At 39.4% G+C, this 288,358-nt stretch overlaps 4 protein-coding genes, 3 long non-coding RNA genes and 1 pseudogene across 18 annotated transcripts in view; 3 read left to right on the top strand and 5 right to left on the bottom strand.

Moving 5' to 3' along the window:
• Positions 1 to 930, bottom strand: part of LOC103783627 (uncharacterized) — a 29,982-nt gene extending 29,052 nt beyond the window's left edge. For both annotated transcript variants that reach the window (XR_609193.5, XR_008620166.3), the window contains exon 1: positions 800 to 930. This is a non-coding gene — a long non-coding RNA (uncharacterized LOC103783627). The remainder of the gene's footprint in view (positions 1 to 799) is intronic.
• The window catches only part of CSTF3 (cleavage stimulation factor subunit 3), a 78,388-nt gene extending 625 nt beyond the window's left edge, over positions 1 to 77,763 (top strand). Inside the window, exons 1-22 of one of the 2 annotated variants that reach the window (XM_055094266.3) lie at positions 1,030 to 1,282; positions 5,785 to 5,880; positions 20,621 to 20,722; positions 20,845 to 20,940; positions 54,240 to 54,272; positions 54,658 to 54,755; positions 56,596 to 56,662; positions 56,743 to 56,777; positions 56,967 to 57,093; positions 59,468 to 59,545; positions 60,313 to 60,475; positions 62,935 to 63,044; positions 63,502 to 63,618; positions 63,888 to 63,962; positions 65,675 to 65,818; positions 66,243 to 66,345; positions 69,982 to 70,051; positions 71,597 to 71,792; positions 75,192 to 75,345; positions 76,351 to 76,445; positions 76,566 to 76,626; positions 77,057 to 77,763. In XM_055094266.3, coding sequence (XP_054950241.2) covers positions 1,256 to 1,282; positions 5,785 to 5,880; positions 20,621 to 20,722; positions 20,845 to 20,940; positions 54,240 to 54,272; positions 54,658 to 54,755; positions 56,596 to 56,662; positions 56,743 to 56,777; positions 56,967 to 57,093; positions 59,468 to 59,545; positions 60,313 to 60,475; positions 62,935 to 63,044; positions 63,502 to 63,618; positions 63,888 to 63,962; positions 65,675 to 65,818; positions 66,243 to 66,345; positions 69,982 to 70,051; positions 71,597 to 71,792; positions 75,192 to 75,345; positions 76,351 to 76,445; positions 76,566 to 76,626; positions 77,057 to 77,259 — 2,250 coding nt within the window. In that variant the 5' untranslated portion in view covers positions 1,030 to 1,255 and the 3' untranslated portion in view covers positions 77,260 to 77,763. Of the gene's footprint in view, positions 1,283 to 5,784; positions 5,881 to 20,620; positions 20,723 to 20,844; positions 20,941 to 54,239; positions 54,273 to 54,657; positions 54,756 to 56,595; positions 56,663 to 56,742; positions 56,778 to 56,966; positions 57,094 to 59,467; positions 59,546 to 60,312; positions 60,476 to 62,934; positions 63,045 to 63,501; positions 63,619 to 63,887; positions 63,963 to 65,674; positions 65,819 to 66,242; positions 66,346 to 69,981; positions 70,052 to 71,596; positions 71,793 to 75,191; positions 75,346 to 76,350; positions 76,446 to 76,565; positions 76,627 to 77,056 lie in introns of both variants that reach the window. The other variant, XM_057299137.2, reaches the window with a different exon arrangement.
• A 5,112-nt stretch (positions 77,764 to 82,875) lies between these two features.
• On the bottom strand, positions 82,876 to 123,037 carry TCP11L1 (t-complex 11 like 1). 6 transcript variants are annotated; one of them, XM_034932375.3, is made up of 10 exons: positions 122,469 to 123,037; positions 118,339 to 118,525; positions 107,602 to 107,734; positions 105,087 to 105,207; positions 104,183 to 104,403; positions 103,228 to 103,364; positions 100,597 to 100,793; positions 96,318 to 96,499; positions 93,485 to 93,657; positions 82,876 to 89,853 (listed from the first exon to the last, which is right to left on the bottom strand). In XM_034932375.3, exons 2-10 carry the CDS (start codon positions 118,499 to 118,501, stop codon positions 89,651 to 89,653), a joined length of 1,530 nt encoding a protein of 509 aa, XP_034788266.1. In that variant the 5' UTR covers positions 118,502 to 118,525; positions 122,469 to 123,037; the 3' UTR covers positions 82,876 to 89,650. The 6 variants fall into 6 exon arrangements, with proteins under 6 accessions (XP_034788266.1, XP_003830445.1, XP_008954116.1 ...); XM_003830397.6 differs by having other exon boundaries at positions 122,055 to 122,481; XM_008955868.5 differs by having other exon boundaries at positions 122,059 to 122,481.
• LOC134731226 (phosphatidylinositol N-acetylglucosaminyltransferase subunit C-like) lies at positions 85,875 to 86,772 on the top strand (annotated as a pseudogene).
• On the bottom strand, positions 114,994 to 118,326 carry LOC134731227 (uncharacterized). The gene is made up of 2 exons (XR_010113419.1): positions 117,752 to 118,326; positions 114,994 to 117,213 (listed from the first exon to the last, which is right to left on the bottom strand). It is a non-coding gene; the product is annotated as an uncharacterized LOC134731227 (long non-coding RNA).
• Positions 123,038 to 128,658: 5,621 nt separating the features above from the next.
• On the bottom strand, positions 128,659 to 146,391 carry DEPDC7 (DEP domain containing 7). Of its 2 annotated transcripts, none has more exons than XM_003830398.4 (9): positions 146,203 to 146,391; positions 136,212 to 136,602; positions 134,446 to 134,573; positions 133,467 to 133,656; positions 130,650 to 130,861; positions 129,761 to 129,903; positions 129,446 to 129,571; positions 129,272 to 129,350; positions 128,659 to 128,979 (listed from the first exon to the last, which is right to left on the bottom strand). In XM_003830398.4, the coding sequence occupies exons 1-9, from the start codon at positions 146,273 to 146,275 to the stop codon at positions 128,786 to 128,788; spliced, it is 1,536 nt and encodes a 511-aa protein (XP_003830446.1). In that variant the 5' UTR covers positions 146,276 to 146,391; the 3' UTR covers positions 128,659 to 128,785. The 2 variants fall into 2 exon arrangements, with proteins under 2 accessions (XP_003830446.1, XP_054950239.1); XM_055094264.2 differs by lacking the exon at positions 146,203 to 146,391 and adding an exon at positions 145,646 to 146,157.
• A 19-nt stretch (positions 146,392 to 146,410) lies between these two features.
• On the top strand, positions 146,411 to 224,207 carry LOC129393355 (uncharacterized). Of its 2 annotated transcripts, XR_008620167.2 has the most exons (3): positions 146,424 to 146,951; positions 158,309 to 158,400; positions 220,727 to 224,207. It is a non-coding gene; the product is annotated as an uncharacterized LOC129393355 (long non-coding RNA). The 2 variants fall into 2 exon arrangements; XR_010113418.1 differs by lacking the exon at positions 220,727 to 224,207 and having other exon boundaries at positions 146,411 to 146,951; positions 158,309 to 164,320.
• Positions 197,287 to 284,636, bottom strand: QSER1 (glutamine and serine rich 1). 3 transcript variants are annotated; one of them, XM_055094263.2, is made up of 14 exons: positions 284,105 to 284,238; positions 273,518 to 273,798; positions 250,188 to 250,300; positions 249,346 to 249,507; positions 242,039 to 245,731; positions 223,289 to 223,611; positions 222,077 to 222,193; positions 221,371 to 221,504; positions 219,424 to 219,641; positions 211,083 to 211,220; positions 208,374 to 208,471; positions 204,023 to 204,175; positions 202,223 to 202,318; positions 197,287 to 201,223 (listed from the first exon to the last, which is right to left on the bottom strand). In XM_055094263.2, exons 2-14 carry the CDS (start codon positions 273,538 to 273,540, stop codon positions 201,083 to 201,085), a joined length of 5,409 nt encoding a protein of 1,802 aa, XP_054950238.2. In that variant the 5' UTR covers positions 273,541 to 273,798; positions 284,105 to 284,238; the 3' UTR covers positions 197,287 to 201,082. The 3 variants fall into 3 exon arrangements, with proteins under 3 accessions (XP_054950238.2, XP_034788262.2, XP_034788264.2); XM_034932371.4 differs by lacking the exon at positions 273,518 to 273,798 and having other exon boundaries at positions 284,105 to 284,636; XM_034932373.3 differs by lacking the exons at positions 273,518 to 273,798; positions 284,105 to 284,238 and adding an exon at positions 257,297 to 257,459.
• Between the last annotated feature and the right edge of the window lie 3,722 nt (positions 284,637 to 288,358).

The following is a 288,358-nucleotide window of genomic DNA, read 5'->3' as shown; positions in this document are numbered from 1 at the left end:
TTTATTTTCTGAGACGGAGTCTCGCTCTGCCGCCCAGGCTGGAGTGCAGTGGCACGATCTCGGCTCACTGCAAGCTCCGCCTCCCAGGTTCACGCCAGTCTCCTGCCTCAGCGTCCGGAGTAGCTGGGACTACAGGCGCCCGCCACCATGCCCGGCTAAGTTTTTTTTTTTTTTTTTTTTTTGTATTTTTAGTAGAGACGGGGTTTTACCGTATTAGCCAGGATGGTCTCATCTCCTGACCTTGTGATCCGCCCGCCTCGGCCTCCCAAAGTGCTGCGATTACAGGCGTGAGCCACCGCACCTGGCCTAGAACTCCTGACTTGAAATGATCCATCCGTTTTGGCCTCCCAAACTGCTGGGATTACAGGCGTGGGCCACCGCGCCCAGTCAATCTCATTTAATCTTAATGCCAGGTACTGTTCTAACACTTTTCTATGTATAATTTATTTCACTTGCAGGTACTATTATTATTCCCATCTATAAGCCAGAAAGCTGAGGTACGAAGTTTAATTACCAGAGTTACTTATCTTCGTTAAAATCCAAGCAGTCTGGGCTACAAACAATTATACCTACTTTGCAGTCAAGGAACCATGCTGAGATGTTGAGCTGAAAACCCAGGTCTCACAGACTTCAAAGCTTTCTACACAAGAGTCGACGGTGGCAGTAAAAATTAATGGGGGCTTGATCTATCCCTCCCACCCCCAAGAAAAGTAAAAAGCAGGAGCTGGGACCAGAGAAAACCTCCACGGAGTCCTTATCCCCTAAATATAAGAGGCATTTAACGCTTAGCATTGCTGACCTGCAATCAGGCTTCAACTGTGAGTAGCCAGGCTCTAAAGCTTGATAACTGAATTCCAAAAAGCGCGCGAGCCTCCAGGCGAAACAGCTTCCCGCCTTCCAGCCGGTTGGAGCCGGCTCAGCAACAGCCTCTCCAAGCCAGGGTAGTGACGTCAGCCCAGGAATTGGGCCCGCCCCGGGATCTCGCTGCTTTCTGCACGCTCGGAATAACCAGAGTCGCGAAATTAGCCCCGCCCACTGCCCCGGAAGTTAATGCGGAAGCCACACACCTCCTCCTCGGCCGGCAGGGGCGCAGCCATTTTAATTCATATCTGAGTGGGCGGTGGCGATTGGTGTTGGCGGTCTGGCTCAGCTGGGCAGGGGGTAACTTTACTGATTTGGGGGTGGTTTTTAGTTTAATTTTTCTTTTGTAGCTTCCCATCGACGGTCAGTGCGCACGTTGTAATCAGCTGAGGCCATGTCAGGAGACGGAGCCACGGAGCAGGTGAGGAAGGAGAGTGGTGGGGCCTCGTGGCGACCTCTTCTCCACGTCTGTTCCTCCGACTGCTCCAGACATGTTCGGCTGAGGAAGGAATTGGGTCTAGTGAACCCGGGGGCAGGATATATAGAAGAGTGGTGGGAATGGGGAGCAAGATCTAAGATTTAATTTTTTTTTTTTTTACTTCTCTCTCTTAGGCATGAATACGAGTAAATACTTGATTTAGACAATAGCGGTAGGCTGCTTCGTCCTATTTAGATTCATGGGACTACTCCAGATGGGATGCTTTCCTTTGATATCGTTTTGGTATTAGAGTGGATAGGAATTATTTTAACGTGCACCCGACGTTTTAGAAAAACTTGACAGTGTTTCTTTTACCCCGCCAAATATACTGTACCCAGAAATAGGTTACTAGTTTGAGAAATATTTGAGACAAAGCTAATCTGGAGAATTAAGACTTAATGAGAGCGAGTGAAGAAAGAAGCAAGTTATGCTGAGGTTTTGGGAATTTTGTGGCTTTCTTTCGTTTTCTTTTCTTTTAGTCACATTTCGTTTTCATTTTTCCAGCTACATAAACATTGCAGGTATAAGTTGAAAATGAGAAGTCTGTTTTGGCCACTGTAAATAAAAGCATCTGTTTTAATAGTAAATATGAGTGACAACTAAATATTTTAAAATTCACAATTTTAGGTTAGATCAGTGTGATTTGTTTCTTTTGCTCTTTGTATTCAGAATTTTGTAGGATAGTATTTACCTTTTAGTGTGAAAGAGGAAGCTAAATAGTTATGAAAAATGCCATTAAATGTGTTTTTCGATATAAGTCCTGGTGTGTTTAGATAAATACAGTTTCTAAAATGGAGGCTAGGTAGGCTGCAGTCTCAATTTCCTGAAATTTCCCATTGCCATAGCAACGACATGCACTTAGGTTTTCGTTTTTCAGGTTCCCTAGCTTATAACGTGGAAGATGTTATTGGAGGTTGACAGAGATGAGGCAAAATAGGAGCGTTCTATTGCATAGTCTAAGACTGTAGATTTCATTATGTCGGCAGTTTTATTAAATTGTTTTGTGTTTGCCCGAGGACTGGTTTCAGTCCAGAAATCTTCGCACTATTTACATTTTACATAGTGTTAGCATGCCCAAGCATGCAAAGTCTTAAAATTACTGTATCAAAACTGTTTACCCCTTTTCTGATCTAGTATTTGTCATCTGAAAGTGAAGGACTAATGAACTGAGGTTTCATTGAAAGTTTTCGAAATTCATTGTTAATTCTTAGAATTTATCTAAAATTACAAAGACACGGAAATGTTACCATGACCTCTTGAATGTTTTAGAACTGTGGTGTTTCAGTGGGACAGATGGTGGTGAAAATTTATAGAAAAATAATTTCCCCCAAAGGTTTTATTGTGCAAAGTTTAGAACATAGAGAAAAGTTGAAAGAAAAGTGCAGTGAACACCTGTAGGACAACTCTTCGCCTGGAATCAACAGTTGAAAGCCTTGCCATATTTGCTTTATCTCCCCATGCTGATAGATTGAGAACAGGGTCTTTGTCACTCACACTAGAGTGCTGTGACGCCATCACAGCTCACCATAGCTTCGACCTCCCTGCGCTCTGTGATCCTGCCACCTCAGCCTCCTCAGTAGCTGGGAGTACAGGCGCGCGCCACCATGCCCAGCTAATTTTTTTTTTTTTTTTTTTTTTTTTTTTTTTTTTTGAGATGGAGCCTTGCTCTGTCGCCCAGACTGGAGTGCAGTGGCGCGATTTCGCCTTACTGCAGCCTCCGCCTCCCGGTTCAAGCGATTCTCTTGCCTCAGCCACCCCAGTAGCTGGGATTACAGGCGCCCACCACCATGCCCCGCTAATTTTTGTATTTTAAGTAGAGACGGGGATTTCGCCACGTTGCCCAGGCTGGTCTCGAACTCCTGACCTCAAGTGATCCGCCTACCTCTGCCTTCCAAAGTGCTGGATTTACAGGCGTGAGCCACCGTACCTGGCCTAATTTTTGTATTTTTTTTGTAGAGACAGGAATTCACCATGTTGCCCAGCCTGGTCTCGAACTCCTGGGCTCAAGCGATTCACCCACCTCAGTGTCCCTAAGTGTTGGGATTACAGACAGGCACGAGCCACCACGCCTGGTCCATGCATGTTTATTTGAAAGTATTTTGACACATTGCAGCCCCAAGTATTTCAGCATTCTCTTATAAATAAGAGCAAAATGTTGTTACATAACCACCATACCATTTCCCCACCCAAGAAAATAATATTTCTAAAATCTAGTTCTTCTTTAAATTTCCCCACTTGTCCCAAGAATGTGATTTTTTTTTTTTAACCAGAATCAATCTAGATTTACATATTGAATCATTTACTTCTGTCTCTTAAGTAGTCTCACCATTCTTCTCCCCTGGGGCTGTTGTCTATTCGAAGTGTCAAGGACACTTAACACTGCTTTTCTGGGTGTATTTGTTTTTTGTTGTTTGCTTGCTTGCTTTTGGTTTGGGGGTTGATGATGTCATTTAACTTGTCCCTTCATCTGTATTTCCTGAAAACTTTACAGTTAGGTCTATACTCAGCCTTGATATTTGGGTTAAGTATTTTTGGATAGAATACTTAACATTATATCATTACATTAGCAGGTACTTCTGCTGGGTTCTATTAGGATGGTTAAGTTTGATCACTTGGTTTAGGGTGATCTCATTGTTAAGGGTCATGTTCCCCTTTGCAGTTAATAATCTGTGAGTTGATAACCGTTTTCTTTAAAATCACCTTATACCTAGTTATCAATTGATAAATCTTGACTAAATCAGCTCTTACATTGGAAGTAGCAAATGGTGGTTTTGTTTTGTTTTTAAAACCCACAATTCTGTTGGTCTGTGTCTGTTTACTGGCTCATACTTTCTGCAAAAAAGACTTTTTTTCTTCCTAAAGATTAAGTATCGCTATGGATTCATGGATTTCTCTTAGTGTGTTAGTATCAGTGATAGCCATTTTTCTTTTGCACACTCAACTTGTCCAAACCTTTTTGGTGGTTCTTATATCTTTTCCTTAAGTCTGAAAGGCAATTTAGACATCTGATTATCAACAAGGAAGTCATCTTCATATAGCCTTTTCTTTAACTTTTTAATAATACATTTCAAACATGTAAGAAAAACAGTATAATATATGAAGTACCTGTCATAGAGCTTCAATTTATGGCTAATCTTGTTTCCTCCATGACTTCATTTGCTTCTCTCACCCCCATTACTTCGAAGCAAATCCTAGATACTGTATTCAGCTTCAACTAAAATAACCATTAAATAACACCTTAAGGATGGAAAATATAAATGAGCTGTACCTTGCTTGATATTTAAGACAATATTGAAAATCTGGAGGAAAAGAGAGTATCCAAAATAACCTGAAATCATGGATGAGAAAAATAAACTCAATGAGACTAAAGAATAATAAGAAAAAAATTAAAACCATTGAATCATGGATTTGCTTTGGAAAAATGCCAAGGGATGGGGTGGACAAAGAGTCCTACAAGATGCAGGTGTAGATTTAGCCTTTTAGTAGCATTGAAGTTCAAGTTTGTAGAATAAACCTGATACTATCTTAAATTTATTACTAAAATATATGGATAGTCATTTTTCTCTTGGTGCTAAGATTTGTGATTTGTGCCCCCTAACAGAGGGAAATTATTGCAGACAAGCAAAATCACTGCTAAAGGTTTATTGCTGTGATTTTTTTTTTCAACTCTAGTAGGGAAGTTCAATTTTGCATGTAGAGAGCTATTGGAATTACCTTATAGTGTTCAAGGATCTCTTCTGAAGCTCCTTGCTTATTGTTTTTGCCAGTTTAATGGTGAAAAAACTATTTGCATATAGGTTTACCCCCCTAACAAAGATATGATTTCTGTGTGGAATTATGACTGTATTATTTATTTCATGGTTTTGGTTTTTTGTGTTTGTTTTTTGTTTTTTTGAGATGGAGTCTTGCTCTGTTGCCCAGGCTGGAGTGCAGTGGCACGGTCTCGGCTCACTGCAACCTCCGCCTCCCAGGTTCAAGCAATTCTCCTGCCTCAGCCTCTTGAGTAGCTGGGATTACAAGCACACGCCACAATGCCCGGCTAATTTTTTTGTATTTTTAGTAGAAATGGTGTTTCACCATGTTGACCAGGCTGGTCTTGAACTCCTGACCTCAAGTGATCTGCCTGCCTCGGCCTCCCAAAGTGCTGGGATTACAGGCGTGAGCCACTGCGCCCAGCCCGTGGTGTTTGTTTTTTTTAATGCCTGATTCAACTTTTGATCTCATTCTTAGGTCTATTTAACCTTGTGCACTACTCTTAAGGCATTTAATATGCTGTTATTTAGACATTTTCCATTGGGTTTTGAACTTCTTTAGTTGAAGAGATGACGTTATTCATCTTTATGTCTTAAAGACCTAAGAAATAATATTTTGATGCTTAAAGGTATTCAGTAAATGAATGGATTAAGTTTGCATCTTTTAAAAAAAATTATTTATTTACTATTTAGGTAGAGACGAGGTCTCACTGTGTTTCCCAGGCTGGTCTTGAACTCCTGGACTTAAGTGATCCTCCTGCCTCAGCCTTCCAAACTGTTGGATTACAGGTGTGAGTCCAGCCATATTTCACCTTTTAAACAATGTATAACTTATCCTAGAATTTGGAAGGCCTAAAATACAAGCCAAATGATCCTCAGCTTGGAAAAGCTACATGATTCTAAGAAGCGCAAATTAATTGCTGGTAGTTCTTAACAAAGGAGCATTTAGGCTCATATATACGTGTTTTTAGTGAAAAATAATTTTGGGAAGATTTAGAAAATAATGAAGAGTATGTGTCCTATTATATACTTATTATTAATAAGGAAAGAAAAAGTTGAAACACCCACAGCATTGAAACCTGAAACCTGGTTTATTTCATTAGGTAAACATTAGTACTTAAGCTGTTTAGAAGTAACAGTATCGCCAATTTTAGTCAAGGTGCATATATGTGTAGGGGTTAGAAGAGGCAGAGAAAGAGCCAACTATGTGTGTTGGACAATGTGTTTTTTTTGGATTTATTTTTTCCAAAATCTTTCTGTAACAGCCCTTCCTAGTTTTCTCCCTCCTATTTTTAGTGATGCTTGTTTGGTGTAACAGTTTTGGGCAGGCAAATTGATTTGATCTTTATTGTTGATATTTCTTAGGAAACTGGAGCATTATCAAATATTCTGTTTGAGGACAGTTGTTCCTAAGAGAAGTTGCTCTGTGCTTAAAGAATGAGAATTGGGTTTTTCTTAGAGATACAGCAGAAAGGTACTGTGTTAGGTGATATTGCATTCCTTCAACATTATTTCAGGGAATGTAGGCATTTACATCCCAGATAGACCTTCAGAAGGGCAAAATCTGTATTTGGGTGTTTTTACCTATTGGACAATTACCCATACCAATTCATGATTTTAAGCTTTTTTTTTTAAATCTTCGATTTGGTGACAGTGATTTTAAGCTTTTCTACCATATCTCTGAATCTTTCTCTTTAGATAGGACCTACCTGTGAATTTCAGTCTTTTTGTTTTGTTTTGTTGGACAGTTGGTAATGGTGTGAGAATTGGGCTAAAAAAGGGATTTGAGTTGGCAGTTGTTTAAACTATCTTTAGATTAATGGACAACTTAGGATACATAGTAAATATTGAATAAAATCAGAAGGGCAAAGCTTCTGTGTGTCCTAATTAATGTTTTTCTAATGTTCGACTTAGTTTATTTAGTGTATTAAATCTGGATTATTCATATTTGAAAGAAGTCTCATCTTTTAAGTTCCAAACGGTTAAGATTTTAATTTATATTTTGTAGCTATTTGTTTCCTGGGGGATGAATATGCAAGTTTACTAAGCAGATAATGGTAAATATAATTATTTGAACTAATATGTTAAGCCAAGATCTTTTTTTTTATTTTTAATTTTTTTATTTTTATTTTTTCGAGACAGAGTCTCGCACTTTCATCCAGGCTGGAGCACAGTGGCGCGATCACGGCTCGCTGCAAGCTCCGCCTCCTGGGTTCACGCTATTCTCCTACCTCAGCCTCCCTAGTAGCTGGGACTATAGGTGCCCGCCACCACGCCCTCACGCCCAGCTAATTTTTTATATTTTTAATAGAGATGGGGTTTCACTGTGTTAGCCAGGATGGTCTTGATCTCCTGACCTCATGATCCGCCCGCCTTGGCCTTCCAAAGCGCTGGGATTACAGGTGTGAGCCACCATGCCCGGCCCAAGATCTTTTTTTTTTTAAGTTTTTGAGTTGTTTGTATGTTTAGATTTTTAATCTATGGATGATTTGGAGGGATTAGTTTTGTATTGTAGGATACATGTTCAGTTTCATTCACAACAAACATGAAGTAGGGTTTGGTTGCATTGGTAAAGGAACACAGAACTAAGCTGACATCTGGTCCTAATATCCTGTCTCATTGTGACACCTGTCACATATAGTTCTTTATTATCTGGGCGTATGAATGGAATCAGTTAGGTTACTCCTCTATGAAAGTCTCAGCACGGCACCGTGGCTCACGCCTGTCTGTAATCCCAGCACTTCGGGAGGCTGAGGCTGGCGGATCACTTGGTCAGGAGTTCGAGACCAGCCTGGCCAGCATGGTGAAACTCCGTCTCTACTAAAAATACAAAAATTAGCTGAGTGTGGTGGTGCATACCTGTAATCCCAGCTACTTGGGAGGCTGAGGCAGGATAATCACTTGAACCCGGGAGTCGGAGGTTGCAGTGAGCCAAGGTACAACCACTGCACTCCAGCCTAGGTGACAGAGTGAGACTTCATCTCAAAAAAAAAAAAAAAAAAGAAAGTCTTACGGAGTGCTACTCCGGTCTACTTTTAATTTTGAAAAAAAGTTAACCACAGAGAGAGACTTAAGACTTCAAATATATAGTATATTCAGTTTTCTTAATATTTTAGCAAAAAATTCACTTGGAATGACAAGTTTGTTGCCACCTTATTTTTAATGAAACGTGACATTTGGAAAACATTTGTGGAACAGATAGATGAGGTGGTACATATTTCTTAAAGTGGAGCCCATGGCCCATTTATGTCATAATTAGGTGCGTTATAAAAGTATAGATACGTAGACTCTGATTTCAAACCTAACTGTTTAGTGGGGCTGAGAATCTTCGTTTGAAACAGGTACCACAGTGGTTTTTATGTCAATAAAAGCTTGCAGACCACAGAGTTAGATGATAGCTGGTTGTTTTAAAATACATTCTTGATAAATAAGTGGATGAAAAAATGGCAGATATTTGAGGATGGTATTTTACTGATTTTTCCTGCCTACCTGCTCCCCACCCCCATATATTTAGTTATTACCCTGAATAGCGAGAAATACTCATTATAAAACCAGGGTTGAGGCTCAACTCTGCTTTTTCTGTTGGTCATAGTAAAAAGCTTACATTGTCTTAAATCTTTCAATCTACCATCTTTCTCCCCCTCTATTCATACTTTTGTGTTATCACTTTAACTGATCCCTACTTTAACTTAATTTCAATATGGCTCCTAATATAACACCCTTCTAATTTATCATGAAAGTAGCTATTTGGAGAAAGAGAATTATCTTTTTTTTTTTTTTGTCTGTTTTACCTGCATGGTCGAAATGGAAGAAATTAGATTATTATTATTATTGTTATTATTACAATTTTTTTAGAGATGAGATCTTGCTCTGTTGCCCAGGCTGCAGTGCATTGGCGTGGTCATAGCTCACCACAGCCTCAACGTCCTGGCCTCAAGGACTCCTCCCACCTCAGCCTCCCAAAGTGCTGAGATTACAGGTGTGACCCACTGTGCCCAGCCTTAAATTATATTATGTCAGTCATTAACATGATAGTGTCTGTCACCTCTTCACATCCCACCTTCCCATTAACAACCTCCTAATAAAAGTTATGAGCTCATATAGAAAGAAAGTGGCTAGGAGTTTCAATAAAGCATAACTCATAGGGCTTTCCAGAGGCTACATCACCTATCCACAATTGTATGTAAAGGCTGTTAAAAATGGTCTTTCCTCCCTTTTCCAACTACATAACTGTGAGGCTAAAATTTTTTCATATTTTTCATCTAAAACAATATATTGTAACAGATTGAAAGAAGCAGATAATGTCTTCTATTCAGCCAGACATTTAAAAGATCATGAAAATGTAAAATGGTGCCATTCTTTTGACTTTTTTTTTTTTTTGGAAAATTTCCTTCAGTAAAATATTTATGTTCATATTTAAGGAATTTATTATTTTTAAGTGAATTAAATACTTTAATTTTTTGTTTTAATTTCTTATGTGAGTAACGATAGAATCCCTCTGGGCTCCTCAATTATTATCATTATTTTTTTTTTTTTTGGAGACGGAGTCTCACTCTGTTGCTCAGGCTGGAGTGCAGTGATGCAATCTCAGCTCACTGCAACCTCCACCTCCCGGGTTCAAGCGATTCTCCTGCCTCAGCTTCCCGAGTAGCTAGGACTACAGGCATGTGCCCACACCCAGCTAATTTTTTGTATTTTTAGTAGAGACAGGGTTTCACCAAATTGGCCAGGCTGGTCTCGAACTCCTGACCTTGTGATCTGCCCGCCTCGGCCTCCCAAAGTGCTGAGATTACAGGCGTGAGTCACCGCGCCCGGCCCAAGCTCCTCAGTTTTTAAGAATGTAAAGCAATCCTTTACAAAATGTTTGAGAATAGTTGGAATAATACATCATGTCTGTGAAGCCAAGATTGTAAGTTCTATTTCTCTGAGTTAGTTAGCTTCACATAACAGACGGTTAAACATGGAAAGTGGCAAGGCATCCCACAGAATAGGATAAAATTTTTGTAAATCATGTCTGATAAGGGATTTGTAACTCCAACATGTAAAAATTCATTAATGAAAAAACCCAGCCAGGTGCAGTGGTGCACGCCTGTAGTCCCAGCTATTTGGGAGGCTGAGGCAGGAGGATTGATTGAACCCAGGAGTTCAAGTCCAACCTGAGCAACATAGCAAAACTATACCTCTAAAAAGTAATAATAATACGTCCAGTTTTTATTTATTCTTATTTTTTCAAGACATAGTCTCGCTCTGTCGCCCAGGCTGGAGTGCAGCGGCACAATCTTGGCTCAGTGGAACCTCTGCCTCTCCCCGCCGGCTCAAGGGATCCTCCCACCTTAGCCTCCTGAGTAGGTGGGATTACAGGTGCCTGTCACCATGCCTGGCTAATTTTTTGTATTTTTAGTAGAGACAAGGTTTCACCATGTTGGCCAGGCTGGTCTCAAACTCCTGATAAGTCCAGTTTTTAAATGGGCAAAATATTTGAACAGACATTTCTCCAAAGAAGATGTACAAATGGCCAATAAGAAGATGAAAAGACGCTCTACTTTGATAGCCATCAGAGAAATGTAAATCAAAACCACAATGAGATATCACTTCAGACCCACAAGGATGGCTGTAATAAAAAAGATAATATCAAATGTTGGTAAGGATATGGAGAAATTAGAACCCCTTATACTGGAAATGTAAAATAGTACAGCCCCTTTAAAGTCTGGTAGTTTTTCAGAAGATAAAACATAAGAGTTACCACATTACTTAGCCATTCCATTTCTAGGTATATATCCAAGAAAAAGGAAAACACACAAAATGAACTCCACAAAGAAATCTTACACACGAATGTTCATAGTAACATTATTCATAATAGCCCAAACTGGAAACAATCCAAAGTCCATCGGCTGATACATAAACAAATGTAGGATATGCACATAATGGAATATTGTCAAAAGTAAAGTACTTAGTATATGCAAAAACATGAACTTTGAAAACACGCTAACTGAAAGCCAAAACAAGGCCAGTCATGGTGGCTCACGGTGGTAATCCCAACACTTTGAGAGGCCGAGGCAGGTGGATTGCTTGAGCCCAGGAGTTCAAGACCAGCCTGGACAATATGGCAAAACCCCATCTCTATAAATTATAAAATTTAGCTGGGCATGGTGGCACATGCCTGTAGTCCATTATCGGGAGGTCTAGGTGGGAGGATTGATTGAGCCCAGGAGGTTGAGGCTGCAGTGGGCCGTGATTGTGCCACTGCATTCGAGCCTGGGTGACAGAGTGAGATCCTGTCTCAAAGAAAAAGGAAAACTAGAAACAAAAAGAACACATATTGTATGATTACATTAAATATGGGCACATCCCTAGAGACAAAGTAGATTAGTAGTTGCCCAGGGCTTAGGGATTGGAGGGAAATGGGAGTGACTGCTAACAGGTACAGATTTCTCTTTGGGGTGATAAAATGTTTTAAATGTGTGATGGTTCTGTAAACTTGAATATATTCATAAATAAAAACTATTGAGTTATACACTTCAGATGGGTGAATTGTATGTATGTGAATCATGTCTCAAGCCAGTACTAAAAAAGAAATTATAAAAGCTTAAATACATAATATGCTTATTCTACTTTCAAACCTTTTTTTTTTTTTTTTGAGACAGGGTCTGGCCCTGTTGCCCAGGCTGGAATGCAGTGGTGTGATCTTGGTTCACTGCAACCAACACCTCCTGGGCTCAAGCCATCCTCCCACCTCATCCTCCCAAGTAGCTGGGATTACAGATACCTGCCACCACACCCAGCTAATTTTTGTGTTTTTTGTAGAGATGGGGTTTCGCAATGTTGCCAGGCTGGTCTCCAACTCCTGAGCTCAAGTGATCCACCTGCCTCAGCCTCCCAAAGTGCTGGGATTATAGGCGTGAGCCACTGTGCCTGGCCCCCCTACCTTCTTTCTTTTAGCCAGTTGTACATGGTTGTGTTATTCACAGAGAAGATAAAATTAAGTCATTGGTAATATGTATGTCTTGATAACTAGTCCAGTTTTTGCTCTACTCCTTTGATTTGGGGTCCCTGCCTGTTCCCCATTAACATCGCCTGAAAATGATATTGGGATTATAGATTATTATTTCAGAAGCAAAACTGGATTTTGATAGTTTTTGATAGTAATAAGTTTTTGGGATGCATAAGCATGGGACAGCTGTTCTTGCTACACTAAGCAGTTTGTTACTGAAGGGCATTGGAAACTTGCCCTGTTTTCTTTTCTTTTCTTTTTTTTTTAGTTTGAGACAGAGTCTCCATCTGTTGCCCAGGCTGGACTGCAGTGGTATGATCTTGGCTCACTGCAACCTCCCCCTCCCGGGTTCAAGCAATTCTCCGGTCTCAGCCTCCCAAGTAGCTGGGATTACAGGGGCCTGCCACCACGCCCCGCTAATTTTTGTTTTTTTGTTGTTGTTGTTGTTGTTTGTTTTGTTTTCAAGACGGAGTCTGGCTCTGTCGCCCAGGCTGCAGTGCAATGGCATGATCTCGGCTCACTGCAACCTTTGCCTCCTGGATTCAAGCAATTCTCCTGCCTCAGCCTCCCACGTAGCTGGGATTACAGGCATGTACCACCACGCCCAGCTAATTTTTGTATTTTCAGTAGAGACAGGGTTTTACCATGTTGGCCAGGCTGGTCTTGAACTCCTGACCTCAGGTGATCCACCTGCCTCGGCTTCCCAAAGTGCTGTGATTACAGGCGTAAGCCACCATGCCTGGCCAATTTTTGTATTTTTAGTAGAGATGGGGTTTCACCATTTTGGCCAGACTGGTCTTGAACTCCTGACCTCGAGTGATCTGCCCGTCTCGGCCTTCCAAAGTACTGGGAGCCACTCTGCCCAGCCTGTTTTCTTAAAATGACCTGTTCTGGCAACAGATTCAGGTAATAATACAACTTCATTCCTTATGGAGGCCCAGTCTCTCTTTTGGGTACTACAAAACTGTTCAGTTTTTCTTTGCCCAGTAGCATTATGGTAACCAGGCCAGAAAACAAAAATGCTTCACTCTCAGCGTTGGCTACCCAAGTGGTTCATAGCTGTTATGTTAAAAGGCTTTTTATTGTGAGAATTAAATGTGACCATAACCAGCAGGATATGCTCTTGAGCATTCTGGTTAACTTCCATTGTTAATTAACGCGGTTGATTGAGAATTACATGTATAGATTGTGTTACGAACATTTAACTACTGAGGAGCTAGGCCAGAAAAAAACATTTAGTGATGTAACTGATACTTCTGCTAATTCCCCAGGTATCTGGATAGCATTTTAGGGATTCTGTGAAATTGGTTGGGGGAAAAGACTTTCACTAATCGCTAACTGAAATTGAGCATTCCCTTTTATTATTAATGTAGGCCAGAATTTACAGAGGTAATAGTGTTAGCAGCAGCACTCATCACTCATGTAGTGAATTGGCCCCTAAAGCTTGTTATTTGATGTATTAAGTATATATTACTATAAAAAACCTCTGGAGCAAGGAGCGGTGGTACACGCCTGTAGTCCCAGCTACGTGGGAGGCTGAGACAGGAGGATCACTGGAGCCCAGGAGCTCTAGATCAGCAATGTAGAGAGAGCCTGTCTCTTTAAAAAAAAAAAAAAAAAACAGAGCAACAATACACACACACATGCTTTTTCCTTGGAAATCCCTCAGAATTTATGTATTTAAGAATATTATTCTGAGAAAAGGCTCATAGGTTTCACTAGACTGCAGAAAGATTCTGTGGCACCAAAGGAGCAACCAACTAGAGAGCATAGTTTTTTTTTTTTTTGAGACGGAGTCTCCTCTGTCACCCAGGTTGGAGTGCTGTGGCGTAATCTCGGCTCACTGCAACCTCTGCCTCCCAGGTTCAAGCGTTTCTCCCACCTCAGCCTCCTGAGTGTGTGAGACTACAGGCACATACCACCACGCCCTGCTAATTTTTGTATTTTTAGTAGAGACGGGGTGTCACTGTGTTGGTCAGGCTGGTCTTGAACTCCTGACCTGAAGTGATCCACCTGCCTTGGCCTCCCAAAATGCTGGGATTACAGGCGTGAGCCACTGCACCCGATGAGCCATGGTTTTCAACTAGGACTGCTATATGTTAGAATTACTTGAAAAGTTTTTTAAAAATATTGATAGTATGTACATTCCTAGAGATTCAGGTTTAGTTGATTGAGGGCGAGGCTTGGACATCTTTTAAAATCTCCTTCCCTTAGGTGATTCTAATGCAGAGCCAGGATTGAGAATCACTAAAGGGCTGGCTCATTTGATGTATTAAGGAGACATGTATATGTCTTATTGTGATTATGCTTGGTTGGATATCAGATTCTATGCTCTTCAGTTTCTCTCTTTTACAGATTATATGGTATACCTTACCTGATTTGGTAGGTTAATTTGAGCAAGTGGGTCTTGAGCTCCAGAATACCTATGAACACTAAAGTAATTTAAATAGCTCTCTAAATGCAAAATTGACCTTGTAACAAGAGTAAAAACAATTATAGCAGTAAACCTTGGCAGTGATTCTGCTTGTCTACAATCCTTTCCCTCTTTCAGAGGGCAAAAATCACAAATCTTAATAACAAGAGAAAAACGACCATATGTTTTAGTAACAAATTTGAGATTATATCAGGTTTATTCTTCAGTGATACTGAAAGGCTAAAAGAAATCAACAACTCATACCTTGTAGGATTCTTTGTCTACCCCATCCCCTGGCATTTTTCCAAAGCAAATCCATGATTCAGAGTGGTTTTGGGTGTTTGTTATCACTGATTACCTAAAGCAGTTCAAGTATAGATGAACTGTTTTTTGGTTCCCATATCAGTTTTATTTCTTAGTTAATCGTTATCATTTTATAGTCGGTATCTCAAGACTGAAATTCTAGTTTACGTAAAATTTCTTTTCTTTTTTTTTTTTTTTTTTTTTTTTTTTTGAGACTAAGTCTCACTCTGTTGCCCAGGCTGGAGTGCAGCGGTGTGATCTCGGCTCACTGCAGCCTCTGCCTCCCGGTCTCAAGCGATTCTCTTGCCTCAGCCTCCCAAGTATCTGGGACTACAGGCACGCACCACCATGCCTGGCTAATTTTTGTATTTTTAATAGAGATGGGGTTTTACTATGTTGGCCAGGCTGGTCTCGAACTCCTGACCTCGTGATCTGCCCACCTCGGGCTCCCAAAGTGCTGGGATTACAGGTGTGAGCCACCAAGCCTGGCCTCTTTCTTTCTTTTTTTTAGAGACAGTGTCTCGCTGTCACCCAGGCTGGAGTGCAGTGGCGCAGCCTTAGCTCACTGCAACCTTGAACTCCTGGGCTCAAGAGATCTTCCTGCCTCAGCGTCCCAGGTAGCTAGGACTACAGGTGCCTGCCACCACGCCTGGCTAAGTTGTTTTTGTTTTGTTTTGGTAGAGTCTCACTGTGTTGCCCAGGCTGGTCTTGAACTTCTGGCCTCAAGCAGTCCTCCTGCCTCAGCCTGCCTAGTAGCTAGGGCTGCAGGCACACACCACCATGCCTGGCTAATTTTTAAATTTTTTGTAGAGACCAGTGTCTCACTAGGTTGCTCAGCTGCTCTTGAACTTCTGGCCTCAAGCGGTCCTCATGCCTTGGCCTCTCAAAGTGCTGGGATTACAGGCATGAGCTACCATGCCTGGCCTAAAATTTCTTTTAATTTTTTTTTTTTCCAAGAAGTAAACCCATTGAAAGAATTCTTTATTTTGTTATGTATCCCAAGGGCCACTACAATGTCTGACACATACTAGGCACTGAGTGAATATTTCTCAGATGAATAAGAAAAATTCAAACAAACCAGAAAGGTATATGGCAGAGTAAGTGTATGTGTTGTTTGCATGTCTCCCTGCTCACCATCACTTTTTAATTTCCATGTGGCTACCTGCCATGCCTTGTTTTTTTTTTTAAGTGACTACAAATTCCATAATTTATTTAATTGGTCCTTTTTTATATGTATTTATTTAATTTTAACAAATAGAGACAGGGTTTTGTTCTCTTACCCGGGGTAGAGTGCAGTGGTGTGATTATAGCTCACCGCATCCTTGAACTCCTGGGGTCAAGCGATCTTTCCACCTTAGCCTCTTGAGTAGCTGGGACTATAGGCATGCACCACCACATCTGGCTATACATAGTTATTTAATTTATTTTCAGTCTTATGTAACTATAGTCTAGTAACTGACTCATTATATATCTTTGTGTACATGTGCAGTAGGGTGTTAATACAAGTGGAATTCAGAATCGGACATTTATATTAAATGTTGATCAGTTTCTTTTTTTCTTTTTTTTTTGAGACGGAGTCTTGCTCTGTTACCCAGGCTGGAGTGGAGTGCAGTGGTGTAATCTTGGCTTACTGCAACCTCTGCTGCCTGGGTTCAAGCAGTTCTCCTGTCTCAGCCTCCCGAGTAGCTGGGACTACAGGTGTGCACCACCACTCCCAGCTAATTTTTGTATTTTTAATAGAGACGGAGGTTTCACCATATTGGTTGGGCTGGTCTCGAACTCCTGACCTCAGGTGATCCACTCGCCTCAGACTCTCAAAGTGCTGGGATTACAGGCGTGAGCCATCGTCCCTGGCCACATTGATCAGTTTCTACTTGCCCTTGCTAACAATATGAGAATATCTTTTTCTGCTTACCCTCACCAGTGCAATTTAATTATAAAATGTTGGATCTTTGTTTTCTGGTTTATATTTGCATTTCTTTTTTTTGTTTGTTTTTGAGACGGAGTCTTGCTCTGTCATGCAGGCTGGAGTGCAGTGGCGCCATCTCTGCTCACTGCAAGCTCTGCCTCCCAGGTTCACGCTATTCTCTTGCCTCAGCCTCCTGAGTAGCTGGGACTACAGGTGCCCACCACCACGCCCAGCTAATTTTTTGTGTTTTTTAGTGGAGATGGGGTTTCACCGTGTTAGCCAGGATGGTTTCTGTTCTCCTGACCTAGTGATCTGCCTGCTTCGGCCTCCCAAAGTGCTGGGATTATTATAGGCATGAGCCACCGTGCCCGGCCAATATTTGCATTTCTTTTGAGTCTTTAAAAAGTTAATTATAAACTGTTCATATGCTTTGCCCTTTTTTTTATTTTTAAATTTTTATTAAAAAATGTTTTTTTGACACAGAGTCTCGCCCTGTCACCCAGTTTGGAGTGCAGTGGTGCGATCATGGCTCAACCTCCTGGGCTCAGGTGATCCTGCCATCTCAGCCTCCCAAGTAGGTGGGACCATAGGCGCATGCCACCATGCCCCACTAATTCTTTGTATTTTTTGTAGAGACGGGGTTTCGCCATATTGCTGAGGTTAGTCTCAGACTCCTGGGCTCAAGCAATCCTCCTGCCCACCCCCCAACCCCAAAGTGCTGAGATTGCAGGTGTGAGCCTCTGCATCCGGCTGCATTTTCTTTTTGAACCACTGGTGGTTTATTGATTGTACTTTAATAAATTTAGTATTTTTGTCATGTGTTGGAGGTTTTTTTTACGTTTGTCTTTTTTTATTTTGGTACTTTTCTCATGTGCAAATTTTAACTTACCATGTAAGTTTACTCTTTAAAGGCTTTTTTTTTTTTAAAGACAGAGTCTGGCTCTGTCACCCAGGCCCGAGTGCAGTGGTGGCAATCTCAGTTCACTGCAACTTCTCCCTCCCGGGCTCAAGCGATCCCACCGCAGCTTCCCAAGTACGTGAGACTACAGGTGTGTGGCACACACCTGGCTAATTTTTGTATTTGGGTAGAGATGGGATTCTGCCGTGTTGCCCAGGCTGGTCCAGAAGAACTCCTGAGCTCAAGGAATCCTCCCGTCTCGGCCTCCCAAAAGGCTTCTGAAGAGCTTTTCTAATGCAGAAATACATTTCACCGTATTCTGCTCTAGTTCTGTCTTGTGTTTTGTTTTTAACATTTAAATCTTTGATCTCTCAAGTTTATTTGGGCAGAAAGAGTAAAGTAGGAATTCAACTTTATTTTGATAAAATTGACTTCACAGTTATTCTAACAGATGATTATATAGTTATTCTGAAACCATTTATTGAACTATTCACCATTCTGATTTGAACATGCCACCTTTATTATTTGCTGATTTTCCATTTGCTGTTCTTTCTGAGCCTGTAGTTTCATATATGGGTAGAGCCAATAGTCCCTTATAAACTTTACAGCTTTAGTTCCTTGAGCAAGCTATTCATAAAGTTCTTATATGTTAGGAAAGCATCCTAATTTTAATTTTGAATTACAGTGGTCAACATGTCTTTTTTTCTAAATAAGTAAATGCTTACCAGTGGTGCAAGCTAATTTATTCCAAAGAAAAGAGTTTATTTCTCCTAGGTAATTAAAAAAATCTGAACAGATACTTTTTTTAAACTTTTCCAAACTGGTGTTTTGACTGAATTGTTCCATGAAATACTAATTCCACTAAAAAAAAGGGGGAGTAGTGGGGGAGAAAAGTGATAGGGGCAGTGCTTCCCTCTTTATGCTCGGATATTATCAATATATATTGCCATTTATAGATGTCAGGATGTCCTAGAAAAAAGGCAAAACAAAACATCATATAAATTAACTTTTTTTTTTGAGACGTAGTCTCTGTCAACCAGGCTGGAGTGCAGTGGTGCTATCTCGGCTAACTGTAAGCTCCGCCTCCTGGGTTCACGCCATTCTCCTGCTTTAGCCTCCCGAGTAGCTGGGACTACAGGCGCCCGCCACCATGCCCGGCTAATTTTTTGTGTTTTTAGTAGAGATGGGGTTTCACCATGTTAGCCAGGATGGTCCCAATCTCCTGACCTTGTAATCTGCCCGTCTCAGCCTCCCAAAGTGCTGTGTGGCTTTGTCACCCAGGCTGGAGTGCAGTGGCGCAATCTCACTCACAGTAACCTCTGCCTCCTGGATTCAAGCAATTCTTGTGCCTCAGCCTTCCAGGTAGCAGGGATTACAGGCACACACCACCACGCCCAGCTAATTTTTCTGTTTTTAGTAGAGACTGGGTTTCACCATGTTAGCCGGGCTGGTCTTGAACTCCTGGCCGCAAGTAATCTGCCTGCCTCGGCCTCCCAAAGTGCTGGGATTGTAGATGTGAGCCACCACACCTGGCCTGTATAAATTAACATTTATCTGGCTTATTTGACCATCCCTTTTTGTGGTACACAGTAGTATTCTGAACAACAATTTGAGAATTAATACTTTTATTTTTGCTTCAAGTGCTGGCTACTATTTTAGGCATTTTTTTTCAAAAATTAAATTTCTATAATAAAAGTAAAACTACCTTACCAAAGGATTTGGGGAATATTGAAAGAAAAGGGGAAAAAAAATCAGCCTCTAATTCTACTACTTATCTTCCAAGGATGACCAGTCTAAGCATTTGAATATATTTTAAAAATCTCTTTAATTGCAGATTTCTTTTATAGTTTTCATTGTATTGTACATACAATTGTGAATTGTGTTTTTAAAATTTCTTTACATCGAAATAAGATTTCCATGTCATTTCATGCATTTTCTTTGTGGCGCAGGATGAATGCTTTAACAGCAGTGTTTCTCAAAGTTGGTCCAGGAACCCCAAGGGTTCCTAAGGACTTTCAGAGGATCTGTGACTTCAACCTCTCTCATAATAAATCTAAGACATTATTTGCCCTTTTTCACTCCTAATCTCTCACGGGCATACAGTGGAATTTTTCAGCATCTGTATGATCTGATATGGCAGCAGATTGAATGCAGAAGCAGATGTGAAAATTCAGCTGCCTTTTAAAAAGTCAAACATTGAATAGATTTATAAATACGTAAAAAGCGACATTCTTATTACTGAATTTTAAGTTATTTTTTATAAAGAAAAAACGTAAAAAGTTTTATTTGTAAATCAATCAATATTTAAATTTGTTTTAATTTCTAATATGGTAAATATTGATAAAACCCACATAAAAGCTCTTTGTGGTTCTTAAATTTTAAGAGCGTAGAGGGGTCCTGAGACCATAAAGTTTGAGAGCTGCTGTTTTATAGTATTTAATACAAAAGTAAGTTTATTTGAATAAAAAATACTTGATCACTTGGTTTTATTATCTTTATGCAAGTTACTTCTGATTACAAATACAATCGTCCCTCAGTATCTGTGGGGCATTGTTGCCAGGACACCCCCTTAGATACCAGAGTCCATGTGTGCTCGTGTCTCTTATATAAAATAATGTATTTGCATATAGCTTACATATGTCCTCCCAAATACTTAACTCATATCTAGATTATAATAACGTCATATAATACAAATGCCATGTAAATAGTTGTTATACTGTGTTGTTTAGGAAATAATGATAAATAAAAAGGCTGTACGTGTTTAGTGCTGTCTTTTTTTTTTTCTCTCTGAGTATTTTCAATCCACCCTTGGTTGAATCTAAGGATGCGGAGCCCACAGATAAGGAAGGACGATTGTACACATAGGTTCTAGGAAACACACTTCTCTTTTATAAGAGGATATTTTTATGCTTTGTAATGTGACATTGCATCTGAGGACTTTATTGTTCATGAATTAAGTTAGGCATGAGATTTTTAAAACAGTAACTTTAGTTCACTGTTGTTTTTTTTCCCCAGGCAGCTGAGTATGTCCCAGAGAAGGTGAAGAAAGCGGAAAAGAAATTAGAAGAGAATCCATATGACCTTGATGCTTGGAGCATTCTCATTCGAGAGGCACAGGTTTAGTGATATAGGATTACATTTCCTTCTCTATGGGTCCAATCACACTACTTGGTTCTGCAGTGAATAATATTTTCATAATCCTAACATTGTAAATGCTGTTTATTGGTTTTCAATTTTAGAATCAACCTATAGACAAAGCACGGAAGACTTATGAACGCCTTGTTGCCCAGTTCCCCAGTTCTGGCAGATTCTGGAAACTGTACATTGAAGCAGAGGTTACTATTTTATTTTATTTTTTCTTATATCAGCATCTGATGGGAATTGCAGCATTCACTGTAGTGATAGAAAACAAGTTAGGAACATAGCCAATTAGGACAAGGAGGATTTAAATGTGTCTTACCTTTATTTTGTAAAATAGGTATAAAGGAGTAATTAAAATGAATTTTTGAAATTTGGGTCTTTTACAAGCTGATGATTGTTGCATTTTGGAGTTGCAACAACATTAAAACAGTTTCAATGGTATTGGAGTGCTTTAGCCTTTTATTTACTTGTCATGTGTCAATTTATTGCCTCCTGTGTCATTTATTTAGAACTCATTTTTCTTTTTATTCCTACTTACAAACTAATATGAATGGGAGTATATGAAAATACAGAAATGTTAACTTAGTTTTTCATAGAGTATTTTGAGTGTCTGGTGAAATGAAACATTTTAAGAGAAGAATTACTTCACATTTTAATTTTGTGAAAATGCATGGTTTATCAATGTAAGCACTTCAATAATTTAACGATTTTTCTGTAAGATAGTTTATATTATGCAAGAATAAGCTAATGTGATTCAAACCTATTTAATCCTATTTAATCATAATTTTACCCAATGATACTTTGATTTTTTTTCTTGCTTTTTATATCTTGAAATTTGAACCCAGGCATGTATATTTTAAAGAGTAAGGACCCCATTCATGATTATGGTTAGGAGGAAAATGTTAATTTTTGAAGACTGGAATTAGTAAAAATGATAATAAAAGTTTTAATGTGTCAATAACAATTGGCACCAAGTAGTCATTTTCAGGTTATTAATATAAATTAATGATATGGAAGGGGTAAGATGTAAATAACTGATATCCACGTTAAGCTGAAAATTATATGCATTTCTTTTTGTAACTTATGCAGTACTCTTATTTTTAATATTAATTTTGTGATATAGATTTTCAGCATAATCAAGTACACTGCAGCCTCAACATAACATTTTCTGCTGTACCTGAAATTTGATAATATTTAGGTCTGTTTTGGACCTATTCAAAGGGCTTTGGTCATCAGCAGTACTGAATATACTTCAGCACAACACAGTGTCATCTGTGATATGTCCTCAGAATGGACCCAACCAATAGCAGATTTAAATAGAGGCTACGGTGTACTCATTGTATTTGTGCTATGGTTTAGATTGTATTACTTGGTGGGGAGGGAAATTACTGGATAATAGCAGGAACATTGTGTGTGTTTTATTTTTGTGTGTGTGGTTGTGTATGTGGTATGTATGTTTGTGTGTTTGTATGTATGAGAGAGATTGTGCCTTATGTGGAGTCTGGTAGTTTTGGCCCATGACCATACCTTAAAGTTTCATCACCTATCCTCTGGGACCATTTCTTTCCTTAATATATTTAAATCACCAAAGTAGCTTGGCACAAAACAGGTGAGGCCTGTCTGAAATATGCTGAAGCCCGTGCTGCTTTGTATTAACTCATTAAAACAAGGAACCTGGATCACCTGCACCTGATCTGCATTCTAGTCTGGCTTTAGAAACACATTAGACTTAAATTCAAACGCACCAGAAATGAAAATAATTGATATATAATTGTTTTTGTATAGTGAAGTAGAACTTTCTGAGTTTTTGAAATTTCCTTGTTTCTCAATTATTCAGGCATTATTCATGCATTTTATTATAGCGTAAGTTAAACTGAAATAGGCAGTTAGATACTCCATTCTGTAACTCTGAACACAATGGGTTTGTTTCTCCAATTTCCTAGCTGTAAGTTACAAACTGCATCCTAAAAAAACGTTTCAGGAAGACCAGATGTTACTCCAAGGGGCTGAAAGTTGTCTACATAACAGGCTCAATTCATATAATGAAATGAAGAGCTGCTAGCAGTTGCCTGATTTATTTAGTTGGTAATATTTGCAGTTACTTCACACACACAAACATACACATGTGCACAAATAGGTATATATAACATGTATTAAGAACAAATGGTAAATAATATATATGTATATTTTTAAAAATTTATATTTTTGGTTTAGGAATTAAGGTTTTAAATTGAATGCTGGTTTTAGAAATGCATATCCTGAGCTGTGTTTTTCTCTTTCCTGGTTTGCTGTTTAATTTTTTATTTTCACATTTTATATTTTTGTTTAGCCTGTGAGAGGCTAAAGTTTTCTTTGATCATATCACTCAATGTGGCCATTAATATTTCTGGAGAAGACACAAACCTATTTATAATACTTTTTAAAAATCCGAAGTGATAATAAGAATGTTTTTACATTGAAAGTAATACTTAAGTGTTTACATAACATTCTGTATGCACTCAAGAAAATAAAGTTTTGTTAATACATTTGTTGTAACTCAGTACTTCATGGTGGGAAAATTGTAATGTTCATTTCTTTATATTCTGCTAAGCCAACTTGTGTGACTCCAAATACCTTTTTTTAATAGAAAATACATACATCTTTAGTAACGGAAGATAATTTGCTTCCCCAGAGAAACTCCTTGCAAATCCTATTTAAGTACAAAATGTCAAAGGAAAAAAGTATTAAACTTTTTTTAAAAATTTGAAACATCAGTTGGAAATGAGAGCATATTAATTACTTTTAAAAAAAGTTAATGATGCTGCTATATGAGCCAGTGCATCAGATTTGCTCATAACTGAGAGTTGAGCAGTATCTATTTAGCTATGTAAAATTTGGATTTAAAATGTCATTCTGAATTTGTCACATGCTTTCATTTTTTTGCTGTAGTGTGGAAATTGTTGGAGGTAAAATTATCTTGCTCTAGTGAATGGCATTTAGGACAAACTTCTGTGTATTCTTAATATATAATTTCAAAAACTAGGCCAAATTACTTTGGTGTTATATATAATACATAGGAGATAACATTTTGCCTCCACTCCCTGAAATACTTTGTTCTACTCTTTATTCCAAAACTGCTAGGTCACATGATTTAACAGTATTATTATAAGATGAGCAAGTCATTAATTGTATGACTATTCTTAAAGTGATAGTTATCAAGTATAAAGTTTAAATATCACTATGATATGAAAGTACTTTTGTGACTTCTTAGTTTCAAATAAAGGAAACATTTAAATATGTCTCCAGCTATTTAATCGGATAAGGATATCTTAAATGCAGTTTAGTATATTTTTGGATTTAATAAATGAGAGGTTTTAAACACTTGAGTTAAGTGGAATGCCCCAGTCAGAGCCTCAGTGCTCTTTAAAGAACTACTTTTTACAATGATCAAAAAGGTCACTAAATAATCACAAAATTGAGAAAACCTACAGAATTTTGACATATTCTTTTAAATTGTTCTGCCCCACCCAGCCTGTGGTTTCTGTAGCTTTTCATGTAATTAGGTGATGAGTGACAACATGTAAGCTACAATATCTTATTATTAGAGAAGTAATTTGTTTTGAATCGGGCCACATTCATAAGGAATTTTTTTACTGAAGCATGTTTTTTATTGGTGGCTGAAGGAGAAATGAAGAAGGTAATGCTGCTGGTAATAGCAACGATGTATCTTGCTGTCTGTGAAAGCTGTATTTCTTTAATAAAAGCATATAGAGAATTGATTGTTTTATTTAAAATTTTTACAAAAGATGAATTCATTTCTCTATACTTGGTTTTTCCTTCCTTATAAATAATGGGTTGTGTAGCATACATTTCAGTTTTTCAAAATGACCTTTCTTCTTGGAAAATGGAAGTGAACTCAGGATGCAACATGAGTGTCCTAAATTGAAATAAACTTTTCCACTGTTGATACTGTTTTAATACCTTTACATAGCAATTTAAATTACTGTATTATAATGTTTTCTTTCTGTTGAGCAATGTGATTTTAAAATGCAGATACAATTACTGCATTATATAGATTATGGTGATTTCTATACTTCAGCTTACAGCCTTTTTACCAAAAAAAATCTGTACTCTTTTCTTATAGATCTACACTTTTCCTGTTTGTAATAAATGTTGGTCCATGTCTGTGTGATTATTCAGATTTTTACTTTAAAACTCAATATGCTTTTTTATCTAGTTTCTTAGATGCATATATAAATGTAGAATAGAGATGTAAAAGAAAAAAGTACTTGTAAACAGAACTGAGTGATAATCTGAAAGTGCTTTGAATAAAGTACTGTTTGATAAGCAAAGGAAATATTTGCATGTTGACTATAACAAGTAGTAAACTATTTTAGGTTTTATTGAATTATCTGATTCCATCCCTTTTCCCTATCCATTCTATAACAGAGATGTTTAGATGCTGTCACTTCTACTAACATGGTCTATACATTTTTTCCCTTGGGACTTTTTTTCTCAGCCAAAGCAACTACTTTCAAAAGGATGTAGTCACTTAGATAATGACATTTCTTTAAATAAAACTGTATGTTTTCTAATCTTTATAATTTCTAGATAATTCTTTTATGTGAAATGTAGCCATTTATTTTCAAGCAAAATCTTGTGCTAACCAACCTGATTGCCTATGTATTTCTCAGCTTTATAAAGCAAAACTAATCTCTGCAGTCATTAGTAAACACATTGAAAATATATGGTCATTTTCTTTACCCTGCAAAGACTCTTACGTTTTAAACTCAGCTTCTTTATATTCTATTCTTTGGTGTAATAAGAGTCATGATATATTCTGAAATTGTGGAAAAAGGTTTATGATAAAAAATGCATATACATTCTAAAATTAATGGTGAAACAAAAAGGACTATTGGATCAGACAATTTGAAGTTTTTGGGGGAGGTAGTAATGTTTTACCTAAATTTCCTAGACATTCATGGAATAACATAATAATATATAATACCTAATACTTAGTTGTTAAAAGTATTGGGTATTATAGTCATTAGGATCATAGGGGATAATTTTGGTTCAAAACTCTATCCCTGTCCCAAAAGGTATTAAAGATACGCTGCAACGTAGCATCCATGAATCAACACAAACATGTAAGCCCCTCATAATATCACAGAGCTAGAAACCTCCATATTTGGAAATAAAACTAATTCTAACACATGAGACTTTTTACAGTGCTGAGCATTTTTGGTTATAACTTGAGCTCAGGGGAATCAGGTGGCAATTGACTTTCCTTTATAAAACAAAAGGACCAGTTTAAGTCAAAAGCTTAAATATTTTCTAATGGATTGTTTGTATTTTCTTTAACGCATCAGCTTTGAAACAGCTATTCCTTTGGAATGAGTCTGGTTCAAGGCACTTCCAGGAAATGAAGATGTCTAAAATATTACCAGTGACATCTGTAAAAAGTTGCACCTCTAAATAAATGTGGACAATGCATTTATTAGTTGTAACTTATTACTTTCAATTTTATTACTTTAATTTTACTGAATTTTTAAACTTTAAATTTTATTATTAAACCGGTTTGCTCCTAGCAACTTGGTAGCAGAAAACAGTTGGTTTGTATAATGGCATAATAGGTTGAAGTCTGCATCTAGATTTTTTTTCCCCACATACCAGAATCCACAACAGTTTGAAAAAAAATTGTGAATATTTGCTTTGAATACAACTTCTTGAGAAACTCAGCTGCTTTTCTAAGACTCAGGAAAGCATAATGTGGGTAAGTTTTACCATTTTGTATGCTAGACCTCCAAAGAAAAATTTTCTATTTGCAAGTGTTAATTAAGCAATAGTTCTAAAGACAAATTGACATCAGCGATAGGATTCAAATGTAGTTTTGAAATAGTACATTGCACTGTAGTAAGGGTCAAAGATAACAAGATACCAAAGCCATTTTTAGTCTTTCTGAAATGAAATCTAAATACTTCTATTCATGTGACAGAACATGTTCAGTTACAACCTTTTATTTAAATGCAACATTTCAGCTCTAGCATGTACTGTTGACATTTTAAGTCTTCCTTTGTCCTAAGATTCATATTCTGCAACTTTTCATACTGGATTTGAAGAAAAAAGAAGGTTGGCCATTTTGTGATGATGGTTTCCTTGGAAATTTTTTCATTCACCAGACTATGACTACTGTACATTTTACATATAGTTGAAGTGGACATAATGTTTTAAGTCAGAAATTTTTAGAGCTGGAAGATGAATTAGTTTAGCCCCCTCATTTTATATGTGAGTAAAATAAATCAAGACATTGTTATCCCTGGAGCCAAAGTTTACAAACTTCACTGCTTTAGAATCACTTGGAAAGCTTTTAAAGCATACAAGCGTCCCAGTTAGCATACCAGCACTGCTGACTCAATCTCTAGAGGACGGACATATGGTATGTGTTTCTGGCAGCTAGTTTTGGGAATTGAGGCTTTGCAGGGCAGTAATTGAATCTTACTGCTGTCAGTAAATTTTATAGTTTGCAGAATATTCCCTATACTTGCCTGGACAATAAAGTGATTAGTCTCTGGCTTGCTTTTTGTATATAATCGAGTGATCTTTGAAGCATCTACTATGTGCTTAGTATATTGTGACTGTTAGATTCACAGTCAGGGTCAGGGTTAGGGTTACGCTGTTTTAACTGTAACCGTTTTTTTACTAACTGAGTTTATTCTTGGGTTTGAAAACTGATTTTCTGGTTGCATAAACTTTTTTTAAAAAGACAGTCACATGAGTGCCAAACTAAGAATCAGATAACCTTTAAGGACACTTCAAGTGTTACGGGAGAATCATCTAAGCTGAAGAATGTGGCTTAAAAGAATTAACTGCAGCTAACTTGTACCCTGTGTAGAGTTTGAACAAGAGTGCCACATCTTGGTATTTATTTTTGGTTTGTTTAGCTAACATCCTTTTATTTCAGTGCAACTTCAGTGTTGTGCTGGTACTTCTCATTCTTCTGGGTGGTGGGGAATGGGATGTTTTCTCACAAATAACCAGTTATTTCTAACTTACTATAGTCAGGTTCAGTCCATTTCTGAGCTTTTCACTAGAAAGATCTGTAGTGTTTCTCAACCATTTTAAACCTATATCCTTACAAAAATGAAAACTCAAATGCTTCCTTAATGGCTTTTGACAGTTTTAAAGTCAAATTTGATGACTAAAAAGTCCACCAGTGGTAATTTTAGAATGGTCTTTTCAGCTGTAGTTAAGAATCTAAGTACTAATGATATTTAGAATTACATTAGACTAAATTTTATAAAACTTAAATATCCAAAATGACAACACTACTAAGTATTACAGAAGTGCAGTGTCATTGGAGGGAAGATTGTCAGCAAAATAACTTTGTTTCCTGTGTTTGTACATTTCTTTTAGTTCCCTCATCCACCATTTCCTTTGGTTTTGGCTATCGTGTATGAAGAGAATTTTTGAAGGTTTTGTGCTTCCCGTATTTGGGGTATGGTATTGGGTATTAGGTGAAAAAATGCTTAAAACTTTGATTATTTAGGTTATCAGAGTTGAAGATCCAATCACGGCAGATCACATGGTTTAATCTGCTTTGTATTGGTTGAATAGCAAGAGCATTGCTTTTAGGGTTTACAAACTGACAGTTATTTAAGCAATTTTTGTAATGCATTTGTAACTTTATTTTGAAATTACTTTGAACTTACAAAAAAGTTGCAAGAACAATGCAGAGAACTCCCATATATATTTTGCACTGCTTTTTAACATCTTGACATAAGTGCTTTACTGAATCTTTATTTTTTTCCGAACTATAGGAGATTGCATTGCATATATTATGAACTTTAATGCTTTGATGTGTTTGCTAATAACAAAGATTCTTATACATACACACAGTTGAGTGATGCAATTCAGGAAATGTAACATTAGTAGAATAATCTGCAGTCTATGTTCTACTTTTGTCATGGTAATACTCTTAAATTTCTTCGGATTCATTATCTAATCCAAGGCCATTATATAATTGTCATTCCTCTTAGTCTCCTTCAATGTGGAACAGCCCCTCAGCCTTAATTTGTTTTGTTTTTGAGTCTTGCTCTGTCACCCAGGCTTGAGTGCGGTGGCCTGATCTCGGCTCACTACAACCTCAGCTTCCTGAATAGCTGGGACAAGTGTGCTCCACCACACCCAACTAATATTTGTATTTTTAGTAGAGATGGGGTTTCACCATTTTGGCCAGGCTGGTCTCAAATTCCTGACCTCAAGCCTTCCAAAGTGCTGGATTACAGGCGTAAGCCACTGCACCCAGCCCTCGGCCTTAATTTGAATTTGTTTGATGCTTCATCATTAGATTTAGGTTATAGGTTTTAGCTGAAAAGCCACCAAAATGGTCATGTATCTTTAGTGTATTTCATCCAGAGGCATAGTAATGTTCATTTGTCCCATATTGGTGATGTCAGTTTTCATGATGTGGTTCAGGTGTTGACCAGCTTGTCCACTGTGTAGTTAATATTATTCCTTTGATAATTAATAGAAAAAATAATGGGGAGATAATTTGAGACTAAATATTGTATTCTCTTCTAACAACTGTCCACTCCATTTAAACCCTATTGATTCTTGGTTGAATCAGTGATATTTTTCCATGGAATTATCTGGTGTTTTTCAATATGTTTATTGAGTGGAAACAGGTATTCTATTCATGACTCAAACTTTATTGTGTTTGAAAACTATTGGAAAGTCCTAGCTTTCCCCTCCCTACCATGATTTTTTTCATTTAAGAAGCTTACTAGTGAGTATAGTTAGTAAAGATAATTTTCAGGATTTTGTCAAATATAAAATCATTTACTGTAAATGATGCCTGTCAATTCTGTCATAAATCATATGGGGAAGAAAACTTAAAAATTATTACTTCAAGCATTAGGTTATATATATTGTGTGTTACATATATATTATATATAAACTGTATGATATAGGAAATGGATATCTATATTGATTTACTTGACCAAATGGCAAATTATTTTAAATAAGAATTTAGATATTTTAAAAATAATGCCATCTTTCGCTTTGTAAACAAATAGTCAAAAAGATCATCTAGACAAATACGCGATCATTTGCAAATGCTACATTATTTAACTCGTTAAAAGTTTTCAGTTGTTAGCAACACAAATAATGAAATTCTTAGCACTTTAAAGGAAATAGTTTCTATTAGCAATTAAAGATGTCAGATTGCTTATCCATGGGAATATTTGCCAAAAAGGTTCCTTTTTAAATTTGAATTTCCTGAGTTCACAGAATAGTTAGGAGATTAGCATTTAAATAACAGGTATTCCAAGTCAAAATAACTTTGAAAAAAAGTGTTTTATCTGGCTGGGCGCAGTTGTTCATGCCTGTAGTCCTAGCATTTGGGAGGCCAAGATGGGCAGATTGCTTGAGCCCCAGGAGTTTGAGACCAGCCTGGGCAACGTAGTAATCACCCCATCTCTAAAATACCTTTTTTTTTTTCTTCAACAGAAAATTATTATTCAAGTTCAGTTTTTTATTATGGGGGAGGGCAACTACTCTGTCCTGTGCCTCAACTGCAGGGTCAGAATTTTTCTTACTCTGTTACTGTAACAGTGGTCTGATCATATTTGGTAGTATGGAAAAGGTATGTTTAAAAATGTCTTCATTTATTTAAAGAAATGCAGTGCAAGGAATCTGCAGGTAACTCTATAAAGGATATATGCAGAAATAGGAATGAAAGAATTTGAAATCTGGGGACCCTAGGATATTCTGCTTGCAGCTTCCTTATTACTAGGACCTTAGCCAAACAATTTAATGTTTTTTCTTTCCGACTTTTTATTATAAAAATTTTCAAACAAATTTGAAAGAATAATATATAGTCAATACCTGTGCACCTCTACATAGGCTCAATAAATGCTTTATATTACTCTGCTTATATAAAGAATAGTACCCTGTAAAACCACAAAGAATAGTACCCTGTAAAACCACAATACCATTATCACACTTAAAAGGAACAATAATGTTCAAATTTTTGTTTTTTTGAGACGGAGTCTCTGTAGCCCAGGCTAGAGTGCAGTGGCACAATCTCTGCTCACTGCAGGCTCCACCTCCTGGGTTCACGCCATTCTCCTGCCTCAGCCTCCCAAGTAGCTGGGACTACAGGCGCCCGCCACCACTCCTGGCTAATTTTTTTTTTTTTTTTGTATTTTTAGTAGAGACGGGGTTTCACCGTGTTAGCCAGGATGGTCTCGATCTCCTGACCTCGTGATCCGCCTGCCTCGGCCTCCCAAAGTGCGGGGATTACAGGCGTGAGCCACCGCACCCGGCCCGTTCAAATCTAATTTAATATTCAGTTCATGCTTAGATTTTTCCTCCATGTGGGCTTCTAGTCGCTAGCCATTATACGAACTGACCTAAGAAATCTAAAATACAGTATAATTGTGGAAATAGCTATTAATATATAGTAGGTTTATAACTGACTCTTATTTTTCTTTGATCAGGAGTTTTTTGCATTCTTCATTAGCTGTCTCAGTATTAGGTCTATCAATATTTTGGTGGGCATTTGAAAAAATGGATTATATATAGCTACTCACAACCACATAAAATTGCTTCAGAGAATTTAAGCAAACCTTTTTAGAAGATTTTATGGTACAATAACTTCTGTGTAGCCAGGTTATCCTTTGTATAAAATCTTATCTCTAAAATTCTAGTTGCTATTCTCCATACTTCCATAGTTTTTAAATTTTTAGCTGTAGATACTTGGACTTAATTTCAGAGAGTACAAAGGAATGCTGTACACAAAAGGGGCAAATCTTTGTAATTTTGGATTTTAAGAAATTTATAAGAGCATGTATTTTCTTACCTTTTTGAGACAGGGTCTCACTCTGTTGCCCAGGCTGGAATGCAGTAATGTAATCATGGCCTACTGCAGCCTTGACCTGCACAGGCTCAGGTGATCCTCCCACCTCAGCCTCCAGAGTAGCTGGGAATACAGGTGCATACCACCACACCCGGCTAATTTTTGTGGTGTTTTGGGTTGGTTGGTTGTTGTTTTTGGTAGAGACAAAAATAACAAAATTTTGTATTTTTTTGTTTTGCCATGTTGCCCAGGCTGGTCTTGAACTCCTGGACTCAATCAAAGAACATATTCTTTACCACTTTGAATATTTGTTTACATTCCACATTATAGAGAGAGCAGTAATTTTTACATCTGTTTCTGGGTTAGGAATTAGGAGTGTTATTAAAATGACATTTACTTAAATCAAGGCCAAAACTAAGGATTTAGGTAGAGTGTATTAGCCTTTCAATACCTGCTTATTAAACAGTTGTTTTCATACTTTTCAAAGATGTGTAGAAGTTTTGTAAATAAGTTTTCTGATAGGATAAACTAGATTCCCTATGATCTGTTATTTATTTATCATTGTTTTGAGACAGAGTCTCACTCTTGCCCAGGCTGGAGTGCAGTGGCGCAATCTTGGCTCACCACAGCCTCTGCCTCCTGCATTCAAGCAATTCTCCTGGCTCAGCCTCCCGAGTAGCTGGGATTACAGGCGCCCATCACCACACCTGGCTAATTTTTGTATCTTTAGTAGAGACAGGCTTTCACCATGTTGGCCAGGCTGGTCTCGAACTCCTGACCTCAGGTGATCCACCCGCCTAGGCCTCCGAAAATGCTGGGATTACAGGCATGAGCCACCATGCCCAGCCTGATCTAAAAGGAAGTTTTTACTAATTGAGATTATGAAATTTTATGAAAAATAAAAATGAAAGAGGGGCACAATATCTAGCTCTGTATTTAAAAATATTAAAAGGATCTTGACTTTTCTAGTTAATGGGAAAATCTGATTTATTAAAACTAAATCTTTATTTCCAGTTATTTGTAATTTGTGGTGCATCAGGCTTAGGGATTCAGGATAAACTTTTTGAGCACATCTCCAGTCTATGCCACTGAAAACTCAAGTATCTTCGTGTAGCTACCTGATATTCCTCAGTTGATTGTAAGTAAACCACTATGATGTTGCATCAGAATTTGTATTATTTACCTATAAAACAGTTTGCAATTCTAAGCATCCCACAATTGAAGTGTTTTGGAATTTTACTTTAGTGTATTCAGTTATGCTTGTAAGATACTTTTATGGGTAAGAAGAAAAGTTTACAAGCTGCAGTTTGTCATTTTTAGGAGACTGTGCAAACTAAAAATGCAGAATTGCATTGTTAGCAAACCTTGGAAAGTAATTTTGTATGTGGAGGACTAGTCCTTAAAAGTTCCCAAAAATTGTGGCCTTTTAGTAGAATGAAATTTACTGATGCCTACTGACGTATTTGCCTGGGTTATAGTCACATAAAATTGTCCAAAGTATTAACACCTTTTTTTCAATAGTACAGTTGGCTGTTGAATTTAGAGATTCTCAAGAAAAGTCATCTGGTAGTAACTTTGTAGACCCCCCCCACCATCTGTATATTTTTATAGGTTTTTATGTGGATATAGGTAAAAAAAAAAAAAAAAAAAAAAAAAAGTAGGCCGGGCTTGGTGGCTCATGCCTGTAATCCCAGCACTTTGGGAGGCTGAGGTGGGCAGATCACTCGAGGTCAGGAGTTTAAGACCAGCCTGCCCAACCTGGTGACACCCCGTCTCTACTAAAAATACAAAAATTAGCCAGGTGTGGTGGTGTGCACCTGTAATCCCAACTGCTTGGGAAGCTGAGGCAGGAGAATTACTTGAGCCCTGGAGGCGGAGGTTGCAGTGAGCCAAGATCATGCCACTGCACTTCAGCCTGGGCAACAGAGTTAGACTTTGAAAATGTCTTTTTTCAGGTTCTTCCATCCACGTTATTTTTTCAGGGAAGATGAGGACATTATCTTCCTAAATTGCTTCTAAAATTTATTAACTTTTCCAGTATCTGTTGTGTAAATGCATGCCAGACACTGCATGGGAAGATGGGGGATGGTGAGTCAAGGAAATCTGGAAGAACAGGACTTGTGAACTGAGGTTTGAAGTACATGTATGAGTTAAGCAGAGAATACCTGGCAGAGACTGCCAGTGCAGAGGCCTTAAAGGAAAGAGAGAAAACATGCTTTATTTGATGAGTTGAAACAATTTTAGCTTGATGATTTATAATTTTTTACATTTTAGAAATAGATGAATGGCGTGTTTTTTTAATTTTTAAGCTGAATTTTGCTTCTAGTCATTCCCAGTATATTAAAGCAGATGACTTGTGGCTTACATGAACGTTATAGAAATATGAGAATAATATAGAAATATTATAGAAATATGAGCTTAATGGTCATTAGCTCATCTAGAATTGTAACTAAGCAGTGAGGGAGAATAATTGGAGAATAAGCATGAACATCTGAAATAATTGCTAGGTTAATAAGTTGGCTGTAATTTTGCTCTAGGAAGAGCTTAAGTTGAGATATCATTTATAATTCTGGGCCCTTATTTTACTCAAATGCCTACATAAATTTATAAGTTAAATGACTGTGGAAGCTTCCTGTTCAGTTCTCAAAAAAAAAAATTACATGTTGATTTATAAATTCTCTTTTGGTTTCTTTTTCTTTATTTTTAGTTTCTATTTGAGTATTGAGAAACTAATGCAATTAAGAAGCCATAAAATTTTCCCTTTAATAGTCTTCATAGTGATAGAGGAAAATATGACAGTAATTGGCCAGAGTTTTCACTTTTTGAGAGGGGGGAAAAACATTTCCTAAGATAAAAAATTGGTTATTTTCCATAGTAGGTAAAACCTGAGAAGTTGCATGAGTTTGATTCCTAGAAATGTTTTTACCATGAGTAAAATTTGTTTTTACTAAATGGGAATCCTAAGATACCACATTGTCAGCGTCTAGCTTATCCAATGACATACAGTTTCTAAATTGACTTATTTTGTACAGAAAAAAGATTGCTTATTTTATATGAATTTTTTAAATGAAAAAATGGAAAGTTTTCCCCCCTTTTGGATAAATATTTAAGTTAATTTGCATGTGTTTACTAAAAGGGATAATTTTACCAAAGGGACAAATATTTAATAACCAAGATTAAGAGATACTACTTATTTTACTGATTCTAGTATCAAAGTCTGAAACTTAGTTTTAAACAGAACCCTGTAAAATGTTTTGATGTCTTCTGGATACTTTTGGAATACCTAAAGACTGGTTAAAATTGAGAAAAGCGAAAGCACAAGAACAGTAGTTTCCAAACATCTCTCAAAACCCAAAAACATCGCGCCATTGCACTCTAGCCTGGGCGACAGAGCAAGACTCTGTCTCAGAAAAAGAAAATAAAACTCAAAAACGTTGGCAGATCATGTCAGTTTCTAAATTTTCTTTTCTAATTTTATTGATTTGTAATATCCAAAAATTAGGGAGAATTGCCTACCTAGGTGGTATGAGGAGAGAAATATTAATAAGAATGTGTTGATGTAATAGTAATGACATTTTTTAAAAGACAGTGGTATTACATGAAATAAAATGTTTTTATGGGTGTTAAGAGTAAATGAGGATTATAATGGAACTTTGATCACTGAATTAGAGTTCTGATACAATTTTTTAAATTGATGAATTTTAAATGAATTTATATCTGTATTCTTAGTAATTATGTGAAAAGCCTAACATTTGTATGTTTAAGAATCAGGTTTTTTTAGTACATTCAGGTAGGCTGATTTAATAATTAGTAGAAAATTATTAAATGCTAGGATACCCACAAGTATAAAAATTTGTGCATAATGTCTGCATGATAGATAATCCACATATTAATAGTAAAGTCTCTTCTCTAGTCACACTGGCCTCCTTGATGTTCCTTAAATTTATTCCAGACATTCCTCCCTTAGGGCTTTTGTCTACATTAGCTCTTTTATCTGTTCTAAAGATATTTTTCCAGATAGCTGCTTTGCTAGCTGCTTTGCTTTCTTCAGATCTACAAAAATGTTAACTTCTCATTGAGATCTACTGTGACCACTCTGTTTAAAATTGCCACTTCTATCCCCTGCAGAACTCCTTATCCTTTACCAAGTTCTCCTTTTCCCCTATAATACTCATCACCTAATGTACTGAATAATTTACTTATAGTTTGTCTCTTTTGTATGTTGCTATATTCCAGGAAGCTACAATAATGCTTGGCATATAATGGCACTATGAATACTTGTTGAATTAAAAATCCACAGTGGGAAATAATTGTATTTTACAAGTTGAATTTCTAAAAATTCAAAGGTCTCAAAAAAAGTAAAATGAGTTATTTCAGTTTATAACAAGATGTATTTTCATGAATATGAAATTGTGATCGGCTGATACCTTTACTGTGACAGGTTAAAAAAATGTCTTTATTTTTAGAACACTAAAAAGAAACTGTTCTTTTGAATTGTCTAATACCCCTAAATATTTAAGTATTTCAGAGTAAGCTGCTTTCACATTATTTAGAATTATGTTGATGTATAACATAAGAGAAAGATTTATACTTTTTTTTTTGGAGTCAGGTTCTTACTCTGTCACCCAGGCTGGAGTGCGGTGGCTTGAACTCCGCTCACTGTAACCTGTAACCTCCACTGTGTGGGCTGAAGTGTTCCTCCCACTTCAGCCTCCTGAGTAGCCAAGACCACAGTTGCAGGCCACCACGCCTGATTAATTGTAGAGACAAGGTCTTAAGTTGCCCAGCCTAGTCTTGAACTCTTGGGCTCAAGCAATCCTCCCGCCTCAGCCTCCCAAAGTGTTGGGATTACAGGCATGAGCCACTGTGTCTGACCAGATTTTTACCAGATCTGGCTTCTTTAATAGATTACTTTTGGAATTTAGTGCCTCAGTGAACATTGGATTTTAGAGTTTTTAGTTACTTTTCAAGGTAGTTTGCACACATTTTTTTTCTAATCTTTTTGAAAGCTTGATATTAATAAAATACTATGAAGGAGACTAGCAGGTAATATGGTGAGTTAGGTTACTCAGATTAGCTCTCTCACTGAAAACAGCTAAGGCTGCTAGGTAGAATTTTAAGAATGTCTTATTAACATTGAACTTACAGCACTAAGGAATTACCAGGTCAAAGCCTAATGGACTGGGGAGGGAGAAAAAAGGAACGCAAGGAGATAAGCAGAATGCCTAAACTGTTTTGGCCCTGAAAGCAACTGCCAAACTGGGAAGACTTGAGCTTCAATTTTAAATGCTTCAGGACCTCAGGCAGCAAAAGTCAAAACCCAAGGCCTACCCAAGGTACAGTGTCCAATGGGATATCCTTTCCCCTTAAACTATGTGCTCCAAAAGCTACACTCAGGATGACAGTGATCTAGAAGTAAATCCATGCCACCTTCCTACCTGTAAGGGACTGAGAAAAGTTGCGTCCGTCTGAGTAGAGCAGAATGGGGGAATCCTGAGATGTTCCTTATGTGGATTTGTGTGAATAAACATCACCTGAGAATGATTCAGAAAAACTGAAGCCATGTATGTAAAGTAGACTCAGCCTGAATTATACCCCTAATAGGTGGTAATAGCTTATTCATACCGTTTCTGGAGGAATGCACCTTCTTCCTACGCCTCAAAGAGTTTCCACAAATAATCTTTGAAGGGAAAGGAACAGATCAGTTGTTAAAAATAAGCATATAAGGAAACCACATACATCAGAAACAGACCTCCAAAGACTTCAGAAACTAGAATTTAGATAAGATTAGCTTAATAACACAGGTGAAGAGAGAATTGGAGAACTGAAGGCATCCAGAATGGAGCTTAAAGAGCCAATTAGATGGAAAATATGAAAGGGATATCTGAGACAAATTGATAGTGTGAAAATGTGTCTACTTGAAGTTCTAGAAGTAGAGGAACTACATGGGGCGGAAGCACAATTTGAAGAGAGAAATACTGAGAAATTTCCAGAATGATTGAAGGCTTCAACAGATTCAAGATGCTCATTGAATCCCAAGCAGTAATTTTAAAAATTCACAACTGGACACATGAGGATGAAACTGTAGAAAACTAAAGGTTTTTTTCTTAAATCACATAAATGGTTGGAAACAAAAAGATAAATGACCTTCAAAGGAATGGCAGTAAGGTTGGTAACTTCACAGCAACAAGGGAAGCTAGAAGACAGTGGAATTGACTCTTCAGTTTGCTGAAAGAAAATAGCTGTCAACTTGAAAGTTCTGTACCCAGAGTCATGTTAATAAAATACCATTGTGGAAGTTACACATGCATTTTTGAACATGTCCAATTGTAGGTATAACTTAAATACATATATTAAATTACAAGCTCATTTATTAAGTATCCAGGTTTCTCTTCATATTTGCTTCCTAGCCTAAAGTCACTCTGTTCCAATGAAAGTTTTCACAAGTGAAAGGACTCTTATTGGAATTTGAATTGGTGGTCTGTTTTTAGCTTCACTTTTTTCAGGGCAAAAATGATTATGAGTTTTATTTTTATGTTTATTATAAGTAGAATTATAAATCTCACTTGATTGGTTTAGTGCCACAAGTTTACAGTTTGGGCATTAAACAAGTAGTTTCTTAAATGCTGAATTTCAGTTAAATTTTTACCCAAGTATATCACTTCAATTTTATTGTTAAATGTTTATAATAACCCTTTGACTTGGTTGGAAATTAGTATTTTTAATAATCTTGAGTTACGCCAGTGTCAAATTCCATTAATTAGTATTCATTTTTTAGGTTTGGAAATTAACTAAATGAACTAAATTTTTATGGTAGTGCCTCTGGACTTTACCAGTTTGTGTTAAGGTTGATAGTTTTCTTTTTTAAATGCTTAAATTATACTATGTTTAGAGGCTGCAAAGGTAATCCTTTACATTAAAAAATGTTAAATAGTTTTGACAATATTATACATCTAATTTCTGTATGCATAACGCATATTATGTTTTATTTGTACATTTTTTGCAAATTTTAACATTTTGGGGGTTTTTGGAATACGGTTTTGAGAATTGATGAAAATATAAATATGTGTTTAAATGTAAAAACTCAAAAGTTATATGTCACCTAGACATTCCATATATGTGTGTATTTATATTCATATATGTATACACATATGTATATGTGTATATATTAAAATAAGGTTCAAAAATCAGAAGATAACAAAAGGAACCTACAGTGAAAAGTCACCTATCCCTGTTCTTGAGGCACCAGTTCCCCTCAGAGACAATGTTCAGAATCTAGAGATGTTTAATGCACATACATTCATGTGTTCTGTCCTTTAATAAATATCTATTACATTTTGTTTTGCACCTTTTTTTTATTAAGAAAGTAAGTTTTGGAAATCTTTTTCTACAAGTACATAATATTCTATATTTCTTTTAACTTGTCTCCTACTGAAGGACATGTAAGTTTTTTCCCTGTCTTATATATTATTACAGACGGTACTGCAGTAATTGTGTACATATCATTTCCATTTGTGTAAATATTCTTGTAGATTAAATTCCTAGAAATGGAATTGCTGGATCAAAGAGTATATGGGGTTTATTTGAATTTTCTATTTCCTAATGTTCTTCCACAGAGGTTGTCATAGTTTTAAATCCCATTGATAATCCTGTAAAGGGCCCATTTTTCCAAATCCTCTTTACACAATGTTTTATAATCTTAATTTTTGCCAGTACTTATAAGTAAAAAATGGTCCTCTCAGTGTGGTTTTCATTTGCATTTCCCTTATGAATGAGATTGAGCATATTTTCATTTTTAAGAGCCCTTTGGATTTCTTTTTCTGAGAACTAATCTCTCTAGTCCATTTTTTTGGTTTTTTTTTTCTTCTTTACAAGAGCACATTAGGGAAGTTAAGGGAAACTTTTAATGTTAGCACAATTTCCCATTTAGAAGTTGAAATACTTTTGATAAAACATTTAAATAATGTGTTACATTTATTGCTTTACCTGTTTTTCTCATTGTCAGAATGGAAGGAATGATAAATATGTTCTGAGATAAAAGAACATACTTTCCTTTGTTATTTTGATGTTCTTACTGACCTGTTTTACATACTTTTCTTTTGTTTTTTCTTTTCTTTTCTTTTTTTTTTTTTTTGAGACAGGATATCACTGTGTTGCCAAGGCTGGAGTGCAGTGTGTGATCACGGCTTAGTGCAGCCTCCACCTCCTAGGCTCCAGCAATCCCCCCACTTCAGCCCCTCAAGTAGCTGGGACTACAGGTGCACGCCACCATGCCCAGCTAATTTTTGTATTTTTTTTGTAGAGACAGGGTCTTGCTCTGTTGCTCAGGCTGGTCTTGAACTCCAGGACTCAGTCTAACCACCAGCCTTGGCCTCTCAAAGTGCTAGGATTACAGGCTTGAGCCACCATGCTCGGCCTATATTTTCTTTCAAATGTGTGTTTTGTGCTTAAGTATTTCTTCTGTTGGCCAAATCTCTGATTTCCCATTTAAATTAAGTCTTAATGTTTGCAAATTATTTTTTTCATCTTTTTAAGCTTTTTATGTTGCATCTCAACATTAGACATGAGGAGACTCACATACTGTTATATAATGAAAATAGTTTTGTACATATATTTTTTTTTCCTGAAAACTGATTTGCTTATGAAATAGTTATGAAGAAAAATCTTGATTCACATTACAGATTTTCAATAAGGTCATGTATATAGAGAATAATAAGGTCATGTATATAGAGATATCAAAATCATGAAGGTATCTTTCAACAATCAGATCCTTTTGAAGTGAGTTTATATATAAGGATTATATTCTATTAACAGTAAACATTTCAAAACCAGTTTTCTTTCCCATTGGTGAGCTAATTGAATACTTTATAGAATTTGGTTTTCAACATGCACACTTTGCTATCCAACAATGTATCTCAATTGTAGTAATTTGAAAGCTAATCCATAGATTATTTTATATCTTGTTTCTGTGCATTTTGCAGTAGGATGATGGGATATGGGGAGAACAGAAAGTGGTTTTATGCCTGCTCTCCTTTCCTTCCTCAGGTTTAGGTATTGATTGGGAAAGGGCTGCCAGGAGCTCAGTTTCTTTGAGAAACAGCATTAGGAAACTTGTTGTTGTTGTTGTTGTTAATTTAATTTTTTTATTTCTTACATGTCACAGCTTTTGATAATCTGATATCTCTACTGACCTGTTATAGTAGTCATGGACAAAATTAGACCTGTATAGTAGAATCAACTAGGAAGAATGGCCATATGTGTTTATTAGATTTGGGGAGCCTTCCACTGCAGACTTCATTTGCTGGTGAAAGTATCACCACCTTAACCCAGAGCTTGCCATTCAGGTTTTTTTCCCTTCAACTGTCTTTACATTTTAATGACAGCACCATAAGGGTCTGTTCTTAGAGCAGGAATATCAATATAATCTTCATTTCATTCTTGCCTACTAAAGCCTTCATGGCAGCTTTCCATATAGTATTTGAACTTAATTCTTTACCTTTGGTGGCATCACTTTGGAAAATATCACAAATATAATTAGAGGAGGTAAAGTGAAATACAAACATTTCAAACTATAAAATAAGATTCCAGAGAAAATAGGATATGTTTTCGTTAAGCCTTTAAATGTGGCCGTGTTTGGAGAAATGCACTCAGGAATTCATAAAGTTAGGAAAAAGTTTTAAAATCTAGTAGATTTTATGAAATAATTTTATAAATATTCTGGAGATAAGTACGTAGACTGAAGCCATTAAAATAGAGCCAAAATTTCAATTTTGGAACATGCCCATTAGAAAAAAGAAATTCACGTCTAAATCTTCTTGATTCTCCTGGAACTTAATATTTACCTGAATTTTTTCTTTGTTTTTCTTAATTGGTTAGCTATGTCTACTTTTCAAACCTCCAAAGTTCCTAATTTCCCATCTTTTACATGGCTATTTGAAACAGCATTTTTGCTTCAAATAGAAATCATGTTTTCATTCAAGAAAAGTAATGGAAAATGGAATTGATTTGGGTGTGCTCACGGAAAGATCGAAATCCTGTGAAAAATCTAACTTTCAAAATCCATATTAGAGCTTCAATTATTCCTCCATTTTAGTCTGAATTTACTGATAGTATTATACTTAGCACCCTTTCTAAACCTTTTTATTGAAGTGAGGTTTTAAGTTAATATTTTAACAAGGATTATAGGACTCATAAAGACCTTTCTGTAAAAGTTATACATTTACATTTTTCATTTCCCTTGATATTTAAGACAGTATAATCTAAAACCTATTTTTGAATGAATATGCGAATAGTAACTGGTAGTTTTATCCACATTTATTTAGCAATTATTATTGAATGTCTGCTATATGTTAGGCTTTGTTCTAGGTGCTGTGAAATAAAAAACGTTATGCCTTTGTGGAATTTCTAAAATTATGTTGACTCGCTTGTTTTCTGAGTAAGCAGAATAATACCTAGATGGACTACTGAGAAAATACACTTAACCTAAATACATGCACAAATAATATTTTTGGAATTAAGTGGTTGAATTTTAAAAGGCAAGCATAATGAAGTAATATCAAGTGATTGAAACCTGAGAGATGGGAGGGAAAGTGGAGTTTGTCAAGATTGTTACAAAAAGGAAAACATTTTTCTTATTTAAAAGGGTAATATATGTGTTTATTATAAGAAAAAAACTCTAATGGAGAAAAAAACCATATTCCCACTACCTTTGAACTATAACTTAATCACAGTTAACTTTTCCAGATCTGTCTATAAAACCTTAACTTTTTGTAGCTTGTTTTTTCCACATGGTAGCATATTTTTGTGTTATTTAGTCTATAAAATCGCTTTTAATGGTGGCACAGTAGTACATCCTAGATACATGCTGTTTAACCAGTCCTAATTATCATTTACAGTGTTTCCAGTTTTTGTTTTATAAGAATCTCTTGTATGAATACAATTTTATTTCAATATTTTTACATAGTCATAATTGTTTCTTTAGATTGACCTTTTAGAATTCATATTTTACTATCAAAGGTTGCTGTTGCTGGTGTGATCTTTTGAATTGAGCTGGGTAATGATTTTTTAATCTTTCAGAATTTAAGTAAATATGACCAATGTGTAGTTTGTTCAAGAATAGAGAAACAGGGTTGAATAAATATACAATTTTGGGGAAAACGATGATTATTTGATAAGCATTTTCTAAAAAGGAACTTGGAATTAGGTCACTTCAACAACAAAATAGAAATAAACTATCCATATAGGATTGAGAAGGCTAGAATTGGGTCATAATACAAATGTTGATTGTATGTTCTTGGAAAAAGTGATAGGGTATCAAAAACAGTTGCAGAATAGAATTAGAATATAATTTCTGATGTAAAGTTAAAAGTATTGGAGTAGCAGTATTGATAAAAACTAAAGTAGTCTGAGGAATATACTGTGAGTTTTATAGAATGAGGAAATGGGCTATTTCTAAAATTATGCTTCTCTACTGATAGGTAAAAACTAGAGGAGTGGGCAAGTTGCTTAAAAAATACAGAAAAGCAATCCATTGAATTTGTATCTACTTCATTGTGGAAGTTTAATCCTGTTTTTGGAAAGTGATTTTTAAGAAAGGTTAAATGAAGCATTACTCATGATACTGGGTATCTACTATAAATGTTATACTTGATTTCATAGAATAAATAAATGTGTACTTAGAATTAAATTGCCAACAAGAAAGTTACATGGAAAAAAAATGTGAACTCATTGGATGACACTGAAAATTAAGTAAGAGAAATAGTATTCTGATAGGAATCTCTATCAAAATGGGAAAGATTGTCTTGATTAGTGAACTAGAATATCTCAAGTAGAGGAAATGACTAAAGGCTTTTGTCCAGTGATAATACAATTGCCAATATTTTTAAACAGCAGTTTTCAATTTGTATGTAGTGAGAAGTACAGTAAGAGATGAATGAATTATAAACAGTTTTAAGTAAATGGTTTTCTGAACAACTTCCCCTCTGCACATTAAAAAAAAAGTCATGTGACTAATGGAAGATTAACTCAGCAAACAAAAGTGAGATTAGATATTATAATATTTTATAAAGCAATATATAAAGTTCCTGTAGTAATACTAGAGAAGTTATATTGTTTAATATTTTAAGTTTGCCTGGAAGGACTTTTATTAAGATGATAGTTCATAAAAGCTGCAAATTAAGGTAGAAAAGACTATAAGTTGATGTGCAATAAACTAATATTAGACATTTGAGGGAAGCAAATTAGCAATCTACTTGATTACCATTCTGGCTGTGCAGTATGGAATTAATGTCATTTTTTTTTTTTTTTTTTTTAGATCAGAGGTTTATGAACTTGATTTCTTGACTTTCCTGATAGCTGGAGCGTCTCAAATGATTGTACACATTTCTTAGTCTCAATTTTAATTAACCTTTAGAAAGATCTATGCCACTCAGCAATTTTGAGGAGAGACAGGGGAGATGACCTAATGGGAGGTAGAGTAGCAAAACCAATTGAGCCATGAATGTTAACTAGTGATTTTGATACTTCTGACTAAATTACTCACTTTTCTCAAAAAGCAAATACCCTGCTGTATTTTTCTTACCCAAAAATTACAGATTATTCTTTGAAAGGTAATGTTTGGCATGCTGTTGACAAGTTATTTACAGAGTTTAGATGTTTATTAAGTAAAGTAGGCTGAGTCTATAAATGTTAAGTGATGGTTGTTGATAGATGCCCTATATATTGGGACAAAATCAAATCTGAGCCAAGGTTTTACCTTTGAGATTCTTGACTGAAATTAGTATTGTCTAATTTATCTAGCATTTATTTAACTTTTTAAATCCTCATAGGCCTGGCTGAGAATTTGAGAGGATTTAAAAGTAGATTTTAAAGTGGGGATGTTTATGTTCAGAGAAAAATACCAATGAATTACTCCGAAGAGAAACTTACTGTTCAAAATCAGCTGTAATTTTCTTTCTCTTATTAAAAAAAAAAAATCCCTAATCTGTCATGAGATTAGAGTTAAAAAAGAAAATGTTGAGTTATTTTTTAAAAATCCCAACTCTCTCCTTTGTGAAATTGATATGAAAATAAAATGTAACTGAGACAGAAAAATTGTCTCAATCCTTCCAGTGAAAATAGTTTTGGTCAACAGTTATTGTGTGCATTTCTTCCTACTCAGTATATATTTTTTGGATTTCACTTTTTAAATGTACTATGGATATATTTCCATTCAGTATTATACATCATTGCTTTTAAAGTTCCTGTGGGTGTGTATGTATCTATATCTCATCCCATTGTTTAGACAAAACAATTACTTAGACAAAGCACAGTTTAATCATTCTACCTTTTGGTAATATAGGTTCTCAAATTTTCTGTGTACTCTTTCAATGAACATCCTCATATATATATATATTGTGCTGAGAGCAGTATAGTATAGTGGTTAAGAGCTCAGTTGTGTGATCTGGGGGAAGTTATTAAATCTCCTTGTGCCTCAGTTTTCTCATCTTTAAGTAGGGAATAGTACTTTACCTGAGTGCTGTTTATGGATTAAATGAGTTAATACATATAAAATCTTGGAGTAGTGCTTACAAACATTAAATATTTAATAAATGCTGCTAGTATTAGCAGTATTTAGTCATTTTAAATTATAAGAAGCTGAATTGCTTCAACTTTTAAGTGTGTAATAAGCAATGAGTTTCTTATTGCCAGATCCTTCGTATACCCTTATTTTTGACCTGTGGCATATTCCACCAGATCCCTTTTTCTTATAATGTTCATCTTTGACTTCATACATATTATTTTATCCTGTTTTTCTTATGTCAAGTACTCTGGGGTTCTCTTCCTTTTTGTTGCCTGGGAATGGATAGTTTGGAGAAATGAGTCTTTGCTTGTCTGAATATTCTCTACTTCAGAGAATATACTTAATGCCTTAGGTATTGTATACCCTACATATTTATAAGAAAAGTTTTTTTTACAAATGACAAATATGCATCTTTAATTCCACTGTCTTATTGATGAAACCAACCCCCATCTGCTAACTTTAATCAGACAATTTATACCTGAGTTATGTCACCTCATAATAAACCTAATAAAAAGTAAACTTTACAGCAACTCTCATAACACTTTTCATTCTTGTTCCCATAAAAAAAAAAAAAAAAGTCTGTTGTTCTTCCCTCTACATTACTGGTTTTCTCTCCTTGTTCTACCTTCTCTGAGCCAAAGCCAGTATTACCCCACTTAAGGATGACAGCAATAGCATCTTACCTATTGTAGCTAGTACCTGCTTGTCTCATCCCATAGCACTAAAAGCCACCTCTCTATTCTCCCCAGCCTGTATTCCCTAACCTACTTATGAGTCATCTTTTTTCAACTTTCCTCATTGTTTACCTGCCAGGAAAACCTCAGTGGCATTCAGTAAGGTTTTCTGTGTGTCAGATTTAACTCTGCCTTTTTATGCCCTCCTTAATGGACCTTCACCATAATCAGCCAACTTATTTTTCCTATGCATATTCTTTTTTTCTTGCTTGGATGTCCTCATTATTCCACCGAAAACTAAAGAAACTCATGTTGTTTCGTTGACTTGTACAGACTCCTTTTTTTCATTAATGGCCTGGATACCATCTGCTCAGTGAAGCTTTCCTTGTTAACTCTAGTTTGCATGGAACACCTTTTCCTCTGAATCTTATAGGACATAGAGCATACACAAAATAATTTAAACTTAAATTTAGTCCTTTATTGTTTCCATCATTAGTTTTATGTTTTCAACTGGGTCATAAACTCTTTAATAGTTCAGGTCCACATCCCCACTTCCACTTGGTAAATCCTAAGGACACATGACAAATACTTTTTAGTTGGCTTGGGAAAGTGGAAGACTAATTAATACCTAATGGTTAGTACAAGGAATTAAAATGAAACTAAATTTAATCTAGACCCAAAGATAATCATAGTTTTGTTTAGCACATTTCAATTTTAATCATAATTAAACTATACTTCACAGTGGTCTATAATTTACACTTATTTTTGACAAGTAGTTCTGTGATATATTTAAGGGCCTGGATAATTGAAAGTTTATAGGACATGTAGAGGTTGTGGCCAACCTGTTATATCTAAATCAGTATATATTATAGGTATACATTTGTATGTACATATTTATATTTTTAATTTTATAGACAGAATCTCACCATGTTGCCCAGACTGGTCTCAAATTCCTGGCCTCAAGTGAGTGACCCTCTCCCTTCGGCCTCCCAAAATGCTGAGATACAGGCATGAACTACTACACCTGGCATTTATATCTATATTTAATATGAAAATACAAATTGCAGAAACAATACAATTTATCATAGGAAAATTAGGAAGTACAGATAAAGAAAACTATTCTTTAGGTAGTGGCTGCCTCCCAAAATATAACCAAAATATAATTCCATGAGTTATGACTTAGTTTAATCCACCACTTTATCTCCAGTGCTAGAAAAGGGCCTGCCACATAGTAGGCACTTAATTATTTGTCAAATAAAAATGAATTTATTTGCAGACACTACTTTCCTGATTTCTTTACCTTAAAATTGGGAGTGGGTGGTGGAAAGAAGAATATTCTGCAACCACTCCAGCAGCTAACTTAAAAGCCTGTTTGTAGATCTTAAAATGTCATTCTTCAATATTTCCAAATTCCTTAAAACGACTTGTATTCTGTAATCTTCCAAGATATTTTTCAGGTTGCAGAGGATTAGAGAATAACTGAAAAGCGTAGTGAAAAAGTAAATGAACAGGAGATGAATTTATATTTAGGATTCCATTTGCTTTCAGATTTCAGGATTTGGCTAAGCTTTTTGGATAATTAATACAAGTAGAATCAGACAGCTTCTCTGCATCTCAAATTCAGTTTAAGATGATTGTCTTAAGTCCTAGGAAAGTCTATGTGCTATACTTTAGGGTAGAAAAGATGCAGGGAACAAATTAGGAATGCGACTGCAATTCATTTATTCGTTTGTTCACATTGTGAACAACTACCATAAGAACTCACTTTAGATGGATCCTAGCCCTGCCTCTGCTATGTGCCCAGTACTGTCTGAAAACCTAAGTGTTGACTTGTCCCAAATGGTTATTGTGTGAAAACCTACACAAAGTATATAGAGACTTACTTTTTCCTTTAGATTATAAAGCTTCTTGGTGTTCCTCTATAGAGTTATGTCAGGTTAATTTATTTATCAATTTTTTTTTTTTGAGACAGAGTTTCACTCTTGTCCAGGCTGGAGTGCAATGGTGCAGTCTCGATTCACTGCAACCTCCACCTCCCGGGTTCAAGCAGTTCTCCTGCCTCAGCCTCCCAAGTAGCTGGGATTACGGGCGCTTGCCACCATGCCCAGCTAATTTTTGTATTTTTAGTAGAAATGGGGTTTCACCATGTTGTCCAGGCTGGTCTCGAACTCCGGACCTCAGGTGATCCACCCGCCTCGGCCTCCCAAAGTGCTGGGATTACAGGTGTAAGCCACTGCACCCAGCCTCAAATATGTTTTTAAACCATTTCAAGTTAATTGTATAATGATTCTTATAACTGGTGATTTTAAAAACAGCATAATTTTTAAAACTTTTGACTTTATGGGATTTTTTTTTCCCCAAGGGATAAGGGAAAAAATTGAATTTGAGGAAACCTGTCAAAATGCTGTTGACATAGAGTTTTATTTCTCTGGTCAGAAAAATGTGAATTTTGTCGGCACTTACATCAGCATTTCATAAAACATCCAATGAAGCATGAAATATGTTCCTAACATTAGGAAAAACTCATTTATTTTTGAACAAGTGAATATCATGCTTTCTTTAGATCTCAATGTAAATATATTCCAGGGAAAGGACATGGCTAGTCTAAACTGTTAAAAATAGATGTTAGTCAAAGGGTCATTAGACCTTTTCTGGCAAAGTTAACACTTTAAAAATTAAGTAATTAATTTTGTTTTAACCTATTAAGTAATAGGTGATCATTAGTTCCAATAATTTATCTGAGGATAGTTTTAGTTCCAAAAGATACGTGATGACCAATTAATGCTTGGGAAATAATTGTGGAAGTTAACAAAGGCCTGGAAATATGAAGTATTCAAAAGTATTGGGAAAAGATCTGTGTTTCCTCATCATGTTATACTTGTTTTACTCTCCCTAAGATAACCACTGATTTTTTTTTTTAAACAGAGATGGGGTCTTGCTATGTTGCCCAGGCTGGTCTCAAACTCCTGGGCTCAAGCGATCCATTCACCTCAGCCTTCCAAAGTGCTGGGATTATAGGCATGAGCCACTGCACCTGGCCGATAACCACTGATTTGAATGTAATTAAACTTAAAGGTTAATTGATCTTGATATTGCTATTCTAATTATCATACTCTTCTATTAAAAAAAGGAAGTTGAAGATTTAAAAAATTTATTATTTTTTCTCAATAGACACTTTTCATATCTCTGTAAAATTTGGATAATTCATTAAAAAGGTAATGTAATTGTATGACAAATTTTTATGACAGTATGTGTACCAGATAAGTATTTATTTGTTTTTTGTTTGTTTGTTTGTTTAGACAGGGTCTTGCTGTGTCACCCAGGCTGAAAATGTAATGGTGTGATCATAGCACACTGCAGCCTTAAACTTCTGGGCTCAAGCAATCCTCCCACCTCAGCCTCCCAAGCAGCCGGGATTACAGGCATATGCCACCACACCTGGCTTAAAGTTAATTCTATTAAGAGCCTCTGTCATTGAAAATGATGCACTACTTTTAATAGATTAAATATAAGCAAGTCTTAGTAAGTTTTGCAAAATTATTTGTATGCATATAATGGTCTTATTTATTTATTTATTTTGAGACAAAGTCTCACTCTGCTGCCCAAGCTGGAGTGTGTGGTGCGATTTCTGCTCACTGCCACCTCCGCCTCCTGGGTTCAAATGATTCTCCTGCCTCAGCCTCCCGAGTAGCTGGGACTACAGGCATGCGCCACCATGCCCAGCTAATTTTATATTTTTAGTAGAGACGGGGTTTCACTATGTTGGCCAGGCTGGTCTTGAATTCGTGGCCTCAAGCAATCCACCCACTGAGGCCTCCCAAAGCACTGGGATTACAGGTGTGAGCCACATGTAATGTGGTTTATAATGGTCTTTAAATGGAGACCTATAATGGTCTTTAAATGGAGACATTTTCTATTGATTAATGGCAGGAAGTTCTGAGAATCCCAAATGTCAAAACAAAGTAATCTTAGGTATCAAGAATTTTTTTTTATTTTTAGAATTTAAACCAGGCTTTGATTATCAGGTGGAATGGATTCCTGTACAAATACACGTAACTATGAAAAATATATTTAAGAATACTTATAGCTAAGATGTTTTCATGTAAATATTAGTAAGTAATACATAGGATAATACTCTTTTAAAGAAGGAAAATGGACTAGTGGTGGGATGGCTAAAGACAGGGTATTGGTGTGCTAGTCTCACCAATAATGCCATTTGAATATGGCCTGCACTTTTCCTCTGCATCAAATGGGCCAATTATAGTAACACCATTGCTCTTTCTGGCTACTTGGTTTACATAGTTCTGTTTAGAGAAGATATAATGAAAAGTTATACTCCTTTAGTTTATAGCTTTGTTGACTAGTATGATTTATGGGCACCTGGAACATCTAGATGCTTTATATTCTTTTTAATTCTTGATAACCCTTTGAAATGGATGTTATTATCATTCCCATTTTATAGGTGGAAAAGCTGATACTGTAAGAGAGGAAGTAATTAATGCAATGTGATCAAATTCTTTTCATTTTGTCACACTGCAGATTTAATCTCCAAAGCACATTGATGATTTTTTTTTTTTTCCACACAGAGTTTCGCTCTTGTCACCCAGGCTGCAGTGAAATGGCACAATCTCAGCTCACTGCAACCTCCACTTCCTGGGTTCAAGTGATTCTCCTGCCTCAGCCTCCTGAGTAGCTGGGATTACAAGTGTACGCCACCATGCCCAGCTAATTTTTGTACTTTTAGTAGAGACGGGGTTTCATCACGTTGGCCAGGCTGGTCTCGAATTCCTGACTTCAGGTGATCTGCCCACTTGGCCTCCCAAAGTGCTGGGATTACAGGCATGAGCCACTGTGCCTGGCCAATGATTTTTAAAAGTATTTTTTTAAGGAATGATGTTTTAAAAAATAATGAGATTATAGCTATTGTGGTAAGGCCACCAGTACCAGCTCTGTAGAAGGTCTCTCAAATAATATTTACTGATTGCATTAATGAATGACAATCAGTGGCCACGTACTAGAGATCAGAGAATTTTTCTGTATTAGTCAAAAGTGTCTTTCTACATACATTTATTGGGCTAATACCAATTTACCAATTAAAGAAATAATTGATGAATCCAAGATATAGGACCACTTTGTTGGGGAGGGGTATGCAAAATTTGGTTATTTCGTAGATATATATAATAGACATAATTTTTACTGAAATGCATAGATGATAGTAAAGTCTTTTTTCTTGTCTCTATTTTTGCATCCACCCGTATCACCCTGCCAACCATAATTATGTTTAACAACCTTGTGGGTATTCCTTATTTTTCTCTATGCTAATAATACATAAACATATATAGGATTTATTTTTATTTATTTTATAAAGATAGATTATATAAATTTTACTATCTTTTCATTCAATAAGATCTTGTGGCAATTCCTCCCAATTACCTGTTAAAGCTGAATACATAATATTCCATGATGCGAATGCATCATAATTTATTAAACTATTTCCCCACTGGTGGACATTTGATTTTTAAACTGTTTTTGCTACTACAAAGTTTACAGTAAGTAATCTTGTACAATTACCTCTCTATTCTGTTGCTTTTATTTTTATTTTATTTTATTTTTTAGATGGAGTCTCTTGCCTGGGCTGGAGTGCAGTGGTGTGATATCAGCTCACTGCAACCTCTGCCTCCCGGGTTCAAGTGATTCTCCTGCCTCAGCCTCCCGAGTAGCTGGGATTACAGGCGCCGGCCACTATGTCCAGCTAATTTTTTGTATTTTTAGTAGACACGGGGTTTCACTCTGTTGGCCAGGCTGGTCTCGAACTCCTGACCTTGTGACTTGCCCGCCTCGGCCTCCCAAAGTGCTGGGATTACAGGCATGAGCCACCATGCCCGGCCTGCTTTTATTTTTATAGGATAGATCCTAGGAGTGGAATTCCTGCGTCAAAAGATACATTTTTTTTTTTATTAGAATAGCTGTTACTAATGGCTTTTCAAAAATGCTGTAACAATTCATATTTCCTCCAGCTGTGTATGAAGTGCCTTTTCATTACATGGCTTCAGTAGTGTTAATACCTTTGTAAGTTTTTGCCATTCTAATGGTTTTTAAGTAATATCTATTATTTTAATTTGTCTTTCCCACATTGGAAGTTTACACATTGTCATATAGCTTTTAACCATTTACATTTTCTTTTCTGGGAATTAACTATTAATATTCTATGCCTATTTTCTCAATGGGTAGCTTTGGTTTTCCTGACCAGTTGTGTGAACTGTATATAATCTCAACTGCACCTAGGAAGCTGGTGATTTAAATTCATCCTACTTTATTCCCACTCTGTTTACCTCTACTAAGCCAAGCAGCTGAATGCAAGGAAGCTTCAGGTTCTATGGGAATCTCAAAGAAGAGGCCCAGTAGAGGGCCTAGGGAAAGGACTAAGAAGCTGACCCATAGAAAATTTGGAACCCCTCAAATGTCTTTACCCCAGACGAATGTTGACATCAGCCTGGCCTCTTGGCTGAGTCCTCCCTGCTCTTGAGTAGAGATTTCTTTCTGGTTTCTTGGCAGAGGGCTAGCAGCAGCTTGTTTGCTGCCTACACCTGCTACACAGCTGTCATGGTAGAGAAGGGTCAATTTCTACTACTTTAGGACTGCCAACACAGCTTCAGTGAATAGGCAGGAAAAAATAATAGCACATCTGAAGGATCCACCAACCAGAAATGAATTTATATTCCTTTCTATCAGGTCCTTAACAAAATAGAGCTGCTAGAGGAGAAATACAACTGGAACAAAGTAATATGAACACAGGATTCAAAGTGCTGTATTAAAAACTCTGGAGTCTAAAACCATTATGTATGAACCAAATACAGTAATAGGCTAAGTGGAAGAGAATATTCACATGGAGCCCTAAATGAATTGCCTGGGGGATCTACTGGACAAACTATTTTAACACCTTGAGCAAAAATTCAAAGGAAGGGTAAAGATAACAGACTTCAAGGACGGAACCAGGAGATCTAACGTATATAGTTCTAGAAGGAGAAAAAAGGAACAAATAGAAGAGAGACGCTTATTCTTGACCTAAAAAAAGCCCTGAGTATATGGGTTCAAAGGGCATGCTGAGTTCCAAGCAGATTTTGTGGTAATAAAAGTAAATGATAATTACTCAGTGCTCAACCTGCTAGGCAATGTTCTAAAGGCTTCACATTTATTAACTCATTGAGTCCTCAGAATAGCCCTGACAAAGTAGGTATTATTATCCCCCTTAATCAGCTGAGGGAAAAAGAGGTTAAGTAGATAGCCAGATTGTGAACCTAAGAGGTCTGACTCCAGAGCCTTGATTGAACTGCTTCAAAGTACAAAGAGCTGTGTTTAAGTGTGTGCTAAAATTTATGAACTCTAAAGATCTAGATAAAAAAGTCCAGAAGAGAACAAGTTATCAGCAAAAGCAAAAAAGACTGTCATCAGCATTCTCACCTGCAGTAGTTTAAGCCATAAAACTGGGAATACTACTCTATTACTGTACTGCTTGAGATAAAAGGACCAAAACTTCTCTAATCAGCCAAAATATTTATTTACCTATCTGGGTGAAACAGATTTGCTGATTAACACAGTTGAGCACCTAACCCCACCCACTCTGTGATGAAAATACTCAAAGAAAAGAGAAATCTAATAGTATTTAATCTTGGTCTTTGCACATGCTATTTCTCCTGCCTGGAATAACTCTTCCCTTTCTTCAGCAAATAGCTCAGATTCTCCTAGAAAAAGTTATCTTTTTCCCGGAAATCTTTTGCAATTCCCCAAGTCTAAGTCTTTTGCTCTTCCAAAATGCTGTAGCACCCAGTACTTTCTTCATTTTAGCACTTAACCATAATATCTTACAATGATCTTCCACTTCGTTGTCTTATTTTCCCCATAAGATTGTAAGCTCTATGAGGGCAGGGGCAGACCTGTCTTGTTCACAGTGGTAGCCCCCACGCCTAGCACAATATCTGCAATATAGTAGGTTGATGGTGTGACTGAATGTTTATATGTAGTCCAAATTTGCAAATCTTTTTTGCCGCTCAGATTGTTCTGGTAGCTATACAGGGAAAGGAAAGCCTTAAGTTTTTCTTCAGTGGATACATCCTATTCAGGTAGACCTATCGGGTATGTGTATATTTCTGTATTCATCTCATGACTTTTACAGAATTTTATTAAATTCACAAAATTTCTATGTAAATGTATGAAAATCCATATAGATTCAATTTACACAGGTATATTTACAATGCATTTTATCCATGTTTGCTTCACACTTCTGTTATTTTTGAAAATAACAGAAAAATTAATAAGAAACTATAGGGATGAATTTGCAAAGTTGGTTAAAAATTGGTCAAAAATTGAGACTGATGCTCTAAAAAAATAGTATTAATTCTATATTTTTCTGTTTCTCTTCAGATTAAAGCTAAAAATTATGACAAGGTTGAAAAGGTGAGTCCTCAAATACTTTGAATTTTATATTGAAGTTTAACTTAAAACCTAGTATGTATAAGACAGATGTAGTAAAATGTTAATAATAATTGAATCTAGATAGTGATTTTTTACAAGTTAATTGTACTTATTCAGCTTTTTTATATGCTTGAAAATGTTCATCATAAAAGTTTTGGAAAAGGAAAAGAAAATAATTATACTCCCCTGACAAATCATGAGAAGCATTTTAATTATCTAAACTGAAAATGGGGAAATTATTTGCTTTTTATTTATAAGAGATAAATTCATAAAGGGAGCTGAATTTGTGTTTTTAATGTTCCATTTCATCTATGTCCATGTGAAATTTATTTAACTGGATTCTGATAATATATTCTTGTATTTAAAGCTATTTCAGAGATGCCTTATGAAGGTTTTGCACATTGATTTATGGAAGTGTTATCTTTCATATGTCCGAGAAACCAAGGGTAAACTACCAAGTTACAAGTAAGTGAAACCAGGATCTTAAGAATGCACGTCATCTCCAGGCACACAGTTAATCCCACATAAACTCACACCTTCTGTTAGCCCCAAGTGGGAAGAATTATCAGGATTTGAAAAGTCAGGATTTCCTAAGAATTAGTAACCTTGAAAAAAGTGCTTCAAAGAAAGTCACTGGCATGAGTCTTACTCTGGAGAATTGAATCGCCCAAGCCCTTTCTATACTGAAACACTGTATAATTGCAACACCCAACCACTTTGTTGACAGACTTGTTGTCAAATTTTTTCAAAAACCATCTTCATACTTGTGCTAGTACCACTTTTGTGAGGTCACAATGCAATGTGCTACTTAAGTGATCTAAGGGGTCTCTGACAATTGTAGTGATATAAGGGATCTCTGACAATTGTATTGTGAAGTTGCCATCCCCACTCCGAATTATACCCACCTCCCCATCTTTGCCAAATCTAAATAATGGACCTTCTTCTGAGGTGCCATTTTTCTATGTAACTAACAGGCAAGTTATGTCTGTTACTAAAATTCTGTCTTTATTGTCTTCCTGATTATACTTTTTGTTATGATTTTTGTGTTTTGAGACAGAGTTTCAGCTCTGTCGTACAGGCTGGAGTGCAGTGGCACAATCACGGGTTCACTGTAGCCTCAACCTCTTGGGCTCAAGTGATCCTCCCACCTCAGCCTTCCAAGTAGATGGGACTACAGGCAAGAGCCACCACACCTGGCTGATTTTTTTTCTATTTTTTTGTAGAGATGGGGTCTCCTTATGTTTGAGACTCCAAACGTAGCAGGGTCTCAAGCGTAAGTTAATGTCCCTAGGCTGGTCTCAAACTACTGAGCTCAAGCAATTCTCCTGCCTCAGCCTCCCAAAATGCTGGAATTACAGGCATAAACCACCACACCTGGTCTGTTTATTGTCTTATATTGAAGTGGAAGTTCTTTTTCCCTAATGTACCGTTTACATTTTAACATAAGTTGCATTTTAATAAAACTATACTTTCCAGATTTCTACATTTTACTTTAGAGCTAAAGATCTTAATGTCTCATTAATGAGAGAACCACAAATTTCCACATTTGAATCTGCTATGTATAGAATTATGCAACTTAAATGATATAAAGATAAGTAAGACATGAGCCTTATTTTTGATAAGCTCACAAGCAGTAGATAAAGGAAACAATTTATGATATTGACAAGCTTAACATCAAAGAACGACTTTATATACTTACAAAGATGTCTTTAATTTTTGTTTATAGAGAATGTTCAAATGTTGTTCTGATCCTGTGATCAGAAGCTACATTTTAGTTATATTTACATTTATTATTTATTTATTTATAGAGACGAGGCCTCACTGTGCTGCCCAGGCTTGTCTCCGACTCCTGGCCTCAGATGATCCTCCTGCCTCAGCCTCCCAAAGCATTGGGATTCCAGGAATGAACCACCACGTCTATCTTCAAATAATAATTTATTTTTAATTTTTTTTAGAGACAGGGTCTTGCTCTGTCACCCAGGCTGAAGTGTAATGGTGCATTCATAACTCACTGTAACCTTGAAATCCTGGGCTTAAGCACTCCTCCCACCTCAGCCTTCCGCATAGCTAGGATTACAGGTGCACGCCACCATGCCCAGCTAATTTTTTTAATTTTTATTTTTTTAGAGACTGGGTTTTGCTATGTTGCACAGGCAGGTCTTGAATTCCTGGTCTCAAGTGATCCTTCTGCCTCGGCCTCCCAAAGCAGTGGGATTACAGGCATGAGCCACCATGTCTGGCCTAATTGTAGATAAATTTTAATAACAAAAAAATTTAAAAACCACGTCTTTCATGTTCATTTCAGAGAAAAAATGGCTCAAGCATATGACTTTGCACTGGATAAAATTGGAATGGAAATTATGTCCTATCAGGTAGAGTTAAAACTTTTTAATATATGCACTTAAATGTAAAAATACCAAGAAAGATATTAACATTTTATTTTATTTCTTAGATTTGGGTGGATTACATCAATTTCCTAAAAGGCGTGTAAGTATTTGTATAGTTTTTTTTTACATATACAGTTGATTTAGCTAAAATATAATTTTTAGTTCTTTGAGAAATCTCCATACTATTTTCCATAGAGTTGTTCTTTGGGTAGATATCCAGTAGTGAGATTGCTGGGTTGAATGAGATTTGGTTATAATATAATTCATGGCATTTCTTATCCAATCTCAGGGAAGCTGTAGGATCTTATGCAGAAAATCAAAGAATAACAGCTGTCCGAAGAGTTTATCAACGAGGTTGTGTTAATCCGATGATCAACATTGAACAGCTCTGGAGAGACTATAACAAGTATGAAGAGGTAAATTAGGTCAGAGTAGTTGTTTATTATAAACCAAGCCATTTTAATTTCTATGCATTGTGGATTTGTAGATTATAGCCTTTCTGTATCAGTGTTACACTTTTTTTATTGATTGTAATGAAAGCACTATAATGTTTTTGCAAGGTTTGAGAGTCTCCATATAGTGTTATTTTTTAGAGGATACTCTGAAGAACAATAGTTCTTATAAAACTATTTTTATTCTTTGCTAAGCCATATCCACACATTCATACACACACATACACATTGTCATTGACCTATAAAACAGTACCTTTTGGGAATTATGTTTCCAATAGTACCTTTTGGGAATTATTTTTTAGTTGCTGTGCACCTTTTTCACCTGATTACAGTGATGTGATGATTGGTTTGAATTTGTGAAGTGTGTGGCTACAATCCAAGATCTTTGTGTTATTGGTATCTACTTTTAATAACTGAGCTAATCAATCTGAATACATAAATACACATGCCAAATAAGCTCTAGCATTAAAAGGAAGTTCCTTGGCTGGGCATGGTGGCTTACACTTGTAATCCCAGCACTTTGGGAGGCCGAGATGGAAGGATTGCCTGAGCCCAGTAGTTTGAGACCAGCCTGGCAAGATGGTGAGAGCCCGTCTCTAAAGAGAAAAAAAGAAAGTTTTTCGTATGTATATTGTGATTTGGAAGAACTATATAGGGTAGTGAAATTGTTCCCTCACAGGCATCAGCTGTGGTTTTCAAACTTTATGGTTTTTGGATTTTAACAGTTATTGAAGATCACAAAGAATTTTTTGTTTTTATTTTTTTGAGACAGGGTCTTACTCTGTCACCGAGGCTGGAATGCAGTGGCACAATCACAGCTCATTGCAGTCTCAACTTCCTGGGCTCAGGTGATTCTCCCACCTCAGCCTCCCAGGTAGCTAAGACTACAGGCATGCCCCACTACTCTCAAGCTAATTTTTTGAAGAGATGGGGTTTCTCCATGTTGCTCAGGCTGGCCTTGAACTCCTGAGCTCAAGCAATTAGCCCGCCTCGGCCTCCCAAAATGTTGGGATTACAGGCACGAGCCACCATGCCTGGCCAAAAACTGTATTTTCCAAAACAAAAAATGTAGTGAGAAGAGTGGCATTGTTTTATATTTTCACAAATCTCTTTCATGTCTAGTTTAATAGAAAACAGCTGGATTTTCATATCTGCTTCCATTTAGTGTGTTATAATACTAAATGTCACGTAGCCTCTGTAAAACTCCTGTATTTTATGAGAGAGGCAAATAATGTCTTAGTGTTATAATGACAACTATTTTGATCTCATGGACTCCCTGAAAGGGTCTTAGAATCCTTGGAGTACTCACTGAGTGGTAATGTTTATCTTTCCTTGCTACTTCTGTTTGTCTTTTTAAAAAGTGTTATACAACAGAACTAGTTAGAAAAGGGCTATTAGCCAGGTATGATGGCTAATGCCTGTAATCCCAGCACTTTGGGAGGCTGAAGTGGGAGGATTGCCTGAGGCCAGGAGTTTGAGGCCAGCCCAGGCAACATAGCAAGACTATGTCTCAACAAAAAAAATTTTTTTAATTAGCCAGACCTGGCAGGGCACACCTGTAGTCCTATGTCTGAGGCAAGAGGATTACTTGAGCCCAGGAGTTCAAGGTTCCAGTGAATTAGGATGGCACCACTGCACTCTAGCCTGGGTGACAGAGGAAGACTCTGTTTATAAAAAAGAAAAAGAAAAGGGCTATCAAAGTCAAGCCATGGCTATTCACCCAGATGAATCTGTACATATTTTTTTTTTCTTTGAGACGGAGTCTCGCTCTGTCGCCCAGGCTGGAGTGCAATAGCACGATCTCAGCTCACTGCAACCTCTGCCTCACCATTTCAAGCAATTCTCCTGCCTCAGGCTCCCAAGTAGCTGGGATTACAGGCGCACACCACCACACCCAGCTAATTTTTTTGTATTTTTAGTAGAAACGGGGTTTCACCATGTTGGCCAGGCTGGTCATGAACTCCTGACCTCAAGTGATCCACCCAACTCGGCCTCCCAAAGTGCTAAGATTACAGGCATGAGCCATGTCATTTTTTTTTTCAGTAGAATCTTATATGAAATTATTGAGCCTTTTCAAATTATTCTATCTTTAAAAGTTCCTGATAAATGGAAACTTACTGCCAGCTCATAAGACATAAGCACATCCTCCTTGATCTTGGAAATGTATAATGTGATTGAACCTTTTTTCCCTGCTTTTCATGAGCTGTATGAACCTCTATTAAACAAGAAATCTTTTAAAATAAAAATTTAAAGTTATTTAGTAAATGAATAAATTAACTGTATTGTGCTAATTTTAAGAAACTATACTTAATTTTAAAATATTTTTGTTTTTTTCTAGGGTATCAATATTCATTTAGCTAAAAAAATGATTGAAGATCGGAGTAGAGATTATATGAATGCTAGACGTGTAGCAAAGGTATGGAATTCCATCAGGCTATTTTAATGATTATTATGAGTCTGTTGTTTACAGCAGAGCTTTCCCTGTCTGGTATTACTCTTGATATTTTCAGTCATTAGCAATCTTAACAGCAATTAATTGCAAAGTCTGAGGAGATGACATATTTGAAATGAAATCTCTCTTTGTAAGAACAAAATATAATAAATTGGGTTTAGAAGAAATTGTTTTTTAAAATATGGAAACAGAAGACATAGAGAGAGACAAGGCTCTACTTAGAATTGATGAAGTAATTCTTTTCCCTCTATTATTTGGGTTTGTCTGAATATTGTATTACTCTGTGGTCTAATAACATAGCTCTCAGGGACACATTTTGATTGTGTGCATACCTTTCCATTCATTGACACTCTTGGAAGTTAGGAAAAATAGCCTATTAATACAAACTATTGAAATTTTAAAAGACAGTTACTCCAAAGATGGCAATAATGATGCCACCAGATCTTCAATCCTATTGATCTGTCAACTCTTACATCCTGGAAAGTAACCTCCTAGATCACTTATAGAGAGGGCCCATGGGTGTTTTGTTTACCCACTCCTGGGAACCTGTTCTTGAGTGGGTAATACTCTTATCTTTCTCTCTACTCTTAAATAGTTTTTAGATTATATTAACAAAGTGGTATTTGGAAAAAGTAGGCATCTTGAACAGTCTTCCAAACTGATCTACCCCATCCGCCATATATCTCAGTTGTTCCTGGCTCACCAAAGATTTCTAAATCCTTGTTGTCTAGGAATATGAGACAGTAATGAAAGGCTTGGACCGTAATGCTCCCTCGGTGCCTCCTCAGAATACTCCTCAAGAAGCTCAACAAGTAGATATGTGGAAGAAATATATACAGTGGGAAAAGAGCAACCCTCTTCGTACAGAGGATCAGACCCTTATAACAAAAAGAGGTAACAAGATTAACCCTCATGGGACTTCAGTTACATGTATGTTAGGCCACTTGGTATCCCCATAGGTTACTAAAATTTTCTTACCCCTAATCTTTTTTTCTTTTGTTCTTCAGATTCAATAATTCCTATAGATCTATCTCCATATTCACTGAACCTTTGTTTTCATCATATGCAGTCTGCAATTAAGCCCATCCAGTGAACGCTTTATTTCAGATACTATATTTTTCAATTCTATAAATTTCCATTTTAGAAATTTTTTATTTTTTATATTTCTTTTTTATGGTGTCCATTTCTTAGTTGAGATTCCTTGTGTGTTCATTACCATCTTTTTCTTTGTTTCTTAGAACGTATTTATAATAGTAGTTATAAAGTCCTCATCTGCCAATTCCAACATCTGGGCCTTCAACCACCATGGAGTTTATTTTCTTTGATTGCTTTTTCTCTTGACTGTGGTTTACATTTCCCTATTTCCTGTTTAAATTTTTTCTTTTAGATATTGTACAAATGTACAAATGAAACATTGTAAAGACTGTAGATTCTGTCATCTTCCTCTGAAGAATGTTTTATTTTAGCAGGAAGTTAAATATTACTGTCAGATTACTTGGACTTTGTGGAGGCTTAGTTTTATACTATGAAGACAGGTCTGTTTTAGTTTTACCATTAATCTCAGATTAAATACCTTATTCTTGGGACATAGTCTTTACTCCTAAGACAATGAAAAGTCTAAGGTGTTTACCCCAACCATCTAATTGGATGGGACTCAAATTCTAAACTTCATCTCCCTTAGTTGCTGAGGTATCTATTTAACTCTTTCTGCCTTCCAGCTTTGTTTTCTGCTGGTCTGTTTGTATTCTTCCCTGTGTGTGTACATTTTAGGGATCAGCTGAGGATTTGAGAACATTTATGCCCAGATTTTCGGGATCTGGCTTTCTCCTTTTGGGGATGTCTCCTCAATTTCCAGCTGCTCTCATAGGCCAGAACTCCATGTTACTTCAAGACAGTAAGACTACAGCATTTGACTTGAGTTCTAGCTATCCCAGAAGTGCACAACATGGGCATGCGTTTGAAGGGAAAAGCCGTATTTAAATATGGATCTCACCTAGTGTTGTTCTGTCTTTTTAAGGGCTCAGTCTCCTGATTTCTGCTTCTTTTGGTCATTTCCAGTACATTTAGATAGTTGCTTTTGTATTTGTGTTTTGTTTGTTTATAATTTTTACTTGCTGAGGGTTGGTCTGATACAAACTACTCTGTCAGTGCCAGACTCTTAATTTGGAGCTTTATGGAATTCCTCAATCTTGCCTTGCTGTTGCCTTGCTGTCTTACTTGCAGGTCTTTGCAAATATTGTTTCCTTTGCCCACTCCATTTTTGTATCTACCCCATCCTTACTCCACTTCACTTATTTGCCTCTGACCAGCTTCATCCCTTCTTCAGGTGTTGTGCTAGATGTCAGTTCCTTAGTGAAGCCTTTCTTGAGTCCCTAAACTATGTTAAGTCCTGCTGCTGTAAGTTTTCAGAGTATACTGTACTTTCATCATCATAATCCTTTTGATCTTTGCTTTCTGTCTGTCCTCCCCATATACTGCAGACTTCTTGAATATAGGAAGTCTTACTCACTGGTATATTCACCGTGCCTTCCACATTCCCTGGCATATAGTTGGTGCTCAATAAGTATTAACTTAGGCTGGGTGCAGTGGCTCACATCTGTAATCCCAGCACTTTAGGAGGCTGAGGCGGGAGGATTGCGTGAGCCCAGGGGTTCAAGACAAGCCTTGGCAACATGGTGAAACCCCGTCTCTAAACAAGATTTTTTTTTTTTTTTTTGAGATGGAGTCTTGCTCTGTTGCCCAGGCTGGAGTGCAGTGGCGTGATCTCCACTCACTGCAAGCTGTGCCTCCCGGGTTCATGCCATTCTCCTGCCTCAGCCTCCAGAGTACCTGGGGCTACAGGCACCCACCACCATGCCTGGCTAATTTTTTGTATTTCAGTAGAGACAGGGTTTCACCATGTTAGCCAGGATGGTCTCGATCTCCTGACCTTATGATCTGCCTGCCTCGGCCTCCCAGAGTGCTGGGATTACAGATGTGAGCCACCGCACCTGGCCACAAGATTTTAAAAAATAAGCCAGATGTGGTGGCACACACCTGGTCTCAGCTACTTGGGAGGCTGAGGCAGGAAAACCACTTGAGCCCAGGAGGTCGAGGCTGCAGTGAACCATATTTGTGCCACTGCACTCCAGCCTACGTGACAGAGACCCTGCTTCCAAAAATAAAAAAAATTAATAAGTGATGGATAGATGGAGGGAATTTGGATGGATGATGGTGCCAGAAATCACTAAAGCTTTTTATTTCTAATTATCATTAATTTTTGAGGAGCCTAATTTGGTTATGATATTTACATTGATAGTTTTACAAATAATAATTATTTTAATTGAATATTGTTTGTTAATTTCTTCCCTTAGTTATGTTTGCTTATGAACAGTGCCTGCTTGTGCTGGGCCATCACCCTGATATTTGGTATGAAGCTGCCCAGTATCTTGAGCAGTCAAGTAAACTGCTCGCAGAAAAGGGAGTAAGTGTTCCTTCCCTATCCCCACTTTGATATTTTTGTGGTTTTGATATAGCAATGATTTACTGAAAAATATAACTGAATTTTGGTAATAAAGCATAAGTATTGAAAATTTAAGTTTACGTTCATATGAATCTTAGTGACACTCATATAATTAGACCTCCTTAGAATTAAAATAAACTGGCAGTTTTTTAACGTATCAAAGTGATGAATCATTTAGAGTACTTGCATGGTTATTTTGTAAGTTAAAATAATGAAAGGAGTTTTTGGAATTTTTTTAGAATCCAGAAATGCATATGTGTTTATGTATGTGTGTGTGTGGATACATATATGTGTGTGTACATACATGTATGCTTTCTTAGACACATAAATAAAATAAAGTAGATGTAACTTTATTAATTTTATTCTCTCACAACTATATTAAAATTATTGAAGATGAGCTTTCTTTTTTTTCTACCAGGATATGAATAATGCCAAATTATTTAGTGATGAAGCTGCTAATATATATGAAAGAGCCATAAGCACTTTATTGAAGAAGAATATGCTTCTTTATTTTGCATATGCAGATTATGAAGAGGTAAGTAAAAATGTTTAGAGCCTTCTTATAATTCAATTTTTTAGTGCAGGACTGAACTTTTTTTCTGACTGCTTGTTTGCCAGGCATATTGCTTTTGGTAGACAGAGATGATGCCAAATGAACAGTTATTAGTTGTCAGCTTATACTATATTTATGCTCAATGGAGATGCCATTGGGGGTGGGAGGTTATAGCCTTTGGATTCCTTAGAGCTCAAATCCTGCTTATTTATGACCATATGTTGATATTCACTTCTTCTGTACCACCTTAGAGTCGCATGAAGTATGAAAAGGTTCACAGTATATATAACAGACTTCTGGCAATTGAGGATATTGACCCCACCTTGGTGAGTAACTTTACAAATCTTTTTTTCCACCTTTACAGTCTTATCTAACAAAAAATAATTTAAATTTATATACAATAAAATTCACTGTTTTTGTTGTATAGTTCTATTAATCTTGACAAATAACATTGAGTCATGGGATCCCCACCACAATTAAGATAGAAAACACCTCCACCATCCTCCAAAAATTCCCCCATGTGTCCCCTTCGTAGATATAACCCTTCCCTCTGCCCTTACCTCTGACAATTACTGATCTGTTTTCTGCTAGAATTTTTTCTTTTTAATGCAGCAGTATAAAATAGATACAGAGGCACTTTCTCTAACACTTTCTTTGTGATCATGGTTTGAAGCCACTTTATGCCACAGAATTGTTGCTTAATAAATATTTCTTTTTAAATGAGGCAGGAGAAACCGACATCCTGGGAAGAAATTAGACTGAAACTCACTTTATGCTAAATCCTGCTCTATCATAGTGGTTTTCAAAGCCCCAAGTGCAAAAGTGCAGTGATGCTCTCCCATTGGGAGAGGAAGGGGACAGGCTTGTGGGTGTGTCTCTAGAACCTCTGCCTCAAGTCAATTATAGCTACACTACTTTTTCTTGTTAATGATTTATATTGGGATTCCACTGCTATAATTCCTACATTTATTCATCATCTTATAATTCATTCCACAAACATATCTGGCAAATATGTTGCTAGAGTCTATGCATTGTGCTAGACTCCAGCAACATTAATGACAAACTAGATGAAATTCCTTTTCTTGAGGAACTCATAGTCCATCCATCCATCCATCAAAACTGGGTAATATAGCTAGACATTATCAATACTGGGCAAACCAGGACCCTACTGATTAGTCATTTGTTCACTAAACAAAACTGCATACTCATGATGTACTGGACACTCTGTAGGTGCTAGGTATAAAATGGCTCATAGTTTATCCATGAAGTTCTATTATATGTTGTTTGGAAAATAGAGTAGTGGGCTTTTAAAAAGAAATCAAGAAAATGTGAAGTTAAACATGTATTGCAGGCTGGGCGCGGTAGCTCACACCTGTAATCCCAGCACTTTGGGAGGTCGAGGCAGGCAGATCACGAGGTCAGGAGATTGAGACCAGCCTGGCTAAAATGGTGAAACCCTGTCTCTACTAAAAAACAAAAATTAGCCGGGTGTGGTGGCGTGTGCCTGTAGTCCCAGCTACTTGGGAGCCTGAGGCAGGAGAATGGCTTGACCCCAGGAGACAGAGGTTGCAGTGAGCCAAGATCGCACCACTGCACTCCAGCCTGGGCAACAGAGCGAGACTCCGTCTCAAAAAAGAAAACATGTATTGTAAGACGTGCTTGTATTAAACCAACCCTTGAGTTTTTTAGATATTGGCATTCATTAATGGAATATGTTCTAGTAGTGTCACACTTTTCACTCTTAAACTTTAATTTACATATTCTAGAATTAGATAATGGTGATGATTGCACAACCTTGTGAATATATTTAAAACCACTGAATTGTAAAGGGTGAATTTTGTGCTATGTGAATTATATCTCAATAAAAAAACAAATTAATTTGCATGCATCTCTAATACCAGAAAAAAATTAGTTTGTGGATTTAAATAGAATATTATCTAAATTCCTACTTTCTAATTTATTGGGTATTGAGGATTGCTTTCTTATGCAGGAAACATACTGTCTAATTTATAGAACACAAATACTTTCTTTTGCATAGGTATATATCCAATATATGAAATTTGCACGGAGAGCAGAAGGCATCAAATCTGGAAGAATGATATTTAAAAAAGCAAGAGAAGATACCAGAACCCGCCACCATGTCTATGTTACTGCAGCACTCATGGAATATTACTGTAGTAAGGTAAATACTGAAATACAAGTGTAAAGATAAAACAACTTCCTTCATCTGAGGTTCGTAAAAGAAAGGTGATTTTAGCTTCTGTCATTAAGCTTTTATTGCTCCATTTTGTAAAGGCAGTCTAAGTGTATCTGTAAAATTTTATGGAGCATCATCCAAATCCCCAACTACTTGCTAATTTATGCTTCATTAATCACTATATTTCTAATTTGTGCTTTATTAATCACTATATTAATCACTCTTTAGTGATTTCTAATCACTAAACTCCTTTGAATAGTTTCTAGCTCAGCAATTTTTACTTAACATGATTTTAATTTGTTTTAATTCTTACATATTTTGTCATCTGTAGGTATAATTTTAATATTCTTTTAAGTGTTTTTAATCTGACATTTCATGGAAATCTGTACTTTACTTTCTTTACTTGTAGGACAAATCTGTTGCCTTTAAGATTTTTGAGCTGGGGCTAAAAAAATATGGAGACATTCCAGAGTATGTCCTGGCCTATATTGACTATCTTTCTCACCTCAATGGTAGGTTGATTCTAGAATCTATAATGATTACTTAATATTAAACCATGTGAAATTATGTTGCTAGATTTCTTCCTTCTTGAATGTATTATAATTTTGACATAGCAGACAGGCACTTGTTAGGCACTCAAGAAATACTTGTGGTATATCAACCATGAATATATTTACTGAGCAATGGTAGATGTTTTTTGACTCTGCAGAACTGTCTTTATTCAGTAAAGTACCATCAGTAGTGGGATAAAGCTTCAGAGTCAGAGTCAGGAGACACAGAGTTGTTTATATTCATCTCTGATGACTCTGGGCAGATCATCTCCTGTTTCCTGGAAGGAAAACAAACAAACAAAAAACCCTCTAGCCACCAAAACTCAAACTCAAAAGATGCCCAAATAGTAAAGTAAAACACTTTGAGGATACTGGGGAAAAGATTCAAAAAGAAACATTTTGGTTTTTAGTATTTATTTCCCTATTCTGTTGTACGAATAACACTGGCCATCCTTTATTGAGTTCCTACCAGGCACTGTGCTAGATAATTCATATATGTATATCATTTAGTCTAGTTAACAACAGTCCACAATATGTAATTAATTTCTTAACAAAAAAAGATGTAGTATAAAAGTTGGTTTTTTAGCTAGGTGTGGTGGCGTATGCCTGTAGTCTCAGATACTTGGAAGGATCACTTGAGCCCAGGAATTGGAGGTCACAGTGAGCTGTGATCACGCCACTGTACTCCATCTAGCCTGGATGACAGAGCAAGACCCTGTCTCTAAAAAACATTTAAAAATAAATGAATAGGCCAGGCATGGTGGCTTATGCCTGTAATCCCAGCACTTTGGGAAGCCGAGGCAGGCAGATCACCCAAGGCCAGGAGTTTGAGACTAGCCTGGCCAACACGGCGAAACCCTGTCTCTACTAAAAATATAAAAAATTAGCTGGGCGTGGTGGCAGGCGCCTGTAATCCCAGCTACTGGGGAGGCTGAGGCAGGAGAATCGCTTGAACCCTGGAGGCGGAGGCTGCGGTGAGCCGAGATTGCGCCATTGTACTCCAGCCTGGGCAACAAGAGCGAAACTCTGCCTCAAAAAAAAAATAATAATAAAGTAAATAAATAAATATAAATAAATACATCACTAAAAGTTGGCTTAAGAAATATGCAATTATATGTCATGTAAATGATTATAGAATTAGATATCATAAGTATAAATCAGTAATTTTAATATTTCAGAAAAATAGAGCATTCCATTTACCTAAATAATATAAAAGAGTAAAACTTAAATATGATTTCGTATTTCAGCTTAATGATTCTACATTCTGGGAAAAAGACTTAACTCCAAAAAATGAGATAGTGGGGCATTTAATATTCCTCATAAATCTTAAATTGTTTTGCCTGATTTTTTTTTTAGAATAGTTACTAGTATATGTATTTTTATTTTTTTAAAAGGAGGATATCTGGTGTTAGCATTATTGTCTTCCAAAATCAGTGTCTTAGATGATTCTTTCATTCATCTATCCATCTATCCATCCATGAAACATTTATTCATTACCTTCTGGTTACTAGAGTCTGGGAATACAAAGATGAATAGGATCCAGAAAAACGTTTTTGTGGGGGAATCCAATGTGTAAATATAATTGCATCATCATTTGATGTTTCACTGTAGCATAGTTCTGAGGTTAGGTGTATAATCTTAAACTTCAGTTTTCTCATCTGCAGAATGGTCATAATAAGAATACCTTTCATAGGACTGTTGAGAGGGTAAATGAGTTTTTGCATGTGTTTCACTTATATATAGAATGTTGTGATTATTCCATAAATGTTATGATGAGGTGATCATTAAAAATGTGCTAAATACTGTAATAGATTCCTGAAGGAAGTACTATGGAAGCACAGAAAAGAGAGTATAATTTAAGTTATAGAGCTATGCTGCACACTTATGGTAGTCACTAGACTATTAGGTATTGAGCACTTGAAATGTGGATAGCCTGGGCTGGGTGTGGTGGCTCACACCTGTAATCCCAGCACTTTGGGAGGCCGAGGCAGGCAGATCACGAGGTGAGGAGTTCCAGACCAGCCTGGCCAATATGGTGAAACCCCGTCTCTACTAAAAATATAAAAACTAGCCGGGCATGGTGGCGTGCACCTGTAGTCCCAGCTACTCAGGAGGCTGAGGCGGAAGAATCGCTTGAACCTGGGAGACAGACGTTGCAGTGAGCTGATATTGCGCCACTGCACTCCAGCCTGGGTGACAGAGTGAGACTCCATCTCAAAAAAGAAAAAAGAAATGTGGCTAGGCCAAAATGAGTTGTGGTGTAAGTGTGTAAATACATACCAGATTTCAAAGACTTAGTACAAAAAAAAGTAAACTATCTTAACAATTTTTCATATTGATTACATGTGGAAATAAGATTTGGATATATTAGGTTGATTAAATATATTAATTTCACCTGTTTTTACCCATTTTATTAAATTCCATATGTGGCTTGTATTATATTGCTGATGGACAGCAGTGTTCTAGAGGGTGTCATAGAGAAGGGCACATGAGTTGGATTTTGAGAGATGAGTGGTAGTTAGCCAGGTAAAGAAAGATAAATGCATTATTCTGGGCAGAGAGCACAACACATAGGCAGGCAGTGTGAAAGTTCTGTGGAATGGTAAAAAGTGTCTCTGGAGCAAAGCTTGGGATAAAACAGAAAAAGATAAAGTGTAATATTTAACATTTTTTAAAGTATAATATGTTAAATTGAAGATAGAAGCCAAAAAAATAGCGCCATCTTCTTTGGTCTAATATATTTAATTTCTTGGTTTTATTTTGCATATCGACATGTAATAAACTGAATAACTACTCTCAGGCAATAAAAAACAACTCCTCTGCTGGGTTAATTTTTCTTTTGAACAGCTTTACTGAAGTATAATTTGTATACTATAAGTCCATCCATTAGGTGTACAGTTCAGTGGTTGTTAGTAGTAGATTCAATGGTTGTTGTTACTGTTAGATTCTTAAGTTTTAAAAGATAACTTAGAGTTTAGCAAGAAGTGTCATTTTCCCACTTCCAGATATAGAGGACCTCCTGAGACTCTTAAAATTTAATACACCTCTGTCAACAATTCTTAATTCATTTACATTTCCATAGTTACCTGCCAACCTAGATATTGTACCTCTGCAAGAGTTAAAGTAGCTAAATATACATAGTCCTGGTGCCTCAAAATAAGAAACTCAATTATTTCTAAGTTTGAGTTTGCCATCCTTCCATGTTCAATGTATTTAAAAAATAGCAGTAGTCTGACTAATGTCAGCAGATATGTACTTGTCATTATTTTTAAAAGGCAAATGGGATACCTGGTTCAGACGGCACTGTTATAAATGGTTTTGCGTTAGAACTGCAGTATAGTAGAGGAGGGCTGAACTAGAAGGGAAAAAAACATGGCTTGCAGTTACTGCTCTGCTACTCAATCACCAAGAGCCAGATCAAATCTCTTAATCTTTCTGAAGCTCAAGTTTCCTCATCTATAAAAATCAAGTGTGATAATAGTTAAACCTTTCTGCATAGGATTTTTGTAAGGATGAAGTGAGATAATGCATATGAAAATATTGTTGCATCGTAAAAGTGAATTAAAAAAAAATTTAAAATCTTTTTCAATATCCTAGAGGACAATAATACCCGAGTTTTGTTTGAACGAGTTTTAACATCTGGAAGCCTTCCTCCTGAGAAGTCTGGGTAAGCCATTGTGAAAAGTTGTTGATCAGGTTCTAAAGACAGCTTTCTTACCTGAATTGTGGTCTATGGGGTGAATGTTTGCTTGAGTATGAGTTTCAAGAGAAATTTCCTTTCCTTCTCAAGATTTATTTTACCTATCAGCAGTACTTTTATACCTGTTTAAGATTATTTTTAAATTTCTGCAGAGTGATTAGAATTGTTTTTAAGAGATGCCATAGCAATTTATTATCATCTTTCTTGTTTACTATATATCCCTAACCAGAAACTGTGGCTCATGTCTGTAATCCCACCATTTTGGGAGGCCAAGGTGGAAAGATGACTTTAGCCCAGGAGTTTGAGACCAGCCTGGGCAACATAGTGAGACCCAATCTATACAAAAAATGTTAAAAATTAGCTGGGTATGGTGGTGCATGCCTGTAGTCCCAGATACTGGGAGGCGGAGGTGGGAGCTGGAGGACTGCTCGAGCCCAGGAGGTTGAGGCTCCAGTGAGCTGTGATCACACCTCTGCACTCCAGCCTGGGTGACAGAGTGAGACTCTGTCTCAACAACAACAAAAAAGATACCTCTCTCTCTCTCCCTAGAAATTGATATTAACATGTTAAGAGAGGCATTCTGAAATTTTCACCTCCCTTACTCAAAAGCAAAGACTCTTGTAAATTCAAAGTTTGTTTTACATATTATGTCTCTGACTTACGGTTTTGTCTCTTGTTAGTTTTACCATACAGAGGAACAACACTGTCAAGTGGTACAGTGGAAATATTATAGTAAGGCTTTGGAGTCTTGGGTTCAATATCCAGCTAGATGGCAAATTTCATAGCTATACCAATCTTCACTTTGTTATTAACAATAATGTCCACCAGTGTAGGATTTTTTGTGATAGCCACATATCTGGTATATAAGAGGCACTTAATATATTACTTTAGTACAAAGGTGCATAGTGACATTTAAGTAGTCTCAGAGCATTAATTTTAGCTGTTAGAACAATGATGAGGCACCAGTTTTTCCCCAGTGATCCACGTTAATGGGAAACAATAGCGTAATCATATTAGATTTTGGAGTATATTTCTATTCATATATTAGATGAAGAATGTATTCTACATTATAATTCCTGCCACTTAAAATGAAGCCACATTATTCAGGAGAAATTAGAAATCTGTCTAGGTTCCTTTTCCAACTTCTCCACGTAGAGTTTATCCTCTCTAAGGTAAGTCTCTCATGTTGACCACAAAGAAGCAGCAGCTATACTAAATAAGTAAAAACTCAAAAATGGGCTTAAATACTGAAGTGATAGGTTTATAATTTACTTTGAAATACTTAAGCAAAAATAAGATGAAGCAAATATGGCAAAATATTAGCAATATAGGTAGTGGTATATAGGTATTCATTATACTATTCTATTTTTCTATAGTCTAAAAATCTTTATAATAAAAAGTCACTTTTTATAACTTAAGGGAAAAAGAGAGAGCTTAAGGCGTTTTTGTAAATGAACTCCCTGCCCTAAACCCAGAATAATTAAAGTATTGATTGTATTTCTTTTCTTGCAGAGAAATCTGGGCCCGATTTCTAGCATTTGAAAGTAATATTGGTGATCTAGCTAGTATACTCAAAGTGGAGAAAAGACGGTTTACAGCATTCAAAGAAGAGTATGAAGGGAAAGAAACGGCTTTACTAGTAGATAGATACAAGTTCATGGATTTATATCCTTGCTCTGCAAGTGAATTAAAAGCACTTGGTTATAAGGTATGTACTTAGGATCAAGATGTGGAGTGTCCTCACTTTTCCAGTGTTTTAGAAGAGTTCATTGATAACCTGCACTCTAAATTCTGAAATGTGAATCTAGTTTTAGAATAGATTTGCAGGAAGCAAGAAAAAAGTTCAAAGATTTTCCTTGGGTTTAGGAAATCCTGAGTGTCAAAGTAGCTGAACAAAATGAGAATTGAAATGGGATTTAATAGTTTCATTCTGTTCCTGAAATTGTCAGTGCCTTATATCTTATATCTGGTGGGCAAGATGGAGGGAGTGTGGAGGGAAGAAAAACAAAAGAAAATCTGAATGTCATCTTAGGTATTACTTTTTTTTCCTAATAGTTCTTATCAAATTGATAAATATGTTTTGACAGATCTTAAACCAAATGTAGTTCCTGTTGCATATTTTGTAAGATATAATGAAGAAATATTACAGCTTGTTAAATCCATAAAGTTCCTTGAGGGATTTATATTCTTAAAACAGTGCTCCTTCAGTGGCCTTTGGGGGAATTAGCTCATCTATGAATAGAACTCTTCTATACAGACTACTGAGTCATAAGAAAACAAATCTGGCACCTGAACCTGTTCAGGCCACAGGGAGAGATTAATATTTACAAAGCCCCAGTAACAGCCCTTGCTGATAAAACCACTGTTATATCATCTCTTAATCTTTCTGTGACATGTGAACGAAGACTAAGATGGAAATTCACAGAGAAGTCCTTGGTTGATCTCTTTAAGCCAACCACCATTAGGATGTTCCTGACCATCATTCTCCTTTTCCTCACTGCCCTCTTTTAGCCTGGGTCTTGCTCTGTCTGATCCAGATAAAATATTTTGAGAAAAAACTACCCATAATTGATATTGAGACATTTTTGTTAATGGAAGCCCTATTTCTGTGCCAGATGCAGATTCCTGGTATGAACCATAGGATTACTGCTCAGGGATAAGTAGTTTCTGCTTCTAGTTTTAACTACTTCTCAATGAAAAGTCAAAGATAGTTTAAGACTACAGTAAATCCTCATTTAACATCATTGATAGGTTCTTAGAAACTTTGACTTTAAGCTAAATGATACACAGCGGGTCCTCAAATAACGTTTTTGTGTTTAACATGGTTTTGTTATAACCTTGATAAGAAAAAAATTGGTTTTCCTATACATCGTTTCTGTCTTTTTTTTTTTTTTTTTTTTTTTTTTGAGATGGTCTCACTCTGTTGCCCAGGCTGGAGTGCAATGGTGAGATCATGGCTCACTGCAGCCTTGATCTCCCTGGGCTCAGGTGATCTCCTGTTCAGCCTCCCAAGTAGTTGGGATTACAGGCAAATGCCACCACATCTGGCTAATTTGTGTATTTTTTTGTGGAGATCGGGTTTCACCATGTTGCCCAGGCTGGCCTCAAACTCCTAGGCTCAAGGAATCCACTTGCCTTGGCCTCCCAAATTGCTGGGATTACAGGCAGCAGCCAACACGCCTAGCCCATCATTTCTCTAAAAGTTGCAGTTTCCTAGAACCTATACAATGTTAAGTGAGGGACTTACTGTACTTTGTGCAATTGCTAGAAAAAGCTATTTCAACTTTTCCAAGATGAAAATGAAAATTAAGGCAGTTAATTAAAATAAAGATCTGCCAGGCACAGTGGCTCACGCCTATAATCCCAGCACTTTGGGAGGCTGAGGCAGGCGATCACTTGAGCCCAGGAGTTCAAGACCAGCCTGGGAAACATGATGAAATCCCATCTCTACCAAAAAAAGAGAGAAAAATACAAAAATTAGCCAGGTGTGGTGGCGCCTGCCTGTGGTCCCAGCTATTCGGGAGGCCAAGGTGAGCCCAGGAGGGAAGCTGAGCCTACTTTAGTGAGCCGTGATCAAGCCACTGCACTCCTGACTGGGTGACAGAGTGAGACCCTGTCTTAAAAAAATAAAATAAAAAATAAAAATAAACAGAAAAGAAAGATCTTATAGTGGCCAGGTGTGGTGGCTCACACCTGTAATCCCAGCACTTTGGGAGGCCAAGGCAGGTGGATCATCTGAGGTCAGGAGTTTGAGACCAGCCTGGCCAACATGGTGAAACTCCGTCTCTACTAAAATACAAAAATTGGCCGGGCTTGGTGGCGGGCATCTGTAATCCCAGCTACTCAGGAGGCTAAGGCAGGAGAATTGCTTGAACCCAGGAGGTTGTAGTGAACCAAGATAGCACCACTGTACTCCAGCCTGGGTGACAGAGTGAGACTCTGTCTCAAAAAAAAAAAAAAAGAGTAAGTATCCAGGAGTAGAACTACTTCCTGAATATGATGTTTTCCATCTTGTATTTCTATTTCTACTCTTTTGTTTTTTGGGGAAGGATTAATGTGCTTCTGTGTTCAACAGTGGGTGGTATGGTATATATGTATCTGTGAGAAAGATTTTTAAAAAGCGATACCCAATGTGTCTACCATTTAGATTTGCTTATATAATTAATACCAGATGTCACCAACTGCATTTCAACAAATTTTGAGAAAGTGGAATGCTTTTATATCCCTTGATGGCGGCAAAAAGGGGTTCTTTTGTTTCTAGACAGACAGAGTAACACTGGGTTGCCTGGAGCAGAGGAGCTCCTCTGAGATAGGGCCTCTGTTCATAGGTGACTGTATTGCTTCCTTTGGCATATCTTGTCTCAGCCCTGGCAGGGCAATGCTAGTGTACTGAAAAGAAGACTGTGGATGGATTTGAGGTCAGAGAGGCCTGCCCTCCCAATCCTCCTCTCTCTACTTCTTATTAGCTGTGTGACCTGGGAAATATCAAAACCTTTGTGAGCTTCAGTCCCTTCTATAAAATGGAGATGTTACTATTTCCCTCATTAAAAACAGAATGGCTAAAATTGCCTGATGAATAGTGTCTGCTCAGTAAATACTCCTTGTCCCCTGTAATAAATAGTACATTGGAAATAATTTTTCATTGCATTAGCAAAATCTTAACCGGTGTGATGCCTTCACAAAACAGGAAGTCACTTAATCCAGCTTCTTCATTTAATGAAACTGGTGTTCAATTCTAATGGAAGGGAGGTGTCAGAAGATCTAAAATCTTGAATTTTCCTCCCAATTATCCTGGCCTCTACTTGGTTCCCAGTCTGACTACCCAAAAAAGCTTGTATCTGTCCTACAAATGTCCTGCCTGGCAACACTAAGTTTAATGACTTGTAACTTGTGTGGGGTAAAGTTATGATACACTGAGTCTGAGAACCAAATAGCTTTCCTTGTTGAGTAACAATCTTTACCATCATTAGAGTCCTTGCTTATCTGTCTCCATTTTCTTTCTGTGGTTTTGACCCAGATATTCACACTGTATCCTCAAGGTTATTGCATGATTATTCTCTAGTAGTCCCTTTTTCAGGTTTAGGATTCTTCTGTTCTGCATTTTCAGGATGTCTCCCGTGCTAAGCTAGCAGCTATAATTCCGGACCCAGTTGTAGCTCCTTCTATAGTGCCTGTTCTGAAAGATGAAGTGGATAGAAAACCAGAATACCCTAAACCAGACACTCAGCAGATGATTCCATTTCAGCCACGACATTTAGCACGTAAGCCATGACTTTAGATCCAGTACTGAGACGTTGGTTTGTTTGTTGATTTAAATCCAAAGTGTGGGGGTAAAGTGACATGGCCTCTCAATTGTGGGTTAATTATTAGACTTAGGATCACCATGACAAGTGATTTAGCTTTAATCTTTGAACCAGATTAACTAAGAATGTCCTAAAAACAAAACTTCAATGATCCAGATTCCAGGAACCCATTTTGGCAGTAATACTTGGTTTTCAGAAATGCTGCTATGGCCAGGTGCAGTGGTTTACACTTATAATCCTGGCACTTTGGGAGGCCAAGGCAGGCGGATCACCTGAGGTCAGGAGTTTGAGACCAGCCTGACTAACATGGTGAAACTTTGTCTTTATTAAAAATACAAAAATTTTCTGGGCCTGGTGGCATATACATGTAATCCCAGCTACTTGGGAGGCTGAGGCAGGAGAATCACTTGAACCCGGGAGGCGGAGGTTGCAGTGAGCCAAGATGGTGCCATTGCACTCCAGCCTGGGCAACAAGAGCGACACTCTGTATCAAAAAAAAAAAAAAAAAGGAATGCTGCTATGTGCAGATTACCTGAACAGCTAGTGGAAACTTTCTTCACTGATAGATTTGGTTTCTTTACTTAGGAATGGGTTAGTAGCCTCTCTAGATTCTTCTTGAACAAGGCCCTTCTGATTAAATACACTGTTGAATAATTGACTTGAAACAGGATTGCTAAACAAATGACTTGTGTAACTCAGAAACACTCTTTGACAAAAACTGACTTTAGTTCAGTCCCTGGTTGTCTTACACAAAGTCACTTGTCTACTTCTCTGCCTCCCAGTGGCCATGGCATTGAGACTGCTCTGTCTCACCCACTTTGGTTTGATAAAGCCCTAGAAGTATTTTCAGTGTCCAGAACAAAGCAGCAGACATGGAAGATCTTTATGTGCAAGTCACTTGATTTTAGCTCTGTGTAGAAATTCTTCCATTCCACTTGATTCATACTTTTCTTTTTCTCACAGCTCCAGGTTTACACCCTGTACCTGGTGGAGTGTTCCCAGTCCCTCCTGCAGCTGTTGTTTTAATGAAACTTCTCCCTCCTCCTATCTGTTTCCAGGTTTGTTCACTTATTTTCATGGTAGATACTGGCTCTGTGGGTCATAGTAATTGTGTATAAAGTTACTACTACTTTAACTTGTCAGATTACTGGGATTAAAATTTATTCATGTCAAAATAGGGTCCTTTTGTACAAGTGGATGAACTGATGGAAATTTTCCGAAGATGCAAGATACCAAATAGTAAGTAACAGAAGCTCCATTTCAGAGTGTCATTCCACATTGTTGTCTCATAGGCAGTAGAGATTATTATTCTCTGCCACTGAAGTTTTCGAAACCAGCCAGCCAATTTGAAGTGCAGTGAAACCCAGGAGTTACCCAAACCCTCTTTGGCAGAGAGAGGCTTATTCACATTGAATTCCACTAAGTAAAATGTCATAAAACTTTATCTTTTCTATTCATGTGAACATGCACTATCAGGCTTGGCTTATGAAAATTATTAGTTTTAACAGCAGCTTTTGTCTTTTTCTTTAATTATTTAGTATCAGTAGTACTATCCCATGTTTTGCTAAAATAGTAGGCTATGAAATAAACTATAAAGTATCCACAGTTGAACATACATACCCTTTCATAGTGGAATATGTTTTTACATTTTGTTGTTTTGTTTTAATAGCTGTTGAGGAAGCTGTGAGGATCATTACTGGTGGGGCCCCAGAGCTAGCTGTAGAAGGCAACGGCCCCGTGGAAAGTAATGCAGTACTCACCAAGGCCGTCAAAAGGCCCAACGAGGATTCAGATGAAGATGAAGAAAAGGGAGCCGTTGTCCCCCCTGTTCATGACATTTACAGAGCACGGCAGCAGAAGCGGATTCGGTAGGGTTTAAACGCCTCTGCAGAAAACTCCTGTCCAGGATTCCTTTTGCCTCAAGTGGTATGTTTAAAAGAGACAACGCTTTGTTACAAGGTTCTTGGAAACAAAGTTGTATTGTCATTGGTGCCTCTATCACATGGTTCTTGAGAAAAAAACAAACCAACCTGTGTGAATTTTAGAATATGGAAGAGACCTATGCTCTAAGCAAAATTAGGTTTTCAAAAATGTGAGAACAGTACAAAATGGCAGAACCACATTTTGTTCCCTCTTCAAGGGTGTCTTGTATGTGCCGCTTGAAGATTTGTGAGTTTTTCAACAGTTTTATTTTAAAAACTGGATGGCTTATGATTGTAAAGCATTTTATCACATTTTCTGAAAACAATTGTTCTTGGTTTGCTTATGTAGAAGTCCTGCCTTATTGTTTGTTTTTATTTATGGCAGAATGTATGAAATCCGTTTTGTAGTTTCAAATTTTAAAAGTCCTTTAAAAAATAAAAGGATTCAGAAACATCATGCTTCCTCTGCTTCTTTCAGATTTTATTTACAATAACTACTTATGTTATTTATCCAATACCATTTAAAAATAAATGTCAGGACAAGGAAAAGTCATCTTGTATTTACTAAATGTATTAATCACATACTCTTTCCTGGTCTTTTTTGGTGCTAACTAAAAACATTTTTAAGAGGCAAATTAAACATTTTAGAAATCCTCAAACATGAATGCATTTGCTCCCCAGTAAATCTGAGGCAGATTAAGATCCTGTTAATACTTTTGTCTCTCTTGAAAGCAACCTAAGTGTGGAAATTCCTTTAACCACCTGCTGTCTTGTTCTCACATAGAGTATCTCTTATCTAAAATACTTGGGACCAGAAGTGTTCAGGACTTTGGATTTGTTCAGATTTCAGAATATTTGCATCATACTTACCAGTTCACCATCCCTAATACAAGAGTACAAATTCCAAAAAACTCCACTAAGCATTTTCTTTGTGCATCATGTTGGCACCGAAAAGGTTTTGGATTTTGGAACATGTTGGATTTCAGATTTTCAGATTAGGGATACTCAACTTGTATATTTTCACAGGGGCCCAGTGCTCAAGAACATTTTTTTTTTCCATGAGCTAAACATAGATAACATTAAGGAAAATGACATTTATTTAACTAAATTCTAATTACAGTGAGCAAAAACTTGTCATGCAAATTAAGTCCAAAGAACTAGACTTTGCTCTTTGGTAACAACATTACCTCCTCTTCTCATTACTAGTTAAAAACTAAAAAGCAGGAAGGAAACAAAAAGGAGGGGAGGACAAGTATTATGATTATAAAGAAAAGAAATGATCTTACATATTAGAAACAATTTAGTTTAGAATTTGAATTCAGATGTGATTAAATAATCTGACATTTAAAATCAGCTTCAAATGTCCCATAAAAGTCTTACTTGTAAAAAAAGGTTATGCTGAATCATTTACTCATATAAATTTATATGTAGCAAGGTTATATAAATTGGTCAAAACTGTGTTTAGTTTCCAGTATTTTCCCATTAAAGCTAAAAATCGCCTCTCAAAACAAAGTCAGCTGCCTCTAATTCAGACTTTCTTATCCTTTCAAGCATCACTTTCAAGTTGTGAGTTTTTTAAAAATATCACAGTTACTATCAAAACTTAAGACACAAGTAGGCCAGGTGCGGTGGCTCACTCCTGTAAATCCCAACACTTTGGAAGGCCGAGGCGGGCAGATTATTTGAGGCCAGGGGTTCAAGACCAGCCTGGCCAACAAAGTGAAACCCCGTCTCTACTAAAAATACCCAAAAAATTAGCTGGGCGTGGTAGCCCAAGCCTATAATCCCAGCTACTTGGGAAGCGAAGGCAGAAGAATTGCTTGAACCTGTGAGGCAGAGGTTTCAGTGAGCCGAGGTAGCGCCACTGCACTCCAGTCTGGGTGACAGAGCAAGACGCTCTCCAAAAAAAAAGACAAGTAATACCATATGGCATAGACTTTAAAATACAGAGATGTAGGCTGGGCGCGGTGGCTCTTGCCTGTAATCCCAGCCCTTTGGGAGGCTGAAGATTACTTGAGGCCAGGAGTTCGAGGCCAGCTGGCCAACATAGTGAAACCCTATCTCTACTAAAAATACCAAAAAAAAAAAAGTTAGCTGGGCATGGTAGCACAAGCCTGTAGTCCCAGCTACTCTGGAGGCTGTGGTGGGAGGATCACCTGAGCCCAGGAGGCCAAGGCTGTAGTGAGCCATGATTGCACCACTGTACTCCAGCCTGGGCGAAAGAGTGAGACCCTGCTTCAAAAAATATATAGAGGTGTAGACTTGTTCCTGAAGTGCCATTTTTGGTGGTTAGTGTCGGGGGTGAGCAGCGACTATCTGGGGCTGGTGGTGTGGGGGTAAGAAGAATTTACCAAGACAATAGTAGGTAGAGAAAGGTAGATTAGAGAAGGTATGAAAATGCACTGCAAGGTTGGAACAGGCAGAGAAGATGCTTGTCTGCAAAGAGACAAAGGCTTGCTGGGGATTTTATAAGATAGTGCTATGTGCTAAAGAGGGTTTTATGTACTACTGAGAATGCCAGTGTTGCAGTGAGCTAACTTGCAGGTGTCTGGTGATAAGTTGGGTGCAGTACGGCTACATGTCCTGGACCATGAAGAAAGGCAGACTCATAATTTATCTGCTTTTCCCTGCTCCCACCAGCCTGACTCCCTTTCCCTAATTAGGACTCCACAGTTAGTGTTTTGAAGACAAACAGGCCGGGCGAGGTGGCGCATGCCTATAATCACAGCACTTTAGGAGGCCAAGGTAGGCGGATCACCTGAGGTCAGGAGTTCAAGACCAGCCTGACCAACATGGTGAAACCCTGTCTCTACTAAAAATACAAAATTAGCCAGGTGTGGTGGCACATGCCTGCAATCCCAGCTACTTGGGAGGCTGAGGCAGGAGAATTGCTTGAACCTGGGAAGGAGATGTTGCAGTGAGCCGAGATCGCACCATTGCACTCCAGCCTGGGCATCAAGAGCAAAACTCCGTCTCAAAAAAAAAAAAAGAAGACAAAACAGTTTCAAATACCTGTAAGTGATCTGCAAAAGTGTTCCCACAGACAATAAAACAAAGCCATGCGAACATGTGTGAAAAACCATTTTTTAGCGTGTGTGCACGTGCGTGCGTGCACACACGCACACACACACTTGGTGAAAAGTGTCTTTAATCACTTTATTAGTCCATTCCCACAATGCTATAAAGAAATACCTGTGACTGGGTAATTTTTAAAGAAAAGAGGCTTAACTGGCTCATGGTTCTGTAGGCTGTATAGATAGATTAGTGGCATTTGCTTCTGGAGAAGCTTCAGGAAATGTATAATCACGGCAGAAGGTGAAGGGGAAGAGGGACGTTTTACACGGCCAGGGCAGGATGAAGAAAGGGGGGAGGTGCCACCCACTTTTAAACAACCAGATTTCATGAGAACTCACTGTCACAAGAACAGCACCGAGGGGATGGTGCTAACCCTTTCATGGGAACTTCACCCCCCTGGACCAACACCTCCCACCAAGCCCTACCTCCAACACTGGGGATTACAATTTGACATGAGATTTGGTGGGGACACAGATTCAAACCATATCAATTATTATTAAGGCTACTATGTATATTATAATTGTTCCTATTGCATTTATTTATAGGATTTTTTTCTCCTAGAAATGATCAGCTCTTTGAGCATAAAAAGGATTCTCATTAGAAGAAAACATTTTCGAATGTTCTAACTGCTATAGATATGTATGAATTTTTAGTTTTTAAGGTGATTCTGCCTGATATTTGATAATTCCTTTTGTTAAACAGTTCAACAAGCAGCATGATGTTAGACATCTGAACTTACCTTTGGAAATCTAATGTGCAGACTCATGGGATAATCAGTCCTACAATTCCAAGGACTCATATCAGTATTGCTGGACCCAAAGAAATTGCCAAAAGATATCCATCTTTTTCCTGTTTATAAAAGCAATGACAGCATCTCCTCAAGATTCTAGAACTAGACAAAAGTTTCAAGGACTATATGTATGTCCTTCCTAAACAAAAATTAGTCAAACTCTGGCCTTTACCACTAAACTTCAAACAAGAGGTTGCACCTATGTGGCCACATCTAGTACAGTAAAAGGTTAATAGAAACTACTAGTAAACTTTCTGAACAACCAAACTGTACCAACGAAAAAGAAGGAAAAACACATCATTTCTGTTAGTATATTGACCTTGGTCAATAATTATGAATTTATTTGATATTATAACCCTGTATTGGCCTATAGTTAATAAATAAATGTTGAGTTCAATTTTATTAAACCATAGTCATCATGTTCATAAATTCTTTTTTTTTTTTTTTTTTAACATGGTAGTTCTTTGACTGTGACAATGAGCAAGTGAACTTACGTTTTACTTAATAAAAATTTCAGCCAGGCACGGTGGCTCACATATATAATCCCAGCACTTTGGGAGGCCAAGGCGAGCAAATCACCTGAGGTCAGGAGTTCAAGACCAGCCTGGGCAGCATGGTGAAATCCTATCTCTACTAAAAATACAAAAATCAGCCGGGCATGGTGGTGCACACCTGTAATCCCAGCCACTCGGGGAGGCTGAAGCAGGAGAATTGCTTGAGCTTGGGAGCTGAGATTGTGCCACTGCACTCCAGCCTGGACAACAGAGTGAGACTCCATCTCAAAAACAAACAATCAAAACAAAACAAAAATTTTCATAAGTCTTTTTGTTTGTTTTGAGACATGATCACAGCATAATCCTCCCACCTCAGCCTCCCAAGTAGCTGGGACCACAGGCATGCACCACCATCCACCATGCCCAGCTAATTTTTTAAATTTTATGTAGAAACGGGATCTACCTGTGTTGTCCAGCCTGGTCTTGACCTCCTGGGCTCAAGCAGTCCTCCCATGTCAGCCTCCCAAACTGCTGGGATTAGCCACCATGTGAAGCCCTTCTTTTTTTTATTTTTATTTTTTTTGAGATAGGGTCTGGAATGCAGTGGCATGATCTTGGCTGAATGCAACCTCTGCCTCCTGGGCTCGAGCAATCCTCCCACTTCAGCCTGCTGAGATGGGAGCACAGGCCTATGCCACCATGCCTTGCTAATTTTTGTACTTTTAGTAGAGACAAGGTTTCGCCATGTTGCCCAGGCTGGTCTAGAGTTCCTGGCCTCAAATGATCTGCCTGTCTCGGCCTCCCAAAGTTCTGAGATTACAGGCGTGAGCCACCTCGCCCAGCCCCTCTTGTTTTAAGGTTACTTTTAAGTCAAGAAAAGTGACACTCCATCGAACCAGGCCTATAGCTTAGTTCTGGTTCTTAAGTTCGGTAGGCAATAAATGTAAGTCAGGTGTGACAGAAACCCACATGAGGGACAGTTTTAAGTAGAATTATATGTTTAGACTTTTAACACATATTTTGTAGAACTCTGGCTATTTCTGAAAGTACCAGTGAACACTTGATCGTTTAATAAACAGAGCTTACCTGGGCTTAAAGATTATCCCCTTCCCCACCCATTGAAGTTGCTTTGAATACTATGACTAAAAAGGCTTTCCATTAAAATAATTATATAATGCAAAATCCAATATAAATACACACTTGCAAATATCATTGTAGTTATTTATTTAGATTGTTTTTAAATGAGATAGTGCCTTTAAATATGACTTCATAGCCCATTATCCATTACCATTCATTCATCCACTCATTTGTTCATTCATGAATTCATTTAGTTCAAATAATATAGAGGTGGAGATGGGGAGAAATCACTGGGGTGGGGGTGGATGTCAGGAAGTAAGCAAATGTAAGACTGCAGCTCTAGTATAGAAGAGATGATGAACATAAACAAGTCTTAGGAGAGGACAGGAAGAAAACCTTCCCTGTAGGCCCGTAAAATGTGCTTGAATGAAGGGAGGTTGGGCGCTACCAGTGGAACGTAACACCACAGCAAATATGCGCCCACAGGTAGAGGGTTACATGTTCGCCTTTGTAGTTAAAAAAGAAAGGTATAGTCCTTTTCCATGTACAAAGCATTCTATCATTCATTACCAAATGTAATCCTCACAGCAACAGTGTGAATTAGGAGTGTTCCCATTTAACAATGAAAATACCGAGGCCTTGGGGAGAATGGCTGGTCCAATGTTGTACAACCGGTAAGGAGGCGATAGAGGAGAGAAGACTAAAACCCAGATCTTTCTCTAAATCAGGAGCTTTGTGCACAATCCTGCTACCACCAAATGTTAGAATCGGAAGGGAGCTTAAAGACCAAGTCTAGTCCTTTCATTTTAAAGGAGTTGGGAATGGGCCCTGATTTGCCCCAGCTGGTACATAACAGAGTGGAGATCCAAGCCTTGGTTTCCTGACAGCTCCCAGTCTTTCCACTCTACCACCTGGCCTCAAAATGAAAAGAAACACAAATGTTCTACCTATAAATCAGAGCTCGCCAAAAGGTCACTAGAAATCAAACAGCAAACACCTATTCTCTTTGAAATTCACCAGCAAAGCTGGTGGCAGCAACATTTCCTCTCTTCCCAGGAATCTTAAGGCTTTGGAGAAATGAGAATAAGCACCTCCACAAAAACAGAACCGCTGAATAATCCATTTAGAATCTTGGCCAGTATGTGCATACTATAGGCCTATTAAGTCAAACTTATTAATAGCTTTTCTTCACAGAGAAAAAAGTTCATATATACCTACTGACTGCATTTGATCAGTAAGATATCATGTCAGTGTCCTTCTTACCTGAAGTACATTTATGGCTGGGTCATATCGTGACATAAATAATCACATTTTGTAGCTTGCTTTAGACGGAATGCGATTTTTTTTTTTTTTTTTTTGAGACGGAGTCTCGCTCTGTCACCCAGGCTAGAGTGCAATGGCGCGATCTCGGCTCATTGCAACCTCCACCTCCAGGGTTCAAGTGATTCTCCTGCCTCAGCCTCCCGAGTAGCTGGGATTACAGGCACGTGCCACCACACCCGGCTAATTTTTGTATTTTTCATAGAGACGGGTTTTGCCATGTTGGTAAGGCTGGTTTCGAACTCCTGACCTCAGGTGATCTGCCCGCCTCAGCCTCCCAAAGTGCTAGGATTACAGGCGTGAGCCACCGCGCCTGGCTGGAATGAGATTTTTAAAAACACCAGGACTGAGAATCCATCCACCCAACCAAGAGCCAACAAAGTAGTAGTTACTTTAAACATTCACTTATCCATGAGACTACTGAAGAAATCCAAGAGGCTTGGTGATACTGACCTCACTCTCAGTTCTAACCACAAGTAGTAAAGTACTGCCAAATACACTTAGCAATTTCAGGAAAAGACACTTGTCTCCACAACCTGTTACTGAATGCAGCATATAGAATCCATTCGATTCTGGAGGACAACACACTCCAAAGGATGTTTCGTTTTGGAAGGAGAGCTGTAGGGGAAGGTACAGGGGGATGCTTAGCAATGCTTCCTGAGTGACTAAATGAACGAAGTGGATCTCCCTGGCCCTTAGTAATAATCCTATGAGATTCCAGGAAGAAAATTAGCTTATCTTCATAGAGCAACAACAAAATGATTCAATATGAATATTGTGGTTCTGAAGTTTGCTTCCTTCATTCTTGACTTTTGCCAGTTGCAGAACTCCACCAGTGGACACCGAGGTAGTGGGGGGCCAAGAGTCTGTGAAGCCAGTTATTCATGCATCAAGATTTCAAACTGTCCAAATGGAACTCTGGCAATGTAAGAACTCAGGAGGGGAAAAATATCTTGCAAGAATCTACTCTTACAAAAGAAGAGTTTTTGAGATTTAGGAAGAATGACTGCAGGAAGTGGTGATCAGCGCTGTGCAGTTGGGGTTAAGCTCCTCTCCTTCAGCCTTGGAGCGGCAAGAAAAGGCCCCAAACACTCTGAGGCTGAGGCTTCTCTGCCCAGGAACCCAGGATCATACAACCGCCAGGCACAGTGGCCACAGAGCAGCCTCCACCTTAAGGGAACAATTCCAGACACGACCTCATTGAATACACCATGGAAGATGTTATCTTCTTTAAAAGTACCCTCATGGCAGGGCGCAGTGGCTCACGCCTACAATCCCAGCACTTTGGGAGGCCAAGGCGGGTGGATCACGAGGTCAGGAGATCGAGACCATCCTGGCTAACACGGTGAAACCCCGTCTCTACTAAAAATACAAAAAAATTAGCCAGGCATGGTGGCAGGCGCCTGTAGTCCCAGCTACTTGGGAGGCTGAGGCAGGAGAATGGCGTGAACCTGGGAGGCAGAGGTTGCAGTGAGCCGAGATCGCGCCACTGCACTCCAGCCTGGGCAACAGAGCAAGACTCCATCTCAAAAAAAAAAAAAACCCTTACAAGGAAAAAGGCAGGCAACTGCCATCTCCCAGTCACGCATCCCCAGGAACTTGGCTGTATTATATCCTGCCTCAGAGACAAACTCATCTATTGTAGGCCTGGCCTGGATTGCTGCCTTTGAAAACAAGAAAAGGTCAGCAGAATATCAACCAAGGCATGGAATTTCCAGGGAGGTCTCATTTCAAAATGTCATCAACAAGAACCACATGGACCTCTGTGAGAGGGATGATTAAACTAGCCTGAGTTTGAATGAAAGGATTATGTGTACCCAACCTGTAATTAACACCAAGGAGGTAAAGTGGCAGAGGGTCTTGTATGAGCAACAGCCCTTTCCTGATAACTTTGTGGACCGGCGGTTCCTGGAAGAGCTCTGGAAAAACATCCATGCTCGGAAATACCAATATTGGGCTATGGCATTTGAGTCCAGTGGGGTGATCCCGCAGCTGTGCAGTGTTTTTGTTTTTCTGGTTATTTGGTGGTATATGGATGAGGGTCTTCTGGCCCCCCAATGGCTTTTTGGGACTGGCCTGGCTTCTTCACTGACTGGGTATGTTTTGTTTGATCTCACTGATGGAGGTGAAGGGCAGAAGAGTGGGTGGACCCGGTGGGCTGACCTGAAGAGTGCCCTAGTCTTCATTACTTTCACTTATGGCTTTTCACCATTGCTAAGACCCTGACAGAGTCTGTCAGCACTGACACCATCTATGCCATATCAGTCTTCATGCTGGTAGGCCACCTCATCTTTTTTAACTATGGTGCCAATCATGCCTTTGTATCCATTGTATCCAGCACACTATCCTTGAACATGGCCATCTTTGCTTCTGGATGCTTGGCTTCCACCTTCCCCAGTCCCTGCATGTCTTCATCATGGTAACACTTGCCATCCAGATTTTTGTCCTGTGGCTCATGCTACAGAAGAAACTAAAGGCATGGACTCCCAAGGGCTATGTGGTGGTCACACTGCTTTTTGCCTTTTCGGTCTTGGAAGGCCTACTGCCTATTAGTGCTGTGGGAGCCGTACTCTTTGCCCTTCTGTTGATTTCTATCTCATGTCTCTGTCCATTTTACCTCATTCGCCTGCAGCTTTTTAAAGAAAATATTCAGAGGCCTTGGGATGAAGCTGAAATCAAGGAAGACTTGTCTAGGTTCCTCAGCTAAATTAGGGACATTCAGATAGACTAGCCTCCTAACTAGTATAAAACTTAAAGACAGGCTGGGTGTGGTGGCTCACGACTGTAATCACAGCACTCTGGGAGGCCCGAGGCGGATGGATCACGAGGTCAAGAGTTCGAGACCAGCCTGGCCAACATGGTGAAACCCCGTCTCTACTAAGAATCCAAAAATTAGCCGGGCATGGTGGCGCATGCCTGTAATCCCAGCTATTCAGGAGACTGAGGCAGGAGAATCGCTTGAAACCGGGAGACGGAGGTTGCAGTAAGCTGAGATCGCGCCACCGCACTCCAGCCTGGGTGACAGAGCAAGACTCCGTCTTGAAAAAATAAAAAATGAACCAAAGGCTTGGGTGGTGAGGGTGCTTATCCTTTCTGTAATTCTGTGGATGAAAAAGCTTTCTGGGACCCTCTTGAATTATTCGCTGTAACAAATGAAGTGATGTGGTTTCTATTAAAAAAAAATAATACATTCAAACAAACAAAAATAAATAAATATGAATAAAAGTACCCTCACAAAATGCAGCCAGTCTGCCAGATTACAGTGACCCAGATTCTCCAGTCTCCTGCCTGGGACCCAAAAAGATACATCTGGCTCTACTTTTTTTTGTTAAGGAGAGACAGGGTCTGGCTCTGTCACCCAGGCTGGAGTACAGTGGCATGATCATAGTTCACTGCAGCCTCAAACTCCTGGGCGCAAGTGATCCTTTTGCCTCAGCCTCAGCTTGTAGCTGGGAGTACAACTGTGTGCCACCACAACAGGCTAATTTTTTTTGTATTTTTTGTAGAGACATGATCTCACTATGTTGCCCAGGCTGGATTTGAAATCCTGGGTTCAGATGATGCTCCTGCCTTGGCATTCCAAAGTACTGGGATTATAGTGTAAGCCACCATGCCCAGCCCTGTTTTTTGTTTTGTTTTTTTAATTTATCACATCATTATAGATTAGAACCAACATCAGTGCTGATCTGCATACATGTAATTTCTACCTGAGTTTCTATAGCCAGATCCAAGTCCTTGTATAAACCCTGGGACCATCAGCAATCTCAAAAATCCTGAAAGCAGAATGTATTCTGACTCTACCAGGTCTGATATCCTTCTCATGGAGTATCTGATTTCCTCCCCATCAGTCCTATTGGAATACCTACCCAACTGCTTCTTCAAGTCTTCCTTCAAAACACAAAATCACTGCACTTCCTTACAAAGAAGGATCAGAGAAAACAGCTGCTTGCAGTAAAATGTAGCCCTTCCCCCTGGTTGTGCAGTAGTGGCTGCTGGCCTTCCTGGAGTCTTTCTGAAATGGCTTCCAAGTTTCTTTTCTTTTTTCTTTTTTTGAGACAGAGTCTCACTCTGTTGCCCAGGCTGGAATGCAGTGGTGCTATCTCAGCTCACTGCAGCCTCTGCCTCCCGGGTTCAAGCGATTCTCCTGCCTCAGCCTCCCACGTAGCTGGGATTACAGGCGTGTGCCACCACACCCAGCTAATTTTTGTATTTTTAGTAGAGATGGGGTTTCACCATGTTGCCCAGGCTGGTCTCAAACTCCTGACCTCAGGTGATCTGCCTGCCTCGGCCTCCCAAAGTGCTGGGATTATAGGCGTGAGCCACCACGCCCGGCTAACTTGTAAGTTTCTCTTAGCTTCCTGTACAGAAGGCTTCAGGTGCCGATATTACTGCATTACTCATACAGTAATATAGTCTTACCCCTTGCTGTTGTGGCAGTTGGTCATTCCAACTTCATGGCTCTGCTTCTAATATAACATCCCTGTCTAAAATGCAGACATACATGTGTACACTTAAAAAAAAAAAAAAAAAAAAGAACAGATCGTCTATGAGACCCAAATCACTCACGCTCAGAGGACACGTCAGGAATTCTGGTCACTGAAGTTCCTTGAAAAATAATGCTCAAACACCAGGGATTTTCTATGACTTCCTCATCTAGGAGATTCGTGAACTCAAGCTATTTTATCTGAAAACAGTTAAATCTAATTCCAGAATTTAATTCAATCATCACATCTGTGTATTGTCTCAGGGTCAATTTTTCAGTAAGAATTCCAGACATTTCTCTTCGTTCACGTTACAGTAAACTATTTTTCAATACATTTCCTCCTTGACTTTCAAGGCTTGAAAGTCAAAGACTTTCCTTTCACTAGATCTCATAAGTCATAACTGCTCTCAACCAGATGCAGGAGTAATTTTGTATAAAAGAACAAGCTTTTTAAAGTCCAATAACTGTATCTTTGGGGGAAGGTTAAAAGAATGTTTAAATACAAAAAAGAAAGTAAAAAAAAAAGAGAGAGAGACAAATAACTCTCCTCTAGAAAAAAGGGCTTGGGAGCCCTGGCTAGGCCAGGCAGGGAGGAAGCAATAAATAGGGGGAGAAAATGGCAATAAGATGTTATATAGCCCTTCTAACAAAAATACCAGAAGGGAGGGGTGAGGGACAAGGCTGTCTGAGGGAGGGCAGGAGGTGAGGCCATGGCTTGGTCTCTTTTGCGCTTGGATGGCTGTCAGCTCAGCATGAGGCATCTGAAAGAACTACCCAGATTGCAGAAGAGAGAGGTCCCAGCCTCCTTGGAAGGACATGATGGGGGAGGAGTGGAGACAACAGCTGAGTGTTACCTGTAAAACTCGAGAACAAAATGCTTCTTTGATTTGTAAACTTGCACTCATAAATACAGTCTCTCAAAATAGAATTCAGTGGATTTTTCAACAAGTCTTTTCAACAGTGATACACAATATTCTTCCCTTTGGAATCGGTGCTGTTAAATAGACATGTACTATATAGCCATTTTCCAATGCAACATTAGAGTACAGAACAGGTATTCTGTGGCTAGTGAGTAATACTGCTGCTGTAGGGTGCATACACGTTAGGATCGGACGAGGATCTTACTGAGGATTGCATCATAGTAGGGACAGAAGACCATCTTGTTATAGTTGACCAGGCGAGCAAATTTAATAGCAACTTCCTCCAGCTCTCTCTGAACTGGACTGAGTCCCCCAGGGACTGTGGGCAATGGCTTCTGATGACCCGAGGCAAGGTAGGTTTCTAAGAAGGTCAGGATTCGAGATTCTGTGACAAAAAAGAAAGTGGTCAGTTGTTTCTTGTCCTTCACCTTACAAACCTTACTGTGCTTCAGTTCTTAGCTTAACCATCACCTCTTAGGGGAAGTTGTCCCCGATCAATACTCCCAGACCAGATACCCACAGCACCTTGCACTTCTGCATATTCATCCCACTTATAATGTTTTCTCTCCCCTCTAGATGGTTAGTTTCATGAAGGTAGGAGCCATGCTCATCTTGTTCATCATGTCTCCTGAGCACTCAGCACAGTGACTGGCATGAGACCCAGCTCCCAGGAGAAGCTCAAACACACTTGGAATGCAAGAATGAATGCATGAGTGGCCGGGCGCGGTGGCTCACGCCTGTAATCCCAGCACTTTGGGAGGCTAAGGTGGGCGGGTCACCTGAGGTCAAGAGTTCGACCAGCCTGGCCAATGTGGTGAAGCCCCGTCTCTACTAAAAATACAAAAATTAGCCAGGTGTGGTGGCGCGCACCTGTTGTCCCAGCTACTCGGGAGCCTGAGGCACAAGAATCACTTGAACCCAGGAGGTGGAGGTTACAGTGAGCTGAGATCATGCCATTGCACTCCAGCCTGGGCGACAGAGCCAGACTCTGTCCCCAAACAAAACAAAACAAAACAAATGAATGAATGCATGAGTGAATAAAGGAAGACTGGAGACATGCTCTGCTCTCCAAGGAGCAACACATCCTGAGACCATTGTTAGCCATCGCTGACGATCACATAAAAAGGTGGAAGATTAAAGCAGGAATTACAGGTTCAAAAAAGACTTATTTCCTACTAAGCCTCCATGAAAGCAGCTCGTGCTTCCTTCTCTGATGCCTGCATGGAAGTCGTGGGCATTTGTAAACTTGTCCTACTTGGAGGAATAATTTAGGTTGATGCTTTTCTAGTCCATTCCCCTTCACAATGCTTTTGTACTCTTGTGTATCCTCATGAAAAAAGATTTGATCAAGCCACACTTCTTGCAGATTTTATCACAAAAACAATAGAGACATTTATATGGAATAGACTTTTTCAAACTACATGCCTTGCCTCCTGCCTGGGGAATCCTCTCAGGTGCAAATAACTTATACCCTCCTGAGCCTCACAACACAGACAGAAACTGCTGACGGGACAGGGCCTAACACCCTTACTCTTTTTTTTTTTTCGAGACACAGTTTCACTCTGTCGCCCAGGCTGCAGTGCAGTGGCACAATCTCAGCTCACTACACCTCCGCCTCCCGAGTTCAAGCAATTCTCCCCGCTCTGCCTCCCGAGTAGCTGGGATTACAGGCGCATGCCACCAAGCCCAGCTAATTTTTGTATTATTAGTAGAGGCGGGGTTTCACCATGTTGCCCAGGCTGGTCTTGAACTCCTGACCTCAAGTGACCCGTCTGCCCCCAACTCCCAAAGTGCTGGAACTACAGGCGTGAGCCACTGCACCCGGCCCTATCACCCTTCTTCTTTTTTTTTTCTTTTTTGAGATGGAGTTTCCCTCGTCTCCCAGGCTGGAGTGCAGTGGCGCGATCTCGGCTCACTGCAACCCCCGCCTCCTGGGTTCAAGTGACTCTCCTGCCTCAGCCTTCCGAGTACCTGGGATTACAGGCACACGCCACCATGCCCAGGAAATTTTTGTATTTTTCGTAGAGACGGGGTTTCACCATGTTGGCTAGGCTGGTCTCAAACTCCTGACCTCAGGTAATCTGCCCACCTTGGCCTCCCAAATGCTGGGATTACAGGCATGAGTCATCACACCTGGCCCTATCACCCTTATTCTTTTTTTTTTTTTTTTTTTTTTGAGACAGACTTTCGCTCTTATTGCCCAGGCTGGAGTGCAATGGCACAATCTCGGCTCACCACAATCTCCACCTCTCAGGTTCAAGCGATTCTCCTGCCTCAGCCTCCCAAGTAGCTAGCATCACAGGCATGCACCACCATGCCTGGCTAATTTTGTATTTTTAGTAAAGGCGGAGTTTCTACATGTTGGTCAGCCTGGTCTCGAACTTCCAATCTCAGGTGAACTGCCCGGCTTGGCCTCCCAAAATGTTGGGATTATAGGCATGAGCCACTGTGCTCAGCACCCTTATTCTTAAGTTAGTTTGGTTCTCTAAGGTTCCCAGGGCTGGCAGCCTCACCGAAGTAGAAAACTTTGTATTGTTCCTACCCAAAGACTGGTTTTTCTTTTCTTTCTTTCTTTCTTTTAGAAACAGGGTCTTGCTCTGTCACCCAGGCTGGAGTGCAGTGGTGAAATTGTAGCTCACTGCAGCCTCAAACTCCTGGGCTCAAGTGATCCTCCTGCCTCAGCCTCCCGAGTAGCAAGGACAAGGACTACAGATGCATGTCACTAACCTGGCTAATTTTTTTTTTTTTTAATTTTTTGTAGAGATGGGGTCTCACTATGCTGCCCAGATAGTCTCAAACTCCTGGTTTTAAGTGATCCTCCCCTAAAGGGCTGGTTTTCAATCTGTCGATAACTGGCTATTACAAAACAACCCAGGCAGCAGGATGAGTAGCAACTTGCTGGCCACAGGTCTACTTACAGGCACTTTCCTGCCTCCCTACGAAGGTTGTGAGTATAAATCTTGGCTGGATGCAGTGGTTCGTGCCTGTTAACCCCAGCACTTTGGGAGGCTGAGGCAGGCGGATCACTTGAGTCCAGGAATTTGAGACCAGCCTGGCCAACAAGGCAAAACCCCATCTTTAGAAAATATACAAAAAATTAGCTGGGTGTGGTGGTGCATGCCTGTAGTCCCAGCTACTTGGGAGTCTGAAGTGGGAGGACTGCTTGAGCCTGGGAGGTGGAGCGCAGAGGTGGAGTGCAGTGAGCCGAGATCGCATCACTGCACTCCAGTCTGGAAGACAGAGTGAGACCCTGTCTCAAAAACAAACAAACAAAACTATGTATTCACAGCATACAGCATGATGTTTTAAATGTGTGTATATACTACGAAATGATTAAATCAAGCTAATTAACAGAATTTTTCATAAAGCCATTGCTGTGATAACTAATAGCTAATATTATAGAATATTTTAAATATTTTATAGAATATGCATTAAAATATTTTAATACTTCAAGTTTATTATAAATTTTAAATAGCAATATCTTAATATTACCATTTTAAGTTTTATTATTTGATGTTAATAGTATTACATACTAATATTTAATAATATTTTAATAGTATTTTTAAATAACATCTTCATTTTACTATTCAGCTCTTTTCGTAACAGCTCCTATTTACTAAGCACTTACTATGTGCTGCCAGGCACTACGGAAAGCGCTTCACCTTCTCATCCCAGGGAGTTCCTGCAGCGACCTTGTAAGGTTGCTGCCCTTATTCCTGCTTTAGAGATGAGGAAACTCAAGTGTCAAGTTACACGCCCAAGCTGCACGGAGGCCCTGGGACACTGCTTGTGAACCCAGGAGAGTGATTCCAAGGTTGCAGCCCTTAGAACAATGATGGCTGCCTGGTCCTGTGCCCATCTGTTGGGTGGCCCTGGTCTCTCTGTGTTGCTTCATTACACCATCTCCTCACCCATCAGCACCTTAACTCCAGCTAAGCCCTCAGGTTTCTTCAGAGGGACTCGTGCTCCAGCCCCTCAGAGGGCACATCCCTGCTGCCTGCCTTCCCCAAACGTACCCATGATCCTGCGAATGGGGTCATCGGGACTGGCCACGGCCTGGATCTGGCCCTTGAGCACGGTCTCCTTGTCCGTGGTGAAGGGGGAGGACCCACACAGGGAGAGGCAGCTGCTCACCTCCAGGCACACCTTCTCCCCGATGGTAGTGAGGACGTCCTTCAGATGGAAGGAGCTGGGGCAGAGGAGGGGAGAAAGGGCCTATAAGTAAAATACACCTCTAACCAGCTCCAACCGCCCACACCTGGGTGAGAATGACGGCACCAATAACTGGATTTGTGTGTTCAAGGGACAATTTGAGACTCTTTTCCCTGCCACCTTACCTCTCAGGCTGTGCATACCTGACCAGGGGGACTTTCTTTCTCTCCCTCTGCTAGAAAGGACAGTGGGAAGGGCAGGGGCTCAGAGTATACCAGGACCAACGACCCAAAGCACAACTTCCTGCTAGCCTCTGTGTGATAAAATCAGCCTGGAATGACCTCAGAATATCTTGATATACCTCTGGAGGAATACACAAGAAAGCAGGCATTTGGTAGCTGTGGGATAAGAGGGAGAGAGAAACTCTTCATTGGATGCCCTTTTGTACCTTTTGATTTTTGAAACATACACATGTATTAACTAATTTTAAAAGAATAAAGAGGCCGGGCTCAGTGGCTCACGCCTATAATCCCAGAACTTTGGGAGGCCAAGGCAGATGGATCAGGAGTTCGAGGTCAGGAGTTCAAGACCAGCCTGGCCAACATGGTGAAACCCCATCTCTACTAAAAATACAAAAAGATTAGCTGGGCATGGTGATAGGTGCCTGTAATCCCAGCTACTCGGGAGACTGTGGTAGGAGAATCACTTGAATCCAGGAAGTGGACGCCGAGATCACGTCATTGCACTCCAGCCTGGGCAACAAGAGTGAAACTCCATCTCAAAAAAATAAAAAAATAGATAAAAATTAAAAATTTTTTTAAAAATAAAAGAATAACGAAAAGTGAAATCCTAAAGTTAAAAAAAAAGAGTACCTGGATACCCTGGGTCCCCCAGGCTCTCCCAGGGTGCCTGTGGGGAGCCCCCATGCTGGCAGGCATGCTGTGAGAAGGTAACTGCCTCTGTTGTAGGTCTAGATCCTTTGTATGTAGAATTACTGGGGGGCATGGGAGCAAGCCCTGGCACTCACCACTGGCACCAGCTCTGTGCCCACCCCTGGAGGGCCAGGGAGGATATGGGAGTGCAAGGCTGGGCTCCCAAGAAAGCACTGACCTGGATCCCACCCTCAGCGGGAGCTTTGACAGAGTAGTTCTCCAGGCAGGGGACCTAGGTGACAGCCCAGAGCTGTACCTGTGCAAAGGCCTCAGGCTAGGCCCTCAGCTGAGCAAACAGTTTCCTGGCCTCTCAGCAAACTAGTTTGACTGTCAAAACTGTTGAGCCCCTAGTCACAACTTACGGACACGCCCCACACTGCACTGAACACACCCATGCTTCGTGAAAATTCAGCAGTAAAATTCCTCCATTTTGTAAGGATGAGAATGTTTAGGGGGTACTTCCCTTGAAGAAGTCTCTGAATTGGACCTTGTTAGATAGAGCATTTACTTAGAACCACTCAAAGATATTCTATAGGCTGGAAACCATAGAAGTCACCCAACATGACTCCATGGTAGGAGCGGTCACTGAAGCCTGCACGCGTGCAGATGCGGACTCGTGCTGGGTAACAAAATGATGCATTACACTGAGCACAGAACGCCTACAGGGAACATGCAAGGGCAGAACACTTCAACCACATACATGCAGCTCTGCAGGAATATAGCTGGTTTCTCTCATGACCTTCCTCTAGGGCTCTGCTTTTCACTGTTAGTTGGTTATGAAAGCAATTCAGTGGGTAGCAACCAATATTTTTTTTAATGGAATAAGAATAGAGTAGAAACAATCAGGCTGCATTAAACACAGTTAGGGTCAGTTCCAGTTTGAGAGGTTTTTGTTTCTGTTACACGTGTGTTAAGTGTGTACTAGGTCACAATGGAAAATGAATTTCTTACTGCAGGTCCTAGTCACAAACATTTTTGTCCCAATTAATGTCTCTGGGTTCCAGTTTCTTCATAAGCTCCAGTAAGAGTTTAATACATTTGAATGGCTTTGGGAGAGGAATAAAGCACTCAACAAACAAACACAAGAACCTTGGAGGTCAGGAGACAAAGACAACCCCATTAAAGAAGGAAGGGGTCAGACAGCATCCTGCTCCCTGCGTAGGGAGAACAAATGAGTTGATGGCACTCAACACCGAGCCAGGCCCCGGGAGGAGCATGCTAACAGGGAATGGAGGGCCGCGGGACCTCTAAGCCCGGGATCTCCAATTCCTCAAGGCAAGCAACCATTGATACCAGCGCTCCCCACCCTGCCCATGGCTTACCCCCCAGCCCGAGCCACTTCTTCTCTCGCCTCCTAAATGCTCCCTCACATCTACTATGTGCCCCATGCCAAAATTTAAACTTAAGGGCATAAATCTAATTACGTTCCCCCTCTTGCTTCAAATCCTTCAATGGCTCCCTACTGCTCTTAGGACAATAACCCAACTCCTTGGTGTGGCCTCTAAGGCCCGACAGGCTACTCGGCTAGTCACACACATTTTGAAGCCACTATCCTAGAGCTCTGCTAACCCTGCAGCAGATTCTAACTTTGACCCTATGACCCTAAATAAACTCTGCTGGGGTCTTCGCCAAGTGAACCAACTGAGACAGCAAGGTTTCTTCTCAGTTCCTAGCGAGTGGCCCTGGGTTCTGCCTTACAGTGGGAGACTCCAGTCGGCTCTCTGACATCCACTGCGTCCCATCCACGCATTAAAGTTCCACTTACGGCAGGTGCATATCTGTTAGCAAAATCTTCACAATCATCTTGAGTTTCTCAGCAAAGTCGGCCTGGCTGGAAATTCCTGGCGCTGCCATGCTGAAGGTGACCAGCAACACAGCCCCCAGGATGGTCAGTTGTTCCAGCTGCAACTGGAGCTCGTGGAAGCGAGACTGGTCCATTAAAACTGTCTGTAATGAATAGAAGAGGCCATCGCTGAGCTGCAGGTCCAGGCTGGCCAGCAGAGGGCGGGAGCGCCACAGCCCCCACACCTGCCTCTGCAGCTTCCCTCAGGGTTTGCGCTAGTGTGTCAGAGCTTTGAGGGAGTCTGGTGTGAAATAACCCCTCTATCTCAGAGCCGTTCCTCCTGAGCAAGGATGCAGTATAGCGCCCTCACTAAGAACACAGACAGGCCTGGGTGTAAAGCCAGGCTCCGTGCTTAATACCATGACCTCCCCGGCTGGCCGTGGTGGCTCACGCCTATAATCTCAGCGCTTTGGGAGGCCGAGGTGGGCAGATCACCTGAGGTCAGGAGTTCAAGACCAGCCTGACCAACATGGTAAAACCCCATCTCTACTAAAAATACAAAACTAGCCGGGTGTGGTGGTGCATGCCTATAATCCCAGCTACTCGGGAGGATGAGGCAGGAGAATCTCTTGAACCCAGGAAGCAGAGGTTGCAGTGAGCTGAGATTGCACCTTTGTACTTCAGCCTGGGCAACAAGAGTGAAACTCCTTCTCAAAAAAAAAATAGCATGACCTCATGCATGCATCCCCAGCTTTGTCGGGCCTCTGCAGAATGGGGACTCCCACATCACAGGGCTGTTTTAAAGCTGAAGAAAGATGCTACATATAAAGCGGCTGGCAGAGCCAGCACTCGATAAATAAAAGTTATACTTATTGTTAGGAAGAAAAGTATAATGAGGCACAGACCTAGGGTCACCAACTCCTCCCAGTTTGTCTGGGACTGTCCCAGTTTTCAAATGGAAATTCCCAAGTCCTGTGAACCCTCACTCAGTCCCTAGCAAACTAGGACAGCCAGTCACCCTGTACAGAGCAATGGAAGGCCAGGTGCGATGGTGGGTGCCTGCAGTCCCAGCTACTGGGAGGCTCAGGCAGGAAGATCGCTGAGGCCGGAAGTTCGAGGCTGCAGTGCACTACGATTATGCCTGTGAATAGCCACTACAATGCAGCTTGGACAACATAGTGAGACTCCATCTTAAAACAACAACAACAAAAATCCCAGAGCAATGGAAGGGAGGACTGCCTTGCAGGCAGAGCCCACACTTATTCATCTTGGTACCCGTTCAGCACCCAACACAAAGGAAGCTCGTAAGAACTGGCGAGTAAATAAAGAGGAAGAGAAAGAAACAGGAAGCACAGAGAGTAGAAGTGACAGAGAACAATCTAAAGCCTCCCGGAAAGCAAGCACATTCCCATGACTGCCTCCCCCATGTTAAAGACAGTCCTGGGTCCTACCATGCCAGTGCTCCCACCCGTGTGGGTGAGGGAAGGAGAAGGGAAAGGCTGCACAGATGGGAATCTGATCTGAGAGTTTACAGGCTCATCGAATGGACTCTAAGGACCTTTCTTGCTGTCAGAAACTGAGATTTGCCAAATCAAGACAGGAACAATGTGGGTCACAGCCAAGAAGTAAAAACCCTGAGGATTGAGAATCCTCTGCTGATACAAATACAATCCCAAGGACTCATCGTCGGCCTGTTTTCTGACTTCACATGGCTTTGTGGCTTCCCAACAGCAGGACGTGAGTTTAGGATGCAGATTGCCAAGGATCAATTCCTGGAGTAGAGAGCTGTCCCCAGGGACCATCATCATCTTCCCCACAGCGTTTCTTTTCTTTTTTATTTATTTTTTTTACGAGAGGGTTTATTCATAAGACTGCCAAGTGAGGAGGCTGGAGAACAGGTCTCACATCCCCCTCTCCATAGAGAGGGCTTAGGGATATTTACGGGATGAAGAAGCAGGGGTATCTAAGGCCTGGGGAAGATGATCAGCGGTGGGGAAAAGGGAGGTATTGGATGGTCTCCCACAGCTATTTTTAAATAGACATGTCAGGCTGAGAACTTCCCTCCAGAAGAGAACATGCCACAGTTCAAAGGGAACATTTTCCCATCTCCAATTTGACATTCTCTTTAGAGCTTCCTCCAGCACAAAACGGGGAACTCAGAGGCAAGAGGTGAAACCTTAAGCTCACAACTTCTTGAAAGGAAAAATAAGGAACTTATAAGAAAGATATTTAGAGAAGTATCTGGATCTGAGGCTAGTGATAAGAAGCTCACGTACCCCCCAAAAAGAGAGGGGGAGTCTACATAACAAAACAGCTATTTAGAGAAACACCGGGGGAATCCCTTCTTAGTCATCTTCTTAAAGAGGTCTTGCAGTTAGAAGTATGTATTGTGAAAAACATAAAAAGAAAAAATATTGCTCAGCATGGAAGGGGAAGAAGTTTCTTTAGATAAAGCTGTGAACAACCACACCTCTGTTGTGGTTTCCATCAAGATGAGTAAAAACAGGAGAAAAATTCAGCAGCACAGACTGGAGCCTCATACATTGCTGGTGGGATGATAAAATGATGCAGCTGCTTTGGAAATCAGTTTGGCAGTTCCTCAAAATGTTAAACTTAAGAGTCACCATGTAACCCAGCAATTCTAATCCTAGGTACGTAACCAAGAGAGGTACAAACATATGTCCATGCAAAAACTTGTACTGGAATATTCACAGAAGCATAATTTATAATAACAACCCAAATGTTTGTCAACTGATGAATGAATAAACAAAATGTGGTACATCCATACAGTAAAATATATTATTCAGCCTAAAAAAGAAAGGAGGGCTGGGCATGGTAGCTCATGCCTGTAATCCCAACACTGGGAGGCCAAGGAGGGAGGACCACTTGAGGCCAGGAGTTTAAGATCAGCCTGAGTAACATAGCGAGACCCCTGTCTCCACAAAAAACACACTTAAAAATTAGCTGGGTGTGGTGGTACACTCTTGTAGTCCTAGCTACCCAGGAGGCTGAGGCAGGAGGATCACTTGGGCCCTGAAGTTCAAAGTTACAGTGAGCTGTTGTACCACCTAGCCTGAGCAATTCAATGAGACCCTGTCTCTAAAATTTAAAAAAATTAAAAAAAACCCAGAAAGGGAACACTGACACATACTACAACATAAATGAACCTTGAAGACATTATGCTAAGTAAAATAAGCCAGACCCAAAAGGACAAAGATTGTATAATTCCACTCATATTAAGTACCCGGATTAGTCCAATTCATAGAGACTCAAAGTAGAATGGTGGCTGCCAGGGGCCAGAGGGTGGGGGCAATGGGAATTACTCTTTGGTGTGTTTGGTGGGAAGACAGTTTCACAGAAGGAAAATTGAAAATGTTTTGGAGGTGGCTGGTGGCAATGGTTGCACAACAATGTGGATGCACTTAATGCCACTGAACTGGACAACTAGAAATGGTTAAAATGGTAAACTTTATGTTATGTGTATTTTACCACAACAACAAAAAAAAACACAGTGGAAAAGAGGACTAAACTACTGCTATATGTGCTACAACATGAAAAAACATTGGTGAAAGAAGCCAGGCACAAAAGGCTGGTAGTGTATGATTTCATTTAAATAAAATGTCCAGGATAGGCAAATCCATAGAGACAGAAAGCAGATCTGTGGCTTCAGGCGTTGGAGGGAGGGGGAAAGGGCAGTGACCTCTGATGGATGCAGCGTTTCTATTGGAGGTGATGAAAATGTTCTCAATTAAACAGTGGCAATGGATGCATAACTCTGTGACTATACTAGAAAACACTGAGTTGTACACTTTAAAAGGGAGAATCTTCTGGTACATGAATTATATCAGAATAAAGCTATTCTTTTTATTTTTTATTTTATTTATTTACTTATTTATTTTTATTTTTTGAGACAGACTCTCGCTCTGTCGCCCAGGCTGGAGTGCAGTGGTGCAATCTCGGCTCACTGCAAGCTCCGCCTCCCAGGTTCAAGCAATTCTCTGCCTCAGCCTCCCAAGTAGCTGGGGCTACAGGCCCCTGCTACCACGCCCAGCTAATTTTTTGTATTTTTAGTACAGAGGGTGTTTTGCCATGTTGCCCAGGCAAGTCTTGAACTCCTGACCTCAAGCAATCTGCCTGCCTCTGCCTCCCAAAGTGCTGGGATTACAGGAGTGAGCCACCGTGCCTGGCCAAAGCTATTCTTTTTAAAAAGTTCAGCAGCACAAAAACAAATATGAGTAGTGAGATGGCTCAGGAGACCTACTTCGGGGAACGGCCTCTGGAGGTGGTCCCACTTCAGAAGCTTCAGGTAAGCGTAATTCTGGACAGCAACAGGGCTCAGCCTGGGCATGTCCCCAGAGCCAGCAGCCATTCCCCCCACTGGCAGGGCGTGTTTATACTTCTGAGTCATAAGGTCTTCTGAGGCTTCTTCCAGCCACTGGGTGACAAAGTCCAGGGAATCTGTGAAAAACAAAGCTGCACACATTACCTTGACACCAAGAAGGGATGCTTCTCGGAATTACTTAAGGGACAATCGATGTCCTGGTGGAGTGATAAAGTATAAAGTATGAACTTTGGAATCAAATAAAACTTGGATCAAATCATAGTAGTGCCAATGACTAACTGAGGGATCTCAGGCAAGTCATAATGTGTCTGAGTTTCAGATGCCTGATATAGGCAAATTTACAACACCCACCTCACAGGCTGTTGTGAGGATTAAACAAGATAATGAATAAGCCAGGCATGGTGGCTCATGCCTGTAATCCCAGCACTTTAGGAGGCTGAGGTAGGAAGACTGCTTGAGCCCAGGAGTTCGAGACCAGCCTGGGCAATGTGGCAAGGCTCTGTCTCTACAAAAGATACAAAAATTAGCTGGGCATGGTGGCACATGCCTGTAGCCCCAGCTAGTTGGGAGGCTGAGGCAGGAGAATCACTTGAGTCCTGGAGGTTGAAGTTGCAGTGAGTGGTGATCACACCACTGTACTCCAGCCTGGGGGACAGAGCTAGACCCTGTCTAAAATAATAATAATAATAGTAACAAATACATGACACCTAGCCAGGCCTTGCCACCCACCTGGTATTTAACAAACCTTCCTTCCCTTCTCTCCCATCCTGACCACTGCATGAGATGGACCCCAAAGCCCTGGCAACTCCAGCCCTAGAGACAGATAGGATGAGACACCAGCTAGAGTTTCCCTGTGTAAAGTATCCTCTACACTGATGATGAGGCTTTTCCTTGTTTAGATCTTAATCTTGTATCAATCTGGCTTCCTTTCAACCTGGGGGAAAGTGAACTCTGTCAGGGAAGCCCCATCTGGCTTTCAGCAGCCCTCCTGCACCCCTGCTTTTCTAAGCTTGGTAATACAGGGGGCACTCTGAGGGATAGAGAGAGAGAGCTGGAGGATCTCACACATCATCTGATAAAAACTGCACCTGTCTGGTCCCAGGAGGTGTTGCAGCTCTGTTAGTGGAGGCTTCCTGCTTCCTTAAAACCAAATGGGCGGCCAAGGTCATAGCTGTGGTTTGCTCTTCACTGGGGCAGGGGGATGCAGCTCCAGTTCACCCTGAGCTCTGGGTCATGACTCCTGGGCCATCTGGCTTCACCCTCTCTTCTGCTGATAATATTCTCCGTAACCCTCCAGCTTTGGGAAACCCGGGCTTTCATGTTGTGAGTTAAGTGCTAGATGCAGGCACTGTAGCTGCTTCCACCCTACCAGTGAGTCCTCCACTATGCCCCAGCTTCCAGGTCCAGGCCTTAATATTACGGCTCTTCAGGCTACAAAACTCTGCCGAGCGGAGGTTGCAGTGAGCAGAGATCGTGCCACTGCACTCCAGCCTGGGTGACAGAGCGAGGAGACTCTATCTCAAAGAAAACAACAACAACAACAAGAAAAAACTCTTCCCAGTACTCTCACAACACTGGTGAGAGTGTGAGCTTGTGGTCAATCCATTCTGGTCAAAAATCTCCCAAAACCTGTTTCCAACATCTGTAAAATGGGATTAAAAAAAAGGTGCCTGGCTCATCAGCTTACTGTGTGAGGATTACATATGATCATGTACATCCAGCCCTTGGCACAAGCCTGGCACTTAGTAAACATTACCAAACTTCTTCTACTTCTACCTCTACCCTGTCCTTTCTCAACCTGCCCCGGCCCCAGCACCACCTCAGACTCCTCTGCCTGGGGCTGGATGAATCAACTGCATGGGGCATCCACTTAACTAATCTGGTCAGGCAACCCAACCAACCCAGAGACTGCTGTCTTCATCTCCTCGTCAGCAAAGTTAGAGGCCAAATGGAATTCATCATACATTGAATCTGAAGACTGAAATTTACCCAGAATGTCAGTTAGCAATGCAGAGACCATAAAAAGCACCCTAGAAATACAACGTAGTTTTAGATTCTGAGAGTCGTCTGTTTTCTGCAGTCATCGGAGAGGTTCATAAAAATGAGACTCTTCCTGGGTATGAAACAAGAAGATTTATGCATCCAGAACAAAAGCAAAGTTAAATTTCCTGCTGTGCCACACAGGGAGAAGAAAAGTGAATTAACATTCACAGGATGTCTGTCATGTTTTCAAAAATCAAGACCAAGAATGTATTTTACTTCAAACTGGTGTTTTCATCAAAAAACCATTTATAATTTAGGAATTCATTGTTTTTAATTTCTATTCTCATAGCCTACTCACATTCCTTTTGCTTGTCAATTAAGTTTTCTTTTCAATGCTTAACAACTCTAGATGTAGTCCCAACATTTTGTGCTTTTCCTTCTTCAAATTAGACTATTCTCCTACTAAATTTTAGTTTTGTTCTGAAAATATTATGATGCAACAAGCTATGGAAGCTAAAATGAAAAACCACAGACAACAAAAAAAGTACCACAAAATATTCAACATACTTGGTTGCCTCTCCAAAATCTCTTGAAACTTCTTCCTTTCGTATTCAACTGACTGCTGCATGAGATGAGGCCTGATGCTACTGATAGCAAAGTTGGCCATGTCCACTTTCATTAGGTCCAACACAGAAAAAATTTCTCTGAAAGAAAAAAGGATTTAGAACCAAGCACTTGTAAAGTAAACATAGCATTAAAGGAAAAGAGGACCAGACGCGTGGCTCACACCTGTAATCCCAACACTTTGGGAGGCCAAGGCAGGAGGACTGCTTGAGCCCAGGAGTTCCAGACCAGCCTGGGCAGCATAGCAAATGTGACAACATGATAAAAACTGATGGATCCACATGAAGGGCTTGTGAGTGTTGATTGTACTGTTTTTGTAACTTTTCTGTAGGTTTGGAATTTTTCAAAAGAAAATGTTGAAGGAAATTAATGTATAAAAAATATATCTATGTATCAAAATGATAAGAGTGATTGTGCCTCTGGGAGGTAAAATTATGAGTAAATGTCTTCTTTTTACTTTTCTGCATTTTACAAATTTTTTTTTTTTTTTTTTTTTTTTAATCCATGAGTACCAAGACTTCAGGAAGTTTAAATTGAAAATAGTTCTGGTCTGGGCACAGTGGCTCACGCCTGTAATCCCAGCACTTTGGGAGGCCAAGGCAGCCAATCACCTGAGGTCAGGAGTTCGAGACCAGCCTGGCCAACGTAGTGAAACACCATCTTTACTAAAAATACAAAAATTAGCTGGGCACGGTGGCGCGTGCCTATAATCCCAGCTACTCAGGAGGCTGAGGCACGAGAATTGCTTGAATCCAGGAGGTGGAGGTTGCAGTGAACCAAGATCACGCCATTGCACTCCAGCCTTTGCAACAGAGTGAGACTCTGTCTCAAAAAAAAAAAGAAAAGAAAATGCCTCTGAATTGTAGTTGCACGGAGTATTATTAACATATTTCCATACCTGAAAAGGGGCACTATTTCCTTAATGTCCTTTAGTTTCTTAACTTCCTCATCTCGAGCAGGTGCACACAGTGTCCCCATCATGCCAATAATGAATTCTGCCAGCTTGGAAATGTCTAGGGCCCCATTCTCTGCTTCCTGCTTTATCAGATCCAGATCCAAGACTTCTGTTATCTGGTTTCTCAGTCTAGTATGACCAGGCAGCAAGAAAGATAAGAGAGTCTACAAGAGAACACAGCTACGTTTAATCAAAATTCTTTAGACATCATTTCTAATTATATGTAATTTATAACTACCCAAATAAGGGCTTCTCAATTGCTACGTAATATTGCACATATTTTACTTCTTATTCAACAAACCTACAGAAAAACATGTTTACAAATCATTTACAATAGCTACTTAAGCTTCCATTTAAGCCCTAGGTAGCAATTAAATGGATAGAAGAAAAAACTGTTAATGGTGAAAAAAGAAAAGCATGTTTATTAATGTGAGCCTGTGAGCCAACCATAGATGATGACAATTTCCATGCATACATTTCTTCTTTGATGCTACTGCTAAAGGCGCTGCAAAAACAGTCCCTCCACCTAAAGCTTTCTCTGTCCCAAAGGCTGAGTCACTTTTTGGCCATTATAAATGGAATGTGTCCACACCTATTAAAATTTATAAATAAACTAGATTTTGTGAAATAACTTTGTTGTCTTAAATGCCTTCAGGTTATCATGGTTTGCTTAAAACTTTTTTTTAAAAAAGGGCATTAAGCCAAAAACACTCTTGATCCACCTTCTGGCAAGTACTTTAACTTCTTGATCCTTCAATTTCTTTAAAGTCTTCTGGTGGTGACACAAGAAGTTGAATAAACACTCCTAACACACCAGAAAAGCATCACAATTCACTCTTTGCCTCACCTCTTTGATTTCTCCTACAAGTTTGATAGCATGGTCATATGCTGGGGGATCTTCACTTAGCTGCACACTCAAGCAATCCCAAAACGCTTTATGTACAATCTCCTTTACTCTCTTCTTCAAGCTGGGGCAGTGAAAAAAAAAAAAGGAGGGGGGCAAAAACCAAAATATTTGAGTTTCAAATCACTTTCAAAAGCACAAATACTGTGGGTTTAGGGTAAGATCAATCCCAGTGATTTGGACCAAGGAAAGATTTCCCAGGCATACTTCAACTGATGGCATACTTTATTTTAAAAGTTAGTGATTTTTTGCAATAAGCATCTCATTGGAAATAATCGCTCTCAACTAACTGGATAGCCAACATTAATCCAAGAAACAGCATATGACAGTGCCATATAATAAGAATATTGGAAAGTTCAAAGCTGTTAATTTTAGTTCCCTGTTACTAGTAAGTTTCCTAAGATGTTTATAATTAGGTAGTCTAAGATAACAATTTAGGCTGGGCGTGGTGACTTACGCCTGTAATCCCAGCACTTTTGGAGGCCGAGGCAGGCAGTTCACCTGAGGTGAGGAGTTCGAGATCAGCCTGGCCAGAGGTTGCAGTGAGCCGAGATAGTGCCACTACACTCCAGCCTGGACAACAGAGCGAGACTCTGTCTCAAAAAAATAAAATAATAATAATAATGAGATAACAATTCAGTATGTAGTAGGTTGAAGGACTTTATTTCCTAAAAATATCATATTTCCATGTGATACATGGGACAACTGCTTAACTAGGTACCAAACTGTAACAACTTATATATACAACATAACATTTCATTAAAACCAGCATTGGCCAGGTGTGGTGGCTCATGCCTGTAATCCCAGCATTTTGGGAGGCCAAGGCGGGAGGATCACCTGAGGTCAGGAGTTCAAGACCAGCCTGGCCAACATGGTGAAATACTATCTCTACTAAAAATACAAAAATTAGCTGGGTGTGGTGGCGCATGCTTTATAGTCCCAGCTACTTAGGAGGCTGAGGCAGGAGAATTGCTTGAACCTAGGAGATGGAGGCTGCAGTGAGCTGAGATTGCACCACTGCACTCCAGCCTAGGCAACTGAGCAAGATTCCGTCTCAAAAAACAACAATGGCTGGCGCAGTGGCTCACACCTGTAGTGCCAGCACTTTGGGAGGCTGAGGCGGATAGATAACAAGGTCAGGAGTTTGAGACCAGCCTGACCAACAAGGTGAAACCCTGTCTCTACTACAAATACAAAAATTAGCTGGGCATGGTGGCGCACGCCTATAATCCCAGCTACTCAGGAGGCTGAGTCAAAAGAATCGCTTGAACCTGGGAAGCAGAGGTTGCAGTGAGCCAAGATCATGCCACTGCACTCCAGCTTGGGCGACAGAGTGACACTCCATCTCAAAAAACAACAACAACAACAATAAAAATGTCTTTATGTCTTGAGCACAAAACAAGCAATTCTTCACTATTAAATGCAAAAAAGTACCATCTTTGCAGATATAAGAAATCTCTGTGAAGTCATATTTAGAAGCTTCCTATGGGAGACACTTGCCAGCACAGCAGCCATTCCTCCTCCTTTTGTTAACAGAATCCCAGTGTTTTTCAGGGCAACAATATACTCTGCCTGTGACAATAAATCATGACTAATCTAATAAGCCCATCACAGCAGTTCATTCCCTTTTACCCGACTTAAGCTCTCCAGGCTCACTTATAGCAAGGGTAGCATGTGACTAAATTCTGATTAACAAAATATTAGCAGATGTCTGTTTCATGACTCCAGGGGAAGATGTTCCTCTCCAACAAAAGGAGAGCCCTAGTCCTCCCAAACTTTTTGCTCTTGCCAGGAAGGCTGATGTATTATGGGATGCTTGGAGCTGCAGCATTCATCCTGCAACCATGAGGACAGGCTAAGAGACTCTCAGGCACCATCCAGAATCCTGACTTTGGTGAGCTGCTGACAGAAAGGCACTTGCACGCATATTTCCTTGATTCTAAAACAAACCCCCCCCGCCCCAATATTTTAATCTCTCAGAAACTTGGATCTTTCTTAAAATCAATGGCATTTTTATAATTATAATGGGCAGTGTTTCCTCTTTCTTATGACAGCACATTTTTAAAAGGTGCACCTTACAACCAATAGAGTTTTTGATTCAATAAAAAAATGGTTAAGTGCCAGGCACTAGGGACACAGAGAATAACCCACAGTCTTCGCCTTTGCGATGAAACCAACGACTATAGTGCAGTGTGATAGTTTCAAAGAAGTGAATGAAACAAGGCAATGAAAACACAAGATGAGGCAGCTAGATCCTACTGAGTAGGCAGACTTTCACAAAAGATTTTTAGAGCTTTTATTTGATTTTTAGGTTGTTCCTTGTTTAGGAATATTTTTTAGCAATAATGTACAAAAGGAAAAATACGTTAGAATATATTGGTATCAACTGAAGGAAACATTTTCAAAACTGGGAAATGGCAGTGTTCTACTAAGCAAGATAATTTAGCAACCACCTTACCTGTTTTCTGGTAATTCAACTGGTTTAATCTGAAAGTCTCCATTTACTACAATTTCATGGGCTAGAGCCATGTTGGTGACGCCTCTTGCTGTCTCTAGAAGTTCTTCTACTGTCACAAAGCGAGGAGGACTAGCTGTAACAGAAACTCACTGTAAGAGATTTGCTTCCCTGGATCCGAATTTCTATTAAAATAAGAAGATAGTGGTTCTGGTACCAGACAATAATTTCAGTTATTGCCTCTATTAAAATGTTTGTTCTGGCATTTTCAAACAGCAACAGAATATTACTTCATATTCATTTTTTACCCTTGAATCCTAAAAGCAGAGATCATTTATTAATACTCAAAACATCTGGTTTTTACTAAGACTGGTCAAAGGAAAATAATTACAGTAAACTGAAACTTAGGAAAACTTAAGTTACAGATGATCATCTGTCCCATAAGCTGAGGGTTTATTTTCTAGTCTTTCTGCCTCCTGTCTACCCTAAAAGAAAAAAAAAAAAAGAAGACACCAGATTTAAGATCTTCTCTTTTGCTCCCATTAGCAGTTTACTTTTGCACTACCACTAACACTGCCACAAATGAATCTCCCCAAATTAAAATAGCATCAAGGCTAGGCACAGTGGTTCACACCTGTAATGCTAGCACTTTGGGAGGCCGAGGCGAGAGATCATTTGAGGCCAGGGGTTGGAGACCAGCCTGGGCACCATAGTGAGACCTTGTCTCTACAGAAAAATGTAAAAACTAACCGGGCATGGTGGTGAATGCCTGTAGTCCCAGCTACTCAGGAGGTTGAGGCTGGAGGATCGCTTGAACCTGCAGTGAGCTATGATCATGTCACTGCACTCAAGCCTGGGTAACAGAGCAAGACTCTGTCTCAAAAAAATAAAAAGTTGTAAAAAATTAAAATACCATCAAGGCCTTTAGGGTGCCAATGGTGCTGTTTAAACAATGCTAAAACCACTATCTTGTACAGGATACTGTGACAGAATATGATAGCTCTGCAGTGGTCAATGGACAGATCAAAAGATGTGTGACACAAGAATTTTCTAGAATGCTGATCCAGTGAATCAAAAACTTTGAAAAAGAGTCATCTCTGATTTCTCTCTTTCCCCTGCTCTGTTATCCAAGTCCTGTAGATTTTACTTCTGTATCGACTGCTGCAACGGCCTCAAAATTTGTGTCCATACTTCTCTTTTGATAAAGCTTGAGACTGATCATTCAGAAAGAAGGTTCTAAACCAAGGAACAAAGGGGAATTCTTACTCTTAAAAGCCTATGATAAGGCCAGGCTCACACCTGTAATCCCAGCACTTTGGGAGATCAAGGCAGGTGGACCACCTGAGGTCAGGAGTTGGAGACCCACCTGGCCAACATGGTGAAACCTCATCTCTACTAAAAATACAAAAATTAGCAGGGCATGGTGGTACATGCCTGTAATCCCAGCTCCTTGGGAGGCTGAGGCGAAAGGATTGCTTGAACCTGGGAGGTGGAGGCTGCAGTGAGCGAAGATCACACCACTGCACTCCAGCCTGGGCGACAGAGGAAGATTGTCTCAAAAAAAAAAAAAAAAAAAAGTCTCTGATAGCAATTCTCAAACTTTAGCCTATCATGGAGTCAGAGGGAGGACTTGTGAAAACAGATTGCTGAGCCCACCTCTCAGGGTTTCTGATTTAGCAGCTCTGGAGCAGGGCCAAAGAATCTGCATTAATTTTTCTATTTTTTTTTGAGATAGGGTCTTACTCTGTCACCAACAGGAGTACAGTTGCACAATCATGGCTCACCCCAGCCTCAACCTCTCAGGCTCAAATCATCTTCCCACCTTAGCCTCCCGAGTAGCCGGGACTACAGGCACATGCCACCATGTCTGGTTATTTTTTCTATTTTTTTAAAGACAAGTTTCGCCATGTTGCCCAGGCTGGTCTCGAACTCCTGAGCTTAAGTAAGTGATCCGTCTGCCTCGGCCTCCCAAAATGCTGGGATTACAGGCATGAGCCACAGCAGCCGGCCCAGAATCTGTATTTCTAACAAGTGTCCAGTTGATGCTGATGGCTCCAAACACCACAGTTTGAGAAGTACTGGCCTAGAAGATGAATATATTAATTTTATGTGATACTGATAAGATCTGGCCTTAAAATTAGATAAGTAATGTCACTGGTTTGCCCAGGTTTAAAAGATCTTCTTACATTGGTGAAAAGTTATTTTCCTTCTTTTTTCTTTTGCGCACCAAAAAAAAGAAAAAAAAAAAGGAACCAAATCGAAGAGCTGGTCATATCCTGCCTGGTAAAAAAACTTTATTTGGTCACAAGGGGAAGTTGGGAAAACTCAGAATTCTTCCTCACAACATTCTCAGCATTTCCAAAGAATATGAATAAGAATACAGAACAAATAAATCTGGCTTTGTGGATATTGCTAAAATATAATAAATATCCAAAATCAAAGCCCAATATATCTTTTCAATTAAAAAAATTTTTTTTAACTTTTAAGTTCAGGTGTACATGTGCAGGTTTGTTATACAGGTAATCTCGTGTCACGGGGGCTTGTTGTAGAGATTATTTTGTCACCCAGTTATTAAGTCTAGTACTCATTATTTTTCTTGATCCTCTCCCTCCTCCCACTCTCCAGTAGACCCCAGTGTCTCTTATTCCCCTCTATGGGTATATTATTAAGATGTCAATTTTCCCCAAATCAATCTATTGGTTAAATGAAATCCCAATCAGAAGGCTTTTTTGTTGAAACTGACAAACTAATTCTAAAATGTATAGGGAAACACAAAAGACCTCGAAAAGCCAAAACTATTTTGAAAAAGAAAAATAAAGCTAGAGGACTGACACTGATTTCAAGACTTATTATAAAACTATAACAAGACAATGTATTTTTAGCATAAGGATATATAGAAATTCAGGGCAGAAAATCCAGAAATAGACTAATATACACACACATATGTATATAGGTGGTCAACAGACAAGGATAGGCCGGGCACAGTGGCTCATGTACTTTGGGAGGCTGAAGCAGGTGGACTGCTTGAGGCCAGGAGTTCGAGACCAGCCTGGACAACACGGCGAAATCCTGTCCTACTAAAAATCATTTAAGCCCAGGAGACAGAGGTTGCAGTGAGCCGAGATTGTGCCACTGCCCTCCAGACTGGGTGACAGAGCAATACTCTGTCTCAAAAAAAGAAAAGCAAGGATAGTTTTGTTTTTTTTTTTTTAATCAAATGGTGCTACAACAATTAAGTATCTATATGTAAAAGAATTACTCTATCATGCCTGTAATCCCAGCACTTTGGGACGCTGAGGCGAGCGGACCACAAGGTCGGGAGATCAAGACCATCCTGGCTAACACGGTGAAACCCCATCTCTACTAAAAATACAAAAAATTAGCCGGGCGTGATGGCAGGTGTCTGTAGTCCCAGCTACTTGGGAGGCTGAGGCAAGAGAATGGCGTGAACCCGGGAGGCCAAGCTTGCAGTGAGCTGAGATCGCACCACTGCACTCCAGCCTGGGCGACAGAGCGAGACTCCGTCTCAAAAAAAATTAATAATAATTACTCTAGATCCTTCTCTCAAATGATAAACAAAAATGAACTCAAAATGGATTGCAGAGCAGGGCATGGTGGCTCATGCCTGTAATCCCAGCCCTTTGGGAGGCCAAGGCACAAAAATTGCTTGAGGCCAGGAGTTTGAGAACAGCCTGGGCAACATGGCGAAACCCCATCTCTACAAAAAATACAATTAGCCAGGTGTGGTGGCATGCTCCTGTAGTCTCAGCTACTCAGGAGGCTGAGATGGGAAGATGGCTTAAGCCCAGGAGGCAGAAGTTGCAGTGAGCCATGACCCCACCACAGCACTCCAGCATAGGTGACAGATAGAGACCTTGTCTAAAAAAAAAAAAAGAATCACAGATAGAAATCTTTGCGATCTTGGATTAGGCAAAGATTTCTTAGATAGGATACAAAAAACTCAAACTACAAAATAAAAAATGGATAATTTGGATTTTATCAAAATTTAAAATGTACATTCCATGATAGACTCTATTAAGAAAACAAAAAGGTTTTTTTGTTATTTGTTTTTTGAAATAGGGTCTTATTCTGTTGCCCAAACTGGAGAGTGGTGATCACAGTTCACTGTGGCCTCAACCTCCCAAATAGCTGGGACTATAGGTGCACACCCAGTTCAGTAGGGATCTCCTGTATATATACATATGTATAAATATATGCTTATTTTTAAATTATTTCTGTTACCAGTTATCAGAAAATGAAACTTCCACTGTGGGTACATCAATATCAAGCATCAGGTGTTATTATCAAACATCAGGTGTTATTAAACTCCACCAAGGTCTTACCCCTTAAGAAGAAACTCAGAGATTATTAGGGCTCCCAAGTTTTTTAACCTTGCTTTTGCAAAAAATTGTGGGGAAAAGAGAGATCAGACTGCTACTGTGTCTATGTAGAAATAAGTAGACATAAGAGACTCCATTTTGTTCTGTACTAAGAAAAACTCTTCTGCCTTGAGATGTTGTTAATCTGTAACCCTTGTCCCAACCCTGTGCTCACAGCAGAGACCTGTGCTGTGTTGACTCAAGGTTTAATGGATTTAGGGCTATGCAGGATGTGCTTTGTTAAAAAAGTGCTTGAAGGCAGTATGCTTGTTAAAAGTCATCACCATTCTCTAACCTCAAGTACCCAGGGACACAATACACTGCAGAAGGCCCTCCAGCAGGGGCCTCTGCCTAGGAAAGCCAGGTATTGTCCAAGGTTTCTCCCCATGCGATAGCCTGAGATATGGCCTCCTGGGAAGGGAAAGACCTGATCATCCCCCAGCCCAACACCCGTAAAGGGTCTGTGCTGAGGAGGATTAGTAAAAGATAAGAGGAAGGCATCTGTCTCCTGCTCATCCCTGGGCAATAGAATGTCTTGGTGTAAAACCCAATTGTATGTTCTATCTACTAAGATAGGAGAAAACTGCCTTAGGGCTGGAGGTGAGGTGCTAGCGGCAATACTGCTCTTTAATGCACCCAGAAGTTTGTATACGTGCACATCAAGGCACAGTACCTTTCCTTAAACTTATTTATGACACAGAGACCTTTGTTCAGAGGTTTCCTGCTGACCCTCTCGCCACTATTACACTATTGTCCTGCCACAACCCCCTCTCCAAGATGGTAGAGATAATGATCAATAAATACTGAGGGAACTCAGAGACAGGGTGCAGGTCCCCTGGGACCACTTTTCTTTCTCTATACTTTGTCTGCGTCTTATTTCTTTTCTCAGTCTCTCGTCCCACATGACGAGAAACACCCACAGGTTGTGGAGGGGCAGGCCACCCCTTCAAAAATAATCAATGTCTTACCATCTGAAATTTATGAAAACAACAGAAATACATCACATCAAGTCCTCTGGGTGAATTTTTTTTTTTTTTTTTTTTGAGACGGAGTCTTGCTCTGTCACGAGGCTGGAGTGCAGTGGCGCGATCTCGGCTCACTGCAACCTCCGCCTCCTGGGTTCAAGTGATTCTCCTGCCTCAGCCTCCCAAGTAGCTGGGACTACAGGCGTGTGCCACCACACCCAGCTAATTTATGTATTTTTAGTAGAGACAGGGTTTCACCATGTTGGCCAGGATGGTCTTGATCTCTTGACCTCATGATCCACCTGCCTTGGCCTCCCAAAGTGCTGGGATTATAGGCATGAGCCACCGCGCCTGGCCAGATTTGTTATTTCCCAATAATTTTAATCATCTGGGTAATAATAGGCACCGTTACTATGCTGCCTAGTCATGAAACACAGTGGCTGGAGCAAATCAGGAAGGAATTTCACTTCTTCTGGACTCTGTTGAGTACGACCTTGAACAAGTCACTTAAATCTTGCAGGGTCAGTGTTTCTCCACATGCAAAAAGAAGAGACTTAAGGGTGTGCTATGAAATATAAGAATCCTCCAAATTTTAAACAAGTGCATTCTCAGTGTTTTGGGCATACTTGGAAAAAAACAGCTTGCACCAAGTACTAAGAACCTCACCATTAGGAAGAAGAAAATTTTCAGGAACTGTCCAAGTTAAGAGACTACTTAAAATCAAACTTATCAATGACAGGTATCTGATCATGACAGATAAAAGCTACAGTTCTAAGATATGATCAGGACATGTTACCGATGTACATATAGAGGAATTTTTCACTGCATACAAATTATAGGGTTGTGGGGATTTTGTTTTGTGAGAGTTCTCAAATTTACCAATTTCATAAATGAAAACTTGGTAAGGATTGCATAAAATTGCATAAAGATGCAATTTGGTGGACAACACGTCTTCACCTCAATTTGTTAAGAGAACCTGGGTTGTAATAAGAGCCATGAAAAATGGTAAGGTCAACTCAGACATGGTGGTGCACACTTGTAGTCTCAGCTACTAGGGAGGTTGAGGTGGGTGAATCACTTGAGCCCAGGAGCTCAAGGCCAGCCTGGGCAACATAGAGTGATCCGGTCTTAAAAAAAAAAAAATGTAAAGATACATGTAACTTACCCTGGAGTTTATCTTACGTGATACAAAGCTAAAGTTGTTGCTAAATTTTGTTATTTTGTTACAGCATTTGCGCACTGATGCCCTGTTAGAGAAACTGAAAACCATATTAGGTTAAACATGACTTTAGAGAGGCTGGCAGACAGATTCCAAAATAAAATGAAGTTCTAATTTAGAATGGTTGTACTCTCTATCTTTCCTAAGGTGTCCTGAGATGCCTATACACTTTGAAAAGATGCTGTTAGTCACATAAGTGAACGGACATTTATGGAGGGCAAGATTGCAACTGTCACCCAAACAGCTACTATAGAATGAGCACAGTAAAGCCAGGGTAAAGCTTACCCATAGTACTTATTATGTTGTTGGAAACTGCTTGTTAATTTGTCTTCCTGGTCGCTAGCCTGCAAGCTCCATGAGGACAGAGACAATATGTGCCTGGTTCACTGCTGGATCCCTGACATACAGTATGCACTCAATAAATATTTGGCTGACTGAATACAGAGACACCATAATTCAAAGTCTAGTCATGAGCTTTAGAAATGTAAGTTCTCGTGTCATCTATTCATCTAAAGATGACTGGGATCTACTAATTAAATTCACAAGGACCTGATCCAATAAACAAAGGTCCTAAGTGGGAGATATTAACTGGAATAACAATTGATGTTTGTCATCTGAATATAGCATCTTTTACTGGTCAACTAGGTGATTAAACGTTAGAACAGAGGGTATTTTGTGAGAAGAGCATTAAAGTATAAGTAGTAGAAGATTTTAGAGAAAACATTGTTAAGTTACAGTTGACTGATCCTTACTCTGTTTGAAGAACAGATAATCTTTTACAATCAAATCACCACCTCAAATCAGTACCAATCAATTTTTTACAAGCCAGCCATTTTTCCTTTTTCAATATTCTGCATTGGTTACATCAGAATTCTACTCTTTTTTTTTTTTTTTCTTGAGATGAAGTTTCGCTCTTGTCCCCTAGGCTGGAGTGCAACGGCACAATCTCGGTTCACTGCAACCTCTGCTTCCCAGGTTCAAGTGATTCTCTTGCCTCAGCCTCCCAATTACAGGCACACACCACCACTCCCGGCTAATTTTTGTATTTTTAGTAGAAACAGGGTTTCACCATGTTGGCCAGGCTGGTCTCGAACTCCTGACCTCACCTCAGGTGATTCACCTGCCTCAGCCTCCCAAAGTGCTTATAGGCATGAGCCAATGCGCCTGGCCTAGCAACTCCACTCTTAAAGTATTACTCTGTGTTATAATTTAAAACAATAAATGTTCTCTTTTTGCTACTTACGTTTTAATTTGTAGAATTCCAAATGTGATTTTAGAGTTACTTTAAACTCAGTAGCTACAAATTTACAGAGTTTGGGGGAAATGTCTGTAAACTGTTAATTCCATATTTTGTAAATCCTTATTTATGCTCTATGTGTTCAATAATGCTTCGTTACCTGATCCCCAGATAATGAGGTCTTAGCTTTATCTTTTGGGTTTATAGCCCTGTACCTACCTAGCACTACAGGAGAAATAGGAAGGCAGCCAAAAGGAATACCTTAGGGCATTGATTTTAAACCTTATTTTGGTACAGACTACTAAGAGAACTTAATGAAAGCTTCCACGACCTTATTCCTAAAAACATGCATATACAAACAAATGTTGATATACTTTTTTGGTTATTACTAGATCCCCTAAATCTTGATCATAGGTCCCAGGATAAGTATTCTTGCCTTAAGGGCATAACTACACACAATTTCAGATAATGTAGCTTAGTACTGGTTTGACATTAATTTGGAATCATGCCATCAGACTGACAAGATGCCAAAGGCGAAGCCATCAACCAAAGAATGGCTGAACCTATAAAAGTTAAAATTGTTTAAAAAAATTAAAACCAATCAACCAACTGTTGGGAGAAGCTAAAGCAGGGCTTGCATGTCTCGCATAATGTAAAAGAGTCTTGGAACATGTCCAGGGTCCAGGGTCTAAAACCCCTCATGGCCTTGGGAACACCAAGCTCTGTGCTAAAGGGCAGAAGGCTGCCCTGCAGCACCATAATCTAAGCCCAGGGCATAAAACCCTTGTGGCTTGAATGGAATCCAGGGCTCAGGGCGTGGCCTCTGGAATGTGTCTAGACTTGCTGGCTCCTTGCTTCTAGCACTCCTAGGCTCATAGATCTATTGTATCTTAAACTAGAACATGTTTCCCATTATCTCAAGTAGCAGAACATGTTCCATATGCTGCAAAGAAAATGCTAAACCATCACAGCTGTAGATCATGTGCTTGATACACTGCTTTCTTTCAACCCCCACATCCTCACCACCTGCTTCCTTGTTTCATCACCAATAAATAGTGCGGGCTTCCAGAGCTCGGGGCCTTTGCAGCCTCCATACTAGCATTGGCCCCCGGACCCACTTTATGCACTCTTAAACTTGTCTTTTCTCATTCCTTTGACTCCACTGGACTTCATCACCTCCACGTTGGGTCTGGCCATCCCAACAACCAACCAACCAATAAAGGGTGACTGAAGACCTAAACCAAAAGTTCTTCTTTAGCAGAAACTATAGATTGTAAAGCTATCATGTTAGCCATATACATCTACATTACAGCAATCAATCCTGGCCTCTTTATTTTTTTTATTTTTATTTTTTTGAGAGAGGCTTGTCTCTGTCATCCAGGCTGGAGTGCGGTGACACAATCACGGCTCACTGCAGCCTTGACTTCCCCAGCTTAAGTGATCCTCCTGTCCCCGCCTCCCAAGTAGCTGGGACTACAACCACGTGCCACCATGCTCAGCTAATTTTTTTTTTTTTTTTTTTTTGAGACAGGGTCTTACTTTGTCACCCAGACGGGAGTGCAGTGGCGTGATCTCGGCTCACTGCAGCCTCCACCTCCCAGGCTCAAGCGATCCTCCTGCCTTAGCCCCACAAGTAGCTGGGACTATAGGCATGCACCACCATGCCTGGCTAATTTTTATTTTTTGTAGAGATGGGGTCTCATTATGTTGCCCAGGCTGGTCTTGAACTCCTGGACTCAAGTGATCTTCCTGCCTCAGCCGCCCAAAGTGCTGGTATTACAGGTATGAGCCACCATGCCTGGCCAATCCTGGCATCTTTAAATGCAATAGATGACATAATGTTAGTAGCAATAGTAGTAACAACAACTAATGTTTATTAAGCATTTATTACCTGTGAAGCACTGTTCTAAGTGCCTTATAGGAATTCATTTAATCTTTACTGCTACCGTAAGAAATATTGTATTTTCCTCATTTTAAAGACAGGAAAACAGAAGCTTTCTAACTACACATATTGGAGTCAGGCCTGACAAATGCATGATAGACTGTGCTAGCAACAACATGTTTCCTTGGACACAATTTGACCTAATAGTTGATTTATTAAAATCTATGTGATAATAAATCAGAATAAAATAGGGTCCATTAATGTTTGCTAGAAGAATAGTATGTTGACTAATAAATTGCCCGGGAAGGGCTTTGATCATTTTAGAAGAAACACACCCCAAAACCCAAAAATGTCTGTACTTTTTCCAAATATGTACAACTACTGATCATCTACAATTTAAAGGGATAACATCAATACTGACATTCTTAGACTATGACATTCCGTCTTAAAAACTTGCATTTTTGGACTCACTTCAAAATGCTTAAGGTACTCTTCATAAAAGACGTGAGTTGAGGCAACCGCTGGGAATGCCTGAAGATATTGCCACCCTTTCATTTAAGAGGCTTGCTCCTTGCCAGGGATCTGAAATGACTTCACCACACACATTTAGCAAACTGAATCCCCTCAAGCTTGTGGGAACTAAGCCCCCAGGCAGAGAATTAGGGTGTGGTGAACTTACTCACATTTTTTTTTAACCTGCACAAGCACAGTCCTGGCTGGAATTAGCCTCAGACTTTTCAAACACTCTTTCAATAAAAGCTGCAATTTATACTCCACCCTCCTATTTCTCAGAGCACTTCAGAGACTGGAGTGTCACTGAGGCTGGAGAAAGACAGGAACATTCTGGACATTATTCTAAAATGTTAATTTCCCATGCAATTGAAAATCCACAAGTAGCTAGGCTGCCAGCTGAGGAACTGCTATTATTCCTAAATGCTACATTGACAATGTTATATTATTAGAACCTAGCTCATGGCCACATGCACAAGGAGGCCTCATAAAACCGTCACCTGAAAACAATGACAATATTGCATCTAACCAAAGTCAAATTTGCTTACAGTGAGGTCTCTGCACTCTTTGGGGGCTGGAGGAGTCTGACTTTATTGCTTTTTGTAAGGCTTCATCAGCACCTTCCACAGCATCTTCGAGGCCTTCCTCAGAATCATTGGATTTTGATTTTCCTGCTTCATTTACATTGGACTTGTCAAGGTTTTCAGACATTCTCAATTAAGTTTATTCACTTTCCTAGGAAAGAAAAAAACAAAAAAAAAAGAACTAAAAGATTCTAGCTCTGTCACCAACTAGCAATGTGACTCAGGGCAAATCATTTAATCTCTTTGGGTTTCAGTTTTCTCGTTTGTAGAATAAATGAGCTTGCTAAGATCTTATCCAGCTATAATATTCTACTTCAATGACTAAACAGATACTTGTAAAATGACATTAGTAATTTATCAGATTTCTGGATCTCAAGTAGTAGTTAGTTGTAATATTTTTGTCCTACTCCTAAGTAGCATGTTTCAAGAATACAGGGCCTTAAACTATTAGAAGACACACTCTAAACTGCCTGCTGCTACAATTTTAATCAGTGATTCAATCTTAAATTCTTTACTTTCATTCCTAAGAGCAGATAGGTAAACTCCTTGGAAATAATGCTTTTAATTGGGCTTACAAGTGAATACACTGGGCTAAAGGGTTGATTCCTTGATATTATCGTGTGAATAAGATACCCAGAGATGATAGAAACTAGGATTTTTTTTTTTTCAGATGGAGTTTTGCTCTTGTTGCCCAGGCTGGAGTGCAATGGGGCAATCTCAGCTAACTGCATCCTCCGCCTGCTAGGTTTCAGCAATTCTCCTGCCTCAGCCTCCCAAGTAGCTGAAATTACAGGTGGGTGCCACCACGCCCAGCTAATTTTTGTTTTGTTTTGTTTTGAGACAGAGTTTCGCTCTTTCATCCAGGCTGGAATGCAGTGGTGCGATCTCAGTTTACTGCAACTTCCACCTTCCGGTTTCAAGTGATTCTCCTGCCTCAGCCTTCTGAGTAGCTGGGATTATAGGCGCCCACCACCATGCCTGGCTGATTTTTGTATTTTTAGGAGACAGGGGGCTTCACCATGTTGGCCAGGCTGGTTTCGAACTCCTGACCTCATGATCCGCCTGCCTTGGCCTCCCAAAGTGTTCGGATTACAGGCGTGAGCCACCGTGCCCGGCCTAATTTTGTATTTTTAGTAGAGACAGGGTTTCACCATGTTGGTCAGGCTGGTCTCGAACTCCTGACCTCAGGTGATCCACCTGCCTCGGTCTCCCAAAGTGCTGGGATTACAGCCATGAGCCACTGCGCCCTACAGAAAACAGAATCTTATGAAGTGTTTAAGAGGAATGTGTGGGGCAAATATTTTATTTACCTTCTTGCCAGTAATTAGGAAAAAGATTGTAAGAAGCTGCAAACAACCATAATGTATGCAGTTGGGTGGGCTTTTTATTAGTTGCTGATCAGAATAGCAATAACACTTGACACCGTGCTTTGGAGCAGTTAATAAAAGGTCTGCCTGGGCCTCCCAAAGTGCTGGGATTACAGGCATGAGCCACCGTGCCCAGCCTAAAACAGGCCTAAAACAAGCGGATCATGAGGTCGAGAGATCAAGACCATCCTGGCTAACACGCTGAAACCCCGTCTCCACTAAAAATATTAAAAAATTAGCCTGGCACGGTGGCGGCGCCTGTAGTCCCAGATACTCAGGAGGCTGAAGCAGGAGAATGGCATGAACCCGGAAGGCGGAGCTTGCAGTGAGCCGAGATCGCGCCACTGCACTCCAGCCTGGGCGACAGACTGAGACTCTGTCTAAAAAAACAAACAAACAAACAAAAAAACCCTGTTTTAATTACAGTAAAAGTTTTAGTCAATTCCTCCACTCTCCCTTTTCCTAGGGTGTTTCTGGGAGAGAAGACACAATGTTTCTGCATTTGCTGAAAATAATTAACATTTGTAACATCAGCACTTGAAGATCACAAAACATTTTCATAAACACTAATTAGACTTTCTTACACACATGGAAGGTAATCAGGTGATCAAAAGAAATGTCAACTGATTTAGGGAGTTTGGCAGACTGTGTTCTGCATATTAGAGACAGGTGAAGAATCACCTGATAGAATTATGTGAAATTTCAGAGAACTCCATTACATAGAATGAAGTTACTGGAATTGAAATATTCAGGCCTGTTTTTGTTTTTTTTTTTTTGAGACAGACTCTTGCACTGTTCCCCAGATTGAAGTGCAGTGGCACCATCTCGGCTCAGCTCACTGCAACCTCTGCCTCCCAGGTTCAAGGGATTCTTCTGCCTCAGCCTCCCCAGTAGCTGGGATTACAGGCGCCCACCACCACGCCTCGCTAATTTTTGTATTTTTAGTAGAGATGGGGTTTCACTATGTTGGCCAGGCTCGTCTCGAACTCCTGACCTCTAGTGATCCGCCCGCCTCAGCCTCCCAAAGTGCTGGGATTGTAGGTGTGAGCCACTGCGCCTGGCCCAGGCCTGTATTAATATGAAAGTTGTTTTCATGTATTTCCCCTTTCGAGACCCATCTTAGCTTCCAACACCCCACTGGAGACACCCATCTCCTCTGTGTCCTAAATCCTATTAGGGTCAGGAAATGCTCCAAGATCCAAAGGATAACATTACCAGCATATTCTGTGAGAAACGACAAACAAAACGCTGCTAATTTTATTCTCTTCACATGCTGAGAAGGAGCCGAGGAGGGATGAAGTAATTCATTCTGTGCAGTGAGGAGGAAAGGGAGGATTTCTAGGTCTCTAATGCTCAGCTTAGTAAACTAACCCCATCCTTAAGATTGAGTTCAAGTCCTGTCTCTTCCCAGGACACTTCCCGGACCTCACCAGTGATTGCACCTTTCTCAACTCCTGCAGGGCTGGCTAGCCGACATTTGGCATTTGTCACTGCCTTAAATTCAATTCAAAGCGTGCTTATTTAAATAGAAAGATGCAAATACATAGTCTAGAGGGGGAGGCAGACAGGCTTACAAGGAGCCATAATGAAACTTAAGTGGCATTATGAAATTGCCCAGGGAATACAGCAGAGGAAGAAACTAACTCTGCCTGGGAGGAGATTGAGAAAACCTTCCCAGAAAAGATGACATTTGAACTGATCTTTAAAAGGAGTAGGATTTCACCTAGTTAAAACATGTCTGGAGGGGGAGAGGAGGTGAAAAGGAGGGCATTTCACTCAGAGGGCAGAAGCCAAGGCACAAGAAAATGAGAAAAGGAAGTGGCTAGAGATGATGGAAAGATGCGTTGGGGCCAGATGGTAAAAGTGCTAGTTTTTATTTTAAAATTCCCCACCTAGATTTCGAACTTCTTAAGAGCCAGGACCAGTCATATTCCACTTACGCTCCATCTGTATATCCCCCAAATAGACACCCACAAGTATCTGTTGATAGAGATGAATCCCTACGTCATCTCTGTGATGTCACTGTATCTGGGAGGGCTGGGCGTTGGTTTCAGACATACCTGGGCCCCAATTCTGGCTCTTTACTAGCTGTGTAACTTCAGTGTCCTCCTCTGTAAAATACAGCTACCTACCTGCTCGGTTTGGGGGGAGATGAAACGAGGGATTGTGCACGGCAGGCCTTCTACAAATGGTAACTCTAATTAAAGGGCTCTAGGATGCGGCCACGAACCATTTAATTTGCTTATATCGCGCGCATCCATTCAACCCCCACTGTGTCTAAAAAGAGAGCCGAGGGGAGGAGGATCCTCGCACTTGCCAAGAAGACGGTCATCCGTCGGCGCTGCACGCGGGCCTAGGCTGGACACAAGAGGCTCCCCAGCAGAAAGGGTCTTTCGGCAAAAAAAAAAAGGGGCTCTGTCCCCCGGCGCCGGGAATCCTCTCCTCTGGCACTGAGCTCCACTCGCGCCCGGCGTCCGGATTCCGTTGTAAACAGCTGTTCAGGCCAGCGAGGGAGTGGCAGGGCCGGGAGTAGGGGAGGACGCGGGCACGCCGAGAGGACAGCCTCGAGGGGTGAGCTCCACCCGCCCGCGGACCCCGCCTCTTCCCCGCCTGCCCCCGACATCCCGGGATGGGATCCGACGGGAAGAGGCGAAGAGATGCCTGCGACTTGGACCGCGCGCCTCCCGGACAAGCCCCGCCAGCCTCCGCCCCAGCTCCCGCTCTCACCTGCCACGGAGTCGGCGTTCTCCCTCCTGCCGCTCCCGCCGCGAATCAGGCGCGGGCTGGCGCCGCGGCGGAAGCCGGAGGGATGCGCGGCAGGCAGGGGCGGTTCAGCCTCTGCCCCTCCGAGGCCGCATCCCTCGCCACGCGGCGGGCGGTCCTCCCAGCCCGACTCGGGTGGGCAGCGGTCAGAGCGGCCGCTTCTCAGCATCAGGAAGGAGGAGACTGCTCTTGGCCGGGAGGCGCCAGCCCAATATAGGGCAGCGCCATGTCTTCATACGGAAAGGCGGGAGGGTCTTTCCCCTGCTTGCCGAAGGGGTTCAGTAAGCGGTGACTCGCAGCTGGGCGGCGCCGTGTTTCCTCAGGGAGAGGTGGAAAACATGGCCGATGACCGCTCAGGGGGCTCCGTGGCCAGTGGCTCCCAGCCAAGAGTCGCCTGCCCCACGCAGTGAGGCGCCATGTTTTCGTACGGAAACGCGAGAGGCACGGCCGAGTGCCCGCCGATGAGTCTCAGCTGGCGGTGGCTCGAAGCTGGGGATGGCCCGCCCCTAAGGCGCCATGTTTCCATACGGAAAGGCGGAAGGCGCCGCCGCATCCCAGCCGCTGGTGGGGGTGACGCGAGGAGAAAGGGAGGCGGAGAAGGCGCGGGTCAGTCAAAAGAAGGAATAAGAAGCCATTGCATCTGAAACCTTCCCCGCCCGTTCTTTGAAATTTAATTTTGCCATCCTGTTTGTAGCTACACACAGTTTATTCCCCTTCTCTCATTTCCTCAGCTTTAAAAAAAGTTAGTCCAGGCGCAGCGGCTCACGCCTGTAATCCCAGCACTTTGAGAGGCCGAGGCGGGCGGATCACGAGGTCAAGAGATCGAGACCATCCTGGCCAACATGGTGAAACCTCGTCTTTACTAAAAATACGAAAATTAGCTGGACGTGGTGGCGCGCGCCTGTAGTCCCAGCTACTCGGGAGGCTGAGGCAGGAGAATCGCTTGAATCTGGGAGGCGGAGGTTGCAGTGAGGCGAGATCGCGCCACTGCACTGCGGCCTGGAGACAGACCGAGACTCTGTCTCAAAAAAAAAAAAAAACCAACTACAAAAAAGCAGATGGGGTGACATTGGTGCTTTCAAACACTGCTTCTAAATAGATCACATGTGGGTAGTTATTGGCTAACGTATTGAAGGCCGAGTGCAATACCAGACCCTCAAACCATTTACTAACTTGCACATTAAAGTCTTTGCTTTAAAAAAAAAAAAAAAAAAAGACAAAAACAGAAGTTCTCTGGTGAAGATTCACTTTTTGGAGGAAAAAACACCAAAAACCCTTAAGATACTCAACTAAATGGAACTGTTAAGATCTACAAAGAATGGCTGGGCGCGGTGGCTCACACCTGTAATCCTAGCTCTTTGGGAGGTCGGAGGTGGGTGGATCACAAGGTCAGGAGTTCGAGACCAGCCTGGCCAACATGGTGAAACCTCGTTTCTACTAAAAATACAAAAAAATTAGCCAGGCATGGTGGCACATGCCTGTAATCCCAGCTACTTGGGAGGCTGAGGCAGGAGAATTGCTTGAATCCGGGAAGCAGAGGTTGCAGTGAGCCGGGATCGCACCACTGCACTGCAGCCTGGGTGACAGAGCGAGATTCCGTCTAAAAAAAAAAAAAAAAAAAGATCTGCAAAGAAAACATGCAGTTCTTCTGAGTCTAAACTCGTACCATTAAGTCTCTAGTGTTTTTCAGCCCTGACTACAAATACAACTTGGAATCTCAGGGGCAGGGGTTGGAAAAGTATTATCCAAAACTCTGGCGGGGGGTGATGCCAGACAAGTTTTAAAAGCTCTCTGGGGAAGCAGGCTAGAACCACCTCCCTTACCTTCCTTAAAATATTAATATGGCTGGGTGCAATGGCTCACGCCTGTAATCCTAGCTCTTTGGGAGGTCGAGGCGGGCGGATCACCTGAGGTCAGGGGTTCAAGACCAGCCTGGCCAACATGGCAAAACCCCGTCTCTACTAAAAATACAAAAATTAGCTGGGCATGGTGGCAGGCGCTTGTAATCCCAGCTACTGGAGAGGCTGAGGCAGGAGAATCCCTTGAACCCAGGAGGCAGAGGTGGCAGTGAGCGGAGATCGCACCCCTGCACTCCAGCCTGGGAGACAGAGCGAGACTACATCTCAAAAAATAAAAAAGGTTAATATAACCAATTTTCACTTGGTTAGGAGCAAGTGAATGAATATACTCAAGTTTCACCTGGAGAGGATACTGCAACAATACCAAAATCACTGATTTAATTTGGGATATTTCACTTGTAATCTTTTAATGTTTTGTACTGTTTCAATACTCAAAAAATATATATAGACACATTCCATTTTGATCTTTGGCTGCAAGGACTGGAAATTCAAATTACGTTAAGGTAAAGGGAGTTCACTGCAAGGACATAGGACTTGGAGGGAGAAAGGTGGCAGCCACTCTAGAGGTCGGCTACTGCTCCTGCACACACAGGATCCCTCTTGTCACATCTCTGCTTGCTGTAGTCCATTCCACTCTTTATGCTACAGGCTGGTTTCTGTACTTTCTTAATTGACGCTCCTCATAATTTCAATTTACCTATATAGAATTTGATTGGCCAAACTGATTTTTGAACAAAGTTAGTCTCATTAGCATCCAGGGAAGCTGCCCTTGGATCAGGTGCTTAACCTTGGTCTGCTCTGCTAGGATGATGGCAAGACTTACGGTCAACTAGGCATTAGGTGTCTATGTGGGAATGGGTCCCCAAGAAGGCGTCATGGGTGAATGAATGAGAGCACACAGCAAAAGATAATCAACAGTTCTAGTGACTGAGGAGGGTTGCCCAAGGCTTTCAAGGTAGCACTGGACCTGTAGTTTAAAACCTTGACAATGGTTGCAGTAAACATGATCGATTTTTCTTTTTATCCTCCTTATAAGGCCTAAGGTAAATTGATTTTACTAGTATATTTTCCCTGAAATTATCATTCTACTAGAACGTTGCTTCTCCTAGAAGTATGAATGTAACTAAGCAGTTCTACCTTCCCCTGAAGGTTGTCAAATAAATATGCTATTCAATTATGTGCAAAATAAAGGTTACAAATCAGATAGCACACAGTTGCTCTGCCCACCATGCTGATCTCACCACAGTTCCAGTAGCTTGTTTCTGAAAACTTCCTCTCACATTTAAATCATAAACTTACCTTCTTTTTCCCCTCACTGTAAAGAGAGCTGCCTTCCCTTTTTTTTTTTTTTTTTTTTTTTTTTTGAGAGGGAGTCTTGCTTTGTCGCCCAGGCTGGAGTGCAATGGCACAATCTCGGCTCACTGCAACCTCCGCCTGCTAGGTTCAAGAGATTCTCCTGACTCAGCCTCCCGAGTAGCTGGGATTACAGGCACCCGCTACCACGCCCAGCTAATTTTTGTATTTTTGGCAGAGACGGGTTTTCACCATGTTGGTCAGGCTGGTCTCAAATTCCTGACCTCAGATGATCCACCTGCCTTGGCCTCTGAAAGTGCCGGGATTACAGGCGTGAGCCACCACGCCCAGCCCTTCCATTCTTACCTATCCAAAAAAAACGGAGTTATTCCCTGAGTTATTAGAACTGGTATGAAAGGTATTTTATAGATATTAGTCCTCAACCTTTATCTACTTAGACTAGGCACTATCAGTTATACCTAAGGGGGAGAAAAAAAAACATTACTGACATGCTAACATATTGGTGCATCATTTCAGTTTTCCCTACCTCTCATTAAAGTCAGTTAAAAGACAAAATTCAGTATTTAATCTTTTGGCTTTATTATTATTAGGATGAGCAACTTCAAACTGTATTATATTGCTTGTCTATTTATCAAATACAGTTGACCCTTGAACAATGTGGGGGTTATGGGCATCAATCCCCCTGCACAATCAAAATTCTACATATAAGTTTTGACTTCTCTAAAACTTATTAGCCTACTGTTGGCCAGAAGTCTTACCAATAACAGTCAATTAACACACATTTCGTATGTTACATTATATATAGAGTGTTTTTTTTTGTTTTGTTTTTTGTTTTTTTGAGACATGATCTCGCTCTTTCACCCAGGCTGAAGTGCAGTGGCATAATCATGGTTCAATGCTGTTTCAACTTCCCAGGCTCAAATAGATCCTCCCACCTCAACCTCCCAAGGAGCTGTACCACAGGTGCATGCTACCATGCCTAGCTAATTTCTTTTTTTGGGGTGGGGTGTTAGAGACAGGGTCTCTCTACATTGCCCAGGCTGGTCTCAAGCAATCATCTCGGCTTCCCAAAGTACTGGGATTACCGTTATGAGCCACCGTGTCTGCTCTAAATACTGTATTCCTGCCTTAAAGTAAGCTAGAGAAAAGAAAATGTTATTAAGAAAGTCACAAGGAAGAGAATATATACTATTCAAAGTGAAAGTGGATCATCCTAAAGGTCTTCATCCTTGTCATCTTCACATTGAATAGGTAGAGGAGGAGGAAGGCTGGTCTTGCTGTCTCAGGGGTCACAGAGGTGGAGGTGGAAGGAGAGGCAGGAGAGGCAAGCACACTTTGTATAACTTCTGTTTTTAAAAATCCAAGTGGACCTGCGCAGTTCAAACTTGTGTTTAAAGGTCACCTGTGTATCTTCACAGTGCACTCATTCCAAATAATGATTAACTTGGTTAAAAAGGTATTAAAAACTTTAGCTCTAATGCCCAATTTACAAGAACTATAGGATACAAAGGAACATGATAAAGGACAGCCCAGACTTGTCATCAGAAAAATTCAGACTGAGGAAAACTCAAGAACAACTGACCAAGTTTATTTAACAATAGAGACATACACACAGACAAAAAGACAGAGAGGGGAAAGGTGGAAGGAGAAAGGAGTACTTACATTTTTATTTATTTATTTATTTTTTTGAGACAGAGTCTTGCTCTGTCACCAGGCTGGAGTACAGTGGTGTGATCTCGGCTCACTGCAACCTCTGTCTCCTGGGTTCAAGGGATTCTCCTGCCTCAGCCTCCTGAGTAGCTGGGACTACAGGCGCGTGCCCCCACGCCCAACTAATTTTTGTATTTTTAGTAGAGACGGGGTTTCACCATGTTGGCCAGGATGGTCTCGATCTCTTGACTTCGTGATCCGCCCATCTCAGCCTCCCAAAGTGCAGGGATTACAGGCATGAGCCACCGTGCCTGGCCAAACTTACAGTTTTGTTTTTTTTTTTGTGAGACAGAGTCTCACTCTGTCGCCCAGGCTGGAGTGCAGTGGTGCATCTCAGCTCACTGCAAGCTCCGCCTCCCGGGTTCACGCCATTCTCCTGCCTCAGCCTCCCGAGTAGCTGGGACTACAAGTGCCTGCCACCACGCCCAGCTAATTTTTTTGTATTTTTTTTTTTGTAAAGAGGGGGTTTCACCGTGTTAGCCAGGATGGTCTCAATCTCCTGACCTCGTGATCCGCCTGCCTCGGCCTCCCAAAGTGCTGGGATTACAGAACTTACAGATTTTTAAAGAGAGACTTAAACACACTAACCAATTGCAATTTATGGACATTATTTGAATCTCCATTTGAATAAACTGTCAAAATCATTTGAGATCATCATAAGATTTCAACACTAACTGCAAACCTGATATTAAGGAGTTGTAGGTTTATGTGAATGACAATGGTTTCATGTTTTTTTTTTAACGTTCCTTTTTGTCATACACACCGACATTTTATAGAGGAAATGATATGATATCTGAAATTTGCTGGGATGAGTGAGGAGTGAGGGAGGGTACAGATTAAACAAGATTGGCCATGAGTTGGCAGTTGGCAGTATTAGTTAATGGGTACAAGCAAGAGTTCATTACTCTATTGTCTCCACTTTCATGTATGTTTGAAATTTTCCACAATAAGCTTAAAAAATTTTGTTTTCGGAAGCATTAGGACAGTCTGATTTCTGATTTGTCTACAACTTAAGGTAATCAGCAAATTCTTTTTATCATAACCTAAGTTTCTATCTTGCATCTTTAAGGAGTACCTTTCAAAACACAAACCCCACTCCTATTAACATGTAATTATTGTTTTCTTTACTGTTTAATGCTTTCTTATATAAATACTGCAATGTCATCTAAATCTCTATTATGTTCTATAAAGCATTGAGCACAGTAATTATAAATCAACTCAAGTACTTAACAGCAATACACGATATGACTAATAGCTTCTGACACACGAAGTTATACAAAAAAATTTTTATTAAGTACAGTTTCAAATTTAGAGCTTCCATGCTTACAAATGTGATTGGATATTTAGGATACATAATTTATTCTTAAAATACACAACTTATATACAGATATTAAAAACTCAGTCTCCAAAATGCTCAATAAAGATGTCTGGGTGACACTTATAGAATTGACCTAGCAACTTTTTCTTCTCTTTGGCAGAAAGTTTTGAATCCTCATCAAGAGTTTTTAGTAAATTCAACAGCTCATCTTTGGTTGTCTTCTCTGTATTGTTGGAATAGTCATGTTGATCAATTCTCTGGCAATAAATATATCCTTAAAGTTTAAAAGTAAAAAGTTCAGTTAATGACTCAATTCCTCATATTTAACCAGAAAAATCAAGCAATATTCTTGTCTTTATGTTTTTCTTCCCCATTTTGTAATATGCACTGAAGATGGTAAGCACTGCTGACTTTCTAACACTTGTAAAGTTGCTTTGTATGAATAACTGAGGAGAATGTTTTAAATTTGGTTGAAATTAAAGTCCAACTACTTATAGCAAAACATTTTCAAAAAACACCTGAAATTTGTCTTTGGAAGATCATGAAAATAATATTTCTCAGATTACCTGCATCTCTATTTGGATCTCTTCCGTTCTGTATGGCCATAAGCTTAACACTTACAATTTTATGTAGAGTTCCAGGAATCTTAAGAAAAAGAAGGGACATGGGACATTATTCAAATGCATTTTAATCTAGTGATCTATTACATAAGCTCAATTTAACTACTTTCACAATTTTACCTTAAAAACATCTTTCTGATGATCCATTAAAAAGAGTACCAGAAGATCTGTTTTGCCTTTGGATAAATTTTTATTGTCAACAATAGCTTTTGAGAATATCCTTTTCACAACCATTCGGTTGTCACTCTATAAAAATAAAACAAATATATCCAATAGTATATATTTAAGAGACAAGTTTAATATAAAAGGGAATATTAAATATTAATAGCTATTATACATTTCAGCATACTTGATGCTGAAGATGGAATAATCTAATACTTAACCTGTAAGTATTAAGGATATTAAATACAACTAAGAGTTAAACAAAAGACTTACTTCTTTCTGTAATTTAAACTCAGAAGGATTTGCTGCAACAGCCATGAAATACAGTAGTCTTCTAAATTCTTCTCTATTTTGGAAATCTAAAAGCTTTAGAAGGAGCTGGGTAGCTTCTAAAGCTATTTCCGTCTTCCCATTCACTTTAGCCAAAAGAAAAAAACTGCTTTTAATTGACCAAATATGACTATATTAAAGGGAACAAAACTCAAGTTACAGTTTGAGTTAAAAAGTGCACTTATTCAAAATTATTTCCAAAAGCAAAAGCAAGACTAGGAATTAACAATGAATGGTGAATACCATAAAGGCAGCTTGTTCTCAAATTGGCAACTAACAGCCTAAGTCCCTGTCATATAATATCTTCTGGCATTAAATCTAACTCTTAGCTTTGTGGATAAAATCCCGTTCTGTTTTTCATTAATTCAGTACATTTGGGAGTATACCATGTGTACAATACTTATGTATCCAACTCTCCTTGAGAAAAATAAGAGAAATTTTCTGAAACCTCCAATTTGTTTCCAACAAATTATGTGGCTCATTGGTAGAGAGACAAAGCAGAGAGTCTGCCATTTTGAAGAGATTGAAAAGGGAGTAATGGTGGTGCTGATAACTCTTCTAAAAAAAGAGAATTGCTGCTTTATGCTTAAGCTTCCGGTGAATGAGAGCAGCATTATACTCCTGGGTAACCAGAAGTTTCTGCATAACTTTAGAGCTTGTTAAAGCCTCTTTCCAAATGACCCCTAGAAGTTTTTGAACAAACATACTTTCCATGAATTAATCCAGATCCACTCCCAGCTTGTAGTAGTACTATTCTGGTTCAGTTTGAGAACTAACTTTTTCTTGTTTCCTCCAAAAGATAAATGCTAGTATCCAGTTAGATCTTACTTACCTAAGAGTTCTGCAATTCCATTATGAACGTCAGATAAGTGATTTAACAGAGGTTCCCTACTACTGTAATATCTGCCAATGGCATCAAACAGAAGTTCTTTCACTAAGTCTGTTCGGTCTGGTTGCTCAGGAAAGCTTCTGCTTATTTCCACCACCATTTGGTCTGGAAGGTATTCTAAACAGTCAATTGCTGCAGAGAGCCACTCATCTTCCCTATAGGGGAGAGGGGAAGATTATTTAAAAGGCAAGGGAAGATTATTTAAAAGGCAAAGAATAACAAATATACACATGGTACCTAATTCAGTAGCTATTTCAAGCCATCAGGATAAATTTCTACATGAGCTTAAAAGATATGTGTAGTTCTTTTTAATATGTAGCTAGATCACGTATCACATTTACAAATTCAGCTTAATGTTTTCCCTTTATTTTTTCCTTTTTCACAAAAACAAACTCTCCACCACAATACAGAGGTGAAAAGAGCACACAAATTCAAACTCTACTCTTGCTCTTCACATTTACGATGGAGACCCAGAAACTCCAAGTTACTTGCTCAGGCCTCAGGCAGGACTAGATCTCAGATCTGAGTTCTGGGCCAGTATTTCTCCAACACAATGTTGCTTACTTCAGACCTCTGTCTATGATCTATTAGCTCTCCCTTTAGCTAGGACAGATTAAAGGAAGAAACATTTCAAAATAATTACACATCAGGCCCGGCGCGGTGGCTCACACCTGTAATCCCAGCACTTTGGGAGGCCGAGGCAGGTGGATCACATGAGGTCAGGAGTTCGAGACCAGCCTGGCCAACATGGTGAAATCCCGTCTCTACTAAAAATTAGCTGGGTGTGGTGGTGCACCCCTGTAATCCAAGATACTTGGGAGGCTGAGGTGGGAGAATTGCTTGAACCCAGGAGGCAGAGGCTGCAGTGAGCCGAGATTGAGCCACTGCACTCCAGCCTGGGCAACAGAGCGAGACCTCATCTCAAAAAACAAACCAACAAAACAAAATAATTAAATATCAATTATCATCTACAGTAAAATCCTGCTGGGTAACTTCAGAAAAATGTTACATTTCAAGAAATAAAGTAGTAAACTTTTAATATTCCATTTTTTATATCTATCTATCTATCTATCTATCTATCTATCTATCTATCTATCTATCGTTAAAAAGCAATCAATCATGTCCTCTACTGCCATACTGCCATGGACTCAGGACAACTAATTCAGCCAGGTGAGGTATCTCAGGCAGGTCATTTCACCTCTCTTGACATCAGCTTCAACTTTATATGATAAGATGATCTTTAAGGTCACTTCTAGCACAAATTCTGATTTTGTATATAAAAATTACTAATTACAAGGCTGGGTGCAGTGGCTCACGCCTGTAATCCCAGCACTTTGGGAGGCCAAGGTGGGCAGATCACAAGGTCGGGAGTTCAAGACCACCCTGGCCAATATGGTGAAACCCCATCTCTACTAAAAATACAAAAATCAGCCAGGCATGGTGGCGTGCGCCTGTAGTTCCAGCTACTTGGGAGGCTGAGGCAGAAGAATCACTTGAACCCGGGAGGCGGAGGTTGCAGGGAGCTGAGATCATGCCACTGCACTCCAGCCTGGGCGACAGAGAGACTCTGTCTCAAAAAAATAAAATTTAGTAATTACACAATGTTTCACATGTTCCTTTAGGTTATAGAAATGTGTTATATCTGCAGAATTCAGTAACACATATGTTGGGATTAACTTTTTCATATAAGGCTTTAAGCTGCCTTTTGGCATTCAACTGTTTATAGTATTAATAGCTCTTTGGAACGTAGAATTAGTGAAGTACTGAAAATGTAATTGTATTCCTTTCAAACATTTTCATCTCCTTAATTAGACTGCAACACTATCTGCTACGGCAAAATAATAAAAAATTAAGCTAGAAAAATCTGATAACTTATTTTAACCAACAATAATTTTTATAGAAGAGCCTCAAAGTTATGAGTAATGCAGAACTCGTCTTTAAGGAAAAAAAAATTTTAATTCCCTCAGCACCTAAAGTTAAGCCTTCAAACCTTAGGATTTATATTCAAGAGAAGAGTAACTGGAACGAGAGAGTTACTTTCATTTTTTTTTTTTTTTTTTTTTTGAGACATTCTCACTCTGTCACCTAGGCTGGAATGCAGCAACATGATCTCAGCTCACTGCAACCTCTGCCTCCCAAGTTCAAGTGATTTTCCTGCCTCAGCCTCCCAAGTAGCTGGGATTACGTGCCACCATGCCTGGCTAATTTTTGTATTTTTAGTAGAGTCGGGGTTTTACCACGTCGGCCAGGCTGGCCTCGAACTCCTGACCTCAAGTGATCCACCCACCTCGGCCTCCCAAAGTGCTAGGATTACAGGCATGGGCCACCGCACCCGGCCTTATTGTATTTCTTTAATACAACTAGTTAACTAAATACATATGTAACAGGCATTCTAGATATGTAATCAAAGGATCTCAATAATCTGTCAAATCTGTTCCTATTCTTCCAGGTCCCTTTGAGGAAATCTTGAGAGTCCAGACAGCTCTACATTTTAACAAAGATAAGAAGCTAAAGCATAATCATTTTTTTTCACTTAATGTGCAAGTTACATGTGAAACAAAAATGAATATGAAAAATGAAACAAATCTTTTTCTAATTTTGACTAATGTAATTTTGTTCTTCACATTCTCAAATACTGATAATATCAACTAACAATGCATATCTGATCCTATAGAAAAAAGAATAGAACAGATTACCTTAAAACCATTATCTCAATCTACCTACAAACACACTCAAATTATTATATGTATTTCCACATACTGAGAGTCACTATAAGCCTTGAGAATCCCTCGATCCAGATAGTTACTGCTGTTGACCATGGTGGACTGCCTCTTAGGTTGAGGAATTTTAGGTACAGCCTCTTGCTGTTTCAGTAAGGAGTCAAGAAGTGGAAGGTCTACAAGTTGTAGTAGACGCCCAATTGTTTCTTCTTGCCACACTTCATTAATAACTACACAGGAAAAATGACAAGGTGAAAAGTAACAATTAATAGTTACTATATGCTCACCATAATATTTTTCTAAGCAGGTCTAAGCTAGTAAATTTGTGGCCAAAAAGAAAGAAAAAGTCAACCTTACGAAGTGCTTTCTTATAACAAAGTAAAACAATCCAAGATTTGTTTAGAGTGTAGGAGAATAGGCTTTGGACAACAGGAATTCTTTTCATTCTTTGTACTGTAAAAAGCAATCTGTCAGAGATAAGAGATCAAGTCATGTAACATGTTAATAAGGACTCTGGAAGAAAGAATGATTCATTCAAGTTAAAAACTTGTTTGAAACTATTGGCTGCAGATTATTCCACTCAGGGTTTCCACAACTGGAATGGGGGAAAGGGTGGAAATTAAAGTCATTAAACTATATTCCATTGCTACAGACAAGGAAGAACTGAAGAATTCTGTTAATGTTTTAATGTAATTTTCAAATTTTACTTGACCTAATAAAATCTTAGGAAAAGAAACATCGGAGAGCATATTTTCAATACAAATCTGCATGCAAAACATCTCAGATCTGAACCTTTGCCAGCTGATCGGACAAAAGTCAGTGTTCAAGAGTTCTAACACTGATCTATTTGTCAAAGATAATAGACTTCTGTTAAAATTGAACATAAACAGCTTTAATACATAGTGCACTCTTTCTCTGTACTTTGAATATTTAAAATCTAATAAAGATTAAGATTAAAAAATTTTAAATAACTTTGAAGTTTGTCTTCTACTTCTTACTTTGCTTCATCCTTAGCTTACCTTGTGGAGACAAGGTTGCAGAGATATTTACGTGAGGGGAGTTGGCAGGCTTTAAACTCAGATTTTCCCACAGGTCCTCTAAACTGGCTGATCTGATATCGGATGACTTAAATAATGCATCTGCATACCTAAAATGAATTTATTTCAGAAATGAACATTTACTAAGCCCACAGAAATATTTTAGTATTTGAGAGCTAAGAGTTTTCTACAGAGTTATGCATTTCAGAGCAAAAACACAACAAATCCAAATTCTAAGAGTAGAATAAATTATAAAAACACCCACCTTCTTTCTCAAGCATAAACATATTCTGTTCTCCTTTGAACATTTTCTTAGATTTAACTAATTCAATGACTAAAATCTTAGTCACCAGTTTAAAAATGCAATCAAACATAACTGGACTTCATTATGCATACTGGGTTTATCAGTTATCTCTTTGTGGGGCATTCTTTGGTGAACAGTACTTATCGTTTTCTAAATACAGATCTACAGCCCTTTACCTGCAATTCTGAAACCCAAAAAGCTTTGAAAATCAAAGGTTTATTTAGAGCTCATATCATGACAAAATCTGTCCCGAGACTATGATAGCTTTAATTTATCCCGGTAGTATATTCTTTCGTTTACCACGGAAATATCATTATGCTTGATTACCAGATGCTGTCCCAGATGCCTCCAGGGATGGTGAACCACATAAATGTACAAGATAACTTTTCTAAATGCTCCAAAGTTCCAAATTCCTAAATGCATCCGGTCCCAAGGATTTCAGATAAAGTGTGTGGACCTGCATCTGAAAGTTTTGACTGTGCCTTACTTTATCCTCATATTTCCTTTCTACACAAAGAGGTAAATTTTATCATGTTTTAGTTTGGGTCAAAACATGTAAAAATGGGCCAGGCGCAGTGGCTTATGCTTCTAATTCCAACACTTTAGGAGGACAAGACGGGAGGATCACTTGAGCCCAGGAGTTTCAGACTAGCCTGGTCTTGAACCATAATGGGATTCCGTCTCCACAGGAAAAAAAAGAAAAGAAAAGAAAAGAAAAAAAATTAGCCAGGCATGGTGGTGCAAGCCTGTAGTCCCAGCTACTGGGAGGCTAGGATGATCGCTTGAGCCCAAAAGGCAGACAATACAGTGAGCTGAGATCACACCACTGCACTCCAGTCTGGGTGAGAGCGTAAGACGCTGCCTCAAAAAAGTACACACGCACGAAAATGAATACACTAAAACTCTGACTTTAGGTCAGATCTGAATTATAAGAGCTTCAATTATACCTCTGTGTCACCACTGCACAGTTTAGCTGAGGGTAACAAAGGGGAAAGGGTAAAGTTGGTTTACTTCATGACAAATAGCTGTAAGTTCATTATGCATTATCACCCACATCCATTTCAATCACTGGATTCCACAATTCTGTCTCCCCAGTTTCCCTTTAAATAATTCCTTCTTCTCTCCCACCGCAATCTGGGTTTCTCTCTGCCTGCCTTCGCTATGTTCTCATACCAAGTGGTATGAGAACACTTTTTACACTGCAACTATAACCTGAAGCAGGAAAATCAAAGTGTGTTGACTGCTTCTGCTAAATATAAAATATGACTAGGAGACACCCAATAAAGCTAACAAAATTTCATCGCACTTTATCAAATTTACCCACAGGCCCATATTTTAGCCACATTTACTGCTAAAAATGTAATGTAAAGCCAGTAGGCATCTCATAAAAAGGTAGACAAAATCCTGCCAATATTCCCGTGATAATCTAACATTATATACCAACCTGGCAGGTGAATATAGTTTGTTCTCTTTGCCTAACTGACTGTCTTGGTTAGGTATTGTGGTAAATCTATAAAGGCTGCAACTACTATCTTCAAATGTAGGTTTTTTGTCTTTTCCAAAGACTTTGGTTGGAACTGCTTCAAATACTTTGTAGTCCATAAGCGCTTGACACACTCTCACCACTTTGGCTCGAGGAATATCTACATCACCAAAATACTTATTCTGAATTAGGTGAGAAAAAATGACATCCACAGCTTCTGAACCAACAAAGCAGTCATTATGTCGTTTTAAACGGTGCCTTCGTTTTTTCACTTCCACTTGTGTTTGAAGAGTGTTTATGATGCTGCTCCATACATACGTGGCTCCAAATGGCTTCTGAGCTACACTGAAACCTAGAAGGAGAAAAATCATAGAGAAACTGGGATTTAGTACCTTGTTCATTTGTAATAAGGTCTAAGCAATCCTTAGGCAAAAATGTGGTAATTTCCAAAGTTATTGATAAGGAGCAATTATGAGGGTAGCTTACTGAAATACTGTTTTAATAGCGATTCATTTAAAAATTTGGTACTTATATGCCAAACACTGTTCTATATGCTAAGATGCAACAGTAAGCAAAATAAGATTCCTGTTCTCAGGAACTTAAGACTTTGTAGGAAGATAAAGACAATCCATACGTGTTAGATCAGTGCTGAGAAGAAAAATAAAGCTGGATAAGATAAAGAATGCTACTTTAAATGGGATGTCAGGATAGACCTGTGTGATAAGGTTACACCTGAGCAGAAACTCAAGTAAAACCAAGAAGCAAGAAGCAAGCTGTGCAGACATCTGGGGAAAGAGCAAATGCCCTGAGGTGGGAGTGTGCTCTGGTAGGATAGCGGGGAGGTCCGCACAGCCAGAGTGGTGTGGGGAGGGAGAGAAGAACAGGAAGTTAGATCAAGGAGGGAGAGGGGCTGGAGTTTGAGACTGGGAGTTAGGAGGACACGTCAAGTAGGACCTTGTGGCAGTTACCAGTTATGTACAAGAATTCTATTACACGCCTTATGTAAATTATCTAACCTTCAATAGCAACCTATGAGGTACGTATCATTTCTATTTGAGAGATGGAAAACAGGGTCACAGAGGTTACATGGCACTTCCAGATATTATATTGAAAGAGGTAGTACTGGGACTTGGCTCATGTTTTATATGATTTTGAAGTACTTATGAGTCATACACACACACACACACACACACACACACAGAGTCATGCATCACAAAACAACATTTCTGTCAATGATGGACCACATATAACAGTGGTCCTATACAATTATAATGGAGCTTAAAAATTCCTGTTCCTATCTCTTGCTGTACCTTTTCTATGTTTAGATACACAAGTACTTATCATTGTGTTACAATTGCTTACAGCATTCAGTATAGCTCTGCAGGTTTGTGGCCTAAGAGCAACAGGCTACACCACATAGCCTAGGTGTGTAGCAGGCTATACCATCAAGGTTTGTGGAACTATATGATGTTTGCACAACAATGAAATCACCTGACAATACACATTTCTCAGAACATATCCCCGTCATTACACTAAGCATGATTGTATACACACACACACACATACACATTGACACACACAATCATTGCAGAAATAAACTAATATTTTTAAAGCCTCCTATTATGCAGGCTTATGAGTTAAATACTTTGTATGCGCGGTAAAGTAACAATTTGGTTCCTGCCCTATAGGAGCTTATGACCTATTGCAAAGACAGAGTACGCACAGAAGAAAGCAAGATTTTTGCCAAACACAAAAGGAGAAAAACAAACTTTCAAAAATATCCTATCACATTTTTCCTCATTGTAATTAGCAGATATTTGGAAATCAATAGGAAAGAAATCAGGTCTTGGGTTTTTGTAAACTGATGGAATGGATTCCAGTGAATCACTCACTTGGTGGCTGGCTGGCTCTCTCCCTTTTTTCCTTTCATAAAGAGTAGGCCCTTTAATGTGTTACACTTTTCAGTGACCCTCTGAAAATTCAGCAGTCTTAATTTAAGCCCCCATTTATGTTAAGTATATTACTTCCTTTATTTTTAGATATTTTGGCAGAGAAGGTGAAGTTATTACTTCCTTTAAGATCGTCTAGAAAGGAAAACCATATGCATGAGTACAATGGTAAGGAAAAAAGGGAATTATAATTAAAGAAATTGCTACTTGAAATTATCTTCCTACTTTTTTAGGCAAAATAGAATGTTTAAGATGAAGAAAGCATAAGATAAGCTCCTGAAGGACATTATTAAAACTCCTTTACAGCCTGCCGAAGATGGTGAAACTCTCTCTACTAAAAATACAAAAATTGGCCGGGCGTGGTAGCAGGCACCTGCAATCCCAGTTACTCAGGAGGCTGAGGCAGAGAATTGCTTGAACCTGGGAGGTGGAGGTTGCAGTAAGCCAAGATAGCGCCACTGCACTCCAGCCTGGACGACAAAGCAAGACTCCATCTAATAAATAAATAAACAAAAACTCCTCTTAGTGCACTAGAGCCATAAATTATAAGTGGGTCATTTGAAATTCATCTCTTACGTTGCAATAAATATAAGGAGTACACTGAATCACTACACTGATTTCACTTGTAGCATAATTCTGTAGCTACTAGCAATTTAAACATCTTTATAGTGAAAATGAATAGCATATACACAAATACACAGTCCTTTATTGTTTATTTGTATATTTCTAATACCAAAAGTAGATGGGTAATTTACCACCTACCCATTATTATAACGTTGGTTTAAAATGATCAGCAAGATTTTTTTTTTTTTTTGAGACAGAGTCCCTCTCTGTCACCCAGGCTGGAGTGCAGTGGCGTGATCTCGGCTCACTGCAAGCTCCGCCTCCTGGGTTCATGCCATTCTCCCACCTTTAGCCTCCCAAGTAGCTGGGACTACAGGTGCCCGCCACCACGCCCGGCTAATTTTTTGTATTTTTTTTTAGTAGAGATGGGGTTTCACCGTGTTAGCCAGGGTGGATCACGAGATCCACCCACCTTGGCCTCCCAAAGTGAGCAAGATTGTTTTTAATTGTCAAAATTGTATTTTAAATTTGAAGATATTTCATAAGCCAGTACTAAACAAAGATGGAAGTAATTGTTGCCAGTCTTCCAAATATAATGTGAGCTATTTCAGGAACTGAATTATGGCGAATTGACTAAATAAATCAAGCTGGAATTAGATCTACTCTTGGTACAGTATTTAGTCTCTGTTGAACAGAGCAAGAATGAGGCATTTGATGGAATCTCAAAGTAAGTCCAGGTCATTCCTGGTATCCAGAACTCAGGAGTAGTTGTACTATTTCCAGCCACAATGCCTAAACATTGTTAGCGACTAATATTCTTAACTTCCTAAAATACCAGAGATTATAAATAAGATTTAAATAAACAATTTCTGCTTAATTTTTCAAATCTTTATTATTAATAGCTAACATTTGAGTATTTACACTATGACAGGCTCTATCTTCTCGCATTTAATTCTGATAAGCTTCTCTGCAAAATGATTATTAATAATCCTATTTTGAGGAAATTGAGGCTCTGTGAGTTAAATGTGCCTGCAGTTACACAGCTGATAAATATATACTAGTTTTTCCTAGTACTTAAATATAAATATATGAAAAGTCAGCCATCAGATAAGTTGTTTAAGCATTAACCTTTCACTGGAAACTTGGATTAAGTGAAACAGCTTTAAGAGAGCCAAGAGATAAAACAAACTCTAAGAACCCTTAACCAAGCTATTTAAAAACAGTAGTCACTACTCATAAAATAAGGCAGGATATCATAAATTCTGTAATAAATACTACCACAGTACACAGGGTAAGACAGGAAAAGGAAGACATGCAAGATTCAAACTTCGATCAGACTGCCTTTTAAGAACCAATGAGACAGACTTTTGGACTAGTGATAATATAAAGATGAAACACATAAGTCATAACACTTGAGCTATAAGTAGGTTAGCATACAAATCCTAAATGATAAGGCTGAGTCACTTATTAATTACAGATCAGTAAGACAGCTGAAGAGGGCGGTGAGAGGGGATATTTGGCCTCAATGAGTAGAAAAGGCTAATCTTCACAGAAGAATTAAGAGGTAAAGAAGAAATTTCCCCATATTAACTTGTGGGAAATCAGGAGGTTCTGCAGGTTGGATAACACTGCATAAAAGATTAAAGAACTAGTTAGAGCAGGAGAGTAGACACCTGTGAACCACAGGTTTCCAGAGTCCTCCAGGCATGATACAATGCAGCCCTCACAGGTCCCCTCTGTTCTCACTGACCATTAATTCCCAACCATTGCATCCTGGGATATTTCCCTTCAAGCACCACCACCCACAAACTAGCTCATGTTCATACAGATGCTTTCATACACAATGTACCCTGGACTTGACAAGTAAATGTGCCAAAACCCATACCAGGATAACCTGCTTTTTAAAATGCTGACTTCACCAGCTGAACATATATGGTTTGAAACTTATTTATCGTCATCTAAAAGCTGAAATGAATATTGGCATAGCAGATCATGGCCCAGTAAGATGACTTACTGTGATTTCTAAACGGGATTTAAGAGACCAAAAATAGACAATGAATGTTTTTTAAGTCTTGCAATCAGAATTAAGGGTTCAGCTTGTCCTCAAACTTTACTTTCATATGAGCTAAACAACCTTTTAAAATCCATCACTATCTACATCTTGATGCTTCCTTACATTTGGTCAAGCATTTTCTTTTTTTTCTTTTTTTTTTCTTTTCTTTTTTTTTGAGACGGTGTCTCACTCTGTCGCCAGGCTGGAGTGCAGTGGTGCAATCTTGGCTCACTGCAACCTCCAACTCCCTGGTTCAAGTGATTTTCCTGCCTCAGCCTCCCAAGTAGCTAGGATTACAGGCACGCGCCACCACGTGCAGCTAATTTTTTTTTGTATTTTTAGTAGAGACAGGGTTTCACCATGTTGGCCAGGATGGTCTGGAACTCCTGACCTCGTGATCCACCCACCTCGGCCTCCCAAAGTGCTGGGATTACAGGTGTGAGCCACCACGCCCAGCCTGGTCAAGCATTTTCTAAAAGCATCAGAACAAATGGAATCAAAGAGTTTAGAGATCAGCTGTAAAAACTCTGGATAAGAGACAATCTCTGTAAGTAGGTTTCTTCATCTACTGATAAAATAGTTGAACACAATATTTTAGGTTAGTTTCAGGTCTAAACTGCCAGGCCAGGCACAGTGGCTCATGCCTCTGATCCCAGGACTTTGGGAGGCCACGGCGGGAAGATTGCTTGAGGCCAGGAGTTCGAGGTTACAGTGGGCTAGGATCGCACCACTGCACTCCAGCCTGGGTGACAGAGTGAGATCCTGTCTTTAAATAAACTGATTATAGGAACGTAAAGACTGAAATTATATCTCCTCCATTTAGATAAGGACATTGAACACCAAATATGGCAGATCTATAGGCAAGAAAGGAAGCATATGGACAAATTTGACCCTACCAGATACAAAACCTTTTGGAAGGTTGCCTAAGGAGGCTCAGGAATAATTTGATTATCTAGCCTTCAACACATAGTCTCAAGCACTATATAAATCTAGGCTAGTTAACCTTCATTTTTCAAGCAGTCTCATCCTTATTTGCTTGAAAACAATAGCTATTTTTCAAAAGCTGCCCTTCACATGTATTTGAACTCTACCATAAAAAACGTTTACCAAAAGTAAAAGTTAAACTTCTAAGATAATATTGAACACTTATATATACGTGTAGTACCAGTAATAATCATCCTCACTTCTAAGAATTCACACTAAATAACTGAGTCATAATAATTCCCTAAAAATGTAAAGAAATTACATTTACCCCAAAATTAGGGATAATCAGCATCAACCATAATCCACCCTGTCAGCAACCCTAGTCCTACTGTGAAAACCTATTTAAAGGGAAAACAATTGTATAATCACTTCAAATAGTAAGATTATATTAAATCTTTAGAAGTAGATCAATATACACATTATAAAATTGGATCCCAATGTAAGGTAAACATACACACAGAATTAATAAAACACACTACCTCTTAATGAACATATAACAATTTTGTTTCCATTCTCGGTCTTTAGACTGGACTTAAAAATAAAAAAAAAAAAAGGAACTGAATCCAGACAGTTGATGTTTCTCCATAAAACTTTTAAGAGATGGTGAGCTAGTGCCCGATTTCTTTCAGATTTCCTAGCAGTTTACAGAGGTTTAAATTATTTAATTGCCTTACAGATTGCCTCAATATAATACAATTGGTTAGTCAATATTTGTTACTTGTTAATTATTGCTAACTACTAAAAAACTTACTTTTTTTTCTTTTTTGAGACAGAGTCTCACTTTGTCATCCAGGTTGGAATGCAGTGGTGTGATCTCGGCTCACTGCAACCTCTGCCTCCTGGGTTCAAGCGATTCTCCTGCCTCAACCTCCTGAGTAGCTGGGATTACAGGTGTGCGCCACTACACCCAGATAATTTTTGGATTTTTAGTAGAAATGGGGTTTTGTCGCATTGGCCAGGCTGGTCTCAAACTCCTGGCCTCAAATGATCCACCTGCCTCAACCTCCCAAAGTGCTGGCATTACAGGTGTGAGCCACTACACCCCATTCATAAAAAAAAATTTTAAAGGAAGGTTAACCCAGTGGTTCTCAGTGGGTGATTATACCCCCAACAGGACATGTCTGGAGACATTTTTGATTGTCACAATGAGTGTGGGTATTGCTGGCATCCAGTGGGTAGAGGGATGCTACTAAACATCTTACAATGCACAGACAGCACCCACAACAAAGAAAACGTCAGTAGTGCCAAGGTTAAGAAACCTTGGGTTGACTGAATACTGTTCAGACATGGAAACTTGAGCTAACACAGTAGACACAGTGCTAGGTGCTGTGACTACAAAGAGTTAGACCAGTGTGGACTCTGCAGTCCCAGGGACCTGAGTTCCGTTGTTGGGTCCATCATTTACTAATAACACGATCTTGGGCAAACTGCCTAACTTTTCTGTTGGAAAACAGAGCTAACTCCACTTCTCTCACTCATTGCAAGGATCATGAGACAATGTGTTAATGTGTCTCGCAAAATGTCCAGAAATTAACAGATGTATCACTAAAAACAAAAGGAGCAAACTGTCACAGTCCAGAAGAGTAGACTCATTACATGACAACTGAATGTAATATAATATCTTGGATGGGATCCTGGAAGAGAACATTAGGCAAACACCAAGGGAATCTAAGTGTGGACTTCAGTTAATAATTATATGTATCAATATTGGTTCATTAATTATGACAAATGGACCATACTATTTAGTGAATCTAAAATTTTATTTTAAAAGTAGAAAGAAAAGGGAGGTATCTTTCTTCCTCTTCCTTCCTCTGAACTCAGAGGACACAGTCCCCAACCTTAGGAGTTTACCTTTTATTTACTCCTACTACCTGGATGATAATGTCAAGTTCTGAATAGTATTCAATCACATAAAGGCCAGCAGGAGATGAGAAGACAAGATGTGACACATACCAGAGGATTTAACTTTTCATCAGAAAATAACACATCTATAAATCCTAGACCATTTAGGATTTAAGAGAATTTTAAGAAAGATTTTTTCAAAAGAGGTTTTAAAATATTACTCACACAAAGAATTGTCAAGACAACAAAGAAAAAGGACATTTGTTGGATAGTAACCAAAACCTCATGAAAATATTAATAGATAAATGTAAAGAGAATTGTGTTTATGGTGTTAAAACTGGACAGTTGTGACTGAGTGGAAAAATTTTCTATACTATGATCCCAAGATTACAACACTTTTACTGGATATTGGTTCTGGTAGTCCAAAGTTTATTTTCCTGCTAGTTGGCATTAGAGGCGTCATGCTGAAGACTGCGATTGCCTCTGAAAAGAAGGGTGCAGGTAGGTAAAAGAAGTCTCTACCAACAAGAAAAATTTACAATATCTACGAGAATTATCAGCAAAAGCAGACATTGGTCTCTGCTTTAATTCACATACATTAATGAGACAGCATATGGGAAGTACTTTGAGCTCCCTGGAAAAGTGATACCAGGCAAACTCAAAGAATTAGGTTACAGTATAAAGGGATAACAGGATAACAGACTACTTTCTTGTTTGTCATATTAAAAGACAAGTGTTTTTGACATAGTGGCTGAAGACTGGCATATAGATTTCATTTCTTGTACATAAATCAGGTCCCTGGTCATTACAGCCCCTTTAAGGTAAGTGAGAGTTACTAATCGGTGGAGAAACAAAAGTACAAAGCTGCCTGCCAGAGCACACAGAAAGAGAATGGCAAAGAACCAACAACCGTGTGCTCCCACTACCTTGCTCACTGGAACTATGACAAGGCAACTAAAGGGTGAAAGAAAGGCTAACAAATGTTACCAGGTCAGGATTCCAGCGGTAGCAAGCAAAATGAGTGAGAACAGCGGGCCCCTCTCCGTCCACTGCAGCTAGTGTGCCGAGGACAGTGTTCTTTTGATTCCTGATAACCAGCACTTCAACTCTTCCCTTAGAGAGTTATCTACTTAATTTCTGAATACATACTTCCTTACACCATCTAAGAACCTGTTCACAAATGCCCAAAGTTCCAGAATTGGTATTTCAGCTATTAGAGAAAACAGGGTACCATGTTTTTATTTTAAGCAGGTGACATTTGGGAATTTCCTTCACTGAGTAAGTGGGCCCAAAAGATTTCTCAAGACTGTTTTCAATGTCATTTGGTTTTAAATTCCCAAATGTCTTAGCATTTGTCTTCTCTTCACAACATAAATCAAGGAGACGTTCTCAATGTGGCCACTGTGTGCTTACCTGAATCCTTTACATGGAAGCAGACTAAGGTCAATATTATGATTTTTCTTAGAAAAGGACAAGCGAAAAATGGTTTTCTATCATAATCTGTCGTTAGCATTTTGAAGATTAAAATGAGCATTAGTGAGTAAGTCAAACACAAGAGTGGGGCCACTGAGAAGCACCCATTTGACCCAGAGGAAGGAATCACAGTTTCACTGGTTGGTGTTTTTACAAATGAAAGGCTTTCGTCAGAAAGGGAACTAATTCCTACGACATCCCAGACTGGAGCTCCAGAAGGGGGAAAAAGTTGTAACTTAACCAAAAGAAAAAAGCCAAGGGTTATCTGAGTATCTTAACAGTTATCTGAGTCACCCCTATTAACTGGGTTGTAGATCTGCTATAAAGAGCATTTTAGAAGTGATATACGATTCTCTTCATGTGTTTGAACATTTAAAGAAGCCAGAATCCTAAATCAACTGCCCCCAAAAGACACGATTAGGCCGGTGGCAGAATTTGCCAACTTCCCTCCTAATCTCATGTAACTGTTTTTTTAGCCAAAAACTTCTATTCACTAAAATACTGCTTATACATAAAGTGTTAATAAATACCTTTTATGCCAAATTCCTGCCAGTAGAACTCACATAAACCTCTCATCCCTCCCAGGAAGAGTCCGGGGAGACAAGCTGACTCTTGACTCCTAGCAGTCTGGAGAACAAAGTGGGCAAGGGAGGAGCTCGGCCCCTGGCCATACTGTGTCGTCAACGTTTGTGGTTGAGACAGGGGGCAAAGAACTACACAAATTCCAGATACCACACTTGTCACCGGTAGCACCGCGGAGCATATCCCGGAGCTCCCCGGCGCGTGCCTGGCACGTTAGCGGGCGCACAGACCAACGCGCGGTCAAGTTGAGAGTCTGGGTAGAGAGAAAAAAGCTGGGCTGTGCGGGCGGGCTCTGCCGCTTGCAGCCCACCAGCCAGAGAGGAACTCGATCCGCCCGCTCGGCGGGGGCGTTGGCCAAGTGGTCGCAGCTGTGCTGTGCTCGCCCAGCCGGCCGTTGCCAGGCGCAGGCGGCCGAACGCCCCACGCCGCCCGCCCCGCGCCGGGACCCAGCCCGCGCACCCCAGCCCGCCCCGCGCCATCCCAGGCGGCAGTCCTCGGCACCTACCGGGAGGCCTGTGCGCGGGGCTGTGGAGAGCCGAGAGGTTCAGCGCAGCAGCCTTCTCCTGCACGGTGGCCATGGCCCTTGCTCCCCGGACGCCAACTCCTCCAGCAGCTTCACAGCTCCCTAACTCCCTGAGCGCCCGTCTGTTAACTGTGCGGGGCGTGGCTCCCTGCAGGCCCCGCCCCCGCTGCCGGTCACGTGTCTCTCCGGCAACCACTGAACGTAGCCCGCGGCGCCAGCGATCCAAGTTTCCTCGGGCGCGACGCCACGCGAGCGGTGGTCGGGGACAAAGCGGTTCCCTGGGCCGGCACCACGCGGCCCGCGGCTCACACCAGCGGGGTTCGAACCGCGGCCTGCCGTAGATTAACTCGGGACCAGGCCGGGCGCGGTGGCTCACGCCTGTAATCCCAGCACTTTGGGAGGCCAGGGCAGGTAGAGCATCTGAGGTCAGGAGTTCGAGAGCAGCCTGGCCTACATGGCGAAACCCCGTCTCTACTAAAAATACAAAAATTAGCTGGGCTTGGTGACAGGCGCCTGTAATCCCAGCTACTCTGGAGGCCGAGGCACAAGAATCGCTTGAACCCAGGAGGCGGAGGTTGCAGTGAGCCAAGATCCACCACTGCACTCCAGCCTGGGCGACACAGCGAGACTCCGTCTCAAAAAAAAAAAAAAAGAAAGAAATAGAAAAAGTCGGGAACCTGGCAAGCTGCCTAACTGCTCTGTGCGTCGGTGTCCTCACCTGTGATGCGGGGGTAGGTTTAGTACCTGCTTCACTGAGATGTTTGTTTGTTTTTTAACGAGGTTTATAGGAACCAATTCAGGTTCAGCATTTAGTAACTGCGTCCAGAACGTAAGGCTTAAAATTATGTCATAGTAGTAGTAGTAATAGTGATAATAACAATAATAATCGAGTTTTTCAGACATCCCTACCTGTGCAGAACAAACAAATCCTATGTGGCCCAGGAGAGCAATGTCTAGAGGTCATAGGAGGGCAGCAACGAAAGACCCTGGGACTGGCTGCCAGGAAATCTGTGCTGCCTCCAAAGGAACTGTGGGTCGGGTGGGTAGGGACAGTTTGCTGCCGGTTGGAGTGAAGGTGAGGAGAGAAAAGGAGGAAGGGCTATTAATGGGACACGTCTTAGTTACTTGGAAGTTGAAGCCAGGCCAGGGATCCAATGCTGGATACCTCTGAAAGGATGAGTAGTCTTAGAGACCAATAATCCAATTGCCAGACACTTGCCCTTTTTTTTTTCTTTTTTTTCAAGTTTGGGAATTTTGCAATGATTTTCAAAACGATTATGATGTCTTCTTAGAAGGAGGATGCTTGTGTGATTTAGGTGTAAATTAGAATGGTGTTTAAGTGGGAGTTCATTATTTAGCTTATTGGAAAGAGCTTCTACATGGGATTGTTTCAGAGAATACATACTAAGAAGCTGCCCCTGGGGACTTGGGTTTGTGGGTGGGAGGTGGGGGCCAGTTGCTGCTGCTTAGTGTTAGAAAAAGCTGGCCAGGCACAGTGGCTCACGCCTGTAGTCCCAGCACTTTGGGGGGCCCGAGGCAGGGGGATCTTCGAGGTCAGGAGTTCGAGAACAGCCTGGCCAAGATGGCGAAACCCCTACTAAAAATACAAAAACTGTCCGAGTGTGGTGGCAGGCACCTGTAATCCCAGCTACTTGGGAAGCTGAGGCAGGAGAATCGCTTGAAACCAGGAGGCGGAAGTTGCAATGAGCGAAGATTGTGCCACTGCACTCCAGCCTGGGTGACAGAGTGAGACTCCATCTCAAAAAAGAAAAAAAAAGTTGCCAACCAGTTGGCAACCTTTTTTTTAATGTGACCTCTTCCCCTGATGGTGGTAAAACCCTGCTTTACTTCTGTTTAAGGATTTTCTTTGTAATCTCTCAATTGGCTGCTACTCACAGAAAGAGGATGCATTCAGGGCTGGTTTCAGGCACCCAGTATACCAATGAACTTTATCCCGTGCTGTATAACTGAATGAACACACAAGTCCTCCCTCACTGCATGCGAGGGGGAAAAAGCTCATCTGTCTCAGAAGACAAATCTTGAAAAACACTAATATTTGAAAAAGCTTGGTGACCTCAGTGACCATTTTGATACTTTATATAACATTTCAGAGAGTTTTTCACCAGGTTATGCAATAATTGTTTACCTCTTCTGGAATGCTGAAATGTTCATCTCTACTCAGATACTTTCTACAACCATGGGATAGGAAATGCCTACCCCTTTTCCCACTTTCTTCCCTGGACAGATTTTTCCAGGTTACCCGGGTGTGTTTTTTTTCTCTGAGCACCTGTGGCACTTATCAAATGCATTACTATTCATCTCCTGCTTGTATTGATACTCTCTGATTATTACAGCACACACATATCTTTTTTTATTATAATTTAAGTTCTAGGGTACATGTGCACAACATGCTGGTTTGTTACATATGTATACATGTGCCATGTTGGTGTGCTGCACTCATTAACTCGTCATTTACATTAGGTATATCTCCTAATGCTATCCCTCCCTGCTCCACCGACCCCACGACAGGCCCCAGTGTGTGATGTTCCCCTTCCTGTGTCCAAGTGTTCTCATTGTTCAATTCCCACCTATGAGTGAGAACCTGTGGTGTTTGGTTTTTTGTCCTTGCGATAGTTTGCTGAGAATGATGGTTTCCAGCTTCATTCATGTCCCTACAAAGGACATGAACTCATCCTTTTTTTATGGCTGCATAGTATTGCATGGTGTATATGTGCCACATTTTCTTAATCCATTCTATCATTGATGGATATTTGGGTTGGTTCCAAATCTTTGCTATTGTGAATAGTGCTGCAGTGAACATATGTGTGCATGTGTCTTTATAGCAGCATGATTTATAATCCTTTGGGTATATACTCAGTAATGGAATGGCTGAGTCAAATGGTATTTCTAGTTCTAGATCCTTGAGGAATTGCCACACTGTCTTCCACAATGGTTGAACTAGTTTACAGTCCCACCAACAGTGTAAAAGTGTTCCTATTTCTCCACATCCTCTCCAGCACCTGTTGTTTCCTGACTTTTTAATGATCGCCATTCTAACGGGAGCACACACATTATCTTAATTGCCTAAGAAAATTGGAAAATTGCCAGGTGTGGTGGCTCATGCTTGTAATCCCAGCACTTTGGGAGGCCAAGGCTAGCAGATCACCTGAGGTCAGGAGTTCGAGACCAGCCTGACCAACATGGAGAAACCTCGTCTCTACTAAAAATACAAAATTAGCCAGGCGTGGTGGTGCATGCCTGCAATTCGAGCTACTTGGGAGGCTGAGGCAAGAGAATCACTTGAAACCAGGTAGTGGAGGTTGCAGTGAGCTGAGCTAGTGCCATTGCACTCCAGTCTGGGCCAACAGGAGTGAAATTCCATCTCAAAAAAAAAAAAAAAAAAAAAGGGAAAATTGTCCAGGGCATGGAGCATATTTTAACCTCTTGGACTTCTTTCAGCATTTGTGCATTGCTGGGCAAATAGTAGATGCTCTGATTGTCCCCATCAAAATACAGAGCTTTAAAAAATATCAGTTTCCTACTTTTTAAAGTTTAAAGTTTAGTAACTTCTAATAGAAAAAGTTCTTTTAAAAATCCCATCTGGGTGTGGTGGCTCATGCCTATAATCCCGGCACTTTGTGAAGTTGAAGCAGGTGGATTGCTTGAATCCAGGAGTTTGAGACCAGCCTGGGTAACATGGCGAAACCTCATCTCTACAAAAAAATACAAAAAATTAGCAGGGCATGGTGGTGTGCGCCTGTAGTTCCAACTACTTTGGAGGCTGATGTGGGAGGATCGCTTGAGCCCAGGGAGGTAAAGGTTGCAGTAAGTCAAGATCGTGCCACTGCACTCCAGCCTGCGTGACAGAATGAGACCCTGTCTCAAAACAAAAACAAAAACAAAAACCCCTTCATAACTAACAAGTATCACAATCACACAGTTTATGACGTGAAAGGAAATTTCTTTCATCCCTTTCTGATTAATCAGTGCACAGCTGCAAAGACTTTGGCCTTTTTTGTTTTCAGTGCCATAAAACTACCAGCAGCATACACCCAAGCTGTAATCTTTGCATAGTATTTTTTATTTTCACTTACAGAGTGCTTTAAAACCACTTTTATTGATTATTTCGCCAACAAGTGTGTCAAGTCAGTATATGTTTAGCATATGGGAAAAACTTCACTTGATCTAAGCTTGTCTAAGATCAAACTTGTCTAAACCTATCAAGAGGTAGGAAACAGAGCAGAAAGTTTGTGATTCACTAGTCTGTTCTGGTGCAATCCAAAATTCACCCAAAAAAATGTTTAAAAAACCACCAACCCACTTCCTGTTTCTGTGGCACTGTAAAACAGTGATGAGTAAAAACTCTTCCATAGTTTTTTTAACTTTGTTATTAAGATGGCAATATAATATCATCCTTTCACTGTTAAAACATCCAAGTTGTAATCTTTAAATTTCCATCTCATATTTTTGCTGACTCAAATTTCAGGCTCAGGCCAGGTGCAGTGATTCATGCCTGTAATCCCGGCACTTTGGGAGGCTGAGGCGGGTGGATCACCTGAGGTCAGGAGTTCAAGACCAGCCTGGCCAACATGGCAAAACCCCGTCTCTACTAAAAAATGCAAAAATTAGCCAAGTGTGGTGGTGGGCGCCTGTAATCCCAGCTGTTCAGGAGGCTGAGGCAGGGAGAATTGCTTGAACCCAGGAGGCAGAGGTTGCAGTGAGCCAAGGTCATGCCACTGCACTCCAGCCTGGGCAACAGAGCAAGACCGTGTCTCAAAAAAAAAAAAACAAACAAACAGAAACAAAACAAAAAAAAATTTAGGCTTATACCCTAATCAAGGCTCACCCTACCAAAAATTGCCATAGTAGTAGACTATTTGAGTTTAGGAAACTTGCCCCTCTCATATACACTCCCAATTTTGGTGCCAAATGGTAGGGCAACTGGGCACTGAAAACAGAAGGGAATAAAACCTGTTTTCTAGAAAGGATGATACATAGCAAGATTTTCCTCCATCAAATAAATTTTGAGCAATAGTACATTACATGATGGATGTATTTGGAAGGGCAAAGGTAGCCTTGATACTAGCCTGGAGGCTGACTTTTTTATTTTTATATCTTTACTTTTTTTTTTTTTATTGAGACAAGGTCTTGCTCTGTCACTCAGGTTGGAGTGCAGTGGTGTCAACACAGCTCACTGCAGCCTTAACCTCCCCGGCTGCAGCTCAAGTGATCATCCCACCTCAGCCACCCGAGTAGCTGTAGTCACGCCTGTAGTAGTGCACCACCATGCCCGGCTAAATTTTCAAAAATTTTTTGCAGAAAAGAGATCTCACTTTGTTGCCCAGGCTTTCAATATTAAATATACACCACACTGAAAATATTCTCTTCTGTCCCTTAAGAAAGAAGATTTTTCTCAGAGATAGTTTGCATTATTTGGTACACATTTGTTCAAATGACTGCATTTCAACAGGTTTACATCCATCTGCTCATAATTTGGAAGATATAATTTAGATTTGGATGTCCTTATGATGGCCTTTTAGATGCACTCAAAGACCCTGGGTCTATGAAGACTTTAGAAATACTCAAAAACACATTCAAAGAGAAAGTTTTCTAATGATAGTGTGTATAGAAGCCATTAAAAATGTAGCTTTCTGTCCCCCACACTGTGTTCTGATTTAGTACTTCTGGGGTAGAAACCCTGAGAATCTCTGTTGTTTTCTCTTCCATTGTGATAAAATACACAAATTTGCATCTTTTTTTTTCTCTTTTTGAGACAGGGTCTCATTCTGTCTTCCAGGCCGGAGTGCAGTGGCTTGATCACAGTTCACTGCAGCCTCAACCTCCCAGGCTCAAGTGATCTTCCCACCTTCGCCTCCCAAGTAGCTGACACTACAGTCATGTACCACCATGCCTGCCTATTTTTTTCTAGTTTTTTTAACCTTCTTTTGTAGAGACGGGTTCTCGCTCCGTTGCCTAGGCTGGTCTTGAACTCCTAGGCTCAAGAGATCTTCCCCCTTGGCCTCCCAAAGTGCATGAGCCACTGTGCCTGGTCTGCATTTTTTTTTTTTTTTTTTTTTTGAGACCGGGTCTGGTTCTGTTGCCCAGGCTATAGTGCAGTGGTGTGATCTTGGCTCACTACCACACCTCTGCCTCCCAGGCTGAAGCCATCCTCCCACCTCAGCCTCCCGAGTAAAATTAGCCTGACTAATTTTTGTATTTTTTATAGAGACAGGGTCTCACTTTGTTGCCCCTGCTGGTCTTGAACTCCTGAGCTCAAGCAATTATATGAGGGGTAATCCCCTTGGCCTCCCAAAGTGCTGGGATTATAGGCATGAGCCACAGCGCCTGGCCCCTGCATCATTTTTTTTTTTTTCCCTGAGATGGAGTCTTGCTCTGTTGCCCAGGCTGTAGTGCAGTGGCACGATCTCAGCTCCCTGTAACCTCCATCTCCCAGGTTTAAGTGATTCTCCTGCCTCAGCCTCCCGAGTAGCTAGGATTACAGGTGTGCACCACCACGCCCAGCTAATTTTTGTATTTTTAGTAGAGACGGAGTTTCACGTGTTGGCCAGGCTGGTCTCAAACCCACCCACCTTGGCCTCCCAAAGTGCTGGAATTACAGGTGTGAGCCACCACGCCCGGCCCTGCCCCCACCCCCTGCATCATTTTTAACACACACTGCAGATGATTACAATACAGAATTTCAAAGAAGCACATTTTGAGGGATATTCTTCTTAACACCTCATAAAGTTTCCTTTTACCTAATAAGGATTTTTTTCACAGAATGTAAATCCCAAGACAGGAGAGATTTTTATCTTTTCTCTTCACTGCTATATCCTTAGTAGTTATTAGTTCAGAATCTGGTTCATAATTGGCTCGCAATAATGTTTGTGAATGCCTGAATAAATAAAGTATTTATTTTAGATACAGTAAGTTTCAATTAAAAAAATTTCAAATATACAATTTTCTATATACTATATATTTATTTGATATAATGGTATATCCTAAGTTTTCTTCAGAAAGAAGCATAAAATCTTTAGTGTTAATTTCTGTACATGTTTACTTGTACATGTATATTTAAATCATAGAAGACTGAAGAATAAATTAGTCTTAATAATGAATTACCCCTCATATAATTTCAAATACAAGACTTTAAAAGTTTTCTTATTTGTTTGAATCTATGGGTGCTATGGAAGAATTAGAATAAATCATATTCACCATAGGTATTTTGCACAAGTATTCTAGTTATCCGTGGTCCACCCCCTTTTACCTTTGTATAAGTCATAAATGAATAATGACCCTTCTCATGGGGTACATTAAAGGTCTGTTTTACTCTTTTGTTTTATACAAGCTTCAATTAATTACAAACTAATAGATATGATGACCATTTTTGAGCTGGTAAACTAATAAATAAACTATGACAATTGTAATTTTACTGAGGCCCCCAGAATTTGGCTTAGATCAATTATTTTCTCTTTTACAAATGGAGTTTCTGCTTTTCACCTTACAAAATAGATATAGCTTTATTTTTCTTTTGAGCTAACATGTAAAGTCTGAAAAATTACTACTGAATATTTAAAGCTACAACAATTTTAAAAAATTTCAGATATTGATTTATTTATTTGAGACAGGGTCTCCCTCTGTCACCCAGGCGGGAGTATGCGGCAGGATAATAGCTTGCTGCAGCCTTGAACGCCTGGGCTCAAGCAGTCCTCCCAGTGATGCCTCCCAAGTAGCTAGGACTACAGGCATGCACCACCACACCCAGCTAACTTTTTAAAAAAAATTTTGTAGAGACAGGATCTTTCTATGTTGGCCAGGCTGGTCTTGAACTCCTGAGCCCAAGCAATCCTCCTACCTTGGCATCCCAGAGTGCTGGGATGACGAGTGTGAACCACCGTGCCTGGCCCATAGGTATTTGACTTCCCTTAAAAAAAAAAAAAGAGACCAGGCACATGGCTCACATCTGTAATTCTGGCACTTTGGGAGGGTGAAGTGGGCAGATCACTTAAGCCAGAAGCTTTAGGCCAGCCTGGCCAACATAGCAAAACCCCATATCTACTAAAAATTCAAAAATTAGCTGGGCGTGGTGGTGCACACCCATAATCCAAGCAATTCGGGAGGATGAGGCACAAGAATCGCTTGAACCCAGGAGGTGGAGGTGGCAGTGAGCTGAGATCATGACACTGCACTTCCGCCTGGGCAACAGAGCAAGATCCTGTCTCAAAAAAAAAAAAAATAGAAGAAGAAGAAGAATTTGAGTTACTGTTAATAAATTGTCCAACAGTCAATATCCAGTCAAGAATAACCATAGTTCTACAGTGAGCCATGATCACACCATTGTACTCTAGCCTTGGCAAAGAGCAAGACCCTATTTCAAAAACAAACATGCAAACAAACAAAAAACAGAATAACTATAGTTGAGAGCCATAGCCACAAACTCAGAGCTGAGTACTTGGCTTCCAGAACATGATTCTGAGTATTTCTTTTATCTTGCTGGTTGTTATTCCTTGGTCTCCTTTCCTTTGACATCTCCTCTTCTCCCTGCCTAGTAATGTTGAAGTGTCCCAGGGCTCAGTCTTTTGTCCTCTATTCACTCCCTCAGAGATCTTATTCAGTCTTGTGGTTTTTAAAACCGACTGGATATGGTGGCGCATGACTCTAATCCCAACACTTTGGAGTCTGAGGCAGGAGGATCACTTGAGGCTGGAAGTTTGCGATCAGCCTGAGCGACAAAGTGTGACCCTGTCTCTACAAAAAATAAAAAATTAGCCATCCAGCCTGGGGAACATGTCAAAACCCATCTCTACTAAAAATAAAAAGTTTGCTGAGCATGGTTGCACACACCTGTAGTCCCAGCTACTTGGGAGGCTGAGGTGAGAGGATTGCTTGAGCCCAGGAGATAGAGGCTGCAATGAGCCATGATCGTGCCACTGCACTCCAGCCTGGGTGACAGAATGAGACCCAGTCTCAACCAATCAATCAAAATATTTGAAGACTCCCAAAATTATATCTGTACTCTAAACCTTTCTTTGAACTTCACCCTCATTTATCCTACTGCCAACTCCACTACATCTCCACTTGGATGGCCAGTAGGCATCCCAAACTTAACATGGTCCCACACTGAACTACTTATTTTTCCCTTCTAGGTCTGCTCCGCGGGAAACTTTCTCCAGCTCAGTTAAAGGCAGCTTCCACTCTAGTAGTTCAGGCAAAAAAACTTGGAGTTATTCTTGACTCCTCTCTTTCTCTCATACCCTCCACCCAGTTCATGAGGAATCTGACCATGTCCCACAACGTGTATTCCTACCACCCTGGCCTGAGTAACAGTCACCTCTTACCCGGATTACTGCAGTACTTTCCTAATTGGTCTTCTTGCTTTTTTTCCTCGTTATGCCACCCTTTTTAGTTTCCTAACAAAGCAGCAAGAGTAGTCCTTAAAACATAAGTCACGGAGACCATCCTGGGCCACATGGGGAAGCCCCATCTCTACAAGAAAGACAAACATTAGCTGGGCATGTTGGTGTACGCCTGTAGTTCCGGCTGCCTGGGAGACCGAGGTAGGAGGGTCACTTGAGCCCTGCAGGTGGAGGCTGGAGTCAGCCATCATTGCCAGCCTGGGCAAGAGAGTGAGAACTTGTCTCAAAAAAGCAAAACAAAACAAAAAAAAATAAGTCTGATTATTATTATTTTTGGTTCAAAACCCAGCAAAGACTGTCTAACTACCCTTCCCTCATTCCATTCCAGCCACATTAGCTTCCTTATCTGTTAACACCTCAGGCACACATTGCTACCTTTAAGGCCTCCAGACATCTGTTCACTCTGCCTTAAATTTTCTTTCCTCCAATAACCATGGCTAACTCATATTCTTCAAATCCTGGTTCAAATGTCACCTTATCAATGTGGACTTCCTTAAGAATCCTGTGTAAATATTGCAACCATGATCCCACCTCCCACAGCTACCCCTCAGCACTCCAGATACTCCGTATCCTGGTCTTCTTCTCTTTTCCACGTTTCTTATCCCTTTCAATACATATGCTGACTTAAAAAAAGTATCATATCTATTTTTTACTGTCTGTCCTCTCCCTTCCCCAATATAATCTCCATGTGGTCAAGACTCATTGACGTATCCCAAGCACCTAGAACAGTGCCTGGCATACAGTAGGCATGCAGTGAATCTTTGATGCAATAAGGAATGAAAAGCAGATGATTTTCCCTTTGCTACCAGGATTTCTTACATTGCAGAATTGTCCCACAAGTTCCATTTTGAGTTTTTTTTTCCTTTCTTTCTCGAAAGAGGAGAGGTCTATGCAAGTCTAATTTTGCTTAAAAATAGGAGAAAGAGATCCTCCTTGGGTCCCCACATTATACATTGTTGTGTTGTTGAGTACCTTCTCTCAGATCTTTGGCCAGAGAGCACATTGGCATAAATTTACATGACCAGGTCTACAGTCTAACGTCCTCAGAGTTTCTTTCTTATGTTTGGTAAAATCTCTGTATCAGGATCAGCTTTCCAGCTTTTCATGTGGTCTAGCTTTCACTCATATATATATGGTGTTTTCATTGTCTTTCCTGTTGTAATTTCCTCCTGGGTGAGGAAACACCCTTTCACCTGTTGGCTGGTGTTTGATGTGGGTATGCTTAGACTCAGGCCTTCCAACTCCTGTGACTTTCAAAGGCCTTTTGAGTTTGGAGAGGGTGTGTCAGTTGGACTGCCCCCTAAAGTCGTGTGACCTATCCTTTCTGCCTCTCATTATTCCTCTAAGTTAGGGGTTGATAGTTAGATTCTGTCAAATCTATATTTACTTACCATACAAATATCCTGCTTTCTTTGCAAGAGAAGTTAAACATCAGATCTGGTGTCTTTTTTCACTCTGGTGTGATTCAATACTCTGTTTAGCAGACATTTTAAAATGTGGAGCATTTGGTTGACATCCTCTTTATTGATGCAGATTTTTTCCCCTTTGTTTATTAAGTTCATTTGGCCTTTTCATTTGTAGTTTGGCAGGGGCCAGTTATAAATTGGTGCTTGAAAATCCTGAGGTATATACTTCCAATAATTCCTGGTAGGCATGTGTTCAAAAGTTTTCCATCTCTTCTGCACTTAGGAATAAGCTCTCTAAGTGATTTCAGTATGCAGGTAGATTGGGGGCTGCTGGAATAGATGATCAGTGAGACTTACATGAGGGTTTAGAGGAAAGGTGAAATCTTGCAGTGGTAATAACTACACCTCAGAACCCTTAAGCAGCATCCTCAATGTGTCACCATTTAGCTGTTTTTTTTTTTCCTGGAAATTCTTTTTGTTTTTTTGTGTTTTTTTTCGCCAAAGCCTAAAGGCATTACCCAAAATATCAAGATACTGCAGATACCTGGTTATCTTCACTGCTTGTGAGGTGTTTCAAATTAGATTTTTGTTCCTTGTAATTTTTCAGTGTTTCAAGGGAACCATTTTTTTCTAGGATTCACCGTCTATTACTATAATTTCATGAGATCCTTATATGGAGTCTAATCATTTATGCATTCAAAACATATTTATTGAGGTCTTATAATGTGCCAGATACCAGAGGTGGATTCAGGTTCTGTGGAGCCTGAAACTTACTACAAATTTGTGGGCCATCTTTGAAAAAAGAAGAAAGGTTGGTCTGATGGGAGTGGATTATCAGAACTTATTAACATTAATGTTACTACAATTGGTTTATAGCCCCCCACTGCTAAATTTGACTGGCTTTTAAAAAACAGAAAAACAAAAATAAGGAAGGGAAGGGAGGAAAAAACAGAGGGGAAGAGGGGGGAGGGGCAAGAGAGGACTATGAAAACAATGACAATGACAGTGGTAGCAGTTTTGATAAAAGTACAAATTCAAAATTAGGTACAGACTTCTGCTTCTAGGAAGATGTAATAGAAATACATTTCCCCATTCCTTCTACTAAGTACAACTAAAAACCCTAGTTACTATCTATAGAACAAACATACCTGGACTCTGAAGGATGGAGAAGAGAAGACAGACCGAGGCACAGACTCAAGACCCAAGACAGGCCTTGGGACCCGAGAATGACATGGTGATACATTTTCTTTTACCTTATATATCCAGACAAAGCTGAAGAAGCCAGCAACCTGAAAACACTAATGGGCACAGACAGAAGAACCTGCTCGCTCCAGCCAGAGACGTATGAGGACTTGTAGGTAAGAGAATTGTTTCTAGTCCTGGCTCTGCCATTAACAAATGGTAACTTGGTAGATAACTGTTTCTCCAGCTCTCCGTGGTCAGCTAGCATTATGATTGAAAGTTGGGAAAGGAAAGGAGTTGTGTTTTAAGCAAATTTTAAGAGTTTACTTTTTTATTGCTTAATATAGAAATAACTGCATATTGTAGAACATTTGAAATGAAAGAAATGTATAATGAAAAATTTCAGAGCCGGCCCGGTGGCTCACACCTCTAATGCCAGCACTTTGGAAGGCCGAGGCAGGCAGATCACGAGGTCAAGAGATCGAGATCAGACTGGCCAACATGGTGAAACCCTGTCTCTACTAAAAATACAAAAATTAGCTGGGTGTGGTGGTGGGTGCCTGTGATCCCAGCTACTCAAGAGGCTGAGGCAGGGGAATCACTTAAACCTGAGAGGCGGAGGTTGCAGTGAGCCGTGATTGTGCCACTGCACTCCAGCCTGGTGACAGAGCAAGATTCCATCTCAAAAAAAAAGAGAAAAGAAAAAAGAAAAATTTCACTATTTAGAATATTTAGAAACAAGCATTATTAACATTTAAGGCATTAAAAAAATTCTTTTAAATGATGTGTTATGCAATTGAGGTCATACTGGATATAAAATTTTGCATTTACATTTTTTGCTTAATGCTAGAACATATTACAAACTTTTTAATAAAACATTTTTATAGGCTAGGCATTCTTTTATCACATAAATATACTGAAATTCACTTAACCATTTAAATAAATATATATATATTTTTTTCAAAGTAATTCATATTAGCATTTTTGTGGTATTTAAATACCTGTTACTTTTAGTTTACATTTCTTTGGGTCATTGACCAAAATATTTGACAAGGCCTTTGGAAATATAAAGGGTCATTTGGATGTGTGAAATTGGGCATTCTTCCTATGTTTTTAGCTAAGGTCTGTAACTAACGATCTGTAGTGGTGGGATTTTAATAAGTGGCATAAATAATTAAGACAGCCTAATAGAAGTAAATTAAGTAAATATTAAAAAGAAACTTATAAATTAGGACTTGGACAATTTTGGATTGGAACTGCAATTTTGCTTCCTTTGTAAATCTTGTTTTCTGGTGTGTGTGTGTGTGTGTGTGTGTGTGTGTTATGAGACTGTAAGTGAAGCCTCCATGTAGTGTAATTCCTCATAATTAAATAAACATTTATTGGGAAGCACTTTCAGAATGACAGAGTAAGGACTTCCAAAAACTTATTTCTCCATAAAAGCAATGAGATCACTGGTAGACATTCTCTAGTTTTTCAGAACTCTAGAAAAAACCAAAGACATTTAACAATCTGAGGAGTGCTTATTGAAGAAAAATGGTGAAATCTCAGACAGTGAGATTTGTAGTGTTTAACTTGCCCTATGTCACTTCCCCCCTCCCCAGCTCCATGGTAGTCTTGAAACCCAGCAATCTTGAAACCACAGTATCTGTGAAAAGCAGCAGCCTAGCAGCTGTGGCCTGAAATGGTTATATCAGTTGGGGCAAACAAGAAGCTGGCTAAAAAAAAACTTAAAAGGAAAATCTAGGGAATGAGATGTCCATAGGGGCTTTGAAAAATTCTGTGGGGCTGGTGGCCAAGATGGTGTATTAGAAGCAGCTGCGGTCCGCAGCACTCATGGAGAGGAATGAAAGGGGCAAGAAAATACAGCACCTTCAACTGAAATATTCAGGTACTCTCATTGAGACTCGTCAGGGGAACAACTCAGGCAGGGTGGGGCGACGGCCCACCTGGGAGTGACACAAAGCCAAGGGAACCCTCACCCTCAGCTGAGGGAAGTGGTGAGTGATTGTGTGGCCCTGGGAAACCGTGCTTCTCCCACGGATCTTTGCAACCTGTGGATCAGGAGATCCCCTCATGAGCCCACACCACCAGGGCCTTGGGTCTGATACACAGAGCTGTGTGGCGTCTCAGCAGAGCAGCCACTCAGGCACACGCAGAGACCCAGGAGTTTTATATACTCTGGCCCCAGGATCCCTGGCAAGGTGGGAGGCCTGTACATATCCCTAGGAAGGGAGCTGAATCCATGGAGCCAAGCAATGTAGTTCTGCGGGCCCCACTTCCACAACACCTTACAAGATAAGACCCACCGACTTGAATTCCAGCCAGCCACTGGCAATAGGGTAGAGCCTGCCGGAGATGGAATAGAGCCCTCAGCGGGAGGGGCAGCCACCATCTCTGCTGTTTGGTTGACTCAACCATTCCAGCCTGCGGGCTTTGGAGAGTCCAAACAGTCTGGACAAGCTCAGCTCAGCACAGCTGCTTTGTCAGATTGTGACCAGACTGCTTCTTTAAGCCGGACTCCAGTCCATTTCTCTTCACTGGGTGAGACCTCCCAGTAAGGCCCTCCAACCAGCCCCATGCATTTTCTATGGACAGAGATCTGATCTGTCCCTGGGACAGAGTGCCTGTGGGAGGAGAGGGCCACCACCTGGGTTGCCTGGACGACTCAGCCATTCCAGCCTGCGGGCTTTGGAGAGTCCAAGATGATGGAGCAGAGGCAGTTCCCAGCACGACAAGGCTATCTTATTGAAGTATGGCCAGAATGCTTCTTTAAGTGGGACCCTGATCCACTCCTCCTTATGGGCAGGTCCTCCCAGCCAGGGCCTCCAGCCACCTCTGCCCATGTTCTACTGCCAACCAAGCTCTAATTTCTCCCTGGGACAGAGTCCCTGGGGAGCAGGGCAGGCTGCCACCTTGGCTGTTTAGGGTTATCAGACAGTCCAGCCTATGGGCCCAAATCAATTGGGGACCGAAGGGATCCGCAACACAGCACAGTTGCTCTACCAAAAAGCAGCTAGACTGCTTCTTTAAGAGGGTCCCTTATCCCATTTCTCCTAACTGGGTGAGACCTCCAATTGGGGTCTCCAGCCACCTCCTATAGGTGCCTTCAGGCTGGCAACAGGTCAGTACCCCCTGGGACGAAGCTTCCAGAGGAAGGGGTAGGCTGCCATCTTTGCTGTTTCGCAGTCTTCACTGGTGATGTCTCCAGGTACAGGAAAAACTGAGGCAACTAAGGGCTGGGGCAGACCCCCAGCAAACCACAGCAGCCCTATGGAAGAGTGGCCAGACTGTTAAAAGAGAAAACAACAACAACAATGACAATACCCACAAAAACCCCACGCAAAGGTCAGCAACCTCAAAGATTGAAGGTAGTTAAGTCCACAAAGATTAGAAAGAATCAATGCAAATACTCTGAAAATTCAAAAAGACAGAGTGTCCCTTTTCCTCCAAATGACCACAACACCTCTCCAGCAAGGGCTAAGAACTAGGCTGAGGCTGAGATGACTGAAATGACAAAAGGAGGCTTCAGAATGTGGATAAAAATGAACTTCACTGAGCTGAAGGAGCATGTTGTAACCCAATGCCAGGAAGCTAAGACTCATGATAAAACAATGCAGAAGCTGACAGCCAAAATAGCCAGTTTAAAGAGAAACATAACTGACCCAACAGAGCTGAAAAAAACACTACAAGGACTTCACCGTGCAATCACAAGTATTAATAGCAGAATAGACCAAGCAGAGGAAAGAATCTGAGAGCTTGAAGACTATCTTTCTGAAATAAGACAGGCAGACAAGAATAGAGAAAAAAGAACGAAAAGGAATGAACAAAACCTCCAAGAAATATGGGATTATGTAAAGAGATCAAATCTATGATGGATTGGGGTACTTGAAAGAGACAGGAAGAATGGAACCAATTTGGAAAACATACTTCAGGATATCATCCAGGAGAACTTCCCCAACCTAGCAAGACAAACCAACATTCAAATCCAGGAAATGCAGAGAACCCCAGTAAGATAAGATACTCCACAAGAAGATCATCCTCAAGACATATAATCATCAGATTCTCCAAGATCTAAATGAAAGAAAAACGTTAAGGGCAGCCAGAGAGAAAGGCCAGGTTACCTACAAAGGGAATCCTATCAAACTAACAGCAGACCTCTCAGTGAAAAGAGATTAGGGGCCAATATCCAACATTCTTAAAGAAAAGAATTTCCAACCCAGAATATCATATCTGGCCAAACTAAGCTTCATAGGCAAGGGAGAAAATGGGCTAAATGCCCCAATCAAAAGACAGAGAGTGGTTAGCTGGGCATGGTGGTGCGCACCTATAGTCCCAGCTACTCAGGAGGCTGCAGCAGGGGAATCACTTGAACCCAGCAGGCAGAGGTTGCAGTGAGCTGAGATCATGCCACTGCACTCCAGCCTGGGTGACAGAGTGAGACTCCGGACACAGAGTGGCAAGCTAGATAAAGAACCAAGACCCGGCCGGGTGCGGTGGCTCACCCCTGTAATCCCAGCACTTTGGGACACCGAGGCGGGTGATCGAGACCATCCTGGCTAACACGGTGAAACCCCGTCTCTACTAAAAATACAAAAAAAATTATCTGGGTGTGGTAGCAGGCACCTGTAGTCCCAGCTACTTGGGAGGCTGAGGCAGGAGAATGGCGTGAACCCAGGAGGTGGAGCTTGCAGTGAGCCGAGATTGTGCCATTGCACTCCAGCATGGGCGACAGAGAAAAAAAAAAAAAAAAAAAAAAGAACCAAGACCCATCAGTATGCTGTCTTCAAGACACGACACCCATCTCACATGCAAAGACATACATAGGGATGGAGGAAAATGGAAAACAGAAAAAAGCAGATTGCAATCCTAGTTTCTGACAAAACAGACTCTAAACCAACAAAGATCAAAACAGAAAAGACAGAAGGGCATTACATAATGGAAAAGGGTTCAGTTCAACAAAAGAGTAACTATCCTAAATATATATGCACTTGATATAGGAGCACCCAGATTCATAAAGCAAGTTCTTAGAAACCTTCAAAGATTAGACTCATACACAATAATAGAGGGAGACTTTAACAAAGCTGCCTGACTATATTAAACAGATCATCAAGACAGAAAATTAACAGAGATATTCAGGACCTGGATCAAGTTGACCTGATAAATATCCACAGAACTCCCCACCCAAAAACAACAGAATATACATTCTTCTTATTGGTACACGGCACTTACTGTAAAATTGATCACATAATTGGAAGCAAAACAACCCTGAGCAAATGCAAAATACCTGAAATCATAACAGTCTCTCAGGACCAATGGTCAATCAGATTAGAACTCATGATTAAGAAATTCACTCAAAACCACACAAGTACATGGATATTGAACAACCTGCTCCTGAATGACTTTTGGATAAATAATGAAATTAAGGCAGAAATTAAGAAGTTCTTTGAAACTAATGAGAACAAAGAAACAATGTACCAGAATCTCTGGGACACAGCTAAAGCAGTGTTAAGAGGAAAATATATAGCACTAAATGCCCACATTGAAAAGCTAGAAAGATCTCAAGTGAACAACATAACATCACAACTAAAAGAACTAGAGGACCAAGAGCAAACAAACCCCAGAGCTAGCAGAAGACAAGAAATAACAAAGATGAGAGCTGAGCTGAAGGAGATAGAGACATGAAAAACCCTTTGAATAATAAAAAAATCCAGGAGCTGTTTTTCTGAAGAAAGTAATAAAATAGATAGACCGCTAGCTAGACTAATAAAGAAGAAAAGAGAGGGCCAGGCGCAGTGGCTCACATCTGTAATGCCAGCACTTTGGGAAGCCGAGGTGGGCAGATCACGAGGTCAAGAGATCGAGACCATTCTGGCCAACATGGTGAAACCCCGTCTCTACTAAAAGTACAAAAATTAGCTCGGCGTGGTGGTGCTCACCTGTAGTCCCAGCTACTCGGGAGGCTAAGGCAGGAGAATTGCTTGAACCCGAGAGGTGGAGGTTGCAGTGAGCCAAGATCGCACCACTGCGCCACTGCACTCCAGTCTGGCGACAGAGCAAGACTCCATCTCAAAAAAAAAAAAAAAAAAAAAAGAAGATTCAAATAAACACAATCAGAAATGATAAGGGGAATATCATCACTGACCCCACATAAATATAAACAACCATCAGAGAACACTATAAACACCTCTATGCACATAAGCTAGGAAATCTAGAAGAAATGGTTAAATTCCTAGACACATACACCCTCCCAAGACTGAACCACAAAGAAATTGAATCACCAAATAGACCAATAACGAGTTCTGAAATTGAGGCAGTAATAAATAATCTACCAATCAAAAAAGCCCAGGACCAGATGGATTCACAGCTGAATTCTACCAGAGGCATAAAGAAGAGCTGGTACTGTTTCTACTGAAACTATTCCAAAAAATTGAAAAGGAGGGACCCCTCCCTAACTCATTCTATGGGACCAGCATCATCCTGATCCCAAAACCTGGCAGAGATGCAACAAAAAAAGAAAACTCCAGGCCAATATCCTTGATGAACATTGAAGCAGAAATTCTCAACAAAATACTGGCAAACTGAATCCAGCAGCACATCAAAAAGCTTATCCACCATGATCAAGTGGGCTTCATCCCCAGGATGCAAGGTTGGTTTAACATACGCAAATCAATAAATGTCATTCATCACATAAGCAGAACTAAAGACAAAAACCACATGATTATCTTAATAAATGCAGAAAAGGCCTTTGATAAAATTCAACATCCCTTCTTGTTAAAAACTCTCAATAAACTTGGTATTGAAGGAACATGCCTCAAAATAGTAAAACCCATATATGACAAACCCACAGCCAATATTATACTGAATGGGCAAAAGCTGGAAGCATTCCCCTTGAAATCTGGTACAAGACAAGGATGCCCTCTCTCACCACTCCCTTCAACATAGTGTTGGAAGTTCTGGCCAGAGCAATCAGGCAAGAGAAAGAAGTAAAGGATATTCAAGTAGGAAGAGAGGAAGTCAAACTAATTTGTTTGTAGATGATGTGATCCTATGTCTAGAAAACCCCATCATCTCATCCCAAAATCTTCTTAAGCTGATAAGCAAGTAAAGCAGAGTCTTGGGATACAAAATCAATGTGCAAAAATTGCTAGCATTCCTATACAGTAACAACAGGCAAGCCAAAAGCCAAATCACAGATGAACTCCCATTCACAATTGTCACAAAAAGAAAAAAAATACCTAGGAATACAGCTAACAAGAGAAGTGAAGGACCTCTTCAAGGAGAGCTACAAACCACTGCTCAAATAAATCAGAGATGACATAAACAAGTGGAAAAACGTTCCACACTCATGGATAAGAAGAATCAATAACATGAATATAGCCATACTGCTGAAAGCAATTTATAGATTCAATGCTATTCCCATTAAACTACCATTAACATTCTTCACAGAATAAGAAAAACACTATTTTAAAATTTGTATGGAACCAAAAAAGAGCCCAAATAGCCAAGGAAATCCTGAGCAAAAAGAACAAAGCTGGAGGCATCGCATTACCCAACTTCAAACTATACTACAGGGCTACAGTAGCCAAAACAATATGGTACTGGTACAAGAACAGATACATAAACCAATGGAACAGAATAGAGAACCCAGAAATAAGACCGTGCCCCTACAACCACCTGATCTTCAACAAAGCTGACATAAACAAGCAATGAGGAGAAGATTCCCTACTTAATAAATGGTGCTAGGAGAACTGGCTAGCCATATGCAAAAAACTGAAACTTGACCCCTTCCTTACAACACATTACAAAAATCAGCTCCAGATGGATTAAGGACTTAAATGTAAAATCAAAAACTATAAAAACCTTAGAAGAAAACCTAGGCAATGTGCCATTCAGGATATGGCATGGGCAAAGATTTCATGATGAAGATGCCAAAAGCAATTGCAACAAAAGCAAAAATTGACAAAATCTAATTAAACTAAAGAGCTTCTGCACAGCAAAGGAAACCATCAACAGAGTAAACAGCCTACAGAATGGGAGAAAATTTTTGCAATCTATCCATCTGACAAAGGTCTAATATCCAGCATCTATAAGGAACTTAAACAAATTTACAAGAAAAAACAACCGCATTAAAAAGTGGGCAAAAGACACGAAGAGACACTTTTCAAAAGAGGACATACATGCATCCAACAAACATGAAAAAAAGCTCAACATCACTACTTATTAGGGAAATGTTAATCAAAGCCATAATAAGAAACCATCTCATACCAGTCAGAATGGCTACTATTAGAAAGTCAAAAAAACAACAGATGCTGGTGAGGTTGTGGAGAAAAAGGAACACTTTTACACTGTTGGTGGAAGCGTAAATTGGTTCAACCATTGTGGAAGACAGTGTGGTGATTCCTCAAAGACCTACAGGTAGAGATAGCATTTGACCCAGCAATTCATTACTGGGTATATACCTAGGGGACTATAAATCATTCTATTATAAAGATACATGGATATGTATGTTCATTGCAGTACTATTCACAATAGCAAAGACATGAAATCAACCTAAATGCCTATCAATGAGACTGAATAAAGAAAATGTGGTACATACACACCACGGAATACTTTGCAGCCAAAAAAAGGAACAAGATCACGTCCTTTGAAGTGACATGGATGGAGCTGGAAGCCTTTATCCTCAGCAAATGAACACAGGAACACAAAACCAAATACCACATGTTTTCACTTATAAGTGGGAGCTGAATGATGAGGACACACGGACACATGGGGGGCAAACAACACTCACTGGGGCTTGTTGGAGGGTGGGTGGTGAAAGGAGGGAGAGCATCAGGAAGAATAGCTAATGGATGCTGGGCTTAATACCTAGGTGATGGGATGATCTGTGCACAAACCAGCATGGCACACGTTTACCTAACCTGTACATCCTGTACATGTACCCCTGAACTTAAAATAAAAGTTGGACATAAAAAAAAAACACCTCTGTGGCTCATGCCTGTAATCACAGCACTTTGGGAGATCAGGGTGGGAGGATCGCTTGAATCCAGGAATTCGAGACAGCCCGAGTAACATGGCGAAAACCCATCTGTACTAAAAATACAAAAAATTAGCTGTAGTGGTACACACCTGTAGTCCCAGCTACCCGGGAAGCTGAGATGGGAGAATCACTTGAACCCTGGAGATCAAGGCTGCAGTGAGCTAAGTTGCACCTACTACACTCTAGCCTGGGCAATAGGAGTGAGACCCTGTCTCAACAACAACAATAACAACAACAGGAAAAACTGGAATATTCTGGAGGCCATGTGCATTTTGCACACTGTACACATGTCCAGAAAAAAACCTGAGAAGGTTCTAATCTCTCACCTCTGGCTGACTTGTAGGTGCTGCAGAAGAAGGAAGTGAAGATGAAGGCAGAGTTATAAATTGCCAAAGCATTGATAGCGTGCCCAAACACACATAGAGATCCTTGGTAAAGGGCAGAAGACTTATTGGTTCAAAGCATTTAAGGAAATGTCTGTGCAATCATTGGCTGGTCACTAAGCTAAATGAGCAGAGACTTCTGTGGCCACACATGGTAAATACTACAAACTTTATAGAATTATACCAGGAAAGTTACTAAACAAATAGCAGCAGCAACCAGAACAAACACAAACTACAGCAAAACCTGGCTTGAGGTGGGTATATATCCAGATTTACCACATTATAGTGCTTAAAATATTTAATTATCAACAAAAATTAAGACATGCAAAGAAATAAGAAAGGAGAACAAATGTACAGGATAAAAATTATCAGTAGAAACTGACCCTGAGGAAGCCCAAAGACTTCAATTCACCCATTATAAATATATTCATGGAATTAGAAGAAAAGATGTTTAAAGAATTAAAGGAATGTATGAGAACAATGTCTTACATAATACAGGATATCAAGAAACAGAAATTATAAAATAGAGTTGGGGCCGGGCACAGTGGCTCATGCCTGTAGTCCCAGCACTTTGGGAGGCTGAGGTGGGCAGATCACTTGAGGTCAGGAATTTGAAACCAGCCTGGCCAACATGGTAAAACCCCATCTCTACTGAAAATACAAAAATTAGCCAGGCGTGGTGATGCGTGCCTGTAATCCCAGCCATTCAGGAGGCTGCGGCATGAGAATCACTTGAACCCAGGGGGCAGAGGCTGCAGGAAGCCGAGATTGCGCCACTGTACTCCAGCCTGGGCGACAGAGCAAGACTCTCTTAAAAACAAAAAAAAAAAGAGTTTGAAAGCATAATAACTCAAGTGAAAAATTCACGAGAGGGACTCAACAGCATATTTGAGCTGGAAGAAGTAAAAATCAGCACACTTGAAGATAGATTGATTGAAATTATCCAGTATGAGGAATAGAAAGAAAAAGAAAGAAGAAAATGAGCAGAGCCTGAGAGACCTGTGGGACATCATCAGGTGTATGAAGATGCCCATAATGGGGTGGCCAAGAAAGAAAGTAGAGAGAGAAAGGAGCTAAAAGAATATTTGAAGAAATAATGAATAGAATGCCATGGTCTGAATATTTTCCCCAAAATGTATGTGTTGGAAACTTAATTCCCAATGCAACAGTGTTGGGAGTGGGGGCTTAATGGGAGGTATTTAGATCATGAGGTCTCTGGCCTCATGAATGGATTAATGCCACTGTAAAAAGGGTTTGTGGGAATAGGTTTACTTTCTTTCATTCTTTTGCCATGTAAAGGCACATTGTTCATATCACCTTGCCCTCCACCTTCTTTCATTCTAAGGCACAGCAAGAAGGCTCTCAACAGTCACCAGATACAGGTACCTTGATCTTGGACTTCCCAGCCTCCAGAACTACGAGAAATAAATTTCTGTTGTTTATAAGCTACCCAGTCTGTGATATTTTAATATAGCAGCACAAAACAAAGACAAAATTCACCACAATTTGATGAAAAATATGAATCAACACATTTAAAAAAACTCAATACTAAGCTGGTTTTGGTGGTGTGTGTCTACAGCCCTAACTCCTCAGGATGCCGAGGTGGGAGAATTGCTTGAGCCCCAGAGTTTAAGACCAGCCTGGGGAACATAGCAAGATCGCATCTCTAAAAACAAAAACAATTGTATAAAGCAATAGTCAGTAATTATAAAACTGTCTTGCTCTTGTTGCATAAGGCAATAGTCAGTAGTTTTAAAACTGTGCTGATCTGCGTTGATGGACTTTCAATGTATAAAAATAGATTTTATGTAACAATAGCACAAAGGGGGAAGTGAACAAAGTGGAACTATGTTGGAGAAATGTTTTTATATATTATTTAAATGAAATTGTCATTAATCTGAACGAGGCTGTTTTAAGTTAAGATGTTAATGATGATTTACAGATAAACCACTAAGAAAATAATTCAATAAATATATAGTTAAAAGTCCCAGGGAGTCAGGCATAGTGACTCACACCTGTTATTTCAATGCTTTGGGAGGCTAAGGCAGGAGGATTGCTTGAGACCAGGAGTTTGTGACCAGCCTGAGCAACAGAGTGAGACCTTATCTCTACAAAATAAAAATAGAAATAAAAAATGGCTGGACATGTTAACATGTGCCTGTAGTCCTAGCTACTTGGGAGGCTGCTGAGGGGGCAGAATCATCTGAGCCCAAGAGTTTGAGGCTGCAGTGAGCTGATTGGGCCACTGCACTCCAGCCTGGGTGACAGATTGAGACCTTGTCTCAAAAATGAACATAAAACTCAGGGAATTAAGATGGTACACTAGAAAATCTATTTAGCACAAAAAAGGCAATAATGGAAAATGGAAAAAGAAAAAAGACATAAACCTTTAGAAAACAAATAGCAAAATGTCAGAAAGAAACCCTACTTTATTATAATGACATTAAACATGAATGGATTAAAAACTCTACTCAAAAGACAGAGATTGGCAGAATGGCTTAAAAAAAAGCATGATCCAACAATATACTGTCTGCAAAAGATACAGGTTAGATTCAAAGACATGGATAGGTTAAAAGTAAATAAACTATCAGGCAACTAATATGTACTTAACAGTGTGCTAGGATTGAGGTATAAAAAGAGAAATAGGACACTATTACCTGTTTTCAATTTCCATATGGTGGGAACAGCTAAGATGTCTAAAAACAATTCCATGGCCATGTGAGAAGTGATAGAATACAGGATGCTCAGAATTATTTGGGATCACAGGAGGAGTTTCTCAGACTGTCTGAGGGAAAATAGTAGTCTTCTCTATGGAGCTATGTTAAACTTGAGTGTTAAAGGATGTTTACTGGATAGAAGAGGAAGGGGAGGAGGAAGACTTCTTGGTAGGCAGAAGAAATATGGTCAATAAAAGCATGAAAGCATGCTTAAAATGGCGTGCTCAGCAAAAACAAAGAAAAAAACTTGTGTAGCTTCAGAGTTGTGTCTATAATTATAGAGATGGGAGATCTAATGGGAAACTAGGTAGGAAATATAAGGTGGGCCACATCATGACCGGTCTGGTAATCAAGGAGACAAATTCTGGTGACAGTGTGCAGATTAGATTGGAGGATTACGAATCTGGGGGCAAGCCAGGTGCGGTGGCTCACGCCTGTAATTCCAGCATGTTGGGAGGCCAAGGCAGGCAGATCACAAGGTCAGGAGTTCGAGACCAGCCTGGCCAATATGGTGAAACCCCGTCTCTTCTAAAAATACAAAAATTAGCTGGGCGTCGTGGCGCGTGCCTATAGTCCCAGCTACAGGCTGAGGCAGAAGAATTGCTTGAACCCAGGAGGTGGAGGTTGCAGTGAGCCGAGATCGTGCCATTGCACTCCAGCCTGGGTGACAGAGTGAGACCTTGTCTTAAAAAAAAAAAAAAGAATATGAGGGCAAGGAGACCAGTGAAGCATGAAAGAGACAGGTGATAAGGACTTGGTCTAAAAAGTACTATTAGTTTGTACTGAAGGGAAGTTAGATGGAGGTGGGGAAGGGAAAGTTGAACAGATTTCTTCCTTCCTTCTATGCGTATTTCTTCTGCACCTATTAATTGATGTGTATGGTGCTCAGTGAATGTATAGAACTAGGTGGATGATTAGATGTGGTCAGAGAATGAAAGTATCAAAAATGATTTCTATTATTTCTAGCTCAGTCAACTGTGGATAGGGAGGGTATCCTCACTTTTAAAATCAAGGTAAAAGAATTAGAGGAAATTTCTAAAGAATTTAATTTATCAATATATCAAACTCAAGACCTTTTATAACTGATGGCCATTAATTTTGGTAAAAAACACATAGTATAGACTTTTACCCTCTTAATCTTTATTTATTTATTTATTTATTTATTTATTTATTTATTTTAGACAGGGGCTCACTCTGTCACCAGGCTGGAGAGAAACCACATGATCATGGTTCACTGCAGCCTCAATCTCCTGGGCCCAAGCAATTCTCCCTCCTCAGCCTCTCAAGTAGCGTAGACCACAGGCATCAACCAACATGCTGGGCTAATTTTTTCTTCTTTCTTTTCTTTTTGTAGAGATGGGGGTCTCCCTATGTTGCCCAGGCTGGCTGTTTAACTATTTTAAGTATACGGTTCAGTGGTGTTAACTATTTTTCACTTTCTTGTGTAGCAGATCTCTAGAAACTTTTTATTTTGCAAAACTGAAAGTCTGTATCCATCCCACAACTCCTTTTTTCCCCTCTCCCAGCCTCTAGGAACCACAATTCTGTTTCTATGATTTTGACTACTCTATATACCTCCTATAAGTGGAATCATACAGTATTTATCTTTATGTTACTGGCTTATTTCACTTAGCATAATGTCCTCAAGGTTAATCCAGGTTGTAATATGTGGCAGGATTTCCTTGTATTTTTAAGTCTGAATAATATTCCATTGTATAGATATACCATATTTTCTTTATCTGTTCATCTGTCAATGGGCATTTAGGCATTTTTGTAATTGTGAATAATGTAATTAATATGGGTATGCAAATATCTCTAGTCCCTGCTTTCATATCTTTTGGATATGTATCCAGAAGTGAGATTGCTGGATCATAAGGTAATTCTATGTTTAGTTTGTTGGGGAATATCCTTACTGATTTTCCATGGTGACTGAACCATTTTACATTGCCACCAGCAATGCACAAGTGTTCCAGTTTTTCCACATACGCACCAACACTTATTTTTTTTTTCTTTATACAATTTTTAAAAAATATATAGAGTCTCACTGTGTTTCCCAAGCTGGTCTCAAATTCCTGGGCTCAAGTGATCCTCCTGCCTCGGCCTCCCAAAATGCTGGAATTACAGACATCAGCCACTACTCCCTTCCCTCCACTCCCCTCCCCTCCACTCCCCTCCTCTCCGCTCCCCTTCCCATCCCTTCCCTTCCCATGGCCATCCTAATGGGTGTGAGGTGATACCTTGTTGTAATTTTGAATTGCATTTCTTTAATGGTTGGTGATGATGAGCATTAATTCATATGCTTGTTTGTATTTGTATATCTTTTTCGGAGAAATATGTGTTCAGGTGCTTTGCTTGTTTTTTAAATGGGCTACTGTTTTTTTGTTTTTGAGTTGTAGGAGTTCTTTATGTATTCTGGATATTAACCTTTTATTAGATGTGTAATTTGTAATTATTTTCTTTAATTCTGTAAGTTGCCTTGCACTTTGTTCTTTCCTTTGGTATGCAGGAGTTTTTAAGTTTGATGTAGTCCCATGTATCTATTTTCACTTTCATTGCCTGTGCCTTTGGTGTCATATCCAAGAAATCATTGCCAAGTACAATGTCATGAAACTTTCCTCCTATGTTTTCTTCTTCTAAGAGTTTTATAGTTTTAGGTCTTATATTTAGGTCTTTAATCCATTTTGAGATAAAATATCTTATATAGTGTAAGGTGAGGTTCCAACTTCCAACTTTCATGGGTGGATATTGTTCTATCAGCACCATTTGTTGAAGACACTGTCCTTTCCATATAGTGTGGTTGTGGCACTCTTGTCAAAAATTATTTGTGCAAAAGAACAGAAGAAAATTCAGTTGACCATATACATGAAGGATTATTTCTGGGCATTCTATTCTGTTCCATTGGTCTGTGTGTGCATTTGTCTTTATGTCAGCACCACACTGTTTTAATTACTATAGCATTGTAATGTGTTTTTAAGGGAGGAGACCACCCCTCATATTGTCTTATGCCCAATTTCTTCCTCCAAAGAAAGAAGAAGTAAAAACTAAAAGGTAGAAATGGAATCCACAGGCAGATAGCGCAGCACCACGCCCTGGGCCTGGTAGTTAAAAATCAACCCCTGACCTAACTACTTGTGTTATCTATAGATTTCAGACATTGTATGGAAAATCATTGTGAAAATCCCTGTCCTGTTCTGTTCCGTCTGATTACCGGTGCATGCAGCCCCCAGTCATGTACCCACTGCTTGCTCAATCGATCACGACCCTCTCATGTGGACCCCCTTAGAGCTGTAAGCCCTTAAAAGGGACAGGAATTGCTCACTCAGGAAGCTCGGTTTTTGAGATGTGAGTTTTGCCGATGCTCCTGGCCGAATAAAGCCCTTCCTTCTTTAACTTGATGTCTGAGGGGTTTTGTCTGTGGCTCGTCTTGCTACATTTTGAACAGACTGCAATTTTGATAGGGTCATTACTTCTGGTATTTAGCAGATGATTTAATAGAAATTCATCTGGGGTCCTGCTATCATTTATGGCAGCAGTCCCCAGCCTTTTTGGCACCAGGGACCAGTTTCATGGAAGACAATCTTTCCACGGACCAGGAGTGGGGGTGATGGTTTTGGCATGAAACTATTCCACCTCAGATCATTAGGCATTAGTTAGATTCTCCTAAGGAGCATAAGATTCTATATCCCTTGCACGCGCGGTTCACAGTAGGGTTCTGCTCCTATGAGAATCTAACGCCGTGACTGATCTGACAGGAGGTGGAGCTCAGGCAGTAATGTGAGCAATGGGGAGTGGCTGTAAATAGAGACCAAGTTTCACTTGCTTGCCAGCCACTCACCTTGTGCTGTGTGGCCTGGTTGCTAACAGGCCACAGACTGGTATCGGTTCACGGCCTGGGGGTTGGGGACCCCTGATTTACAGGATATTGAACTAATATTTCTCTTCGTGTTTAGAAAAAGTAAGCTAATGTCTGGGTGCAGTTGCTCATGCTTGTAATCCCAGCACTTTGGGAGGCTAAGGTGGGTGGATCACTTGAGGTCAGGAGTTTGAGACAGCCTGGCCAACATGGTGAATCGCTGTCTCTACTAAAAATACAAAATTTAGCCAGACTTGGTGGCTGATGCCTGTAATCCCAGCTACTCAGGAGCCTGAGGCAGGAGAATCACTTGAACCTAGGAGGTGGAGGTTGCAGTGAGCCAGGATCATGCCATTGCACTCCAGCCTGGGGGACAGAGAGAGAGACTTCGTCTCAAAAAAATAAAAAATAAAAAATAAATAAAAGCTAACTTTTTGTGTGTGTGTGTGTTTTTTTTAAGATGCAGTCTCGCTCTGTCACCCAGGCTGGAGTCCAGTGGTGCAATCTCAGCTCACTGCAACCTCTGCCTGCCGGGTTCCTGCCTCAGCCTCCCAAGTAGCTGCAATTACAGGCATGCACCACCACACCCAGCCAATTTTTATATTTTTAGTAGAGATGGGGTTTCACCATGTTGGTCAGGCTGATCTCGAACTCCTGACCTCAGGTGATCCACCTACCTCAGCCTCCCAAAGTGCTGGGATTACAGGCATGAGCCACCATGCGTGGCCAAAAAAAAGCTAACTTAAAATATATTTTGAAATAATACTTGTTGGGCAAATGTGAAGAAATAAGAACCCTCATATATTGATGGTGGGAATGTAAAATAGTGTAGTCACTTTGGAAAACAGTTTGGCAGTTCCTCAAAAAGTTAAACACAGTTAGCATATGACTCAGCAATTCTAGGCCAAGGTATATATTCAAGAGAATTGAATGAGTGGGTCGACCAGAACCTGATGATATACAGTTGTTCTTAGCAGCATTATTTATAATAGCTAAAAGGTGGAAGCAACCCAGATGTTCATGAACTGATAAATGGATAAACAAAATGTGGTATATCTATACAATGGAATATTATTTAGCCAGAGAAAGAAATGAAGTACTGATACAGGCTATAACACAGGTGAATTCTGAAAATACTATGTTAAGTAAAAGAAACCAGACATAAAAGACAACACATATTATGTGATTCCATTTATATGAAATGTCTGCAATAGACAAATCCATAAAGATAGAAAGTAGACTGGGGGTAGAGGGAAATGGGTAATAACTACTAATGGATGTGGGATTTCTTTTGGGGATGATGCAAATGTTCTGGAATTAGATAGTGGTGATGGTTGCATAATCTTGCTAAAAACAACTGAATTGTATGCTTTATTTTATTTTTTGAGACAGGATCTCGTTTTGTCACCCAGGCTGGGGTGCAGTGGCCTGATCACAGCTCACTGCTGTGATGAACTTGAATTTATCATTGTTAAGACCATGAACAACCTCCCAAACTCAAGCGATCCTCCCACCTTAGCTTCCCAAGTAACTGGGACTACAGGCACAGTCCACCATGCCCAGCTAATTTTTGTATTTTTCGTAGAGGCAGAGTTTTACCATGTTGCCCAGGCTGGTCTGGAACTCCTGGCCTCAAGCAATCTGCCTGCCTCAGCCTCCCAAAGTGCTGAGATTACAGGCTTGAGTCACCGTGCTGGGCCTGAATGGTATACTTTAAAGGTGAATTTTATGCTATATGAATTATGTCTTCATAAAAAACAATAATTTATGAGACTCTTGTCTTAAAAGCATATCATAACAACGTATAGTGAAAACTTTGAAATAGGTGCTTAGTATAGTGATATTTGAGAGATGACTTTGGGACCCAATTTTTTGCAAAATTTTGATCATCTTTATTTTGTTAAATAAGATTATATTTATATATAATTATATAATGTATATATTACATGCAATGTGTATATATAATGTATATATTACATCTATAATGTATATATTATATAATATATAACATATAATGTAATATATACTATACATACACATTGCATGCAATATATACATTATATACAGTATATATTATATGTAATATATACAATATATAATGTATATATTATATACAGTATATACATTATATGTAATATATACATTATATAATATATATACATTATGTAATATATACATTATATAATGTATATATACATTATATGTAATATATACAGTATATAATGTATATATACATTATATGTAATATATACAGTATATAATGTATATATACATTATATGTAATATATCTCCAAAGATATGTCTGTGTTATTATCAATAACGTTTCCTGTCATAGATTATCAACTCACTCAATGCTATGTACTTAAAATTTGAAGGAATGGGCTGGTCATGGTGGCTCACGCCTGTAATCCCAACAATTTGGGAGGCCAAAACAGAAGGGTCACTTGAGCTCAGGAATTCAAGACCAGCCTGAGTAACATAGTGAGACCCATCTCTACAAAAAAATTGGAAATTAATCAAGCATGGTGGCCTGCACCTGTAGTCCCAGCTACTTGGGAGGCATCAATGAGAGGATTGCTTGAGCCCAGGTTGAGGCTGCAATGAACCATGTTCACGCCACTGAACTTCAGCCTGGGAGACACAGCAAGACCCTGTCTCAAACAAAAAGAAAATTGAAGAAATGTTGTTCATAGAATTTGTCCAATTTTGTCTACTATTTAATTAAGAGCCTTGAATTTATCATTAAGACCATGAACTTTGATCACAAGACTTGGACTCAAATCCTAGCTCCACTACATAGCGTTAGGTTATTTACTTAATTTCCCTAGTTTCTTCATCTGTAAAGTTGGATAATAATAACCTACCTCATAGGTCTGTTATGAAAATTAAGATATTAAATATTTAAACATTATCAAGGTATGTTTATCAGACTAATTGTTTAGCACATAGTACATGCTTGTTTCTGTTTTACCTTAGATCCCAAGTTATTAAGAGGGCCCAGGATGGTGGCCTCTTTTACCCAGAGGAAATGATGGCCTTAGTATCCAGAATTAATAATTTATACTTCCACTGCCAGTTAATAATCAGTCTTGGCTTATCTTCATCTTAGTTTTTATTGCTGCATCTCAAAAGCAAAGCACCTCAAAAGCAAAGCACCTCATACATAGTGGGTGCTTGACATACTAGATAATGAATTATAAATATACTTTTCCAGTTAGCAAAAAACTAAAATTGTTATGACTAATTTGAGAGCTGATGTATTTATAGACAATGAAGAAATAGTAAATTACACTGACTTAGCTAATCATCTACTTTCTTAAACACATATATGCAGCACTTAGGGCATAAACATTAATAGCATATATAACTATATAAACAGTGAGTGGGTTGTCAAGTTGTGACTGCGAAGTTCAGAACAGGCAGTTTTCAACCCAATGACAAAATTTTTTAAAAAGAATTGGATGCAATGTAGTTAGTAAATCAGTTTTCTGTAGTCTCAATGTAAAATAAAAACCTAATCATGCCAACTAATGCTTAATTCCCAATTGAAGTAAGGAGGTTCTCTTGTTTTCTGATTTTTTTTTTTTTTTGAGACAGAGTCTTGCTCTGTTGCCCAGGCTGGAGTGCAGTGGTGTCGTCTCAGCTCACTGCAACCTCTGCCTCCTGGGTCCAAGTGATTCTCATGTCTCAGCTTCCAAGTAGCTGGGGTTACCAGTGTGCAGCACCACCATGTCCAGCTAAGTTTTGTATTTTCAGTAGAGACAGGGTTTCGCCATGTTTTCCAGGCTGATCTTGAACTCCTGACTGAAGGTGATCCACCCACCTCAGCCTCCCAAAGTGTTGGCATTACAGATGTGAGCTCCTGGGCCCAGCTGTTTTCCTATTTAAAATAAAAGCAGACCCTGTTTCTAGTAAGTTAAATATTTATAAATACTGTATGTAACAAGAAAAAAATAGAACTGAAAAGAAGGACCAAGGGACAATAAAAAGTAAAAGAAAAAATGTATTTTCTGCTATTTTATATATAATGCCACCAAAAACATAATACACATTTTAATTATTCTTTTTATTACATATGCAAACTATATTATTTATATTAATTTAATTATTTATATATGTATTAGATATTATTATTTTTATCACATGCAGACATGGTGCAAAGACCCTTACAGTTATATAAAATATAGACCATTTCATTTTTATATAATAACATGTATTTTAAAACCATAGCAGCTGGAGAGTGAGTTTCATCATGACATTGAAAGGCACTCCACTGGCCCACTCTTCAGTGGAACTGGCAAAAATTATTTTTATTATTTATTTATTTGAGATAGGGTCTTCCTCTGTTGCCCAGGCTGGAGTGCAGTGACACAATGGTGGCTCACCGCAGCCTTGACCTCATGGATTCAAGTGATCCTTCTGCCTCAGCCTCCTGAGTAGCTGTGACCACAGGAATGTGCCACTATGCCCCAAAAATTATTTCTAAGTGACAACTACTTAAAGCCCCTGGAAATGGTCCTAAGGACAAACATCAAGTAAAGAAACATCTATTCAAGAAAATGTCTGGGCCAGGCATGGTGGCTCACGCCTATAATCCCAGGACTTTGGGAGGCTGAGAATCGCTTGAGCCCAGGAGTTCAAGACCAGCCTGGGCAACACAGGGAGACCTTGTCTCTACAAAAAATAAAAAAATAAAAAATTAGCCAGGCGTGGTGGTGTGTGCCTGTAGTCCCAGCTATTTGTGGGACTGAGTTGGGAGGATCACTTAAGCCCAGGAAATTGAGGCTTCAGTGAGCTGTGATTGCACCACTGCACTCCAGGCTGGGCAGCAGAGCGAGACCCTGTCTTGCAAAGAGAAAGAAAAGAAAATGTCCGAAAATTGGGTGAGAAAGGTGAGAGTTTGTGTTATTGAACCAGACCACTCCTTTCCTCCTCCTCCCATCTCAGTAAGGCAGGGATTCTACACCAGACTGCTGCATCCAAGAACACAGGACTCATTGCCCCGCAAGCTCCTACTGGGATAACTTTATTCCTGGGAGGAACAGATTATCAGCATTTCTCATTGAACCTCCAACTACCTGTTGTGAGGCAAAGTCCTAGGTAAGTAGGGTTGAGAGGTAGGGGCTCCCTTCTTCTGCTGAGCTCCCACTCATGTAACAGAGGCTCTACTCTTGGGTGTAACATATTGAGAATATTGGGTTCCCTGATCATCTTTGCTCTGGCTTATAAAGCAGTGGTTCCATGACAGGAGAGGAAAACTTAAGGACCCTTGCTACTTCCTCCTCCCTTCAACTAGCACCTAGCCCCTAGAGGAGGGATGTCACTCAGAGAGGTTTGCTTTGATCCCCACACCTGATTCCAGAGCCTGGGCTCAGGCAGCTCATAAGAATGATGACTACCAATGTTTTCAGAATGGAACTGTCTTCATTTGCAACAGAGCATGGAGAAGATCAAGGCTAAGGGCATTCATGAGAACAGTGCAGGTTGTGGTGAAAGGCAATTGGAAAGAGATTCAAGATACAGGCTAAACTGTGGACTGCCTAGTTTTTAGAAGAGAACAAGAAGAGAGCTGGGAGAAGCCCTCTTGGGGTCAGAACAAATATCAAACACTGAAAATATTCCTCAGAAACTATTTCTTCAAATGAGCCTTGATTGGATTAACTTATAGAACAGTTTATGCCCCAACCCATTGTTGAGATTGATAGACCAATTAGAAAGTAATTAGTGGAGTTAACACCCAGATGTAGTCAGTGGAAGAGAGGCAGAGAGACCTGCCAAAGCAACTGTCATCCTACAGTGACTGTGGGCATACCTAAAACTGCACTTCCCTGAGGAGCAACTCCAGAGGCTCAATACTGGAGGGAAGGGTAGAGAGGACTTCACTGAAATAATCCAGCCAGTGACTAAACAAATAATCCAGTAATAATGACAATACCCAGAGTTATAAAATATATATGTATACACACATATATGTAGATACGATCTAGATATATGTATACGTATATCTGACATATATATGCGTACAATACATATATATGGCTACAGTAATATATATAGCTACTATATATAGTTACAATAATATCTAAAACATGTCATTTCTAATGAAAACTTTTGAAGAATGCAAAAACAACAACAACAAAAAAATGAATAGTATGACTCATGCCTTGAGGAAAAACAGGCAACAGAAGCTGTCTATGAGAATGACTCAATGTCAGATTTATCAGAAGAAGACTTCAAATATGGTCATAGAACTAAAGGAAGCCACGATTAAAGAAGCAAAGGAAGGTATAATGACAATGTTTCTTCAAATAAAGAATATTAATAAGGAGATAGAAATTATTTTAAAAGAACCAAACAGAAATTCTGAAATTGAAAAATACAATAACTGAAAAAAAAACTCACAAGAGGGGCTCACCACATTTGAGCTGATAGAAGAATGAATAAGTGAACTTGAAGATAGATTAATAGTGATTATGCAGCATGAAGAAAAACAGAGAAAAAAGAATTTTAAAAAATGAAAGTCTTAGAGAAATATCAGATACTATTAAACACAGCAACATATATGTAATAGAAAGGAACAGAAAACATATTTGAAAAAATAATGGAGAAAACTTCCCAAATTAATTAATAATTAATAAAATAAAATTAATTTTATTTCCCAAAATAAAAATCTTACACATCTAGGAAGCTTAACTCCACGTAGGATAAATAAAAAGAGATCCACAGACACATCATATTAAATATGCTGAAAGTCTTAGACAAGGAGAAAATCTTGAAAGCAGCAAGAGAAAAATGACTTGTTATTTCCAAGAAAAATTCAGTAAGATTAACAGCTGAATGCTCAACAGAAACAATTGAGGCCAGAAAGCAGTGGGACAATATATTCAAAGTACTCAAGAAAAAAAAAGTCAGCTGAGAATTCTATATCTAGAAAAGCCATCTTTCAAAAATTAAGGTGAAATACTTTCTCACATAAACAAAAACTGAGAAAAATTGTTGCTGGTAGACTTGCCTTACAAGAAATACTAAAGGAAGTTTTTCAGGCTGACATCAAATGATCCCAGATGGTAATTCAAATTCACACCCAAAAATAAAGAGCACCAGTAAAAGTAATTATATAATTTTAAAAGACAGTGTAAATGCATATTTCCCTTTCTTCTGTTAAATGATTTAAACAGCAATTGTGTAATATGTATATAATGTATTCTTGGGCCTATAACATACAGAAATGTAATATATATGAATTATATTTGCCATTAATAGGAAAAGGAGATGTGTGTAAACAAAGCTGCATTGGGCTGAGGAAATGACTACAGATGGTAATGTAATAATTATAATAATGTATTGTTGGTTTGTTATATTGAGATGTAATATATATGTGACAGCAATATTACAGAAGTGGGGAAAATGAATAGAGCTATGTAATAGTAACATTTCCGTATATCACCAGAATAAAGCTTGTATAAATCTGAAACTGATTCTAATAAGATTTATATGGCAAACTCTAGTGGAATCACTAAACACAAAAACTATAGTGAAAAAATAATGAAAGAAATTTAAATGCTACATTAGAAAATATTTATGTAATGTAAACGAAAATAACAAGGAATAAAGGAAAAAAGACATGAGATTTATGGAAAACAAAAAAAATGGAAGAAGTAAATATATCAATAATACCATTAAATGTGAATGGATTCAACATTCCAAAAAAAGATAGAGGTGGTCAAACCGAATAAAAAATATGATCAAACTATATTCTGTCTACTGGAGACAGATTAAAAATATAAATGTATTAAAAGTAAAAAGATGGACAAATATAGAAACAGCAACTACAAGAAAGCTGGAGTAGCTATACTGCTATAAGAAAAAATAGACTTTAAATCCAAAAAATGTCAGCTGGGCATGGTGGCTCATGGCTGTAATCCCAGTGCTTTGGGAGGCCAAGGCAGGAGGATTGCTTGAGGTTAGGAGTTCCAGACCAGACTGGGCAACACAGTGAAATCCTGTCTCTCAAAAAAAAAAAAAAAAAAATTGGCCAGGTATGGTGGCATGTGCCTATAGTCCTAGTTACTTGGTAGGCTGAGGTGGGAGGATCGCTTGGGCCCAAGAGTTCAAAGCTGTAGTGAGCTATGATCATGCCACTGCATTCTGGCCTAGGTGACACAGCAAGACTCTTGTCTCTAAAAATAAAACCAAAAAAAGTTACTAGAGATAAAGAGGGATATTTTATAATGATAAAAGAATCACTCCATCAAGAATATATAACAATTACATATGTATCTAATGACAGAACACTGAAATATATGAAGCAAAAACTGACAAAAATAGGCAAGGCGCAGCGGCTCATGCCTGTAATCCCAGCACTTTGGAAGGCCAAGGTAGGCAGATCACCTGAGGTCAGGAGTTCAAGACCAGCCTGGCCAACATGGTGAAACCCTGTCTTTAGTAAAAATACAAACATTAGCTGAGCGTGGTGGTATGTGCCGGTAATCCCAGCTACTTGGGAGGCTGAGGCAGGAGAATCACTTGAACCTGGGAGGCAGAGGTTGCAGTGAGCCGAGACTGCGCCATTGCATTCCAGCCTGGGCAACAAGAGCAAAACTCTGTCTCAAAAAGAAAGAAAGAAAAAAAAAAAGAACTGACAAAAATAAAAGAAAAAATTGATAGTTCAACAATATTAGTTGGAAACTTCAATACCCACTTTTTTTTTTTTTTTAAGAGACAGGGTCTTGCTCCATTGCCCAGGCTGGAGTGCAGTGGCACGATCATAGCTCATTGCACTCACTTTCAATAATGGATAGAACAGCTAGACAGAATATCTATAAGTACATAGAGTTGGACAATATTATATCCAACTATCCTAATAGATGTTTGTAGAACACTCTGTCCAACAACAGAATATATGTCTTAGCAAGTCCACATGGTTCTTCGGGATATTCTAGGCCATAAAAGAAACCTGAATGCATTTAAATGGAGAGAAGTAATGTAAAGCATGTTCTGTGACCAAAATGGAATAAAATTAGAAATCTATAGCAGGAAAATACTTGATACGCTCATAAATATGTGGAAATTAAACAACAAACTACTAAATAACCTATGGATCCAAGAAGAAATGACAAAGAAAATCAGAAAATACTTTGAGAAAATGAAAATGACAAATGAACACATACAAACTTTTGGGATGTTGGTAAAGCAGTGCTTAGAGGAAAAGTTATAGTATTAAATACCTATACTAAAAAAGATCTCAGGCCAGGCACAGTGGCTCACACTTGTAATCCCAGCACTCTGGGAAGCCAAGGCAAGAGGATCACTTGAGGCTAAGAATTCAAGACCAGCCTGGGCAACATAGCAAGACCCTGTCTCTATAGAAAAAAGTCACTGGGGCCAGGCACTGTGGCTCACGACTATAATCCCAGCACTTTGGGAAGCCAAGGTAGGCAGATCTGTTGAGGCCAGGAGTTCAAGACCAGCCTGGCCAACATGGCAAAGCCTTGTCTCTACTAAAAATACAAAAATTAGCCGGGCATGGTGGTACACACCTGTAATTCCAGCTACTTGGAAGGCTGAGGCACAAGAATCACTTGAACCTGGGATGCGGAAGTGAAGTGAGCCAAGATTGCAGCACTGCACTCCAGCCTGGGCAACAGAGTGAGACTCTGTCTCAAATGAAAAAAAAGAAAAGTCACTGGGCATGGTGGTACACACCTGTAATCTTAGCTACTTGGGAGGCTGAAGTGGAAGCATCACTTGAGCTGGGGATTTTGAGGTTGCCATGAGCTATGATCGAATCACTGTAACCCAGCCTGGATAACAGAGGAAAACCTCATCTCTTAAAAAAAAACACAAAACAAAATCTCAAATCTTCTACCCTAAGACACATGAAAAAGAACGGCAAAGACTGGGTGTGGTGGCTCACACTTATAAATCTAGCACTTTGGGAGGTCGATGCGGACAGATCACTTGAGCTCAGGAGTTTGAGACCAGCCTGGGCAGCATGGCAAAACCCCATCTATATAAAAAATACAAAAATTAGCCAGGTGTGCTGGCATATGCCTGTAGTCCCAGCTACTTAGGAGGCTGAGGTGGGAGGTTGCAGTGAGCTGAGATCATGCCACTGCACTCCAAGCTGGGCAACAGAGCCAGACCCTGTCTCAAAAAAAAAAAAAAAAAAAAAAAAAGAAGGAACAGGAAATTAAATCAATAACAAACAAAGAGAAAGAAGGAATAGATTGGAAATCAATGAAATAGATAACAGAATAGAAAAACAATAGAGAAAATCAGTGAATCCAAAAGCTGGTTCCTTGGAATATGCAGTCTTTGGTATTTTGTTATGGCAGCCCTAGAAAACAATGCAGATGAAAGGACAAATTTTTAGAAAGTCACAAATTATGGAAACTGACTTAAGAAGAATAGATGGAATATACATAAATATTCAATAAATCTGAATATACCTGCAACAAGCAAAGAGATTGAATTAGTAATCAAAAGACTACTTACAAAGTCCAGGCCCAGATGGCTGCACTGCTGAAGTATACCAAACATTTAAAGGAAAATTAATACCAGTTCCTCACAAATTTCTTCCAAAAGATAGAAGAGGAAGGAATACTTCCAAACTCATTTTTTATGCAGGCAGTTTACTCTGATAGCAAAACTAGACAAAGAGGTCACAAGAAAAAAATACAGACTAATATCTCTTAGGAATATAAATACAAAAATTCTAAAAACATAATAGCAAACTGAATCCAACAACATGAAAAAAGAATTGTACGTTATAATATCCCAGAAAATGAAAGGTTGATTTAACATTAAAAAAACAATTAATAGGCCAGGTATGGTGGCTTATGCCTATAATCCCAACACTTCAAGAGGGCAAGATGAGAGGATCACTTGAGCCCAGGAGTTGGAGGCTGCAGTGAGCTATGACTGCGCCACTGCACTCCAGCCTGGGTGACAAAGCAAGACCCTGTCTCTAAACAAAAATGAAAGCAAAAGCCAATTAATATATCAATAAGATAAAAAACAAAAATCACATTATCATCCCAATAGATGCAGAAAAAGCATTTGACAAAATCCAATACTTTTGTAATTTAAAAAACTCAACAAATTAGAAATAGAAGGGGGCCAGGTAGTACAGTAGATCACGCCTGTAATCCCAACACTTTGGGAGACCGAGGTGGGAGGATCATTTGATCTCAGGAGTTTGAGGCCAGACTGGGCAACACAGGGAGACCCCTGTCTCTACAAGTATTACGCTGGTGCAAAAGTAATTGCGGTTTTTGCATTTGACAAAATGCGAAAAGCCAGTTAATATATCTAATAAAAATCTAACAAAAAATTCGCTGAGTGTAGTGACATGCACTTGTGGTCCCAGATACTCATGGGGCTGAGGTGGGAGAACTGCTTGAGCCAGGGAGGTTGAGGTTACAGTCAGCTGTGATCATACCACTGCACTCAGCCTAGGTGACAAAGTGAGACCCTGTCTCAGAAAAAAAAAAAGAAAAAAGAAAAGAAGGGAACTTCCTCAACCTGATCAAGGGCATCTACAAAAAATCTAAAACATAATGTCATACCTAATGGTGAAAGACTGGATGCTTTCCACCTAAGATGAGAAACAAGGCAAGGGTGTCTGCCTTCACCACTTCACCACTGTCCTGGATGTTCTAGCCAGGGTGACTAGACAAGAAGATAAAGTAAAAGGCACACAGATTAGAAAGGAAGAAGTAAATCTATCTGTATTTCCAGTGACATGATCTAATATATAGAATATCCTAAGAAATCTTGGCCAGGCATGGTGGCTCATGCCTGTAATCCCAGCACTTTGGAGGCTGAGGCAGGTGGATCACTTGAGGTCAGGAGTTCGAGACCAGACTGGCCAACATGATGAAACCCCGTCTCTACTAAAAATACAAAAATTAGCTGGGCATGATGGTGCACACTTGTAGTCCCAGCTGCTCGGGAGGCTAAGGCAGGAGAATCACTTGAACCCGGGGGGCAGATGTTGCAGTGAGCCAAGATCGCCACTGTACTCCAGCCTGGGCAATAGAGTGAGACTCTATCTCAAACAAAACAAAACAAACCCTTAAAAAACTATTACAACTAATAAGGAATTTCAGGGAGATTGCAGGGTAAAAGATCACATGGTTTATTTTTCTTGAATGAGCTTTGATAATTTCTGTTCAGGAGATTTATCAATTTCAAATTGTCAAATTTACTGGCATAACATTTATACTTTCTAATGTGTTTTAAATAGTATAAATTTCCCCATAAGCACTGCTTTAGCTACATTTGACACACTTTGATGTTATCTTATCATTTAAATACAGTTGAAATATTTTCTACTTTCTTTTATTATTTTCTTCTTTGACCAGAGGTTAATTTGTTTAATTTACTAGTATTTGGGGGATTTTCCAGCTATTTGTCTGTTTTTTGTTGTTGTTGTTTTTTTTTTTTTGGAAACAGTCTCACTCTGTGGTCCAGGTAGCAGTGCAGTGGCATGATCTCAGCTCACTGCAACCTCCGCCTCCCGAGTTCAAGCAATGCTCATGCCTCAGCCCCCCGAGTAGCTGGGATTACAGGCGTGTGCTACCATGTTCAGCTAGTTTTTGTATTTTTAGTAGAGATGGGGTTTCTCTATGTTGGCCAGGCTGGTCTCAGACTCCTGATGTCAAGTGATCCTCCCACCTCGGCCTCCCAAAGTGCTCTGATTACAGGGGTGAGCCACCACACACAGGCATATTTTTCTGGTATTGTATAATATAATTTAATTTTATTGTGGTCAGAGACTGAACATACCCTTGTATGATTTGAATCCACTAAAATTTATTAAGTTTTGTTTTATGACCCAGAATATGATCCATATTGGTAAAATACTCTGTGTGTACTTGAAAAGAATGTCTTCTGCTGTTGTTGGGCATAGCATATTATAAATATCAATTAGGTCAAGGTAGTTGATAGTGTTATTCAAGTCATCTGTATCCTTAATGATATTCTGTCTACTTGTTCTGTCAGTTATTGAGAGGGATATTGAAATACCCCTATATAGTTGTAGGTTTGTTATTTTCTCCTTTCCATTTATTTATTTATTTTTTGAGACAGAGTTTTGCTCTTATTGCCCAGGCTAGACAATGACGCGATCTCGTCTCACTGAAACCTTTGCCTCCCGGGTTCAAGCGATTCTCCTGCCTCAGCCTCCCAAGTAGCTGGGATTACAGGTGTGCACCACCATGCCCGGCTAATTTTTGTACTTTTAGTAGAGATGGGGTTTAGCCATGTTGGTCTGGCTGGTCTCGAACTCCCGACCTCAGGTGATCCGCCCGCCTCAGCCTCCCAAAGTGCTGGGATTACAGGCATGAGCCACTGTGCTCGGCCATTTTCTCCTTTCATTTGTATCAGTTTTGCTTCATGAATTTTGGAGCTCTGTTATTAAGTTTTCTTGATGCATTGGCCCCATTATCATTATGAAATGTCTCTCTTTAATCCTGATAGTAGTCTTTTGCTTTGTAGTCTACTTTTATAGTAATATAGGCCATCCAGTTTTCTCGTGGTTAGCATTTACATGGTAAATTAGTTTCCTAGGGCTAATATAACAAATCATCACAAGCGTGGTGGCTTGAACAACAGAAATTTCTTCTCTTACAGTTCTGGAGGCTAGAGGTCTAAAATCAAGGTGTCCGCAGTGTCACACTCCCTCCAAAGGCTCTAGGGGAGAATCTTTCCTTGCGTCTTCCAGTATCTGGTGGCTCCAGGTGTTTCTTGGCTTGTGGCTGCACAAGTGTGGTCTCTGCCTGTGTCTTCACATCACCTTCTCCTCTGCATTTCTTCTTCTCATCTCTGTTTTATGCGGACACTTGTCATTAGAGTTAGGATCCACTAACTAGGATAATTGAGGATGATCTCATTTCAGGATTCTTAATTTAATTATATCTGCAAAAACTATTTCCAACTAAGGTCACGTTTATAAATTCTGGGGATTAGGATGTGGACATATGTTTGTGGGGGCCACCCTTCAACCCACTATGTGTAGTATATATTTTTTTCATCTCTTTACTTTTAAGTATCCATATCTTCTTAGTAAAGTAGGTTGCTTGTAGGCTGCACGAAGTTTTTTAAAAATCTAATTTGACAAAGGCCAGGCGCGGTGGCTCATGTCTGTAATCCCAGCATTTTGGGAGGCCAAGGCGGGTGGATCACCTGAGACCAGCCTGGCCAACATGGTGAAACCCTATCTCTACAAAAAACACAAAAATTAGCCAGGCATGGTGGCAGGTGCCTGTAATCCCAGCTACTCAGGAGGCTGAGGCAGGAGAAACGGTTGAACTTGGGAGGCGGAGGTTGCAGTGAGCCACAGCACTCCAGCCTGAGGGACAGAGTGAGACTGTCTCAAAAAAAAAAAAAAAGTCTAATTTGACAATCTCTGCCTTTAATTTTTTGTATTTAAAAGTAAACATTGTATATATCTAAGGTGTACAACATGATGTTTTGATATATGTATACATTATGACTAAATCAAGCTATTTAACATATGCATTGTCTCAAATACTTACCATTTTTCCTGATGAGAACACTTCAAATCTACTCTTAGCAATTTTCTTTCTTTCTCTTTCTTTTTTTTTGAGACATGGGCTCACTCTGGCTACCCAGGCTGGAGTGCTGGAGTGCTGAGTGCAGTGGCACGACCTTGGCTCACTGTAGCCTCAACTTCCTGGGCTCAGGTGATTTTCCCACCTCAGTCTCCCAAGTAGCTGGGACTACAGGCACGCACCACCATGCCTGGCTAATTTTTTGCATTTTGGTAGAGACAGGGTTTCACCATGCTGCCCAGGCTCGTCTTGAACCTCTGACTCAAGCAATCTGCCCGCCTCAGCCTCTCAAAGTGCTGGGGTTACAGGCATAAGCCACTGTACCTGGCCAATTTTCAAGTATTTATTGTTAATAACTATAGTCACCATGATTACAATAGATCTCTTGAACTTATTCCTCCTGTTTTACTGAAATTTTATGTCCTCTGACCAAAATCTCCCCAATCCCTTCACTCCCACCCTCTAGCAACCACTTTACTCTCTGCATCTATGAGTTTAGCTTTTTCAGATTCCACTTATTAGTGAGATCATGGAGTAATTGTCTTTCTGTGCCTGGCTTATTTCACTTAACATAATATCCTCCAGATTTGTCTGGGTTGTCAAAAATGACAAGACTTCCTTTTTTAAGGGTAAATAACATTCCACCATGTGCATATACCACATTTTCTTTATCCACTCATTTGTTGATGGACACCTAGGTTGATTCCATATCTTCGCTGTTGTGAATAATGCTGCAATGAACATAGGAATGCAGATAACTCCTCAATATACTGATTTCATTTCCTTTGGATATATATCCAATAGTGGGATTGCTGGATCATATGGTAGTTGTATTTTTACTTTTTTTTTTTTTGAGACCATGTCTCACTCTGTCACCCAGGCTGGAGTGCAATGGTGTGGTCTCAGTTCACTACAACCTCTGCCATCTGGGTTCAAGCAATTCTCATGCCTCAGCCTCCCGAGTAGCTGGGAATACCAGGTGCACACTGCCGCACCTGGCTAATTTTTGTATTTTTAGTAGAGACGGGGTTTCACCATGTTGGCCAGGCTAGTCTTGAACTCCTGACCTCCAGGGAGTCACCCGCCTTGGCCTCCCAAAGTGCTGGGATTACAAGCATGTGCTACTGCGCCCGGCCTGCATTTTTAATTTTTTGAAAAACCTCCATATTGTTTTCCATAATTGCTGTACTAATTTGTATTCTTACCAACAGTGTAAGAGGGTTCCCCCTTTTTTTTTTTTTTTTTTTTTTTGAGACAGAGTTTCACTTTTTTTCCCAGGCTGGAGTGCAATAGCATGATCTTGGCTTACTGCCACCTCCACCTCGCGGGTCCAAGTGATTCTCCTTCCTCAGCCTCCTGAGTAGCTGGGAATACAGGTGCGGGCCACCATGCCCAGCTAAGTTTGTATTTTTAGTAGAGACAGGGTTTCACCATGTTGGCCAGGCTGGTCTTGAACTCCTGACCTCAGGTGATCTACCCGCCTCAGCTTCCCAAAGTGCTGGTATTACAGGCATGAGCCACCACACCCGACCAATGCTGATCATTTTTCTGTATACCTGCTAGTCATTTGTATGTCTTCAGAGAAATGTTTGCTTAGGTCCTTTGTCCTTTTAAGAATTGTTTTCTTACTACTGATTTGTTTCCCTTCTCTCAAGATTACTGTCCTGTGCTGCACATTGTTCAATGTTTGAAAACAATTTTCACTTCTTTTGTCCTCACTTTTAAGTAAAGCAGAAAGATACATCTGGCCCTGTTAGTCCATGATGGCTCAAAGTAGAAGTTGCCATTAGCATTTTTGCCTTTATCCTAACAACAGTAGGCAGCACTGATGGATTTCCAGTGGGACTCACATGATCAGAGTTGTTTGAAAATCAGACTGCTTTGTGGAGAATGGACTAAAGGAAAGCAGTTGGGAAGGGGGAGGCAGCAGTTCAGAGATTATTATAGTAGTCCTGGCATGAGATGATGGTGGTTTGGACCAAAAAGAAGACAGAGGAGAGAGATAGGGAAAGGTAAGATTTATTTAGGAACTGACAGGATACAATTCCCTTTGTGGAGTTCAAAGAATATGACTCAATGGCAAAGGTCTCTACCACTGGTCTTTATAGTCTGTGCTAAAAGTTAATCTGTGAACATCTGAAAATCCTACAGCAGAAGAGAAGAGTGTAAATAAATGATGTTCTTGCTTCTGGATAGACTAGAGAGAGAATTTTAAGCCCATCAGCGATGACTATCTGCAAGGCTTTCACCTTTTCTGTGCTGTAGCTGACACCTCAGTCAGTGGTTGTTATGGACCTCATGTTTGTGTACTCCTGCAATTCTTATATTGAAGCCCTAACCCCCAATGTGATAGTATGTATGTATGTATGTATGTATGTATTTATTTATTTTGAGACTGAGTCTTGCCGTGTCACCCAGGCTGGTGTGCAGTGGTGCCATCTCAGCTGACTACAACCTCTGCCTCCTGGGTTCAAGAGATTGTCTTGCCTCAGCCTCTCAAGTAGCTGGGACTACAGGCGCCCACTACCACACCCAGCTAATTTTTGTATTTTTAGTAGAGATGTGGTTTCACTATGTTGGTCAGGTCGGTCTCAAACTTCTTACCTCAAGTGATCCTCCCACCTCAGCCTCGCAAAGTGCTGGGATTACAGGTGTGAGCAACCCTGTCCAGCCCCAGTGTGATAGTATTTAGAGATACTTTTGAGAGGTAATTAGAGTTTGTTGAGGTCATGAGGATGGGGATCTAATTATGGGATTAGTTCCCTTATAAGAAGGTACACCAGAGGGCTTGCCATCTCTCTGCCATGTGAGGGCTGTTTGCCAGCAACTGACCCTGCCAGCCTTGATCTGGGATTTTTAGGCTCCAGAATTATGAGAAAATGAATTTCTGTTGTTTAAGCCACCCAGTCTATGGCATTTTGTTATGGCAGCCTGAGGAGACAAAAATAGTGAGGCTCTCAGCTATAGCAGTCACAGCGATGACTTTTCTTTTTCTTATCTCTTTTTTTTTTTTTTTTTTTTGAGACAGGGTCTCGCTCGTTCAGGCTGGAGTGCAGTGGCATGATCGTAGCCCACTGCAGCCCTAATGTCTCGGACTCAAGTGATCCTCTTGCCTTAGCCTCCCAAGTAGCACCATCACACCCGGCTAATTTTTAAAATTTTTAGTAGAGACAAGGTCTTGCGCTGTTACCAGACTGGTCTTGAACTCCTGGGTTCAAGCAATCTGTCTACCTTGGCCTCCCAAAGTGTCGGGATTACAGGTATGAGCCACCATGCTGGTGGACTTCTTGTATTTCTCATTTGGATGGCAGAATATTTGTTCACGAGCAGTATGGGCACAGTTAAAGCAAGTTTTTGTTTTGTAGTGCCTTTAAAATATGCTTTAATATGTAATCTTTTTGATAGTGGATTGTTTGCAAATTCCTGTAATAATGTTAATGCATTCACATTAGCGTCAGCTATGAAAAACCCTAACTTCTGACTTCTACTTAAGTCAAATATTATAACAAACTCAATGGAGGACTGACATTATAAAGATCTTCTACTGAGTGACCCATAAACAGTTCTTAAGTCATTGATAAATTCTAAGTAAACAAGGTTAATTTTAAAACTTCATTCTAAAGCCAGGTTCTTTCTGTTAGCCTGTTGCTAGTGTTTTGAATTCTCTTGCTTCACTGCTCCAAGATACTTGCTCTCTGATGATAGCCCATTCACTTTCATGGATTAAATAGAAATTCAAAATACAAATTAGGAGAATGGACTCTGGTATGTTGTGAAGTAAGCAGAGTGAGGAGAATTAAAGAGTGATATGAAAATAATTGGTACTGTAAGAGAGGTGCTTTCCCTTAAAAACAGAAAGGGAGGCTGGGCGCGGTGGCTCATGTCTGTAATCCCAGCACTTTGGGAGGCCAAGGGGGGCAGATCACGAGGTCAGGAGATTGAGACCATCCTGGCCAACATGATGAAACCCTGTCTCTGCTAAAAATACAAAAATTAGCCAGGGGTGGTGGCGGGCGCCTGTAATCCTAGCTACTCAGGAGGCTGAGGCAGGAGAATGGCTTGAACCCGGTAGGCAGAGACTGCAGTGAGCCGAGATCACGCCACTGCACTCCAGCCTGGCGACAAAGCGAGACTCCCTCTGGAAAAAAAAAAAAAAAAGAAGAAGAAAACAAGGAAAGCAGGGAATGTACCACTGACAACAGGGTATATTGACCTATTTTAAGAGGCCAGCTTGAAAACACTTTAAACTGATTCCAAGTAAACTCTCATTTATATATTCACCCATCTATGCAGCACATACCTATTAGGTACCTATGGAGTGAAATACTTTGTGCTGTTGGAGATATAAAGATGAAGACTATGTACATACAGACTCTAAGCATTTCAAAATTGACTGGCGACACGACGTTTCTTTTACACTAGTGTCACAAGACGAACTAGATTGCTAAGGTGTGTGTGTATGTATAAAATAGCTGATTAATGGTTTTGAAATGAATCTTGCAAGATAGTGAAAAATGTAGTAAGACCTTTCCATTCTTACTATTCTGCTGCTCTGATCTTCTGGTGCTGCTAACTGAGCCGCTTTGCATTTCTCCCAACATTCCGGTCTATCTAGAATCAAAGAATATTAATAGCTTTAAAAGACTGTTTCTTCACTTTCAGGATGAGAAAACAGATTCAGATTAGGTTTCACATGGCATGCCTGAGGATCGAGCTAGTTTCGTGGCAAAACTGGAGCAGAAACCATCCTCCTGAAAACAAAGCATTATGCCTTGTCAGCCAGCTCTGTTGTCTTCCTAACCGCTGAGGTTCAGCTAATCATTGTTTCCATGAAATCTTCACTTACCCTCCTCAAATAGATAAACTCCCCCTACCAGAGTGTTTTGTTCATGAGTGCATCTCACAGAAACTTTATTTTTTTAAGACAGGGTTGCCCAGCTTGAGTGCAGTGGTGAATCATAGCTCACTGCAACCTTGAACTCGGGCTCAAGCAATCCTCCCGCCTCAGCCTCCTGAGTGTGACACCACCTCAGGCTAAAAAATTTTTTTTGACAGTACTTTCTTCCCCAGTTATTCTATTGGAGAATCTCAAGCCCCAGATAGAGGAATGTATGTCCTGGTCCCTGAGCTTTTTCTGCATATGAAGGCAAAATGTAAAAAATGATGGCTACTGCATTTCACTTTGATAAAATGTCAGCTATTTTTGTTGGTGTAGTCATTTTCTTCTGAAGTTGCAATTCTCCTAAAGTTGTGTCTTTATTACAAAATCCAACGAATACTTTCCTGTTCTTAACCTTTTTAATTTTCCCTGTGACTTTTTTTCATATGTCCAGTTATTTGCCAAATGTTTAATGAGAATATACTATGTTCCAGACAGTGCATGAGATGATGGGGATGCAGTGGTGAGCAAAACTCCTAAGTCCTATTATCAGATGATAGGACCTAGCAGCAAAGAAAGTCCAGCAATCACACAACCACAACAAAGCATCATAAATGCTATGCTGGAGGAACTGAGGGCACTTAATCTGGTCCATTGGATTAAAACCTAATCTGGGCCGGGCACAGTGGTTCACAAGTATAATCCCAGCACTTTGGGAGGCCAAGGCAGGAAGATCTCTTAAAGCCAGGAGTTTGAGACCAGCCTGGGCAACAAAGAGAGACTCCATCTCTACAAAAAATTTTAAAATTAGCTGGGTGCAGTGGTGTGTGCTTGTAATCCCAGATACTCAGGAAGCTAAGGCAGGAGGATTGCTTGAGTCCAGGAGTTCAAGGCAGAAGTGAGCTGTGATGGTGCCACTACACTCCAGCCTGGGTGACAGAGCTGAGATCCTATCTCAAAACAAGGGAACAAACAAACAAAAAAACCTAATCTGGTTCAGTGGAAGTGAAGTTAAAGTGAAATCTGAAGACTGAGATGTGAAGAAGACTAATTCAACAGGAGGAACAGGAAGGACTGGAGGCAAGGGAAAAACCGTATAGGTTTAGGGAATTTAGATGCCCTCAGGCCTGGGCCACCATGGGGAAGGGCAGGCAGGTGAAAGATATTCCTGGATGCAGTTTTAGAAAAACATTTCTACTATGCCCTTTATTTTTTAATCTATGTCTTAAATTTTGTTGTTGTCTTATTCTAAATACCTTGAGTAAAATTAAAAGAAAATCTATACTTTAGGTGAAAATAGTAAACTTTGCCCACAGGTAAATTATATGCAAGACACATTATTTCTGTAAAGCAATATCTTGACTCCTGATTAACATCATAAAATAGATAAGGTTTAACAACAGACCAATTGGTAATTGTATCTTCCTTTTATTTGAAACCAGTCAGCTCTAAATTATTCATCCTACCTAAAGAAGAGATATATACATAACCTAAAATGATCAATAACCCATATCATTTTATTTCACTTTAGAATGTGCTTTGTAATTTAAACATTGGTATGCCAAATTTAGGAATTCACTTAAAGCTATGCTACAGAAAAGGAACAACCCATAGTACCAAATCTTGTAACCCATCCCATATTGAACTGAAAGCATGTTTTAGGCCAGTATCAATACTTAGTATGGCCAGGTGCAGTGGCTCAGGCCTGTAATCCCAGCACTTTGAAGGCCTAGGTGGGTGGATCACTGGAGTCCAGGAGTTTCAGACTAGCCTAGGCAACATGGTGAAAGCGCATCTCTACAAAAACTACAAAAATTAGCACTGTGTGGTGGTGCGTGCCTGTAGTCCCAGCTACTTGAGTCTGAGGTGGGAAGATCCCTTGAGCCCAGGAGGTGGAAGCTGCAGTGAGCAGTGATCGCACCACTGAACTCCAGCCTGGGCAATGGAGGGAGACCCCATACCACCTTAAAAAAAGCCTCCACTGAGAGTAGCTTATATCTCTTTCTTTACACTTTTCCCTATTGAGTTTTTAAAAAACAAGCCAGAGTAGCTTTACTATTTTTCGAGTAATAAAATATTTCTATTTGGAAAACCAAACAGTAGAAGTAACCTCTTTCACTTCTTCCTAGAGAAGGTTCAGGTTCAGTTTATAGAGTGTGTCTGAGACAAAGTACAGTAAAACAAACAAAACCAGACAGTAGGCCAGGCGCAATGACTCACGCCTGTAATCCCAGCACTTTGGGAGGCTGAGGTGGGCAGATCACTTGAAGCCCGAAGTTTGAGACCAGCCTGGGCAACATGGCGAAACCCTGTCTCTACCAAAAATACAAAAATTAGCCAGGCGTGGTGGCTCGTACCTAAAATTCCAGCTATTTGGGAGGCTGAGGCTGCAGTGAGCTGAGATCGGGCCACTGCACTCCAGCCTGGGCAACAGAGCAAGGCTCTGTCACAAAAACAAAACAAAACAAAAACAGACGGTAACAAAACATTAACAGAGCAGTGTAGTATATGTGCTGTCATTCAGGTTTATATAGATCACTTGAATAATGACTATTTTCTAAAATATTTTGAGGAAAATACTAAAATGAAAATATTAAAATTTCAGCAAACAATGGAGAATAAAACGGATGTCATAGAACCAAAAAAAACTTTTCACAGACTTTACTGAGATGATAAATATTTGATACAGATCATTTATTACATTAAATATTTATTTTCTAACTGTATAAAGGCAAGAAGATTCAGTGCTTTTATAATCCAAACTACAAGAGAGCAAGCACATTTGACAGTATCTTCACTTGAAATACTTAATATGCTAAAAATATTATATGAAGATTAAGGCAGAATCTTACTCAGAAAATCAACTCACTAGTCCAGTCAGGACACGTTTTTATTTTTTTAACTTACTCAATAGTTGTATAGAGATGGCAGAAATAGCTTGATATTATCAATTACTTCTAGCTATGGACTATTTTCAGATAAACAAAACTAGGAAGATGTAAGTTAATGGATTTATAAGTTAATGGATTTATACTTTTTTTTTTGATGGAGTCTTGCTCTGTCGCCAGGCAGGAGTGTAGTGACGCGATCTTGGCTCACTGCAACTTCTGACTCCCTGGTTCAAGCGATTCTCCTGCCTCAGCCTCCTGCGTAGCTGGGATTACAGGCACGCGCCACCACGCCCAGCTAATTTTTGTATTTTTAGTAAAGATGGGGTTTCACCATGTTGGCCAGGACAGTCTCGATCTCCTGACCTCATGATCCACCCACCTCGGCCTCCCAAAGTGCTGAGATTACAGGTGTAAGCCACTGCACCCGCCTGGCAGATGTATAACTCTTTATAGGTGGAAAAGGACTAAAAGAGTTATATCTTAAAACAGAAACTCTTAAATATGGTCTGCCATTGTTAGCTAAGGATGCATATTCATCAAATACTAACTTAAAATAATCTGAGAAAATAATGGGTGGGCCCTATGCCATTTGTAACTAATAACTGTTTAGTTTGTGTGAGGAATCTGTAACATGATGATGATTTTGGCTATATGATACCTGTTTTCAATTCTTAAAAAAACAAAAGAAACAACAACAACAAAAAACCCCAAACATTCTGATTTTCTTGTTTAAAAAAATTGTTTTCATTTTAATGATCTGAGTTAGTAACAAACAAATGTACAAAATTGTCTTTCACATTTCCATACATTGTGTTATGGACCAAATGAAAACGCTGGACTACAAATGCAGGTTTCTTTATATCCTTAACTTCAATTATTGTCACTTATAAATAAAGGTGATTTGCTAACACATGCATTTGTGAACACAGATGCCAAAAATTATACATGTAAGTTAATGCACAACCAAGAGTATACACTGTTCATTTGTGCAGTTATGCGTCAAATGCGACTGACACAGAAGCAGTTATCCTGGGATATTTCACTCTATATGAAAAGCATCTTGGAGAAATAGATCGAAATACAGTTTAAAACAAAAATTGTATTCTACAAATACAATAAAATTTGCAACTTGCACATCTGAAGCAACATTTGAGAAAGCTGCTTCAATAACCCTGCTGTTATATTGGTTTTATAGGTATATCTCCAAAGTCATGGGTTGGGATATAGCTGCTTTAAAGAAAATAAATATGTATATTAAAAGGAAAATTACACTTTAAAAATGTGAGGAAAGCTTTGAAAACAGTCTTAATGCATGAGTCCATCTACATATTTTCAAGTTTTAGAAACAGAAAGAAGTTTAGAATTTTCAAAGTAATCTGAAAACTTTCTAAGCCATTTTAAAATAAGATTTTTTCCCCCATCTTTCCAATGTTTCCTATTTGATAGTGTAATACAGAAATGGGCAGTTTCTAGTGTCAACTTACTGTGCTAATTCATAAGTCATTATACATTTATGACTTAAGAGTTCAAATAAGTGGAAATTGGGTTATAATGAAAATGACAAGGGGGCCCCTTCAGCAGCCACTCATCTGAACTAGTAATAAACACCAACACAAAATGATTTTTTATATTAAATTTTTTTTAGATCTCTAAAGGTAGGAAAATCCAATCTTTCTTAAAAATACTTTCCTGGGTTGTGGCAACATGTGCTTTACCTCTTTAACTCTACCTAAAACCTAAAGTTATTTCTATAGTATAAATTTCAAACTCCCTGGCAAGGAATGTAAATGCTAACCAGCTAGGTATTTATAGTCATGCGCCGCATTACAACTTTTCAAAGACAGACCGCGTATTTGACAGTGGTCCCGTAAGATTATAATACCATATTCTTACTGTATGTTTTCTATGTCTAGATACACAAATACCATTGTGTTACAACTGCCTACAGTATTCAGTACAGTAACATGCTGGACAGGTTTACCATATAGCCTGGGTACGTTGTGGGCTATGCCACCTAGGTTTGTATAAGTACACTAGGATGTTCGCACAACGGAATTGCCTAACAATGCATTTCTCAGAATGTATCCCTGCTGTTAAGCAACGCATGACTGTATTTAACTTCATACAAAGCGATAACTCATGGATGGCTGTCATAACAACATTTCCACTTTTCTCTAAGGCCTGAGGTTGACGTCTTTGCCTATGCTCTATGGATCAAATGAGAGATGATGATGCATCTAAACAATAGGGTCTCTCTGAGGCAGTATCATAGACTTGGCCTCCCATATTATGAAAACCTTTGTTGTACTAAAATGAATACAACTGCAAGCAGTTTGAGGGCAACTGCAGTGCCAAAGGAAATGGGTTATTTTCTATGGGAAATGTAAGATTCATCTTAAGGAAACATCTTTGTTTGCCACGAGGCATATCATGAAGAAAATGTGGCTAGTGAATTCAAACATCGATTCCAAGAGCTACCTAAATTAAGGTGGCTTTAAAAAATATTTAAATTATCAATGATTTAGGAACGTAAGCTGGAAGAGTAATATAAAGATGTATATTTACAATGCCACATTAGGAAATGTAGTTCCCTACTCTGCACTTTGGAAACGAAAGACATCAATTCTGTCCAGAGTCAATACTATCATATGGCTGCTTCCTACTCTTCTCCACTTGGAAAATTCATTTTATGATGCTCCCACCGTTGATACTCTGCATCTCTCATATGAGTTAGGCAAAATGAATCTAACAGGTTACTTTTGTTTTCAAAATAAACCACCCAAACAGGTTTTTTAAAACTTTCAAAAATGGAACATTTAACCCTTGAGAGAAACTTCCATTACTGAGTACCTAGTCTAATGGCAAGTACAGTATTAAGGATTATTGCTTTTAATAAGATAACCATCAGAAATAAATATGTAAGCTTAACTCAAATACTCATTTTTCACCCAATGCTACAATGTTTTATTCTCAAATCAAATCACATTACCTTCAATTCTTTGCCAGTTTACTGAGGTTTTAAGTATAAAAAGTTGGCCTGTTAACTCAAAAGCAAGACAATAGCAATATCCGTGTGTCTTATTTGGGCATTGAGCAGTAACACTGCTTTCTTGATAGGATTTAAGGCACTAAATGGTGGTAAAATAAACAAAAGGATGATGATTAACTTCTTTAGAATCCTAAAAAAGGAGATAGTTTAGAATGACACTAGTACATCTTTTTCTCAAACAAATAAGGCATCCTGTTGGCAAACACAAATAAAACACAAGGTCATGTTGAACCTAATACATTCACTGTCTCAGCTAAACTACTTGAAACGCTACCTATCAAACCTAAGAAAGCTACAATAGTGTGTATAAAGGCTGGAAAGGCACCAAAAGGAGAGCTCTACAACTTCCAGTTCTAAGAGTTAAGGAAGCTATGTTTAACACTGCAAATAGTCTAATTATCAGTTTTATTCTTCAAAATGTAAATGTAGTTAGATTTTTACCTCAACAAGTTAATCAAGTGCTAGTTTAGTAAGAAGTTTATTTTATGAATTAGAAAATTACTGCAGTGTCTAACACAGCCCTATTTATAAAGCTAAACTAATTCTAGTACTGAATGCATATTCTGGATAACACTGAAGCAAATCTGTATGAACAAAAATGGTTACCTCAAGATAGAATTCACAATAGAAATTCAACATATAACTAAGATTTACTGAAAATAACAAAAGGTGTTGTAGAGATATATCAAACGTAATTATAACCACAACATTTTCCTTGTGAAAAATACAACTATCAGTGAAATAAAATGTACAATTGAAAATTTTCCAAAGGAAAAAACAGTATAAACGAAAATACTTTTCTTTGCGATAGGGAAAATAGTATGTCATTGTTTTTTTATCACAATATAATTTGACACAAAAAGCAGTCAGAGAATTGCACCAATTCCACATCCAGTTTCCTGAACATGTTAAGAGTAAAAGGAGTCTGTAAAGCAGAATAGTTTCCAAATTTTATATTTTAAATTGATGATATTCTTATACAGGATGTCACACCACACCAGACCTCTTTACATAATGTACAGTATTTCTGGTTTTGTGGCCAGATGTGAGTACAAACGTATGGTTTCTGCCACTTCTCTGTCATTCTGGTATTTAGCCGGAGTCAGAAAAAAAAAATCGTTACTTTAAGTGTTACTTCTCTAGCAATAAAAAAAAATTATACTTAGTGCATGCTTCATCATTTGTCAAAAAATGTTTCTGAAAATATAACTCAAGTTACCCAGTGGTTTACAAAATAGAAAAATCATTCATTAGGGTAAAAATGTGGTGGGATTTAGGTCCATTTCCAGAGGACTAACTTCGTTCCTAAAGGCCGCACCACTGTCCTTCAGCAGAGGTGGTAATGACAGTTCCATGATGGAAGCGGCCGGCCTGCAGAAGGCCACTACTTGACATCTGATTATCTTTGACCACCCCATATCTGCCATTTCATTAGTGCTATAAAAAGATGGGATTTTTGTGGAAAAGTCAGGAACATTTCTGCTGTACATGATTTAGAAGTTCTCCAAATTTTTCAAAGAGGTCCTCCACCCATTTTACATTTTTCATACAAAGTTGAACAATTTCCTCCTGTCCTAAATCTTCATTTTTTTTCTGCACCGAAGAAATCTAAAAAAAGAAAATCGCCAAATTAGCTTATACTTATCACGTCATATTTAAGTTCAACTACAAGTACTGGTATTTTATTTTTTTCTTAATCCTATCCATGGAGAATGATTATTTCAGCTAAATTTGGGTGAGATCTCATCCTCTCATCTTTGGCTCCAAGGTGGCAGAAAGGAAGGCTAGAAAAAGTACTTCAGACTTTCTCCATTTCTTCCAATTACGTTAAAAGTCAAATGACAAATTTTGGAGTCGATTCTGCATTTTAGAGCATTGTAAAAATAGTCAACCTATGTTGCATCACCATCTTTGCTTTCTCTTTTGCTATATAAAGGTTAGATTTATGAGCTTCTTTCCATACCAGACTACTGTCAAACACATTAGATATAGCCTTGGCCCAACTTAACCCTTTTTAATGAAAAGAAGTGATAGTGCTGGTCAAATAAGGTAGTATTGTCTACAACCATTTAGCATGGCTGTGGAAATTAATGCTTATATCCCATCCATGAGGTGATATTTTGTCATGTATAATCTCTGAACAACTTAAAAGCTACAATTAAATTTTAACTTTCAGTTTTTCAGGCCAAGGCACAAAACCCCACTTCTCTGCAATTAAGTGGGATAAGGCCATTCTAAGTAATAAGTAAGGCAGTGAGATGTCAAAGCAGTGACTGAAGTGAATTAAAGCAAGATCATCATACACTGTGAGAGAACAAAATGCAATAAAACATCACTTATTATGGCGATGTAAAGCAAGCACCAACAGCTTCAAAACGTTACCAATTATAGCTCCTACAAGAGTGGTGAGGCTCGGGTAAATCTGAGCACAAAACATAGCAGAGAGACTCAGAACAATAAATCAAGTCATTATTTACAGAATACACAGACAAAATACATACACACATGTATTTCACAACTCTCTTTAAAACATTCCAAAATACTATGGCTAGAGTCTCCTTAACATTCTGAAAAACATTTTTTTTTAAGTAAATGAGAAGAAATTACCTCATCCTTACATATCAGATAAACATGGTACTTATAATGATGGAGTGAATGATACAAAGAATACAACTGTATTTTCTCTGGATCGACAGCAAACTCCTATAAAAAGAAAAAAGTTTATAGATACATTTCATGGAGTATCTGAGCTAAGAACACTTTGAGGGAAAATACTAGATCAAAAGTCTCAATGGCAGTGTTGAAAATGACATATATGGGTAGGTATTCAGTTGGGTTAATATGGAGAGACTTATTCAAAATAAGAATTTAAATTATATTTTAAAATCTTATTCTTTATCCTGAATATAAATATGGATTATTGAAAAAACTTAAGCATTATAGGAAAATTTAAACAATAAACATATGAGATGATTTATAAAATAAAAGCTCCCTATAATCTCCTGCTTCAGAGCTAAACAAAGCTAATGGCATGTTATGTATTTTTTAATGTTTTCCCCCAGGTATAACATGTATGTTAATAACACTAATTTTGTAATGAGAAGGGAATCACACTATACATATTGTCTAGCAACTTTTCTTCTTTCTTCCAACTTGTTTTTTGACCTAACTAAAAATTGGCTATCTTTTCATTTAGTACATATAGCTGTCCCTCCCCATCCTCCCCAAATACAAACTATATGAGGGTAAGGACTTCTAACCAGTTTTCACTGTTGTATCTCTAGTACTTAGAACTGTACTTGGCATACTATAGGCACTCAAAAAATTTTTTCTGAAAGAATGAACAAATCTATCTCTTCTTTATAAAAAGCACATAGTATGACATTAGGTGGCTCTTCATTTATCTAACCTCACACTGGTGGTACATAATTGGATTGCTCTTACAAACAATTCTACAATGAGCAAAGGTATGTATTTTTATGCATTTCTGAATCTGTTTCTATAGAATACTTTTTTTTTTCTTTTTTTTTGAGACAGTGTCTCATTCTGTCACCCAGGCTGGAGTGCAGGGGTGCAATCACAGCTCACTGCAGTCTCAATTCCCTGGACTCAAGCGATCCTCCCACTCAGCTTCTCAAGTAGCTAGGACTACAGGTGCATGGCACCATGCCTGGCTAATTTTTTTTTCTCCCCCCAGGGTAGACATGGGGCCTTGCTTTGTTGCCAAGACTGGTCTCAAACACCTGGACTCAAGTGATCCTCCTGCCTCAGCCTCCCAAAGTGCTGGGATTATAGGCTTGAGCCATTGTGCTTAGCCCTGAATACATTTTTGCTGTGAAATTGATATGTTGCCAAACTGTTTTCTGAAAAGGTTATAACAATTTATACTATGTTTGAAGATGGAACAAATTCCAATTTTAATGACTTTGCAGATATGAAATAAACATTTCATCTTTTTATGGAATGTGTTCTGCACACTCACTTATCTATGTGCATGCACATACAATTAAAAATATACCTATATTACAAGTAATGCATATGTTAATGAGTTCGAATTAGCCATTTCACAATGTACACACATTTCAAAACATTTTGTACATAATATATGCAATTTAAAAAATGAAAAACTACCTACAAATATATAAACATGAGCATGAGATGATTTCTTCCATATTAGTCAATTTAAGAAATTTGTGAGCACATATTATATACCTGATACTGTGCTATAGAAAAACAATAAACCACCATGCGTCCCTGTTCCTCAGGCCAGTGACGCTTATTCCTACCTGAAAAACCTTCACACTTAATGACAACATAGTAAAATATTTGCTTGTTTCAATGTTTTAAGTAGGAATTGTATTAACAATTGGAAAAGGTATAGTTACATTAATAATCAATTACACTTACTTGTGCAGATTTGGTGGTTGTTTTAGAAGTCCTTAGCGTTTTCTTATTATAAGCTTTGCCATTCATTTTGATTTTAGAAATAGCAGTTCCTCCACTCTTTGCTTTAGAGTCTCGAGTAATTATTGTTAGTTCAGGAAAACTTTCCAAAGCATTCTGGAAAACAATGAAGCAAAATAACTGACACCAGAAGAAAACTAACCTAAACTACTTCCAGCTATCTAAAATTTAGAAGTGTGTGTGCACACAAACACCTATTTGCAGAGAGGTGTGTGTGTACTGATGATGGGATATGCATACATATACATACACAGGTTGGGTTTTAAACATGGTCATAAGCTCTTTGCAGCCCTTCCTATTGGATATGTAATCTATTTCTCTTAAATCCCTTAAATCTGAGCCAACTCTATGACCTGCTTATTTAAGCAACAGCACACCACACTGGGAACCCTGAACAGGGCCAAGAGTTCTTTCTAGTAATGTCTCTGGCTTCAAGGCAGGAGAAAGAAAGACATATATGTTTCACTAAAGCCCTACCACTTAAACCACTGCTTGCCCCGTGAAATGTGGCTGGGCCTTGCTATAAAGAAGTCATCTGCCTCTGGTGAAGATGACGACAGAGGAGAAGCGGCACTGTAGTGCTTCTCTGGCTTCACTCTTCTCTTGCTTATTTTGACTGCAAGACAAGTACTTGTAAGATAAGATCCTAAAACAGAGCATGATGGGTTTTTTGACAGTGGTCACGTGGCAAAACCAATTCCACTCCATCCTTTAAAAGCCACTGGTGGCCAGGAATGGTGGCTCATGCCTGTAATCCCAGCACTTTGGGAGGCCAAGGTGGGCAAATTACTTGAGGCCAGGAGTTCGAGACCAGCCTGACCAACATGGCAAAACCTTGTCTCTACTAAAAATACAAAAATTAGCTGGGTGAGGTGGTGCACACCTGTAATCCCAACTACTCAGGAGGCTGAGGTAAGAGAATCGCTTGAACTCGGGAGGCAGAGGTTGTACTGAGCTAATATCGTGCCACTGCACTCCAGTCTGGGTGACAGAGAGAGACTCTATCTCTAAATAAATAAATAAATAAATAAATAAGCCACTGGCCTATTTATGCCCTTACCTACTTGGCAAATCATTCTGCCTGACTGAAAAGCTACAAACAATAACTGAATGATACTTGTGGCAACATTTAACTAGTTTGATTATGACTTTATAAAAATTAAATCGAGCTCCTACCATCATTTATTATTTTGACACTAAAAATGTTGAAGTCCTCCTATTATATTTATGATTCAGAATGCAGTCCTCATTCGATAAGCGCAAGTGTCTTATAAACAGTTACAACCTTTAAAGCCACTCTTCTCCAAACTCATCTATTGTTTCCAAGCACCTGGTATTGGGGCCCTGAAAACGGTACTGTTTTTTTTTTTTTTTTTTTTTTTTTGAGATGGAGTCTTGCTCTGTCATCCAGGCTAGAGTGCAGTGGCATGATCTCGGCTCACTGCAAGCTCTGCCTCCTGGGTTCACGCCATTCTCCTCCCTCAGCCTCCCGAGTAGCTGGGACTACAGGCACCTGCCACCACGCCCGGCTAATTTTTTGTATTTTTAGTAGAGATGGGGTTTCTCTGTGTTAGCCAGGATGGTCTCGATCTCCTGACCTCATGATCCGCCCACCTTGGCCTCCCAAAGTGCTGGGATTTCAGGCGTGAGCCACTGCGCCAGTCCCAAAAACGGTACCTTTTTAAAAACAGGCAACCTAAATTTTTCTTAGTATAAGTGTAGAAGGGCACTAAATTTCATTTGATAGAAACAATAACACTTTTGGCATTTTCTACCACAGTGAGCTACCATCACGTTCGAGCTTCGTTCCTTTCTCAGATTATTTGTGCACTTATCATGTACTCTGGTGTTTTCCATTTAAAACATGCACCTTGACAATTTTTGGATCCAGAATTATTATTTGCAACAAATAGAATTTAAAGTCTAAAGATTCTAAATTTGGAAACAACACACACTAAGTCAGTGGAGATGAAAGAAGAAAATTTAAATCTTTCCAATGACCACAAAATGCTTAAGATGATCTGAAGTACACAGATTTCAGAAAAAGGCAGAACATCATTACCTTGAAAAAGCTTCAGGACTCCTAACACCACCAAGATCAACATAGGAAAGCACACTAATTATTTCTAAAGAACAGAAAAATCTTTCTTTCTCTACTATTTGTAATATTTTACTTCAGATCAGTCTAACTCTTAATATTATGTAATTTGGCTTTGAAATGCAAATTGCTAAGGCTGGGCATGGATTACACCTGTAATCCCAGCACTTTGGGAGGCAGAGGCGGGCAGATCACTTGAGGTCAGGAGTTCAAGACCAGCCTGGCCAACATGGTGAAATCCCGTCTCTACTAAAAATACAAAAATTAGCCAGGCCATCCCAGCCACTCCGGAGACTGAGGCAGGAGAGGAGGAGGTTGCAGTGGGCGGAGATCGCGCCACTGCACTTCAGCCTAGGAGACAGAGTGAGAGTCTGTCTCAAAAAAAAAAAAAAAAAAAAAAAAAAAGCAAATTGCTTTATATGACAATTATCAAAATTAATAACTAATAACAGAATTAGAAATCTTGTTAGAGAACTGGTTTCACATTTCAACAGTGATTAGCCAAACCTGGTAATTTTTAAGATTTAGTAAATCTTTAGAAAACACTTTAGAAAATCTAAAAATGTTCCCTTGTCTCCACAAAATATAGTATTTCACAAAAGAATATTTCATTTATTTGAAGGCAGCAGTTAAGCAGAAAACACTGGGCTAGGGCCAGGTGCCGTGGCTCATGCCTATAATCCCAGCACTTTGGGAGGCGGAAGTAGGCGGATCACTTGAAGTCAGGAGTTCGAGACCAGCCTGACCAACATGGTGAAACCCTGTCTCTACTGAAAACACAAAAATTAGCCAGATGTGGTGGTGCATGCTTGTGGACCCAGCTACCTGGGAGGCTGAGGCAGGAGAATCTCTTGAACTCAGGAGGTGGAGATGGCAGTGGGCTGAAATCACACCACTAGACTCCAGCCTCGGCGAAAGAACAAGACTCCATCTCAAAAACAAAAACAAACAAACAAAAACTGGACTAGGAGTCAGGAGACCAAATTCTTAGTACTGGATTTCTTACTAGCTTCTAAATTTTTTTTCTTCCTGCGAATACATGGCAGTGAAGAATACATGACTACTATGATAGTTTTGTGTCATTTAATTTTGAATGCAATCTAATGGCCTCAGTTTTCACCTAATTGAAATGAAGTCAATACTCACTTTTACATGGAGTTCACATAAGATAGGGATGTGAACAAGTTATACAAATGTATAATATTGTTACCATCAATTAAAAAATGTTCCCCAAGGTAGATATAACCAAATGATTCTTGATGTGATATTATACTTTGAATAAGAAAGGCTACGGAGTAATCATTCTGTGATTCTCTCCCATGTGCACGTTAATAAATTTGCATGCCTTTTCTCCAACTGAAATAAAAAGCTCGGCCGGGTGCAGTGGCTCACGCCTGTAATCCCAACACTTTGGGAGGCCAAGGTGGGCGGATCATCTGAGGTCAGGAGTTCGAGACCAGACTGGCCAACATGGTAAAATCCTGTCTCTACTAAAAATACCAAAATTAGCCGGGTGTGGTGGCGGGCACCTGTAGTCCCAGCTACTCAGGAGGCTGAGGCACAAGAACTGCTTGAACTCAGGAGGCAGAGGTTGCAGCGAGCCAAGATTGTGCCACTGCAATGTAGCCTGGATGACAGAGCGAGACTCTGTCTCAAAAAAAAAAAGAAAAGAAAAAAAGCTAGAAATTTTTAAACTACCAAGTTAGCTTCTATGAAAAATTATCTGAGTTGAGTTTAGATTAGCTTTTTCTATATTTCTGATAACACCAAAACCAACTTATTGCCAAGATATATTAACAGATAGAATTATATACATTTCCTACCCTTATAAAAATCAGTGTTTCCTCTGATATTGAATAAATGAGGCAAGTAAGGTGAATTTTGATAACTGTGCTAAGGAAAAGCTAATTTTAATTACAGACAAAACGTAAAAATTTTGAAAAGCGTTAAAAGAACATTTGGAAATTATTTTATGGAAGATATAATAGATAACTATAAATGCCTAAAAAATTAAGTGGAGAAAAGCAAGTGATTAACACTAAGAAGACAAACTAAATGGACTTACAATGAATAAAAGCCAAATTTTCATTAGGTGAAAAATGTTGTAAGTGAATAATTTTCATAAATTTCCTTCCTATTATACTTAAGACTATGACTGCCATTGCATTTTGCTAATAAGTCATCAGAAGGAAATACCTTGAATGATTGATCCAAATGAAGATTCAAAAGAAGTCTCTTTCGGTTATCATTTAGCATGCCATCTATTTTTTTCATATGAGGTAAAAGTAGCTCATCTGAAACAACATTATAATTTAACAGGATAAACTATCAATAAATATTTTTGAAAAAAATCCAACTTTTTCTCAAAACATTTTTATATTAAAATACACTAAATTCATTGGCATATGTAAAATACTGATTGCAAAAAAATTGACATGAAGCTTTCTGAACAAAGGTTAACTTGAAAAGTAGGTTTATAGTAGCAAGTGAGAAAGAGGCAGCTCAGTATCATGATGGGATGAGCACTACATGAGGATCCAAAGTTCTAAGTTTTAGCTGAACTACAACTGCTGGATAAACTAGAACTGGATTTTAACTGAATAGAACTGATATGTGGCAGCTATGTGACGAATAGGCAAGCTGCCTAATTCCTCCAGACCTCATTTACCCTCTGAACAATCTGAACAATTACAAAATACAAACTGATCTAACAAAACACTGAGTATGACCAAGGGATATTAAATCACTTTAACTTGAAGCAAAGAAAAAGTAGGCGAAGAAAAATGATCAAAACCCAGTACCAAAAATATGAATCAAAATAGTTATTTTAGAAAAAGAGGGGAGAGTAAAATTATGACAAAGATTCCTATTCAAAGCTTTTGGCTTTCAGTGTCACCACTCTGAACTTTAAGCTCCATTAAGAAAAGCACTTTTAGAATATAATTAGTTTTGGTGTAGCATTAAACATTTTAGATTATTAGATTCTTTCTTAATTTACCAGCATAGTAATTTATTATATTTTATAATACTAACTGCCTCTAATAACCTTCTGAAAAAAAAAAAAAACCCAGAATCCAGGTCACAAGTTTCACAGCTAAGTAAAATGATTGTTTACATAGTCTTTCTATTAGTGATTCAATCTGTTCTAGTACTGTATTTACATTCTACAAAAATAAGTTTTAAACATTTGTGATTTAAAAATAATCTTAAAAAATTTTCTCCCCTTAGAGAAAAATCAGAAAACACTGATAAGCAATTTTAAAAAATCTTTCAAAATACAACTATACAGAAATGACTACTACAAAGAGAAGCATATTTTATGATGCAAGGAATATAACATTTAATAGCAAAAATGCTGACCTGGGATTAACTGAGTTTTAATCATGGTTCTTCAACCTCTAACCTGTTCTCTAACTTTAATCTCTTTTGAACTTTAGTTTACAAAATAAATGTTTCAGACTAGGTAATATCTAAAGTCCCTTCCAGCTCCTAATTACTTGAAAATGACTGATATACAGGTTACTGTCTCTGATTAGGTGGTAAGAAAAGCACTAGACCAGAAATTAGAAGACTTTTTAATTTTAATCCTTTCTCTGCCAGTTTCAAGTTTGTGGGCCCTTAAGCAAGTCACTTAACCTCTCTGAACCTGTCTTAATCCACAAAATGGCTGTCTAAGTTGTTTTAAGGTTAAATTAGAATATATGTCTAAGTATGTGAACATAATAAAGCAGTATATAGTCATGCACTGCATAATGACATTTTTGACAATGACAGACCACATATACAATGGTGGTTCCATAAGACTATAATGCCATATTCTTACTGTACCTTTTATTTTCTTCTTTAAAAAAAACTTTTTAAAAATTTCAATAGCTTTAGGGGTACAGGTGGTTTGGGTTACATGGATGAGCTGTATAGTGGTGAAGTCTGGGATTTTAGTGCATCCATCACCCAAGTAGTGTACATTGTACCCCATAGGTAGTTTTTCATCCCTTACCCCTTTCTCACCCTCTCCCCTTCTGAGTCTCCAATGTCCATTATACCACACTGCCTTTGTGTACCTATAGCTTAGCTCCCACTTATAAGTGAGAACATGTGATATTTGGTTCTCCATTCCTGAGTTACTTCAGTTAGAATAATGACCTCCAGTTCCACCCAAGTTGCTGCAAAAGACATTATTTTGCTCTTTTTTATGGCTGAATAGTATTCACTATATTTTCTTTATTCACTCATCGACTGATGGGCACTTTCCATATCTTTACAGTTGTGAACTGTGCTGCAATAAACATACATGTGCAGGTGTCTCTTGGGTATTATTTATTTTCCTTTATGTAGATACTCAGTACTGGGACTGCTGGTGAGAATGTAAATTAGTGCAACTGCTATGGAAAACAGTATGGAGATTTCTCAAATAACTAAAAGGAATAATATTAACTGGTATAACCCAGTGCATTTACTGGTTTAATACTAATTTTAATTGATTAGAAAATAATTGCTATGATGTATCTTTTACAAAAGATACAAGTATATGATTTTAATCTTTATGCCACTTTTATCCGGTTCATCTTTCCAATTATTGGAAAATAAAATATACTGACATACAGACCTTTCATGTAATACTAACACTTAGTAAACTATTTATGAGGATGATTAGATTCTAGAATTGGAAGAAACTGGTTAGAAGCTATACAATTTTCCCATGAGTAGAAAGCAATAAAAGTTCAAATATTCAGAGAATGCATGAAAAGATATGACCATTTTATGGAATTAAGATGCTATATATTTAACTGACAATTTATAGGTATATATTACACAAGTCACATATAAACATATAACTAACAGACAAGATTTCTTTTTTTAATTCCAGGAAGTACTACCAAGAAAGTACTACTTAGAAGACTGTACCATTGCTCTTCTCTAAGGCTTGCATTGTGTCAGGGTCCAAGGCAATGCTAACAAGCAATTCCATGTAGCTCTTAAAGGTTTCCTTCATTGCTCTTGTGTTCAAAAAGCGAGTGACAAAGGGAGCGGGAGGTTCAAATTCTGGGAGGGAGAAAGGGTTAAATATTAAATTTTCCTTCCTGACAATTTTTAAAACACTTTTCTCTATAACGAGACCCTAGAAGCAGATTGCAGATACAATTTCTTCAAATTCAAGACTTTCTCACCTTACCTTTAAGGTCTGAGGTTCTCAAAGCTGGTTTGCACATCACAATGACTGCAGAGCTTTGTTAACAATAGAACAAAAACCAGATTGCTGGACTTCCTAAAACAGAATCTTTGGTAGTGGTGGTGGTCGTGGTAGGGTGATGAAGCTTAAGTATTATGCTCTTAAAAAGCTTCCTAGGTGATTCTTGTGTGTGTGTGTGTGTGTGTGTGTGTGTGTGTGTGTGTGTGTGTGTGTTTTGAGACAGAGTTTCGCTCTTGTTGCCCAGGCTGGAGTACAATGGCGCCATCTTGGCTCACTGCAACCTCCGCCTCCTAGGTTCAAGCAATTCTCCTGCCTCAACCTCCCGAGTAGCTGGGATTATAGGTACACACCACCATGCCTGGCTAACTTTTTTAGTAGAGAGGGGGTTTCACCATGTTGGCCAGGCTGGTCTTGAACTCCTGACCTCAGGTGATCCTCCTGCCTCGGCCTCCCAAAGTGTTGGGATTACAGGCATGAGCCACCACGCTCGGCCCTTCCTAGGTGATTCTGAAGCCCAACACCAGAAAAAGTAGACTGGGTAAGAAACTAATTTGTCTTCTGCTGGATCCCACCACAGACATCTGCTGCCAGGTGGTGCTACTCTAGTCTTGATGGTTTCTCTATGTTTAGTAGTAAAGAAATCGTATGACATCCAATGTATGAGTAATACATAGATTTCCTTTTTATTCCTAGACATAAATTACTATAAAATTCTTGCCTAGGATGTATTAAAAGTGTTTAAAGTATGGCAGGTGCAGTGGCACGTGCCTGTAATCCCAACACTTTGGGAGGCCAAGGTGGGAGGACTGCTTGAGCCCAGGACTTTGAGACCAGCTTGGGCAACATAGTGGGACATCGTTTCAATTAAAAAAAAATAAATTAGCCACGTGTGTGGTGGCATGTACCAGTATTCCCAGCTACTCAAGAGGCTGAGGCGGGAGGATTGCTTGAGTCCCGGAGGTTGAGACTGCAGAGAACTGTGACTGCGCCACTGCACTCAAGCATGGGAAACAGAGTAAAGACCCTGTCTCATAAAGAAAAAGAAAAAAAGAAAAAAATCATTTTAATGTAAACACAGCCTGTGCACAGAGAAAATTTCATTCAAATCCAATGGAAAGAACTATGACATTAACTTGTTGGGTGCAGTGGTGCACACCTGTAGTCCCAGCTACTTGGGAGGCTGAGGTGGGAGGATTGTTTGAGCCTGGGAGTTCAAGACCAGCCTGGTCAATATAGCAAGACTCCATCTAAAAAAAAAAGTTTGTTTCAATTTTGACTTTTTGTATTCAAATATATAATCAAGTCACACCCTTAAATAGCAGTTTTTAAAATATTTTTAATGTTGTGGGTATATAGTGTGCATTTATGTGTGTGTATGTGTGTGTGTGTGTATGTGTATGTGTATATATATATATATGTTTTTGGTTTTTTTTTCTTAGAGATAGGGTTTCACTATGTTGCCCAGGCTGGTTTTGAACTCTCAGCCTCAAGTGATCCTCCTGTCTCAGCCTCTGAAAGTGCTGAGATTAGCTGTAAGCCACCGTGCCTGGCCTATAGTAGGTGTATGTATTTTAAACAGCAGCTGTTAAAGTACAGTCCATGGACCCCAGGGGGGACCCCAAGACCCTTTCGGTGGTCTCTGATATCAAAACTGTTTTCATGATAATATTAAGATAATATGTACTTTCTTCACTGCATTGCCATTTGCAAAACTACTACTGGGTAAAATTCATGGTGCCTTACCACGAATCAAGGCAATGACAACAAACTGTACTAACAGTAATATACTTTGCATGACTTTGTCATGTCACTCACTACCATGTATTTGGAGGGGGAAAAAGTTTCACTTAGGAATAGTCCTAGGGGCTGGGCATGGTGGCTCACACCTCTAATACCAGCACTTTGGGAGGCCAAAGTGGGAAGATTGCTTGAGGTCAGGAGTTCAAGACCAGCCCAGGCAATATAGTGAGATCCTGTCTCTACAAAAAAAAATTTTAAGTTAGCTAGGTGTGGTGGCATGCGCCTGTAGTACTAGCTGCTTGGGAGCCTGAAGTAGGAGGATTGTTTGAGCCCAGGAGTTCAAGGCTGCAGTGAGCTAAAAAGGTGCCACTTTACTCCTGCTGGTGATAGAATAAGACCCCATCTCTTAATTAACAACCAGAACAGTCTTAGGGCCAGGTGAGGTGACTCATGCCTATAATCCCAGCACTCTGGAAGGCTGAAGCAGGACAATGGCTTGAGGCCAGGAGTTTAAAACTAGCTTGGGCAACATAGTAAGACCCAGTCTCTACAAAAAACTTTAAAATTAGCTGGGCATGGTGGTGCATACTTGTAGTCAGTCCTAGCTACTTGGGGGACCGAGGTGAGAAGATTGCTTGTGCCAGAAGTTTGAGGTTACAGTGAATTATGATTACACCATGCACTCCAGCCTAGGTGACAGAGTGAGACCTCTCTCTAAATATACAAAATTTAAAAAGAGCCTAGGCAAGGCTGGATGCGGTGGCTCATGCACGTAATCCCAGCATTTTGGGAGGCCGAGGCGGGTGGATCACGAAGTCAAGCATTCCAGACCAACCTGGCCAACATAGTGAAACCCCATCTCTACTAAAAATACAAAAAATTAGCTGGGCATGATGGTGGGCGCCTGTAATCCCAGCTACTCGGGAGGCTGAGGCAGGAGAATCGCTTGAACCTGGGAGGCGGTGCAGTGAGCCGAGATCACGCCACTGCACTCCAGCCTGGACGATAGTGTGAGACTCCGTCTCAAACAAACAAACAAACAGAGCCTGGGCAACATGGAAAAACCTTGTCTCTACTAAAAAATACAAAAGATTAGCGCCTGTAGTCCCAGATACCCAGGAGGCTGAGGTGAGAGGATCACTTGAGCCTGGGATATTGAGGTTGCAGTGAGCCTTGTTTGTACCACTGCACTCCAGCCTGGGTGACAGAGTGAGACCTTGTCTCAAAAAAAGATAAAACAAAATAAAAAATAATAGTCCTTGATGAAGAAGTAAAAATTATTAATTTTATGAAATTTCTATTCTTGAATAGATGTCTTTTTAATATTCTGTGTGATGAAATAGCAGGTACACATAAAGCACTTCTGCATAAGTATAATGGGTATGACCAGGAGGAGCACCCATACAGTTGTGTGAGTTACAAGATAAACTAGCTATTCTTTCCCCCAAGAAAACACGATTTTTATTTGAAAGAATGACTGACAGATACACTATGCCTATCCAGACTTGGGTATTTGGCACACCTTAATTTATTCTTAAAAATAAATTAAGAGAATCTGCTCATTCAAGGAAAACAACTGACGGTATTTGTTGCCAATGATAAAATTTGAGATTTCAAGTGAAAATTAGAATTCTGGACATCTTCTATCCCCACTGTGAGTCTGAGCTTCCCAATTTGTAAAGACTTCATTAATGAGATCATTCATAGAATTGATGAGTGCTATTTTTTGATAGTGTAAAATGAAATATCTGACCTTAAGAGCTAGAACCATAAAACTCTTAGAAGAAAATGTAGGAGTAAATATGTCCTTGGATTTGGCAATGGATTCTATGTGAACAAAAGCTGAGTAACAAAAGAAAAAATAAGTAAATTGGGCTTCATCCAAATTTAAAACTTTTGTGCATCAAAGGATATTATCAAGAAAGTGAAAAAGACAACCTACAAAATGGGAGGAAACATTTTCAAATTATGTATCTGATTAAGGGTTTAATATCCAGAATATATTAAAAAACTCCTACAACTTAACAACAAAAAGACAAATAACCCAGTTTAAAATGGGCAATGGATCTGAATAGACATTTCTCCAAAGAAGATATACAAATGGCCAATAAGGACATAGAAAAAATGCTCAGGACATGGAAAAAATGCTCAACATCATTAGTCACTAGAAAAATTCAAACTGAAACGACAATGAGATACCACTTCACACTTGTTAGGATGACTTTAAAAAGACGCACACACAAACAGAAAATAACAAGTGTTAGCAAAGGATGTGGAAAAATTGGAACCGTCATGCTTTCCTGGTGGGAATATAAAATGGTGTAACCATGTGGAAAACAGTTTGATGGTTCCTCTAAAGGCTAAACATAGGATTATTATGTGACAATAGTAACAATTCTGCTTCAGGTCTATGCCTCCAAAATTGAAAATAGGAACTTAGATACTTGTATGCCAATGTTCATTACACCAATTATTCAGTTAGCCAAAAGGAGGAAATAACCCAAATACCATCAATAAAATGTGGTATAAACATACAATGGAATATTACTTAGCCATAAAAAGGAATGAAGTTATGATATATGCTTTTACATGGATGAACCTAGAAAACATTTTGCTAAGTGAAAGAAGCCAGACACAAAAGGAAAAATATTGTATAATTCCACCTATATGAGATATTTAGAATGGGCAAAATCACAAATACAAAAAATAGGTTAGAGGTTACCAGTAGCTGGAGGAAAAACACATTAGAGGTTACCAGTAGCTGGAGGAAAAAGAGAATAAGTAGTTGTTGCTTAATGGTTACAGTTTCTGTTTGGGATGATAAAAGTTTTGGAAATAGAGGTGAGGGTTATACAACAGTGTGAATGTAAATAATGCTAAATTGTACACTTAAAAATGGTTAAAAAGGCAAATTTGTATTGAACCACAGTGTTTTAAAGTGTGAAAAAAATTAATTATTGGAAGATCTATATCACTGAGCTAACTAATATTTTCACATGACCAATGAACAATGTTATAAAACCATGCATGGATGAGAGATATGTAAAGTTAAGACAAACCAATAGATTTTAATGTAATAGCATGAAAACTCAAGAAACTACTACTTGTCAGTATCAGGAGTATCTATGAGTATCTGAGAAGGCAACTGAAATCCTCCTCCTTTTCCTAACTACATACAGGAGGAGTATTTCCATTGCTTTCTCAGTTAAGTACGGATATTCTTGATACTTTAGCCAAAATAACATGTAATAACAAACTGAATGTAGAAGCAGATATGCACTCATCTCACTAAATACTGTTAGTTTTGGAAAGTATAGTTGTTTTAAAAAAAAACACCTCACATTAATAAGTAATGGGTTCATTTTAAATAAATATTTTAAAACTTTGAATTGGTATTTAGTAAATATCAATAGATTTAGCACACATAAACCAAAGTATCTGGAATCCTCAATGTGTTTGAAGATTCCACTGGAGTCCTGAAACAAAGAGTCTGAAAATCACCAGCCTATGAATATATGTTTATTATCAATATTTGACTTCTTAAGAGAACTAAATACATTCTTTAGCCTGAGAATGTAAAGCAAGGAACAAAAAGGCCTAAAAATGTTTGCTTAACTATTAGTGACACCTAGTGGTCACTCAAATTACCAAGAGAAGAAAATGTTATCTTGTCATTTGAAGAAACTATAATTGAGAGCAAATTCAGAACAAACGTTTTGATTCTAAGCAGTAGGCAAGACTGCTAACTGCAAAAATTATGTATAATGCCTTCTATGCATATTCAAGGCACCGAATTTCCTTACATATTCTGATTATATATTTCTTTTTTCTTTTTTTTGAGATGGAGTTTCGCTGTTGTTGCCCAAGGCTGGAGTGCAATAGCGCAATCTTGGCTTACTGAAACCTTTGCCTCCTGGGTTCAAGTGATTCTCCTGCCTCAGCCTCCTGAGTAGCTGGGATTACAGGTGCCTGCCACCACACCTCGCTAATTTTTTTGTATTTTTAGTAGAGACAGGGTTTCACTGTGTTGGCCAGTCTGGTCTCGAACTCCTGACATCAGGCGATCCACCCTCCTCAGCCTCCCAAAGTGCTGGGATTGCAGGCATGAGCCACCATGCCCAGCCTGATGTATATATTTCTAAACAACCATTTACAAATAGCTTTATTTTTTATTATTTTTTTAAGCGATGGAGTCTTGCTATGTTGTCTAGGTTGGTCTTGAACTCCTGGGATCAAGCAATCCTTTCTCCTGAGCCTCCCAAGTAGCTGGGTGTATAGATGTGCACCACTGCACTTGCCCACAAATAGCATTTACAAACAGTACATTTAGACTGAGCACAGTGGCTTATGCCTATAATCCCAGCACTTTGGGAGGCCGAAGTGGGAGGATTGCTTGAGCCCAGGAGTTTGAGATCGGCCTGGGCAACACAGTGAGACCCTGTGTCTACAAAGATTAAAATTTAAAAATTAGCTGGGTGTGGTGGTGCCCACCTGTAGTCCCAGCTACTCAGGAGGCTGAGGTGGGAGGATCACTTGAGCCTGGGAGGTCGAGGCTACAGTGAGTCATGAGTGCACCACTGCAGTCCAGCCTAGACAACAGAGTAGACCTTGACTCAAAAAATAAAAAATAAAAAATAAAAACGGTAAATTTAAAGTAGACTTCAGCACTGAAGAATTTTTTTTATTATGGTTCTATTTCTAATCAGATAATTTCTAAGATAATCTCTCAAGCAATGATACTTGTAATGTCAGAAACCATCCTGGACATCAACTTCAACCATAGCCCCAACAACTAATTCACCATTCAAGTTCTGCCAAAATTACATCCTGAATATCTCAAAACTGTCCCCTCATCTCCATCCCTGCTGCCACTACTTAGGTTCAGACTCAATTTATGCCTGAATTATGTCTTGTAATTCAAATTCAAATTTCACCATATTGTTTCCCCTTTATAAATCCCTCTAAGGACTTTCATTTGTTTACAGGATCAGAAGCTTCTTAGCTTTATTATGGCATACAAGGTCTTTCATCATCCCTTCCTCTTTTCTTAAATTCAACTTTATGTTCTAGAAAAATAGGGGCCAGCAACCTTTTTCTGTAAAGGGCTATAGGTAAATATTTTAGATTTTGTCATATGGTCTCTGTAGGACTACTCAAATCTGCCACTGTAGTGGGAAAGCAACTGTATGGAAATATGCAAATGAATCTATGCGGCTGTGTTCCAATAAAACTATAAAAACAGGCTGAGGGTCAGATTCAGTCTGCAAGACATTTGGCAACCTCTGTACTAGACTACTAAACCACCTGAAATTTCTTACATATATTGTACACCATGCTTTGTGTGCTGGTATATTCTTATGTATTACAACTATCTCAGTTTTAATTTCTAATATAGTAAATATCAATAGATATACCTACATAAATGCATTTTAGGATCCTCAATAATTTTTAAGAATGTAAAATGGTTCTAAGATCAAGAAGTTTGATAACAAATTATTTCAACCTTTACATTTTATAAAAAACGAAAACTAAGGATATCCTACCTTAGTTATAGGTACATGATTAGCTAGTGGCAGATATATAGTAGTAAGCATTTATTAAATAATGTAGTGGTATACGTTATTAAATATATTACTATATTATAATTTGAGTGCCCCTTTCCTAGGCTTAGTTATTCTTTTCTTCTAGCATAAACTTAGACTCAAATGTTTATGCTAGGTGGGGCGCAGTGGCTCATGCCCGTAATCCCAGCACTTTGGGAGGCTAAGGCAGGAGGACTGCTTAAGCCCAGGAGTTTGAGACCATCCTGGGTGACAAAGCAAGAGCCCATATCTTAAAAAGAAACATTAGCTGGGCATGGTGGTGCACACCTATAGTCCCAGCTACTGTGGAGGCTGAGGTAGGAGAGTTACGAGCCCAGGTGTTCGAGGCTGCAGTGAGCTAGGATCATGCCATTGCACTTCAGCCTGGGCGACAGAATGAAACCTTGTCTCAAAAAAAAAAAAAAAAGTTTAGAACTAGATGATTCTTAGTAATCATCTGATCTAACCTTCATCTTATCCAGAGTTGAGATAACTGGCATTACTAAGGTAAGTTCTGCCTTTTCTATTTACAAGGCTGCATGTGTGGGCCAACTGTGCTTCAGTTGGTATGTTCAGGGAATGTGAACTTACTTTCATAAAAACCTAAACAGAATTTATTAGGTAGATAAATTCCCTGAAAAGTAAATACATTTTGAATTGTCAGCATCCTGCTCCTCACCACTCATGTAGATAATCTAAAGTTATCAGGGTAGCCATTTCACGGAAAACTCACCCTCATCGTCACTACTACTAGTATGGATCTCAGGAGATGAGTCAGATTGGGATGATGAAAATTCTTCTTTCCATTTTTTCCGTTTCTTTGGTGGTGGCTCAGCCTTTACTTTTGGCTGTTTAACTTTGGGTTTCACGGAAGGGGCTTTTGTAGTTGTAGTTTTTGATGCTAGAGGATCAGAAGTTTTACTGCTACTACTTGGCTTAGCTTGAACAGTTCTGCAATGTTATAAACAAACTTCATTAACACACTGAAATCTTGTTAAACTAAAATAAAATAGAAAAATAAAAGAGAATCACAGGAGAGGATTATCTAATTACTCTCACCAATACCTTCAAAATATACAGTCCAAGTCCTATATATATCTCAATGGTGATTCCCATAAAATTTTCTTAAAATACATTCTTTTCACCAGAAGCATTCAATATTCAGTTATTAAGGGACTTTTAGTTCAGTCCTTATTTCTACTTCTTCATTGCCCTCCTTGATTTATGGACTTATTTCCCAGAGACTATGAGGCTGTACAACAGATGATCAGTGGGCTTAGGAAGGTAATGAATGTTATAACCGTAATTGCCATATCTAGTTCTGACCCTAAGAAACTCTCACAGGCTCTGGTGGTGTCAGGTTTTGATGTAGAAACCCAAATGCGGCGCGGTGGCTCATGCCTGTAATCCTAGCACTTTGGGAGGCTGAGGTGGGTGGATCACTTGAGGTCAGGAGTTCGAGACCAGCCTGGCCAACATAGTGAAACCCCATCTCTACTAAAAATACAAAACCAGCTGGGAGTGGTGGCGGGCGCCTGTAGTCCCAGCTACTCGGGAGGCTGAGGCAGGAGAATCGCTTGAACCCGGGAGGTGGAGGTTGCAGTGAGCCAAGATCACGCCGCTGCACTCCAGCCTGGGTGACAGAGCAAGACTCTATCTCAAAAAAAAAAAAAAAAAAGAAAAAAAAGAAAAACCCAAATGCATCTGTCCTAGAGTCCCTCGAGATTTGCTCTATGCCAGCTGGGTATGGTGGCTCATGCCTATAATCCCAGCATTTTGGGAGGCTGAGGCAGGCAAATTGCTTGAGCCCAAGAGTTCAAGACCAGCCTGAGCAACATGGTAAAATCCCATCCCTATAAAAATTAGCTGGGCACAGTGGTGCACACCTGTAGTCCCAGCTACTTGGGAAGTTGAGGCAGGAAGATCACCTGAGCCTGGGAGGTCGAGGCTGCAGTGCTGTGATCACGCCACTACACTGCAGCCTTAGTGACAGGGTGAGACCCTGTCTCAAATAAAAAAGATTTGCTCTCTTCCAGGTCTGAAGATTTGAGTGGATAAAATTCCATCATAAAAATAAGGTAAGCTGCTTCCAGTAGGTGGGAATGTTAATGAAACTGGACCTACTTGGCACTGGAGTAAGAACATCTACGGTCATACCTGCTTCTCATGCAGACCACAGGGTCAAGTCAGTTATCTTCCAGATTCATGCTCCAGACAACCCAGAGTCACATTAATACACAATAATAATTCTACTGTGTACACTTGTACAGTAATGTAGAGTTCTTATAGTTTTTTATCAAAAATTATTTTAAATTTAATTTACTTCATTATATTATTTACATTTTATAGATGAAAAAGGGAGCTTCAGGAAAGCTGTCTTCTCTAGGTCACATAAAGCTGGACTCAAAACTTTTTGCCTCTACAATTTTTTTTCACAATACTGGGATGACACCAAAAGGACTTAGGGAAAAGAAAAGGGCACCCACCCACCACAGATAGCCATGAGCTTTACAGTGCCCATCTCATGCCTTCAAAAGAATCACTTATTTAATCAGGCACTGAAATTTTTTGACTTGTGTATAATAAAAAAAAATCTAATTGATATGCTCCTTTGTACATTGGTATCATCAATAATACACCTATATATATGCACAAATATATCACCTAAGAAAACAAATACCTGATAGTTTGTGAAGGTTTATTTCTTGGCTTTTTAGAACACACTCTGACATATTCCTTCTTGTTTGCATTTTCAATGAACTTCACATATATTCTTTTGTATTTACTCTTTGCATCTCCAAAATATCCAAGATACTGAGGAAGGAAACACTTTGAGTTACATAATTGAACAATCTAGATACAAATGCTACTTTGTTTGTTCAATTGACTATCCCATAGCCAACCTTCAAGTTTTCTAAAATGCAGCTCTGGCCAGGCTAATTTTACCCTCAAAAACTGATCCCAGGCTCATTATTGATTTCATATGTACAAGCAATCTCATTTGGCATATTCTTACTTCCAGCTACATTAAGTATGACAGAATAACTTCCATCAGTCTTCTGGTAAATCAGGATATTTGACTAGTAGAATAATCAATATAAAGGAGCCTCTGAGTCCATCTGAACTCTTCACAGGCTAACATTAATCCCTTTCCTTTATTAAAAAAAAAAAGTTAAACAATAGTACAAGGTCATTTAATTTTAAATAGCTGATATTTAACAAATGACTATTTTTATTAGACTATCAAAGAGCATCAATATTCTAGTTCAAATTATATGCTACTTTATATCAAAAATATTCAATATAAAATACTTCTAAATTTAAATCATTGTTTTTTTCAGGACCACTGTCAAAATAAGGCTAATGTAAACATGCATTTTACTTACACTATTTGTAGCAGCAAATTCTCTTTGACCATCTCGAATTTCAGGAACAAATTTCTGTAATAAAGCTTTTTGTACTTTCCAAATAGCTGGAGGTTCTTTTCCTGTTTTTAAAGCCTCCTGTAATAACCAGAATTAATGATACTTACAAAACACAGCAACATATTTTAGATCTTAGAATATTAGAGATGAAAGGAATCTGAAAGGCCTACCCTAGCTCAACCTTTTATCTCACCTCTCTATCTGATATTCTGCAATAATTCTTATAAGCTGGTTAGGTTATTCAGTCTCTGCTTAAATTATTCCAGAAATAGGGAGTTCATTAGCACACAAAGTAGCCCATTACCCATTTGTGCAGCTAAAACTATTGGAAAGTTTTCTGCTAATGACACTGTCCTATGTTACATATGCAATTTTATAACTATGTATATATACATATCTTAAAAGACCATAAACAAATACATTAAAATATTAAAAGTAGTTAATTGTGAATAGTGAGAATACAGACACTTGAATGTTGGATTCTTCACTGCACTTTTTAATGTCATTCCAATGTTTTTTAAAAAGGCAAAGGTGGCTGTATGCAGTGGCTCATGCCTGTAATCCCAGCACTTTGGGAGGCCAAGATGGGAGGACTGCTTGAGGCCAAGAGTTTGAGACCAGCCTGGTCATCATAGCATGATCCCATCTCTATTTAAAAAAATACATAAAAAGGCAAAAAAGCAAAGCAAGCAAACAGAAACCCCAAAATATGTTATTTTAAACATAGCTAAAACTTTCTTACATAAAATTATTACATTCTCTTCATGGTTATACAACTTGAAATTAGGAAATTAAATCTAATTCTACTTTTATGTGATAGTTCTCTGTTATTTTTGTTTAAACTTTTAAATTATATAAATAACGATTTTCTCCAAACTACTAATAATGAATTGGGAACCTTGAAAAAAGTCAACATTTTAAAACTACTATAATTACTAATACTGAAATGCAACTGACTACATTTGTACAGAAATACGTACAACTAAGTTAAAGTTAAAATTATCTTCAATGATATCTGACATCTACTCTTAATATTTTGATTTTATCAAACACTTATAATGCATAAAACTTCCCATAATTCAAAGTAGATGCATGCTATTGAAGTCATAATGAAGGCTATCGCAGGCACACTAACTAAACTATGACCTTTACACTGGTGAACACTGACATCACCTTAAAAGTCTCTATGTCTTCTGTCTTTACCACAAATTCATCACGCTCTCTGTATTGGCCTTCTCCTCCGCTTTCTGTGTCCTCCTCATCTGTAAAACCTTCTATGGCAACAGTGTCCTGTCCTTTTGCAAACTGGTCTGAAGGAAGACCATCAAGTTCAATGGGCTTTGAGGATTCTGAAGAGCTTATATTTTCCAGAATATTTACTGCATATGAAGTAGAGTGGAGAGGTTCTTGCTTAACTGCACCCACAGTGGTTGAGGAAGTAGTAGCAGTACCAGTAGTATTGGCAGTTGGGCTAGTAGTTGCCACCTGTAGGGCTTCTGAAACAAAACCAAGCAAATGCAAATCAGTATTACAAATATTTAAACACTTGTTTTGTGTAAAACTCAAAACAGTTTAAAAAGAAAGACTTGATTATTTTGTAATCAAACTGGTTGAAACAAAACCACAGGAAGAAATTAGACAACAGATGTTAATTTCCAAGAATCAAAGATGTGAGAATTAAGTCTAGATGACAAGTAGACTGCAAACCTGCAACTATCTACCTATCCTCCCGCTGCCAATTCCATGTAAGTAGAGCAAAATTATTTTTAAAAGAAGAGGCTGGGTACAGTGGCTCACACCTGTAGTCCCAGCCCAATTAAAAAAATAAAAAATTAGCCGAGCATAGTGTTGTGTGCCTGTAGTCTCAGCTAATCAGGAGGATGAGATGCGAAAATTGCTTGGGCCCAGGAGTTCAAGGGTTACAGTGAGCTATGATAGTGCCACTGCACTCCAGCCTGGGTGACAGAACAAGACCCTACTTAAAAAAATAATAATAATAAAAATAAAGACATGAAAGTGATAGAAGATAAGGAAGGGTGGGCCAACCAAAACTGTGACTCTTCATAGAAGATGAAAAACCAAATACATGTGGAAAAAAAAACCCCAAAACCTTCTGAAACAGCACTAGAAGCTATCAAAATTAAAATGATTATAAAGTAATACTATGAAAAACTGTATGCCAACAAATTAAATAAGATGAAATGGATAAATTCCTAGAAAGACACAAAATACTAAAAAAGATTGGGGCCATGCACAGTGGCTCACACCTGTAATCCCAGCACTTTGGGAGGCCAAGGTGGGCAGATCAGGAGGTCAGGAGTTTGAGACCAGCCTGACCAACATGGTGAAACCCTGTCTCTACTAAAAATACAAAAATTAGCTGGGCGTGGTGGTGCGCGCCTTTAATCCCCGCTACTCAGGAGGGTGAGGCAGGAGAATCGCTTGAACCCGGGAGGCAGAGATTGCAGTGAGCCAAGACTGTGCCACTGCACTACAGCGTGGGCAAAACAGACTCTGTCTCAAGAAAAAAAAAAAGACTCGGGAAGAAATAGAAAATCTGAATACCCAAATACAAAGTAAAAAAAAAAAGTAATTTTAAAACATCCCGCAAAGAAAAGCACAGGCCCATATGGCTTCACTGGATAATTCTATCAACAATTAAAGAAGATATCAATCTTTTATAAACTCCAAACAATAGGAGGAAACACTTCCCAACTCATTCTGTGAGGCCAGTATTATTCCAATACCAAAACCAGACAAAAACAGCATGAGAAAACTATCCCTTAGTATATAAATACAAAAACCCACAATGAAATACTAGCAAATCCACCAACATACAAAAAGAATCATACAATATGACCACGTGGGATTTATCTTAGGAATGCAAAGTTAGTTTAACACCTGAAAATCAATGTAATACACTGTGTTAATAGAAAACAGCATAGGAGCACAGGATCATCTCAATAGGTGAAGAAAAAGCATCTGACAAAATGTAATGCCCTTTTATGATAAAAACATTCAACAACCTGGGAACTTCCTCAGCTTTACAGAGGACATTTAGAAAAAATCAGTAACTAACATCATACTTAGTGGTGAAAACTGTATGCTTTCCTCCTAAGAAGGATATCTGAAGAAGCAAAGCTATATTTGCAGATGATATGATCTTGTATATAGAAAATCCCAAGGCCTGGGCACAGTGGCTCACGCCTGTAATCCCAGCACTTTGGGAGGCTGAGGCGGGCGGATGACCTGAGGTCAGGAGTTCGAGACCAGCCTGGCCAACATGGTGAAACCCCATCTCTACTAAAAATACAAAAAAATTAGCCAGGCATGGTGGCACACACCTGCAATCCCAGCAACTTGGGAGGCTGAGGCAGGAGAATTGCTTGAATCTGGGAGGCGGAGGTTGCAGTGAGCCACGATCTCACCACTACACTCCATCCTGGGCAACAAGAGCGAAATTCCGTCTCAAAAAAAAAAAAAAAAAAATCCCAAGGAATATACTAAAAAACTATTAGAACTAAAAAATGAGTTCAGCAAGATTGCAGGGTATAAGACCAATATATAAAAATCACATGTATTTCTATACATTTGCAGTGAACAACCCAAAAAATAAAATTAAGAACACAATTCCATTTCTAATAGCATCAAAAGTAATATTTAGGAATAAATTTAACAAAAGAACTGCAAACTTACATTGTAAAAACTATAAAAACACTGTTCAAAGAAATCATAGAAGATCTGTATAACTGGAAAAACATCCCATGTTCATGGATGAGAAGACACAACACTGTTAAGATGGCAGTGTTCCCCAAACTGACCTATGGAATCAACCCAATTCCTATAAAAATCTGAGCTTCATTTTTTACAAAAATTGACAGATTGTTCCTAAAATTCATATGGAAGTGAAAGGGACCCAGAATAGCTAAAATGATCTTGAAAAAAGAACAAAGTTGGCAGACTGACATTTCTCAATTTCAAAACTTACCACAAAGCTATAGAAATACAGACTGTGATACTGACACAGACATAGATACAAATCAATGGAATAGAATGAAAGTTCAGAAAGAAACTCCTATACTTGTGAGCAAATGATTTTCAAAAAAGGTGCCAGAACCATTCAATAAAGAATAGTTAACCATCCTACTAGGATGGTTATAATTAAAAATATAGACATTAACAAATGTTAGCAAGAAAGTGGAATGAATGGAATCCTTATACATCACTGATGAAAATGTAAAATGGTACAGCCACATTGGAAAATAGTTTGGCCATTCCTCTATTAACCATGCAGATATATGATCGAGGAATTCCACTTCTGGATGTGTACCCTAGAGATAATAAACATCCATACAAAAATCTGTAAATGAATGTTTACAGATTTATTCATGATAGCCAAAAATTCTATCAATGGATAACTGAATATACAAAATGTGGTATATCCATATTATTAGGGAATAAAAAGGAATCGGATACTGATACATGCTACAACATAGATAAACCCTGAAAACATTATGCTAAATGAAAGAAGCCAGTTACAGAAGGTCACTTATTATAGGATTCCCTTTACATGAAACATCCCAAATAGGCAAATCTACAGAGAGAGAAAGATTTGTGGTTGCCTATAGCTGGGTGTGGGTATGGGAATGGACTCCTTAATGGATACAGGGTTTCTCTTTGAATGATACAAATGCTGCACAAGTCTATGAACCACTGAACTGTACACTTTAAATGGGTGGATGTTATTGTATATGAATTATAATTCAATAAAACTATTAAAAATACTTCAAATACCAGAGCTGATAGAGGAACTTTGGGCTGAGGAACAAATATAAATAACATGTAAAATTCCAGTGGTAAGTCTGAATAATACTGATGAACTAAAATAATCACATATACAACAATAAGTAAATAAAAATGGGAAAGCCAGGCCGGGCACAGTGGTTCATGCCTGTAATCCCAGCACTTTGGGAGGCCTGGGTGGGCAGATCACTTAAGGTCAGGAGTTTGAGACCAGCCTGGCCAGCATGGTAAAACCCCGTGTCCACTAAAATACAAAAATTAGCCAGGTGTGATGGCAGGGGTCTGTAATCTCAGCTACTCGGGAGGCTGAGGCAGGAGAATCGCTTGAACCTGGGAGGCGGAGGTTGCAGTGAGCCCAGATTGCAACACTGCACTCCAGTCTGGGCGACAGAGCAAGACTCCCTCTCAAAAAAAGAAAAAAAAAAAAGGGAAGGCCAGTGATCCCCTTAATTGTACTAAGCTGTAGGCAGAAGGGGTGTTTGACCATAGGCTAAAATGCAAAAGCTGTACTCTGAAGAAAGTGAATTCTACTTGCCTAGAGTGGTGGAGGAGCTGAGAGAAAACCAAAGCAGGGCCTGAGGCAAATCCAGACTTCCAACACAGAAAAAATGGAAATGCAGACTGGCAGGGGAAATCCATGAACTAAAGTGCTTGACAAATAAAGACCTCCTTGTTGCTACCAGCCAGCCTACCTGTTCTTGTCCCAAATTAAAGCTATTCTCATATATTTATACATTTCCCACTCAAGGGAAAAGACCTGTTGAGGAAATACAGATGAATATTCTAATCATGCTAGGAGCGCATACTATGTTATTTTATCCTAACATATTTCTATAATGCTACAGTTACACTGTCATACTTTTCTGTCACAAAAATATGTATGTAAATGGAAACTGATTTGTCTTGCAACTGAAGGCTCAAAATGTTAAACATTTCTAACATTATACAATTGCATAGTTGATCCAAATTAATATCTTTTCACATTTTGACAAGTATTAAATGTAAAACTCATGCTTCTGTTGGACATGGCACTTAAAAATTATTCATACATGGATCCATGGACAGTACTTATTGAGATAGATTTTACAACCAATTTTATTTGTCCTTCACTTTTATTGATATAAAAACTTAGAAACCTTGTTCATATAAATAATGGGTAAATTAAGGAATAAAAGTGACTTTGTTATAGCAATGTCACTGACTTCTACAAATACTTTCTAAGTTATATGTCAAAACAAGTCACATAGTTATCTGTGAACAAAAACAGAGATGCTGCAGCAGACTCTGAGAAAAGGAAATACTAAAGGTATTTTAGTATTTAGTCTGCTTTAGTCAGATAATCCCAAGGAGAAGCTATGAGATACAAGAACGAATGAAGGGTAAACTGGGAAATATATAAGTAAATGTATAAATGACTATTTAAAAGACTATTAATGATGATAGAATTAAATATGTAGTAACAATAACATTTATGTCAGGAGGGGATTAAATGGAGCTCCAGTGTAAAAAAATCTGTATTATCCAGAAAAAGGAAGATATTGACAGATTTGGAGACGCTAAAAGTGCATGTTGTAATTTCTGTTGTAACCAGGAAAAGAAAAGAAATATTTCACCAAAATAATCAGGGAGTGGGCACCTAGATAAAGGTATGAATAAAGCAAGATGGACCACATAATGATTATTGAAATGGATGATGCCCCCAGAATTGGGTTTCATTATGCCAATCTCTGTACTTTTGTATGTTTGAAAATTTCTATGAAAAAAGCAAATTTTTTAAAAAAAAGAATGTATAACTTCTAGTAGAGGGAAAGTTCATCAATACTTTATTTATATGCCCTTTGTAGGAAGTTTTAAAACAAACCAAACAATAGTTTTGTTTTTTTTTTTAAGAGATAGTATCTAGCTCTGTCACCCAGGCTGGAGTGCAATGGTGTGATCCCAGCTCACTGCCCCCTCAAACTCCTGGGCTCACCCGATACTCCTGCCTCAGGCTCCACATTAGCTAGGACGACAGGCACATGCCAACATGCCCACCTAACTGTTTTTTTGTTTTTTGTAGAGATAGGCTCTCACTATGTTTCCCCAACTAAAAAGTATAGTCTTTAGAGATGCATACATAGATGGTAAAATTATATTAAGTAAGGAAGTGATTACCATCCAAGTCAGTTAGTGATTTGCTCTAGAGGTTAAGAGTGAGTTTAATTTAATACTCAATTAATTTCGATACTTTCTTGCTTTCCAATGAATGACATTTAACACTACAAATTTGCTTCTTCACACCACACTCTGGCCACATCCTATTAGTTTCAGTATACAGTGCTCCACTGTCCATTCCAATTAGTTTGTCATTTCAGTTTTGGTTTCCTTTTTAAGCCAAGAGTTATTTGGAAGAGTGAGTTTTTCTTTGTTCCTTTCTTTGTTCTTTCTAGAAATGGCTGCACTGTACCCAGGGAATACTGCTTGAATAATGTCTGCATTTTCAAATCTGTGGAAGTTTTGTTTTGTATTTTTCTTTATGCATGTTTGATTTTCACATGTGGGTTGTAATTCACAAGAAAAAATGTTCCAAAAGAAAACACAGATATGGAAAAATACTAAAAAAATGCTAATAACAACATTAATATGACAATATTAAAAACAGAAATCATTAAGTGGGAAAAAGATTTTATTATGATAAAAGGAAATTTAACTTTAGTAAAATTTTATGCACTGAATTACATGGGTTCAAAATATCAAGTAAACAGTATTAGAAAAATAATATAACATAATGGGAAACTTTAACACACCTTTCTCAGGAATCAACAGATCAAGCAATCTAAAAACAAATAAAGGTAGAGAGGAGTTTTAAAACTTTTTATTATTATAAAATTTTAGACTACACAAAAGTAGAGAATACAAACCCTACTACAACCCAGCTGTAACAAGCACAAACATTTTGGTTCATCTGTTTAATCTATCCATCACTCCCTTTTATATTTGCTGGGCTATTTTAAGCCAAATTCCATACATGTCATTTATCTCCAAAATATACACATATGTAAACATTTTCTTAAATAACCCAATATCATTTATTAAAAAAGATATAAAGGATTTGAACACTATTAATGAAATCTATTAGTACTTAGTATTTATAAAAACTGGAATATCTATAAAAATGGACCATTTACCAAACTACTAACAAAATTTCCATAAATTTCAAAACGTGAACATATTCCCTGAACACAATACAAAAGAGTCAAATTAATAATTAAAACAGGGGGAGGAGCCAAGATGGCCGAATAGGAACAGCTCCTGTCTACAGCTCCCAGCCTGAGCGACGCAGAAGACGGGTGATTTCTGCATTTCCATCTGAGGTACCGGGTTCATCTCACTAGGGAGTGCCAGACAGTGGGTGCAGGTCAGTGGGTGCGCGCATCGTGCGCGAGCCAAAGCAGGGTGAGGCATTGCCTCACTCAGGAAGCTCAAGGGGTCAGGGAGTTCCCTTTCCTAATCAAAGAAAGGGGTGACGGATGGCACCTGGAAAATCGGGTCACTCCCACCCGAATACTGCACTTTTCTGACGGGCTTAAAAAACGGCGCACCAGGAGATTATATCCCGCACCTGGCTCGGAGGGTCCTACCCCACGGAGTCTCGCTGATTGCTAGCACAGCAGTCTGAGATCAAACTGCAAGGCGGCAGCGAGGCTGGGGGAGGGGCGCCCACCATTGCCCAGGCTTGCTTAGGTAAAGCAGCCAGGAAGCTCGAACTGGGTGGAGCCCACCACAGCTCAAGGAGGCCTGCCTGCCTCTGTAGGCTCCACCTCTGGGGGCAGGGCACAGACAAACAAAAAGACAGCAGTAACCTCTGCAGACTTAAATGTCCCTGTCTGACAGCTTTGAAGAGAGCAGTGGTTCTCCCAGTACACAGCTGGAGATCTGAGAACGGGCAGACTGCCTCCTCAAGTGGGTCCCTGACCCCTGACCCCCGAGCAGCCTAACTGGGAGGCACCCTCCAGCAGGGGAACACTGACACCTCACACTGCAGGGTACTCCAACAGACCTGCAGCTGAGGGTCCTGTCTGTTAGAAGGAAAACTAACAAACAGAAAGGACATCCACACCAAAAACCCATCTGTACATCACCATCATCAAAGACCAAAAGTAGATAAAACCACAAAGATGGGGAAAAAACAGAACAGAAAAACTGGAAACTCTAAAAATCAGAGCGCCTCTCCTCCTCCAAAGGAACGCAGCTCCTCACCAGCAAGGGAACAAAGCTGGACGGAGAATGACTTTGACGAGCTGAGAGAAGAAGGCTTCAGACGATCAAATTACTCTGAGCTACGGGAGGACATTCAAACCAAAGGCAAAGAAATTGAAAACTTTGAAAAAAATTTAGAAGAATGTATAACTAGAATAACCAATACAGAGAAGTGCTTAAAGGAGCTGATGGAGCTGAAAACCAAGGCTCGAGAACTACGTGAAGAATGCAGAAGCCTCAGGAGCCGATGCGATCAACTGGAAGAAAGGGTATCAGCAATGGAAGATGAAATGAATGAAATGAAGCGAGAAGGAAAGTTTAGAGAAAAAAGAATAAAAAGAAACGAGCAAAGCCTCCAAGAAATATGGGACTATGTGAAAAGACCAAATCTACGTCTGATTGGTGTACCTGAAAGTGATGGGGAGAATGGAATCAGGTTGGAAAACACTATGCAGGATATTATCCAGGAGAATTTCCCCAATCTAGCAAGGCAGGCCAACGTTCAGATTCAGGAAATACAGAGAACGCCACAAAGATACTCCTCGAGAAGAGCAACTCCAAGACACATAATTGTCAGATTCACCAAAGTTGAAATGAAGGAAAAAATGTTAAGGGCAGCCAGAGAGAAAGGTCGGGTTACCCTCAAAGGGAAGCCCATCAGACTAACAGTGGATCTCTCGGCAGAAACCCTACAAGCCAGAAGAGAGTGGGGGCCAATATTCAATGTTCTTCAAGAAAAGAATTTTCAACCCAGAATTTCATATCCAGCCAAACTAAGCTTCATAAGTGAAGGAGAAATAAAATACTTTACAGACAAGCAAATGCTGAGAGATTTTGTCACCACCAGGCCTGCCCTAAAAGAGCTCCTGAAGGAAGCGCTAAACATGGAAAGGAAAAACTGGTACCAGCCGCTGCAAAATCATGCCAAAATGTAAAGACCATCGAGACTAGGAAGAAACTGCATCAACTAACAAGCAAAATAACCAGCTAACATCATAATGACAGGATAAAATTCACACATAACACTATTAACTTTAAATGTAAATGGACTAAATGCTCCAATTAAAAGACACAGACTGGCAAATTGGATGAAGAGTCAAGACCCATCAGTGTGCTGTATTCAGGAAACCCATCTCATGTGCAGAGACACACATAGGCTCAAAATAAAAGGATGGAGGAAGATCTACCAAGCAAATGGAAAACAAAAAAAGGCAGGGGTTGCAATCCTAGTCTCTGATAAAACACACTTTAAACCAACAAAGATCAAAAGAGACAAAGAAGGCCATTACATAATGGTAAAGGGATCAATTCAACAAGAAGAGCTAACTATCCTAAATATATATGCACCCAATACAGGAGCACCCAGATTCATAAAGCAAGTCCTGAGTGACCTACAAAGAGACTTAGACTCCCACACATTAATAATGGGAGACTTTAACACCACACTGTCAACATTAGACAGATCAACGAGACAGAAAGTCAACAAGGATACCCAGGAACTGAACTCAGCTCTGCACCAAGCGGACCTAATAAACATCTACAGAACTCTCCACCCCAAATCAACAGAATATACATTTTTTTCAGCACCACACCACACCTATTCCAAAATTGACCACATACTTGGAAGTAAAGCTCTCCTCAGCAAATGTAAAAGAACAGAAATTATAACAAACTATCTCTCAGACCACAGTGCAATCAAACTAGAACTCAGGATTAAGAATCTCACTCAAAACCGCTCAACTACATGGAAACTGAACAACCTGCTCCTGAATGACTACTGGGTCCATAACGAAATGAAGGCAGAAATAAAGATGTTCTTTGAAACCAATGAGAACAAAGACACAACATACCAGAATCTCTGGGACGCATTCAAATCAGTGTGTAGAGGGAAATTTATAGCACTAAATGCCCACAAGAGAAAGCAGGAAAGATCCAAAATTGACACCCTAACATCACAATTAAAAGAACTAGAAAAGCAAGAGCAAACACATTCAAAAGCTAGCAGAAGGCAAGAAATAACTAAAATCAGAGCAGAACTGAAGGAAATAGAGACACAAAAAAACCTTCAAAAAATTAATGAATCCAGGAGCTGGTTTTTTGAAAGGATCAACAAAATTGATAGACCGCTAGCGAGACTAATAAAGAAAAAAAGAGAGAAGAATCAAATAGACGCAATCAAAAATGATAAAGGGGATATCACCACTGATCCCAGAGAAATACAAACTACCATCAGAGAATACTACAAACACCTCTACGCAAATAAACTAGAAAATCTAGAAGGAATGGATAAATTCCTTGACACATACACTCTCCCAAGACTAAACCAGGAAGAAGTTGAATCTCTGAATAGACCAATAACAGGATCTGAAATTGTGGCAATAATCAATAGCTTACCAACCAAAAAGAGTCCAGGACCAGATGGATTCACAGCCGAATTCTACCAGAGGTACAAGGAGGAACTGGTACCATTCCTTCTGAAACTATTCCAATCAATAGAAAAAGAGGGAATCCTCCCTAACTCATTTTATGAGGCCAGCTTCATTCTGATACCAAAGCCGGGCAGAGACACAACCAAAAAAGAGAATTTTAGACCAATATCCTTGATGAACATTGATGCAAAAATCCTCAATAAAATACTGGCAAACCGAATCCAGCAGCACATCAAAAAGCTTATCCACCATGATCAAGTGGGCTTCATCCCTGGGATGCAAGGCTGGTTCAATATATGCAAATCAATAAATGTAATCCAGCATATAAACAGAGCCAAAGACAAAAACCACATGATTATCTCAATAGATGCAGAAAAGGCCTTTGACAAAATTCAACAACCCTTCATGCTAAAAACTCTCAATAAATTAGGTATTGATGGGACATATTTCAAAATAATAAGAGTTATCTATGACAAACCCACAGCCAATATCATACTGAATGGGCAAAAACTGGAAGCATTCCCTTTGAAAACTGGCACAAGACAGGGATGCCCTCTCTCACCACTCCTATTCAACATAGTGTTGGAAGTTCTGGCCAGGGCAATTAGGCAGGAGAAGGAAATAAAGGGTATTCAATTAGGAAAAGAGGAAGTCAAATTGTCCCTGTTTGCAGATGACATGATTGTATATCTAGAAAACCCCATTGTCTCAGCCCAAAATCTCCTTAAGCTGATAAGCAACTTCAGCAAAGTCTCAGGATACAAAATCAATGTGCAAAAATCACAAGCATTCCTATACACCAACAACAGACAAACAGAGAGCCAAATCATGAGTGAACTCCCATTCACAATTGCTTCAAAGAGAATAAAATACCTAGGAATCCAACTTACAAGGGATGTGAAGGACCTCTTCAAGGAGAACTACAAACCGCTGCTCAAGGAAATAAAAGAGGATACAAACAAATGGAAGAACATTCCATGCTCATGGGTAGGAAGAATCAATATCGTGAAAATGGCCATACTGCCCAAGGTAATTTACAGATTCAATGCCATCCCCATCAAGCTACCAATGCCTTTCTTCACAGAATTGGAAAAAACTACTTTAAAGTTCATATGGAACCAAAAAAGAGCCCGCATCGCCAAGTCAATCCTAAGCCAAAAGAACAAAGCTGGAGGCATCACACTACCTGACTTCAAACTATACTACAAGGCTACAGTAACCAAAACAGCATGGTACTGGTACCAAAACAGAGATATAGATCAATGGAACAGAACAGAGCCCTCAGAAATAACGCTGCATATCTACAACTATCTGATCTTTGACAAACCTGAGAAAAACAAGCAATGGGGAAAGGATTCCCTATTTAATAAATGGTGCTGGGAAAACTGGCTAGCCATATGTAGAAAGCTGAAACTGGATCCCTTCATTACATCTTATACAAAAATCAATTCAAGATGGATTAAAGACTTAAACGTTAGACCTAAAACCATAAAAACCCTAGAAGAAAACCTAGGCATTACCATTCAGGACATAGGCATGGGCAAGGACTTCATGTCTAAAACACCAAAAGCAATGGCAACAAAAGACAGGATTGACAGATGGGATCTAATTAAACTAAAGAGCTTGTGCACAGCAAAAGAAACTACCATCAGAGTGAACAGGCAACCTACAGAATGGGAGAAAATTTTTGCAACCTACTCATCTGACAAAGGGCTAATATCCAGAATCTACAGTGAACTCAAACAAATTTACAAGAAAAAAACAAACAACCCCATCAAAAAGTGGGCGAAGGACATGAACAGACACTTCTCAAAAGAAGACATTTATGCAGCCAAAAAACACATGAAAAAATGCTCACCATCACTGGCCATCAGAGAAATGCAAATCAAAACCACAATGAGATACCATCTCACACCAGTTAGAATGGCAATCATTAAAAAGTCAGGAAACAACAGGTGCTGGAGAGGATGTGGAGAAATAGGAACACTTTTACACTGTTGGTGGGACTGTAAACTAGTTCAACCATTGTGGAAGTCAGTGTGGCGATTCCTCAGGGATCTAGAACTAGAAATACCATTTGACACAGCCATCCCATTACTGGGTACATACCCAAAGGACTATAAATCATGCTGCTATAAAGACACATGCACACGTATGTTTATTGAGGCATTATTCACAATAGCAAAGACTTGGAACCAACCCAAATGTCCAACAATGATAGACTGGATTAAGAAAATGTGGCACATATACACCATGGAATACTATGCAGCCATAAAAAATGATGAGTTCATGTCCTTTGTAGGGACATGGATGAAACTGGAAATCATCATTCTCAGTAAACTATCGCAAGAACAAAAAACCAAACACCGCATATTCTCACTCATAGGTGGGAATTGAACAATGAGATCACATGGACACAGGAAGGGGAACATCACACTCTGGGGACTGTTGTGGGGTGGGGGGAGGGGGGAGGGATAGCATTGGGAGATATACCTAATGCTAGATGATGAGTTAATGGGTGCAGCACACCAGCATGGCACATGTATACGTATGTAACTAACCTGCACAATGTGCACATGTACCCTAAAACTTAAAAGTATAATAAAAAAATAAAATAAAATAATTAAAACAAAAACTACTAGGAAACAGACAAAGAACCCCTGACCATTCTTCATAAATCCTGGGCTAAGAAGGAAATCAAAACTGAAATAATAAACCAGTTCAAAAAGAAAGTGAGAGCATTATAAACTGAAACCATGAGATATGGTCAAAGTGTGGTGCAAAGAAGAAAACTGACAGCTTAAATGCCATTCATTAGACAGAAAATAAAAAAATAAACTAAGTATTAAACTCAAGAAGCCAGAAAGAGATTATCAAATTATACCCAAGGAATAAAGGGCAAAAGAATTAAGATAAAACCAGACATTAAGAAAAAAAAGTAAAAAATAACAGGAGCAAAAAAATAAAAGTAGTTTGGCTCTTTAAAAAGAACCATTTATTCGGCAAAAACCTTTCACAGACTGACAAGGAAAAAATGCAAATAATCATTTAGAGGAAGAAAGAGGGTATAACTACAGAGGTAGAAGAGACTAAAACTTAAGGATTACTATGGACAACTTTACAACAAAGTTTACAATCTAAATGAATGATTTTCCTAGAAAATGTAACTTTCTTAAATTGACCTAGACAGACCAAGCGACCTCAAGAAAAACTGGAAAGACAGTTAGATCTATTCTTAGAAAGTTTTATCAAATCCCTATTATGTATGATAAACTTTCAAAGCTTAGATGAACAGAAAAAAAAAACTCCCAGTTTAATTTGTATGACCAACATAATCCTGAATACAAAAGTGAGTCAGATTAAGAAAAAAAATACTATAAGCTAATCTCACTTATGAATCTAAGTGTAAAAATCTCAAATAAAATACTAGCAAGTTAAATCTTTCAACAGATTAAAATAATCTGTCATGACCAAGCAGGGATCATGATAGTCCCTAAGCAAAACTATACAACACAAAAGCAACAAAACTTCAAGAAAAACCCTACCTTTCTGGCCAGAGGAATGGGTAAAGAAGCCTTGTGCAAGGCTAACAGTAAGGGGAAAATCTGTTTCTTTTTTCTCTTTTTTGTTTCCAACTCTGTCCAGAGAGAGGCCCAAGTCACAGAGCTGAAATGCAGTAATAATGAATCAGAAATCTAAAATCCTAACAGAACGCTTGTCTTGTTGGCAAAAGGAACCTAGAAACAAGGCCCCTAAGGCATCAAGAGAATAGGGAGAATCCCTGTTCCTTCATTTCTTTCACTGCATTGCCCCAAGGGCAGTCCCAGTTGCAGAGAATTATGTCAAAGCCTGGGAAGATAAATCTCAAAAAAAACAAAAAACAAAAAACTCAGTCTTCTAGGCAACAGACTAGGAAAAGGGACCCTGGGATCTGGACAGTGTGGGGAAAATCCCAGGGAAAAGGGAGCTGGAGAATGGGATCCTCTCATTCTTATGTATGGATCCACACAAATCAGCGTTTCATACCTAGGATGCACAAGTGTGAGATAGAACAAAACTAGCAAAAGAAAGGCTTTGAGATCTGAACTACAACACAGTCTACAACCCACCCAAGTTCTAGGCTAACTGCTAAAACAGACCTACAACAGCAAAGCAAAAGCCTTGAAAACAGAACTGACACTGGAAACACCATTCACAAAAAGTAAGACAGAACTTATGGTCTGACTGCCTGCTAAAACAGAACAAAATAAATCAATATTCTTCAGAGGATGTTAATAGAACCTACAGTTTTACAATACAGTACTCAAAATGTCCAAGATAAAATCCAAAATTACTCAATATACAAAGACCCAGAACATCCCAGAATGCCAAATAAATTTCAGAGACAACTAAAACAAACCTTAAAAAAAAATTCAAACCCAAATTTTAAGTTTTAAAAGATCTTCAAGGAGCCCAGAAAACTGACGGTGGTATTACACATTTTTTTAAGCTTTCGACACATTTCAGCCAAGTCCATTTTATCCAGAGATGCAAACAAAACTGAAGGGAAACACCAATTTTGGTTTCATTACATTCTTGAGATCTGGGTGCCTGTCACTTGTGTCCTTAACAGTTTGTTCTGCATACCCATGGCTGCCTGAGAAGTAGGGGCTGAGTGCTGTTCATCAGTTTGGCCTTCATTTTGAAAAAATATACCAGTCACTTTGAATGAAATCAAATTGTAACTAGACTGTATAGCTCTAACATTCTACTTCCACTGACTTGATAATAGTAAATTACTTGATACAGATTCAGAAACATTTTAGTAGTGCAAAAACTAGTTTTATACTACACTTTAATTCAATCTGAAAGGAGTAAGGAATGGTGAAAATAGCACCTAACCCTAGTTTCAGGATTCAAAACTAGGGATGGGTTTTTATATTCCACTGGTCTTTTTAATGCAAATATAGAATTCAGAGTGTTAGACAACTGTGTACCATCTTGCCTAAAAGAGCCCAGGATTTAGTTTATGTTGATACAAGATACAGTTCCATTAGTTTTTCTTTTTTTCTTAATCCAACTCCTATACTGCAAGTAAATATGTAAATAATTCTTACTTTATAATTATTTTATCACAAACTTTACTAGAAAACTTTATTATTTTAGAGCAAGGAATATGCCCTTTAGGCATCTGAATAATTTAAAGTCAAAAAACAGGAGGAAACAGGTGCAACTAAAGACATCTTCATATGCTCAGAATGGCTACAGCAGTCCACAAAAAACTAACAGCAAGCCTATGTTCCAGAAAATATTACAAGTATTTGGAAACTAGCATCAGTGGAAGATATACTCACGTTTAAGTTATTTACCATGGAACAGTGAAATGTGGAGTACCACAGGCTCATCATATATCTCTGTGACTTCATTTAAACTGTTTGGGACTGTGCAACCTATGTGCAAAAGTCAGAATTCTACTCACAAAATTAAAATCAAAACCTGGCTACTTAACTTTAACTCACGATCACCTCAATGTTCTACTTTTCTTTTACATACCCTCACTCATTATTTGAGTACCTGCTACACTTCAGGTCTTGCAAATACAAAGATGAATGCAGTATAATAACTACAATTAATGACTCAGGTTGTGCATGACGTTCTTTATGTCCCTGAGTCCTCTCAAAAACCTGAGAGGTTACTATATACTGACTGTATCACCATGTCCCATTTTACAGATGAGGAACATGCCCTAAAGTCACAGCACTATGATTCTAGAATTTGAACCCAAGGTGATTTAACTCTAAAGCCTAAATTCTTAACCATAACCCTTCACTAGCTTGAAGGAACTCACTTTCTAATGAAATATACAAATGTAAATGAACACATTAAAACACAAAAGTAAATGCTTTCATTGAAATTTAAGGGTTGTGGGAATTCAAAGGATAGGAGCACTAATTCCGTCTGGAATAATGTCTACGACATGACTTTGAAAATAGTCTTTAAAGATTGATAAGTATCTTCTAGACTAAAAACTGGAGAAGAGAGTAGTCTACAAAGAGAAAAATGTGTTCAAAGGTTCACAACTGTAGAAGGGGGACAGACATCCAAGAAACAATGAAAAATTCAATTGTCACAGCAGAGGGACAGTGGAAAGAGAGTAAAACATGGAAAAAGGAATTTTTACATATAATCTTTATTTTTCCCATGAAGCACAGAGGTGTTTTGAAATAAAAGTAACAATCAGCTTTCCTTTTTTATAAAGTTGAATCTGTTGACAATGTGGAGGATGGACTGGCATAGAGACTGGCGAGAAAAAATTCTAGGCCAGGCGCAGTGGCTCATGCCTATAATCCCAGCACTTTGGGAGGCCAAGGTGGGAGGACTGCTTGAGGCCAGGAGTTCAAGACCAGCCTGGGCAATACAGCAAGATCCCATCTCTACAACAGATTAAAAAAAAATTAGCCAGGCATGGTGGCATGTGCTTATAGTCCCAGTTGCTCAGGAGGCTGAGGAAGGAAGATTGCCTGGGCCCAGGAGTTTGAGGTTTCAATGTGCCAAGATCACACCACTGTACTCCAGCCTGGGTGACAGAGCAAGACTCTGTCTCTTAAAATAATAAAAAAAGAAAAAAAAGAAAAGTCTGTAATGAGTAATCAGTTGCAACAGTCCAAGTGACAAATGATAGCTTTTTTCAGATGAGGCAACAGGGATGGTGATAAGAGAACTTCAAAGACCTAATAGTAAGGATCGGGTTTATGATGATGATTTTAACTAAAAATGAGATAACATATCTCTGGAAGAAACTAGTTTTAGACTCATGTTTTAGAACAGAGATTTCAAAAGGTTTATTCTGGGAATGTAAGAGGGAATATAATAGCGATTGCAAAGCACTCTGAACTGGGTGAGACGTTATAAAACCATATTAGGATTAGACACATCCATGGTAGTAATGTCTTTGAATCTGAGACTGACTTTCTATCATGTTAATTTCCCTGTGTAATGAAATGAGAATTCTTTAGAAATGTATTATCAGATATTTATGCTAACAGGTTATTTGGATACCAGCTGTCACGTAACACTTTAGTAGTTAAAGGTAGTCAAGTCCAGAGAGAAGCTGGGAAGTATGTTACAAAACAAGGTTTAAGTCTTAAAGCACCACCCTATTTATCCTAAAGAGCTGAGAAAGAATGTAGGCTCTAGAACCAGAAAAACCTGGGTTCAGATTCCAGCTCTGTCACTTACTAGAGGTATGGGCCCACATAATTCATTTATTCTCAGTTATATCATCTGTATATTGGAGATAACAATGTGTATCTCACAACATTGCTACTAGTTCCTGGCACAGAGGTGGTAGTTATATTATTGTTACAAATAAATTTTTCCTTGGCATGTTCCTTACAATAGAAAATACCATACTTACTGCCAATTGTTTACATAAGTCAATGCTTCTTAAAATATGCCAAATGTCCAACAATGATAGACTGGATTAAGAAAATGTGGCACATATACACCATGGAATACTATGCAGCCATAAAAAATGATGAGTTCATGTCCTTTGTAGGGACATGGATGAAGCTGGAAACCATGATTCTCAGCAAACTATCGCAAGGACAAAAAACCAAACACCACGTGTTCTCACTCATAGGTGGGAATTGAACAATGAGAACACATGGGCACAGGAAGGGGAACATCACACACCAGGGCCTGTTGTGGGCTGGAGGGAGGGGGGAGGGACAGCATTAGGAGATATACCTAATGTTAAATAACGAGTTATGGGTGCAGCCCACCAACATGGCACATGTATACATATGTAACTAACCTGCACGTTGTGCACATGTACCCTAAAACTTAAAGTATAAAAAAAAAAAATTTCCTCTAAAGCTCCCTTAGCCACAGAGTAAAGTGAAACACATACCCGAAGATTTGGGTATATAATCTGAAGCCAGCATAAAATTTTTAAGTTTATCTTAATTATATTAGTGTGCATGCTGCACATAACCACATTTAATGGTTCAGATTTTAACTCTATAACATCCCTGTTGCCTCATCTGAAAAAAGCTATCATTTGTCACCTGGACTATTGCAACATATTTAAACATAACCATATTTAATACTAAAATGTTAATCTTCAGATAAAATTGGCAAACTAAGAAAATGTACCAGGTTTATACTACAGCAATGCCCACAATACAGTGCCTCAATTACCTCAAGATGTCTCAGATTAGATGGCATACTGTACAGATTATGCTGCCTTTGGCAAAAAGCCAAGAAAAAGCAGAACTACTTAACCTAAAACGTAGACCTTTCCTACAGGCAAGAAACATTTAAAAAATAAGTCCTTAAGATACCTACCTATACATTTTGTCCTGAAAATGTACTTGCAGAGCTGCTTTAAGTGAAAAAAGCTTAAAATGTGGGCTATAGCTGGAAAAATAGAAGAAAGTAATAATTATGAATCTAAATTGTAAAACTTTACCTGTTTTCTTCTTTTTATCAGAAGTAGCATCCAAAGTAGTTAAGGGAGTAGAGACGCTTTTATAAGCATCTTGATTACATCCAGGATCATCTTCATCAGAAGAAAATGAAGATAAATGTTCCAAGTTTTTAAGTTCATTATCAACTTTACCTGATGGACTGTTACCGCCAGTTTCAGACACTAAAGGTGTGGGTGTTGTAGATGAAGGCTTGGGAAGTGGTGGGGGACAAAATGTACGAACCATCTGGGTCCCTGGCCGTCTAGTCCTGTTAGGCATTCGTACAGCAAGAGTGGAAAACTGCTGCTTGGGCCCGGATTTCAGAAAATCTAAGAAAGAAGCAATAAATCCTGTTTTCACTTCTGGTTGTTTTTCCTCCACCTCTTTGATCTTCTGTCTCATTTTTTCTTGATGCTGATAACCATCATGGCAGCTTTCTGAGGAAGGAGGAGTATACGGTAAGTAAATATCTGTTCCCCTTGGATTCTGGCGTTTGCCTTGGGCAGGTCTTTTCAGCTGTTTCTGATTACTGTTGTCTTCCTCTTTAACTTGCCCTTTTCCTTTAGCTCTTTTCTTTTGAAGGTTAAAATGCATTAAATCTTGGTTTTCTTCTTCAATCTTGACACTGACTGCATCCCCAGATTGGGCCATGGCCAACAGTGCAAGTGCACTCCTAGCTGGGTTCATTGATGCACCACTGTCGTCACCCCCTAAGGTAAATTCACTCTCTGATGTAGCACTCTCTCCACTTATACTTCTACTACTAGAAACAAACTCTTGGTTTCTGTTATTATTTAATGTACTATCAACAGGAGCTTCACTGTCTTCTTCAGATTCAAGATTGGTAGCAGACTGTTTCTTGAATGGGCCAGAACTTTGCTCCTGGACTTCATGACTTGGTCCAACCACTGCTGAAGTTACTTTAGTTGGTATATTTTGACCAGGTGTTTCAATGTGCTGTTGATCAAGAGTCATTTTTGACTGAAGGGCAGGTACTGGTGAAAGGTTCACAGTAACCTGATTTCCATTTAAGGAAGTATCATTTATATTCTGTGGCTTTCCTACTGTAGCTGTCATAGAGTTAAAATCTGAAGTCACATGCCTGACATCTAATGACTGCTGAAAATGAGATTTAGAATCACCATCTTCAACAGCCTGCATGGTTTCATTTGAAGTTGACTTGGAAAAATCAGCAGGTGTAACTCCACAAGCTGCTGCTGTAGCTGCTAAGATATCATCTACATTTGATAAAATATTTCTTTCATCACTAAGAAGCACTGCCTCTGGGAAACACATCGATCCAAGAGAAACAAACTGATTCTTTGAATCATGTTGATTTGTTTCACTAAAATGGCCCTTTGTTGTTAGATGTTGTTGTAATGGTTTTGAAGACTCAGAGAGGTCCATTTTCATAACTTCAGAATTTTGAGGATGGAGTTGCTGCTGAGAATGATCGCCATTGCTTTGAATAACATGACCTTCCATCTGAAGGAAGGGATGTACTATTTGTTGAGGGCTTTGAACACGCTGTGCTTGTAAAGATGCCTTTACTTGACCTAAACCTGCCTGCAGTATTGACTGCTGAAGAATTTGTAAATCACAGGCAGAATCTAAAAGGACCTGTGTATTAGGAAGAGATGCCTGATGGCCATGCCCTAAAGCATGATTTGGAATTTGAATCTGAGATGAAGCATTAATTATTTGATCATGCTGTTCCTGGACCTTGGACTCATGCACCTTAAGTATGAGAGGATGTTGCTGCTTTAAGTCTTTAGTATTCAACCTTATTTGTGGAGTCTGTATTAAATTAGTTGAGTTCTTAAGATCAAGGGTAGCTGCATTATTGACTTGGCCAATTTGTTGGTTAAGTTGTGTCACTGAACCAACAACACTTTCTTCTTTTTTTGATGCTTGCAGAGCAACCCCAATAACTTGATCTTCAAGACGGGAATTACTTCTGATTACACTCTGAGAATATCTGTCATCTGCCTTTGACACCTTATAAGTTGATTCTTGAGCATTAATTTCTCCATCAGATAGCCTTTGGGTTGATGACTCAAGAGATGCTTGTGGCTGCAACACCTGTAACTCTTGCATTGGAAAACCATCTTCTTGCTTTGAAGATGTATACACATCTGAGTCAAGCTTTCTTTCAGCATAAGACTTTGGGTCAGGGGAAGTTATGTTATTTTGTAATGTCTGACAATGAGTAGAGGATGCAAAAGATGATGACTGGACAGCAGGCAAAAACTTCTGGGACTGGGGAGATGATGACTCTTGAGTCTGAACATTTTGGGAAGAATGCATAGAAATATAATTCTGGGTCGGGCTAGAGTCTGGCAAATTCTGAGCCCGAGAGGCAGAAGAATAAGAAAGAGAAGGGGCTGTTAATGTTAGGGACTCCCCTGAAGCATAGCTTTCTGAAGGACTAACAACTGACAAAACTTGTGATTGAGATGAATAGCTAACCTGTGTCTGGCTAACTGGTGATAAACCCTGAGAGTGACCAGATGAGTAACTTTGAGACTGACTTACTGAAGACAGATCTCTTGTTTGAGCAGGGTAATTCTCATTTGTAACTGAAGACAATACCTCTTGCTGATTAGATGAATAATTAAGCGTCTGATTTTCAGGAGTTATAGTCTGAGATGACCCAGAAAAAGTCAATGTTTTATACAAGGGTGGCAATTTCTCAACCTTGCTGGACCTATAAACCTGTGAATGAACAATAGATGGCACATTATGTGGCTGTACTAAACCGTAATTTTGGGACTGACTAACTGATAAAAGGCTTGGTAGCTGTGCTGTAGAATAAATTTGTGCTTGGCCCGATATTACAGAACTCTGATTATGTAAAGGTTTGGAATAGCTTAGTGTTTGCACAGGAGGAATTATACTTTGAGGTTTAGGGGTCTTGGTTGATGTCAGTGGTTGTTCTGTAGAACAGCTTTTTATTTTTGTAGTAGAAGGAGGATACCCTGATGATGGAATCGCAGATGAGTAAGACTGAGCAAGTTCCACTGAGACCTGGGAGGTCTTCTGTTGTAATCCTCCATTGCTCACCTGAGTGGAATCTCCAATTGGGCTACAGGATAAAGATGACTGCCTGGTTGTTTCCTGAAAATTAACTACACTTGAATTTGATAGATAACTATGTAAGGAGTGCTGTGAACCAGTCAGTTGTGCCTGAATTGACTGGGTACCTGAAGGCCGCTGATGGTGTTTAATAACACTACATTCTCGAAGAAGAGCTCTTTCAATGGAAGCAGTAGAACTAGTAAAGAGAGTTGAACTGTAGGCTTGAGGAGTCTGCTGGGATCCCCCAAGTGCTGAAGGCAACAAACTAAATTGAGGTTGTAAAAGATGGGGTGCAGACTCTTGAGCTGAGCGGTATGTTGAAGACTGAGGTGGTATGCTGTTACTTAATACAGAACTGCCCAGGCGCTCAAATGCCAAAGCAGATGGAACAGTTCCCTGGGAAGTCTTGATTTGTAGCAAAGGGTCATGATGACTTAAAATTCCATTTGATGTAGTGTTAAAAGTTGAATCCTGAAGCACCAAAGGTGAAGTGGTAGCAAAGTTTCTATTGCTGAAGGTGGTGGGATGCTGATAAGCAGAGAGAGATGGTGGAAGTGTTCCAGTGCTTGGCAAAGGTCCAGTAGCAAACAGCTCAGTTGCTGCTGAGGAATGCATGCCTATGAAGAAAAGGCACAAAGATTTTTATGTAATTATGGCACAATTACTTTATGTTTTCATAGTAATGACTTACATAACCCTCAACTCATCAAAATGTCTTAAGACTGAAAAACCTGACCAGTTAGTTCTGCATATAAATTTTGAAAATTACATTTCAAAATAGCTAGCTTCTTTTTTTTTTTTTTTTTAAGAGACAGGGTCTTACTCTGTTGCCCAGGCTAGAGTTCAGTCTTGCGATCATAGCTCACTGCAGCCGCAGTGTCCCAAGTAGCTGAGACTACAGGCGCATACCCCCAAACCTGGCTAATTTTTAAATTTTTGTAGAGATGGGGTCTTGCAATGTTGCTCAGGCTATCTTGAACTCCTGGGCTCAAGTGATCCTCCTATCTCGGTCTACCAAAGTGATGGGATTATAGGTGCAAGCCACCACGCCTGGATTAGCTAGTTTTCATAGAGTAAAAATGAAGTTACAATGATATCAGCAATTCATATCTGTAATTGTTATATAATTTATATATAGTTTGATAAGGTCATAGGAAAATGAAGAAATCAGTAAAAATGTACATATCTCTAGTGATTAATTTATCCCAAAGTACCAATGCAAAACACCAATGGACAAACTAAAATGTACATAACATTAAAATGGAAAAAAAAAAAGCTAAACTGCCTACATCTAACATGATAAATAAATATAAAAAAACAGTGAACTGCAGTTTCTTTTACCAAAATATATTCACTTTAAAAATCTCTTGCATTTCAAGCTTTGACTTCCTATGAACAACTTCCCAATCATAATAGATGCATGTTTATCATGAAAAGTTGATCAGAAATTAACAAAGTACTGTCAGAAAGAGACTGTTAACATTTCAGGACAGCATTTTAGCCACATATGGCAAAAGTAAAAATGGGTTTACCCTTGTGATCTGAAAGTTCTATAGAAATTTATTCTAAAGAAATAAGTGCATACAAAAATATTTGTACCAGATATTCATTATAGTTATTGTTTACAGTAAGTAGAAACAACATAAAGTCCATAAACAAGGGATCAATCAAATAATTATGGCATACCATAATAATACTATTGCCATAAACATTAAGGTGGATACATATGTTTTGACATAGAAGGATATCCAATAAAAATAAATAACAAACTGTTAATTCCTCTTTGAAAAGTTAGGAACTATCACTTTCCACTTTATATACCTTTTTACTATTTAAATGTTTTATGTGAACTTCCATTAAATTTTTTTTTCATTTTTGGAAAAATGGGGAAAACAATTCTCTGGCTCTTTGAAAAATATTTTCCTACTTTCCATTAAATATCCAAAAAGAATTATTACTACAAAGATAGAAAATATCTAGTGGCACTTGAAAGAATAAATAACACTTAGAAATGTTTAAAATAATACACTGAACTAGAATAGACTTTTGAGATAATATAGTTCAACTCCTTTGTTCTAGCAATTAGGAAACTGGGGTTGACAGGTGATGTGACTTGCTGAGGGTCAAGTGATATTCATGAAACTCTAATCAATTGACTCTACTGCTCTTTACCAGAGATCTCCTATTGTTCTTTTCTGTGTGTTGGGGTGGGGGGTTTAAAACATAATAAGTAAACAGTAATAAAGAACCGACATTTAACTAAATGTAAAGTTACAAATAATGGATTGATTCAGTTTTAATGGTTATTATGAGGTGTTTTATGTCACATAAATCATGTTTAAAGAACCAATTGTAATTACATAGTGACTGACATTATCACAGTTATGCCTAGAATGAGGAAGAGGCTATTTAGAAGGGACAGAGAATATCTGGGGCTTAAGATGTCCCAAATGTGGTAAGGAGCTTCTATTTCTTGAAATCCTTCTATCCAGTAGAGTGATATAAGATCTTTCTCACTTCACTTACTTCTGCATGATTTATTAGATTAATGTAGAAGGGAGTCACAGAGGCTAGCAAATTCCCCACAGTATGCCCACAGACGATATTTTGAAATGCATCTAATGATCATATTGTAATCTCAAACATGCCAAAAGATGATGTTCCTTATCCTAACACACTAACACTAATACCTTCTTCCAACTAATGGTGTATTTATATGTTGTGTATGTTTTTGTCTCAATTTCATTTTTATTTCCCATTCAGAGTACATTAGTTTAGGTCCAGTTTAATGTGCTCAAAAATCCATTAAATTCCTTTTAAATGGCCATATGATAGTAAAATCAGTCGTGCTCTAAGAAAAAATAAAAATAAAAAAACTTCTACCTACTAACCTGAGAGTCCAAGCCCTTCTGAATGCAATTCACTTATGGGATCAGATACAAATTGCAAAAATGAATTGTTAAAAATTGAATCCTAGGCCGGTCGCTTTTGGGAGGCTGAGGCAGACAGATCCCATGAGGTCAGGAGTTTGATACCAGCCTGGCCAATGTGGTGAAACCCCGTCTCTACTAAAAACGTAAAAATTAGCTGGGCGTGGTGCTGCATGCCTGTAATCCCAGCTACTCAGGAGGCTGAGGCACAAGAATCACTTGAACCTGGGACGCAGAGGTTGCAGTGAGCCAAGATTGTGCCATTGCACTCCAGCCTGGGCGACAGAGTGAGACTCTGTCTCAAAAAACAAAACAAAACAAAATTGCAACCTAAAAAACCACAAAAACTTTAAAAACAAACTATACAAGAGTAAAAACACTTCACAGAAATATTAACAGATTTTCTTTTGTTTTATTTTAAAACTTCTTCAACTCTCAAGTTTCAGCATGAATATACTGATAGGAAAATCTAACTAAATACATGAAATATAAAATTATTTCAGGAAGTAAAAAATAAAGCTATGTTTTAAAATATTATTTTATTTCGCCAAATCATTGATTATCCCCTTAGAAGCAGGAAAAAAAATGTTGCTAAGGCAAACTGAGAAACTTCTATTAGTGGAATTTACATCAGAATGTTAAAATACTATTTCCTATACCTATCCTTTAAAAACATATTCTCAAATGACATTTCTTAAGACAAAACTCCAAAAAAAATTCCTGTCATACTACAAAAAACAGAAATATATAGATATAATTTCTGATGAGAAACGGTTGAAAAGTAAAATAAGAAAAATGAAATAGAAAAGCACATTATAGACCTTGTAATTATTGCTGGAAAATGGGCACATCATAATATCAACTTGTAATGTCTCTTATTAGTGATTTAATCTATCCAATTAAGGATAACTTTATATAAAACTAACAATGAAATGAGTCCCAAGATTTTTTTTACTATAACACCTACCCATTCTGAAGTCACTAAAATAAATTTTAATCTTTGCTTCTTTCAAGTAGACAAGTAATTGCTAGATATAAACCTTATATGAGACCTTCTTTAATCATTATCTACCCCTCAATGTCAACTTACTAGTTTTTGTCAGAATGCTAAAACTAAATTTCTGCCAGTAATAAATTCTTGAATTTTATCCACCTGAAAATTTTGAAAAATTCCAGGTCTTAAAGGTCAGTGGAAAATCAATATTGTAACAAAACTCCCAGCCACAATGACAAGGCCATCAAATGTATATGTTTCATCAGCATTTTTATAGGACTTAAAAATTCTAAAAACAGAGAATCACCTGTCTGCCAGGATGGAGCCCTGAATTGTGGTAAGAGAGTAGTTCCTGAAGCAGCAGCCTGAGCAGTTCGGGATTCAGCAGTAGACAGAAAATTCATCACTGAAGACTCTTTAGTGTTACTGCTGGCACTGTTCACACTAGTATCAAATATTCCAGAAAGACCTAAATTTGAAGATAAAATATATCCCAAAGTAAAAAAAAAAATTTACTTGTATAAAAGTATATTCCTGACTCTATTTTAAAATTTCTGAAAATTAAGGCCAAAACATTCTACAACCCCAGATGGTTTTATTTTGATAGTAAACATATTAATTTGACCAAGCATATTTATAATTTAAAATCTCCAAAGATGCATGAAAGAAGATCTTTTAATTTATTAATTATATAAATATTCCGTTGGTAAAAACCAAAGCTTTGGTCGGGCGTGGCAGCTCATGCCTGTAATCCCAGCACTTCTGGGAAGGATCACAAGGTCAGGAGTTTGAGACCAGCCTGGCCAATATGGTGAAACCCCGCCTCTACTAAAAAATACAAAAATTAACCGGGCATGGTGGCAGGTGCCTGTAGTCCCAGCTACTCGGGAGGCTGAAGCAGGAGAATCACTTGAACCCGGGAGGTGGAGGTTGCAGTCAGCCAAGATCACACCACTGCACTCCAGCCCAGCTGACAGAGCGAGACTCCATGTCAAAAATAAAAACAAAAAACAAGCTTTTACTCTCATTTCATTTCCCATGGCATGAGTATGTCCTACACATTCAGAACTCAACACATGAAAATTGGTTTTTCTTCTTATTCACTAAATGTACCCAGACTCGTAGTATATTTCACAAGAGAATTGTTACCAGTAGGCTGAGGTGTGGGAGCATATCCAGGAAGCTGATGAGAGGCTGCAAAACTCTGTCTCTGAAGGAGATCTGTTTCAGAGTGTGAGGGATGTCCTTCTTCATAGATTAAACTAGAGGACATTAAAAATCAGTGACCAAAATACACAGTCCAAACCATCTGATAAAAAAAACTTCTAGAAGAACAACTATAAAAGTAGTAGAAACCTTTGACCAATTTCCCGACCTATTGATTCATGGATCAAACACAGTCTGACAATACTATCACAATGGAGGAAATATATTTAAGATGCATTAGGAAGAAAAGTAATACACAGTATTTTCTTTAATTCAATTCTACCTCAAACAAGAGTCTTTTTACTGGGAGAGGTAATGTGGTACAGAAGAAAAAGTAATATCCTGGACAACAGAGAGGTGAATTCATTGTACAGGCTCTACTTCTGGCTTACAGTGTAATTTAAATAAGGGACTCAATTATTGTTGGACTAATTTCATCTGTATAAAAAAAGGACCAGATGAAATAACCTCCATAACCTCTCTAATTATAGTATTCTATGGAATAACAGATAATTCAAATACATAATTAATACTATTTCCCAATAACTCACTGAGAAAACTTCAAGCTCAAACATTTTCAGAGTAGTCCAAAACAAGATTTTTCCCCCTCTCCTTGGAAAGGAAAGGTTATGTTTTTATTTTGAATATTGTAAACCCATAGAAAGAAATCAAAAATACAATGAACACCATATACCTGTCCCTTAAGATTCAACAACTATTAAGATTTTGTAACATTTATTTTTCTCTATACACACATACCCACTTTTTTTTGCTAAACAACTTGAAAATAACTTGGAGATATCATCAGTTGCATCTCATAGGAATGAGGACATTCTTATATAACTAGATATCATTATCAGACTTAAACACATTTAGCATTAATTCAATAATCATGTAATATATAGGTCATATTCCAGTTTCCCCAATTATTGCCAAATATCTAAAAGTTTTAAGCTCTTTTTAACTAGGATCCAATCAAAATTCAGTAATTTCATTTGGTTATTTCTCTAACTTAGTATCAGTGCCTTCACCCAACCCCTAATCCCAAATCCCTTGACCTTTTGAAGAATCCAGGGCAACTAAATTATAAGATGTCCCAAATTCTAGATTTGTCTTAAGAAGACAGGGTCTCTGTCACCCAGGCTAGAGTGCAGCAGCTGGATCATAGCTCATTGTAGCCTCCAACTCCTGGGCTCAAGCAATCCTCCTGCCTCAGCCTCCCAAGTAGCTGGGACTACAGACATGAGCCACCACACCTGACCTGTTGTGTACTTCTTATTGCATCACATGAGGAGGCACACAGTGTCAGTTTGTCTCATTAGTGACGATTCTGAGCTTGAAGTCGTTAAGGTAATGTATCCTTATTAATGTCTGCAACACAGCCTGGTGTGGTGGCTCATGCCTGTAATCCCAGTACTTTGGGAGGGTGAGGCAGGCGGATCACTTGAGGTCAGGAGTTTGAGACCAGCCTGGCCAACATGGCAAAACCCCATCTCTACTAAAAATACAAAAATTAGCTGGGCGTGGTGGCATAGGTCTCGAATTTCAGCTACTCTGGAGGTTGAGGCACGAGAATCGCTTGAACCCAGGAGGCAGACGTTGCAGTGAGCTGAGATTGCACCATTGCACTCCAGCCTGGGTGACAGAACAAGACTCTGTCTGCAAAAAAAATAAATAAATAAATAAATAAAAAAGCAATGTATCAACATTCCAGTAGTTTTGCATCTTTGTCAATACTTGATCTTTTCAGTCTTCTTAATTTTAGCCATTCTAGGTGGGTTCAGTGGAGTATCACTGGGCTTAATTTGCATTTCTCTGATAACATACGAGGAGGTGCATTTTTCTGTATGTTTGTAAGGCTATTCTTTTAGCTTCTCTAGTGAAGTTTATTCAAATCTTTAGCCCTTTTAAAAGATCTAGGTTGTCATCAATTTCATTACTGGGTATACATCCAAAAGGAAACAAGTCATTCTACCAAAAAGACATTGACTTGCATGTTCATTGCAGCATTATTCACAATAGCAAAGACATGGAGTCAACCCACACGTGCCCATCAACGGTTGACTGGATAAAGAAAATGTGGTACACAAACATCTTAGAATACCACACAACCATTAAAAAGAACAAAATCATGTCCTTTGCAGCAATATGGATGCTGCTGGAGGCTATAATCCTAATCAAATTAATGCAGGCACAGAAAACCAAATACCACATGTTCTCATTAATAAGTGGGAGCTAAACATTGGGTACTTGGAAATAAAGATGGCAATAATAGAAACTGGGGGCTACTAGAGGAGGGAAGAAGGGGGTAAGGACTGGAAAACAAACTGTCAGCTACTATGCTCAGTACCCAGGTGACAGGATCATTTGTATTCCAAACTTCAGCATCATGCTGTAACAAACCTGCACATGTACCCCCTGAATCTAAAATAAAAGCTGAAAATAAAACCAAACCTGGGTTGTTTCCCTTCTTATTGGGTTTTAAGAGTTCTTTACATACCCTGGATCAAAATTCATTGTCAAATATATGTATTGGGAGTATTTTCTCCCAGTCTATTGGCTTGCCTTTTCATTCTCTTTCATTTTCCAGTGTCTTTATTTATTCCCTTTTTTTTTTTTTTTTTTTTGAGACAGGGTCTCACTCCGGTCGCCCAACCTCAATTGCAGTGGCATGATCACGGCTCACTACAGCCTCCACTTCCCAGGCTCAGGTGATTCTCTCACCTCAGTCTCCCGAGTAGCTGGGACCATAGGCGTGCACCACCACCACCAGCTAACTTTTTGTAGAGACAAAGCTTGTCCATGTTGCCCAGGCTGGTCTGGAACTCCTGGACTCAAACAAGCAATCTACCCATTTTGGACTCCCAAAGTGCTAGGATTACAGGTGTGAGCCACCACACCTGGCCTCCATTGTCTTTAAATAATGGTTTTAATTTTTGCTCAATGCGAATTATCAAGATTTTTTGTTTTATAGTTTGTGCTTTTGGTGTCCTAAGAAATCTTCACCAACCCAAAGTCACTAATACATTCTCCTATTGTCTTATTTTGTAAGTTTTAATGTTTTTGCTTTTATGTTTAGGTCTGTGACTCATTTTGAGATCTTTTTGTGTGTATGGTATGAGGTAAAGTTCAAGGTTCAAATTTTTCACATTTTCGCTTTTTAAAAATTAGGTATAATTTGCATAGGTAGAATTCACCTTTTCTAGGGCTTTTTTTAATGAGATGAGTCTTGCTCTGTCGCCAGGCTGGAGTGCAGTGGTGCGATCTCAGTTCACTGCAACCTCCACTTTCCGGGTTCAAGCGATTCCCCTGCCTCAGCCTCCTGAGTAGCTGGGACTACAGGCACCCGCCATCACACCCGGCTAATTTTTTATATTTTAGTAGAGATGGGGTTTCACCATGTTGGCCGGGATGGTCTTGATCTTCTGATCTCGTGATCCACCCGCCTTGGCCTCCCAAAGTGCTGGGATTACAGGTGTGAGCCACCGTGCCCGGCCTATTTTTTGAGACAAGAGTCTCACTCTGTTGCCCAGGCTGGAGTGTAGTGGTGTGATCTTGGCTCACCACAACCTCCACCTCCTAGGTTCAAGCAATTCTCCTGCCTCAGCCTCCTGAGTAGCTGGGATTACAGGCGTGCACCACTGCGCCAGGCTAATTTTTTTTGTATTTTTAGTAGAGACGGGGTTTTGCCATGTTGGTCAGGCTGGTCTTAAACTCCTGACCTCAGGTGATCTGCCCACTTCGGCCTCCCAAAGTGCTGGGATTACAGGCGTGAGCCACTGTGCCCAGCCCTCTAGTGTGTTTTCATACCTGCACAAACAAACCACAGAAACCAAGGGAGAGAACACTTCCATCACCACAAAGATTCCCCCTGCCTCTCTGCAGTGAACCCATCCTACCACCAAGTCCCCAGATCTGTTTTCTGCTTCTGTGATTTTGCCTTTTCCAAAATGTCATATAGATGGAATCATTTAATATGTAGTCTTTGTGTCTGGCTTTTCACTTAGTGTAACACCTCTGAGATTCATCTATGTTGTTATTTCTATCAGTGATTCATTCCTTTTTATTGCTGAGCAGTATTCCATTGCATGGTTGTACCACAGGTTGGTTTGTTTTTTAAAACCTTCTCACCAGTTGAGAGACATCTGGGGCAATCATGAATATAGCTGCTATACACATGTGCATAAGTTTTTGTGTGAACATAAGTTTTAATTTCACTTGAGTAGAGAGATGGCTGAGTTATACAGTAATGTATCTTTAACTCAGATAAACTGCATGTTTTCCAGAGTGGCTATAACATTTTACATTCCCACCAATAATGTATGTCTAGTAACTCTGCATCCATATGGGCCCTAGGTATTGTTAGTTTGTAAGTTGTTACTTAAAAAAAAAAATTAGGCCGGGCATGGTGGCTTACGCCTATAATCTCAGCACTTTGGGAGGCTGAGGTGGGTGGATCGCTTGAAGTCAGGAGTTCAAGACCAGCCTGGCCAACATGGCAAAACCCCATCTCTACTAAAAATACAAAAATTAGCCAGGCATGGCGGCACAGGTCTGTAATTCTAGCTACTCGGGAGGCTGAGGCATGAAAACCAATTGAACCTGGGAGGCGGAGGTTGCAATGAGCCAAGATCACACCACTGCACTCCAGCCTGGGTGATGGAGTGAGACTCTGGCTCAAAAAAAAAAAAAAAAAATAGCCATTCTAATTGATGTGCAATAAGTATCTCACCATCTGCCATGTAGAAATCTTTAGAAAAAGTACTACTGAAATATTCTGCCTATTTTTATTGGGTTGTTTTCTATTATTGAGTTTAGAGAGTTGCTTATATATTCTGGAGCAAGTTCTTGGCCAGTTATGTTTTGCAAATATTTTCTCCCACCCGGTGGCTTTCATTCTTGCAACAGTATCTTTAGAAGGGCAAAAGCTCTTAATTTTGATCAGTTTTTAATTTATCTATTGTACTTTTGGTGGTGTACCTAAGAAATCTTTGCCTAATTTAAGATCTCAAAGATTTTCTGTTTTCTTCTGGAAGTTTTATAGTATTAACTTTTCCATTTAGGGCTATAATCCATTTGGAGTTAATTTTTTATACGTGGTATAAAAGGTTGATACTCATTTTTAAAATTTCAGTGTGCGATGGTTCCAGCACTATATATTGAAAAGATTATTCTTTACCTATTGAATTGTCTTGGCACCTCTGTCAAAAACCAATAAACCATATATATGGGTTTCTATTTCTTGACTATAGTGTTACACTGACCAATGTCTGTTCATATAAATCAATCCACAAATTAACTATATTTTTATACAACTGTGTTTATAGTGTCTTCAATTCAATAACACAAATCTTCCAAATTTGTTCTTTTTCCAAAATTGTTTTGCTGTGCTAGGTAGTTCCACATACATTTGAGTTAGCTTGTCAATTTCTATGACAACAAAAAAACTGTATTGAATCTAAACATCAATTTGGGAAAAACTATACCATCTTAAAAGTACTGAATCTTTTAAGCCATGAATATGGTATAGCTGTTTCTGATCTTTAATTTCTCTCAACAATCTTTTGTAGTGTTTAGTGTATAATTCTTACGTGTATTTTGTTAAATTTATCCCTGAGTATCTTTTGCTATTCTGTTCTAAATGATTTCGTAAAAAAACAAATTTGGAATACAACTTTCATACCATAAAGGTCACCCTTTTAAAGTATGCTAATCAGTGGTTTTTAGAATATTCAGACTTGTCCAACTGTCACCACAATCTAATTTTAGAATATTTTGATCACCCCCCCCAAATAAACGTGTATCCATGAGCAATTGGTCCTATTTCCCTCCTCTCTTCTGCCCCTGGCAATCACTGATCTACCTTCTGTCTCTATGGATTTGCCTATTCAAAATAACTCATAAAAACTGAATCATACTACATGTGGCCTTTTATGACTGGCTTCTTTCACTAAATATGTTTTCAAGGTTCACCTTATTACAACATGGATATATCAGTACCTCATTCCTTTTTAGGGCTGAATATTCCATTGTATGGATATACCACATTTTGTTTATCCATTCATCAGCTGATGGACATTTGGGTTGTTTCTACTTTTGGGCTATCATGCGATGCTATGAACATTCATGTACAAGTTTTTGTATAGATATATGTTTTAATTTCTCTTGGGTATATATATCCAGGAGTGAAATTGCTGGGTCAAATGAAAACTCCATGTTTAACATTTTGAGAAATGGCCAAACTGTTTTCCAAAGTGGCTGTACCATTTTACATTCCCACCAGCAAAGTATAAGTTACAATTTCTCAACATTCTCACTAATATTTATTATCTATATTTCTCATCTATAGTAGACATCCTAACAGGTGTGGAGTGGTTCTGATTTGCATTTACCTCATTATGACTAATAATGTACAGCATCTCTGCATGTGCTTACTGACCACTTGCATCTTCTTTGGACAAGTGTCTACTCACATGCTTTGCTCATATTTTAACTGGGTTATCTTTTTATTATTAAAGTATAAGAGTTCTTTAAATATGCTGGATACAAGTCCCCGATAAATCTGATTTTTAACATTGTTTTCCATTCATTGGTTATCTTTTCACTTTCTGATGGTATCATGTACAGCACAAAAATTTTTTATTTTGAAGTCCAATTTATTTTTTCCTTTGTCACACTCATGCTTTTGATAGCATATCTAAGAAATAACTTGTAATCCAAGGTCATGAAGATTTATGCCCATGTTTTCTCTAAGAGTTTTTTAGTTTTAGCTTTTACATTTAGGATGACAGATCTATTTCAAATTAATTATTTTATATGGTGTGAGGTAGGAGTCCAGTTTCATTCTTTTGCTACTCAAAGTGTAATGTAGAAATCCCTTAATACAAAAACCCAAATGCCCAACTGCTATTTTCAAAATACTCTTACGATTTTATATGCTTTTAAAATGATCATAGCAATCATTCTCTATATTAAAACAAGCTACATGTGTATTTCCTTACTCTGGCGGACAGAGCCCAGAAGCAATGACACTCCAGCAGCAAAGAACATACCTAGTGCCCAGATTGGTTTCTCGTACCATTCTCCAAGAAAAAGGAACCAAGGCTCCTTGGAGAAATGGCTGATTCTAGTACTGGGGCAGGAAATATACAAGATGAGTCTGGAGTATCTTGTAGTGCCAGAAAGTAAGAAAGTGCTAAAAAGAAAGGGGGCAGAGAGGGAGGGAGAAAAAAAGAGAGAAAAGACATTTATGTCAAAGGAACACACAAGCTAATTGAAAAGAATTCCCAATGACCAAAGAAGGAACATTTTGAGCAACAAAATAGTACTGGCTTGTAACCCGAAGTATAAAATATATATCCATGGGTCCATACTGATAATTATTAAACGATTGAATAAATAGAGAGGAAGAGACAAATTTCCCTTGAAGAATTCCCAATTAATTTGTGTAGATTCTCTACCCTGAAGGAGGGAGACCATAACTCCCCACTCAGGTGTGGACTGCACACAGTGACGCCTTTCCAAAGAGTATAGTATTGAAAGGAGGAAAAAAAGAGTAACTTTACAGTGTAGAAACCTGACAAGAATCGACCAGGTGATAAAGGCTTTTATCAGTAGTGATAAATCACGTTGATAGTATGTACCACTGACAGGATGTGATGAAAGTGACACTTTGCCCCTGTGGTCTCCCTCCTCAAAACCAGTAACACCGGTCTAAACATGAAAAGAAAAAACATTAGGCAAATTCCAAAAGAGGGGTATCCTACAAAATACTTGCCCAGTACTTCTGAAAACTGTGAAGGTTATCAAAAGCAAAGTAATAAGAGGTTGAGGCCAGAGAAGTGCTTGATACCAGACTGAGCAACATAGCAATACTCAGTCTCTAAAAAACTTTTAAAAATTTGCCAGGCCTAGTGGTGCTTGCCTGTAGTTCCCAGCTACACATTTCGGCCCAGGAGTTCATAGGTGATCATGCCACTGAACTCTAGCCTGGATGACAGAGCAAGACTCTGTCTCTAAAAAACAAAACCGCAACAACAAAAACAACAAACTAAGCTGGAAAAACTGTCATAGATAAGAGGAGACAGAAAAAGACATTAAGTAAATCTATGGAAATCTGAATAAACTATAGGCTTTAGTTAATAATACTGTATTAATATTGGTTCATTAACTGTAACAAATGTCCCATACCAATGCAAGATGGTAATAATAGGGAAAACTAGGTGGGGGGTGTATGGGAACTCTATACTATGCTCCTGATTTTTCTGTAAATCTAAAACAGTTCCCAAAAATGAAGTCTACATTTAAAAAAATGTAAGCCATGCTAAATCTAAACACAACTTCCTAAGCGTTAGAATAATTATTGATCTAATTTATAAATATCAGGGGTTTTTGGGGGGAAGAGGGTGTTCCTTATAAATCTTTGCTAACTCCAATCACTTCTTGAACAGGCAAGGAATTATTACACCTAACTGGTTTCCTTGCCTCTGCTCTTGCCCCTCCTTCCCCTCATCCTCAGCCTGAGTCATTCTCTTAAAAAGGTAAAATCAAATCATGAAAAACTTTCCAACGGCTTCCCACCTCACAAGAGCCACAACTTCTTACAAAGTTCTCAAGGCACTACATGATCTAGTTGCTGCTCCCTTACACCTCTGATTTTAGCTCCTATTTTTTACTCCCAGCCAGACAGGTCTCTTGCCTCATCCCTCAAACTCACTCCTCATTTCCCCTTAGGTCTCTGCTTAAATTTCACCCCTCAAGATTTCCCTGACCACCCCATATAAAACAACATCCTTACTCTGTCCTCTCTCTCCACATGCCCTAACCCTCTTTATTTTTCTCCATGCATTAATAAACACTCAACATACTATATGTATTTACTATATATAGTATGCTAGTTTGCCCAGTATGCACTGAAAGGTAAAATCCTTAAGGACAGGGCCTTTGCTTTATTCACTGGTACATCCCAAGCACCCAGAATAGTATGTGGTACACAGCAGGTAGTCATAAATAATTACAACCCATGTACAGTTTCGGAAGAGAAATCAGCTTCAAGTTAGAGCTCAATAATCTCTCAAACTTCTACTGAGTGCCTACTTGACTGGGCAGGCATCCTGTTAAGGACTAGGGATTCAAAAATGAAAGATTAAGCCAGTAGGTCACTCCATGCTAATTAAAAACTGAATTATCTGAGACTTAATATTATTAATTTTAGGCATGATATCAGGATTTCATATAAGGCCAAAACCTACTTGAGCTACCATCTAATGATATTAATTACTGAAGCACAAAACAAGAGAGCTCCACATCATAAGTCACAGAAAGCAATACAGAGAAATGTTTTTGTTTTTTTTTTTTTTTGAGACAGTCTCACATTGTCACCCAGGCTGGAGTGCAATGGCACGATCTCAGCTCACTGCAACCTCTGCCTCTGAGGTTCAAGCGATTCTCCTGCCTCTCCCAAGTATGGGACTATAGGCCGGTGCCACCACGCCCAGTTAGTTTTTGTATTTTTAGTGGAGATGGGGTTTCACCATGTTGGCTAGGCTGGTCTTGAACTCCTGATCTCAAGTGATCTGCCCACCTCGGCCTCCCAAAGTGCTGGGATTACAGACATGAGCCACCACACCTGGCCATAAAATAGGGTTTTTTAGTATCTTGTGTTCAATGGGATAAAGATTACATTTGACATTAAGTTAGCTGTGAATAAAGCAACAGTAGTTAACTGAATTAAGAAAATATTAATAAAATCTCATGCCTCCCTCAAAAAGTTAAACATCATTACCACATGGCCCAGCAACTCTACTCCCATATACCCATGAGAATGGAAACATGTTCACACAAAAACTTGTACATAAATGTTCATAGCAACATTATTCATAATAGTCAAAAGGTGGAAACAATCCAAATGTGCAAAAACTAATAAATGAATAAACAAAATGTGATGTAGTCAAACAAAGGAATATTATTCACCCACGAAGAGGCACAAAATACTGATACATGCTACAACCTGGAGGAATCTGGAAGTACTATGCTAAATGAAAGAAGCCAAACACAAAAGACCACATATAATTCCATTTAGAGTCATGCCCGGCTGGGCGTGGTGGCTCACACCTGTAATCCCGGCACTGCAGGAGGCCGAGGTGGGTGGATCACCTGAGGTCAGGAGTTCGAGACCAGCCTGGCCAGCATGGCAAAACCCCGTCTCTACTAAAAATACAAAAATTAGCTGGGTGTGGTGGCATGCATCTGTAGTCCTAGCTACTCAGGAGGCTGAGGCAGGAGAATCACTTGAACCCGGGAGGTGGAGGTTGCAGTGAGCTGAGATCACGCCACTGCACTCCAGCCTAGGCAACAGAGCGAGACTCTGAGACTCCATCTCAAAAAAAAAAAAAAAAAAAATAGAGTCATGCCCAACATAACAATGTTTCAATCAACAGACCACATGTACAACTTACAATACCTTATTTTTACTGTACCTTTTCCATGTTTAGGGGTGTTTAGATACACCAATACTTACCATTGTGTTACAACTGCCTAGAGTATTCAGGGCAGTTAAGATCCTGTACAGGTTTGTAGCCTAGGCTTGACAGATCATACCATATAGCCTAGGTGTGTACAGTCTACACCATCTAGGTTTGTGTAAGTATACCCTAAGATGTTTGCACAGTGATATAATTGCCTAACGACACATTTCTCTGAACATACCCCTTTTGTCAAGTGATGCATGGCTATATATGAAATGTCCCAAACAAGCAAATCCATGGAGACAGATTACTGCATTTGCTAGGGTCTGGGGAGAGGGGAAACTAGGAAAAGACTGCTACTGGGTATGTGGTTCTTTATTAGGTAATGAAAATGCTCTAGAAATTAGATAATGGTGATGATTGTACAACCTTGTGAGTATTCTAAAAATTATTGAATTGTACGATTTAAAATGGTCACTCATCCATGTAAATTGTATCAATAAAAATTATATTCATCCAGCCGAGCGCGGTGGCTCATGCCCGTAATCCCAGCATTTTGGGAGGCCGAGGCAGGTGGATCACCTGAGGTCGGGAGTTGGAGACCAGCCTGACCAACATAGAGAAACCCTGTCTCTACTCAAAATACAAAATTAGCCGGGTGTGGTGGCGCATGCCTGTAATCCCAGCTACTCGGGAGGCTGAGGCAGGAGAACTGCTTGAACCCAGGAGTTGGAGATCACACCATTGCACTCCAGCCTAGGCAACAAGAGTGAAACTCCATCTAAAAAAAAAAAACAAAATTATACTCATCCAACCTTAGTGATCATTTTTAGTTTTTCATGAACTACGCAACACTACCAAACAAGAAGGTGGTTTCTAGATAAGCCTTGCTGTCATGCATGTATTCAATCTTTTATGGTTGGCCCATCTCCATATACCATATAATAATGTTTTTTAAAAATCTGTGCTTTATGGTTTTAAAATCAATTTCAGAAGGTATTAATCTTAGCAATAATAATCTGATAGTACTGGTCTGTTGAGATTGTTTATTTTTTAATCAAAAGCCAGAATTTCTTTTTTGTAATCCTAAAAGGAAAAAGCATGCCTCAAAACATGGTCTTGATTTGTAATTCCACGTTTGGACCAGTATAGACTCGTCTTTGAATATAGGTACATTTATGTAAGATAGGACCTACTGTGGCCCAGCATAGCCCTTCTTAATCCCCAAGCCCTGGGTAGTCGTGGTAGGGAGAGAATAGTAAACTTTTACCATCACCTTACAAACTCCAAGTATTACCTCAGCTAAATCCTAGAGGAGAATGAACCAAGTCTCAATCTTCATATTCCCAGCCCTAGCATAAAACAAATCTTCTATCTCCTCCCCACACTCATGAGTAAGGTATGAAATTGAGGACAAGGAAGGTTAGAATTTTGCAAAGGGAAGTATCATCTTCTTTCAGTCACTGTCACATTTAAAAAAAAAATTATAATTTTCTCAAATAACCAAAACAGGCCAGGTGCAGTGGCTCACACCCATAATCCCAGCACTTTGGGAGGCCAAGGCTGGAGGATTGTTTGAGTCCAGTAGTTCAAGATCAGCCTGGGCAACACAGTGAGACCCCATCTCTACAAAAAATAATTAGCTGGGCATAGTGGCACCTGTAGTCCAAGCTACTCAGGGGGGCTAAGGTGGGAGGATGGCTTGAGCCCAGCAGGTCAAGGCTACAGTGAGCCGTGATCAGGCCGCTGCACTTCAGCTTGGGGAACAGAGCAAGACTGTCTCAAAACAAAAAACAACAACAACAAAAACTGAAACAAACCAACAAAGATTAGTTATCTGATTACCACTCTCTACACTGTTTAAGTGTGACCATTTTTTAGTCAACTTCACTATAACAAAGAAAATTAATTTCTAAAGCAGATATAGCTGAGGCAAAAAATTCATCTAAAATGTCCACTCATGCAGTGAAGATGGTATATGACTGTAAGATAAAATGCTTTTAAATATATGCTCTTATGGTTTATACCCAGATATTAATAACATATAAACCTACACCTTGGGTAGCCTACTCTTATGTTTATGATGCTTAAGAAATAAAACACATTCCAGGTTTAAAAATCAATTAGCAAATGTTTCACGAAATATGTTAAATCTGAGAAAACAAGCCAGTACTTGCACACAAGTAATAAGTTACTTAAGCACTGAATAAATGATTTTGCCTTAAGTAGTCATATCACTTTGTTCTTTTTGTGTTAAATAATTTGGTCACAAATACCTAGAATATAATAAAAATAGAATTCTCTTTAAGCTTTGAAAATATTGTTACAGTTTTAGGTATATCAGCTTTTCATAGTTGAGAAAGATAAACATTCTGGATTGGAAGTTAGGAGCCCCAAATTCCAGTCCTGATTCTGCAAATAAATGCTACAAGACTTTGAGCAAAGTACATAATCTTGTAGAATACTTGTTTTCCTACTTATAAAGCCTAATGTTCTTTGTAGTTCTAATATTCTCAGTTAAGATAAATATTTTTACTTTATTTAGCACACAGTATTCTTTGGTATAAAATCCGAATAGAAATAAACACTAAGTCCACTGAATTAAATCTGCGTGGAACTCTAGCATATACCTATCCCATTCATACCTAAATGCCAAATATTTTAAAATCTTTGTTTTAGCTAATCCAGTTTGATAATTTAAAAGCAAAAACATGTAGCCTAAGAATAATCAGCTCTTATTAAGAAATTATTTATCATGAATTTGAAAAAATAAATGAGGGAACTTTGAAACAACTGTGTAACAGCTGTATAAAAGCATAGCTCTGCAAACAGGCTACAGGATTCAAATCCAGTTCTATATAAATTCTGTGACTTAGAGGCTAGCCACACAGATAATTAGTTAGACTTAACCAAGTCCCCGTTTCCTCAACAGTAAAATATGGGTAATAGTAACACCTACCTTCATCAGGTTGTTGTGAGGGTAAACAATAAAGCACATACGGTCAGCAGCAACTAGCACAGTCCAGCAACTGGCGCATAATGAATGCTGAATCAATGCTATTATTGTTGCACCTAAAGGTAAATTCTGCATTTATACAACTGACATTTACTGACTGCCAAGTGTTATGCTAGGAACTAGAGAAATAAAAGAGCATAAGTAAATAAACATAACACAATCTGGGAAGACTTCCTCTAGGACATGACAACTGAGTATTAAAAGGACGAGGAAAGACCGGGTGCGGTAGCTCGCACCTGTAATCCCAGCACTTTGGGAGGCCAAGGTGGGCGGATCATGAGGTCAAGAGATCGAGACCGTCCTGGCTAACACGATGAAACCCCGTCTCTACTAAAATAAATACAAAAAATTAGCTGGGCATGGTGGCGCGCACCTGTAGTCCCAGCTACTCGGGAGGCTGAGGCAGGAGAATGGCATGAACCCAGGAGGCAGAGCTTGCAGTGAGCTGAGATCGCGCCACGGCACTCCAGCCTGGGCGACAAAGCAAGACTCCATCTTAAAAAAAAAAAAAAAGGAAGAGGAGAAATTATCCAGGGAAAGCAAAAGAAAAGAAGGTTCCGAGAAGATAAAAATCACATATATGAAGACCTAGAAATATCCCTAAGATGGCACATTAGAACTGTAGTAATTCAGCATGGTTGTATTGGAGAACAGGGATATGAGGTAAACAGGAACCAAACTATGGAATATTATATACCAAAATAAGGATCTCACATTTTATCTTCAAGGGAATCAAGAGCCTCTCAAGAATTTTAGTAAGAGTTAAATTTATACTTTTTTGAGACAGGGACTTGCTCTGTTGCCCAGGCTGGAGTGCAGTGGTGTGATCATAACTCACCCTAGGTGTGACCTTCCAGGCTCAAGCAATCCTCCCACATCAGCCTTCTGAGTAGCTGGGACCAAAGACGTGCGACATCATGTCTGGCCAGTTTTTTAAATATCTTTTTACAGAGACAGGGTCTCCCTATATTGCCCAGGCTGGTCTTGAACTCCTGGACTCAAGCGATTCTTCCACCTCCACCTCCTAATGTGCTGGGATTAAAGGCGTGAGCCACTTTGCCTGGCCTAAAGAATGGTTAGTAACCAGCCGTGCTCATCAGCATCACCTGGTTAGTTTTTTCAAACTATATACATCCAGATCTCCCTTTCAGAAATTATTGATTAGTAGTTCTGACATGTGACATGGGACCCTATAAGTTCACTTTGAAAAGTTCAAAAGAATCATTATCTTAGATAATCTGATAAATACTGTGCAGAACAGAGCAAACCTTAAAGAGAGAAGGCCAAGATCCTACTGCAGAAATCCAGGTAAGAAATTATGAGGGCAAAACAGTGGCAATAGCTAGATACTTAGGAATTCTTAAAAAATACAATTGAGAAGACTTGCGGGGAAGACAGGAATCATTAATGACAGTGAGCCACCCATAAGGCTGAACAAACATGGACGGTTTCAATTTTGAAAGCACTGAGTTTGAGGTGTTAAAGAGACATATTGTGAGAAATAATTGAAAGAGGGCTAATGAATATTCCTACTTAGGACTCAGAAGAGAAATCTGAGCTGGAAATAAAAAATTGGGGATCGTTACAAATTGAGTGTTTTTTGAAGTCATGGAAGTAAATGAAAATGTCCAAGAGTGAGTCACATCAGAAGTGGGCTAAGGGCAGAAATTATGGAGACACTGCTTTACACATATGACCAACAATATTAATTTCCTGCTTCTCAAGGATGTTACTTATCTGCAAATCAAAATTCCTTGCAACTCAACTGAAGTACCACTCTTCCCTCTTCCACTTACGATATCACAGAAATAAATGAGTAATAATACTATTATAGGGTGTATTAGTCCATTTTCACACTGCTATAAAGAATGACGTGAAACTAGGTAACTTAAAAAGAAAAGAGGTTTAATCGACTTACAGTTCAGCATGGCTGGAGAGGCCTCAGGAAACTTACAATCATGGCAGAAGGTGAAGGGGAAGCAAGGCATGTCTTCACAAGGTGGCAGGAGAGACAGCAAGTGCAAGGGAAACTGCCACTTTTAAATTGTCAGATCTCATGAGAACTCCTTTACTATCGTGAGAACAGCATGGTGGAAACCACCCCCATGAGCCAGTTACCTTCCACGTCAAGGTCTCCCTTGACATGTGGGGATTACAATTTGAGATGAGATATGGGTGGGGACACAGAGCCAAACCATATCATAGGGATCAACTCTATCTTATTTAAAGACAATGAGTAATCATTCATAACTTGGTACTTTTTTATTTTTTTATTTTTTCTAAAAAATAATGGGATACATGTGCAGAACATACAGGTTTGTTACACAGGTATACATATGCCATGGTGGTTTGCTGCACCTACTGACCCATACTCTTAAGTTCCTTCCCGTCTTCCCCCACCACCCCCAGGAGGCCCTGGTGTGTGTTGTTCCCCTCTCTGTGTCCATGTCATAACTTGGTACTTTTAAAATCAATTACCTGAGATGCAGATTTAAGGGAAAGGTAGAGGAAGAGGAAACCATAAGGAAGAATAAGAAAGTTTAACTAAAAACTTAAGAGGAAAACCAGGAATGTCTCCAAAAATCAAAGGAACTGTAAGTTTCAAGAAAGGAGGACTAACTGCTGCAGTAAGATTAGACAGCTAGAGAAACCGTTTGAGGAGACAGTAATAATAAATCAAGCACAGCTATAACACACATATTACATATATATTACCTATACAATTATTACATTGTACTATCTCCTCCCACAACCCCTTGTGCTACAAAGTTCTGTGGACCAGAAGGCTAGGACCAAAACAGAAAAAGCCAACTGGAACAAAAAAGTAGTTATAACAGTGGCATGAGGGAGGTAGGAAAAGGTAGGGAACAGGAAGAAGAAAGTGCTTGTAAATCCTAATTTATGGCCTAGATCTAAAATGTCCATTTTGATTTTTACTCTATTTACCTTTGATCTTAAACTTTTTGTTTAAAAATTCTCATTATATTGGCAGTGTAGCTGCAGAACATTTCTAAGGTATCCATTTCAACATGCTCAACATTATTTTCAAGGGAAAATTTCAACTTAAGTCTCTATGTCTTTACTGAGTATATGCATGCAAAAGGTAGGAGTGAAAGGCATACACAATGACAAAGTTCCTGCCATCATGACCTATTGTTAACTATGGGGTATTAAACAGCATACAAGTGTCTAGCCAATTCTACAAAATAGAATAAAACAAACATATGGCTGAGCAGGGTAAATTAATTTATTCAACAAATATTAGATATTATGTACCAGGCAATGAGCAAGGCACTGGGGATATAATAAAAGGATAAGTCTTTGAAGAGCTTACAGTTTAGTTGTGAGACAGGGTGGTAAATAAAAGGAAAACAACTAATAAAACAATTATAAACTCTATCAAATGAATAAAGAAGAAAAAAGTCTAAATACAGAGATTATGGGAGAAAGAGGACACAGTAATCAGCAATGCCTCCTGAAGAAGGGATCTTAAGCAAGCCCTGCCCCAAACCAAAGGAAGAGAAAGAACAGTTAGGAAAAGGCCTGAAGTGGGAAAAGTCTGGAACATAGAGAAGCTGAAAGAAGACCAGCATATTGTGAGTGTATTAAGGGAAGTGGGTGAGCAGTAGGAGATCGTGGAAAGGTAGTAGTTAACGGTCAGACGTGGAAAACCTTGTGGGCACAATGAGTCTGGATTTCATTCCAACTGCAATGGAAAACCGAAGGATTTTTAAGCATGGGAGTGTCTAAATTACATTTTTTAAACATAGCTACCTGCTACACAACTTCCCTTAGTTTCCGAACTAAAATCGATACCAAGGGAATCCTAAAATCAAAATACACCTTATAATGTCATGACCACACCCCCCCATACACACGACTCCCAAGTAGCTCCAAGTTTCATGACAAATTGCTTTTAAAATAAATGTTAAAGGATCTAGAGTTTAGGACAGGCGCAGTGGCTCACGCCTGTAATCCCAACACTTTGGGAGGCCAAGGTGGGTGGATCACCTGAGGTCAGGAGTTCGAGACCAGCCTGACCAATGTGGCAAAACCTCGTCTCTACTAAAAATACAAAAAAACTGGCCAGGCGTGGTGGTGTGCGCCTGTAGTCCCAGCTACTTGGGAGGCTGAGGCAGGAGAATTGCTTGAACCCAGAAGGCGGAGGTTGCAGTGAGCCAAGATCGTGCTACTGCACTCCAGCCTGGACCACGAGAAGGAAACTCTGACTCAAAAAAAAAAAAAAGATCTAGAGTTTAATGAACTTGGCTACCAACTGCTGAATAATCTCACGTCATCTTTTAGTTTAAAAAAAATCAGTGAAAATATCAAATCGATAAAGCTGTTGATGATAAAAGATACTTCCCTTCCTTGAACCCAATTTTAGAGAAAATAGAGGTAGAAGAGGCAGATGAGTCAAACATGCTAAACTTTTCAAGAAATGAATGAGCAATAAATAAAAAGACAATCACAAGTGTGGCACAGACATGGGGAAATTGGAACATCCATATATTTCTTTTCATTTTTTGAGATGGAGTCTTGCCCTGTTGCCCAGGCTGGAGTGCAGTGGCGCGATCTCAGCTCACTTCAACCTCCGCCTCCTGGGTTCAAGCGATTCCCCTGCCTCAGCTTCCCAAGTAGTTGGGACCATAGGCGTGTACCACCACGCCCAGCTAATTTTTATATTTTTAGTAGAGATGAGGTTTCGCTCTGTTGGCCAGGTTGGTCTTGAACTTCTGACCTCACGTGATCTGCCCGTCTCAAACTCCCAAAGTGCTGGGATTACAGGCGTGAGTCACTGCGCCTGGCCCATATATTTCTGATAGGAATACAAAATGGTACAACCACTTTAGGAGAGAAAAATTTGGCAATTCCTCAAAATGTTAAACATAAATTTGCAACAGTTCCACTCCCAGATACCTACCCCGGAAACATGTTCATACAAAGTGTTACATGCAAATGTCCATAGCAGCATTATTTGCAATAACCAAAAAGTGGAAACAACCCAAATGTCCATCAAAAGAGTTCGGATAAACAAAATGTGCTATGTCTATGCAATGAAATATTATTCAGCCATATACATCATTAATGATCTTTACCAAAAATCCTATTTTATTTTGTACAAATGATATACTCAAGCTGATTAAACAGAAGATGTTTGTTTTCACTAAGAAAGGTCAAATTAGTAGTATGGAATTTCCTATCTAGTGGGGTGGTAGAGTATATTAAAAAACCAATATATCAGTTCCAAAGAGTATTCACAACAAAAAGAGACAGATGTTGGCATTTGTAACTGCTGCCCAAGAAAAATACTGCCAAAGTCAAGGCAGCTAAGAATTTCTGTCTGCTGTTTCACAGGGAAATAATGAAATGTGATGGTGATATGGCATATGCTTGGCTACATCCATGATAACAAGAGCCACCAAGGCCTGGATTGGACAACTCCAAAATTGCATTTCATCATCTTCTTTTTCTATTTGTCATCATTTGCATTATCAATCTTTCTTCTGGACAAAGACAAGATTTTTTGGTCCCAAGTTTTCCCCTTATTTCCAATATTTCAGTTTTTTTTTTGTAATGCTTTCCTTTTCTTTTGAGAAAGTGTCTCATTCTGTTGCCCAGGCTGGAGAAGAGAGGTGATCATGGCTCACTGCAGCCTTGACTTCCTGGGCTCAAATGATTCTCCTGCCTCAGCCACCTGAGTAGCTGAGACTCCAGATGCATGCCACCATGCCCAGCTAATTATGTATTTTTTGTAGAGACGAGGGTCTCCCTATGTTGCCCAAGCTGGTCTCATACTACTGGGCTCAAGGGATCTATGCCTGCCTTGGCCTCCCAAAGTGCTGGGACTACAGGCATGAGCCACCGTGCCCAGCCTATGCTTTTCTTTTAAAAGAAATACATCCATCAAAGCAAATTATTTTGTGTTTGCATGTACTAGCTACCTGTAAATACCAGGCATGTTTATTTAAGAGACAGACAAAAGTGGTTATATGGGCCCTGGATGGTTATCTCTTATTTTGGCTACAAAGGAATGAATAAAAATGAACTAACATATAGCTGGTTACTTCTCAACATGTAACACAGTTCATATTTCCATGATTCAAATGTATGCGTGCTATGAAATGTTTTTTTCAGCTTTTTCAATGTATCCTTTTGTTTGTGGCTTAGTCTTTCATTTACCAAATTAAATTTTCTCCCTTGTTTGAGAAAACCGTAGAGTCAATTTTTCACTACATCACAATTTTATGTATTATTATTAACATAGTCTATTATTTCTGGCATTAGATAAAGGAAATCTGTCCAAAAATACATTTATCACAATTCACATCTGAATATGAACTAGAATTACAAATGTTTTCATATCTTTGGTTTAATACAAGAATTTAATAACATTTTAGGGTAGAAAAGAATATGTTCAGGTGAATCAAAATCCAAAATTGTATTACTCATTTTATACTCAATGTGCTGTTCCTTCCTTACAAACTTTTAGAAAAGTCATCTGAAATCATCTAGAAGCTTAAAAAGTTTGATGCTTCTGTTTTCCTAAGGAAATGTCCACAAATTTGTAAGCCAAAGACTCATAATAAAACCAGTAGTATTTTATCCTGTTGTGACGGTACTATACTACTTATACTATTTTAATTGTACTATACTATTAGAAGATTGACTTCAAGTACTAAAACCAATGAAATATGTATAGGTTGCCTTAAAATATCCTACATATTGTAGTTATATCAAAAAAAATTTAAGTCTTTATCTTTCAGAGTTCTCTTTCATACTATGGTTGAAAGAGATACATAGCCTGAAATTTGCTTTGAAATGATACATGGGAGTTGGGGGAGAATGTAGGGATATGCATGAAAGAAGACTGACCATGTGCTAAAATTGTTGAAGGTGGGTAATGGATACTCAGGGGTTCATTATACTTTTCTCTCTAAATTTGTTTGGTTTGAAATTTTCTGTACAAGTGTTGTTGTTGGCCAGGTGCAGTGGCTCATGTTGATAATCCCAGCACTTTGGGAGGGTCAGGCAGGAGGGTCACTTGAGCCCAGAAGTTTGAGACCACCCTGAGAAAATAGCAAGACCCCATCTCTACAATGAACAAAAACAAAAATAAACCCGAATTTAGCTAGGCATGGTGGCACATACCTGTAGTCCTAGCTACCTGGGAGGCTGAGGTGGGAGGCTCACTTGAGCCCAGAAGCTTCAGGTTACAGAGAGCCACTGTACTCTAGCCTGGATGACAGAGTAAGACCCTGTCTCTTAAAAAACGGAGTTTTGCTCTTGTTGCCCTGGCTGGAGTGCAGTGGCACCGATCTCGGCTCACTGCAACCTCTGCCTCCCAGGTTCAAGCGATTCTCCTGCCTCAGCCTCCCAAGTAGCTGGGATTACAGGCATGCACCACCACACCTGGCTAATTTTGTATTTTCAGTAAAGACAGGGTTTCACCATATTAATCAGGCTGGTCTTGAACTCCTGACCTCAAGTGATCCACCCGCCTCAGCCTCCCAAAGTGCTGGGATTACAGGTGTGAGCCACCATGCCCAGCCCCAATTTTTTTAACTTAAAAAAAAAAAAACTAAAAAATAGTCTTTTTTATAGTAGAGAAAATCAACTTTAAGGTGGCTAATTCTTGTTCTGCATTATTAATTCACAACAAAGGCTAATGTAAAGGAAGAAATTATAATGAATTTTAGAGGAGTATATATTTTGAAACAAGTTACACACCAAAAAAAATTATAACATATTAATCAAATGTCATAACACACAAGTTTACTATCTTTTAAATTTTCCCTAATAAGCATATCTGTTAAGAGCAAATAGTAGACATACTGTGAAATATGCTTGATATCTATGAAGATGGTGCTAACATGACCTTCTTAAAAGGCAGCCCAGTAGATCAAGATTAGTTAGCTGGTATGCTAGATTAGCTTTTAAAAGCAAGTTTGGAACTTTCAACTCCTATGCCTTATTAAAACACAACTTACGAGTCTTAGAAACAATTCTAATCATTACCATGTTAGAGGATCAGATTTGAGTCAAAAACTTGCTGTTTAAAAAAAAGTAATACAAAGGTATTAACAAATAGCAAAAGACCATCTCTAAGTTTTGGGTTTCTTGAGGAGTTGGGGTTTCTGGCATAGGCACAGTTCTACTTAATTCCCATCCTTCCGAAGGGTTCACACTTTTACTTTGACATCATTCCACCAGTCCCTTGTGGCTCTGGCCAAATCAAACTCTGACTTGAAGTAGTTTAATGTCTAAAGTTTTAGTGAGAATAGTACCAGCTGCTTTACCAGAGTAATGTTCATCTTGCAGTTTTGCTCAACCTGAGAAATGTTTTAAAACGTTAAGCCATCTAATTTAAGCAGATCCAAGCAACAGTATTTTAGCTTATCCACATATTTGTGTTTGCTTCACTGGGTCAGACAAATCTGGTCTCAAGTTACTTAAACAGGATCAGTGATCACACAGTAATGAGAATGATGGCATTAGGCCATATGAAAATTTCATTATTTTATGTTTAGTTACACCCCATAAATGCCTACATGCCTAGCAACATAGGACAAGCTACACGGTCAGGATCCCTAAAGAGTTGTTAACTTACAGAGGCCAAATTTAAACTCTGAAATATTAGACAAGTAAAAGTAGAATATCCCCCATTAAACATATTCTTTATTAAATCAGTATTCATTGAACAGTTATTATATGCCAGGCAAGTGGGGGAAAACACAGCTGAAGTTCTACTGTCAAAAAACACCCAAGCTAAAGGACAGAGACTACAATAAACAAGAACAGAGAAGTATTTATATCAAGGATTGATAAATGTTATGAAGAAACCTTAAGCAGGGTTGATGGTGATGGGGGTGCATACCATTCTTTTGAGGGTACTAGCAGAGGCCACTGATCAACATGAGGAACTCACGCAGATTATCTCAGGGAAAAGTGGTCCTGGCACAGGAAAAAGCACAAAGACCCTAGATAAGAGCATTCCTAACACCATTCTAGGAACAGTGAAAAAACTGTGTTTCACTCAAAGGTAAAAGAGAAGATGGTTCTGCAAAAAAAAAAAAAAAAAAAAAAAAAAAAAAAAAAAAAAAAGAGTGGATATGCTGAAACCAGGCCCACATCCTCTCATTTACCTCTTCATATTATACAGCATCCATACACATATTCATATTCACGGCTAGCACATTAAGAAATGCTTACTACTGGCTGGGCGCAGTGGCTCACACCTGTAATCCCAGCACTTTGAGAGGCCGAGGTGGGTGGATCACAAGGTCAGGAGTTAGAGACCAGCCTGGCCAGCATGGTGAAACCGCGTCTCTACTAAAAATACAAAAATCAGCTGAATGTGGTGGCGCATGCCTGTAATCCCAGCTACTCAGGAGGCCAAGGCAGGAGAATCGCTTGAACCTGGGAGTTGGAGGTTGCAGTGAGCTGAGATCGCACCACTGCACTCCAGCCTGGGTGACATAGCAAGACTCTGTTCCCCTACAAAAAAAAGAAAAAGAAAAAGAAATGCTTACTATTGCCTTGACTGCAGAAAGGCCTAGACTGAAAAGCCCTGGCTAGACTGGCCTGAGTCAATGTAAGGAAACTGTGTTAGTAGCAGCCTAGTAACAAAGTCACCCAGCATGTAGCTGAAATTAAAACACCAGAAGCAGCAATAGGGATAAACATTAAACAAAGAAATAAGATTTCCTGTAAGCAAGTTAACCCAAGGAACAGATAAGTTTTTTACAAAACTTGTAGTCTCATTTGAATTAGGGGCAAAAGAAACTTACTGGGGCTGGGTGTGGTGGTTCATGCCTGTAATCCCAGCACTATGGGAGGCCAAGGCGGGTGGATCACTTGAGGTCAGGAGTTCCAGACCAGCCTGCCCAACACAGTGAAACACTATCTCTACTAAAAATACAAAAATTAGCTGGGCGTGGTGGTGGGCGTCTGTAATCTCGGCTACTTGGGAGGCTGAGCCAGGAGAATTGCTTGATCCCAGAGGTGGAGGTTGCAGTTGCAGCAAGCTGAGATCGCGCCACTGTACTCCAGCCTGGGCGACACAGCAAGACTGTCTCACAAACAAACAAACAAACAAACAAATTAAAAACTTACTGAAGCACCCTGTTTCCCAAGGTAACATTTTTTCTTCTCATTTCAAAAGTTAGCACTTCCAAGTCATTGTTCAATCATTTCAATAAGCCTGCCCAGTCCACTTTGTTTGTAAATCTGCAACGCCTCCTCCATACACATCCCATTCTGCCTAATTCTGCTTTTCTTTTTCTGGTATCACCTCCCAACATACTAGATAATGTACAGTTATGTTCATTTTCTAATTAGCTGTCTCAACCCATTCACCTCAGGATCTTGGTTTTGTTCTCTCATGTATCCCAAGCCCCCAGAATAGTGTCTAGAATATGAGAGGTGCTTCAGTTAAAATCTCTGAACTACCCATACCCTACGGCAACCATTCAGTCTGGTATAAGCCCATGTCCCCAAGTTTTCTGCAAAAACTTTTGGCAAAAGTATGCTCTGGGAAAATGATTCTAATTTTTTAAATAATGGAAAATATAACCTCCCAGCATAAATGTTAAATCCCAAAGACCCAACATCCTTCTTCAAAGTATTCTATCATTAAACCTCTTTCTGACTTCATTTGCCAATTCTATTTAATCCTATACCCTCAACTTCCCAAAAGGATTTTTCCCTGAAAGCTTATGATTAATAGCACGGTCTCTGAAGTTACACCTCCTGGGTTCAAATCCTGCCTCTGCCACTTACTAGCAATGATGTTGGACAAATTAATAAATCTCTCTTTGCTTGAGTTTCCTTGTCTATATAACGGGCTAACAATAGTACCTACATTCTAGAATTATTATGAGAAGTTAAATGAGATAACACTATAAAATTATTAGGCCAGTGCTCAGCACACAGTAGGCATGTAATAGACACTATCACCTACAATGGCAAAGGCTCAGTTCTCAGCCCTTCTTTCTTCACCCTCAAAGACCTTAATCTCTGAGATTCCACTATTGTCTCTATACACATGTCCAGTCAGACTCCTAAACTCACCTGTCTGGTCTTGTCAACTAAGGAAAAATACTTTGGGGAAAACAGAAGCGTTGGAACAAAGGAAACCTGGTGGGACTTTAGATCTGGTGGTCAAGGAAGGTCTTTGTGAAGAGATGATATTTAAGGAGATAAGAATGTCAAGAAGCCAACACTGACAAGATCCAGGTCAGTGGTTCTCAAAATCTCCTCACTGGACAAGCAGCATTAAGAATCACCTACAAACTTGTTAGAAATGCAAATTATTGAGCTCCACCCAAGACCTATGGATTCAGAAACTCTGGAGTTGGGCCCAGCAACCTGTGTTTCAACAAGCCCTCTGGGTGGTTCTGAAGTACCACTGAGCTACAGCAAGATCCTGCCAGGGAAGGGAACTGCCAGGCTTGTTCCTGCCTTGCGACATTTGCACTTGCTGCTTCCTCAGATCTCAGGGAAGTGCACTTCCTCTAGGAGAAAATTTTCTCAATAATTTGCCTGCCCGACTCCTTCACCCAAGAATGTAAACTCCACAAGAACAGAGATTTTATGTGGATTTTTTTGTTGTTTTTTTGAGACAGGTCTCACTCCCTATGCCCACACTGGAGTGCAGTGGCACAATCATGGCTGACTGCAGCCTCCACCTCCCAGGCTCAAGCGATCCTCCCACCTCAGCCTTCTAAGTAGCTGGGACCACAGGCGCATGCCACCATGCCAGGCTAATTTTTGTATTTTTGTGGAGACGGGGTTTCACCATGTTGCCCAGGCTGGTCTCAAACTCCTGAGCTCAAGCCATCAGCCCATCTCAGCATCCCAAAGTGCTGGGATTATGGGCACAAGCCACCACACCTGGCCACTCCCTATCCTTTAGAGTGGAGAGACTAAACTCCATGATCTGTCATCAGAAGCCCTCTAAAATCTAGTACCAACGCTCTGTGGTACAGTGTTACTCTGGTGAGCTCCCCAGTGAACCACACCTTTGTGTAGTTTCCCTCCCATGACAATTCTGCAATGGACCAGGGACTGCTTTGACCAACAGACTGGCAGAAGTGATGCTGTGCCAGTTCAAGGCCCAGCCCTTAACTGGCCTAGCAGATTCCATTTCCTCCCTCTTAGAACACTTATTCTTAGGAGCTCCTTCTTTGTACTAATCCCTTATTCCACTATGCAACATTAGCAATAATTCAGATCAGTTTGTATGCAATCTACTTGACAAATGCTACCATGATCCCCTTGAACTCAATATAATTTTCCCCACTAAGTCCCTGAATTATTTTTGTACCTCTGGAATAGTCTGGCAAGTATTAATAGCAGTTATTTCATTCATTCATTGAATGTTTAATGGCACAATGCATCAGACATTGTTCTCAGTGCTGACAATAAAGTTAATAATCTATATGCTATCCTATATGCTAGACATCACTCTAAATACTTTTCTAAGTTTTTCCATTTAATCTTCAAGAATTCTAAAAGTGTCCTCATTTTACATAAGGAAACTGAGGCACAGAGAGGTTAAGAAACTTGTCTAAGATCATACTGCAAGTGGTGGAGTCAAAATACAAACTCAAACATTATAACTCCAGAGCTTATGCTATCAACTACTATACTAACCTGCCTTGTACAGATGTGAACAAGACAAAGAGCCCTGTTCTCATGGAACATGCATTCTATCAGTGATGGTTAGTGGTATCGGGAAAGGGTGGTAATAAACGATACATATAAATCAACAAAATTACTCCAGAGAGTGAGAATGCTCTGAAGAAGTAAAACTGTCATGTGTCAGTGATGTGCAGTTACTTTAGACAGGGCAGTCAGAGAAGGCCTTTCTGAGAAGGTAACATGTGGGGAAAGACCTAACTATCAGCAAAAGCAGAAGCAGCAAAGCAAAGACCTGGAAAGAAAACTTCAGTTAAAGAGAATAGCCGGTGCAAAAGTCCTAAGACACAAATAATCTTAGCATGTTTCAGGAACAGAAGTAAAGCCAGTATGGCTGAAGGATGGTGGTGGGAGGGGAATGACATGAGGTTGGAGAAATTAGCTGAGGCTTAGATCATGCAGGGCTTTGTAGGCCACGATAAGTCATTCGATTTTTTTTTTTTTAAGATGGAGTCTTGCTCTGTCACCTAGGCTGGAGTGCAGTGGTGCGATCTCGGCTCACTGCAGTCTCCGCCTCCTGAGTTCCAGCTATTCTCCTGCCTCAGCCTCCCGAGTAGCTGGGACTACAGGCACCTGCCACCATGCCCAGCTGATTTTTGTATTTTTAGTAGAGACAGGGTTTTGCCATGTTGGCCAGGCTGGTTTCGAACTCCTGGCCTCAAGTGATCCTGCCTCAGTCTCCCAAAGTGCTGGGATTACAGGTATGAGTCACCACACCTGACCAAGTCATTGGATTTTACTGATTAACACTGGAAGGTTCTAAGCAGGGTAATGACATTACCTGACCTATACTTTTGAAAAGTTAATTCTGGCTGTTGCATACTTAATAAATTACAGAAGGCCTAAAAGGAGGCAAGAAAAGCAACAGGAGGCAACTGCAATTATCCATGCAGGAAATTATGGATATGGAGATTGAACCAACAGGATTTGCTGAGGGACTCAATATGGGAAGGAATGAAATGAATCATGGATGGCTCTAACCTTCTGGACATAAGCAATGGAGTAAATGGTGATAATAATTACTGAGGTGGGGAAGGCTAGAGGAGGCCCAGGTTGAGAGGGTGACAATCATGTTTTGGATATGTCATTTTGGAAATACCTATTCAATATTCAAATGAAGATGTCAGATGCTAGATATGAATCCAGAGATATAAATTTGAAAGTCATCTCATATATATGGCAACTACACCTAGGGTCAGTGGAGAGAAAAGAAAAAAGGACAGAACTCCAAGTTTCTGAGCACTTCAACATTTAGAAGCCAAGCAGAGAGGAAGCAAGTGCATTACCCTCTCACCCTCCAGATCACAAGTTCTTTCAGAGGCAAGACAGTGTTTTTTTTTTCATTTTTGTGGCACCCTGCAGAACTCAGCTGAGAAACAGAAACTGAGAGATGGCCACTACATTTTAATGAGTGATTGCATGCTTGTCACTTGATTTCTCAAGCTTTCACTGCAGAAATATAACTCAAGGAGATACAGGTAACACTGCCTTAACAATTGCAGGTACTCAAATATTTGTTTAATGAATAAAAGAAAACTGTGTTTTGGTAGACATACTTTAGTACTCATTGTTCCAGAGAACATACCAAGGAAAGGAAGAAACAAGTAGTAGCCCATATCCCCACCCTGCTAACCAAAGATAATCACAAACTTACCCTTCATCTTGGTCCCAACTACAGGGTAGAGGGGGAATGGCATTAGAGGCTGCAACAGGAATAAAGGGGCTTCCAATTCCCACACTGAAGCAGAGTTCTGGCTTTCATGATATAAGTATGTATTAAGCACCAACTATATGCCATGGATTAAAGTAAATACTAAGTACTACAAATATAACAGCAAAACACATAGGGGTTCTTCAAATAACCTCCATTCTGAAGAAGATACGTATTACATAAACAATACATAGATATATATTTCTAAGAATATGAAAGTAAAATAAAATATTCTGTGAAAACATATACCATTGCACAAAGCAACAAGGAGTGAGGGTTGAAAATACTGCAGGTTTCTCACATGAGATACCTTAACAAGTCAGTCTGGGAGGTGGGGATAGGGTGAGAGTTATCTAAGTGAAGGTAAGACGATGTATGAAAACCTTAAGGTAAGAAGGAATTTAGGATGATTCAAAGAATTTAATACAGGCCAGTGCGAGGCATGGTGGTTCATGCCTGAGAGGCCAAGGCAGGAAGACTGCTTGAGGCCAAGAGTTCCCGACCAGCCTGGTCAACATAGCAAGACCTCATCTCTACAAAAAATTTAAAAATTAGCCAGGTGTGGTGGCACATGCCTGTAGTCCCAGCTACTTGGGAGGATCACCTGAGCCCAGGAGGTCGAGGCTGCAGTAAGCTGTGTTCATACCACTGTACTCCACCCTAGGCAGCAGAGTTAGACCCTGTCTCAAGAAAAAATAAAAAAGAAAATAAATTAAAAAAAAATTGGTCAGTAAATGCAGAGCCACACAGAGCACATTACAATTTGTGTGTGTGTGTGTGTGTGTGTGTGTGTGTGTGTGTGTGTGTGTGTGTGACAGGTTCTCACTCTGCCGCTCACGCTGAAGTGCAGTGGCACCATCACAGCTCATGGCAACCTCCACCTCCCAGGCTCAAGCCATCCTCCCACCCCAGCCTCCAGAGTAGCTGGGACCACAGGCGCACGCCACCATGCACGGCTAATTTTTTCTATTTATTTTTTGTAGAGATAGGGTTTCACCACGTTGCGTAGGCTGGTCTCAAACTCTTGGGCTCAAGCAATACTCCCACTTCAGCCTCCCAAAGTGCTGGGATTACCGGCGTGAGACATCACGCCTGACCATATTACAGATGTTTAAAAATGTGACCCTAATATGTAGGAGTAGCCATGGAAAGGCTTCAAGCAAAGGACCAAGAGCAAACTTGTAGATCTGTGTTTTTAAAAATCACTCTGGATGGCATAAGAAGAATGAATTGAAGAGAGGAAAGAAAAGGTCCAAGATGACTAAGTTAGGAAGCTACCACAGTTGTCCAAGTGAAAAATAATGGTGGCTTGGACCAGCTGGAGCAGTGGATACAAAAGAAGCAGACAGTTTCAAGACATTAGATTCAAAACAGTAGGTCTTAGTGACTGAGCACACACAACTCCCACCATCTGGCCTGGGCAACTAAGTGGACAGAGGTATGACTTACTGAGATGGGCCTCACTAGAGAAGCAGAGGTGTGATGGGTGGGGAAAGCCTATCATTAAGCTCAAGTAAAAGGTCAAAGAGGTAGTTGGTTATGTGATCAGGTTTTCAGAAGAGTCTGAGGTCCTGAGAAGAGTCTGCTCAAATATGGGCATCTCCACTGAGATAGTATTTAAAAGCATGGACGTGGATGTGAGTCCTCAGGAGAAAGCAAGGAATGAACAAGAAATTTATCAATCCCAAGCCCTGAGGAAACAGTAACATGCAGAGATTAGACAGAAGAGGAGTAAACACCAGTGAAGAACAGGAAAAAGCGTTGGGCCAGAAAAGTAGGAGGAAAACCAGGCAAGTGCAGTGCTATGGAAGTGAAAAGGAATATATTTCAACGAGGTAATGGTCAACGGTGACAAAGAACACTTAAATAAGGATATTAATGATGCTTACGTTTCCAGGCCAACTCACAGAAACTCATTTCACATATAGGTGGATTACAGCATTCCACTATCTTACAATAAAGCAGTGCAGTACACTGGTTATCACATAGGCTCCAGATCTGCAATGCCCAGGTTTCAATCACAGCACCACTATTTACTAGCTATGTAGCTGTAGGTATAAATTACTTCATGTCTCTATCCCTCAGTTTCCTCATCCATAAAAGGATGGTAAAAATAATGCCTACCTCAAAGGATTTTTATAATGAATTTTGATAAATGAATGTATGTATTCATTTATTCATGATAAATGAATTTTGATAAATGAATGTACGTGTGACTTAAAACAGCTAGCACAAATTAGTTGCTCGTGACGTAAATGACAGCTACTATTACTTACAACACGGTTTCCATGGGAAAAAACTTTCTGAACTCTAACAGTGGAAGTTTGTCTGAAATAACCTTTCATTAACTTGAGATTGTTCTTACGCCTTACAAATTATGATCTATAAGGCCTTTTCCCAAAAACCTTGAGGAAAACTCTAGATTTGAAATGTATCAAACAAATGTCCATCATATAGAAACTGACAGGTTTTAGAAGAGCTAATCATTACTTTGGTTTTTCAGAGGAGTATTTATCATACTCATTATACCTCATACTAAAAAAAAGTATGCATTAGGAATTCTAAAAACTGGTGCCAAAAGTTATTTCAAGTTAGAAAGGCAAAAAACAGGCCAGGCACGGTGGCTCACACCTGTAATCCCAGCACTTTGGGAGGCCAAAATGGGTGGATCACCTGAGGTCAGGAGTTCAAGACCAGCCTGGCCAATGTAGTGAAACCCCATCTCTACTAAAAATACAAAAATTACCAGCCTGGCCAATGTGGTGAAGCCCCATCTCTACTAAAAATACAAAAATTAGCCAGGTGTGGTTAGCTACTCAGGAGGCTGAGGCAGGAGAACTGCTTGAACCCGTGAGGCAGAGGTTGCAGAGAGCTGAGATCACGCCGTTGCACTCCAGCCTGGGCAACAAGAGCGAAACTCCATAGCAAAAAATAAAATAAAATAAAATAAATAAACCTATTTAAATACAAAATATTTCCATTCCCTTACTTTCTGGTGCATATTCAAATACGAACACATCGATTATCACCATAAAACAGCCTGCCTTTTCCTGTTGTGACCAAGATATAAGTATCAAGTACAGAATGCGGCAATGGATCTGCAGACTCTTGATGACCTTCTTATTTCCCAAGCTATGCAAAGGTATTTACAACATCCAAAACTGCACCCCAAAAGGTATTTCCAACTGCGTGGTGTTCAGCAAAGGACATGTTCATTCATTTAGTTCCTAAAACGAACTGAAATTAGCACAAATAAATGAAGATTTATATGGCCAGTCCTTATCCCTGTACTTTCCAAGTACCTAGCAAGTACTCTGAGAAATATTCAAAAATCTCTCTATAAGCCCCATTTAAGGTATAATGCTGGAGTTTCCCACTCTATTTTTCCACTGTTAGTACAATAAAACTACCTAATAACTAACAGAGCTGTTGTATTCAAAAAAGTATTGTTTCAAACTCATGAAAAGCTGTTTATCATGTACCTTCCCATCAACTGATGAAAATGATGTATTTCAAGACCAAGAAGGCATAAAGTAGGATGTTAGATCCCTGTCGGCAACAACTGAATGTCATTACCATCTGTCAGCTTCTGAATAGGTTACAGGAAACAAGGTGACAGACAGGCTAATTCTTTATGGATAAGTATCCATATTACATCATCACAACTAGTACTCATTTGCACCTTCACAAGAAACTGCCACAAAGGGGAACAAAAACATTCAACTGATACGTGCATTATGAAAAAGCTTTTTAAAATGGTATAAAAATATAAATAAGCTTCTGAAGTGTAGAATATTTAGACTTACAAGGCATATTTCAGATTTGCCATTTTTGATATAACTGAAATCAAAGAGGAATATTTGCACAGTTTGAGGAATAAAATGAGGTATAATTCAGAAGTGTAACTCTGTACAGATGGCCTGATCCCAATACAAGATGTTAACAAAGCAGGCTGGCGGGGGAGGGGGGTAAACCTGCATTTTCTATGCTGTATTTTAGCTGATTCCCCCCACCGCTTATTTTTTAAAAAAGCAGGGGGAGAGGGCATGAGGGGTAATATTTAAGATTCAATAACTTCTAGTAAACAGAAAATAAATCTCCTTTAGATTATGTGTGCCAAGTGAATCTACTTACTGTTTTCAAGTGTGTTTGGGAAGTCATTCCGTGTTACTCTGATAAATAACATTTGGAAAATATGACAAGTAGATTTTAGTTTCTTGCCTCAGAAGTATTCTACCAAAAGAAGTAACTAGGTAGTATTTCAGTTCCATTTACCTAATAAATATTTTTCATTTAAAAGATAAAAAATGCGGCACAAATACCTATCATGCTGTTCAATGATGAGAAAGTAATTTTCATTTGTAAATTATCCTAGTCAATGCAAAAAGCTACTTGAAAAAGGATAGTCAAATTACCATCAGCAAGAAATAATGGGTGAAGTGCCAAACGTCTTTCATGAAACTCCTTAAAATGGCTTACTTGTATGTAATACAAAATTATGGCTATTTCTGAAAGGTTTCAGCATTTAATTACTTAGCTCCAAATTGGCACATCACATTATTTTTGTTAACTCCCAAGTCTTGAAAACAAAGGGCCTAAAATTTTCTGAGAAAGCTTATATCCCTATTCTTGAAGCAAATTTTTCTCATTCTTTCACAACCGTCCCAATGGACAATCTAAGACAAAGACCAGCTACCCTTCACACTTATTTGCTCAATCATGAACGTAGAACTTTCGTAAAAACAAAGAAGATAACCTGGAACACGGTGATGTATAAACTTAAAACAAAAGTTCACTTCCGTCGTGAAAAATAATGAAGAAATCTGATGAGATCATAAAGCCACGAAGCTTCCTGTTGGTAGCTGAGGATGAAGTCATTAGCAACCCAGGATTCCCTGGTCCATGTAATCAGAAGCTGCACCTACCAGATTCTGTATTGTTCGGGAGAGGTGGCTTTAAAACACCCCGCTCACCAATCCTCCAAACCAGACCACGCCTTCCAGTTATCATTCAAATGGGACCGTTTCACAGTGTGGCACTACTACACATTTCCCGCGAGCTTAAATATCAAGTAGGAGTCAAAATTTTAGATTCCCTTGGTCATGCAAGATGAACTCTTGAACCCCACGCTACATAATGCACCCGGACCTTAAAGGCCGAGATGGAGAAGCATGCTTTGGTTCTTCAACCTTTACGGCCTTCACTACCCCCACCCCAACCCCCGCCCCATTTCTTCCCAGCTCTCAGTCACCCCGAGGCATAGAAGGCAAAGAAAGATTCCTTACTTCCTGCTGTTGTTAAAAGGGGAGGAAACCTAAGAGCAACTTTGAACGCGTGGAAGAAAAATCGCCTAAATCTTGGCCACCAGCGCAAACATATGTCACCCGGCCCTGGGGCCGCGTTCGCGCCCTGCCGGGCCCCCTCTTCTGCCCTGCGCCCCGGGGATTCTCCCGTAGCCCAGCCCTCCCGGGTCCCCCAGTGTCTCCGGGACGCGGTTCCGCGACTCTTCCTCTCCCGCCTCCGCAACCCTCACACGCCGGAGTCCCCAAGACCGCATTGTCGGCCACCCAGGTTCCAATACAATGGATCGCCACTGCCCCAAACTCTCCGGCGCCCCCTTCGGACCCCCGGCGCCAATCCTGGGTCTCACAGATCCCGAGTTCAGCCACGAGCCCAAACTTCACCATGTGAGAGCCCAGGACCCAAGAGGTGACGGAGCCCCACGACTCCCGCCCAGCTATTCCTTCACCCGCCGTCCCCAGGCGCGAATCCTGCACCGGGCGCCCCCACCTACCCGCGACCACCCCGTAGGAGTCATCAGCCGCCTCCCCCGAGCTGGGCGAGGGCGAGCGGAGGGCTCCCCGCCCGGCCCAGACCTCTGGGCGGCGCTGCAACCGAGCGAAGGCCCCAAACGCATCCCCGGCCTTTCCTGGTCCACCGCGACCCCGCCGCCCACCCTCCCTACCTGGCCTTGAGGCTGGGGCTGCTGCCGCTACTGCAGCTGCCACTGCTGCAGCTGCTGCTGGCGGCGGCGGCGGCGGCTCGGGGTTCGTAGGCCCAGGCTGGGGCGGGGGGCTGCGCAGCGGCGCTGGCGGGGACGGGGGCGGCGGGGGGCGCGGGCGGCGGCGGCGGCGGCGGCTCGGTGAAGCCCGAGGTCGCGTAGTTCCTGTCCATCGTGGGGGTGGCGTAGGGAGGGCGGGCAGCAGCGGGGGATCCTCCAGGGCTCCGTGTGACGGGGGCGGGCAGGGAGAGGGGGCGGGGGAGGAAGAGGGGGCGGCGGCGGTGGAGGGAGCTGCCCCCTCACATGGCCCCGGCGAGCAGGCGGGAGAAGGGCGCGCTGGCGAGTCTGGGCCGCAAAGACCCGGGCCGCGGCGGGCGGCGAGGCCCCAGCTGGGCGTCAGGGAAGCGGAGGCACCCGCGGCCGGGACTCGCGGCGACGGCGGCGGCGGCGGCGGCCGCTGCGCCCCATGTTGGTGGATTTCCCAGGATGCACCTCCCGCCCCCCTCCGCCCCGCGGCCTTGCCCCGCCTCCCCTCTGAGCCCCGCGCTTGCCGCTCGCGGGGCTGGCGGGCGGCCGCGAGGCCTCCGCCACCGCAGGACGCTTCGCGAGGGACAGTTGGGGCCGAGAAGGCGCGGGTCCTGCGGGGCCCGGCCGACTTCAGGGACTCCGAGGGGCGCCCGCCGGCCGGAGCCCGCGAACCGCAGACTTCCCGCCTTCCGCAGCCCCGAAGGGAGCTGTCCGCACTCGCCGCGGCCCGCGTGGGAAGGGAACGCGCCTGGCTATCGCCCCGCGCGGGGGAGGGGAAGTGGAGTGGAACCCAGCGTAGGGCGCTGCTCAGGGGTAGCCGGGTCAACGCTTTGCTTGGAGCTCACTATTTGACCCTTCGGGTTATTTTGAGGGACTCCAGTACTCAGTTCCCTGATCGCGATTTCTTTCTCTGCGCCCCAATCCAGAAACAGCTGAGCGAGCTCTTTTGCAGTTCCGCTTACTCCCTCCCCAAAGCTTGCTGGGCTAGAGGACGCTTTTCCTGCTGTTAGGGGAGATTTATATTCAAAGAGATTCAAATTCAAACGTATTATTTTCCAATCCTCGCTGAAAGGGCCTTTCCCAAGGGCTCTTATTAACTTTCCCCACCCCCACCTTGGGGATTTTTCTCACTCTGGGTTTCAGAATCTTCTATCCCAAGATAGATAACCACCTCTTCATTGATTAATCCAACTACCATCTGGATGACTTTAATTACAATAAATTTAAACTCACCATGCACTCTGATGTTGAGGGGTTTTGTTTGAGACTTGGAACTTCAGCAGGACTCTCTCCCCAAACATTTCCTATCTGATCTCCAAGCTGCTTGGTGTGCGGTAATTTAATGACTATTTGCGGTTCTTCTGTTGCATAGCAGAGTTGTATTTCTTGTAATAACTCACAAGTATTGAAACTAGGGAATCGTGCAAATCATCGTTTGGCCCTTGGGCCATAAATTTAAAGGTTAAAATAACAGTAAAATTTCTATTGAATGACCACCTCCTTTTAAAAATCAATATTGGTTTAACACCTATTATGTGCTTAGCACAGAAATCTATCCCTCAAGATAAGCATAACATAAAGGTTTAAGCAAATCAGCCGTAGTGAAAGACCTAATAAACTTGATACGCTATCTCTGATGACCATTGAAAAAGTTTAAACTTTGGTAATAATCTGGTGTCGGATCTGCTATGCCTTGCGAGATTAATTTTGTTCTGGAAGATCCTGTTTTCCTCCTGGCGCCTACATCCTTTTGTTCCTATTCACTCCTTTTTGCAAGTCTTTCTGCACCTGTGATGCTTGGAGCCTGGTCCCCGGGTGGGGAAGCAAGAAAGTGAGTAGTCGTTATTTACAAATGAATTCAAACGTGTAGGCACAGCGACTTTGCCAATTTTATGTTAATTACAAAATGCATTTACTGAGGATATCTTTGAAAAGTGGTTTTTCTTTGAAAAGGAATTTGCGAACTAATCTGAGTTCATGCAGAGAAGTAACGTAAATCTTCATTACATTTATTTTTCTTCCTGCAAACTGGAAATGTGGGATCTAAATTAAAAAGTTTTCACAACTAGCTATTATATTTATAAGTACTTTTGTGAGCGCTAAAGTTTTGTCTCTATGAAAAGTATAGGAAATGGAGTGGCATGCTATAAATGTTTTATGGCACTTAGTTTGAGATACCCACAACTGGCACTCAGAGTGAGTTACGCAGGCAATACCAAGCAAGTGGCAATAAAACCTTTATAGTCCCTCACACCATTATGTAGTTTGTTTATGTCACATAAATCAGGGAAAGATATTAAGGGAAAATTCTAGTGAGTATTTTTAGTAATATTACTCTGTCACCATATGTTCCTTTGCCATTTAAATGAAATTTCCTTAGTTCACTCTAAATCAGTACAATTATATTTATTTTCAAATGTTACAAGTCTACAAATAACATCATTACATTTTTTATTAATACTATTTTTAATTGACAAATCATAATTGCATACATTTATGGGGTACAATGTGATGCTTTGATATATGTAAATAAATCTTTTAAAAATTTTGTACACTTGATGATACTATCTGAAGAATGTCTTCTTCCCTACTGAAAATATACTTCCAGCTCTGTGAACGTTTCGGGGTCTCTCAAATGATTCGTAACCAAGCTGCTTCAAGTCTGATCTAGGTAATGTCAAACTCTAGAATGAGCATTGTTGGTCCCGTGTTTTTGTTTGTTCGTTTTTTGAGACAGTCTCGCTCTGTCGCCCAGGCTTGAGTACAGTGGGGTGATCTCGTCTCACTGCAACCTCCGCCTCCCGGATTCAAGCGATTCTCCTGCCTCAGCCTCCTGAGTAACTGGGAATACAGGCGCATGCCACCACGCCCAGCTAATTTTTTTGTATTTTTAGTAGAGACGGGTTTCACCATTTTGGCCAGGCTAGTCTCGAACTCTTGACCTCAGATGATCCGCCTGCCTCAGCCTCCCAAAGTGCTGGGATTACAGGCGTGAGCCACCGCGACCTGCGAAATACGTATTGATTTTCTAATGGGATGGGAGTTAGGGTGGAAAATGTGGGGAGATTGTTCATGGGCATATTCTAAGGCATGACTAACTCTAGACAATAAACTCAGAAGGAAGTGGGAGATGGAAGTGAGGAAGAAGGGAAGAGTTTTTTTTTGTTTTTTTTTCAGACAGGGTCTCGCTATGGTGTCCAAGGCTGGTCTTGAGCTCCTGGCCTCAAGCAATCCTCCCACCTCAGCCTTCCAAAGTGCTGGAAGATTCCTTCTTAAGTGTAGGATTTACTCCAATTCATCTTACAACCAAACTGCCTTTGATTTAATCAATTTTCAAATCTTGCCCCGATTTTAGAATTGAGATAGAAAGAGTGTTTTGGTTTTTCTTTTTTGGGGGGGAAAGGAAAGGAATATGTAAATGACTAATTGGAACTTCTGAATGGGCATTTTTTTTTCTTAGATAGCGTCTTGCTCTGTCGCCCAGGCTGGAGTGCAGTGGCGCGATTTCGGCTCACTGCAAGCTCTGCCTCCTGGGTTTTACGACATTCTCCTGCCTAAGCCTCCCGAGTAGCTGGGACTACAGGTGCCCGCCACCACGCCCAGCTAATTTTTTGTATTTTTAGTAGAGACGAGGTTTCGTCGTGTTAGCCAGGATGGTCTCGATCTCCTGACCTCGTGATCTGCCCACCTCAGCCTCCCAAAGTGCTGGGATTACAGGCATGAGCCACTGCATCCAGCCTGAATGGGCATTTTTTAAGTAGCTTACATATTTATTCATTCAATAGATATGTATTTAGAGCCTAATACAGTGCCAAGCATAATACTAAATGCTGTGAATAAGAGGGTAAATTTAATACAACGCCTGTCTTTATGGAACCTGTAATTTATGAGGAAAAGAGGCAGACACACAACTAATTGTAATGCAATAGGATAGTGTTAAATATAATAGAAATTGGAATAAAGCACCAGAGGACAATTGAAAAGGAAGTAATTGATTTTGCCTCTCAAAAAAAAAAAATCAATAAGTATTTCAACTGGTAGAAAGATTGGAGTTCTATTGAGTACATAGTTCATTGCCTTCCTTTTGTAGTTGAGGAAGCTGAGGCCTGGTATTGAGTGACTTGCTTTAAGATGATGGAGGGAATCAGTTGGGGTGAGACCCAGGAAACCCCATCTTCACTGAGGTGGCCT

The sequence above is a fragment of the Pan paniscus genome, chromosome 9 (genome assembly GCF_029289425.2).
Source record: "Pan paniscus chromosome 9, NHGRI_mPanPan1-v2.0_pri, whole genome shotgun sequence".
NCBI classification, from domain to species: domain Eukaryota; kingdom Metazoa; phylum Chordata; class Mammalia; order Primates; family Hominidae; genus Pan; species Pan paniscus.
The sequence above is the reverse complement of the archived record's forward strand: the minus strand, read 5'-3'. Positions and strand labels throughout refer to the sequence as shown.

Bases quoted from the DNA above. Each gene is read 5' to 3' on its own strand.
- TCP11L1 (XM_034932375.3), bottom strand. From the start codon at position 118,501: ATGTCTGAAAACCTTGACAAGTCCAATGTAAATGAAGCAGGAAAATCA. The intron at 103,365-104,182 runs GTATGGAAATAT...TTTTTCTTTCAG, and splicing joins GAAATAGTGCCCCTTTTCAG to AGAAATTTTTTCTGTGTTGG. The intron at 93,658-96,317 runs GTAAGTGGAACT...CCTCTGCCCCAG, and splicing joins CTAACAGATATGCACCTGCC to CTCCTTCCATCTGAAGGACG.
- DEPDC7 (XM_003830398.4), bottom strand. From the start codon at position 146,275: ATGGCCACCGTGCAGGAGAAGGCTGCTGCGCTGAACCTCTCGGCTCTC. The intron at 130,862-133,466 runs GTATGTGGAAAT...TCTCCCCTATAG, and splicing joins AAGGCTTATAGTGACTCTCA to GGAAGATGAGTGGCTCTCTG. The intron at 129,904-130,649 runs GTAAGTAAGATC...TTTTGGCTAAAG, and splicing joins TGGAATTGCAGAACTCTTAG to TGAATGGGAAGACGGAAATA.
- QSER1 (XM_034932371.4), bottom strand. From the start codon at position 284,313: ATGGACAGGAACTACGCGACCTCGGGCTTCACCGAGCCGCCGCCGCCG. The intron at 202,319-204,022 runs GTAAGTGTAATT...TTCTTTTTATAG, and splicing joins CAACCACCAAATCTGCACAA to GAGTTTGCTGTCGATCCAGA. The intron at 201,224-202,222 runs GTAATTTCTTCT...TTCTTTTTTTAG, and splicing joins ATCTGATATGTAAGGATGAG to ATTTCTTCGGTGCAGAAAAA.